Source organism: Populus alba, chromosome 3 (genome assembly GCF_005239225.2).
Source record: "Populus alba chromosome 3, ASM523922v2, whole genome shotgun sequence".
Lineage (NCBI taxonomy): Eukaryota > Viridiplantae > Streptophyta > Magnoliopsida > Malpighiales > Salicaceae > Populus > Populus alba.
The window spans coordinates 20,016,901-20,291,615 of NC_133286.1; the positions used below are offsets into that span (position 1 = coordinate 20,016,901).

A 274,715-nucleotide genomic window follows, 5' to 3' on the forward strand; every position below is an offset into this window, starting at 1 on the left:
TCAAAGAGAACAGTTCCAATCATCTTCGTATTGGTTAGACAAAAGTCATCATCACTCAACTGAGAAACATTTTGGTAGTCCTGTGGGGTTTATTATAGCTGGTCAAGCTTGGAGGTTGGAAGGAAACATCCTAACTCAATTTTACAAATAATTGAGTTACAAAAATAGGAGTGCGTGGCTCCAAAGGCCACCGGTAAATAGAATTTCTTGTTGAATCTGTGGAAAATGATTTGAACACAGTTTGCTGGCACTCTTCTCTGTCACAATCAGTGATTTTTTTCTTGAAATATAGTTAATCCTAGCTAGTTGAATCAAATAAAGATCATACCGCTCTCTCTCTCATTCTCTACTTCCATTGTTGAGCTTTTGTGGAAACACAGCCACAAAGCTTAACAACACCGATCATGATCAACCAGGACAGCAACTACGAACATAAAGTAGTAAAGAATACAGGGAGAGCAAAGACAGAGGAAGGTGCAGAGCAAAGTACAACATGGAGCAGCAGAATCAACATAGACACGGCAAGAGCATAATTGGATTTTGGGGTTTAATTAGACTAAAAATGAATCAATTAAAAATAATTGGATTCAAATTGAGTTAACTTGGGACTAAATTGAATCAAACTAATTCAATTAGACTGGTACAATTAAAATAAATTGAAATAAAAATCCAGACAAACATTATGTATTCTCATTAGAGTCCTAGGATTTTGAATTGTTTCAATTTGCTTTAAATCACCTTTTTCTTTCTAATTGTATCCCCAATTAAATTAATTTAGACCTGCAAATCTATCATTAGCTCCTAAAATTAAGCAATTTTAATCAATTTAACTCTCAATTTTGATATACTTTTTCTTCAACTAATCCCTTCATCGATTTATAATTTGGCTATTTGTTTCAAAATCATCCTTGAACATATAATTTCTTCAACTTTTAGCCAAATTAAATCAAATTAAGCCATTTTCTTCTTTAATTCAAACCTTGTTTTTGCCTATGATACTTGATTATTGGTCCAAATTCAAATCTAGCTATTTAAAAAAAAACAAATTATGTATTTTTTATGATTTTTAAGATGTTTTGACACGCAAAATTAAATAAAAAGGAAGAAAATAATAAAATGATTAAAATAGCTAAAATATTGGTACTGCTGTTTGGCCTTTGGAGGCTATATAAACTATAAAATTACAAAAATTATTTTTTTATATATAATTTGTTTATAAAATTACAAAATGTTGGAAAATTATTTGTTTTGTTACAAAAATTACAATAATCACTTTATAGAATGATTATAAAATCTATATCCCACCCATTACGTTTTAATTTGTATCCAAACTTTTGTTAATATTTTAAGATTTTCCTAAGTGAATATTTTAAAAAAATTATAATTTCTGGATATCGTGTGATTGAATTTTGCTCGGAATCTTCACAGAAACTCCTGCAATATACTTTTCCTACTTGAGCACTTTTGACTCTAGCGTACGAATCATCTTCGCCGTAAGGGCTACGCGGTAAAAGAGTTTAAGAAAAGACTACGATGTTGATAGTTGGCTGTACACTTGTGACTCTTAGTTAATTCCTCAGGACTTTCTTATTTGCGTGCTACTTTAATCTATGAACTTTCTTATTTCCACAAAGGGTGGACCAGCCTTAAATAGTCTAGGCACGTTATTAAATATTATTAAAGTTTTCTAGTTTTTTAAAATAAAGAGTTGTCATGACTTTTAGCAGGAAGACTTAATTAAAAACAAATATATATTTTTAACAAACTTAAAAGTTTGTTAAAAAACTTTATTATCATTCACTTTCCTCAACTGGCAGTCATTTTATGTTAAAAATAAGATTTATAACTAAAAATAAAAAGATAAAGTAACTGAAAAAGTATCTTAAATTGCTAGACATAATAATTGATTATGTAAGAGCAGGAGCACTTCATTCGATCGTATAACGATCTAGAGAAACAATCTAATTAACCTTCCAAATATCCATTAACATTTTTTTAATCAAGCAATAAAGATTAAAATAATATAATTAATGGACATATTGGAATAAAAGTCATTGTTGACTGATTATAACAAGAAATTACATTTAGTCAATGACGCGTAAGCTTAGAAGAAGCATGCAAAATTCTCCGGTGGCTGTATAAAGACATGATCAAACCTAGTATTGTGGAACACCAAACTCAAAGAATAGAAGAAACAAAAATAGCAGTATGCAGGTTGTGAAACTTGTCTCCCATGTTTCTTTCTTGCTATTAATGCTGATGTTTCAGCCAGCACTGGCGCGAGCACCGGCTGGTCTGGCAAAACCTAATTGTCCGGACCACTGTGGAAATATTAGCATTCCATACCCGTTCGGGATTGGAAAGGATTGCTACATGGCGGAATCATACGACGTTGAATGCGATGAAACTTCCACTCCTCCTAGAGCTTCTTTACGCAGCATCAAAATGGATTTGGTGAATATTACATTAGAAGGAGGTGCAGTTGTCAAGGGTCCAGTGATATCCGTTGATTCTCTGCGCCGGCAAGAAGTTCTACCTTTGAATTTGGAAGGAACTCCTTTCTTCGTATTTAACAATTATTTCATTGCAGTGGGCTGCAATACTCGTGCCACTTTGTGGACAAAAACTGGCACGACCGAACATGTTGGATGCGACTCAATTTGCTCCAACGGTACTTCCATTAGTAATATTCGGGTTGATAATGGTCCATGCTCTGGTAAGGACTGTTGTCAAGGTATGAGATGGCCTTCCTTACTTCAGGTTTTCAATTCAACTTTCGAGTTAATAGATGCTAAACAAGGAAGTGACGGGCGTATACTGGCCTTCCTAGCAGACATGAATTGGGTTTATGACAATATATGGAGTCCCCAAGATATCAACAAATTGGCAAGTACTGTTCATATGTCGCTTGCTTGGATACTAAATAGCAATAGTTGGACATACAACAAAGATACCATGGATTGTTCTGGCCTATTTTTGCAAATAAATAGTACGGCTACTGTTATGCCACCCGGTTGTTCTTGCTCAGAAGGTTATGAGGGCAACCCTTACCTTCAATGCAGAGGTAATTTTTCCCACACAAAAATATATTATCCCCTTTTCAGTTATTATAGTTGCTGTTAATTATTCTTGTTATGATTTATTTTTCTTTTGATTGTATACATAGAAGTTGTAACAAACCATACTTATATAATATTACTCGGAGCAGGCTACAATTGATATAGTTTAATAATTAAAATAAAATAAAATTAAAACCATGTTATTGTGAATAATTTTTTAAAAATCAACAAGTTTTTATCGAATTATGGATAAATTTAGATTTTTTCAAAACTGAAAAATAATTGTTCTCACTAAAAAATATATATGATACAATTAAATTATAACATTGGGATTGATAATTTTAAGGAAAGTAGTTTTATAGGAAATAATTGTTCTCACTGAAAAATAATTGTTCTCACTAAAAAATACACATGCATGTATTTAATATATTACATTTAGGATATTCTTTTTTCTATTTGCATATCTATGAATTGATTCATTTCTCTTGGTTTCTTTATATATTAGACATTGATGAATGTAAAGACCGAAACAATACTTGCCATGGATTGACAAGATGTGTGAATACAAAAGGGTCGTACAAATGCAAACTCCATCCTTTATTGTTGACTCTTCTAGGCATGTATCTCTTCTCTCTTATTGTTTTTATATTATTTTATACTATACGCTTTTAAAATAAACAAAACTCTAAGTAGACAAGTTCATACATTAAAAGAATATAAAGGGCCGGAAATTACAATTTAATTTTTATATTTTTTAATGCAGTTATTAGTTAATTAATGCTTGCGGAGAATATCATAAATAATTCAATGAGTATTGACTATTTACAGATACAAATATTTTTTAATATGTTACTAGTGCAATTTCAAAACCTAGTCTTGCATTTGATTTTTCACTCTCTTCCTCTCTCTTTGTGCTCTCTCTTCTTGGCTTAATTGTACAACAGTGGATAAAATCTGGACAAACTCCCACATCTATTTGATATCATAAAGTTATAGCTCTAAAATAAATTACGTTTTGTGTAAATGTGGGCATTTCAACCCTCAAACAATCAGTTTGGGCATCCTCAAATTCAATTAATTTGGGCATTTCAACCCTCACACTATCAGTTCTTGGTCCCATGTGATTCCTTTGTCCACTTAGCTTTGTACATGTGGAACTTAAGGTTAACAACAGAAAAACTTAAGCTATACGGATATAAGTGGAATATTGATGAATTTATATGAGTAAAAATGAAGTTTACCCTTTTGTAATTAATTTGAGGATGGTAAATCAACTTTATTTTCCAGCAAGACTGAAAACCTATAATATTACAAGCTATTCACAAATCTTGCTATAATGTAACAATCATGCAGTTATCGGTCTGGCCCTTGGAGTACTGTTCTTGCTTATTGGTGCTTGGTGGATGTCCAAACTTATCAAACGAAGGAGGTGCATTCAGTTGAAGAAGAAGTTTTTCAAACGGAATGGTGGTCTCTTACTGCAACAACAATTATCCTCCAGTGATGGTAGTGTTCGTAAGACAAAAGTATTCAGTTCAAATGAGTTGGAAAAGGCGACCGATTTTTTTAATGAGAACAGAATACTTGGTCATGGCGGCCAGGGAACCGTTTACAAGGGAATGTTAGCTGATGGGAGTATTGTTGCAGTTAAGAAGTCTACAATAGTGGATGAAGATAAACTAGAAGAATTCATCAACGAGGTTGTCATTCTTTCACAAATCAGTCACAGAAATGTTGTTAGGCTACTTGGATGTTGCCTGGAGACTGATGTTCCTCTGCTAGTCTATGAATTCATTCCCAATGGAACTCTTTTCCAATATCTCCATGAGCAAAACGAGGACTTTACGTTATCATGGGAGTTGCGGTTACGAATTGCCTCGGAAGCTGCAGGTGCGATATCCTATCTTCACTCGACAGCATCTATCCCGATTTATCACCGAGACATTAAGTCCACAAACATACTCTTAGATGAGAAATATAGAGCAAAAGTTTCAGATTTCGGAACTTCAAGATCAGTTTCCATTGATCAAACTCATCTGACCACCAAGGTGCAAGGAACGTTTGGTTACTTAGATCCAGAGTATTTTCAAACCAGTCAATTAACAGAAAAGAGTGATGTTTATAGTTTTGGAGTAGTTCTCGTCGAGCTATTAAGTGGGAAAAAAACAATCTTCTTAAGCCATTCACTGGAAACCATGAGCTTAGCCAAACATTTCATTGATTTCATGGAAGATGGTAGACTCTTTGATATCATTGATGCTCAGGTTAAGGGGGATTGCATTGAAGAGGAAGCCATAGTTATAGCGAATCTTGCAAAGAGATGTTTGCATTTGAATGGAAAAAACCGGCCAACAATGAGAGAAGTTGCAATGGAATTGGAGGGGATTCTATTATCACGTAACGGTATCAATATTCAACAAATTATTGAAGTGGATAATTCATCGAGGTCGATTTCCAGCAGCAGTTTCGAGATTGGTATAGATCTACCATTAGATTGCAAACCGTCGATTTCTTCTGAGACATGGTGAGCGATTAAGAAAGTATATCACAAATCATATGTTTCTTTTTTGTTTTAACACTTTTCTGATTGTATTAGAACTTATATTTGTATTATGGTGCTTGTGTTTTAGCACATGTTCTTAGTCTTTCATGTTAAGAACTTAATAAATTAAAAATCCTTCGCGTTGATTATAAGAGAGTTTCTTTGATACATTGGTTACTTGAGCCATGTCTCTATCTTGAGGAATCAAAGCCATCATCAGTTACCAAAGACTTCATTTGAGAAGTATTTAGCCTCTCGAATCCTCTGGTGGGAACATGATGATGAGACTCTGCAGATGAATTGGACTTAAATTCTGATAGATGCTGATTGTTTTTAGATTTGATTTGTTTAGTATTTACTAAAGTAATACTAAAGCCTAGGAATGATTAAGCCGTCAATAACAGACCAAAGGTTAAGCAACCAAAATAATTAATCATTATGATCAGATAGTAAAAGCAGTGAATGATAGATAATAAAATGATTAAGTAGCAAAGAAAGAGCAAGAAAATTAAAAGCCAAATAATTAAATAGCAAAGTAAGAGGCAAAATAATTTATTGTATATATTTATCTCTAAAAAAAAAACATGATGACAAAGGAAAAGAAATTTCAACTGTTTTAGACATTAAGCCGCGACATCATTGTTACATCAAGTTTGATATGACTCTATAAACCTCAACTATTAACATCATGTTTTTTTTTTTTAAAGAATAGAAATTATTTTTTAAAGTATTATTTTTTGAAAATATATTACAATAATTTTTTTTATTATTCTTGACATTAGCATATTAAAATAATAAAAAATATTAAATTAAAATAATAAAAATAAATTTTATTTTAAATATTCATACTCCAAGTTGTGACTTTCAAATGATGTTGATTATTCTTTTCTTAACCTATTTAGAACATGAACCTGTGTGCCGCTGTAAGTCCACTCATAAATGATATTTATTTTATTTTATTATTTTTAATTAAAATTTAAATAAATAAAAACTATTTTTTAAATAAACTTAAACAAATAAAATATGTATTGATAAAGTTATATTAAAAAAAAATAGAGAAGAGTGAAATGTATTTTTTATTACATGCCATAAACTTTTATTAAATCTAAATCACCAATAGTTTTTCTTATTAAAATTATCAAACCCAGACATCGTGATGACCTTAAAAAGTTTTCGATTTAAAGAACACATTTTTGACATTCTATTCTTTGTAGGGGAAATGGTCTTGTTTAAGAAGTCGCCACCTAGTATTATGGTCATTAGGAACTTTGATTGGTCAGTAGAGATTCTATGGTATGAGACTAATTACGCTAAAAATAAAATATTATCATCTCTGAAACATCATGCCTGAGGTAGGCTATATTGCTTGTTTTTATCATAAATTGCTAATATTTTGTTGGTTTATGCTATGATAGTTTGCATGTAATATTCCTGACTCTGGTGTTAATGAATATTCAACTACGAATACTTCCAACTCTGGCATTTGTAAATATTACGTAGCTATAAAAATGAAATAAATTTAAATCTGTATTTTTATTATTGACTTTGATATTAATGAATAAACAAATAAAATAAATTAATTTTTATGTATACATAATTCTTATTTTTTTTATTTTTTTTTGCTAGGCTCAATTCTGTTCATATGAGTTGGGCTAGACCCAAATAACCTGACCTGGCCCAAGCCGGTTACCGGTTGGGCATTGTTGCAGTAATGCTGCGTGAATTATTCACTCATGCTTGTTAGTTAAACTAACAAGGTAATTATATTACCTTTGCACAGCTACAAATGAAAACTTAGTTTGCAAAACGGGGAAAAGGAAGAACTTACCTGGACGCAGGAACGAAGGCGATGACGAAGGCTGTTCTCTTCTCCTCTTCTGTTCCTTCTTGTCTGGTCGCCCTCTCACTATTTTGAGCTTGCTTTTGTTCTCTAGATCTCCCTTGACTCTCTGCTTTTCTCTCAGTACTTTCTCTTCTATGTTTATTTTCGTTTTTGGTGTTTTTATTGTTCATCCTTTGTTTCTTGTTTTTGGTCTGTTTACGTTCTTTCCTTCTCTGTTTTAGTCTGTCTATCTCCCTGCGTAAAAGAGAGCTTTTTGCTGAATCATTAACAATTCATTGCATCCCAGAGTAAAAGTTTTCACTCTTTTCCCCTCTTAGGATAGTGGGCTTTCACAGACAGGTATAATAAAAGACACCAATGCAAGATTTCCAGGAGATGTTAAGCTAAGATGGACAAGAGATCACTGCGAGATAGTTTTTATGAGATACACTAAAAGACAAGAAAAGGTGCTGTTTTTTTAATAAAAAAACTTATGGTGATTTTGTGCTACACAAAGCTTCATGATCAACTATAAAATCTCTTTCCTGCCGCGGTTTGAGCAAGGGTTGAACGCGGGTGTTCTTAAGCAATAAGATTTTACCGTGTTCAAATTTTTTCTTCTCTCTCTTTTACTCAAGGTAAACGTTTACACGATACTCGACGTTTCAAGTTACAAAACCCATTAGTTGAGATACAAAATTTCCTCAACTATTCTATAAGCAATTCTTGGTGATACTCTGCTGCAATTTTTAAGATACAAGAGGCTTCATGTTCTCTTTCTTCAGTTATTTATTCCTTGGTTAACTGCAAGAAATATAAATTACAGCACCTATCCCATCCATTTTACGCGCACAGGCTGAAACCAAAGAAGTGATGAATGTCGATACCTCTTTCCTGCCGCGGTTTGAGCAAGGGTTGAACGCGGGTGTTCTCAAGGAATAAGATTATACAGTGTTCAAGTTTTCTCTCTCTTTTACACAAGGCTGTTCTCTTCTCCTCTTCTGTTCCTTCTTGTCTGGTCGCCCTCTCACTATTTTGAGCTTGCTTTTGTTCTCTAGATCTCCCTTGACTCTCTGCTTTTCTCTCAGTACTTTCTCTTCTATGTTTATTTTTCGTTTTTGGTGTTTTTATTGTTCATCCTTTGTTTCTTGTTTTTGGTCTGTTTACGTTCTTTCCTTCTCTGTTTTAGTCTGTCTATCTCCCTGCGTTTACTCACCTGTTCTCCTTCGCGCCCGTCTGTTCAGGGGGGTGGTGCAACCGGAGACGAGGCTAGCTGGCCGTGGCTGTGCGTTGGCTGGCCAATGCTTCTCTCTGTTTCTGTCTCATTTACTTTTTCAGTCTTCCGTTGGTTTTTCTGTGTTCTTCCCTGGGTTACTCTTCCGGTTTTTATTTTCTCTGGTTTGTGTTTTCGGCCTCCTCTCTCTCGGTCTCTCTCTCTCCCCTGCCTCCCCCTGTTCGTTCGTCTCCTCTCTGCTTCTGGGTTTTTTTTTTTTAGAGATGAAGGAACACAGATGATGATGATTCCGGTTCTCTCTACTCTCCCCCCTTTCGCTTTTTAGTCTGTCCCCCCCCCCCGCTCGTGCCCCCCTGGGTTCTGTCTCTGGTTTTCTTATGATTTTTCTCCAGTTCCCGTTGTCTTTTTTTTTTCCTGCGTCCCCTCCTCCTGTGAGGCTTTTCTCTGGATTTTATAAAGCCAGAGAAGATCGTGTGTTCATGTCTTCAGAAATGAGGCACGTTCCGTGAGGGATCGTGGTCCATGATCTGCTGGCAGTGTTTCCTGTTGATCTGGTCTTCAGGATGAGGAGATGATGAATAGTGGTTCAAAACGGCGCCGTTTAGATATGGTTTTGGCTATGTTCAACTTGGCCCCTAAACTTCTGACAGTTATCAATTGGGTCCCTAATTCCATAATTAAATAATTTCAATTCCAATTACATCCCCGAACTTCCAATTTATATTTTCTTGACCCAAATTTCAATTTATTCCTCATTTTTTTTCACATTTTTTGTTGTTTTTTTAATAAAATAAGATAAAATAAAATAGTCAAAAACTGGAATATGACAAAAATATAATATATACTAGTATACGAATTCATTTCCAATGGAAATCTTTACAAGTATATCCATGTTCAAAACGATGAATTCTTGTTATCTTGGGAGATGCGATTACGGATTGCCATTGAGGTTGCGGGAGCCCTTTCTTATCTACACTCGGCAGCATCGATTCCGGTTTATCACAGTGATATCAAGTCTACAAACATGCTCCTAGATGAGAAATATAGAGCCACAATATCAGATTTTGGATCTTCAAGATCCATTGCCATCGATCAAACTCACTTGACCACTCATGTGCAGGGTACTTTTGGCTACTTGGATCCAGAGTATTTCCAGTCTAGTCAATTTACAGAAAAAAGTGATGTTTATAGCTTTGGAGTGGTTCTGGTTGAGCTTTTAAGCGGACAAAAACCGATATTTTCCGCTAGCCCGACAGAAAGTAGAAGTTTAGCCACGCATTTTATCATGTTGATGGAAGATAACAGGTTGTTTGATATTCTTGATGCTAGAGTCAAAGAGCATTGCCATAATGAAGAAGTTGTTGCTGTCGGCAATCTTGCAAGAAAATGCTTGAATTTGAATGGGAAAAATCGGCCAACAATGAAAGAAATAACCACAGTGTTGGAGAGGGTAATTCAAAAGGGATCAAATGTTCAACAAGACAGTCAAGAGAATGAGAACATCATGGCTGATCTCAGTATGCAATACATGGGATGCATTTCCGACATCAATAATGACTTGTGATTTTAATAATTCTTCATCATCAGACGTTGATCTTTTGATTATCAAACAATTAATAAGTTTTTCTTTATTCAATTACCAAATCAGAAGTTGTTGTTATGATTTTCTTTTGTTTAGAAGTTGTTGAATCAACTAAGAATCATGTATTATATTGTTGTGTTCTATTAATAAGATGATAGGGATATCCTCCACTGCTCCTATGTATGGACGAGTACTATTGTAGGTGCTAGTACTTATATTCTACTGACGGTGTTCTTGGGATATATTTCAATGGGGTCTTTTGGTTTGCTAGGAAACAAGACGGTGTTCTTGGTATTCTACTGATTGAGATACTGTCTTTCAACTGGTTCTTCATCGCCGGACACTTTATTCTAAGGTAAAATGGTTGTACGATGGACAGGAATGAAACCAGGAATTTTTTCAATCTTGGACTATGATATAAATTCACATAAATTATTTTTTAAGATCAATCTATATATAAATTTATCAAGTTAACAATAAAGTTTTAATTCAAATACATAACATAAAATATATAAAAAATAAAATTTAAAATAAAAATAAAAATAAATTACACTATTAAAGTTGTACCATTCGATATTTTGTAAAATAGAATCCATCTATGATCGAATCCAAATTAATATCTTCAATAAGGCTCTCGTTCGATATAAAATCGTTATAGAAATCTGCTAAGAACTCCTCTTTTATTTTATTAAGAAGTACAGTTTTAACATGTTTCATAGTCGAAAAATGTCCACTCTGTAGTGGTGGAAAACAGGCAAAAGACAAAACAAGATGAATCAACATGTCAATCAAATGATAGTGCTGCGACTTATTTGTTTTATTTAATCCTCGACATAATTCATAAATGATAGACATATTCTGAAAGCTCTCATAATTAATCACATCAATCTAATAATGCTCTAGTTGAGATCTCAAATAACACATCTCTTGTTCATTGAAATCTCCAAGCTAAAACTTCTCAACAAGCTTGTAAATAGCATCAGCTTTAAATGATTTAAAATTGTTCTTATGATCTAAAGCAGAGTTAAGTACGAGGAGTTCCACTGTCTCATTAGTGAATTTAAAATTTAATTCTTCCAATTAAAAATCTATTGTTGAGTTAAATATATTATAATGATAATGCTGGTAAACTGTCACTGAACCTTGTTGTTGACATGAACGACATGTAGCCTTTTTATACGAAGCATTCATATGTGGTATGTCAATCTCATATTTGGTGCAAACAGATTGCATATTTGTAAGGAGAAGAACAAATCCGGCATCTCACAAAATTCAAAGCAATACTATAGTAGTTGATTCAAAGCATTTTGCTGCAAAGCTCGACAAAGTAAACCAATTATCCCTATTATTTTATGCATCAAATATAAGATGAATATAAATTCAAAAGATTTCATCACAATCAAACAACCATCAGCTTCTCCACGTATAGAGTTAGAAGATCCTTCTTGAACTATACTTTCAAGCACGGTAATAGTTGCACCATGCATATCTATTAAGCTACAAATAAAATCAAAATGAGAGCTCTAGCGAGTAGTTTCACTTTGATGTAAATTACTGATTTTTGATTAGCCCCTCTACTAGTCTCACATTCTCCAGTAGCTATCGTATGTGCAATTTTTATAGCCTAAGCATCATGTAACTCGATATGACATTTGAAAGAAGCACTAATAAGATTAATAATGGTTGTCAATTTTGAGAAAAATAACCAAATAGAAATCTCATTTCCAGCTACTGCAACTAATGCCAGTTTTAGTGAGCAAAGCAATGTACATAATATGCAAAAGAACAATCTGTGAAAAATAGAGCTTGTAGTCCATTCCATGTCCTAGTCTTTCCTAGTTAAGAGCACATTGTTTTTACATTTTAAAAATATTTTTTGATATTTTTCAATACTATATTAATATCAAAAATAATTTTTTAAAATAAAAAAATATTATTTTAATATATTTTTAAATAAAAAACATTTAAAAAATAATTAATATTTCCCTATAAAGATAAACCTTTCAATGATACATTGAACTTGCATGTTGAGGTCCTAGCTTGCCATTTGATTGGTAACATGCCTGTGCGACATCGTGGCTAGAAAAACGAAAAAAGCTCCCTTTGATTTCATGGAGGAGAATAATGCATAAAAATTCCATATAATTCTATGAATTAAATGTCTTCTCTTCTCTTTTTGGAAGATTCAGACCCAAAAAGTACCAACTGACAAATGTATCCTCGGCGTGGTTTAAACTGCCTAATTTACATAAAATACTTGAATTCGAAATTTAAAGATAGAAGCGGGCCTCTGCAGTTTGGTTAATTTATTAAAAGTGCTATTAATTTCTTAATTGCAATTGCTAAAGAGGCAGCCTCCAATTACTCAATATTTTCCACAACTTATGTTCACAACTAAGATAGCGTAGCTACTAATTAAGATACATGAACAGAACATCCTCTGCCACAGATAGCGTAGCTACTAAGATACATAAACAGAGCATCCTCTGCCACAGATAGCGTAGCTACTAAGATATCAGAGTGATCAATGCCATAAATTTAGAAAACCATAAATTGTAAATATGTCCTCCTACTAATTGTTTAAGAAAAGACTACGATGTTGCTCGTTGGCTGTACACTTTGTGACTCTTGCTTAGACTAAATCTTGCTTTTGCAAAAGTATGTCCCAAAATCGAAGTTTCTTTTGCAAAGTATGTTCGTTTTCTAAATGAATCTTCCACATGAAGATTATTGGTCCATATAAGACAATTTTTTAAACCAATATTGGGTAACTACAGAAAGTGCATGGTAGTTCACTTTACTTATTTTTATCAGCAGCCAGGTCGGTGCTTGAAAACGGAGGATTGAGGGTTTTTAGTACGTGTTACTCATGATTATTTTTTTTGATACAATAAACACAGGAAAGAACCCCCTACAGGAAAGAGCCCACTACCTCCAGATCTTCGATAAATCGCACATTTATACAGGTGATCGAATTTTAAAACATAATAATTTAGCTTCCTTCTTTTTAAACAGACCGGTCCATCTAAAATTGCATAAGGGCGAACTAGTGATTTGCCAGTTTTTTTTTATATATATAAATAAAATTGAATAATTATTAAACTATAGTTTGTGCACTATTGACAAATTCTACGTAGAATTATTTTTTAGATTAATATAGGTGTCTAAGTTAGTTTGCGTACACCCCAATTAATTTCAGAGGCTCTTAAATTAACGACCATATAAGTTTCTAGTAATTCTAGGATTTATGATACTCGAATTATTGATTTTTTAGGATTAAATTCAAGATCTGACTAGTTGAGTTATATCCTTTAAAATTAACATAGAAGTTACTACTCTTAGAAGCTGCTTGAAAAATTATTTGTTTTTTTTACAAAAATTACAATAATCACTTTATAGAATGATTATAAAATCTATATCCTACTGATTATGTTTTAATTTGTATCCAAATTTTTGTTAATATTTTGAGATTTTTCTATTTTAAAAAAAAATATAATTTTCGGATATCATGTGATTGAATTTTGCTTGGGATCTTCACTGAAATTTCTGCAATATATATATTATTTTTATTGTTATAATGAAATCCGGTTGTTTTTTAAATAATTTTTTGTGTTAAAATATATATTAATTATATTTTTTTTATTTTTTAAAAATTATTTTTGATATTAGCACATCAAAATGAGTTCCAAATTTTTAAATTTAAAGTTAATAAAAAAATAAACAGGCTTTAAATTTCAAAACACCAAAAACATATTAATTTAAAGTTAATAAAAAAATTTCAAATTTTTTTTTAAAATACTTTTAAAACGCAGAAACAAACAGGCTTTAAATTTTGCTTTTGCAAAAATATGTTCCAAAATCAAATTTTCTTTTGCATAGTATGTTCGTTTTCCAATGAATCTTCCACATGAAGATTATTGGTCCATATAAGCATATATTAATAATTATACGTATTAACAATTTTTTTATATATAAAAATATTGAGTTACTATTGAATGGATAAACACTTCATGTGTCACGTATCCAATTATCATATATCCATTATGGAAGCCATAATAATTAAGATACGACGGTTTTCGAAGTAGGCAGAGCAATATAAAACAGAGGATTGAGGGTTTTTAGAACGTGGCACTCTTGATTTTTTTTTCCCCCCTGATATATTGAACACATTATTAAAAGTGGTCACTTTTAAATATCAAACTATAGAAAAGAACCCACTAACTCAAGTTCTTAAATAAATTACACATTTATATGTAGATTAAAAAATAAAAATGATAGAATTTAAACTAGAATATTATTTTCTTTTAGTTAATTCCTCAGGACTTACCATCTTAATTATTCGCTTGCTACTTTAATCTATGAACTTTCTTATTTCCACAAAGGGTGGACCAGCCTTAAATAGTCTAGGCACGTTATTAAATATTATTAAAGTTTTCTAGTTTTTTTATATAAAGAGTTGTCATGACTCTTATAACAAACTTTATTATCATTCACTTTCCTCAATTGCTAGACATAATAATTGATTATGTAAGAGCAGTACAACTTCATTTCATTTCTTTTTTTTCTTTTTCTTTTTTATTTCATGGAAGATGGTAGACTCTTTGATATCATTGATGCTCAGGTTAAGGGGGATTGCACTGAAGAGGAAGCCATAGTTGTAGCGAATCTTGCAAAGAGATGTCTGGATTTGAATGGAAGAAACCGACCAACAATGAGAGAAGTTGCAATGGAATTGGAGGGGATTCTATTATCACGTAACGGTATCAATATTCAACAAATTGGTGAAGTGGATAATTCATCGAGGTCGATTTCCTGCAGCAGTTTCGAGATTGGTATAGATCTACCAATAGATTGCAAACCGTCGATTTTTTCTGAGACATGGTGAGCGATTAAGAAAGTAAATCACAAATCATACTTTTCTTTTTTTGTTTTTAACACTTTTACGGGGGTTGCTGATTGAATAAAAACTTATAATTGTATTGTGGTCCATGTGTTTTAGCACATGTTCTTAGTCTTTCATGTTAAGAATAGAATAATATTCAGACCTAAAAGTACTAACTGACAAATGTATCCTCTAAAGGGGGTGGTTTAAACTGCGACCTAATTTACATAAAATACTTGAATTCGAAATTTAAAGATATAGAGAAGCTGGGCCTCTGCAGTTTGGTTGATTTATTAAATTTTGGCTCGCCCTGATTGCATTGCAGGTTGGATTATTTTTTTTTATAAATAAAATTATATAATTATTAAATTATAGTTTGTGCACTATTGACAAATTCAACTTAGAAGTTACTTCTCTTGAAAGCTGCTTCAAAATCACTTTATAAAATGATTATAAAATCTATATCCCACCGAAGACATTGAATTTGTATCCAAAATATTTTTAATATCTTAAGATTTTTCTAAAAATAAACATTTTAAAAAAAATAATATAAGTGCTAGATAATCGTGTGATTGAAGTTTGCTTGAAATCTTCTAAAAAAACTTTTTTTATTGTTATAGTAAAATTCTTGATGTAAAATCAAATCAATTCTAAAATGACATAGTTTTTTATATATATATATAAATAAGGTTCTTTTCATAAAAAAATAAAAAATAAATTTCATAATTAATCGAGTCACTTCTCGTCTAATTGTCAATTAATCTATTAAGTTTTTCAAAAAGGTTCACAAACAAATCTCATACAGGTAAAATTCTAGCTCAACAAAACATCAGGTCTTATTTTTGCAAGTAGAATTATTTTTTTAATAAATAAAACTGAATAATTATTAAACTATAGTTTGTGCCCTATTCACAAATTCAACATAGAAGTTAATTTTTTTTTAGATTAGCATGGGTGTCTGGATTAATTTGCATATATTTCAACTAATTTCATGAATTTTTAAATTAACGACCATGTAAATCTCCAGTGGCCTTAAAATTTATGAAACTCGAACTAGTAATTTTTATAAATCAAATTTAAAAACTGACTAATTAAATTATACTTTTTAAAATTAACATAAAAGTTACTACTCTTGTAAGCTGCTCTGAAAGTTGTTTTTTTACAAAAATTACAATGAATGATTATAAAATCTATATCCCACCAATTACGTTTTAATTTGTATCCAAATTTTTGTTAATATTTTAAGATTTTTCTAAAAGTGGATATTTAAAAAAATATATTATAATTTCCGGTTATAGTGAGATTGAATTTTGCTTGGAATCTTTACTAGAATAGTTGCAAACCCTTTCTCTCCAACCAAATACGGCAATTGTAAACCATAAAATTCATGTCTCAAGTAATTATTAGCTCCGATATTATTTATTGTACAAATTCATCACAATTAATTAATTAAAGGAATCTAGATGAGAATATTAAGAATTTAAGCACCTTAACAGTGAAACAAAGATCTAACCCATTCATTCTTGGAAAAACTCAACAAACACACAATTGATGTTATTACAAGTAAATGGCTACATGAGAATAAAGACTTAGAAAATGAAAAATCCAATGATTGAGCCCTATTTTTTTCATATTATAACATTATTAGTTTATTTAGAAAGTGTAAACATCCAATTGATAACATAGTTAGTTTTCATCATTCCATGATAGGTACAGATCACATTTTTGCTTTATTCTTAGCCTAAGCTATTTCCTTTTTCCTTGAGGAACAAAACAAACAATAAATCAGGCAAGTTATGCAGACTGCTGAGACCTGTGAAATATTGCAGAATGACAGAACGTTTCCAAATTTTTTTAAGTTAGAAGGCCTCAGCAGACCTTCAAGTGCCTCTTGCTCCTATTACAATTCCACCTCATTCCGAAAAAGGAGAGTCGTATATAAAGAAAACAGTCACCATGATTCAATATCCATAACTATGTGATTGTGGTGGCCCGGGGGGAGGGGAAGTGTACACAAGCAAGTGCCAGCATTAACAATCCCCCAAAATCGTATCCCTTTCACAGTATTAGAAAACTTGCTCATGCAAAACAATTCTTACATAGCCCTTTTATCTCAAACTAGAGTGCTGATGAAATGGGGAAAAAAAATACCATGCACTAGATGTCATTCTTATCACCATGTACCCGAAACAAAAACTTTTGAGTGTTTTCTGGAATGTCAACGTATTCTGCATACTAACCAAGTCATTTGAGAGGAATGCGTCAGCCTTGCTATGTAGTAACCTCTTCAAACTACACAGCAGAAGAACAAATTCAACAATCATCTGTAAGTGGAATAGTATTCAGTATGATGTGAACAAATGAGTTACTGGCAACAAGAAAAATCTAGTGTAACTCTATATACCTAGGTGAGCCAGCCAAGTCCCCAGCTTCATGCAATAGTTCTGCAGCTTTTCTAAGGAAGGAGTTATACTCCTTTGAGTAAGGAACATTATATAGATCATGGGCAGTCATTAAATGATTTGTCCCGTGAACTGCATGATTAGGTGAAGAAGAATCCAAACTAAATTCACTGTGTCTTTTGATGATGGTGAAAAAGCCCATTGCATCATTTTGTTCTTTCTCTGTCAGACTGTCATTCCATAATTTAAATTCCTGTGACATAAGAGAAACTTATTATTATAGTAGGTATAGAGGGGGAGAGATCTAAATTATGACAGAAGCCTCAAACAGTTTTCCAGCCACAAATATATGATGGTGATCCTATTTTAAAAAAATTAACTTCAACTTGCATAATGATCCTCCCATGCATACCTTTTTGTCCATATCTGGAGGGTAAAAATTTGCACCAGGTGGTTTTAGCATGGGAAATGCTGCTTTATATTCCAGACCCTTCCATCCACTGACTGGCTTCGTGGCTTCAGGAAGTAACTTGATAGCTGAATCTGTGGTTGTTAAAAATGCCTCGTTTTCATCAAGACAGGACCTGTTGATCACCAATAAATTCTAATCAAGAGGTATTTCTCTTAAAAAAATATATAAAAAGTTGGGGAATGGTGAATTCTTAGCTTGTTCCAAGCGCGCGCACATAAGAGCTCAAAGAAGCAGCACCTCAAAAAAAGACTCACCAGGGGCTCTTATTAATTGAATAATACATCCATTTAAGCTTGTCTAATTCTGATGCACTAGCATGCTCCTTCAACCAATCTCTTAGAGCTGGATTGCTGTACCAAACCTGATTAGAAGCAGAAAAAAGCAAGAGGCACCGCTAACAGTCATTCACAGTTGCTAATTATTGCAATCATAAATAGGCTTATTGTTTTGGATTTTACAAGAGACTAATCATCTGAATTTTGTAGGAAGGAGAAACAAATCATGTAAAGTTACACAGAAGAATGACATTCACATTACTTGTACAAAGTTTCAAATACAAATATCAACTATTTCACTGACAGGAGATCCAAATGAAAAGAATTTGGGCAAGTTTGCAATATAACATCAAATCAGAAAGAAACTACTTGACTTTATTATGAGTCCACATCTTGAAATGTTTTATGAGTTACTACTATACATAATGCCAAGTCATGTCTTGAATGCTTAAGCCAAAGTTCTTTCTGCTCAGTTCCCTTCTATGAGGGATTGTCTAACAACTTCAGAAGGCCTCTCTCACCCAGACCTTTCCATTGAACTTTCTGTTGAGTAAATTGCAGGTCTTGTTTCCCAGCTTAGGGTTTTTCTCACTTTGTTTGCCCTGATCACCTTTGGCCTTCCCACCCCCAAAGGAAAAGAAAAAGGAAGGCAGACAAAATGACTGGGCATGCTCATTACCAAATAGACCACTGCTCGAGCTAGAGAAACACTTTAGTAACTATACAGATCATGAACAAAAATATCATTTTATGGGGCATGCGCAGGTAATATATTGGTATTCAAGTCTACCACATAGAAGAAATCTGTAAACCAATAGTTTCTGCAGATTGTATGAGTGTATCAGCCTACTTCTTGCACATGTGCATTCACATTGTTTTGCAATGGTAAGTACCTGAAGGTAGAAGATTTCATCCATAAGTTTTGCAGCCTTGATAAGTAAACCAAGAGTCTTCCTGTCTGTATTTGAGAGACCTGTCAACTGAAGAAAGAAGAAAAAATATACTAAATTCAATCCTATTTGCATAAAGAACAAAAAACATTAGCATTTGAGAAATAGTAGTAGCAATACCAATACTAGTATTCCAGTTATGAGAATGACAAAATATTAAAAGTGCTATTAATTTCTTGTTCGCAATTGCTAAAGAGGCAGCCTCCAATAACTCAATATTTCATACAAGTACAAATTCAAATTAATGTAGGCCCAAGCATTCTTTCACAAAAAATACACCTTCCCCTTTTATATGGTTTTTATCCCTTTCTGAAAGGAAGAAAATATTGTAAACTAACAAGTTAAACCATCAACTTAAGTTCACAACTAAGTTACATAAACTGAGCATACTTCGCCACAAATAGCGTAGCTACTAAGATAGCAGAGAGATCAATGCAAATAGGAAGAGAAAGTAGACAACCTCAGCATCCAGAGAAACAGAAGCATATCGACAGAGTTGCTTTTGTAGACTCAAACTGCACGCTACAGTGTTCTCTGTGTACCAAATAAAATTAGATGAAAGACATCATAAGCAGAAAGAAAATATTAGAAACCCTTCCATGAAGTAAGGTGATAATATGCACACAATTTGACTTTTTTGATAGGAAACTAGTACAAAGGTGTCCAAAAAAAGTGTTTTACACACCAGTTGACAATAAAAGGATAGCTTTTCCAGATGCAGCTACATAACATGGTGCAATATTCACAAACATGAGGGAGGAAAGCATGACTTCACCTTCAAAACTCTCGGCATGCACTCAGAAAAAGTTTTTGCATGTTAAGTCAAATGCTAAAGACGAAATCAAATGTAACCTTACAAATAAGGAGTAAATATGTTTCTTTGATTCACTTAATCGTTAAAGAATTTGAGACAAAATCAACTTCAAGAAGAATAATAGCTATACCATAGGATGCATTCCACCACAGTTGACAAAAGATGTTATAGCTAGCATAGTTGATTTTACTAAAAACGATACTGTTTAGTATACCTTCTCCTAATGATTTCAAAGAGGTGACCATACTGTTCATCTACATCATAGGGCACATAATCAGGATCTTCTTTGACAAGTAAGCTTCTATATTCCTTGAACGAAATGTATTTAACAGCAGATACTTCTGTTTCCTATCATAAAGTAAAATCATAAACAAGCATTCATATTTTCACAACTTAACAGCAGTAACCAATTATGTAATATTCATGTCTGAAATGATAGGCATGTCAATCTCCAACGAACCTTCCGATGAAAAGAGCACATTATTTGGCAGAAAACAAAATAATGTGCACGTACCAGAACATGAATAAAAAATTCAGATATAAAACACCAATTGGAAAAGTCTAAACGTGCGAGAAAAAAGAAAAAAGAAAACTTTCAAGCATAAACAAGTGGTATTCCCCAAATTGATCGTTTATCAAAACCAATCAATAATAGATAAAACATGTATTAACACAAACCAACACTCATCAAAGGAGAATGAAGAGCACACTTTTCCTTACCTGAAGAGTAAATGCTTCAAGAGGAATCGGATCTACAGTTGTCACAAGATACACATCATTAAACTCATTATTGATGAATTTCCCATCATTTATAACACTGCATTCAAATATAAAGTACAATCAATTACTACAAGCCTTGTTGCATTCTCCCAATCCCAAGTCTACGTCAACGAGATCAATTAAATCAAAATCATAATGTCACAATCCATTACACCAATTAATTTAATCGGTCCGGTCTCCATAGACCAGGTATCCTATAGAACTTGTACAGCTAAATAAGGAATTTGATGTATATATAAATAAATACTAACCACTCTTGAAGATAAATAAAAATAAGTTCAAACGCATACTTTGGAAGGCTAATGCCTAGCTCTTCCTGAAGCTCTCTCCTAAACGCATAACAGTAAGAAAAATTAGTTTAATAAAAAAAAGTTATTCTTATGCAGAAAGAAATTAATTGACAAGATAATAAAATAAGAAAAACTGTTGCAAATTGACTCACTGAGCGGACACAAGTGAAGAATCGCCAGCAGAAATATGGCCGGCGCTTGAGATATACCATTGGTCTGGCCAGGAATCCTTGCAATCGGCGCGACGTTGAAGAAGCAATTTGCGTGCTTTCGGAGTACATCCACACGTGAACTGCTCTGTGGTAATCTCCATCTCTATGAACTTCTCCTCTACATTTCCAAAAAATAAAAATAACAAAAAAATAAGAAGAATCACAATTTCTTTTTCTCAGCAACCAAACAGCAAACAAAGTAACGGTAAAAAATAAAAGGAAAATCTAAAAAAGAAATTGCTCTGATTAATTTTGAATGCTATAAACGACGTCGCACAGGAGCGTAATTAGAGGCATTAATTAGGTGTTTAATCAAAACTTACGTAACAATAAGATGATTGATTAAGAGATAGAGAGAGGAAGAAGAGAGATTAGTGATTGCCTGGGCTTCGAAATGCCGATTTTTTGACCGGTTTTGTTGAGAACGTGGAGGCGCTCTTCTTCCACGACTACAGCTGATGATGCAGCAGCAGTAGCAGCGCCTTCCATTTTTCCTTTACTCTTTTATCTGAGAGGAAATAAAAGGGCTAACTTGTTCTGCTTCTATCCTTTTTTGATGCCGATAAATTGTTAGAGAAAAAAGAATAAATTCGAGTGATACTATAGCAGGACATGCCAGCTGCCTGCGTTTTCTTCAGGCAACCCAGTTTCTTTGTATTTAAAAAAAAAAAGAATTATTTTTTTCTTGGGCTTTTCAAAAATCAATTTGTATCCTGTACTTAGTTTTGGTCAATTGCATCCAATTTGGCTGAAATGTGATTGAATCCATGAGTTGTTAAAAAAAATATTTCATGTCTATAAAAGTAATAAAGGACTTGATTGAGTATGTCAAAGATTAAATGCATTCCTTTTGAATTAAAATAAATGTTTAGTATCATACTCACGGCTCACGCTTCGTCGGGGCCAGACTATTTTTTTTTAAAAAAAAAAAAATTTTTAAAAACCAATGCTTCAGCTCTTTTAGCATGTTTTAAAACAAATAAAAACTTTACCACTGAAGTAATAGATCCTACTGGATTTTGAAAGATAATTTAATTTAATTATATAATAAAAAAATAATAAATACACCAAATCAAAAGCGAAAAGTGATGACAAGGAAAAATGATTGCCAAAAATATATATATAAAGTTGAATTTAAGATAATGTTAAAAAATGAAAGATGACACAATGAAGTGATAATTTTTTTTTAAAAAAAAATAAAAAATTAATATTAAATCAACCTGAGTTAGAATGACAAATAACACCATGAAATGAGAAAAAAATTAATATTAAGTCAACCTGAATTAGTATGACAAACTCGTGGTGATCTGGTTTGTGATGTCGAGTCATCCTTATATAAAAAAAAAAATTCAACAAACTCAATGTTAAATAGTAAAATTAAAAAAAATAATGTAAAAAATTATTTAAAAAAAATCGCTGTTAATCTGAGTAAACATTGCATACCATTGATCTAAATTATGAGACTGGAGTGACTGTATTGGGAAAAAAAATATTATGAAGCACAATTCTGAAGAATTAAATTTTAAAGGATTATGTTTTATAAAAAAGTAATTTTAAAAAATAATCAAAACAAGAAAAATCAATTAAAAAAATATAAACCAAATATAATATAAAAATAAAATGATGTAAAAGACCTAGGTTAATGGGAGTTAGCATGTCAAATTCACCCTATGTTGTGAGACCAGGTTATTCTTATAGAAAACAAATAAAAACAAATAAAATTTAATCTCCAATAAATTCAGTATAAAAAGAAGAAATTGGAAAAAAAATCATGTAAAAGCAAAAGGTTCATCAATAATAAATATGCTATTAAATTTTTCAATCTTGTATATTTGATCTTTCTCAACCAGGCTTTGACAAATTCTCAAACGTTCTGGCATATTTTTCTCATTAATATATTATTTTTATATTTTCTCCTAATTTTTTTTTTTGTATTTGTTCTTTTCCTTTTCTTTTATGATTTTTTTTTTGTTTATATGAGGCCCCATAATGAATAACAACAGCTGGCCATGAGAGGTTTTGGTGTTGGGTTGAATGGGAAACTATGGAGATGGATTTGTGTTTTTTGTGTACAAGCTCTGTGTTGGATGAATAGGAGCTCTGTTTTTGGTTCCTCCTGGTTGATGAAGGCTCCCCCATTTCTTGCCTTTGTTCGTCTCTTTTTATGAGATTGCAATCTGGTTTAATTGCTTTAGATCTTCAGGAGATTGCAATCTCTGGCTTAATTGCTTGGGATTGCAATGGAAAATCTAAAATTAATCGTTGGATTTTGGGGTTTAATTGGACTAAACATGAATCAATTAAAAATAATTGGATTCAAATTGAGTTAACTTGGTACTAAATTGAAACAAACTAATTCAATTAGACTGCTATGATTGAAATGAATTGAAATAAAAATCCAGACAAACATTCTTTATTCTCATTATAGTCCTTGGATTTTGAATTGTTTCAATTTCATTTAATTTGCTTTAAATCACCTTTTTCTTTTCAATTATATCCCTAATTAAATTAATTTAGACCTGCAAATCTATCATTGGATCCTAAAATTAAGCAATTTAATCAATTTAACTCTTAATTTTGATCTTCTTCCTCAATTAATCCCTTCATCAATTTATAATTTGACTATTTGTTTCAAAATCCTCCCTAAACATTAACTTTCTTCCACTCTTAGCCAAATAAAATCAAATGAAGCCACTTTCTTCAATTTCTTCTTAAATTCAAACCTTGTTTTTGCCTATAATGCTTGATTAGGAAAATTCTTCATTGTTAAATTGAGTGGGAGGGGTTAATAGATAAAATCCTAGATTATGTAGAAATACATACTGGATAAAAAAAAAAAGATTTGTATAAGTAACTGCTAGAAATGGTAAAAACAAGCTCGTAATTTTGTGAATAGCTTTTGTGAATAGCTGTGAAGATAACACTTCAAAACTATAGATGAAAATTTTTCAAGAGTATTAGGCGTGAATTGATCACACTTCTTAGAAACTTTTCTTTTCTTTCTTGGAGAAAAAGCTCGTCGACATGCATGAAAGTGAACATTCAACATCGAGGACTACAGGGGGATTGGTGGGCTGTGTTAATTAAGAGCGAAAAAAAAATACTCTTCCAAATCAATAAATTGCAAGGAACTGTAACAGTCCGGCTTCTAGAGATTAGATCCAAAACTGAAGCCGATGAAGAAGTGAGGAACGCGTGTTGGAGAAGACTACCTGCAGCAAGAAAAGGTAATGAGTACGTGTACAATCAAGATCGAATGTGAGAGACTTACGTGGAGGGCTGAGATGAAAAAGACCCTGCGGCTGACAGCTGGCAGGGGATAATTCCAAGGGGCAAACGGCACCGTTTACAGTAAGAAAAAGAGTCCAAATAAAATAGATTTAGATAAATACAGTTGGTAAATTCCACCTGTCATTCCCAATTTTCTACGGATTAAGAATTAGAATAAATAGGGGAGGAAGGGGGCTGTAGAGAGGTAGAAAATTGCTTTGAAGCAAATCTCATTCACCCAGGAGGCCCGGGCTACCTCGAAACTGCCCAGAAATTCTAGATTAGGTTTTATTACTTTGCAACGTTTCTTTTCATCAAATTCTTTAGAGTTCCCTTCAATTATTTCAGTTTTACCGAAGTTTACCTGTAAGGCTCAGGTTCAAGAAAAGCATTAATAAAGAATCTTTTTAATTCTTTCCCTTTGAATTATTAAAGTTCATTACAGGAACTTTCTGGGTACAATACCTAAATAAAAGTGAAAGCAATTGGTTCATGATTTAAAACTGCAGTAACAGAGACCTGACCAGTTGGATTATTGATTAATTTCTGATAGAAAGTTCATTCCAAGTACTTATCTACTAGATATTCCACATTATAAAAAAAGTTATGGCCCTCAAGAAATTGGCGACTTTTCTTCTCCTGTTTTATTCATAGAATCGTCTTCTGAACGTTGTCTTTCTATAATTTTTTATTTTTTTTATAAGAGTTCAAGGAAATTCAAGTGGCCCAAAGAGAACAGTTCCAATCATCTTCGTAATGGCAAGACAAAAGTCATCATCACTCAATTGAGAAACATTTTGGTGGTCCTGTGGGATTTATTATAGCTGCTCAAGCTTGGAGGGTGGAAGGAAACATCCTAACTCAATTTTACAAATAATTGAGTTACAAAAATATGAGTGCGTGGTTCCATAGGCACCGGTAAATAGAATTTCTTGTTGAATATTTTGTGGAAAATGATTTGGACACAGTTTACTGGCACTCTTCTCTGTCACAATCAGTGATTTTTTCTTGAAATATAGTTAATCCTAGCTAGTTGAATCAAATGGAAAAACAATGGAAAAGCATAAGCTATAGGGATATAGGTGGAATGTTGATGAATTTATTGGAGTGGAAACGAAGTTTACCCTTTCGCAATTAATTCCGAAAAAAATAGTTTCGGACAAATTTTAATTAATAGAACCAAAATTCATGTGGTAATTTTTATTTCCCAGCAGACTGAAAACCTAAACGATGTTTTTTTTTTGCTCCTAATACAGTTATAGGTCTGGTTGGAGTACTGTTCCTGCTCATTGGTGCTCGGTGGATATACAATTGCTTTCAGTTGAAGAAGTTTTTCAAATGGAATGGTGTACTAATAACTTTTATTTTTATTTTTCAAACTTCAATAGCAAATTTATTTTTATTTTTACTTTATTTTTATGTATTTTTTTTTTTTAATATTTTAGATAGTATATTTGAATTAAAATTTTACTGTTAACTTTAAAAATTTATATATATGAATTAATAATTAATCTTAAAAAAATTTACATATTTATTTAATAGCTAATAGTCCAGGGCAAGAAAAATCCTTGACTACGAGGGATACCACTACCATGGATGCAGAGGCAAAAATAACAAGATTTGGAAATATGACGAGAAAACCATGAAATGTAAATATTTCCTACTTGCGCACTCTGTGACTTTAGCATTCGCCGTAAGGGCTACGTGGTACACATGATTCTCTTAGTTAATTCCTCAGGACTTACCATCTCATTTGCGTGCTACTTTAATCTATGAACTTTCTTATTTCCACAAAGGGTGAACTTTCTCATTTGCGTGCCTTAAATAGTCTAGGTATGTTATTAAATATTATTAAAGTTTTCTAGTTTTTTTAAATAAAGAGGTGTCATGACTTTTAGTAAGAAGACTTGATTAAAAAAATATATTTTCTTAACAAACTTAAAAGTTTGTTAAAAAAACTTTATTATCATTCACTTTCCTTAACTGTCAGTCATTTTAAGTTAAAATAAGATTTATAACTAAAAGTAAAAAGATAAAGTAACTGAAAAAGTATCTTAAATTTCTAGACATAACAATTGATTATGTAAGAGCAGGAGTCCTTCATTCGATCGTATAACGATCTAGAGAAACAAATCTAATTAACCTTCCAAATATCCATTAACATTTTTTTATTCAAGCAATAAAGATTAAAATAATATAATTAATGGACATATTGGAATAAAAATCATTATTGACTGATTATAGTAAGAAATTACATTTAGTCAAGGACGCGTAAGCTTAGAAGAAGCATGCAAAATCCTCCGGTGGCTGTATAAAGACATGATCAAACCTAGTATTGTTGAACACCAAACTCAAAGAATAGAAGAAACAAAAATAGCAGTATGCAGGTTGTGAAACTTGTCTCCCATTTTTCTTTCTTGCTATTAATGCTGATGTTTCAGCCAGCACTGGCTGGTCTGGCAAAACCTAATTGTTCGGACCACTGTGGAAATATTAGCATTCCATACCCGTTCGGGATCGGAAAGCATTGCTACATGGCGGAATCATACGACGTTGAATGCAATGAAACTTCCAAACCTCCTAGAGCTTTTTTACGCAGCATCAAAATGGAGTTGGTGAATATTACAATAGAAAGAGGTGCAGTTGTCAAGGGTCCAGTGATATCCGTTGATTCTTCGGGCCGGCAAGAAGGTGTACCTGTGAATTTGGAAGGAACTCCTTTCTTCTTTTCCTATACCAATTTTTTCATTGCAGTGGGCTGCAATACTCGTGCCACTTTGTGGACAAAAACTGGCACGACCGAACATGTTGGATGCGACTCAATTTGCTCCAACGGTACTTCCATTACTAATATTCGGCCTGAAAATGGTGCATGCTCTGGTAAGGACTGCTGTCAAGATATGCTCTGGTAAGGACTGCTGTCAAGATATGCTCTGTCCTCTCCTTCCTAGCAGACATGGATTGGTTTTATTATGACAAAATGGTGCATGTTCCTATGTCGCTGGCTTGGATACTAAATAGCAATAGTTGGACATACAACAAAGATACCATGGATTGCTACGTAACGCGAATAAATAGTACGACAAATATGACAGCCGGACGTTGTTCTTGCTCAGAAGGTTATGAGGGCAACCCTTACCTTCAATGCAGAGGTAATTTTTCCCACACAAAAATATATTATCCCTTTTTCAGTTATTATATTACCTTACGGTTGTTGCTGTTAATTATTCTTGTTATGATTGTATACATAGAAGTTGTACCAAACCATACTTATTAAACATTACTCGGAGCAGGCTAGAATTGATATAGTTTAATAATTAAAAAAAATAAAATTAAAATCATGTTATTGTGAATAATTTTTTTAAAATCAACAAGTTTTTATTGAATTATGGATAAATTTAGATTTTTTCAGAACTGAAAAATAATTGTTCTCACTAAAAAAAATATATGATACAATTAAATTATAACATTGGGATTGATTAGTTTTAAGGAAAGTAGTTTTATAGGAAAGTAATTTTATAGGAAATAATTGTTCTCACTGAAAAATAAGTTCTCACTAAAAAATACACATGCATGTATTTAATATATTACATTTATGATATTCTTTTTTCTATATGCATATCTATGAATTGATTCATTTCTGTTGGTTTCTTTATATATTAGACATTGATGAATGTAAAGACCGAAACAATACTTGCCATGGATTGACAAGATGTGTGAATACAAAAGGGTCGTACAAATGCAAACTTCATCCTTTACGGTTGACTCTTCTAGGCATGTATCTCTTCTCTCTTATTTTTTTTTATATTATTTTATACTTTTCGCTTTTAAAATAAACAAAACTCTAAGTAGACAAATTCATACATTAAAAAAATACAAAGGGCCGGAAATTGCAATTTAATTTTTATATTTTTTAATGCAGTTATACGATAATTAATGCTTGCTGAGATTATCATAAATAATTCAATGAGTATTGACTATTTACGGATACAAATATTTTTTAATAAGTTACTAGTACAATTTCAAAACCTAGTCTTACATTTGATTTTTCACTCTCTTCCTTTCTCTTTGTGCTCTCTCTTCTTGGCTTAATTGTACAACAATGGAGAAAATCTGGACAAACTCCCACATCTCTTTGATATCATAAAGTTATAGCTCTAAAATAAATTACGTTTTGTGTAAATCAACTTTATTTTCCAGCAAGACTGAAAACCTATAATATTACAAGCTATTCACAAATCTTGCTATAATGTAACAATCATGCAGTTATCGGTCTGGCCCTTGGAGTACTGTTCTTGCTCATTGGTGCTTGGTGGATGTCCAAACTTATCAAACGAAGGAAGTGCATTCATGAGTTGAAGAAGAAGTTTTTCAAACGGAATAATGGTCTCTTACTGCAGCAACAATTATCCTCCAGTGATGGTAGTGTTCAAAAGACAAAAGTATTCAGTTCAAATGAGTTGGAAAAGGCGACCGATTTTTTTAATGAGAACAGAATACTTGGTCATGGCGGCCAGGGAACCGTTTACAAGGGAATGTTAGCTGATGGGAGTATTGTTGCAGTTAAGAAGTCTACAATAGTGGATGAAGATAAACTAGAAGAATTCATCAACGAGGTTGTCATTCTTTCACAAATCAGTCACAGAAATGTGGTTAGGCTACTTGGATGTTGCCTGGAGACTGATGTTCCTCTGCTAGTCTATGAATTCATTCCCAATGGAACTCTTTTCCAATATCTCCATGACCAAAACGAGGACTTTACGTTATCATGGGAGTTGCGGTTACGAATTGCCTCGGAAGCTGCAGGTGCGATATCCTATCTTCACTCGACAGCATCTATCCCGATTTATCACCGAGACATTAAGTCCACAAACATACTCTTAGATGAGAAATATAGAGCAAAAGTTTCAGATTTCGGAACTTCAAGATCAGTTTCCATTGATCAAACTCATCTGACCACCAAGGTGCAAGGAACGTTTGGTTACTTAGATCCAGAGTACTTTCAAACCAGTCAATTAACAGAAAAGAGTGATGTTTATAGTTTTGGAGTAGTTCTCGTCGAGCTATTAAGTGGGAAAAAAACAATCTTCTTAAGCCATTCACTGGAAACCATGAGCTTAGCCAAACAATTCATTGATTTCATGGAAGATGGTAGACTCTTTGATATCATTGATGCTCAGGTTAAGGGGGATTGCATTGAAGAGGAAGCCATAGTTATAGCGAATCTTGCAAAGAGATGTTTGCATTTGAATGGAAAAAACCGGCCAACAATGAGAGAAGTTGCAATGGAATTGGAGGGGATTCTATTATCACGTAACGGTATCAATATTCAACAAATTGTTGAAGTGGATAATTCATCGAGGTCGATTTCCTGCAGCAGTTTCGACAGTGGTATAGATCTACCATTAGATTGCAAACCGTCGATTTCTTCTGAGACATGGTGAGCGATTAAGAAAGTATATCACAAATCATATGTTTCTTTTTTGTTTTAACACTTTTCTGATTGTATTAGAACTTATATTTGTATTATGGTCCTTGTGTTTTAGCACATGTTCTTAGTCTTTCATGTTAAGAACTTAATAAATTAAAAATCCTTCGCGTTGATTATAAGAGAGTTTCTTTGATACATTGGTTACTTGAGCCATGTCTCTATCTTGAGGAATCAAAGCCATCATCAGTTACCAAAGACTTCATTTGAGAAGTATTTAGCCTCTCGAATCCTCTGGTGGGAACATGATGATGAGACTCTGCAGATGAATTGGACTTAAATTCTGATAGATGCTGATTGTTTTTAGATTTGATTTGTTTAGTATTTACTAAAGTAATACTAAAGCCTAGGAATGATTAAGCCATCAATAACAGACCAAAGGTTAAGCAACCAAAATAATTAATCATTATGATCAGATAGTAAAAGCAGTGAATGATAGATAATAAAATGATTAAGTAGCAAAGAAAGAGCAAGAAAATTAAAAGCCAAATAATTAAATAGCAAAGTAAGAGGCAAAATAATTTATTGTATATATTTATCTCTAAAAAAAAAAACATGATGACAAAGGAAAAGAAATTTCAACTGTTTTAGACATTAAGCCGCGACATCATTGTTACATCAAGTTTGATATGACTCTATAAACCTCAACTATTAACATCATTTTTTTTTTCTAAGAATATAAATTATTTTTTGAAGTATTATTTTTTGAAAATATATTATAATAATTTTTTTTATTATTCTTGACATTAGCATATCAAAACAATAAAAAATATTAAATTAAAATTTTAAAAAAATAAATTTTGTTTTAAATATTCATACTCCAAGTTGTGATTTTCAAATGTTGTTGATTATTCTTTTCATAACTTATTTAAGAAATAAATTGTGTGCCGCTGCAAGTCCACTCGCAAATGATATTTATTTTATTTTATTATTTTTATTTAAAATTTAAATAAATAAAAACTATTTTTTAAATAACCTTAAACAAATACAATATGTATTGATAAAGTTATATTAAAAAAAAATTAGAGAAGAGTGAAATGTATTTTTTATTACATGCCATAAACTTTTATTAAATCTACATCCCCAATAGTTTTTCTTATAAAAATTGTCAAACCCAGACATCATGCTGACCTTAAAAAATTTTCAATTTAAAGAACACAGTTGTCGCACGTCAAAAAAATTCCACACGCGGCATCGGCTGTCAATTTTTCTCGTATGTTGCGTTTGCTTTGAATTTGGTTCGTTGGAGTCGCCACCTAGTAATTTATTAAATGCTACTAGGAAACCGGATGTACTGGTCTTGTCAGAGATCGCGAGTAAAGGACTGGTTGTGGTTAGGAAAGGTATTAGCACCCCTAACGCACCCTACCTGAGGTAAGCTGCTTCCCGAATTTGATGTGTTAAAGAAGTTTTAATAATTGTCTTTTCATCAGAAATTAAAAATATCACTTACGTATAAGTTAATAATTCTTAACTGTGATCCGATCAAAATATTAAATTCTTCTTTAATATATTTTCAATTTTATTATTAAAAAATATATACAAATAAATAAAACAAAATACAAACACACACATTCACTTTCACTATTTTTATTTCTTTTCTTTTCTTTTTCTTTTCTTTTACATCAACAATACAAATACAAATACAAATACAAATTCAAAACAAATAAATAAAAATTACATTAATTAATTTAAAAATTACAAAATAGTCCCTAAAACTCCAGAAATTGCATTGAAGACCTTCTGACGCCGTAGCAACACTGGCGGCGCGTCTCCCCACGCGCCCCCGCCACTGGCAGCACGTGGGTTCACGCGCCTAACCCACGCGCCGCCGCAATTAACTGGAAACAGAGGGATCTGGTTCGGCTTCCCTCCTTCTTCCTTTCCTCGCCGGCAGTGACACCCACCGTCACCTGCAAAAGCACGAAAACCCAACAAACAGTCGATTTTAACCCATTTTTAGTTTAGATCTGCTTCTCTCCCTTCTCATTTTCAGATCTGCTCATCTCTGCATATTATTTTGGTTTCCTCTTCTTCTGTTTCAGTTGGCCGGAGGTTGTAGGGGGAGCTGTCGGTGGTCTGTTGAAGGAGGAGCCCGGTTGCGGTGCTGAGGAGATCGTGTTTGTGGCCGGCTGCTGTGGTCGATCTGTGCAGGGGGGACGACTCCGTGGTTGGCCCGGAGAAGGAGACCGTAGCTGAGGCAGAGGCGAGAGCAACTAACGAACAGCGGCGGCTGCCTCTGTATTCAGTCTGGAGAAAGGGGAAGAAAATAGGCCGGCAGCGGGGGAGAAGAGTTGTGGCTGGTCCTCCGTGGGAACAAGAGAATGGTGTTGTTGGGTCTGTGGGTAGCGACTGGTTCGGGGTTGACTGGTTTTTCAGGTAAGAGGGGGAAGATTTGTGGCTGTGATTTGAGGGGAGATGGCGTTCGGCCAGGTGAGGGAGGAGAAGATGAAAAAAAAAAAAGGGTGGTCGGGGGGGGCAGCAGCTCTGGTTGAAAATAAAATCGAAGGGGAGGAGGAGGAGGCTGTGTGTGTGGTTGCAGTGGTCGTGAAGAAAAAAAACGAGGGAGGATCTGTGGAGGGGCTGCTGTGATGCCGGTGACAAGGCTGGCAGCTGATTGAGGGAGAGGAGAAAAAAATCCCTAGGTGGCGGCTGTTGTTTCGGTTCGCCGGCCAAGGGCGAAGGAAGGGAAGGAAAAAAAATGTTTTGAGGAAGAAGAAAATTCAAACCGGGGGGGTGCGGCTTAGTGAGCCCCCAAAAAAATAATCCAGCGGGGAGGGGCTACTGTTTGGGGTCAGAAAATTCACAAGCTGGGGAGCGGCTGTGTGGAAAGGGATAGGGTTAGGTTTAGGTTTAGGTTTTTTGTATTTTTTTTTATGTTGTCAAAATTACCCCCTTTAAAATTCAGTGTAGCATTGTATTTATAGGAAAAATTTTGCTAGTTTTTCAAACTAGTCCCTCAACTTTTCCTTTCCTTCTCTTTTTCTCTTTTTTTTGAAAATTTTGATTTTTCTTATTATAATTTTTTTTTTGTATTTTTTGAAAATGAGCAATATCAACGTCGACTCGATGAGGAAAATCAATGATTTTAAAAATGACGCGTAAAAAGTCGAACGCGTTCAAAAACCTTTGAAAATTTAAATTCTTTTTTTAGATGATGTTGAAAATGCTAAAAACGATGCAAATATATTAAAAACATTTTTTTTTGGATTTTTGTTGTTTTTTTGCTATTTTTGGATTTTCCGAAAATTTTATAAAAATATGGGTCAAAAATTGGGTAGCAACAACAGTTTTGACATTCTATTCTTTGTAGGGGAAATGGTCTTGTTTAAGGAGTCGCCACCTAGTATTATGGTTACTAGAAATTTTGACTGGTCATTAGAGATTCTATAGTATGAGACTAGTTACGCTAAAAATAAGATATTATCACCTTTTAAACATCCTGCCTGAGGCAGGTTATATTGTTGGTTTTTGTCATAAATTGCTAACATTTTGTTGGTTTAAGCTATGATAGTTTGCGTGTAATATTCCTGACTCTGGTGTTAATGAATATTCAACTACGAATACTTCTAACTCTGACGTTTGTAAATATTACGTAGCTATAAAAACAAAATAAATTTAAATCAATATTTTTATTACTGACTTTGGTATTAGTAAATAAACAAATAAAATAAATTTATTTTTATTTTTATTACTTCTAACTCTTATTTTTTTATTTTTTTCTAGATAGGCTCAACTCTATTTATATGTGTTGGGCCAGACCCAAATAACCCGACCCTGTTATTGGCCAAGCCAGTTGCGGCCGGTTGGGCATTCTTGCAGTAACGTTGCGTGAATTATTCACGCAAGCTTGCAAAGTAACAAGGTAATTATATTACCTTTGCACAGCTACAAATGAAAACTTAGTTTGCAAAACGGGGAAAAGGAAGAACGTACCTGGACGCAGGAACGAAGGCGATGACGAAGGCGTGGTGGCAGGCTGTTCTCTTCTCCTCTTCTGTTCCTTCTTGTCTGGTCGCCCTCTCACTATTTTGAGCCTGCTTTTGTTCTCTAGATCTCCCTTGACTCTCTGCTTTTCTCTCAGTACTTTCTCTTCTCTGTCTATTTTCGTTTTTGTCTCTTGTTTTTGGTGTTTCTATTGTTCATCCTTTGTTTCTTGTTTTTCGTCTGTTTACGTTCTTTGCTTCTCTGTTTTAGGCTGTCTGTCTCCCTGCGTTCACTCACCTGTTCTCCTTCGCGCCCGTCTGTTCAGGGGGGGTGGTGCAACCGGAGACAAGGCTAGCTGGTGGCTGTGCGTTGGCTGACCAATGCTTCTCTCTGTTTCTGTCTCATTTACTTTTTCAGTCTTCCGGTTGACCGAAACCTGTCGGTTTGACTCGGTTTCGGTTCGGTTTTTTATTTCAAAAAACCGAGACAACCTATACACAAAGTCACAAACGAATTAAAACCCAAAAATCAACACCATTGATTTCATTCCAAATCCAAAACTCTGCTATAAATCAAAACTCAAAATTTCTTGCAAAATAAACATGGTTTTTCCTATATTTTTCAAATACCCAAATGCCAAAAATCAAAACCCGATTTTTTAAAATCAAAATCCCAAATCTTCTTATACAAATAAATCTTATCTTCCCTGCAATTAAAAGAAAATCCAGAAGCTAAAAAACAAAACCCATGTTTTTATATATATAAAAAATCAAGACTCAAACCGGTTCTGTATCAAGGGGAGGGAGAGGGAGAGGGAGAGGGAGAGGGGGCTGCTGCGAGGGAGAGGCCGAGAGGGGGAGGGGGAGGGGAGAGGGGGATGGAGAGAAAGAGTGAGAGGGGGCTAGGGTTGGAGAGAAAGAGTGAGAGGAGGGAATAAATTTTCTATTTATATTGCTTCTTTTTGAACCGGTTCGGTTCGGACCGGTTTAACCGATTCCTGCATTACAAAACCGAAAACCGAACCGAACTGGGATTTTTCCTAACTATTCTAATCGGTTTAATCGGGTTTTTTTTCGGTTCGGTTTTTTCGGTTAATTTTTTCTTGGTTTTTTCGGTTTATTCTGTTTTCCGGTTTTTTTGCACACCCCTAGATGGAAGAATTATTGTTGTTAAAAAGTCCAAATTCATTGATGAAGAAAATCTCAAAGAATTTATTAACGAGGTCGTCATTCTCTCACAAATCAACCACAAAAATGTGGTTAAATTGCTAGGTTGTTGCTTGGAGACTGAAGTTTCTATACTAGTATACGAATTCATTTCCAATGGAAATCTTTACAAGTATATCCATGTTCAAGACGATGATTTCTTGTTATCTTGGGATATGCGATTACGGATTGTCATTGAGGTTGCGGGAGCCCTTTCTTATCTACACTCGGCAGCATCAATTCCGGTTTATCACCGTGATATCAAGTCTACAAACATACTCCTTGATGAGAAATATAGAGCCACAATATCAGATTTTGGATCTTCAAGATTCATTGCCATCGATCAAACTCACTTGACTACAAGATTTCATAGTTTTACCGACGGAAATATTCCGTCGGTGTATGATAGCACGTTCGTCGGTAAATTATTTACCGACTATATTACCGACGGAATACTCCCGTCGGAATACCTTTTGTCGGTGATTCCACATTCCATCGCTATATCGGTCGGTAATATAAAAAAAACATTTACCGACGGTTTTATCGACGGACCATGCACGCCAAAAAAAAAAAAGTTTCCCGCTTGGAATATACCGACGGAATATTTTTCATCGGTGTTATGTAAATACCGACGGACTACCTCCGTCGGTAAAAGTGTCGGTGATATTTCATACCGACCGAATATTTCCGTCTGTAAATTCGTCGGTATTTTTATACCGACGGAGTATTTCCGTCGGTGAATATGTTGGTGATGGGATGGAATACCGCAGACACTGTCCAATGCCGACAGATTTATTCCGTTGGTAAATCCCTGTGTAATTTTTTTTTGAATTATTTAGAAAAAATAATATAAATTAATGGTAATACAAACCAATTATGCAAATAAAATTTATATTAAGCAACAAAAACTCAAAGTTAAATAATATTCATTACAAAATGAATGTGTTTAAAAAAAAACAATTAATATAAAGGTGGAGGAGGAGGAGGAGGAGGAGGAGGAGGAGGAGGAGGAGGGTGGGGGTTAGGCGGCCAAAAAGGATTAGGCGCATATGTTCCACCTTGTGTCATGTTCATGACCATTTGACGAAGCTCTTCATAGGCCGCTCTTTGTTGTTCAGACTCTGCTCTGCGTTGTTTGTTCACCAATCTGTGTTGTTCGTTCACCAATCTTTGCTCTTCTTTGAGTTGTGTGTACGCCTCTGATAGGTGGTCGCACCTTTGCTGCAAGGCCACAAACTCCTTAGATTGGGAGCTCGATACAGATTGGGAGCTCCCAACGGTTGAAGCAGTACCGGTCGACCGCAAGTTGGCGGCGGTAGTGTTGTAGAGCCCGTAAACCCGATTTTTATCGGGTCCACCTGACGATCCAGCCTTCATCCACAAATCCGGATCGAATTCCGGATAGGTCGATGGATCGTCCCCGTATCTCTCCCTCAACCGATTATTATAGGTCTCCTGAAAAAGAAAAAAAAAATCATATTCAATTCAATAAACATGATAATAACTTATAAAATAAAATGGTTGAACAAACATACCACAAACTGTTGAGCACGGTTGTCAACGAACTGTTGCGTCCCCTTTTGGCGGTCATGACTCCGCACGTGTGTCTCCACAAACAGCTCCATAGGGCTCGGCTCACGTCCAAGAGACGTAGCCTATATATAATGAAAAAAATGTATTAACAACAAATTAATTGAACGATATATTTCATTTAAATTAATCTTACCATCCGTTTCGCATGTGCAGCAAACAGAACGGAGCCGCCGGTGTGCGTTGTAACCGAGCCATGAATTGGCAGATTCCGGTTGCCGCCACCGGACTGTGAGCGTCGAGCGAACCGCTCAAACATCACGTGCTGAAGATAGTGCGGCCATATATCTTCCGGGATGTATATCGGTTTGAAATCCCTCCAAACCGCAACATCGTTCCAGCCTTGGAACCCCTTATCCCTCGCTGTTTTTTTAGCCTTTTTCTGCGTGTCATACCAAAAATCACGCAACCTAATTCACGCACGAAAAAATTACATTTCGAAACATAAATAATTATGTAAAAAAAAAGTCGTATTGTTTTCGATGTTACCTAATTGCCGCGTGATTTTCCCACACCCTCCTCACAATAGTGTCATGTTCATCGTCCCAGCTGAATCGATGTTGTGTATAAAAAAATAATTTTTTAAAATGTTAATAATTTATTTACAATTATAACTAGAATTTATTAGAAATAAGCTGAAAATTATATATTAACACGAACCCCAAATCTACGAAACCATGCATTGACTTGAGGCATCCATTCAGGATGCCTGGATATCTGACTCCATTGAAACAATGGAATCTCCATCGACGCTTTAAATGCCGATGATATTAATCTGGCGGCCTCAATGTTTGTGAACCTGAAAAAAAATGAAATTAATGAAATAGTGATTACTTCATAAATTATGTTTTAAATTTGTTTTATATATATATATATATATAAAAAAACTAAAACCTTAACAAACTTACATTGAAAGATCGTCCTTCCACTGTGCCTCGTACTTGCGGGTAAATTGATTCCCTGTGAAGGCACGCCGCTTCTGCGATGTGAAACACCGTTGGAAGAGGCAACATCGGTTGAAGGCGCATGTGGTGTAGGTGCCTCTTCTTGAGAGGCACCTAAGGAAACATCAGCATCGCTGCTAGACGAACTTGATTCGACTGGACGTGAACGACCAACTCTGGTTTTCATTTTGCGCATCTAAACAAATTTATATAAATAATTGTATAATAAATTTCCAAAGTTAAAAAAAATCGGCAGCACCTCCCCTATACTGGACACTACCCAAATCCACAAACCTGCAAATATTAACAATAGCCACAACCAACTGACCCAATCTATACTAATTATTCCAACATATTCAACTATTAATCCGAAGATAAATTCAACGTTAACAATTAAAATTCACAAATTATTCAATAATTATGTCAATACAACAAAACTATAAATTCAATATAAATAGAAACAATTAAACACAAATCATCAAGTTAGAGTAAAATTAATAATTCTTCCAACATATTCAATAATTAAATCTAAGATAAATTCAACATTAACAATATTAATTCAACAATTGATTAAATAATTATGGCAATACAACAATAAAATATATTCAATAAAATAAAAAAGAATTATAGCCTAACAATTAAAATCAATGGAAACAATTAAACACAAATCATGCAATAATATAAACAAAATTACTAATTATTCCAACATATCCAATTACTAATTCTAAGGTAAATTCAACATTAACAATTATAATTCAACAAATTATTCACTAATTTTGTCAATACAACAATAAAATATATTCAATAATTTAAAAAAAATATAAACTAACAATTAAAAACATATGCAATTACTAATTATTCCAACAAACGCAATTATTAATTCTAAGGTAAATTCAACATTAACAATATTAATTCAATAAATTAATCAATAATTATATAGGCAATACAACAATAAATTATATTCAATAAATTAAAAAAAAATATAGACTAACAATTAAATTAACAAATATTCGACAAATTCAAAAAATACAAAAAATTCAAAAAAAATTCAAATATTCAACTTTAACTAATTCTAAGTTAAATTAACTAATAACAATTCTAACAACACAACAACAAAAAATATTAAAAAATTCAAAAAAAAAACCTACATCAAGAAAAGGAACGAAATATACATACCTTAATAATGTGTCAAATTGAAAATTTTATCTACATTGCAACAAAAAACACCAAAACAACAAAAATAAAAACAACTAAAAATAAATTAAAATAAAATAAATTAGAAAAAAAACACATACCTTTTAATATGATGAAGATTTACAACACCAAATCTTGCTAGAGATTCAAGGTGAAAGTCTTGAAGGATTGAGGCCAAACAAATGAAAATTCTGAGGTGAAAAACGGAGGAGAAGCGAAGCGGCGGGGAGAAGAAGAAAAAATGAGGCGCAGCGGCGGGGGCTGGAACTTATAGGGCAGTTTTACCGACGGAATTAATATCCATCGGTAAAAAGGTAAAAAATTCCGTCGGTAACAGGTCAAAAATCCGTCGGTATTTTTTGAATTTCGCCCCGAATTTTTAAAAGCCCTCCATATTTTTCGCAGTCCGTCGGTGATTCCGTCGGTAATATGACAAGTTCAGAGGCGCATTAATTCACACACTTTGGAAATCGCGCGGTCCGTCGGTATTTCTGTCGGTAATATGTGTGACCGACAAATTACCGACGGATCTATTCCGTCGGTATTAGCGTCGAAAAATCTGTCGGTGAATCCGTCGGTGATTGTGGCATTTTGTTGTAAATATTTTCGAACTCTCTATGAGATACCGACGGACTAGAATCCATCGGTATGCCCGTCGCTGATTGTGGCATTTTGTTGTAAATATTTTCGAACTCTCTGTGAGATACCAACGGATGTAATTCCCTCGGTATGCCCGTCGGTGAATGTGGCATTTTGTTGTAATTCTTTTCGAATTCTCTGTGAGATACCGACGGACTATAATCAATCGGTGTATATGTCGGTGAAGCCGTCGGTAATGTCGTCGGTGTTGGTGGCATTTCGCGTAATTAATTTCGAACTCTCTATGAGATACCGACGGATCACTGTCCGTCGGTATGGACGTCGGTAAGATTGCATAATGCAGGAAAGGTTGTCTTTGTATTGCCTGTTTACCTTCCTGCAGAAACTTAACTGATAAATTGTCCATCATATAAACACAATAACCACATTGCTTAAACAATAAATATTTTGTTTTACAAAATACATCATCTATAATCTAAATTACATTAGACAAATGTTTTTACATAGGGCTTCATTTTCATAATTAGTCGGAATTTTCTTCTTCTTCCTCATTAGTTGAATTGTCATCATCTTCATCGCAATCTTCAATATGGATATCATCTTCTTCATCGACATTTGCTTCTCCGCTAAAGCTGAGAACAACATTCCACTCCTCTCCGTCAATATCAACAAGACTATCATCGAGAACTCGAAAATTTGAATTTTCTTCCAATTCAATCGAAGGAGCAACTCGATATGGTTCAACCAACTCACGAACTTGAAAGACTTCATCTCGCACACTTGTGTCTTCGTTCTCATCCTAAACAACCTCGACACGACCCCGTGGTTTCGTTTTTAAAATGGAAAACCAATCAACTCTTGAATGATCCTTTCTAAATGAAGGGGTGTATGTGTAATAAACTTGTTGACATTGCTTTGCGAAAACAAAGACATCGTTTATGTTGCGGAGTCTAGCTTTTGAGTTGATTTCGACCAGACCATGGTGCGGATCAACTCTGATTCCTCTGTCCGTTGTGTCATACCAATAGCATTTGAATAAAAACACTTTATTCTGCTCGCTATGATATTGCAGTTCGACGACCTCTTCTAATCTACCATAGTAGTCAACTTCTAACTGGCTACTTGTGGATCCCTTAACACAAACACCACAGTTGTATGTCTTTCTTCCTTGCCCGTATTCTTCAGTATGGAAAACATATCCATTGACAAAATACCTGTTGTAGCACCTAACTTTTCTTTCAGGGCCGAGGCTTAGTGAAGACAATGACTTGGGCGCACTCCTTCCCATTTGATAAACCTTGTAAATATATGTAATTAAATGTACATCAATACACGGTAAATGAACAAGAATCTCGTAATGACATGCATACGTTAGAATGAGTTTGTGATAGTGCTTACATGTGTTCTGAACCATATGGCAAATTGTTCATCTTGTAATTGAAAGATCTGGGATTCGGTCAGCTGCGAGTTATTGGAGAGCAAATATTGTCGATGTTGCCTGCAAGTGATAATGAGTGTATGATATTACAATATATAATTAACAGTATATTACTGACAAAGTTTAATTAGTATTACACATATATAGACTTACTGAATAAATGATCTCAGCTCATCACAGTTAAATAGAACATAGTTGTGTGCTTGTTTGAATTCTATTTCCGACAAATATCTTCCTCTTACGACATTTTTAGGTGTGGGTCGTCCAATATTGGAGAATATTGACAAGTTCCCACTGGAAAGCACTTCACCGCCATCGTCATGCCGTGGAACGCGATTGATTCTTGTTCTCAGATGAGGTTCGAAATAGTACGAGATAAATGTTGATATCTCTTCAACAATATAGGCCTCAGATATCGAAGCCTCAACATGCGCCTTGTTCTTAACCTTTTTTTTTAGATTAAACAAGTACCTGCATTGAAGTACAATTCAAGTATTTTCAAATAAGAAAAACATAGAAAATACTTTAAGATATGAATTCCATTGCAACTGTAATATCTCAATGTTCTAATGGGTACATCCATCTATACTGGACCGGTCCTCCAGCTTTTGCCTCGAACGGTAGATGTATAGGGAGATGCTCCATTGAGTCAAAAAATGAAGGAGGGAATATCATCTCAAGTTTGCATAGTGTCTCGATGATATTCGTTTGAAGCATCTCAATGTGCTTAACATTCATCTTGCTGGAGCATATATCTTTGAAGAAATGACTGATCTCCGTTAGTGCATCCCATATTCCCTTTGGCAACAAATCACGAAAAGCTAATGGGATGAGTGTTTGCATAAACACGTGGCAGTCATGGCTCTTCATTCCATACAATCTGCAGTCCTCTATGTTAACAAGCCTTGATATGTTTGATGCATGTCCATCCGGGAAACGCAGACTCTTAAGCCATTTGTAGACTAGCAGTTGTGCGTTTTTCTCTAACACGAAGCTTGCCCTTGGTTTTGCAACCCGTGACTCGTCATAAACCAACTCCATATTTTTACGGTTACAGTATAAAGCTATATCCAATCTAGCCTTCATGTTGTCCTTTGTCTTCCCCTTCACATCCATGATGGTGTTGAAAATATTGTCAAACACGTTCTTTTCGATGTGCATGACGTCAAGGTTATGGAGGAGAAGATTAGTCTTCCAATACGGAAGCTCCCAAAAGATACTTCGCTTTACCCAATTATGGGTCAAACCAAAACCAGGAAACTTTTGCTTACCTGATTGAAGGCCAAACACAATGTCACCGTACTTTGATACAACATGATGCAATTCTTCACCAGAAAGACGCGGGGATGCAACATCTTTTTCAACTCTACCAACAAAGAAATATTTTCTGTTCTTTCTGAACCTGTGATTAAGTGGCAAGAAGCGACGGTGACAGTCAAAAAAAGAAGCTTTACCTCCGTTTGCTAGCGTGAATGCCTTGTTGTTTTCCATGCAGTATGGACATGCGAGTTTCCCATGCGTGCTCCAACCAGAAAGCATTCCATAAGCTGGAAAATCACTGATAGTCCACATCAAAGCCACCCTCATAAGGAAATTTTGTTTCCTCGATATATCATAAGTCAGAGATCCGGAGGACCACAACTGCGCCAGCTCATCTATCAACGGTCAAAGACAAACATCTATATTCCGCCCCGGGCTGCTTGGACCGGGTTTGACAGTAGATAGAAACATGAACTCCGGCCTCATACACATTCCCGGTGGCAAGTTATAAACTGTGAGAATGACCGGCCAACAAGAATAGGGAGCAGCAAATGACCCAAATGGGTTGAACCCGTCTGTACACAACCCAAGTCGAACATTCCTTGATTTAGCAGAAAAGTCAGGATGAACACTGTTAAAGTGTTTCCACGCTTCGCCGTTAGAAGGATACACCATCACACCATCAACGACATCGTGTGTTTGGTGCCATGTCATGTGCTCAGCAGTCCTTGGTGACATAAATAACCTCTGCATGTCATGCACTCGGTCATCTCAGCATTTTCAAGGTAGTATAACATGCAAAAGTTAGGGCACATGTCAATTTTCTGGTATCCTAAACCAAGGGGTTTCATCATGGACTTCGCAGCATAGAAGTTCTCTTTGAGCCTGTTCCCTTCAGGTAAAATGCTTTTTGCCCAATCAATAATTTTGTCATACCCGGCCTCACTCAACCCGTGATCTGACTTGATGGTGAACACCTGTGCCACAGCCGATAATTTACTGTGGTTTGTGCAGCCATCCCATAATGGTTCGTCAGAATCTTTCAACAAATCAAACAACCTAGCTGCCTCTGCATTAGGTTCTTCTTCTACGATTGGACATTGATTGACATTATCTTGATTCATTCTCATTGCATCCATAACCATGCTTCTGTAAGGATTAGTGTTGTCATTTGCCGCTTCATGCACGTTGCTAGCACTAGAAGTTGACCCAACCACCGTTTCTCCCATTCTCCTATTACTAACAAATACCTCTCTATGTGCATACCAACACTCGTAATCCTCCACAAACCCTTTGTGTAGAAGATGCATCATTACAACATCTAGATGCAGATACTTTTTATTTTGATACTTCCTGCATGGACACCTAATACCGCCTCCAGTAAAATTTCTGGGAATAGATGTTGCGAAATTAATAAAACCCTGAACCCCGTTACAATAATCCATCCTCCGAAATCCTTGGGGTGAATCTAGATACATCCATGAACGATCATCCATGACTTCTATCGAACCTCTATAAAAAGGACCCATTAAGCAAGCTCTTAATTATTTCAAAACATAACATGTAATTCAGTAATTCTACAAATTAAGTTTTAACAATTTTCAAACAAATACAATCTTACAAAATCTAAAACAAACCATAACAAGTATAAAATTATACTTTCATATACTACAAGTTTGTTTGAGAAATAACAATAAAACATGTACATCTACTAAAAAAAAATACATATACTAAAAAAACAATAAAATTGACATTTAAATGTTAAAATTTTAAAAGATAGAATTACTTACAAAAAATGATAAAATCCATCAGTAAATCAGAACACGGATGCTGTGACCACAAAACTTCAAGAAATACAACTTGTTGTGCTGAGATGAGGAAGATTTTTGTTTTGGGGCGAGGGGGGGCTGGTTATTTTGCAGATGGGGAGGGTTAGGATTAGGAAGAAGAAGGAGAAATGGGGGAGGAGAGTGTCGGCAGAGTGGCCATTTATTCACTTTTGCCGACGGACTTACTAACGGTTTTTATTCCGTCGGCGAAACCGTCGATAATTCTGACAGGCAATCGACACGTCACCGCACGGACCTGCTATTCAAATCCCTCGGTGATTCCGTCGGTATTTTTAACGATGCACCGATCACGTCACCGGTACGGATCTGACATTTCAAATCCATCGGTGAGTCCGTCGGTATTATTGACGGTGAACAGGTCCCATCACGCGTACGGGCCCCAGGTTTTAATTCCGTCTGAAAAATCACCCGCCAAAACCTCCGCGCCACCTACCCGCCCTTTTTTCATTAATTCTGAATTTTCGGTCAGTAATTCGGTCGGTAATTACCGACGAATATTGTCCGTCGATGATTTGGGCCGAAAAATACCGACAGAAAAAATTTCGTCAGTATTTCCGTTGGTATTTAGCGAATTTCTGGTGGTGCTTGACCACTCATGTGCAGGGTACTTTTGGCTACTTGGATCCAGAGTACTTCCAGTCTAGTCAATTTACAGAAAAAAGTGATGTTTATAGCTTTGGAGTGGTTCTGGTTGAGCTTTCAAGCGGACAAAAACCGATATTTCTGCTAACCCGACAGAAAGTAGAAGTTTAGCCACGTATTTTATCATGTTGATGGAAGATAACAGGTTGTTTGATATTCTTGATGCTAGAGTCAAAGAGCATTGCCATAATGAAGAAGTTGTTGCTGTCGGCAATCTGGCAAGAAAATGCTTGAATTTGAATGGGAAAAATCGGCCAACAATGAAAGAAGTAACCACAGAGTTGGAGAGGGTAATTCAAAAGGGATCAAATGTTCAACAAGACAGTCAAGAGAGTGAGAACATCATGGCTGATCTCAATATGCAATACATGGGATGCATTTCCGACATCAATAATGACTTGTGATTTTAATAATTCTTCATCATCAGACGTTGATCTTTTGATTATCAAACAATTAATAAGTTTTTCTTTATTAATTACCAAATAGAATGTTGGCTTGTGTGTTATGATTTTCTTAATTTTGTTTAGAAGTTGTTGAATCAACTTAGAATCATGTATTATATCGTGGTGTTGTATTAATAAGATGATAGGGATATCCTCCACTGCTCCTATGTATGGAAATGTTGGTGCAGATTTATTAAATGGTTGAATTTTCAATGGTGTATGCCGACGAGTACTATTGTAGACATGCTACTACTTGAGTGGAAATATTTGGTTAAAGGAAAATCCTTGCGCAGAGCCATTTTCAGCTGGGCTTTTGGTGTATCATGGGGTCTTTGGTTAGCTAGAAACAAGACGGTGTTCTTGGGATATTCTACTGATTGAGATACTGTCTTTCAGCTGGTTCTTCATCGCCAGACACTTTATTTTAAGGTAAAATGGTAGTACGATGGAGAGGAATGAAGCCAGCAATTTTTCTTATCTTGGACTATGATATAAATGCACATAAATTATTTTTTAAGATCAATCATTAACTAGGATATATAAATTTATCAAGTTAACAATAAAGTTTTAATTCAAATACATAACATAAAATATATAAAAAATAAAATTTAAAGTATATAAAATTCAAAATAAAAATAAAAATAAAAATAAATTACACTATTAAAGTTGTACCATTCCATATTTTGTAGAATAGAATTCATCTATGATTGAATCCGAATCAATATCTTCAACAAGCTCTCGTTCAATATAAATCATCATAGAATCTGCTAAGAACTCCTCTTTCATGTTATTGAGAAGTATAGGTTTGACATGTTTCATAGCCGAAAATGTCTGCTCTGTAGTGGCAGTGGAAACATGCAAAGTCAAAACTAGACGAATCAACCTGTCAATCAAATGATAGTGCTGAGACTTATTTGTTTTATTTAATCCTCGACATAATTCATAAATGATAAACATATTCTGAAAGCTCTTATGATGAATCATATCAATCTAATAATGCTGTAGTTGAGATCTCAAATAACACATCTCTTGTTCATTGAAATCTTCAGGATAAAACTTCTCAGCAAGCTTGTAAATAACATCAGCTTTAAATGATTTAAAATTGTCCTCAGGTTCTAAAGCAGAGCTAAGTACGAGGAGTTCCACTGTCTCATCACTGAATTTAGAATTTAATTCTTCCAATTAAAAATCTATTGTTGAGTTAAATATATCATAATGATAATGCTGGTAAACTGTCACTGAACCTTGTTGTTGACATGAACAACCTGTAGCTTTTTTATACGAAGCATTCATATATGGTATGCCAATCTCATATTTTGTGCAAACAGATTGTACATTTGTAAGGAGAAAATCAAATCCGGCATGTCACAAAATTCAAAGCAATGCTATAGTAGTTGATTCAAAGCATTTTGCTACAAAGCTTAACAAAGTAAACTAGTGATCCCTATTATTTTATGCATCAAATATAAGATAAATATAAATTAAAAAGATTTCATCACAATCAAACAACCAGTAGTTTCTCTACGTATAGAGTTAGAAGATCCTTCTTGAACCATACTTTTAAGCACAGTAATAATTGCACCATACATATCTATTAAGCTGCAAATATAATCAAAATGAGAGCTCTAGCGAGTAGTTCCACTTCAATGTAAATTATCGATTTGATTAGCCCCTCTATCAATCTCACATTCTCCAGTAGCTACCATATGTGCAATTTTTATAGCCTAAGCATCATGTAACTCGATATGATGTACGTTTGGAAGAAGCACTAATAAGATTAATAATGGTTGTCAATTTTGAAAAAAATAACCAAATAAAAATCTAATTTCTAGCTGCTACAACTAATGCCAATTTTAGCGAGCAAAGCAATATACATAATATGCAGAAGGACAATATAAAAAATAGAGCTTGTAGTCCATTCTATGTCCTAGTCTTTCCTAGTTAAGATCACATTATTTTTACATTTTAAAAATATTTTTTTAAATTATTTTTTGATATTTTTCAATACTATATTAATATAAAAAATAATTTTTAAAAAATAAAAAAATTATTATTTTAATATATTTTTAAATAAAAACTATTTTAAAAAATAATCAATATTTTCCATTAAAGGTAAACCTTTCAATGATACATTGAACTTGCATGTTAAAGTCCTAGCTTGCCATTTGATTGGTAACATGCCTGTACGACATCGTGGCTAGAAAAACGAAAAAAGCTCCCTTTGATTTCATAGAGGAGAATAATGCATAAAAATTCCATATAATTCTATGAATTAAATGTCTTCTCTTCTCTTTTTGGAAGATTCAGACCTAAAAAGTACCAACTGACAAATGTATCCTCTAAAGGGCGAAGGGCGTGGTTTAAACTGCCAAATTTACATAAAATACTTGAATTCGAAATTTAAAGATAGAAGCTGGGCCTCTGCAGTTTGGTTAATTTATTAAAAGTGCTATTAATTTCTTGATCGCAATTGCTAAAGATGCAGCCTCCAATTACTCAATATTTTCCACAACTTATGTTCACAAATAAGATAGCGTAGCTACTAAGATACATAAACAGAGCATCCTTTGCCACAGATAGCGTAGCTACTAAGATATCAGAGAGACCAATGCCATAAATTTAGAAAACCATAAATTGTAAATATGTCCTCCTACTAAGTGTTTAAGAAAAGACTACGATGTTGCTCGTTGGCTGTACACTTTGTGAGACTTGCTTAGACTAATAAATCCTACTCGAGCACTTTTGCCTTTAGCGGATGACTCATCTTTGCCGTAATGGCTACGCGGGAAAAATGTTTAAAAAAAGACTATGATGTTGCTCGTTGGCAGTATACTTGTGACTCTTGCTTAGACTAACTCTTGCTTTTGCAAAAGTATGTCCCAAAATCAAAGTTTCTTTTGCAAAGTATGTTCGTTTTCTAAATGAATCTTCCACATGAAGATTATTGGTCCATATAAAACAATTGTTTAAACCAATATTGGGTAACTACAGAAAGTGCATGGTAGTTCACTTTACTTATTTTTATAAGCAGCCAGGTCGGTGCTTGAAAACGGAGGATTGAGGGTTTTTAGAACGTGCTACCCATGATGTTTTAATATTTTGAGATTATTTTATTTTAAAAAAATTATAATTTTCGGATATCGTGGGATTGAATTTTTATTGTTATAATGGAGCACTTTTGACTTTAGTGTATGAATCATCTTTGCCGTAAGGGCTACGCGGTAAAAGTGTTGATGCTAGGTGGCTGCATACTTGTAACCAAGGTTGTTAAAATTATGATTTTAACACGGCATGAAAAGCTATTTACAAACTTGAATTGTAAAAACGAATCATAAAATCAGAAAAAAATCATAAAAAATTTTAAAATACATAAAAAATCTCAAAAAAATCATAAAATATTTTAAAATATTTTTTTTAGAGCCTTATTTTATCAAAATCGCAAAATCAATGTAAAAGCTGCCACGATGCGTGCTCTAAAGCTGCTTTTAAGACTCTTCTTGTCTCTCTGTAGTGTAAATGCGCGGTCAAACCACCTTTCCACTCGCCTTCGCTATTATTTTGGTTTTTATTTTCTTTCCACTTGCTGCGTGCTTTGGCAGTCTGCCTCTCCTCATTAAAATACTTGCCCTGCATCGATATTCATGAAGATGTAGTTACTGTTTGGTTTTATTTTGTTCTTTCTTTTAAATTAATATCCAGGCGCGTGCTGAAGCTGTGATAATTAATTCACCTTCCAATGACAGAATATTTTGAAATATTCAAACTGCCTACACTCTCCCTTTTTTTGGTATTAAATTATCTACAACCACTCCGTCATTAATTGAATTAAGAGGGGGGATTTTACGATTGAAACTTTCAGGGTCTCATTTTGTTAAAATCGTAAACTCGGTCTTGAAATCGCGATTTTATGCGATTTCATTTGATTTTTGCGATTTCACTCAATTTCAACCCGATTTTACTCATATTCGATTTTTTCAAGCGATTCAACCCGTAATACATGTTTTAACAACCTTGCTTGTAACTCTTGCTTAGTTTAATAAGGTGTGATCAAGGTTGTTAAAATCGCGTTTTGACTCGTAAAATTGTACGATTTTACGAGGCAAAACATGTATTACTGGTTGAATTGCTTGAAAAAATCGAAAATGAGTAATATCATGTTGAAATCGAGTGAAATCGCAAAAATCGGATGAAATCGCGCAAAATCACAATTTAGGACCGATTGTACGATTTTGACAAAATGAGGCCATGAAACAAAATTGTTTTCTTGAACAGCTGTCAGATGCTTTCCCTTCCCTTCCCTTTTGTATTATCGACAGAGGCTGCATTTATGCTTGCTTCGATATAAGATATTTCTACGGTTTGGCACGCGGCGTCGCTTTCAAGACATTATTAAGTGTTTGATCACAGAAAGGGACATAAAGATGAAGAGAGAATGCGAGAGAGAGAGAGAGAGCGATTCCTTTAGATTTTTCTTATTTATTTATTTTTTTCAAATATGCATGCTGTGATTCTTTCATCATTTCTTACTCCCATATGTGCGGGCATCTACATATATGTCTATATCAATATTCCCTTGACATCAGACAATAAGAATCTCAGTGATCTCTAATAGATTAAAGAAATATATTTTATCTACATATTTCAAATGCCTTGAATTTTAAAAAAAAAAATCTTTATTTTTATTTAAAGCATGAATTTTTTTTTAATGTATTTTAAAATTCTTTACGATTTTTTTATGATTTTACGATCCATTTTTACAATCCGATTTTGTGAACGACTTTTCATTTTGTGTTAAAATCGCGATTTTAACAACCTTGGATGTAGTTATAATTGTTTTTTAAATAATTTTTTGTATTAAAATATATATTAGTAATTTTTTTTAATTTTTTAAAAAATATTTTTAACATTAGCACATCAAAATGATTTAAAAATATTAAAAACATATTAATTTAAAGTTAATAAAAAACTAAAAAAAATTTAAATTTTTTCAAAAACATACTTTAAAATTTGCTTTTGCAAAAGTACATCCCAAAATCAAAATTTCTTTTGCATATTATGTTTGATTACAGCGGATGACTCATCTTTGCTGTAAGGGCTACGCGGGAAAAGTGTTTAAAAAAAGATTACGATGTTGCTTGTTGGCAGTACACTTGTGACTCTTGCTTGGACTAACTCTTGTTATTGTAAAAGTATGTTCTAAAATATTCGTTTGGATATCCACGTAAAACTAAAAAGAAAATATATCCCAAAATCAAAATTTCTTTTGCAAAGTATGTTCGTTTTCTAAATGAATCTTCCACATGAAGATTATTGGTCCATATAAAACAATTTTTTAAACCAATATTGGGTAACTACAGAAAGTGCATGGTAGTTCACTTTACTTATTTTTATAAGCAGCCAGGTCGGTTCTTGAAAACGGAGGATCGAGGGTTTGTAGAACGTGCTACCCATGATTGTTTTTTTTTTTTTTTTATACAATAAACACAGGAAAGAACCCCCTACAGGAAAGAGCCCACTACCTCCAGATCTTCGATAAATCGCACATTTATACAGGTGATCGAATTTAAAAACATAATAATTTAGCTTCCTTCTTTTTAAACAGACGGTCCATCTAAAATTGCATAAGGGCGAACTAGTGATTTGTCAGTTTTTTTTTTAATATATAAAACTGAATAATTATTAAACTATAGTTTGTGCACTATTGACAAATTCAATGTAGAAGTTTTTATTTATAGATTAATGTGGATGTCTGGGTTAGTTTGTGTATATTTCAACTATTCCTATAGGTTTTTAAGTTAACAATTATATAGGTTTTTAGTGGTTCTAAGGTTTGTGAGACTCGAACTAGTGATTTTTTAGGATTAAATTGAGGATCTGACCACTTGAATTACATCCTTCAAGATTAATATAGAAATTATTACTCTTGGAAGCTGCTTGAAAAGTTTTTTGTTTTTTTACAAAAATTACAATAATCACTTTATAAAATGATTATAACTACCGACTATATTTTTAATTTGTATTCAAATTTTTGTTAATATTTTGAGATTTTTTTATTTTAAAAAAATTATAATTATCGGATATCATGCGATTGAATTTTGCTTGGAATCTTCACAGAAACTTCTGCAATATATATATATATATATATATATATATATATATATATATATATATATATATATATATATATATATATTCTTTTTATTGTCATAATGAAATTCTCCGATGTCCTACTTGAGCACTTTTGACTTTAGCGTTTGAATCATCTTTGCCGTAAGGGCTACACGGTAAAAGTGTTTAAGAAAAGACCACGATGTTGCTAGGTGGCTGTACACTTGTAACTCTTGCTTAGACTAATAACGTTATGATTATTTTTTAAAAGATTTTTTATATTAAAATATATATTAATAATTTTTTTTATTTTTTTTAAAAAATATTTTTAACATTGATACATCAAAATGATTTGAAAACATTAAAAATATATTAATTTAAAGTTAATAAAAAACTAAACAATTTTAAATTTTTTCAAAAACACACTTTAAAATTTGCTTTTGCAAAAGTACGTCATATGTTCGTTTTCTAATGAATCTTCCACATGAAGATTATTGGTCCATATAAGCATATATTAATAATTATACGTATAAACAATTTTTTTATATATAAAAATATTGAGTTACTATGGAATGGATAAACACTTCATGTGTCACGTATCCAATTATCATATATCATGATGGAAGCCATAATAATTAAGATACGACGGTTTTCGAAGTAGGCAGAGCAATATAAAACAGAGGATTGAGAGTTCTTAGAACGCATGGTACTCATGATTTTTTTTTTCCTGATATAATGAACACATTATTAAAAGTGGTCACTTTTAAATTTCAAACTATAGAAAAGAACCCACCAACTCAAGTTCTTCAATAAATCACACATTTATATGTAGATTAAAAAATAAAAATGATAGAATTTAAATTAGATTATTATTTTCTTTTAGTTAATTCCTCAGGACTTACTATCTCATTTGCGTGCTACTTTAATCTATGAACTTTCTTATTTCCACAAAGGGTGGACCAGCCTTAAATAGTCTAGGCACGTTATTAAATATTATTAAAGTTTTCTAGTTTTTTAAATAAAGAGTTGTCATGACTCTTAGCAAGAAGACTTGATTAAAAAAATAAATTTAATATTTTAGTCAAGGACGCGTAGGCTTAGAAGAAGCATGCAAAATTCTCCGGTGGCTGTATAAAGACATGATCAAACCTGGTATTGTCGAGCACCAAACTCAAAGAAGAATAGAAGAAATAAAAATAGCAGTATGCAGGTTGTGAAACTTGCCTCCCATGTTTCTTTCTTGCTATTAATGCTGATGTTTCAGCCAGCAACAGCGCAAGCACCGGCTGGTCTGGCAAAACCTAATTGTCAAGACCATTGTGGAAATATTACCATTCCATACCCGTTCGGGAGTGGAAAGGATTGCTACTTGGAGGAATACTTTGACGTTGAATGCGATGAAACTTCCAATCCTCCTAGAGCTTTTTTACGCAGCATCAAAATGGAGTTGGTGAATATTACAATAGAAAGAGGTGCAGTTGTCAAGGGTCCAGTGATATCCGTTGATTCTTCGGGCCGGCAAGAAGGTGTACCTGTGAATGTGGAAGGAACTCCTTTCACCCTATTTTACAATTATTTCATTGCAGTGGGCTGCAATACTCGTGCCACTTTGTGGACAAAAAATGGCACGACCGAACATGTTGGATGCGACTCAATTTGCTCCGACGGTAATTCCATTAGTAATATGTGGCATAATGGTGTAGGCTATGGTGAGGTCTGTTGTCAAGATATGTACTTCCCTCCCTCACTTCAGGTTTTGAATTCAACTTTCGAGTTAATAGAGGCTAAACAAGGAAGTGACGGGCGTAAACTGGCCTTCCTAGCAGACCAATATTGGTTTGATGACAAAATATGGAGTCCCCAAGAAATCAACAAATTGTCAAGTACTGTTCCTATGTCGCTTGCTTGGATACTAAATACCAATAGTTTGACATACAACAAAGATACCATGGATTGCGAAGTATTTTGGCATATAAATAGTACGGTTGATATTATGCCATACGGTTGTTCTTGCTCAGAAGGTTATGAGGGCAACCCTTACCTTCAATGCAGAGGTAATTTTTCCCAACAAAAATATATTATCCCTTTTTCAGTTATTATAGTTGCTGTTAATTATTCTTGTTATGATTTATTTTTCTTTTGATTGTATACATAGAAGTAGTTGTAACAAACCATACGTATTAAATATTACTCGGAGCAGGCTAGAATTGATATAGATTAATAATTAAAAAAAAAAAAAAATTAAAATCATGTTATTGTGAATAATTTTTTTTAAATCAACAAGTTTTTATCCAGCTACAAGATAAATTTAGATTTTTAATTAAATCATACCAAGTTATGATCAAATATCACTCAAGTGAAACTCTTAATTAGCTGCAACTCAAGTCTACTTGTTGGACCGATAAAGTTTAATAACCATGCTTAGAACCAAGAAGAACGCAAATATCTATGGACTGAACACATAACCGAACCATATAAAGTTTAGCGAAAATTTGTTGTTCGCAAAACTGAAAAATAATTGTTCTCACTAAAAAATATATATGATACAATTAAATTATAACATTGGGATTAATTAATTTTAAGGAAAGTTGTTTTATAGGAAAATAGTTTCATATATAGAAAATACTTCCAATGAGTTCCTAAATCTATATGCATGTATTTAATATATTACATCTATTAATATTTTTAAGTTATCAAAAAGTCCTTAATATATCATTTTGTTAGAATGTTTTCATTTAAATTATATAAATATTTAAAATACTACTAGCTAGGACATTTTTTTTTCTATATGCATATCTATGAATTGATTCATTTCTATTGGTTTCTTTATATATTAGACATTGATGAATGTGAAAACCGAAACAATACTTGCCATGGATTGACAAGGTGTGTGAATACAGAAGGATCGTACAAATGCGAACTTCATCCTTTACAGTTGACTGTTCTAGGCATGTATCCCTTCTCTCTTATTGTTTTTATATTATTTTATACTTTACGCTTTAAAATTAAAGAAAATTCTAAGCAGATAAATTTATACATTAAAAAAATATAAAAGGCTAGAAATTGCAATTTAATTTTTATATTTTTTTAATGCAATTATACGTTAATTAATGCTTGATGAGAATATCATACATAATTCAATGAGTATTGACTATTTACATATACAAATATTTTTTAATATGCTAGTAGTGCAATTTCAAAACCTGGTCTTACATTTGATTTTTCACTCTCTTCCTCTCTCTTTGTACTCTCTCTTCTTGGCTTAATGGTACAACAATGGAGAAAATCTGGACAAACTCCCACATCTATTTGATATCATAAAGCTATAGCATTTTCCTTCAAACCACTCGGAGTCTGAAATTTTCTATCTTTTGTTTATTTATCAATGTATTTAATTAACAGGCTCCACCTTGAACACGCAAATTACCAAGGTAACCATATAGTAAATTAGCAAGTAAATTCAATTAATTTTGGGCATTTCAACCCTCACACTATCAGTTTTTGGTCCCATGTGATTCCTTTGTCCTCTTAGCTTTGTACATGTGGAACTTTAGGTTAACAACAGAAAAACTTAAGCTATACGGATATAAGTGGAATATTGATGAATTTTTATGAGTAAAAATGAATTTTACCCTTTTGTAATTAATTTGAGGATGGTAAATCAACTTGATTCCGGAAAGAAATATAGATTGAAAAAAGGAAATTTCTAGGAATTTTTAAATTTCGGACCAATGTTAATTAAAAGAACCAAAATTCATGCAGTTATCGGTCTGGCCCTTGGAGTACTGTTCTTGCTTATTGGTGCTTGGTGGATGACCAGACTTATCAAACGAAGGAAGTGCATTCAGTTGAAGAAGAAGTTTTTCAAACGGAATGGTGGTCTCTTATTGCAGCAACAATTATCCTCCAGTGATGGTAGTGTTCGTAAGACAAAAGTATTCAGTTCAAATGAGTTGGAAAAGGCGACCGATTTTTTTAATGAGAACAGAATACTTGGTCATGGCGGCCAAGGAACCGTTTACAAGGGAATGTTAGCTGATGGGAGTATTGTTGCAGTTAAGAAATCAACAATAGTGGATGAAGAAAAACTAGAAGAATTCATCAACGAGGTTGTCATTCTTTCACAAATCAGTCACAGAAATGTTGTTAGGCTATTTGGATGTTGCTTGGAGACTGATGTTCCTCTGCTAGTCTATGAATTCATTCCTAATGGAACTCTTTCCCAGTATCTCCATGAGCAAAACGACGACTTTACGTTATCATGGGAATCGCGGTTACGAATCGCCTCGGAAGCTGCAGGTGCGATATCATATCTTCACTCGACAGCATCTATCCCGATTTATCACCGAGACATTAAGTCCACAAACATACTCTTAGATGAGAAATATAGAGCAAAAGTTTCAGATTTCGGAATTTCAAGATCAGTCTCCATCGATCAAACTCATCTGACCACCAAGGTGCAAGGTACTTTTGGTTACTTAGATCCAGAGTATTTTCGAACCAGTCAATTAACAGAAAAGAGTGATGTTTATAGTTTTGGAGTAGTTCTCGTCGAGCTCTTAAGTGGGAAAAAACCTATTTTCTTAACCCATTCACTGGAAACCATGAGCTTAGCCGAACATTTCATTGAATTGATGGAAGATGGTAGACTCTTTGATATCATTGATGCTCAGGTTAAGGGGGATTGCACTGAAGAGGAAGCCATAGTTATAGCGAATCTTGCAAAGAGATGTCTGGATTTCAATGGAAGAAACCGGCCAACAATGAGAGAAGTTGCAATGGAATTGGAGGGGATTCTATTATCACGTAACGGTATCAATATTCAACAAATTGTTGAAGTGGATAATTCATCGAGGTCGACTTCCTGCAGTAGTTTCGAGATTGGTATAGATCTACCATTAGATTGCAAACCGTCGATTTCTTCTGGAACATGGTGAGCGATTAAGAAAATAAATCACAAATCATATGTTTGTTTTTGTTTTTAAGAGTGTTAGGAGCGTTTCTGATTGAATAAAAACTTATTTTTGTATTGTGGTCCTTGTGTTTTAGCACATGTTCTTAGTCTTTCGCGTTGATTATAAGAGAGTTTCTTTGATACATTGGTAACTTGAGCCATGTCTCTATCTTGAGGAATCAAAGCCATCATCAGTTAGCAAAGACATCATTTCAGAAGTATTTAGCCTCTCGAATCCTCTGGTGTGAGCATGCTGATGAGACTCAGCAGATGAATTGGGCTTAAATTCTGATAGCAGGGGATGCTGATTGTTTTTAGATTTGAATTACTACTTGATTTGTTTAGTATTTACTGAAGTAATACTAAAGCCTAAGAATGATTAAGCCATCAATAACAGACCAAAAAAAACAACACTGATCATGATCAATCAGGGCAGCAACTACGAACATAAAGTTGTTGAGAATACAGGGAGAGCAAAAACAGGGGAGGGAGCAAAGTACAACATGGAATAGCAGAATCAACGTAGACACCAGCAGCAGCAGCAGCAGTGGCTAAGCAACCAAAATAATTAACCAGGGCAGTTGGAGAGGGTAATTAAAAAGGGATCAAATGTTCAACAAGACAGTCAAGAGAATGAAAATATCATGGCTGATCTCAGTATGCAATACATGGGATGCATTTCCGACATCAATAATGACTTGTGATTTTAATAATTAATACTAAAATTACACTAGATCATCTCTCCTGTCAAAACTTTGGTATATTAACTACAAAAATTACTTATAATCTTTCAATCAAGAGTCTTTTAAGACAAATTTTTCATTCATTTAAAGCCAGAGACAGCACTGATCATGATCAACCAGGGTAGCGACTACCAACATAAAGTTGCAAGGAATTATACAGGGAAACCAAAAGGAGAGAAGGGTGCAGGGCGAGTGCAACATGGCGCAGCAGAATCAGCATAGACAAAGCAGGAGCATGGACTGACCACCGTCACCAGCAGCAATAGCAGAGGTTAAGCAACCAAAATAAGTGACCATTATAACACAATGGTTTGGCTATGCTTTACATCCGCAAGCTATGAGAATGACTTTTATTGTAGTCAAAACTAGTGCAGGTTTTAAAAAACTTTCAAATCTGACACTACACGCTGTGAATTTCTCTTACTAATTGCTCCTTTTTTTTTCTTTAATTAGCCCATGAATTTGATATATTAATGCTGTATTGAATAACAAATGACGTGGGAAATGTAGTTTTACATGGGAAAATTAATTTTAATTCGATAAATAATATTAAAATTACTTTTTTTGAAAAAAAAAAGTTCTAAAATACCTTGTTTTGGGGAAAAAAGATCTCTTAGGATTTGGATAAGGATTGACTGTTCAAAAACTTCATTCGTATTGGATTTGATTTGACCAGATATATTTAGCAACTACATCTTTGGTATTCAACTAAATATAAAGATTCCACTAAACATCAAAGAAAAAGAAAAAGAAAATATTTGAGAACTTCGAGATTCATCAAAGTATAGAGAAAACACATCTTCAGTCATGTCTACTGACAAAGCTTCCCCTTTTATTCAAAACTCCATGGGGATTTTATTCGTTGTTTTGCTACTGACATAAGATTCTCTCAAATTCATTTTCCATCTCAAAACAATTTTTTCCCTTTCACTTTGTTTGCTAGTAAGAATATCTTTAAACTATATATATATATATATATATATATATATATATATATATATATATATATATTATCAATTATAAGATGTTAAATAGGTTATTCACACACATATAAATAGGATTGTTTTTTCTTCCTTTCATCTTGAGCCTAATAATCAAGATTTAATGGTTCAGTGACAGAGCAAGTATCAGCACTAGGAGCAGCAGTACCCTGCCTAGGTCCATGTCCAGAGTTCCCAAACTGCTATAAGTCTTGCGTCGCGAAAGGATACAGGGGAGGTGGTTGTGCTGGATTCTTGGGCAGTCGACCAGCTTGCTGCTGTTTCCAGAGCTGAAATGCCTTCGTTGCCATAAACGAATAAATGAACATGACAAGAACGTCAAATAGCACCTTCTTGATTTTTGACATTTACCTGAATATTGCCATAACTTCTCTGCTTTCATAAACCTTTTGTCACAGTAGATCAAGAGTTTTTTTCATTGACTATCTGCTTCATTGACTAACTTTATTTACTAATCAAATGAATATTAAGAATAAATAAGTTTTTATTAAAAAATAAATATATTTAAGGATTGGTACTGAAGTTGCTGGAGCACCTTCTCATCATCATTCGTATGTATTTATTCTTATTTATCACCTGTGATATTAAGTTGTTAGATGAGAGATATAGATCAAAAGTATCAGATTTTGGGACCTTAAGATCGATCATTGATCAAACTCATCTGACCATTCAAATGCAAGACACTTTTGGATACTTGGACCCACAACACTGTCAATTTACTAAGAAAAAATTATATTTATATTGGTGTAGTTTGTAAATAAATAAAGAATGAAAAAATAAAATACTCTCTTAAGTTTTTATAAATGTCTATTTCTATTATATAGTAAATTAAATGAAAGTTAGGGTAGATGAGTTTTTCTAATAAGTTTTTTATATAGATATTTATAATATTAAAATATAGTACTTTGGACTAAATATATATCTTAGTGAGATTAATTTGTTTTTTGAATATATTTATTTAATTTTTGTGATTAATTTTAACATTTGTGAGTATTGAAATAAAACTAAATAATAATTATATAATTTTATGAACAGTTATTATATTAACAGATATAATATTTAATTATAATATTTTAAAATCTAAACAAAGAGAACATATAAAAAAAATGTATTGTCTTCTCTTCTCGTAATATTAACAAACTTAAGTTTTTTTTTTAAGTTTTTTTTAAACCTAATCGGTCCAGGTCTGGATTGACCTGCGGGTCTCGGTTTTAAAAAATGATAAAAAAAGGTATAATATGGATCTGCGGATGGCGAGGTGGGTCAAGTCGTTTTTAGTTATTTGCTAACCCAATGGGCCATTGTGAAAAGTAAAAATAATCACAGTTATCAAATATAATTAAAAGTCATCGGAGCATATAATAGGGATCTGCAGATTTAAAAAACAATACATAATGGACCAGACCATTACATCATAATACTTTTATATCTTTCAGAAATCTGTTTCTTTCCAAGATTGGAGAAAATTAAAAGCATATATAGTTTTCAAATCGTTTTCATACATCAAGATTAAATACAATGTTTAAACCAAGACTTTAATTTTATATCTTTCAGCAACCTTATAAATTAGCTAGTCATCTATTTATCTGAACCTAATTACTTTATTATGCTACTTTCTTTCATTTTTTGAATTCAAATCTTAGAATTAATATTTTAAGAATGAATTATTAAGTTCTTTAAAACATATCAAATTAATTTAAGGATATATTCTTCACATCATCTAAAAAAAATTAATTTAATTGACGTACAAGCTCGTTGAAAAAGACCTTTATTATCAAATAATATGCAAATCAGACGCGGTGCTCCACCTGCCAAAGACTTTCTTGATTTTAAACAAATTAGCGGGACGTCTCCATTCTCCAAGAGAAGAAAAGTATGAAGCTGCGTGTCTTGATGCCAAGTATACTGATGGCTTCGTCAATGCCAAGTAAACCATTGAAGTCTGATTGATTTTAGAATTGTCACCCTTCACATCATGAGTTTCTTCATTGATTTTAGAATGGATTTGGCGTAGAACTTTTCTTCTGGTGATCTCTCTGTTTTTTTATTTTATTTTTTGATTTCATTTGTGTTTTATTTTTTACAAGAGATGTGATTTCATGAATTCTTTCAGGATTATCTTAGCATAGAAAATCAAGTATATTATAAGGTTTCTTAGTTGACTAGTAAAGTCTTGTAGACTTAGGTTTGCTTGCCCTTTCCTTGATTCCCTGATCACTCTCCCAAAGTCGTAATAACTAGTACCGGGAAAGAGACTAATATTCCTTCATCATTTTTATTTTATTTTTTTATCATTTGCACTGAGCTATCACTGATGCCTTCTTTGTTTGTTTTTTTTTTTTTTAAAGTCTAACCTGTGCAATTGCATCTACATTTCTTTCACACTAGATTGACTTGGTATTATAGCTAGAAAATGTTAAGAAATATCTTTGAACTACATTTTAACTCTGTTCGAGGGCTGATATATACCAACTTGATTGGGTTTAGTTAGCTCAAAACCCCAAAACAAAAATGAAAATGAAGTCCATATTTCGAATCAGCCTCTTACTATTGCCAATATTATTTCAGTCAGCAACAGCTGCAGCACCCATGACAAAACCTGGATGTCAAAACCGTTGTGGAAACATCAGCATTCCTTACCCCTTTGGAACTGTACAAGATTGCTATGCAAATGAAATGTTCAAGATTGTATGCAGGGAAACTGCCAATGAGTCAGCTCCAAGAGCTTTTATTAGCATGATCAATATGGAGGTTCTGAATATTACAGATGGTGCAGCAATTTTCAAAGGTCCAATAATGTCCTCCAATTGTTCTGACAGGCAATTCAATCTACCTGCTCTGAATTTGACGGGAAGTCCCTACTTTTTCTCCTTTGGTAATGTGTTCACTGCAGTGGGTTGCAACGTCCGCGCGTTGTTGACAGGGATAGGCCCCCAAGTTGTCGGGTGCGACTCGACTTGCAGTGCTGACTATGATCAGAAAACTCTTCTTTACGGGCAAGAAATTAACAGTCTATGTGCTGATGGAAACTGCTGTGTGGCAAGTGCACCTTACCGGATGCAGGTTTTTCAGCCAAGTTTGGAGGCAAAAAATGGGAGTGAAGACAGCAGTGGATGCAAGTTAGCTTTCCTAACAGACCAAAACAAATTTTCGTTTCTCAATATGACCAATCCGCAAGCGCTACAGGGTTGGAGATCTGTTCCACTGGTGCTTGCCTGGATGATGGATTACAGCATTTGGAGATATGATAACAGTACCATGGATTGCAAGTACTTCCTTTATGAGTCAACTGTGAGTAACGTTTCAGGATATGAATGTTCTTGCAGTAACGGCTATGAAGGCAACCCTTACCTTGGGTGCGCAGGTAACTTTGCTAAAAAGATGACTAATCACATCAGTCATTCCATCCTTTTTGTTTTTTTTTTAATCATTTCACCGCATATAAAAATTTCTTGTTTCCTTTTCTTTGTCTTGATTCAAAATTGCTTTTGGCATTAGGAAATCTTGTTTCAAGGTCATCAACAGGCCTTCCCCGGTATCCTTTTCAAATGTTTGAATCAACTTGAGCGGCCGTACCAAAAGTGAATTTGATTCCTAAAAGAAGTTCAATTTTTGTTTACCTTTTTTTTTAATGGCAAGGGTTGATTTTGAGTACTCTAGTGGCTTCATATAACACATTCTTAATGCTGGTGTACATATATTTTCCTTTAAAAAAAAAAAACAATTGTCGCTACTCATTAAATCTATGGCTTCATTTCTTGATTTTGGCATTTCTTCCTTAGATATTAATGAGTGCAAAGACCCAAATCAACATTCGTGCCTGGGGATAACAAAATGTGTGAATACACTGGGATCATACAAATGCGAGGTCAATAAGTATTGGATCGTCCCAATACGTAAGTTTCTCTCTACCCTTTTTTTAGCTGCTACAATTTGATTTTGCTTTGAAATTTGTATTTACTTTGCCCCTTTGAACTGCGAAATTGACAGCCAACATTTGATACTGTGAAAGAGTTCTAATTTTGTACATGGTTCATTATGTCACTATTGACCTGATCTATGGATTTCTGTTGGCAGATTGGATTTTGATCTTACATTTTCCTTGTTGTTAATAATGCAGTTGTTGTTGCTATCGCTGGAATATCGTCATTGCTTGCTGGCATTGATCTTACATTTTCCTTCTTGTTAATAATGCAGTTGTTGTTGCTATCGCTGGAATATTGTCATTGCTTGCTGGCATATCGTGGTTATACAAACTAGCAAGGAAAAGAAAACACAAAGAACTTAAAAGGAAATTCTTCAAACGAAATGGTGGTTTATTGTTACAGCAGCAGTTATCCTCAAATCATGTTAGTGTTCAGAAAACAAAGATATTTACTTCAAAAGAGTTGGAGAGAGCCACTGATCGTTTTAATGAAAATAGAATACTTGGTCAGGGTGGACAAGGCACGGTTTACAAGGGGATGTTTTACTATAATCTTCTTTGTCATAATTAGTGATTTTTTCTTGAAAATATAGTTAATCCTAGCTAGTGGAATCGAATAAAGATCATACCGCTCTCTCTCATTCTCTACTTCCAATATTGAGCCCAAACTCTTAGCATCTAAATATATCTGCAATAGAAGAGGAAAGCATGATTCCTGATACTGTGTGTCTAATTTTTTCCCCGCAATTCTGTTGCTTGAAATAGCAACTGTATTAGCACTTATTGCAAGGCCTGCTAATTGTACAGAAATTTATGGAAACATTAGCATTGCTTTTTCATTTGAAAAAGTAAGCGATCGCCACATGTTTGAAATAGCATGGAATTTCCTCATATTCATAACTAGCTAAATTGAAAACTGTGTTTAAAATCATGCAGGTCATCTGGTCAACACGCGCGCCGTATATATCGTGTTTAAAACCTATGATACACGCTCTTTGGGTTTAGAAAGAAAAAAATGTACTGGCTTCGAAGTTTTAAACTTATTAGAATGCAACTTAACGTGGCTTAGAAGAATCTGAGATTTTTCTTATCAATACAAAAGTCTGCTAATTCAGACTAGTGATTCATTGTTCGCTAGTCGTTAGTTACAAGTAGACCAAGAAAATGCAAAGAAATGTCTTAAATATTTCCCTTCCTCTTTAAAGCTGGATGTATGAACTTGAAATCAAATTATATCTAGAAAACAAAAACCACTAGAATGGATAGCATGGTTTGGAGATTGGTGGTTAAAATGACTTTGCTGGTGTTAATGTTTCAGTTAGCAAAAGCAGCAGCACCCGTAGCGAAGTTTGGCTGTCCAGATCGATGCGGAGCCATTAGCATTGCTTACCCCTTTGGAACTAGAAAAGAATGCTACATGGATGAACGGTTCGCGATTGAGTGCAATGATTCTGCCAACCCTCCTAGAGCTTTTATAAGTCGAATTAAAATGGAGGTGCTGAATATTTCAGTTACGACAGCCACCGCTACTGTCAAAAGTCCAGTAATATCCTTCAATTGTATTGGCCGGGTAGATGGTGTGCCTCTGAATCTCACTGGAACTCCCTTTGTTTTCTCCTCTAAAAGGAACTTGTTCGTTGCAGTGGGTTGTGATACTCGAGCTTTTATGACCGGAACCGAGCCGGATCTCGTCGTCTGGGAGTCTACATGGGGTAACCTGCAAAGTAACGTTAGATTGCAAGAAAATAATATGTGTTCAGGTCAAAATTGTAGTCTGGCTAGAATCCCTTCACTGCTTCAGGTTTTTAATCCGCGCTTAGTTTCTACAAAGTCTAATCAAGTTGGAGAGGGATGCAAGCTAGCCTTCCTGGTGAATCCGACATGGTTTGAATCGAATATAAGTGATCCCTTCGCAATGCAGTATAGAGATTATGTTCCAATGGACTTGGGTTGGATGATGAACTTGAATGATAATGATATTTCCACGCATTGCCAAGAAGGTTACAATCAATCCGAATGTGCGTGCGAGGATGGATTTGAGGGCAACCCTTACCTTGAACTTGGTTGTGCGGGTAAAAATTCCTCTCTGAAAAAGAAAAATTGCTACTTTTATTATCCTAGCTTTTTTTTCTTGGGTTTATTTTATTAATTTTATTCGAGCGATTATTTTAATTTAATTTCTTCTATGTTTTGTAATCAAAGTTAAACGATGTTAAGTGTCGGATAATGATGGTAAATGCACAATTAGATTAGAATTAGGAAGTAATTTAGTGCTTCAATTTTGAAAAAAGAAAAATAGATTTACTCTAGTTTGAATTAATTACTTTTAAGCTCTATAACAAATCTCATATAAATATTTGTTGATTTTCACCTTCTTATTTTATTAGATGTTGATGAATGTAAGACCCCAGAGAAAAATACGTGCCAAGGGATGCTCAAATGCGTGAATACACGAGGAGGGTACAGATGCGCGATAAATAAAATTTATATAATTATCATAGGTACGCAGGTTCCTGATTTATTCCTTTCAACCTATTTATTTTTAATGCCTATCACATCCCTGCCCCAAATAAATACCTGAAACTAATGTTCAGTTTCATCCCTATAATTTTTATGAAATGTTATTCTGGCTCTCACATGTTGATTATTCATTTTCCTTACCTAGTAAAGATGGTCAAATGATTATTAATTCTACATAATAAATCTGCATTTTTGTCTCTGCTGTAAATAATCTTTCTTATTGTTTACATATTATTATTTTAAATTTGATATTCTCATCAAATTCTAAAAATAAATACAATTTAAAGTAGTGTTATAGTTATAATATACGAATTGCTTAATTATATGTCAATATATTTAAGTTTTAGTAAGTTAAATTTTGATATATTTAAAAAAAAAAAATAAGAACACATATTGACACATGCACATATGCAGATACAAATAGAAAGATAAAAAAAATTGATGATTATCCAAAAAAAATTAGAAAGATTAAAAATAAATTCGATACCATGTTGAAAATTTGAGAAATGTTTTTCAACTAAATCAGTATTTCTTGACATGGGTTTATTATAAAAGTTTTTCTTAAACCAGTAGAAAATTCATATCATAAGTTAAAATTATTTTATGATGCATCTTGAATATTTTTTCAGTAAAATGTAAAAATCAAAAATCAAAAAACATGTATCCTAACTTATATCAAGGTCTTTCGAGTTGTTAAAAAGTTTATGATGGTATATGAGTTTACTTATTTATTATTTGATTATTTCATATTGTGTTTTTATAAGTTATTTTTCTTAACAAAATTAGAAACAAAAGATTAATAGTATGATTTATTTTTTTTAGAAGATTTGAGAATAATTAAAACTTACACTCGATATGCATTAAAAAATAAAATATATTATATAGTTTTTTTTTCCTTTAAAATTGATACCAAGTTAAGAAGAAAAAACCAAAAAAACAAACTCTATAAAACGATGGCCCATCATAATTAACCAGCCTCACCATGAACACGCTAATTACCAAAATAACCATACATTAAATTAGCTAGTAAATTCAATTAAGTGGTCGGGCCCGGTCCCTCAAGTTTTCGAACTTGGTTAAATCAACACATGTACCTTAGTTTTGGACATTTCAACCCCCACACTATCAAGTTAAGGTTCCTTGTGATTCCTTGTCCACTTAGCTTTGTACACGTGGAATTCAAGGTTAACAATGGAAAAACATAAGCCATATGGACATTACCCTTTTGAAATTAATTCCGAAAAAAATAGTCTCGGACAAATTTTAATTAATATAACCAAAATTCATGTGGCAATTTTTATTTTCCAGCAGACTGAAAACCTAGGTGATGTTTTTTTTGCTCCTAGTACAGTTATAGGTCTGGTTGGAGTACTCTTCCTGCTCATTGGTGCTCGGTTCAGATGCGCGATACACGTGGAGGGTTCAGATGCGCGATAAATAAAATTTATATTTATATAATTATCATAGGTACGCAGGTTTCTGATTTATTCCTTTTGACCTATATAATTTTAATGCCTATCACACACTATTGTTCATTTTCATCCCTATAATTTTTACGAAATGTTATTCTGGATCTCATGTGATGATTATTCATTTTCCTTATCTAGTAAAGATGGTCAAATGATTAATTCTACATTATAAATCTGCATTTTTGTCTCTGCTGTAAATAATCTCTCTTATTGTTTATATATTATTATTTTAAATTTTATATTCTCATCAAATTCTAAATTCTGGAAATAAATACAATTTAAAGTAGTGTTGTAGTTATAATATACGAATTGCTTAAATATATGTCAATATATTTAAGTTTTAATCAATTAAATTTTGATATATTTTTAAAAAAATAAGAACACATATTGACACACATGCACATATGCAGATACAAATAGAAAGATAAAAAAATATTGATACCATGTTGAAAATATGAGAAATATTTTTTAACTAAATTATTATTTCTTGACATGGGTTTATTATAAAAGTTTTTCTTAAACCAGTAGAAAATTCATATCATAAGTTTAAATTATTTTATGATGCATCTTGAATATTTTTCGGTAAGATGTAAAAATAAAAGATCAAAAAACATATATCTGACCTCAGATCAAGATCTTTTGAGTTGTTAAAAAGTTTATGATGGTACATGAGTTCACTTATTTATTATTTGATTACTTAGTATTGTGTTTTTATAAGTTATTTTTCTTAACAATTTTTTTCTTTAAAATTGATACCAAGTTTAAATTTTTTAATTAAAAGAACCAAAATCCATGTGGTAATTTTTATTTCCTAGCAGACTGAAAACCTAAGCGATGTTTTTTTTGCTCCTAATACAGTTATAGGTCTGGTTGGAGTACTGTTCCTGCTCATTGGTGCTCGGTGGATATACAATTGCATTCGGTTGAAGAAGAAGTTTTTCAAACGGAATGGTGGTCTCTTATTGCAGCAGCAATTATCCTCAAGTGATGGTAGAGTTCAAAAGACAAAAATATTCAGTTCAAATGAGTTGGAAAAGGCGACAGATTATTTTAATGAGAGCAGAATACTTGGTCATGGCGGCCAAGGCACCGTTTACAAGGGAATGTTAGCTGCTGGGACTATCGTTGCAGTTAAGAAGTCTAAGATCGTGGATGAAGATAAACTAGAAGAATTCATCAACGAGGTTGTCATTCTTTCACAAATCAGTCACAGAAATGTGGTTAGACTACTCGGATGTTGCTTGGAGACTGAAGTTCCTCTGCTAGTCTATGAATTCATTCCCAGTGGAACTCTTTTCCAATATCTCCATGAGCAAAACGACGACTTTACGTTATCATGGGAGTTGCGGTTACGAATTGCCTCGGAAGCTGCAGGTGCGATATCCTATCTTCACTCGACAGCATCTATCCCGATTTATCACCGAGACATTAAGTCCACAAACATACTCTCAGATGAGAAATATAGAGCAAAAGTTTCAGATTTCGGAACTTCAAGATCAGTTTCCATCGATCAAACTCATCTGACCACCAAGGTGCAAGGTACTTTTGGTTACTTAGATCCAGAGTATTTTCGAACCAGTCAATTAACAGAGAAGAGTGATGTTTATAGTTTTGGAGTAGTTGTTGCGGAGCTCTTAAGTGGGAAAAAACCTATTTTCCTAACCCATTCACTGGAAACCATGAGCTTAGCCGAACATTTCATTGAATTGATGGAAGATAGTCGACTCTCTGATATCGTTGATGCTCACGTTAAGGGGGATTGCACTGAAGAGGAAGCCATAGTTATAGCGAATCTTGCAAAGAGATGTTTGAATTTGAGTGGAAGAAACCGACCAACAATGAGAGAAGTTGCAATGGAATTGGAGGGGATTCTATTATCACGTAACGGTATCAATATTCAACAAATTGGTGAAGTGGATAATTCATCGAGGTCGATTTCCTGCAGCAGTTTTGAGATTGGTATAGATCTACCATTAGATTGCAAACCTTCGACTTCTTCTGAAACATGGTGAGGGATTAAGAAAATATATCACAAATCATATGTTTCTTTCTTGTTTTTAAGACTGTTAGGAGCGTTTCTGATTGAATAAAAACTTATATTTGTATTGTGGTCTGTGTTTTAGCACATGTTCTTAGTCTTTCATGTTAAGAACTTACTAAATTAAAAATCCTTCGCTTTGATTCTAAGAGAGTTTCTTTGATCAATTGGTAGCTTGAGCCATGTCTCTATCTTGAGGTATCAAAGCCATCATCAGTTAGCAAAGATTTCATTTGAGAAGTATTTAGTCTCTGGAATCCTCTGGTGTGAACATGCTGATGAGACTATGCAGATGAATTAGGCTTAAATTCTGATAGCTGGAGATGCTGATTGTTTATAGATTTGATTTACTATTTGTCTGTGGTTAAGGCAATATCGATTGAGCTTTTGTGGAAACACAGCCACAAAGCTTAACTTCATACTAAAGCCCAAGACGATTAAGCCATCTAATAACAGACCAAAAAAACTCGTCACTCATTTTAAACCAGAGACAATACTGATCATGATCAACCAGGGCAGCGACTACGAACATAAAGTTGTAAGGAATACAGGGAGAGCAAAAACAGAGTAGGGAGCAGAGCGATAGCAGCAGGAGCATGGACTAACCACCATCACCAGCAGCAGCAACAGAGATTAAGCAACCAAAATAATTAACCATTTAACCATTATGACCAGATAGTAAAAGCAGAATCAGCAGCAGAGAGACCATCAAATTAGCAGACGACGAAAGCAGCTAGCAGTAACATCAATAGTAGTTGATAGCAGAAAAAACCACGAGCTTAGAGCAGTGATAGAAGCACAAGATCAAATTACACAGTGATTTCAATAGAAAATGTTTAACTCTCCATTACTAATAAAAGTGTATGCGTGTTTAGTGAATGATAGATAATTAAATGATTAAGTAGCAAAGTAAGAGCAAGAAAAGCCAAATAATTAAATAGCAAAGTAAGAGGCAAAATAATTTATTGTATAGATTTATCTCTGGAGAAAAAAACTGATGATAAGGGGAAAAAATTAATTGTTTTAGATATTAAGCCACGACATCATTGTTACTTCAAGTTTGATATGACATTATAAACATGGAATATTAATTTTCTGTTTGGTAATATAACAAAAATTATTTTTTAAAATCTTTTGTATTTAAAAATATATCAAAATAATAATTTTATCAAAGTTTTTTTTTTTAATAATATAAAAATATGAGAAGGAGGGGCTTGAGACAGCAAACTCTTGTGAAGATTTAGCAGAAAGACAGTACCTGTACCAGGGAATTCAGTGTCCAGTGAAATGAAGGAGAAGCGACAGATTGCTTCCTTGTTAGAGAAAACTCAGCTACGAGGTTGTCTGCCCAGACTTCGCGAACATGTATTGGTTTGCTGCTCTTCATTGCTGACGCTATTGTTGTTTTGAGATGGGATGATCTAATTAAGTTATGAATGCAGTTTCAATCGCTTCTGTTGTCAATTTCAGAAGGCTTAATCCGAAGATGATTGGGATTTCCTGTCGATGCAGAGATTTCTATCTTAAAAATAAAACTCCGTTTAAACATCTTTTATCTAATTAAGAAATCCTATGTACGGTCAAAGCTGGCCTAATGATATTCAATTCATTAAAACGAAAAATAAAAATAAAACAGAAATTGCATCTATTTTTTTTTTATTAATATGGGTGTTCAAATCAGTTTGCAACGTGCATCTCCACTAATTCCACGAGCCTTGAAGTTAACGACAATATAAACTTTCAATAGCCCTGAGATTTATGAAACTCAAATTGATAATTTTTAGAAAATAAATATAGAATCTGACCAGTTAAACAACATTCATTATACTTAGAAATTGCATCTATTGATCGTTACCTTCCGGGGATTTTTTTAGAGAGTAATGTCGTGTTAATTAAAACCTAAGCAAATCAAGCAAAAATATAAAATAAAAGGGACATGAAAATTTAACAAGGTTCAAAAAAAGCGCGCGTGCGTATTCTACAAAACTCCATTATCAACCACTAATCAAGCGCGCACATATTATCCAAAACCTAACTGCACCAAACAAATCTCTTACATAAAAATAATACCACTGTAGTAATTCTCTTGAAGGCTAAAAACAGAAGAGTACTGGCTAAAAACAGAAGAGTACAGAAGAGTACTCAAAACAGTATCCAGGGCAAGTCAATTGTGTGATTATGATGAAAAACACATCATCTTCACAATCTAAGTGTCTGTAGTTTTGTATTTTCCTTTTAGTTTTGGTTTAATGGCAGAGAGAGAGTAATGTTCAGTTCTGGTCACTGAACTATTTAAATCGCGTTTCTCACTTTCCCACTTTGTTTTATAGGATCAGGTTTCTCCCTCTATTTTATATTGTTTTGGGCATGGGTTCTTAGCCAGTCCGAGCGGTACAACACCAGCTATAATAGATCTGACCTCAACACAAACTTTGCTTGATGCGAAACAAATCAAAATATAGCTAATGGAAAAAATTAAAACAAATAATCGAGAAACTTGGATTAAAAGGTTTTACAACCAAATTTGAGGGGGAAAGATTACACTGAAAACACTTCCTTAAACTGAGGTTTCAACTGAGTAGAAGTTTCAATATTGTATACTTCAGGTGTACGATCGAATCCCAGCCAGCCTTCACATAGTCCAAAAATCATTCCCTCACAGCCATTCAAGTTATTGTATACTTCAGGTGTACGATCGAATCCCAGCCAGCCTTCACATAGTCCAAAAATCATTCCCTCGCAGCCATTCAAGTTTTCAAGATCAAGATTAGCGCAAGAATCCTTAAATCTCACGAATGTTTGATGGGTTAACAGGCTATCAGATCCTGCCTGGTGCCTTTTTCCGGTTGTCCGTTCTACACCCAGTAACTCAGCCACCCTCTCCAATCCACCGCGCAAACCACCGATAGATCCCATCATGAATTTTGTATCATAAACTCGAACCCCAAAGAAGAAACTAACCATCCCCAGAAAAGACGCCATATCACATGGCAACTCTCGTCGAGTTAAGATCTTGATCAAGAACCCAAAATCATAAGCACCATGAAAAGTAATCCAAGTTATTGAACTGTTATTGAAAACAAGTCCAGAAGTAAAAACCATCCATGCAAAATCTGAGGAATCGATACCCTTTTCTCTGTTCTTCTTAAGATCAATACCTTGGCGTTCAAGTAACCCAATAGATTCGTCGTTGTAAGGATCATGTTCGATGTTGAAATCCCGGAAATTAAACTGCCAAACGTAGTGGAATTCTGTTCCGAAACTTGGAAGATTTCCTTGTGAATCAGACAGGGTCATCCCAAGTTGAATAATTTTCAAGAGATCAACATTGTACTTCATGAGACGGTAATTGTGAGAAGGAGGGGCTTGAGACAGCAAACTCTTGTCAAGATTTGACAGAAAGAGAGTACCAGGGAATTCAGTGTCCAGTGATACGAAGGAGAAGCGAGAGATTGCTTCCTTGATTAGAGAAAACTCAGCTACAAGGTTCTCTGCCCAGACTTCGCGCACTTGTACCGGTGTGCTGCTCTTCATCTTTAACGCCATTGTTGTTTTTGAGATTGAAAAATCAAATTAAGTTATGCTGTTTCAATGGCTTAGGTTGTCAATTTAAAGCCAAAATCAGAAGAGAAAGTCCGAGGTTTATAAGGTAAACCTAGTTTCTAGCTTCTTCTGGTTTCCGTCTCAAAATTGGAAGACTTCTCGGATTTCCTAATGTGAGAAAGATTGTGTCTTAATTTAATACGAGTTCTTTCAGTGACTTAAATTAAGTCTGTTTATAATTACTAGGATCTCTTATAGAATTAAGCATAATTATTAAATCATAGGTCACTAGGTCAGATGCGTAAACTCTAGTTGATATAAATCAATAAAAAATATAAAAAAAATCAAAGCAATATCATTTAAAAAAAAAATTCAATCAAATTTTAATTTTTAACAGGTCAACTCTAAATTGACTTTTTTTACATCTAGCCTGGAATAGTGATAGGTTGGCCGGATTCTAAACTGGATCATGTTTAATTATATATAGTGGAATTAAGATTCCTTAACTATGATATTGATATCCGGTCAGGGAAAGATTAACTCCCGAAGATATCCTAAATATTAAAACATAAAAACTAAATAAACAAGGCAAATTACATGCATTGATAGTTCCAAGTCAGGAAATAAATGAAGTCGCTAAATCAAAAAAAAATGCTGTTTTCTGTAGCAAATGAGGATTTTGCTAAATCAAGAAGACAAATCCCTTTTCTGTAGCAAATGAGGAATGCGTCAGCCTTGCTATGTAGTAACCTCTTCAAACTACACAGCAGAAGAACAAATTCAACAATCATCTGTGAGTGGAATAGTATTCAGTATGATGTGAACAAATGAGTTGCTGGCAACAAGAAAAATCTAGTATAACTCTATATACCTAGGTGAGCCAGCCAAGTCCCCAGCTTCATGCAATAGTTCTGCAGCTTTTCTAAGGAAGGAATTATACTCCTTTGAGTAAGGAACACTATATAGATCATGGGCAGTCATTAAATGATTTGTCCCATGAACTGCATGATTAGGTGAAGAAGAATCCAAACTAAATTCACTGTGTCTTTTGATGACGGTGAAAAAGCCCATTGCATCATTTTGTTCTTTCTCTGTCAGACTGTCATTCCATAATTTAAATTCCTGTGACACAAGAGAAACTTATTATGATAGTAGATATAGAGGGGGAGAGATCTAAATTATGACAGAAGCATCAAACAGTTTTCCAGTCACAAATATATGATGGTGATCCTATTTTAAAAAAATTAACTTTAACTTGCATAATGATCCTCCCATGCATACCTTTTTGTCCATATCTGGAGGGTAAAAATTTGCACCAGGTGGTTTTAGCATGGGAAATGCTGCTTTATATTCCAGACCCTTCCATCCACTGACTGGCTTCGTGGCTTCAGGAAGTAACTTGATAGCTGAATCTGTGGTTGCTAAAAATGCCTCGTTTTCATCAAGACAGGACCTGTTGATCACCAATAAATTCTAATCGAGAGGTATTTCTCTTGATGACTACAGAAAGTACACAAACACTCATCCCGAAGCTGACCAAAGACAACTATGATAGTTGATGCATCAGATTGAAGGCATTCCTTGGTTCACAAGAGTGTTTAGATATTGTACAAAATGGTTTTGACGAATCAGAGTCCAAAGAAGCAGAAGATGCTCTACAAGAGGCACTAAAACAAGCTCTAAAAGTCAACAGAAAGAAAGACAACAAAGCAAAGACCATCATCTACCAAGGTCTTGATGAAGACACATTCGAAATCATAGCTTCCGCTAAAACATCAAAAGAAATATGGGAGGCTCTCCAACAAAAATACAAAGGTGCTGACAGAATCAAGAAGATTCGTCTTCAATCTTTGCGAGGTGAATTTGAATTATTGCAGATGAAGTCCTCAGAATCTATCTCTGACTATCACACAAGAATTATGGTGATAGTCAATCAGATGAGAAGAAATGGAGAAGTCATCACAGATTCTCGAATTACTGAGAAAATTTTGAGATCCCTAGATCCAAAATTTGATTTTGTTGTTGTCGCTATTGAAGAGTCCAAAGAAGTGGACAGGTTGACGGTGGATGAGCTTATGAGTTCTTTACAAGCTCATGAGCAAAAGATTGTAAAGCGAAATGGAGATAAGGCCATTGAGCATGCCTTACAAGCAAAATTGTCTCTCAAAGACAGATATGAGGGCAGAGAGACTTCAACAAGTGGATATACCACTCAAGCAAAAAGTCAACAATCCAGAGGAGGATTTCAGCGATTCCAAGGAAGAGGATCTTGGAATACAAGCTTTAGAGGAAGAGGAGGTAGAAACACCACCAGAGGAGGCCGGGGACAACCAGCATTTACTCCTAGAGGAAAAGGAGACGGTTACAATAATTGTGATAAGAGAAATATCCAGTGTTATAGTTGCAATCAATTTGGGCACTATAACACTAAATGCCGAAGGAAAGCTCCGTTAGAGATACGTGAGCAAGCCAACTATGCAGAGAAGGATGACAGAGAAACAGCTGCATTACTTGTCCAACAAGGACTTGGTGAGAAACAAGAGAATATATGGTATTTAGATACTGGAGCCAGCAATCACATGTGTGGCTATCGAGATTTATTTAGTGATCTAGATGAGACCAAACAAGGTCTAGTTACTTTTGGAGATACCTCAAAGGTTCCATTCAAAGGTAAAGACAACATCCCAATCAAGTTGAAGAACGGCGATCACAGCTACATCGCTGATGTTTATTATGTCCCAGCCATAAAGCAGAACTTGATCAGCTTAGGTCAACTTATGGAAAGAGGTTATAGTTTTTACTCGAAGAATTGTCATTTGACAATTAGAGACTACAATGAGAGATTAATTGCCTATGTGAAAATGTTCAAGAATAGGATGTTTCCTTTGAATATCCAGTATGATGCAGCAAGGTGTTTGAGTGCCATCACTAACAGTGAAGAATGGCTTTGGCACCTGAGGCTTGGACATCTGAATTTCATAAGTCTGAAGATGCTAGCAAGTAAGAAGATGGTCAAAGGTTTGCCTCACATTGATCATCCAGATGAAGTCTGTGAGAGTTGTGTCCTCAGCAAACATAACAGATCCAGTTTCGCCAAAGAAGTCAACTGGAAAGCAAAGAGGCCACTGGAGTTAGTGCACACAAATGTGTGTGGCCCAATAAAGCCTATGTCGACTGGACAAAATAGGTACTTCCTCACTTTTATTGATGATTTTAGCAGAAAGACGTGGATATACTTTCTGAAGAGGAAGTCAGAAGTGTTCAATTGTTTTAAAGATTTTAAAGCAATTGTGGAGAAGCAAAGTGGCTACGTGATCAGAACCGTGAGATCTGATCAAGGTGGAGAATATACAGCAAATGACTTTGAAGCCTTTTGTACACAACAAGGCATCAGATATCAAACAACACCAGCTTATACACCACAGCTGAATGGTGTAGCAGAAAGGAAGAAACGAACAATTCTTGACATGGCAAGAAGTCTACTCAAAGCAAAGAAGTTGCCCAAGCAATACTGAGCTGAAGCTGTATCATGTGCAGTGTATCTACTGAATCGCTGCCCAACCAGAAGTTTGCAAGCTGTCACTCCAGAAGAAGCATGGAGTGGTCACAAATCAAGTGTTACTCATATTCGAGTCTTTGGTTGTGTGGCATATGCAAAGATCTCAGATGCAAGAAGGACAAAGCTCGATGATAAAAGCGAGAAATGCATCTTTGTCGGATATGGTGATAGAAGGATGGGATACAAGTTGTATAATCCCATCACAAAGAAGGTAATTATGAGTAGAGATGTTATCTTTGAAGAAGATAAATCTTGGCAATGGAATGATGACCAAGAAGCAGTCAAATGGATCAGCACTGATTTGATCCTTGAAGATGAAGAAGTACCAACAGTACTTGTAGAAGGTCCAATATTGCCAGCAGGTGAACCACAAAGTCCGGAACACAGATTCCCTGTATTTAATAGGAGAAACACATCATCAACATCAACAGGAGAATCATCATCAACACCACCAACAGCATCATCATCAGAAAGACCAATAAGGATGAGAAACCTAGAAGAGTTGTATGATGTCACTCAAGTCATGAAAGATACAACTTTATTTTGTTTTTTTGTAGATAGCGACCCACTTAGCTTCAATGAAGCTATCACAGAAGAGAAATGGATAAAAGCAATAGATGAAAAAATACATGCCATTGAGAAGAATGATACCTGGAAGCTGACTAATCTACCAGAAAACAAGAAAGCAATAGGTGTCAAATGGGTCTACAAGACGAAGAAGAATGCAAAAGGAGAAGTTCAAAGATACAAAGCCAGATTAGTGGCTAAAGCCTACAAACAGAGAAAAGGCATTGATTATGAAGAAGTATTTGCTCCAGTAGCCCGGCTAGAGACAATCAGACTGATGATCTCACTAGCTGCACAACATAGATGGAAGATCTATCAACTCAATGTGAAGTCAGCATTTCTGAATGGCTTCCTAGAAGAATAGATCTATGTTGAACAACCACTTGGATACATTGAAGCTGAAAATGAAGGCAAAGTATACAAGTTGAAGAAAGCTCTCTATGGTTTGAAGCAAGCTCCGCGTGCTTGGAATACCAGAATTGACAGGTATTTTCAAGATAATGGATTTGAAAAATGTCCATATGAACACGCAATATATGTAAAGAAAGAAGCAGATGGCAGCATATTATTTGCATGCCTATATGTTAATGATTTGATATTCACCGGCAACAATTCTACATTGTTTGAAGACTTCACGAAAAGCATGGTACAGGAGTTTGAGATGACAGATATTGGACTAATGGCACATTTTCTTGGCTTAGAAGTAACACAGAAAGAAGAAGGGATTTTTGTATCCCAAAGTGGTTACGCCAAAGATATTCTTGAAAGGTTCAAGATGGAAAGCTGCAATCCGGTATCAACTCCAGTTGAGAATGGAGTAGAGTTGAAGAAGAGTAAAGTTGGAAATGTTGATCCAACTTACTTCAAAAGCTTAGTAGGAAGCTTAAGGTACTTGACATGTACTAAACCGGATATACTCTACGGAGTCGGACTAATTAGCAGATATATGGAGACACCAGACCAGTCTCACTTGAATGCAGCCAAGAGAATTCTTCGCTACATCAAAGGAACAATAAATGAAGGTATGTTTTATAACTCAAATGAAAACTTCAATCTTATTGGCTACTCGGATAGTGATTGGAGTAGAGATCTGGATGATAGGAAAAGCACAACTGGATTTGTCTTTTTCATGGGAGATAAATCTTTCACATGATCATCCAAGAAGCAATCGATTGTAACGTTATCAAGCTGTGAAGCTGAGTATGTTGCTGCCAACTCAGCCGTATGCCATTCAATATGGTTAAGGAATATGCTGAAATTTATGGGATTTCCTCAAGAAAATCCTACAGAGATTTATATTGACAATCGATCAGCGATTGCGTTGGCAAAGAACCCGGTGTATCATGAAAGAAGTAAACACATTGATACACGTCATCATTTTATCCGAGAGCATGTGAAGAATAAAGAAGTCGAACTGATATCCTGCAAAACAAATGATCAAGTTGCAGATATCTTCACAAAGCCATTGAAGGGAGAAGTATTCATCAGATTGAAATTCATGCTTGGCATGACATCTCTTGATTGAGTTTAAAGGGGGAATTTGTTATGGTAAACTCAATCAACCACCTGCAGCCACCTAATATCAACCAACTACCACCTGCAGCCACCTATTATCAACCAACCACCACCTGCTGCCACCCACCACTACCTGCTGCCTCTCTGATTTATGTATAAATAAGCTGTTAAGCTTATGTTAGAATGTGTGGGAAAGAGTAAAGAAAAACACAACAGAGAAAAGAGAGGGTGTGTATTAAGATTGTAAGTTTTTGTAATTTGTAAGCTTGTTTTGTAATAAAACCGTGTGTTTTATCCCCTCTGTGTGTTTCAAAGCCACCACAAGTGGTTTCTCCCACCAACAGTTACTACTATACATAATGCCAAGTCATGTCTTGAATGCTTAAGCCAAAGTTCTTTCTGCTCAGTTCCCTTTTATGAGGGATTGTCTAACAACTTCAGAAGGCCTCTCTCACCCAGACCTTTCCATTGAACTTTCTGTTGAGTAAATTACAGGTCTTGTTTCCCAGCTTAGGGTTTTTCTCACTTTGTTTGCCCTGATCACCTTTGGCCTTCCCACCCCCAAAGGAAAAGAAAAGGGAAGGCAGACAAAATGACTGGGCATGCTCGTTACCAAATAGACCACTGCTCAAGCTAGAGAAACGCTTTAGTAACCATACAGATCATGAACAAAAATATCATTTTATAGGGCATGCGCAGGTAATATATTGGTATTCAAGTCTACCACATGGAAGAAATCTGTAAACCAATAGTTTCTGCAGATTGTATGAGTGTATCAGCCTACTTCTTGCACATGTGCATTCACATTGTTTTGCAATGGCAAGTACCTGAAGGTAGAAGATTTCATCCATAAGTTTTGCAGCCTTGATAAGTAAACCAAGAGTCTTCCTGTCTGTATTGGAGAGACCTGTCAATTGAAGAAGGAAGAAAAAATATACTAAATTCAATCCTATTTGCATAAAGAACAAAAAACATTAGCATTTAAGAAATAGTAGAAGCAATACCAATACTAGTATTCCAGTTATGAGAATGACAAAATATTAAAAGTGCTATTAATTTCTTGATTGCAATTGCTAAAGAGGCAGCCTCCAATTACTCAATATTTCCCACAAGTACAAATTCAAATTAATGTAGGCCCAAGCATTCTTTCACAAAACAAACACCATCCCCTTTTATACGGTTTTTATCCCTTTCTGAAAGGAAGAAAATATTGTAAACTAACAAGTTAAACCATCAACTTAAGTTCACAACTAAGTTACATAAACTGGGCGTACTTTGCCACAGATAGCGTAGCTACTAAGATAGCAGAGAGATCAATGCAAATGGGAAGAGAAAGTAGACAACCTCAGCATCCAGAGAAACAGAAGCATATCAACAGAGTTGCTTTTGTAGACTCAAACTGCGCGCTACAGTGTTCTCTGTGCACCTAATAAAATTAGATGAAAGACATCATAAGCAGAAAGAAAATATTAGAAACCCTTCCATGAAGTAAGATGATAATATGCACACAATTTGACTTTTTTGATAGGAAACTAGTACAAAGGTGTCCAAAAAAAGTGTTTTACACACCAGTTGACAACAAAAGGAAAGCTTTTCCAGATGCAGCTAAATAACATGGTGCAATATTCACAAACATGAGGGAGGAAAGCATGACTTCACCTTCAAAACTCTCGTCATGCACTCAGAAAAAGTTTTTGCATGTTAAGTCAAATGCTAAAGACGAAATCAAATGTAACCTTACAAATAAGGAGTAAATATGTTTCTTTGATTGACTTAATTGTTAAAGAATTTGAGACAAAATCAACTTCAAGAAGAATAATAGCCATACCATAGGATGCATTCCACCACAGTTGACAAAAGATGTTACAACTAGCATAGTTGATTTTACTAAAAAAAAAATACTGTTTAGCATACCTTCTCCTAATGATTTCAAAGAGTTGACCATACTGTTCATCTACTTCATATGGCACATAATCAGGATCTTCTTTGACAAGTAAGCTTCTATATTCCTCGAACGAAATGTATTTAACAGCAGATACTTCTGTTTCCTATCATAAAGTAAAATCATAAACAAGCATTCATATTTTCACAACTTAATAGAGGCAACCAATTATGTAATATTCATGTCTGAAATGATAGGCATGTCAATCTCCAACGAACCTTCCAATGAAACGAGCACATTATTTGGCAGAAAACAAAATAATGTGCATGTACCAGAACATGTATAAAAAATTCAGATATAAAACACCAATTGGAAAAGTCTAAACGTGCAAGAAAAAAGAAAAAAGAAAACTTTCAAGCATAAAAAGGTGGTATTCTCCAAATTGATCTTTTATCAAAACCAATCGATAATAGATAAAACATGTATTAACACAAACCAACACTCATCAAAGGAGAATGAAGAGCACACATTTCCTTACCTGAAGAATAAATGCTTCAAGAGGAATCGGATCTACAGTTGTCACAAGATACACATCATTAAACTCATTATTGATGAATTTCCCATCATTTATAACACTGCATTCAAATATAAAGTACAATCAATTACTACAAGCCTTGTTGCATTCTCCCAATCCCCCAGTCTACGTCAACGAGATCAATTAAATCAAAATCATGTCACAATCCATTACACCAATTAATTTAATCGGTCCGGTCTCCATAGACCAGGTATCCTATAGAACTTGTACAGTTAAATAAGGAATTTGATGTATATATAAATAAATACTAACCACTCTTGAAGATAAATAAAAATAAGTTCAAACGCATCCTTTGGAAGGCTAATGCCTAGCTCTTCCTGAAGCTCTCTCCTAAACGCATAACAGTAAGAAAAATTAGTTTAATAAAAAAAAGTTATTCTTATGCAGCAAGAAATTAATTGACAAGATAATAAAATAAGAAAAACTGTTGCAAATTGACTCACTGAGCGGACACAAGTGAAGAATCGCCAGCAGAAATATGACCGGCGCTTGAGATATCCCATTGGCCTGGCCAGGAATCCTTGCAATCGGCGCGACGTTGAAGAAGCAATTCTTGCGTGCTTTCGGAGTAAATCCACACGTGAACTGCTCTGTGGTAATCTCCATCTCTATGAACTTCTCCTCTACATTTCCAAAAAATAAAAATAACAAAAAAATAAGAAGAATCACAATTTCTTTTTCTCAGCAACCAAACAGCAAACAAAGTAACGGTCAAAAATAAAAGGAAAATCTAAAATAAAAAAATTGCTCTGTTTTAATTTTGAGTGCTATAAACGACGTCGCACAGGAGCGTAGTTAGAGGCATTAATTTGGTGTTTAATTAAAACATACGTAACAATAAGATGATTGATTAAGAGATAGAGAGAGGAAGAAGAGAGATTAGTGATTGCCTGGGCTTCGAAATGCCGATTTTTTGACCGATTTTGTTGAGAACGTCGAGGCGCTCTTCTTCAACGACTACAGCTGATGATGCAGCAGCAGCAGCAGCGTCTTCCATTTTTCATTTACTCTTTTATCTGAGAGGAAATAAAAGGGCTAACTTGTTCTGCTACTATCGTCTTTTGATGCTGATAAATTGTTAGAGAAAAAAAGAATAAATTCGAGTGATACTACAGCAGGACATGCCAGTTGCCTGCGTTTTCTTCGGGCAACCCAGTTTCTTTGTATTTAAAAAAATATATTTTTTTTTCTTGGGCTTTTCAAAAATCGATTTGTATCCTGTACTTGGTTTTGGTCAATTGCATCCAATTTGGCTGAAATGTGATTGAATCCATGAGTTGTTAAAAAAAAATATTTCATGTCTGTACAAGTAATAAATGACTTGATTATGTCAAAGATTAAAAGTATGTTCCGAATTGTAGTATTTCATGTCTGTACAAGTAATAAAGGACTTGATTGAGTATGTCATAGATTAGTATGTTTTGAATTGTGGTTGTGGTTGTGGTTTGAAAAAAATTATTTTATAAAAAATACTTTTAATTGAGGTTGGTTTAAAAAAATAGGTGTTTGTTTAAAATTATGGTTGAAATTGAGGTTGAAGAAAAAGTAGTTTAATGTTTTTAGTTAAAAATGCTTTTGAAATTGAGGTTATAAAATAATTTTAAAAAATATATTAATATTAATGGTTTTAAATTTAAATATTGTAAAATTAATTACTCATATCACATCATAAAAAAATAATACTTTATATAAAATATTTTTTATTATTCCATTAAATTATTTATAATTCCATTACATACAAAATTCATCCGATAAGAACTATAGTTTTTATAATTTTTTGAGCATGTAATAAAATTAAATAAAATATTATCAGATATAAAATTGATATTACTGTGCGAGTGAATTTAATTCACTCTATACTAGTTTTTCGAGAAAAAAATAGTATCCACATCGCGAATGAATTTAATTATCTAAACTAGTTTTTTTAAAAAAAAATTAATATAATTAACACACTTAAAAAAAAAAAAAAGGACAGTGCAAGTGAATTGCACTGTTTACGTGAACAGTACAGTAAATTGCACTGTTCGTTATTTTTTATAGTCTATAGTGCATGAAAAGCAGGTTTTCATAGCTTTTCCTTTACAGCGTTTTAAACAAAAAAATCACGTGGGTCTCATGTACAATAAATCAATTTTTTTTATTATCAAATGTCTACAGACTACGTTTTAAATAAAACACAGCCAGAGCCGCATAAATATACAAGGTCTAATGCATGCCTTTTGAATTAAAATAAATGTTTAGTATCATACTCACGGCTCACGCTTCGTCGGGGCCAGACTATTTTTAAAATTTATTAAAAAAAAAAACCAATGTTTAAGCTCTTTTAGCATTTTTTAAAACAAATAAAAAATTTACCACTGAAGTAATAGATCCTACTGGATTTTAAAAGATAGTTTAATTTAATTATATAATAAAAAAATAATAAATACACCAAATCAAAAGCGAAAAAGTGATGACAAAGAAGGAAAAATGATTGCCAAAAATATATATATAAAGTTGAATTTAAGATACTGTTAAAAAATGAAAGATAACACAATGAAGTGAGAAAAAAAATAATATTAAGTCAACCTGAGTTAGTATTAGAAACTTGTAATCTAGGTTGTGATGTCGAGTCATCCTTATAAAAAGCAAATAAATAATAAATAATTTTTAACAAACTTAATATTGAAGGGTAAAATTAAAAAAAAAATAATGTAAAAAATTATTAAAAAAAAAAGATCAAAGTCAATCTAAGTAAACATTGCATACCATTGATCTAGGTTATAAGACCAGAATAATTGTATTAGAAAAAAAAAAAACATTATGAAGCACAATTCTGAACAATTAAATTTTGAAGGATTATGTTTTTTTTAAAAAAATCAATTTTAAAAAATAATTAAAACAAGAAAAATCAATTAAAAAAATAAGTACCAAATATAATATAAAAATAAAATGAAATAAATGATGTAAAAGGCCTAGGCTAATGGGAGTTAGCATGTTAAATTCACCACCTGTGTTGTAAGACCAGGTTATCCACGTAAAAAACAAATAAAATTTAATTTTTAATAAACTCAATATAGAAGGAAGAAATTGAAAAAAAAAATCATGTAAAAACAAAAGGTTCATCAATAAAAAATATGCTGTCGAATTTTTCAATCTTGTATATTTGATCTTTCTCAACCAGACTTTAATAAATTCTCAAATGTCCTGCATATTTTTCTCATTGATATATTATTTTTATATTTTCTCCTATTTTTTTTATTTTTTGTATTTTTTCTTTTCCTTTTCTTTTATGATTTTTTGTTTTGTTTATATGAGGCCCCATAATGAATAACAACAGCTGGCCATGAGAGGTTTTGGTGTCGAGTTGATTGGGAAACTATGGAGATGGATTTGTGTTTTTTGTGTACAAGAAGCTCTGTATTGGATGAATAGGCGCTCTGTTTTTGGTTGCTCCTGGTTGATGAAGGCTCCCCATTTCTTGCCTTTGTTCGTCTATTTTTATTGTAGAGCAAAGGTTGGAATTAACGTAGTTTAGCATAATTTCTAGGACTTGATTCTTGGAGACTTGATTGAAGATTTAGGCTGCAATTATGAGATTGCAATCTGGTTTAATTGCTTTAGATCTTCTGGAGATTGCAATCTCTGCCTTAATTGCTTGGGATTGCAATGAAAAATCTAAAATTAATTGTTGGATTTTGCGGTTTAATTGGACTAAAAATGAATCAATTAAAAATAATTAGATTCAAATTAAGTTAACTTGGGACTAAATTGAATCAAACTAATTCAATTAGACTGGTATGATTGAAATGAATTGAAATAAAAATCTAGACAAACATTCTTTATTCTCATCATAGTCCTTGGATTTTGAATTGTTTCAATTTGCTTTAAATTACCTTTTCTTTCTAATTGTATCCCTAATTAAATTAATTTAGACATGCAAATCCATCATTGGCTCCTAAAATTAAGCAATTTCAATCAATTTAACTCTCAATTTTGATATTCTTCTTCTTCAATTAATCCCTTCATTGATTTATAATTTGGCTATTTGTTTCAAAATCATCCTTAAACATAAAATTTCATCAACTCTTAGCCAAATTAAATCAAATTAAGTCATTTTTTTTTAAATTCAAACCTTGTTTTTGCCTACAATTTTTTGTCCAAATTCAAATCCTAGCTATTTTTTTTATATTTTAAAAAACAATTATTTATTTTTGCATTTTGTAATTTTTATGATTTTCAAGATGTTTTGACACAAAATTAAATCAAAAGGAAGAAAATAATAAAATGATCAAAATAGCTAAAATTATTGAAAATATATATTTTTTGGATTTTTCTAATTTTTTTTTTCAAAATATATACATAAACGAGGATCAAATTAGGTTTCAAAATTGGGCATTCAGATGAAAAAAAAGAAAAAAAAAAGAACTAGAGTGCAATATTAATAAAAGGCATGAAGAGATAAATAAAAACTATTTAATGGATACAGAAAAGGCCTTCAAGCTAGAAAAGAGAATCGAACCTCAACATATTACTTTTCTTAAGAAAAAAAAAAGCAAACAAAAAAGTTGAAAAAAGTTGCTTTAAAAAAGAAAAAACTTAATGATGAGGGAAAAAAAAAAAAAAGCCCATGAGAAATGCATCACAACTATTAAATCATCAAAGCCCACTTGCTATGTCAATAAATAATAATTAACAATCGCAAAGTGTCAGTTAAAACTCTACCTGGAAAAGTAATTATGAAGTAATTGGAATTGATCAATCTAACACTCATTTTTCTCTATTTGCATGTCGTTACTTGTGAATTTTTAAGATGTCATAAAAGAAATAAAGTGACAAAAGGTTATGAATAATGAAATTGATGTTATTGAAAAAACAACACATAAGAGTGGACGAAGCTTCTAAAAAAACAAAAGACGTTGGTGTAAAATGGATGTCAGGATATGATTAAAGGAAAATTCTTCATTGTTAAATTGAGTGGGAGGGATTAATAGATAAAATCCTAGATAATGTAGAAATAGATAAAAAGAAAAAGAAAAAGATTTGTATAAGTAACTGCTAGAAATGGTAAAAACAAGCTCGTAATTACCTGTGCCTTTTGTGAATAGCTGTGAAGATACCACTTCAAAACCATAGATGAAAACTTTTCAAGAGTATTAGGCGTGAATTGATCACACTTCTTAGAAACTTTTCTTTTCTTTATTGGAGAAAAAGTTCCATATTTCCTTTCCCCTTTTTAAGAGCGAAAAAAAAATACTCTTCCAAATCAATAAATTGCAAGGAACTTTCTGGGTACAATACCTAAATAAAAGTGAAAGCAATTGGTTCATGATTTAAAACTGTATCAGAGACCTGACCAGTTGGATTATTGATTAATTTCTGATAGAAAGTTCATTCCATGTACTTATCTACTAGGTATTCCACATTATAAAAAAAGTTATGGCCCTCAAGAAATTGGTGACTTTTCTTCTCCTGTTTTATTCATAGAATCGTCTTCTGAACGTATTCTTTTTATATTTTTTTTTATTTATTTATAAGAGTTCAAGGAATTCAAGTGGTTCAAAGAGAACAGTTCCAATCATCTTCGTAATGGTTAGGCAAAAGTCATCATCACTCAACTGACAAACATTTTGGTAGTCCTGTGGAATTTATTATAGCTGGTCAAGCTTGGAGGGTGGAAGGAAACATCCTAACTCTTAATTTTACAAATAATTGAGTTACAAAAATATGAGTGCATGGCTCCAAAGGCCACCGGTAAATAGAATTTCTTGTTGGATATTTTGTGGAAAATGATTTGGACATAGTTTACTGGTACTCTTCTCTTTCACAATCAATGATTTTTTTCTTGAAATATAGTTAATCCTAGCTAGTTGAATCAAACAAAGATCATACCGCTCTCTAGATCTTTTTCTCTACTTCCATTGTTGAGCTTTTGTGGAAACACAGCCACAAAGCTTAACAACACCGATCATGATCAACCAGGACAGCAACTACGAACATAAAGTAGTAAAGAATAAAGGGAGAGCAAAGTCAGAGGAGGGTGCAGAGCAAAGTATAACATGGAGCAGCAGAATCAACATATACACGGCAAGAATATAATTGGATTTTGGAGTTTAATCATTGGATTTTGGGGTTTAATTGGACTAAAAATAAATCAATTAAAAATAATTGGATTCAAATTAAGTTAACTTGAACTAAATTGAATCAAACTAATTCAATTAGACTGGTATGATTGAAATGAATTGAAATAAAAATCCAGACAAACATTATTTATTCTCATTAGAGTCCTTGGATTTTGAATTGTTTCAATTTGCTTTAAATCACCTTTTTCTTTCTAATTGTATCCCCAATTAAATTAATTTAGACCTGCAAATCCACTCCTAAAATTAAGCAATTTTAATCAATTTAACTATCATATTCTTGTTCTTCAATTAATCCCTTCATTGATTTATAATTTGGCTATTTGTTTCAAAATCATCCTTGAACATATAATTTCTTTAACTTTTAGCCAAATTAAATCAAATTAAGCCATATTTTTCTTTAATTCAAACCTTGTTGTTGGGTCATATATATCACTAGTAAAACCTTGAAAACACTAAACGTGCCATTATAATTAATCAGCTTCACCATGAACACGCTAATTACCAAAATATCCATACAGTAAATTAGGTAGTAAATTCAATTAAGTGGTCGGGCCGGTCCCTCAAGTTTTCGAACTTGGTTAAATCAACACATGTACCTTGTGATTCCTTGTCCACTTAGCTTTGTACAAGTGGAATTCAAGGTTAACAATGGAAAAACATAAGCTATAGGGATATAAGTGGAATGTTGATGAATTTATTGGAGTGGAAACGAAGTTTACCCTTTTGCAATTAATTCCGAAAAAAATAGTTTCGGACAAATTTTAATTAATAGAACCAAAATTCATGTGGTAATTTTTATTTCCCAGCAGACTGAAAACCTAAACGATGTTTTTTTTGCTCCTAATACAGTTATAGGTCTGGTTGGAGTACTGTTCCTGCTCATTGGTGCTCGGTGGATATACAATTGCTTTCAGTTGAAGAAGAAGTTTTTCAAACGGAATGGTGTGCTATTAACTTTTATTTTTATTTTTCGTAAATTTATTTTTATTTTCACTTTAATTTTATGTATTTTTATTTTTATTAGCTAATATTCTAGGGCAAGAAAAATCCTTGACTACGAGGGACACCACTACCATGGATGCAGAGGCAAAAATAACAAGATTTGGAAATATGACGAGAAAACCATGAAATGTAAATATTTCCTACTTGCGCACTCTGTGACTTTAGCATTCGCCGTAAGGGCTACGTGGTGCCTTGGATGCGTAGGTGAGAGAGTTTAAGAAAAGACTACGATGTTGATAGAAACATGTATAAATCATCTTCGCCGTAAGGGCTACGTGGTACACATGATTCTCTTAGTCAATTCCTCAGGACTTACCATCTCATTTGCGTGCTACTTCAATCTATGAACTTTCTTATTTCTACAAAGGGGGGACCAGCCTTAAATAGTCTAGGCACGTTATTAAATATTATTAAAGTTTTCTAGTTTTTTTAAATAAAGAGTTGTCATGACTTTTAGCAAGAAGAGTTGATTAAAAAATATATATATTTTTAAAAAACTTAAAAGTTTGTTAAAAAAACTTTATTATCATTTTATGTTGAAAATAAGATTTATAACTAAAAGTAAAAAGATAAAGTAACTGAAAAAGTATCTTAAATTGCTAAACATAATAATTGATTATGTAAGAGCAGGAGTACTTCATTCGATCGTATAACGATCTAGAGAAACAAATCTAATTAACCTTCCAAATATCCATTAACATTTTTTTAATCAAGCAAGAAAGATTAAAATAATATAATTAATGGACATATTGGAATAAAAGTCATTATTGACTGATTATAACAAGAAATTACATTTAGTCAATGACGCGTAAGCTTAGAAGAAGCATGCAAGATTCTCCAGTGGCTGTATAAAGACATGATCAAACCTATTATTGTTGAACACCAAACTCAAAGAATAGAAGAAATATAAAAATAGCAGTATGCAGGTTGTGAAACTTGTCTCCCATGTTTCTTTCTTGCTATTAATGCTGATGTTTCAGCCAGCACTGGCGCAAGCACCGGCTGGTCTGGCAAAACCTAATTGTTCGTACCGCTGTGGAAATGTTACCATTCCATACCCGTTCGGGATTGGAAAGGATTGCTACATGGAGGAATCTTTTGACGTTGAATGCAATGAAACTTCCAAACCTCCTAGAGCTTTTTTACGCAGCATCAAAATGGAGTTGGTGAATATTACATTAAGAGGAGGTGCAGTTGTCAAGGGTCCAGTAACATCCGTTGATTCTCTGGGCCGGCAAGAAGTTCTACCTTTGAATTTGGAAGGAACTCCTTTCGTCGTTTCCTATACCAATTATTTCATTGCAGTGGGCTGCAATACTCGTGCCAGTTTGTGGACAAAAAATGGCACGACCGAACATGTTGGATGCGACTCAATTTGCTCCAACGGTACTTCCATTACTAATATTTGGCATAATGGTACATGCTCTGGTAAGGACTGTTGTCAAGATATGAGCTTGCCTCTCTTACTTCAGGTTTTCAATTCAAGTTTCGAGTTAATAGAGGGTAAACAAGGAAGTGACGGGCGTAAACTGGCCTTCCTAGCAGACATGAATTGGTTTTATGACAAAATATGGAGTCCCCAAGATATCAACAAATTGGCAAGTACTGTTCCTATGTCGCTTGCTTGGATACTAAATAGCAATAGTTGGACATACAACAAAGATACCATGGATTTTTGCTACGTAATGCAAATAAATAGTACGGCTGCTGTTCTGCCATACGGTTGTTCTTGCTCAGAAGGTTATGAGGGCAACCCTTACCTTCAATGCAGAGGTAATTTTTCCCACACAAAAATATATTATCCCCTTTTCAGTTATTACAGCTGCTGTTAATTATTCTTGTTATGATTTATTTTTCTTTTGATTGTATACATAGAAGTTGTAACAAACCATACTTGTATAATATTACTCGGAGCAGGCTACAATTGATATAGTTTAATAATTAAAATAAAATAAAATTAAAACCATGTTATTGTGAATAATTTTTTAAAAATCAACAAGTTTTTATTAAATTATGAATAAATTTAGATTTTTAATTGAATCATACCAAATTATGATGGACCGATACAATTTAACAATCATGCTTAGAACCATCTAATACATTGTATAATTGTTGGGAAAAAAATGGTTTTTAGACATGATTACTAGGCATATTTAAAGCCTAATTAAAAGTAAGATCCATCTAATTTTTTAAATTAACTAAGACTTTATTGAGATTTTCTATATGCATATTATTTGTTCATATGCTTATCTTTGAATTGATTCATTTCTGTTGGTTTCTTTATATATTAGACATTGATGAATGTGAAGACCGAAACAATACTTGTCATGGATTGACGAGATGTGTGAATACAAAAGGGTTGTACAAATGCAAACTTTATCCTTTACGATTGACTGTTCTAGGCATGTATCTCTTCTCTCTTCTTGTTTTTATATTATTTTATACTTTATGCTTTTAAAATAAAGAAAACTCTAAGCAGACAAATTCATACATTAAAAAAACATTAAGGGCCGGAAATTGCAATTTAATTTTTATATTTTTTAATGTAGTTATACGTTAATTAACGCTTGCTGAGAATATCATAAATAATTCAATGAGTATTGACTATTTACAGATACAAATATTTTTAATATGTTACTAGTGCAATTTCAAAACCTAGTCTTACATTTGATTTTTCACTCCCTTCCTCTCTCTTTGTGCTCTCTCTTCTTGGCTTAATTGTACAACAATGGAGAAAATCTGGACAAACTCCCACATCTATTTGATATCATAAAGTTATAGCTCTAAAATGAATTACGTTTTGTGTAAATGTGGGCATTTCAACCCTCACACTATCAGTTTGGGCATCCTCAAATATTTCAATTAATTTGGGCATTTCAACCCTCACACTATCAGTTCTTGGTCCCATGTGATTCCTTTGTCCACTTAGCTTTGTACATGTGGTACTTTAGGTTAACAACAGAAAAACTTAAGCTATACGGATATAAGTGGAATATTGATGAATTTATCTGAGTAAAAATGAATTTATATGGTAAATCAACTTTATTTTCCAGCAAGACTGAAAACCTATAATATTACAAGCTATTCACAAATCTTGCTATAATGAAACAATCATGCAGTTATCGGTCTGGCCCTTGGAGTACTGTTCTTGCTTATTGGTGCTTGGTGCATGTCCAAACTTATCAAACGAAGGAAGTGCATTCAGTTGAAGAAGAAGTTTTTCAAACGGAATGGTGGTCTCTTACTGCAGCAACAATTATCCTCCAGTGATGGTAGTGTTCAAAAGACAAAAGTATTCAGTTCAAATGAGTTGGAAAAGGCGACCGATTTTTTTAATGAGAACAGAATACTTGGTCATGGCGGCCAGGGAACCGTTTACAAGGGAATGTTAGCTGATGGGAGTATTGTTGCAGTTAAGAAGTCTACAATAGTGGATGAAGATAAACTAGAAGAATTCATCAACGAGGTTGTCATTCTTTCACAAATCAGTCACAGAAATGTGGTTAGGCTACTTGGATGTTGCCTGGAGACTGATGTTCCTCTGCTAGTCTATGAATTCATTCCCAATGGAACTCTTTTCCAATATCTCCATGACCAAAACGAGGACTTTACGTTATCATGGGAGTTGCGGTTACGAATTGCCTCGGAAGCTGCAGGTGCGATATCCTATCTTCACTCGACAGCATCTATCCCGATTTATCACCGAGACATTAAGTCCACAAACATACTCTTAGATGAGAAATATAGAGCAAAAGTTTCAGATTTCGGAACTTCAAGATCAGTTTCCATTGATCAAACTCATCTGACCACCAAGGTGCAAGGAACGTTTGGTTACTTAGATCCAGAGTATTTTCAAACCAGTCAATTAACAGAAAAGAGTGATGTTTATAGTTTTGGAGTAGTTCTCGTCGAGCTATTAAGTGGGAAAAAAACAATCTTCTTAAGCCATTCACTGGAAACCATGAGCTTAGCCAAACATTTCATTGATTTCATGGAAGATGGTAGACTCTTTGATATCATTGATTCTCAGGTTAAGGGGGATTGCATTGAAGAGGAAGCCATAGTTATAGCGAATCTTGCAAAGAGATGTTTGCATTTGAATGGAAAAAACCGGCCAACAATGAGAGAAGTTGCAATGGAATTGGAGGGGATTCTATTATCACGTAACGGTATCAATATTCAACAAATTGGTGAAGTGGATAATTCATCGAGGTCGATTTCCTGCAGAAGTTTCGAGATTGGTATAGATCTACCATTAGATTGCGAACCTTGGACTTCTTCTGAGACATTGTGAGCGATTAAGAAAATATATCACAAATCATATGTTTCTTTTTTTATTTTAAGACTTCTCTGATTGTATTTGAACTTATATTTGTATTATGTTCCTTGTGTTTTAGCACATGTTCTTAGTCTTCCATGTTAAGAACTTAATAAATTAAAAATCCTTCACGTTGATTATGAGAGAGTTTCTTTGATACATTGGTAACTTGAGCCATGTCTCTATCTTGAGGAATCAAAGCCATCATCAGTTAGCAAAGACATCATTTCAGAAGTATTTGGCCTCTCGAATCCTCTGGTGTGAGCATGCTGATGAGACTCTGCAGATGAATTGAGCTTAAATTCTGATAGCAAGGGATGCTGATTGTTTTTAGATTTGATTTGTTTAGTATTTACTAAAAAAAAAAACAACACTGATTATGATCAACCAGGGCAGCAACTACGAACATAAAGTTGTTGAGAATACAGGGAGAACAAAAACAAAGGAGGGAGCAAAGTACAACATGGAGCAGCAGAATCAACGTAGACACCAGCAGCAGCAGAGGCTAAGCAACCAAAATAATTAACCAGGGCAGCAACTACGAACATAAAGTTGTAAAGAATACAGGGAGAGCAAAAACAGAGGAGGGTGCGGTGCAGAGCAAAGTACAACATGGAGCAGCAGAATCAACATAGACACGGCAAGAGCATGGACTAACCAGCAACAGCAGCAAAGGTTAAGCAAACAAAATAATTAATCATTATCATTAAGAAAATGCTTGAATTTGAATGGGAAAAATCGGCCAACAATGAAAGAAGTAACCACAGAGTAGTGATTTTAATAATTCTTCATCATAAGACGTTGATCTTTTGATTATCAAACAATTAATAAGTTTTTCTTTATTAATTACCAAATAGAATGTTGGCTTGTGTGTTATGATTTTCTTCTGTTTAGAAGTTGTTGAATCAACTTAGCATTGTTTGCTTCAATCCTTCATGGCACTGTTGGGTATACGACCAAAGTCCCACATTGGCTAGAAGTGGAGAGGATCATGGGTATAAGGATGGACAAATATCTCCATTGGTATGAGGCCTTTTGGGTATAGTCCAAGAGCAAATCCATAAGGGCCTAGTGGGCCCCAATTAGATCACGATGTAATCCGTGGATCAGCTCTATTTGGATAGGCGGTGTGCTCTCCAGATGCTTCATGGACGTGTCCTAACCCAACACGGTGAAGTAGAGAATGAAGAATCCTGGTTGGTAGAAAGTGGACAGATGAATAATCGTTTGAGGGGATTGTTGGGTGGGTGTAAGACCAAAGTCCCACATTGGCTAGAAGTGGGGAGGATCATGGGTATATAAGGATGGACAAATATCTCCATTGGTATGAGGCCTTTTGGGTATAGTCCAAGAGCAAATCCATGAGAGCTTAGGCTCAAAGTGGACAATATCATACCAATATGGAGATACGTGGTGTTCATAGTCCCTACAGACACTGTATATATGTGTTGGAATTTGTGAGATTGACATCATGCGTGAAGTGGATATCACGGTTTTCTCACTACTCTTCACTGTTTGATTTTCATATATGTATTTTACTTGCAACATCCTCTCATATATGTATCTTACTTGCAACATCCTCTCACTCAAAGAAATGGCTAATTGATTTTCGGGTTTGTCTTGATAATTTTCAGTTTTAATCTTAAGCCTTTTTAGTAGACTGTAACATTGTTCTTTTTTTCTTCAGGCAGATGTTGATGGGAACGGTGTACTGGACTATGGAGAGTTTGTGGCAGTCACAATTCACTTGCAGAAAAACATGAATTTTTTTAAAGAAGGATTAATAGATATTTTTACTTTTGCTTTATTATTGCTTTGAGATTGCCTTGTGTTTATGTGTTGTTTACTTAGATAAGAAAGAGTTTGTGGGTGGTGTTAAATTCTTTGAAATGAACCTAACTCACCCCCTTCAATTTTAGGCAAAGAAAGCTCCCAGTATCCAAGGCAAGTCAATTGTGTGATTATTATGAAAAACACATCGTCTTCACAACCTAAGTGTCTGTAGTTTTGTATTTTCCTTTTAGTTTTGGTTTAATGGCAGAGAGAGAGTAATGTTCAGTTCTGGTCACTGAACTATTTAAATCGCGTTTCTCACTTTCCCACTTTGTTTTATAGGACCAGGTTTCTCCCTCTATTTTATATTGATTTGGGCATGGGTTCTTAGCCAGTCCGAGCGGTACAACACCAGCGATAATAGATCTGACCTCAACACAAACTTTGCTTGATGCGAAACAAATCAAAATATAGCTAATGGAAAAAATTAAAACAAATAATCGAGAAACTTGGATTAAAAGGTTTTACAACCAAATTTGAGGGGAAAAGATTACACTGAAAACACTTCATTAAACTGAGGTTTCAACTGAGTAGAAGTTTCAATATTGTATACTTCAGGTGTACGATCGAATCCCAGCCAGCCTTCACATAGTCCAAAAATCATTCCCTCACAGCCATTCAAGTTTTCAAGATCAAGATTAGCGCAAGAATCCTTAAATCTCACGAATGTTTGATGGGTTAACAGGCTATCAGATCCTGCCCGGTGCCTTTTTCCGGTTGTCCGTTCTACACCCAGTAACGTAGCCACCCTCTCCAATCCACCGCGCAAACCACCGATAGATCCCATCATGAATTTTGTATCATAAACTCGAACCCCAAAGAAGAAACTAACCATCCCCAGAAAAGACGCCATGTCACATGGCAACTCTCGTCGAGTTAAGATCTTGATCAAGAACCCAACATCATAAGCACCATGAAAAGTAATCCAAGTTATTGAACAGTTATTGAAAACAAGTCCAGAAGTAAAAACCATCCATGCAAAATCTGAGGAATCGATACCCTTTTCTCTGTTCTTCTTGAGATCAATACCTTGGCGTTCAAGTAACCCAATAGATTCGTCGTTGTAAGGATCATGTTCGATGTTGAAATCCCGGAAATTAAACTGCCAAACGTAGTGGAATTCTGTTCCGAAACTTGGAAGATTTCCTTGTGAATCAGACAGGGTCATCCCAAGTTGAATTATTTTCAAGAGATCAACATTGTACTTCATGAGACGGTAATTGTGAGAAGGAGGGGCTTGAGACAGCAAACTCTTGTCAAGATTTGACAGAAAGAGAGTACCAGGGAATTCAGTGTCCAGTGAAACGAAGGAGAAGCGAGAGATTGCTTCCTTGATTAGAGAAAACTCAGCTACAAGGTTCTCTGCCCAGACTTCGCGCACCTGTACCGGTGTGCTGCTCTTCATCTTTAACGCCATTGTTGTTTTTGAGATTGAAAAATCAAATTAAGTTATGCTGTTTCAATGGCTTAGGTTGTCAATTTAAAGCCAAAATCAGAAGAGAAAGTCCGAAGTTTATAAGGTAAACCTAGTTTCTAGCTTCTTCTGGTTTCCGTCTCAAAATTGGAAGACTTCTCGGATTTCCTGATGTGAGAAAGATTGTGTCTTAATTTAATACGAGTTCTTTCAGTGACTTAAATTAAGTCTGTTTATAATTACTAGGATCTCTTATAGAATTAAGCATAATTATTAAATTATAGGTCACTAGGTCACATGCGTAAACTCTAGTTGATATAAATCAATAAAAAATATATATAAAAAAATCAAAGCAATATCATTTAAAATAAAAATTCAATCAAATTTTAATTTTTAACAGGTCAACTCTAAATTGACTTTTTTTACATCTAGCCTGGAATAGTGATAGGTTGGCCGGATTCGAAACTGGATCATGTTTAATTATATACAGTGGAATTAAGAGTCCTTAACTATGATGATATCTGATATCCGGTCAGGCGAAGATTAACTCCCGAAGATATACTAAATATTAAAACATAAAAACTAAATAAATAAGGCAAATTACATGCATTGATCGTTCCAAGTCAGGAAATAAATGAAGTCACTAAATCAAAAAAAAAAAATGCTGTTTTCTGTAGCAAATGAGGATTTTACTAAATCAAGAAGACAAATCCCTGTTCTCAACCGTAACCACCAAAGTTATGCTTCATGTGCTTAAGAGTGTGGTTGCGGTTATTTTTTAAAAATATTTTTTATTTAAAAATATATTAAAATAATATTTTTTTTATTATTTTTTTAAAAAATTATTTTTGATATCAGTATATTAAAATAATTTAAAACCACTAAAAAATATTAATTTGAAACAATAAAAAATTAAAAAAATATTTTCTTTTTAAAAAACACTTTTAAAATACAAAAATAAACATGATCCAATCAAATGCGTTTTCATCAAGTAACCTTAGACCCTGCATTTTATGTCCAACTATTTTCGACTATTGTTAACAGGAAATAAAATGTCTCAAATCTTATGGTATGTTAACACATAACTGCAGCTGGACTCTTATTTTCTAGCTTATATATTAAGTTTTTTGAACGTCAACGTAATTACAGAGCAGATATACTTTAAAGATAGGCAAATTAGGTCTGTTGATCCACTTTATGCCATGTAACCAAGCTAATTTCTCTGAAATAAGAAGCTATTTTTGTGGAAAAAAAGTTTGGTTAGAAGTTCTGCACTTAAATTAACAGCAATGTGGCAGCTAGAGATCAGGAATTTGATTGGGCAAACCAGAACGAGAAGAAAGCCTCTCTCTCTCTCTATCAGAATTTCATATTGTGCTGGAAGTAGATGTTTAAGAGTGTGGTAATGATTGTGTTTAAAGTGTTTTTTTTCTTTAAATACATCAAAATAATTTTTTTTTATATTTTAAAAATTATTTTTTACATCACCACATTAAAATAATTTAAAAATATTAAAAAACAATTTAATTTAAAATTAAAAAAATTATTTTTTTTCAAAAACATTTTTAAAATAGAAAAGCATGATCTAAATCTTCATATGGAGGGGGGAAAAAAACCTATAGATGTATTAACTCTGAAACCAACAAGCTCCATTTCAGTGTTCGGTTTCTATCTGTTCATGATGGGATTTACCCATCACTCGTTAAAAACGCTTATCTTTCTTTCACTTGCTAAATGAAAATAGCGATGTGCATCCTATGAATGGCGAAACGACAATCTATTCGACTAGCAACGTTAAATGCCAAAAAGTGGTTTGAGAAATCTCATATTTTATAGAGATGAACACGAACGCAAGAAGGCCTTCAGGGAAGCAAAAGCCCCTCGATCAATGGTTGACCGACGCTAAAAGAAGCACTACGTTTCTTTTTTCTAATACGAGATTGGGTTTGTCTCAATTTTACTCGGAACTCCAAATGAACTACCTGCGTGGGGTAATTGTCAGTCTCTTTCTTGTTAACAGCATTTCTGAAGCTATTCTTTTCACCGTCAAACATAAATTGCAGAAAGCTACAATTTGTCAAGAAACTATCAAGAAAACACTTGTTTGCCATCTGTTATCACTGGGAACTAGTCTAGATTTCTTCTGGCTTGTTTAGCTTTGGCTTTGTAGCGGGGATTGGCTCCTGCTTCTCTTTCATTGAATAATGGATTCATTCATTCATCAAAAAAGTTTATGGAGCAGATATTCAACTAAACCTAAAAGAATCAGAAAACATAATTTAGCCATCTGAAATCACCTGGGAAATTATAAATAACAAGGAAGAATTATCATTGGATGTGGTTGAAATTTTTCAAGACAAATCCTGGTACAACATATCGTGTATACAACAATCCCTAGGAGCTCAAGCATATCCCTTCAAATAAGAGACAAAGAAAACACTAGCAAGTACTGATTGAGAATCATCTATGTGCTAGAAAAACTTGAGTTTTCCATGGCCTACAGAATCCTTTGCCAGCTCCATATGACATAATGCCTTTTTGGTTCCGGTAAATCCAGAACATGATTCAGTGGCCCCTAGAGTAACAGCGAAGTAGAGATAGATTGTGCATAAGAAAGCCAAGAGAACCAAGGCTGTTAAGAGGAAACGGTGTCTCTGAAGGAGAGTTGACCAGCTACCCAAATCATCCCGTGGGAATTGCTTTCGGAAGGATGGTGATCTCAGGTGAGGAGAAGTTATCATGCTATCAAGAACCATATCTTATATTCTGAACTTGCTAGAACAACCTGAAACAATCCTGATTTGGTGAAATAGAAACAAAAAATACATTGAAAACAAGAAATATCAAGAAGAAATTATTCTGAATGTTAATTATCATCAGCTACTAATGTTTATTGTGATGTTTGAGTGGCTTTAAATTTGGCACAACCACATCTTGCTTGGAGAACAAGGGGTGCAGACAAACACCTCTATTTCTCCATCTCCCTCACTCTCTCTCACATACACACACAAAAGACCACGTAATTCCACATGATTACGAAAACTATAACTATTTTCATCTACTATTTAACTCTGGCATCACTGTAAGAAACAAAGCATGGAAATTAAGGCCATTCCATCATTCATGCGCATTATGCTGAGAACTCACTTAAGCAACAAAGCATCTGCTTTACAATTCAGCAAATGAAACCATCTAAGAAGTTTAGAAGATGATTATTTGCAACTATACTCAAGTAATCCATGATACAGGACAAAGGTATCCAGCCCAAACACCATTTGGATTTACCATCCATACAAAGCGATAGAAACTAATTCATTTTGCTGGAAGCCCTGAGCAAGCATCCACAATCCTATATCTAAAGAAGTGAGAAGAACAGTCTACACATGCCACAATTCCGACAAGTTTTATCTTCAACTTCAGTCGATTATCTCAATGGTTAATAAATGACACTAAAAGAAAAGATCGTGAAGCTACCAGGGAAAACAGACCTTTCAAGGATACCCTGCCTATGTGCTTCAACAGAAACAAAGAGCCTAAGCAGTGAATTGTTCAGGCAATGTTCCATCAAGAACATTGAAATATCAAACTGAACCACAAAGGCTCATTTATAACAATGACTTGTTAAAGATTGATGGTCAGCAGTGCCCATGTACCAATAAACTTGTGTATGATCTAGTAATAACAAGCCCACTGGCATTGGAAATGAATGTGGATTAAAGGTGATTGCTATGCGTGGAGAAACGACTGTTGATTCATGTTGATTGAATGAGCAATCACACACTAATACAAGTTATAAGGCAGAACGAAAATAGGAAACTCATTCAATGGCACATAATACATAATGATAGATCCAAATCCAATTTATCATCAGTCCACAGCAAGTAATGACAATCAGCACTTAAGAAACACCATTATACAGATCAAAATCAGCTTCCATAAAAAGCAGATCTTTTTTCTTATAACCAATCAGTAAAGGAGATGATTAAGAATCAAAGTCCTATTTTTGCACATAGATGAATCATCCGAGCTCTTCTGCCCATCGAAACTGATCCGAATACTTATCACAATGCCAACTAACTATGGTTCAGATTCTCTGCTACAAAAGGCAACATTTATCACATTTCAGCAAAATCCCATTTGGATCTCTTTCTCTTCCTTTCACCCAGATACAACAAAAGTAAAACAAAATCATTCCAATCAAAAAATCTACAAGAACCCACATCCAACTACATAACAAAAACCCATTTTACAATCAAGCACAAAGCTCCCAAAAACCACATTCCCCAAAAAAATAAAGAAAACCCATCACTAGCACATCCATAAGAATACAAAACAAAATCCAAAATCTGGGAAATTTCAATCAGATCTGAAGAAAGAGACTTACAGTGGAAGAAGACCAATCAGGTAATAAAAGCTTTGGCTTTTATCCTTCTTGCTGTGTAAAACTATTTCTCTTCGTGAAGCTTGTATGAGTTTATGTTATAGCAATAACAATAATGTCTTGCTTCTTCCCCGTTTCTCTCGGCCAAAAATAAAGAAGAAAGAGATGATGGCGGGGCAGAACGTCCACGCTATTCCCTCCTCTTCCTTTCCGCCCCCACAATTACCAATTATAGTTTTCTTTTCTTTTCTTTTCTTTTCTTTTATAGATAGATGAAAAGTTGGTGAGAGACGGGCAGACAGCAAGTAGATTGCGCGTTCAAAGACTCTGTAGGAGGATTGACGCTGTTGGTTTTTATAAGGGGTATAAGATTAGCCAGCTAAGCTAGCTATCTACGCCTTGTTCGACATCATTAGATTCAATACAAAAGAAAAGAGTGCTCCTCCTCCATCCTGAGACAGCTACCTACTACTACTATTATTATTATTATTATTATTAAAAAGAACTAAAACATATGGTTATACATATCTTTGTTTACTGTGTATTATAATAATAAATTTATAGTTTTATACTTGAAAAAACTCTTAATAAACTGGTTTTTTATGGGTAAAATAATCTTTATCTTTTATTCATTTGTTATTTTTTAATTGTTAAAGGGTGTCTTGATTTTTTTATTATTTTTTTGCACTGAAATGACTTTGTTACCATTAAAAACAAATAATCATTTAACCATAATTTAGGGTTTTTTTGACATTTTATATTTTTGCTACTGTATAATTACTTTATTACCATTCAATTCAAATTTTAAAAAGCTTGACTTGAGGTGTTAATTTATAATTTTAAAATGATTTTTTATAATAATGCTTGGGTCTCGATGGTAGAGTAGTATTTTCAAAAAAAAATACAAAAAGTTCTTGACGTATGTTGCTGATATATGTTGCTAACTCCCGTGATCAAAAATATTATTATGCCAAGTCATTCGGTTCGTCTCAACCTCCTTTTTCTACATGTGCGGCGTGTGTAATCGTTAAACCTCCAATGAACTTCTAACATTTTTTTTTTATTTTTCTTTTCTCCTAGAAATTCATATCTAACCTTCCACATTTTTATATCATCCCTTTAAGTTATATTTCTTTTGATTTTGTCCCTCATTTTTTTATTTCTATTTGTTTTATTTTAATTCATTTCTCAAATTTTGTTTTGTTTTTAATTGCATCCTCTTTAAATTTTTTTGTCAAACAAATTTGATATTCATTCGTTTGATTTTTTTTTTATTTAAGATAATTTTTAATTTTATTTTTTTTCAATTTCATCCCTTCATTTTCTTCTCTTTTCATATTTGATGCTCATTCTTTTCTCTTTTTGTTTTGCTTTGGTTAGTTTTTTAATTAGGTATTTTTTTTTAATTTTATCATTTAATATTAAATTGGTTGATAATTGAAACTCTAAATTGAGCCCAAGTTTTCAATTTCATTTGTTGTGAATTTGAAATATTAATCTAGGTTTAGAAAATTCAGGCTCAAATCAATTAGTATGGGTTGAAACAGTTAATTTACAAGTTTTTTCTATAATAGCTTTCATACTCGCCCTCTTTAAATTATTATGGATTAACCATTTTTTTAATTGATCGAGGTTATTGTTGTATTTTTTATTCTTTTTTTGCAAAGTTGTTGCAAAAATGCTTATGAATGCAAAATAACACTTAACTTGGGTCCAAGGGTTTTTTCTTTTAAAAAAAATCACTTCCAAAGCTTGACTTCGTGGGCTTAATAGTCATTTTAGAGACAATTTGTTCTTTTTACTTAATATTGATAATAATTAAAAAATATATTTTATTTATTTATTATCGATTTCATCTATCAATATTAAATTGGTTGAGAAATAGACTTCGTGAATGGTTTTTTTCTGCTTTATTTTAGGGTTATTACAATCTCAAATAAATTTTTATTTTTAGGATTGATGCTTGAAATTGTGAGCATGTGATTTTTATCATATAATTAAGTAAGAATTGTTTTCTATTTTTCTTTATTAAACCCAAACTAACTTCATAAATCAAATTGCATGTGACTGAGGTCATCCAATATACCATCGTCTTAATACTTTTAAAAAAATTTCTTATGTGTGCGGGTTTAATAGCATTGCCAAAAAAACTCCAACACTCTTAATGTTCTTTATTACATTTTTAAAAAATTGATCCAGCCCGTGTCAGAGTGCAAGCCAATAGACTAGAGTGATTTTACTTCATTTCAATAGTGTTTTTTTTCTTTGTTTTTTTTTTCTAAATCTATACTATTTTTCTCTAATTTCATACTTTAACATTTAGTTTATTAGAGATTGGGCTTTATATTTTATTTTGGTTTACTTTATATGAGGTTATCTCAGTCTCATTACTTGAATCATGGGTATAACAAGTAAACTTTTTTTTTTTTCTTTTTAGCTTGTTTGTTTTTGCATTTCAAAAGCTCTTTTGAAAAAAAAAATGAAAATGTTATATTTTTTTAGCTTCAAATCATTATTTTTGATGTTTTTAGATGATTTTGATGTGCTGATATCAAAAATGATTTTTTAAAAATAATAAAAAATTATTTTGATGCATTCCCGAGTCAAAAACACTTTGAAAAGCAACTACTACTACACTCTCAACACACCCCTTTAATTAACACTTTTCATTTTCATTCTTCAACATTGAGTTAATTATGAATTAGGTTCATGATTTATTTTGATTTGCTATCTAAAAGGTTATCCCGGTCTTATAACTCATGTTACGTGTTTTGCTGGTTAACCTATGTAGATTGAGGTTGTTTTATTGTGTCCTGTTTTTATGAAAATTAAGCTTCATAATTTGTTTTAATTTACTTTCTATGTAATTATCACAGTTTATAATCTTGATTGCAAGTTAGGGAAGTTAAACCAAGTTGACTCGAGTTATTTTTTTGTTTATTTTTTATAAGGTTATCTCAATCTCATGACCCGAGTTATGGGTTTAACAGGTTAACTCAAGTAAAAAATGTTATTTTTAGCTTCTTTTTTTTTTTTTTTAATTTCATCCTTCAACATTTGTTTGATTTGGAATTAGGCTTTATAATTATTATTTTTTCCTTTCTATAAAGTTATATCGGTTTTATTACCCGTGTCACAGGTTTTGAGAGTTAACCTAGGTTGACTCATATTATTATTTTTTATTTCATTATTCAACATTAATATTGTTTATCTCGAGTCACAGGTTAACTCAAGTTTTTTTTCATTTTTTAATTTAATTTTTTTTTCTTAATTTCAACCTTTAAGATTTGATTGATTTGGATTTAAGGTTATTTTTTTTTCTATAAGATTATCTTGGTCTCATTACCTAGATCATGGATTTAATTGGTTAACTCGGGTTTACTTGAGTTTTTGTAATCTTTTTTTAATTAATATATTTTTTTTAATTTCATCTTTCAACATTTGATTGATTGAGAGTTAAGCTTCATAATTTATTTTTATTTGCTTTCTATAGAGTTATTCCAGACAAATGACCCAAGTTACAACTTTGATAAGTTAACTTGAGTTGACTTAAATTTTTTTGTCTTTTTTTTATTGATTTTTTTAAAAAAATTTCATCTTTCAACATTGGTTTATTTGGGAATTGGGTTTTATTTTTTGTTTTGATTTACTTTCTATAAGATTATTTTAATCTTATAATCTAAGTCACAGATTTGACAAGTTATCCTGAGTTATTCAAATATATTTTTATCTCAATATTTTTTTAAAAAATATTTTTCCTTAATTTGTTTTTATGAAACTATGTTTTTAACAATTTTTTTGGTTATTTTGGGACCTGTCAAGTTTATCAGGTCAAACCCTAAACAATTTAACTTTTTTTCTACTAGAAAACATATTAGAACCACCTACATTAAAAAAAAAAAAACTAATCTGACCCACAGAGCACATGCAATGATCTAGTTATTATAATTATTATTAACATATACTAAAGGGACCTAGCTTTTCACTGTAGCAACAAACAGTGAAAACCGATCCATTTTTGCACTTTGATCCTCAAAATTTTAAAGACTTTTTTCTATTTCCCATTCTTATTTCTTTTCTAATTTCATCATTCAATATTAGTTTTACTGAGTATGGAACTCCATAATTTATTTTGATTTGTTTTTTATGGAGTTATCCTAATCTCATAACCCGAGTTATGAATTTTGTGGGTTAGTTGTGTTGGCTTGGGTCACTTTTTTATTTTTTTATTATATTTTTTTAATTTTATTTTTTAATATTGGGTTGATTAGAAATTAAGTTTTACAATTTATTTTGATTTGTTTTTTATAGGATTATCTCATTCTTATAATCAATATTTGATAAGAGCTTTTTTCAACTTGTAACAAACCTTTTATTTTCTGTTTTTATTTGCATCACAGATGATTTAGATTACTAAAAATGTTTATATATAAAAGTTAATTTATTTTGAATTGGCTTTTTTTTTTTTGAAACTAGAACCATTTCTAGGTGTTTGCAATATATATATAAAGTAATTTAATTGATAACTTAGTTTTTGGAAGAGAAGAAAATGGATCTCTAGTTAATATTTCGTAAAATATGAAGAAAATCATAAAGATAAAAGTAGGCAAATTTATTTATGAATTTATGATAGTTATAAGTTTAACATATTTAAATGGTAACAATCAATGTTCTTATTCCTTTGTGATCCAAAAACCTTACTCATTTCCAAATTCTATTATATTTCTCAACATCCCAACATCTAAAATAAACAATCAAATGAATGATCATTGGACTATAAGAATCTTTATAATGCTTGAAATAAAAAAGATATAAAAGCTTCTCTGATTCAGAGTTGTAAAATCTGGAACCGAGAAAGAAAATAAATTAATTATTTTCATTAAAAACTGTTTTTTATTTTTTTATATTAAAATGATACATATTTATTTTGAAAAATTAATATTAATTTAATTAAGTTTAAACCGAATTTAATTGCATCAATTAAATAATAAAAAAAAACAATTGATCAACGGGGTTACACCGAATAATGTTTTTAATTTAACTTGAAATCCGGCGTAATTAAGCTCATTGATTTTCTAGATAAAACAACCACTGTGCCCTGATCCTTACCCTCCACAAAGACAGGTCCCACCCGCATAATCCAACGGCAAGCATCAACGAACCTTCCAGGAAAAGCAGAAAACCACACCGTAGAGACAAAAGCATCAATCTTTCTTGACTGAGTAAACAAACTCATCCTTTTCCCCTCTTGTAATCAGATCCTCTGCCTCCAATTCTCTCAGGTACCCACCATCTAATTTCTCCTTCTCCGATTAGGGTTTTGTTTTTTTCGATCAAGTTTTGATTTTTCTTTATTTATTTTGCTTAGATTGTTGAAAAACAAGATGTGGGCAGCTTCTTGCCTGGCGTCGTGCTGCGCTTCTTGTGCGTGTCATGCATGTACGACTGTAGTATCTGGAATTAGCAGACGATCCGCCAGGATCGCCTACTGCGGTCTCTTTGCTTTGTCTTTAATCGTTTCTTGGATTCTGCGTGAAGTTGCGGCCCCTCTTATGGAAAAACTCCCTTGTAAGCAAGCCCTTTTAATTTCACCAAAGAATTTCCACCAATTTTAATGATGATGATTATAATTTTTGTTGGTTTTGGATGTTAGGGATTAATCATTTTCATAAGACGCCGGATAGAGAATGGTTCGAGACGGACGCGGTTTTACGTGTTAGTTTGGGAAATTTTATGTTTTTTACTATACTGGCGACTATGATGGTTGGTGTGAAAAATCAGAAGGATCCGCGTGATAGTTTGCATCATGGTGGATGGATGGCTAAAGTTGTTTGTTGGTGTATTTTGGTGATCCTTATGTTTTTCCTTCCGAATGAGATCGTCAGCTTTTATGGTAAATTGGTTTTGTGACTGGCTCATTGGACTCTGGTTGTGTGCTGAATTGTGGTTTGTTTGGTAGTTTTGTTATTTTGAAATATGTTAGATTGCTATGAGTTGTTGATCGGTTTGTTGTGCAATTTGGTGAGGATGTGTTGAGAGTTGAGTACGCTTGATATTGAATGCAAATAGGAAAAGGGGTTCTCTCTATGTAGTGATAGAAAGTACGATATATGGGCAGGTCAATGACCTACTGCTTTGAACACAACAGTATTAGCCTGTTTGAGTAGGAATGATTGAAATGAACTTACTTCAGGAGTTAAATATACTATACACTGTATCAGTTAGCTGGATTGCATTACTTATCAAATTCTGATTAGGGTCATTGATAGAAATTAACTCGTGTTATTGATATGATGTTTACTAAGGCAATGCTCAATCTGAAATTCTTAGTACGTGCTGACTGAAGACATGCCATGAGAGATTGATTGTCTGCTTCTGATCTTCCTATGTCTTTCTCTGTGAAACACTTTTTGTAGTTTGACACAAACTGATAACTTAGATTTTTTTATTTGCAGAGTCAATATCCAAATTTGGCTCAGGATTGTTTCTTCTTGTTCAAGTTGTGCTTTTGTTGGATTTCGTTCATGGATGGAATGACAAATGGGTTGGATATGATGAAAAGTTCTGGTTAGTTTTGCCTTTTCTTTCATTTCTTTTAGCCCTCTTTTTTCCCATTCCATGACCAGATTAACTGATTCTTATTTTGCAATTTTATTTGTATAGGTATGTTGCTCTATTTGTTGTGTCGCTTGTTTGTTACGTGGGAACATTTGCCTTCTCAGGACTTCTCTTTCATTGGTTCACTCCATCTGGACAGGATTGTGGACTAAACACCTTCTTTATCGTTATGACCCTGATTTTCGCGTTTGTTTTTGCTATCGTTGCACTGCACCCTGCAGTAAGTTTTAATTCTCTGTGTTCCAATAAATCCAACCATTATGACCATTCATCTTCTTACTTTCTCACATGTGCTTTCAAAACTGATACATTGTAAGAGAGATGTGCTTGATTCCAAAATAAGTTTGTTTATGTATGTTGTATTCTAATTTGATTAGAAAAGACTGAGCCTACAAAATTGGTTATAAGGAGAATAATACTTTCAATTATAGAAGAAAGGCTCATCAAGGATTGCAGTGAACATGTATGCCCCAACCCTGTCAGTGTTTATCTGTGATAGGTGCGTGCGCGCGCATCTCACGGATTTGGACCGGTGATCCCATGACCAATGCCATGCAATTTCAAGCTTTTAGGAGTTCTAAGTTATATAAACCTATTATGCTGATAGGATGGTTTGCTAAATGGTCCACTTTTGTTTGGTATCCCTCTACGATGTGTTAATAAGCTTTGGAGCACTGAACTCTTAGAAGAATGCAAGATTTATCTGATATTTGTCTCTGTATCAAGGGACTTATTGTCTTCCACGAATGATGATATTCATGTTGGGACTTTTAATCATTTCATGGATGCAACTTAATTCCTCATGGTCCTCAGGAATAAGGAAACTTTTGTGCTGTGCTCATGTTGCGTGTTTTTTGCAAAGAAAAACCTGTAATGTGCTCTCCATGAGGGTGCTCATGGTTGTTCTGTTTGCAGATTTGATAATATCTGTCATGGTTTGTTATGTTGTTTTCATGGATGCCTAGTGTGCATAGCTGTACTTGCTTCGTTCCTGGTATTAGAACTTTTGATTTGCTGTCTCATAGGCTGTCATTTTCATGGAACACAGGTAAATGGCAGTGTTTTGCCTGCTTCAGTTATATCCTTGTACTGCATGTACCTATGCTACAGTGGACTTGCCAGCGAACCAAGGGAATATGAATGCAATGGTCTTCACAGGCATTCAAAAGCTGTTTCTACAGGCACTCTTTCCATTGGTCTGCTTACAACTGTTCTGTCAGTAGTCTACTCTGCTGTCCGTGCTGGGTCCTCTACCACCCTGCTCTCACCACCAAGTTCACCCCGTGCAGGTATATCTTTAGCAAACATTTCAGACTTTTTTATTAGTTTTCATATGATATCCCAAGAACTTGTGCAGAAATTCTTTTGAATAAAAATGTTTCTGCACCATGAAAAATTCCAAAACTTCATCCACGTGTCTCATTTAGGAGCACCTACTTTTCTACATGTTCTTTTTTTCTCCCCTCTCCTGTTAGGACTACGTTAAATGTGCTTTCATAAGAATTTGTTTTTGCTTCTCCTGTCCCTCTGATATGACAATTTTTTAATGGAATCTGACATTTTGCTTGTGGATCAGGTGCTGATAAACCTTTGCTTCCATTGGACAACAAGGCAAACGAACAAGAAGAAAAGGAGAAGGCCTGTAAGCCAGTCACTTATTCTTATTCCTTCTTCCACATCATCTTCTCTCTTGCAAGCATGTACTCTGCAATGCTTTTGACTGGATGGTCAACCTCAATTGGGGAGAGTGGAAAGCTGGTAGATGTGGGATGGCCCTCTGTATGGGTACGTATCTTGACTGGGTGGGCAACTGCAGGTCTCTACACCTGGTCTCTGGTCGCTCCTATTCTGTTCCCAGAGAGGGAGTTCTGAGTGTCCTTGGTGATATAAATATTAATGAATGTTGCAAATTGGTGTATATTTATGCAACTTCTGGCTTGTCTTTCAACAGAGAATTCCATAAATTGTACTTTCTATGACCATGTAAAACGTGCTTTCTATATATTAAAAACCTGTGGTTGCTGAAATCTGGTTTCATCTGGCTCTCCCTGGCCTCAATAGCAAAGAGCGTGGTCAGACTATATTTAAAACTTAAAAAAAAAGAGCAATGAGGTTTTTTTTCGGGACAGTATTGTGAAATTCAATCAAGAGCTTATCTTGAAAACTTTTTTTTTGAGTTTGAATTTCAAATTAAATTGTGTTAAAAAATATAAAATAAATCATATAATTTAATAAGTTTAAAGACAGTTTGAATTATGGGTATAAATGTCATAGTTTTTAAAAAAGCTTTGAGATAATTTTTTTTTAATATTTAAATGGTATTAGATTGGATTAATTTCAGCCACTTTATGACTTGGATCATTAGCTTAATAATTTTAAATTATTTTTATTTAATTTTATAATAAAAATAGATGTTTATAAAATTAAGTATCAACCTTAAAAAAATATCTATGTGAGATTGTGATAACCTTATAAAAAATAAATAAAATTAAACCATAAATTCTGATTCCCAACCAATTTAATATGAAGAGTAATAAATAAAAAAATAATTAGAAAAATTAAAGGATAAAAAACTAAAAAAAAAAACAACATATCAGGTTTGATGTGTAAACCTGTCATACCCGTGAATCGGGTAACTCAGGTTATCACGTCAAACTATCAAACTAGGTAATAGATTCCATTATGATTAATAACTTATTTTTTTTTAATTATTTTTTATTTAACTATATGATAACAAAAATAAACGATTGTAAAATTGAACGTCAACCCAATACTGACTTTTTTTAAGACTATAATAATCTTATAAAAAACAAAATGAAACAAATTATGAAACTCAATTAAAAAAAATATAAATTAAAAAAAAAGTTAAACTTATCAAACCCATCTTTATGCCGAAGGACTTTCTAAAATTTAACATGTTTTTTTTTTGGAAACTATTTTTTTTATGAAAATTCACAAACTGAGTATTTGATTCTATAAAGTTTAATAACTTAGTTTTTTTTAAAATTATTTTTTATCTAACTAAACTTTTTTTAAAATAAACTGTACTGCTATGATGAGATATTATTGTGATACCATCTCAAATTAAAATAATTTTTGATAACATAATAATCATATAAAAAACAAATTAAAATAAATTATTAAATCTAAATCTTCATAAACACATTATATAAAAACTAAATTAAAAAAAATCAATAACAAAAATAAAAAAGTATCTAAATCCACGGAAAAAAAAACTCTGCTAATGGGTGTTGATAAACTGTTTTCCCCTCGTCTTTTTCACTTTAAACTTATTTAATTAATGAATAACGAAGGAGCAGGGATTTAGGAGAAGATAAATAAGTCGTCCTTTCTTTGAATTTGAAAGAGAAGGACACAGAACTGTCATGTTTCACCTTCTCGGAACAAGGAAATGGAGTCGAGAGTAGAGGTACTGGTCTTTTTGAATACTCATTATTATTAAATTCCATAGCTCTCAACACAACTAACTCTGTTCCCTGACGTTTTCCAAAATGGCAACAGAACATCGGCAGCAATGGGCGAGTAATTTTATAGTGCTCGGAATACAGCTCGCTTCAGAAAAGAGAGACACACAGGGAAGAATTTAGATGTGATCTCCACTGGCTGTCATATTTCAGCTGCCATTCCGAAGCCATGAAATTATAGAGTTAAAGAGACGAAGGGAGAAATGAAGGCAGCTTATCAAACGCCATTCAAAAACCCATTATCAAAAATTAATTTTCAAGATTCATAGTTAGAAACTACAGAGTATACCAAACACTACCACACTAAAGATTCTCACAAGGACACGGACACGGACCACCCTTACATAAAAATCAAAACTATGGATCCAGCCACTCAATGTCAATGCTCAATCTTCAAAATCTCCAGCATTTTCCAATAGATAGTTGGCTGCCAGTTGCTCGTTGCGATCACAAGCCAAGAATGCTTCTATGACAAGGGCTCTATCAAAACCCATTGCCTCGAGCTATAACAGGTGAAAGGAGAAAAACAGGGACAATGTTTCAAAGAATAACAAAGAAGAAGAAAATCCCAAGACAGAATAAATGAAATGATATAGGCATACCCGTTCAATAGCCTCTTGTTCAGCTGGGGTCACATTGATTGCATGGGGCATATCTTGGTCAGGCTGATCAAATATATCCCTGCGAAGAACAGATTATACCATATTGTGACATTAACGATCAGGGTGGATAAATAATCTATTTTTCTGCAGACAGCATATCTTATATATATATGAAAAAAACCAAACTATGAAATGACTTCTCAGGCCAATCCTAGGATCCAACACATGGTTGGTCTCAAAACCAAGGCTTGCATTTTCCATCAAGGCATATGCCAAAAGACCGCATAGGCATTGGGAAAACTAATTTGTTTATTATAATTAATGACAACCTATTTTTAAGGTTTTTGAATATCAAAACCAGGAAAAGCCAAAAGTTCACTCATTTCAGGCTTATGCCAGCTAAATTCCAACATGTTTGAGCTCAGTAATTATTCTAGCACGCCAGCTTAACTAAAGCTTGTACATGGCGCCTTAGAGCCATATAAAACTAAAGACTTGCTTAATTTAGAATACTTCACCATACAGTAATATTAAATAAATTTGCAGTTAAAAAATAGACAAGAAGTTACAACTCAAAACTGACAGTATATCAATCCCCACATCCTGGGGCCTGCCAGATTTAATCCCAATTAAACCAGCATCACCCGAGTGTAAGGAGGGTGTGGGTGCTTTCCATACCAGACAACCCCCCCACCCCCCGGCCCTCTTTTATGGATTAAGTGGTGTTGTATAGCATGAAATCATCATTTTTCAAATGTCCAACACCATCACCATTTCTATCATAGAAATTATGGAAAAGATTTATGCGTAACAAATATGAAGTACATCAATAACTACCCACACTTGTGATGAAGACCTAACTTAATTGACCAACATCCGCTAGATCCCTTCATCTTTCAATGAACCGGGATACTTGCTTTGAATTTTTTTGAGATTCCACTAAATACACCAATAAAGATACTCACCCTTCAGAACCATCAAGAGGTTCATTTATTAACTGAAGAAACTCTGCATGATGCTCTTGAATGATTCTCAAAAGCTGGGGGTTTTGCTTCCCAAGCTCCTGAAGCATGGGCTGTAACAGAAGTAGCTGATTAAACCTCAAGACAACAAATGTCGATATAGAAAAATAATAAATAAAGAAATGAAAAGCACCTGCAAGATTTGTGGATTTGCTTGAACCATTGAACGCAATGCTTGAAACTAAAATGCAAGAAAGATAGAAAAAATGAAATTATTTGATATCATGTATGAAATTGATAATCACTGCAAATCCTTTATCAAACAATATCAATTGTTATTTGGCGCTTGGCATTAAATGACATATATCAACTTGATAACCATTAGAAATCCTAAATCATGTCTTATCAAAGGTTAATTTGGCAATGGCATTAAATGAAAATTTAGCACCCACCCCAAAACCCATCTAAGCAAGTCAAGCAAAATTGTTAAGGTTTAGTTATACAATCATACCTAAATATTTCCTGCCTTTATTCATGATTCTCTCACACAATTTATTAACCTATTTCTAAATCCAATGCCATGAAAGATTGACATGGATTGTGAATACCAATGAGTTTAGCATTAAAATGCATTGCATTTAAAATCCAACCATACTTGTTGATTGTTTCTAAGGAAATCAAGAGAGCCAAGTCCGCCACCAGCAGCACCTCCACCACCAGAAATTGTCTGCTGGACAAGTTCCAAATCAATAACACCAGCAAACACTATACAGTTAATACATAATGAAATCCTTTTAAAATCTGAAGTTTAACCTCAGGAAACATATTCAATGGAGATGAATTAGGTGCTCCAAATGCAGGTGCAGGGGCAGCTGGAGCTGCACCTGTTTCAGTAGCCTGATCTGCAGGAAACCTGGCCACTGGGACAGCAACTTCCGCTGTTTCTGGAATGCCCTGAAGACAGAACACTGGTTTCAGTGCTAATTCGAAGCAAAGACTGTAACAGGCTACGCACTAAATTTAGACTTACCGAATACAAGTAATCCACTGCCCGCTCTGGGTTATTATAGGCAGCTCGAAGTGCACGAGTAACTGTTTCTTTATCCCAGGTTCCACCTCCCATATCCATTATTTGCTGAACAGTCTGCTCCAAATTACTACCAGCAACTAAATTGGAAGCAGCTTGACCATAAGTATCACTCTGTGCACTGCAGACATGGTATTATCACCATTAGAATAGTCAGGAACTAAAGCTGTGAATTACAGGTTACAGATTTATTAACAAGGTAGATTTTATAAAATGCCCTCAGCAAGAATTACATCAAACTGATGTGGATCACGCAATTACATCATTCACATATGAGTAATATTTAGGTGTCAATATTAAAAGACAAGAAACCAGCCTTTTCTTTTTAGGAAATGCTAATGCCTATACTAAGAAATAAAGAGAAAAGGTGTACTCTGTGAAATTGTCAGAAGAAGATTTCCTTAAAGTGTTAGACATGCAGACTGCTATTCCATGTGTAAGGGGGAGAACATGCATCGGACCACTCAAATCAATTTTGGTATCGACAGATATGCCCTCTCCTTGAATGCATTATCCAAGAACTAAAGGAGGCAAAACTCAAACTAGCTACGAGTTACCAAACTGATCTCTCTATTTTACCTGGCATTAAAAATAAATAGCCATACCCTCTAGAATATCTAATCTGTCTTTTATAGAAAATTGCATGAGCCTAGGACGATACTTTAAATGCACTTTAGCTTCTTATATTCAGGACATCTCACACTAACAAGTGATGGAAACTATCCACAATAAGCAGTTCGAATCAATTGGATGGCTGACAATCCTCATTACAACATGTATGGTTATATGGAATAATGACCAATGTAATCCCTAATAGCAAAGAGTAAATTTGTAACTTAATATCAGAAGAAGTTTCCAACTCTGGTTAGAAGTTGAGGACATAATTGTCTGAAAATAACTTGAATCCTCTTAGATATCCCAATAAACCAAATTCTATCTTCAAGTTTCTTGCTATATAATTTTGAGATCTCATAAATGTTTCAGATGTGGCTTGAGTAGAAAGAATAGAAAGGAGATGTGCATTATAAGCAACAAAATCATTTGACGTTGTTGCTGAACTTCCACGACAGAGTATAAAGATTCTTCCTCGAAACAAAACATATAAACCAGTAGCATCATCGGGGACTACATTTTACATACTATATCAATATTATGCATTTACAAATAAGTATTACAGCCCTATTGTCTTAAAATAACCAAAATATGCATGGTGCAACTAGATATAGAGCATACTTGGCTGTTTCTGAGTCAGAAGCAGATGCACTCTTTGAGTCCCTGCAGTGAAATATTTAATATATAAGAAAGATGAATTCAGTTATTCCAGAATATTTAAGCACTGAAGATATTTGTGGTATAATTAAACTCACAATGCTTGAGCATCAGGTGCGGGAGTCGAAATTGAAGTTGGTGTGGTGGTAGGTGGAGTAGAAACAGGCTGATGTACATAGTAGAAGGAAAAAGGCTTATAAAAAAGAATAGAAATAAATACAAGAGCAAGATATACCAGAAGAAAAGTAGAAAACAAAGGGTGAAAATACCTGGGTGGATGAAGTACCAGCTGTGCCTGTTTTACTCTGTATATAGCATATAGATGGAAGAACATGTTAAGGTTCAAGCAACCAAATGAAGCATTAAATCATAAATTCCACAATAGCGCATGCAGTTCGTGAATAAAACAAATATTAAAAAAGATGCTGACGACAAATACTTATAAATACAAGCTAATGTGCCTGCAAACACTTCATGCAGCTTCTAATGATATATTACTAGGAAAATGCTATTAGGTGCCCTTAGCCCTTAAAGTGGTTAGTAGTAGTAGTAGTTAATACTAGTTAAATATTGTAATAATTAGATAAATTTGATTTCAAGTTTCATCTGACCATCATTACCTATCCATCAATTACAGGCAAACATCCAAAGATATCATTTTTCTTTTGTAACATGATTGGATAAAAAAGCTTGAACTTCAAGCTGCCTAGTTAGTAAAACAGTTGAAACCAAAAGCTACCGAAACCGATAATTTGGATATATCAAGAGATCCATTAATGGTAGTTATTAATTTTCCACCATATTTATTCAAAAAGAAATCACAAAATTTCTCAGCTTCATGTAAGAGTCTTCACCCAAATTTATAGTTCATGAAAACAATCACAATACACTAGCAATCAAAGACATTATCTCACACACTACAACACAGAAAAAAAACTCGAAATTTCACCCGAAAAATCCCAAAACGGGCAATACATTCCCCGAATAAATTCGCCTCATCAAAATCAGCAACACAAACATAAATATAGGAAAACATTAAAAGCACTACCAAAATAATTAATTAAACTTAAAAACCACAACATAGAACTAATGAATTAATGACTAAACAAAAACAAAACAACAGAAGCAGCAAAGTATTACCTTGCTAAGCATGACAACAAGAAAACCATCTTCAGTAACCTTGTTGTCAGCTAAAGTAGTCTCATCTTTCAATACTTTCCCATTATGAATCAACAATTGTTGTCCACATGGGTAATTGTCTTTTCCTTGCGCATCTTCAATATTCTTCTTTACGCCCATAATCTTCACATATTTTATGATTAAAATCACTAAAAAAAACTTGTGGTATTAATTATAGTTATAATTATAATTAAGTTAGGTTTAATTACTTACAGTGTCGGTGGGATGAACCTTAATTTCGAAATGGCTGCCTTTCAGAGTCTTGACGGTGAGCTTCATTGTCGACGAATTATGGGGGAGAGATGCAAAAACGACAGCGTTGCTAGGAGGAAACCCTAGAAGAACCAGAGTGTGCTGGCTGTGGCTGGTACAGGAATCTATAAAGAGCTAACAGAGGCGAGGGGAGTGTGAATTTTTGGGTTTAAATTCACTCCAACCAAATTTTACTTTTGGTGTTTTACCGTTATGCAAAAGTACTAACTAAAAATAAAAAATAATAATTAAAACAACACAGGCAATCACAGTATATTACGAGGCAAAATCTATTCGCATAATATCTTACTTTTATTGTTTTAGTTTTTTTTTTATATATATAATAATTTTATCAGTGTTTGTTTAAAATAAATGGATCAAAATTAAAAAAAAAAAAGGCTTTTTGTTCTTAAAAAACTTTGGTGAAAATTATGTTTCTCTTTTTTTTTTTTTTTAATTTAATCATTTAATATTGTGTTTATTATGATTTATGATTGATAATTTATTTTGATTTATTTTTTATGAGGTTATTTTGATTTTAAAAAGAAAATTTCACCATTGAATTAATACTTGATTTCATAAAATGATTGATTTTATTATTTAAAGAAAATTAAAATAAAAAAATTAAAATTGAAATTGATAAAAAAATAAGAGGATTTTTTTTAAAAACAAAATTTTGTCAATATACCCAGAAATTTTATCAAATTTCCTTTTTGATTGTTTTAGTTTGAAATTAAACCATTTAGCTTAAAATTTTATTTTGCTCCCAACTAGCGTGTGTGTATTAAATTATTTAGTGTGTGTCTGTGTGTGTGTGTGTATATATATATATATAATGTTCTTATTGTTATTTTTTACTTGTGTTTTTTATGATATTTTTGCATTTTTCAAAGAAAAAAACCATTTCTTAAAAAATGCATTATGTTTCTTTAAAAAATATTCATATTCTTAAAGAACCTGTTTTTATCAAACAATTTATAAAATACTTTGGGGATGTGGAGACTTGCGAACTAAGTGCTACTATAAAATGTGTATTCAAATAAAAATAAAATCTCTCATATTTCTAATTTTCAAATGTAGCTATTATTTTACACCCATAATATTATTAATGTTCTCATTAATAATATTATTAATGAGAAATTAATAGTAATTTTTACTATTAATGTTATAAATTTGAGAGTATTATAATTATAATATCTTGAAGTAATCAGAACAAGTCCCCAAGGAATTTTTTCTTTGATTAACATTCTACATAACAACAATGATTTCTTGGTCTTACAATCCTGCGAAGCCAAGAAATCTGATATGATCATATTGAAACCAGCAATGAGCTCGAGAAGGGAAAAATCAACCAGCAAAAAATCACAGTTCTTAAACATGCAAAACCAGAATTCCTTATTACCTGGAATTCTTCGTGTAATGGGCAGTATTTCATTCTTAAAGCAGCTAATAATTTATAGGATATGACAAGCTATGGAAAACATGAACTAGAAGATCATGGAGTCTCTGTATACTCCTCCTAATTGGATATTATGTTCTCTGGTTCAATCTATCATCTTCACTGTCACTTTTTTTTTACCAGTTAGGCTTTGGTTTTATTTGATATGAGTTTAGAGTTGAAGTTCATCAATAATCAGGGTTTTGATGCATAAATTATGAAAACTATATATAAAAAATTAAAATCAATGGGATTATCGGATCACCTGAATTATATATTTGATTGTATTTTTTTTCTACTTATTTGAAAACAAAAAAAGAAAAGAAAAGGCAATTCAAGGATGAATTAAATAATAAATTATATATATAATGCTTGTCTTTTTCAAAGATCAACTAAACTTGATAGGATTAATTAAGCATGGGTGATGAGCAAAAGGAATTAATAACTTAATGGAGAATTGGAGATTTCCTGCAGGCCGGTGGTGGTTTCGTCCAACTGGCTACGAGATTCTCCATTATTATTGTTATTTTTATCCGAAAGTATTATCTTTATCCTGAAGCTTTCAATGGCATTAATTTCCACCACTGCCTTATGATGTTGATATTTACGAATACCAGCCTGCTAGGATCCCATGCAATTTGCTCTATGCACCATAAAGTTTGCGTTCTTAATTACCATGCTTCTTGATTTTAATTAATTTCAGGGATTATAGTTCCACCTTTAATTAATTACTCCTTTCTTTCTAATCATCCACAAATAATGTCCATTAATTAGTTATTCCTTCGATAACGACGGTGGATCGATAGGTTAGATGTTATTGGATATTGCTTTTATGATATACAACATTTAATTAACTAAAATAACTGCTAATTAATCTATTAAAAAGTGTCCAAACAGCACTGTTGTCCATGCCATTATCTATTTCTTAAACGGAATTATAATTCCAGATTAAGTTAGACTCATACTGTGATCTTGATGAAAGAGATTTTGATTTCTAGAACAAAGATATTTTTTTCTAGTTAATTTTATGTTTTTTATTTTATATTATTATGCTTTTATATAGATTTTTTTTTATTTAAAAGGATTTCTAGTTTATTTTTTCCATTCAGTATTTCTAGATTTTTCTATTTTTTTATTGTTTATATAAAGGGTTGTGATAGTTTTTTGATAAGAAAAACTTTAATAAATAAAAATTGAATTTTTAGATGTCTTCCCATAAATATGATGTTATTAGTTTTTTAGGATTTTGATTTATAACAAGCTATGTTAACCTTCACTCTTGTATCCTAGTGGTTTTAGATGAAAGTAGTAAATGATATATATCATAACTTAATAATTTTGGGTAGTTAGTTGATGTGTGTTATTAAATAATCATGGTTGGAAAGAGGTCGCAAAACAAGACATGTTTAAGTAGAAAGGGATGAAGAGGTTTCCTCTCTCAAAAGAGACATCCAAGCTAGTATATATGTTGTTTTCATCTAAGTTAGTTGCTATTATTGAAAATTTTAATGGTAGAATCCATGATGAGACACTTTTTTATGGGAATGATATAGTATGGTGAGTGAGAAGTTTTAGCGTTAGGCTATTTTCATGTGGTGTGTTGTAATTTTTTGGAATATCTAGATAACTCAAAACAAACTCTTATTCGAGAAACAAGTTATAGATTGATCTTGTAATTACAATCTTAATTTCCATCGTCTTGCTCAATGGATTAAGGGGAGTATTTTCAATTTTACTTATATAGACAATAACCAGATGAGATGTTCTAATAGTATTTTGTTGTTTTCTAATAGGCATGTTTAGCTTTCATTTTTCTTTTCTTTCCTTTTCTATTGTAAGCTTCTTCTTCTTCTTTTTTTGTCATCATTTTAATGACGTTGTTTTAATAATGCATCTTGATTACTATAAAAAAATATTCATTATGAGATGACCTACACAAAGATATTGCGTTAAGGATCTATGATGAGAGGATCTAAGATAGAGTTGCCCACGTGTAAAAAGATATTTATGGTAGAGAATAGTGTTTTAGTGAGATCTAAACTCGAGAATGAGTTCTTCTATCCGGGAATACCGTTGCATGTATTTTTTTTTTGGAAAATACATACTTTTCTAAGTTAAATTTATGTTTTTCTATTTTTATTTTCCTATTCTATATTATTATGTTTTCTTAATTGTTTTTTCTATTTTAATAATTAAGAATTGAATAAATAAAAGTTAAATATTTTAGGTATCTTTCTTGGTCTTTAAAAGATTTTAACTTGTAACAAATTCTACTATACTTCGCTCCTGTCTGTGTTAGTTCTATATTCTTGGACTAAAAATAAAAGATCTATTTGGTATATATATAGTAGTGTTCATTATTATACTATTATATTTTTTTAACCAAAGAGACTGGATGAGTGATTAATGAGACATTCTTTCTTTCTCGATTTTTACCAGTTTGAATCTTGGGACCAATACTCAAGGCATTTATTTTTCTAGATATATCAGACCAATATGGAGAATAAACTTTAGAAGAATATTTAGTCTTTATAATTAATACATAAGTTAGCTCAATGACCATCGAATAAAAAATTAATAAAATGTTTTTCTATTTCAGCTATTTTATTTATTATATAAAATGAGACTATCTAGAATACGAGAGTTCATTCCTCTTATATATGCAAGAATATCACTAAGCTACAGGGCTCCTTTTGTTGTTCTATGTTGTTATCAATATCGTGCTGTTGATTTGAAAGTAACATTACTACAAGTAATATATTGATAGGTGGTGTTATTCTCACTCCATTTTGTTATTCTCGTTTCATTATTTATTACCAGTCTTATTTAATAATTAAGTTTCTTTAATTCTTTAAAATAATTGTCTTATATGTGCAGCGTCGCGGTAATCATCCACCCTCAAGAAAAATATATAGGTCGCCTGTCTAGGCAAATATATGGAGATAATAAATTCTTGTTTTTTATCAGTAGAATATGGATTAGGAGTTGCCACCTATTATTCTGGTTACTAGAAACCCTAATTAATTTTAGAAATTAGATACAAAAACTGATTGTATAAAAGGAAGGGGTGTTAGAACGCTTAGAAAATAGTCAAAAATTAATTGAGAAGATTCTAAAATACAAAGATTGAAATTTGAAATGAACTTTTTTATATTCTTAAAAAAATTATGAATATACAAGACCGTGACTAAATATTTATGACCTTATTTCCCAAAAAGACAAATTGATGTAATTGGTTTCTTCTAAATTACACATTGAGGTGGTATGTATTAAAACTTTTTAAATAAATTACTTAATAACTCATGATCCTAAATCTTTTAAAAACCAAATATCATAAACAATAAGTCATAAATTATCATCAATATTTTATTATTGTAAAATATTTGTACAGGTAACTAAAAATTATCATTGCAATATTTACTTAGTAATTAAGTGATGTACTGATAGTATTTTCACTTAGACATTAACGAAAACATAACAGATTATTCTTAAAAGCCTTGTGATTTAATTACTTTAAAAGTAAAGCAGATAAAAAAACATAAAATCCAAAACAACTAAAATCATAGCAATACTTAGGCTCTACAATATCTCCGGGTTTCAAGCAGGAGGCACAATCAGAAACGGATCCAGAGAAAGTAAGTCATCATATGACAACACTGAGATTTATTTAAGAGGATTAAGAAAAAAAAAAACTCTCAACATATTTAATTTTTCATAATAATAAAAAAATTATTTAGAAAATCCATGTAAGTAGTAAGAAACTCTAAAAATAGAAGTGTTAATCTCTAAAAATCCTTGCAACTCGATTCACCCATGACAAGGGATCCAAATATTATAAAAATTTAACATAGATTTTATTTCACTGAAAATAGAAGTGCTCATAAATTTCTATCCTTAAATGGGTGGTAATATTCCTATAATTTAGTTAATGAGATGAGATTTACATCTAGAAAATTCCAAAAAAAAATTAAAAGAAAAGAAAAGTTCATATGAAATAGACATTTGTATTAAAGGTAATTGATATCCATACATTTACTCAATTCCCAAATTTAATTAATAATGAAGAAATAGAAACCAAAAAAGGAAAAAACTTCAAGTAAAAAAAAACCCTAACCGACCACGAAAAGATAAGGGTGGTAGCATGGTAGGAGGAGGAATCCATGCATAATAAGGATAACAACACACATATCTATAAAACATAAACCCTAATAAACCTATCATTAAGTATTTCTTCTTAAAAAGAAAAACACAGCAATAGTTTTAGCGGCTACCCGCCAGCCTCGCTTTCCTCTCAATCTCACGAGACAAATCCTTGAAGTCAACATCCTCATCAATGCATAATCCTCTTTCCTTTCTTTTCACTCCTCGACACCACCACCACCACCATGTGAATATCTATTAACCTTCGCTGATCTCTTTATTATTATTATGAATCTTCTTCTTCTTCTGATTACGAGATTCATTAACGTGTGAAAGAGCCTCTTCTTAATATCATGGTGTGATTTTTGTAGAGAGAAGGAAAAAACAAAGATTTGCGTAAGGCAATGGAGAAGAAGAAGTATCCGATTGGACCAGAGAATTATGATCTCTATGAAGAGATTGGTCAGGGTGCTACTGCTTCTGTTCATCGTGCCTTGTGTGTTCCTTTTAACGAGATTGTCGCTATCAAGATTCTAGACTTTGAACGTGATAACGCTGATCTGGTAAAGTTTCTCTCTTTTTGTTGCTTGAATTTTTTTCTCTCCGTGATCTTCATATTATATTTGTTGTTAGGTGAATTTCACAAGGTTGGATTTCAATTCAAATTCGGCTGTCAATATCATAGAACGAAATCAAGTTTGAGAAAATATATATTTGGTATATGTAGGGCTAGTTCTCCAGATACCTAATAGCTTGAAAATATTAAAAAAAGAAGAAGCCATGTACTTCAAAATTTTGGGCCATCGGATCGTGGGGTCATTAGAACTAGGAATACAATTTAGTTTTTTTTGGTATTCTGTAGCAATGCTTCTGCTAGGTTTTGTGTTGTCATGTATTGGATCTTAACTGCACAGCATGATTTTCTTAATAAGTAAAAGAAGTATGATTCTAACCTTATTACAATTGGCTTTTGGGAATGTTGTCTATGATGGGCTCTAGGAATAGCACTGTGTTTTAAATTCTACCATCCCTTTCTTGTTTATTTTTTTTATTTTTATTATTAATTTTGGTTTGTATATATGTGCTGCTTCTCTGACAGCGTACTATTTCACGGGAAGTGCAAACGATGATCTTGGTGGACCATCCTAATGTTCTCAAATCACACTGCTCCTTCGTCAGTGATCATAATTTGTGGGTTGTTATGCCATACATGTCTGGGGGCTCTTGTCTTCATATATTGAAGGCTGCTTATCCAGATGGTTTCGAGGAGTTGGTGATAGCAACAATACTACGTGAGGTATTGAAGGGAATAGATTATCTTCATCATCAAGGCTACATACATCGCGATGTTAAAGTATGTAAATATTGAATCTTTAAACCTTTTAGTCCTATCTTTATCTCCCAAGTATCTCACCCTCTGTGTTATGCCTCAGCCTCACAGTAGCAGTGTTTGTTACAATTTCTTATGAAGCACCTCAAGAATGGAACACATAGTTAGTGTTTTACACAACTATAACTCATTTATGTAGTTCTTTGACTGTGATTATGTTATGTTTCTTAAAGGCTGGAAATATTCTCGTTGATGGACGTGGCGCAGTCAAGCTGGGAGATTTTGGTGTTTCTGCTTGCCTTTTCGATTCTGGAGACAGGCAACGCACGAGGAATACATTTGTTGGGACGCCTTGCTGGTACGCATGCATGCTTTCAAGAATTCGCACATAATAAGTTCTTGATTCTGTTTCTTAATTTATATACAATTATCAAGGCTAAAAAGCGTGTGCAATGGAATTTACTGTAGAAATATTTAATTATATATGAAAAAAATTTAATTCATATTTGAGAAAAGAGTATTCAAGAAAAAACTCGATAAACAAAATAATATTTAATCATACAATATCTACAAAAGTTTTATATTGGAATCTACAGAAAGATTCAATACATACTTTTGAAGGTGCACAACGAGGATCATACCAATACGATTTTTTCATTTCTTGACAAATATAATCTGTTTCATTATTCTAAAAAATGTGTAGGGATCTAATTTTTTTTTAATACTGCAACCTGTCTTTTTGTTTTTCAGGATGGCACCTGAGGTTATGGAGCAGTTAAACGGATATGACTTCAAGTAATTAGTCCATTCTCCTGTCAAGAGTTTCTCCATCTCGCATAGTTTAGATATCATGGAGCTGATTTTTAGCTGACAATTTTCCTACAGGGCTGATATCTGGTCATTTGGGATTACTGCTTTGGAGCTTGCACATGGCCATGCTCCTTTCTCAAAATATCCTCCAATGAAGGTGCCTAGACTGTACTAATCCACACATTATTTGCATAATATTATGTCAAGCACCGTGGATTTTATCGCAATCTAAATAAAATTTTCTCTCGTGAAGGTGTTGCTTATGACCTTGCAAAATGCACCCCCTGGCCTGGATTTAGAAAGGGATAAGAAGTTCTCTAAGGTATGCTTTGAACGAACTCGAAGATTTTCATACTTAAAAAAAGAATGAGAACTTGCAGAGTTGATAGCGTTTGGTTCAAGCAAGATCCATGATATGCCTTTGTGCTTTTTCTCCAGTCTTTCAAGCAGATGATTGCTAGTTGCTTGGTAAAAGATCCTTCGAAACGACCTTCTGCAAACAAGTTGTTAAAGCATTCCTTTTTCAAGCAAGCGAGGTCAAATGACTATATAGTACGGAAATTGTTGGATGGATTGCCCAATCTTGGTGATCGTATCCAGGCATTGAAGGTTTGTGAGTTAACTCTAAAATACATGGCTGCACCAATAATTAGCCTTATTTCCTATTATGATTTTAATTGTACACATAAAAATCGCCCCATTTTGAAATGCAGAGAAAGGAAGAAGACATGCTTGCTCAAAAGAAGATGCCCGATGGGGAAAAGGAGGAAATATCGCAGGTTCAAATGTTCTGTAGTCTAAAGTAGAGATTAATTCTCACTTAATTTTTAATAGTTTGCTTGTAATTCTATGTAGAATGAATACAAACGAGGACTTAGCGATTGGAATTTCAACATTGAAGATGTGAAGGCTCAGGCTTCCCTGGTACAGCAATGGCTTATACGTACTGTATCAAGTCAGTAACATTGGTTAGGATTCCCTGTCTCATGTTCTCTCTGGTTTTTTGATTCAGATACCAGATTCTGAGGACCCTATGACCGATAATAGTCTGGGAGAAAGCTTGAATTCTTTGCCTACACTTGATGGAGTTGAAAAGCAATCAGACACTCAGAATTCTTCCCCGGGACAAGTCACAGAGATGATGGTATTTTGATATCTGGTTCTTGCAGCTTGTAGAGGGGCTACTTGCTTCAATTTTCACCTTATTTTTCATGAATGTTTCTATGGTTCCTAATGCTCATAAATTTCTCAGGATGATGATGATGTCTCACAAAATCGAGCTGCCCGGCTTCCATTAGTCGACTCCTCTCTAAATATTGCCAAGTATTTTCCTAACCTAGTTTTTTTTTTCTTTATATAGCCACTTATACCAGTAACCAGCACTGAGCAGCAGCACATCTGCAAGGAAAAGCTGATGCTCCGCACTCTCTTTAAATAAAACTCAATCCAATAGAAAATTCTCGTGTTTTTGTCTCTGTGCTTAATGCTGTAGATTTATATCTTTAATTTATTGTCAGAGAATCCATTAGCTATATATACATTGACTGAAATCTAATATGGATTATGAATTATTTTCAGAGTTAGATTTGTAAAATCCGATGATGACTCGAGCACTGCAAGTTCATACAACGAACGACATGTTTCGCAAAATTCTTCACCTGGCTGTGATAATCTTGAAGGCAATGCAGCTGAAAGGCCAGCTTTTAATATCAATGGAAAACCTAGGTTTGGCTCCTGATCCTGTGTATTAATTTGAACTTGGATTTTTATCATTGAATATATTCCACATTTTTTACATTTCACGTACTAACATGTGACTGAAGAATATTCTTTTTCTCACATGAAAATTTATCTTAACATCCTTCCGCATGTTTTTACCAAGATTTTTGGTATCTATATAGTGAAAAGCTGCAAAATCAACCACCAAATAGCTCAGATATCAGTGGAGCAACAATCGTTCAAGATGGAGATGATGGACCTTCTGAAAATCCTTCCAAAGCGTTACATAAACCATCAGGCAAGTATTTAAATTTTCCTTCAAGCATTTCCTTTTCATATACTCGAATTCTCGGTTTCTCATTGCTTGGTACATGATGGCTTCTGTCTTGGATTTTCTTCGTAATTGTTGCATTTTCTTCGGAAGTAAAAACAATTCCCAGTTTTGCATCCCTTAATTGATATAGCAAGCATTTTCTCTCTTGCTCTTTTAAGTTATAAGGTAATTTCAGTTCGTCACATAATCAAAGAGTCGTTTTGCAGGAGCAAGCAGTGATGAACTTGATGAAAAAGCAAAGCTGCCAGTTGTTCAGCAAAGAGGACGATTCAAAGTTACTTCAGAGAACGTTGATATAGAGAAGGTGACTGAGTTTCTTCAGTCTCGATGTCCCTTCTTTCATTCAGACGGGATATAACTCACCTTTTCTTTTCAGGCGCTCTCACCTCAGCTGGTTCTGCAGAAGAGTTACAGCATGCAGGTTCGTAATTTTGAGGTCAGCACATTTGTGTCAATGTACCTGCTGCTATAGATTATCTGATTATTCTTTGATCTTTTCTAGTTTATGTTTCATTAGGCTCTAACAATTTTAAGGAATAACATGTGAATACGATTTCTAAACACTAAATAATATAGTTTTAGTGGACAACTAAAAATCAAATGAGATGAATTAATCTATACTAGGATTGATTATGGTAAAGTTAGTAGAAACTAGCTCTCGAAAATGTAAGAAATGCTAAAGATAATTCTAAGCTAAAAGTAACCCCACATAGGCGCCACCATTTTGTAGCTGTCAAAACTCAAAACCATCTAGGTTTTCTACTTTCAACTGTACTTAAAAAAATAACCAGTCAATTCTTTGTATATTTATGATTGTTAATTTGGAAAGTTTTATTGTTGTGCACAACTGATACAACTTAGTATTCCTTCAACAGGGCCTGGTCGATAACAGTTGTAGGAGCAGAATGACTTGTAATGGTTTTTCAGATTATTACTGGGATAGAGCAAAGCCTAAAACAAGTCCCAGGTCTTAAGTTAGGTTGTCTTGGACTAAAGATGTAAAACAATTTATCCTTTTTGATGCAATAAAATTTCAATTTTATCAGATATCACCTATTTAAATCACTTCGCCTGGAAAAATATAGGGCTCTGAGGTCTTGCCTGGAGCGCCTCGGCATCTCTCGACGACGTTGCCTTATATTATAGGAAGAATTCCTCATTCACTGGAAAAGCCTTGTATTTCTCAAATAGCTCATTCGACGGTTTCTTGACCCATTAGATCCATTTATACATGTCTTCGAGTTTCTTTGCTACCTCCTTGGTTTCGTTTCACCTAAGATGAATTGCTACTCCTTGCCACTTGATATTTTTTTTCTAAAAAAAAAAAAAAAAGACTTGCAAATACAAAGCTTGCGAACATAGTGAATCTTCTAAAATAAGAATGGTTTTAATTTTCATGAGCTTCATATCTATCACCAGTCTATAAACGACTCTTTTCCTCCAGCTCCTCGCTAGTTGTATATTACTCCTTTATAATTGAATTTGATGGGTTAGTTTCCACCAATTTATTGATTTTTAGTAACTCTTCTTCTTCCGTTACCTCTCTATCGAGCCATCGAATACTTTTTACTGACCATCGATCATGATGAAGCTTCTTCGTCATGTAATTTAGTCAATATGCAAATTATGCTTAAATGTCCTGTTATTCTTCATTGTCAACATGTTGAGTTGACTCAGGTGATAATGTTATGTTTCCTTTAACATATTTTCTTTTTAGTATACTATATTGAGCGTAATGTCCTTGCCTATCGTAGTTGAAACATTTTGTCATAGTTCATCACACCGATCATTATATCAATTTTCTTGATTCCAACGAGCTCCCCGTACCTAAGCCATTTCTTGTTGCTTATTTCAATTATTATATATCATTTTCATTTTCTCTTAAATTTTTAAAATATTTACCTCTTGCTCGACCTTTTTCATAATTACTAAATAGATTTGTTTCATCTTTCTTTAGTTAAACTCAAGTCATTTGTGTAACTAAATTTTTCTCATTTGCTAATAAATTTTCTAAATCTTCAATAGATGGGTTGGATTTCCCATCCTCTAATTGAGTTGGTAAAACCACAAAACACAGGTCTCAGGCCATGAATAATTAATTATTCAGCTCATTCTATCTCACTAATCTTAGATTGAGGTAAATGATTTTTAATTTTATGAAATATTAATTAATTTTCAAGTTATTTTGTTTGACTAACATCAACTTTCCTTCAAGATTTTATAATTGAATTTCTTTTTTTACAAAAATAAAAATAGTATCCCAAGCAGCTCTAAGTGTAATAGTATATATTTGATGTTTCAACACATCTTCTTCAACTTTAGCCTTAATGATAAACATTGTTCTTCCTACTTAAAACCTTCCATTTATTTGAGAATTTATTTTTAAAGGGGGTTGTCCACTTTAAAAACAATGTTCAATGAAAAGATTTTTAATTATTACAGTGTATAACTTTTTTCACATGGAATAATTGTATAATTAAACAAACTAATTAGAGCTTTAGTGGAGATGGGTTTAAGAAGTTTTTCCACATTGAATATTTATTCATTAAATCTTTAGAGATAAGCACTGATAATAAAAAGCTTTATGGAGCTTTTTTTAGTTGGAATGCTCATGATAAAGCAAAAATAATTTTTGCCCATAGTATTAATGTCTTGTATGACAAGCTCTAAAATCCTTACAATATTTTATACATGCCCTCAAGGGTTTATAAGTCACTTGTAATTGTTTAGACTAGCTTTTGCAAAGACAGTCTTTGAATAGTCAAGTATGAAAGATTTTGTTACACACTAGTGATTCTCATATTAGGTCATGTTTTTACTAGCGAACTCGTGGAGCCATGGAGCTTGTCTCAGGCCTAGGTCTTTTTTCTAATGCTTGAGTGAGATGGTGGAGATCTACGGTGATTGGATTGTTTAGAATTGCTCGTGTGAGAGCAATGAATGTATATCTATTTTAGTGTAGGAGTGTGATCGTTACTCAGCTTGCATTCTAACCTTTCTTTTAATGGAATTGGAGTCATGATTGCACACCTAGTGTGACATTCATGGGAGCTTATTATTGTTGTTATGTAGGAGGTAGAGTGCAAAGATACAACTGCATCGCTATGATAATCTTGTTGAGTAACTGCCCCTAGTTGAAAAGTTATTAGAGACTTGGGGGAATAGGAGTCCTTATGATAATGAGCTTAGTTGCTCTTTCTTGTACTAGAGTTTTGTTAACCATAAAAAGAGTTTTTGGTAAAAGGTGAAAGGGAATGTATTGACTTTTTATTTAGTTTTTTACAGACAATGTCACAGATGAAGTTGTGAAAAAACTTCACATGAAAAATGTTAGGTTTTCCATGGTCTGCTATGTGATATTAGTCTGTGACTTGGAAGTTCTTGAAAAAATAAGTTTTTTATAGAATAAAAAACTCTCTAATACTTAAGTTAATACTTGTTGCGAAGAAGAAAATAATGTATAAAAGAAAAAAAATGTTATATGTGTATCTAGGTTTAGTCTCTATTTAGGTCTGTTCAAAGTTGGTATTTGCTTAATAAGACTAGGTGTATTTATACACTTAGCTTAGAATTTATTCATGCAAGAGAAGATTATATTATTGGCCAACCAAGGTAGCTCATTCCTTGGTGCAAACTTGGGTCCTATGTATGGTATGTGATTGGAGGAGAAGTTGGTGTGTTAATATAATGGGGTATATTTTTCCTTATTGGTCTTCATGGAGGCTAGCAGTTGACGGAGCATAAAGATAACTATCAGTGATAAATATGGAATCTTGATTGTGCAAGACAAGCAAGACAAAAAAAAAATTGTACTTCATGTAAAATTATCAGATAATAATTTAAAGAATTAAACATAAAGGTGCGTACCATGTAGCTGATAAAAAATAAGAGAGAAAATTGGGTTGCTTGCTAGCCAGGCGATGAAAGAGGTTAGGTTGCTGGCCATGTCGCACTTTTGAATTAGATCATTAGAAAGGCCATAATTTATTATTATTATTTTTTTTACTTGGCCCATCAACATCAATTTTAAGTTTCATTTTCTAGACTCCATTACATACATACATCCATACATACATACATATAAAGTAATCTCATGAACCAAAAATGTTTGCATTCTTTATCGTGTTCTTCTGTCATGACAACGTTATGTCTTATGTAGGTGCTTACCCAGCATCCTGGAATTTCTTTAGCATCAACTCTTTCGGGTCATTCTCCGTTTCCAACATTGCATTCTGTTTTACAGACAAATATTACTCAAAGGGTATGTCTTCCCCAGTTTAGTTTCATATTTTTTGCATCCTAAATGTAATGAAAACCTCTTCATTTGTCAACTCTTTTCTCCCCTCGACAGGAGGGTATTCTGTATCTAATGAGGCAAATATCTGGAGGTGACACTGCAGGTACAGCAATTACTTCCCTTCTGAGTGGGGTATTCTTCCTTACTCTGTTCTGTTTTCTTACTTGAATATGGATTTTGATTTCCTAGGCGACCGAACAGTTGACGGGCGATGGACAACGGCACAGGGGGTGTCTACAGAGAAATCTTTGGCACGTAATTCTAGCGCTGGTTGCTTTCAAAGGCCTATGTTGATTCTCTTACAGTTTATATAGTCTCCATTCCCCGGTCAAGTTTTGTGATTTCAGTTGCATTTATTTTCTGAACTAGGTTGTTCTACTTTGTTCTTGAAGCTAAGGGAATTTTGTGTGGGATTTGCAGCTAGAAGCAGCTCATGATAGGGAAAAGGACTTGCTTCATGAAATAGCCGAGTTGCAACGGAGGTAATTGTAATGCTATGCAAATGAATTTGCGTGATGAAGTCACATTTGCATCAAAGTAGAAATGAAATCTTCGTCGCCACCTTTTTCTGTAAATATAGGCTTATACGAACACAGGAAGAGCTCCAGAAGTATAAAACAGAAAATTCTCAGGTTAGCACTTGATGTCCCTTGAGTCAAAACCTCACCACCCTACACGAGGATTTCGGGTGTGATTTCCTTGTCCAAACGAAGCTTGATTGATGCAGAACAAATCTCAAAAAGCTGACTAGCTACACGGATGAAGCTCATGGAAGAGACAGGCTCTAGCTAGATTAATCTTTGACACTGAAGAGTTATTGCTGGCAGTTCATTGTTTTTGTAGCACAGATTTGCTTCAGCTTGTAATGTTATATACCCCAAATGTGCAGATTCACCATTGTTAATTTGATACACCAAAAATGTAAACAAGTAAAGGTTTCTTTCTATAAATCAACTTGTTAGTGCACATACTCCTTGAGGCTAGTAGTGGGCGGACGTGCATTCATGTGCGTTTTTGTGTTCTAGTTCTGCTTTCTTTGAAGAGAAATCTACTGTATTGAGCCTTCTCAAATGCATTTGGATCATGCCATCTGAACTTTTCATTGACATCCTTCTCAAAATCTTATATGGGTTTTGCTCTGGTACGTGATCCAAGGTTTCGACCTGTGAACGCGATCATGTCAAATTATCAGGGGTATAAAAATTGTCAGTTGTTACATGGTTTCACAACGGCTATTATTTTGTTTCGCAGCGATTTAACTTTAATTTTTTTAAAGAAATATATCAAGAGCGCAACTAAGAAGATTAATTTTTAAACATTTGTTAAACTCTTTGCCAAACCCAAGCTATTTAGGTCAATCAATTATGATCCAAAATACTTGTTGTTTGGTAATGTGGTTGTTGTTGCTTTTCAAAGTATTTTTCACTTAGAAAAGCATGCCAATAATTTTTTTTATTTTTTAAAAATTATTTTTGAGATCAGCACATCAAAATAATTTAAAAACATCAAAAACATATTAATTTAAAGTAAAATAAAAAATAAAAAATAAATTTTTTTTTAAAAGTGCTTTTGAAAAGTACTCCTAAACAGGCATACATCAGATTCAAGAAACTTAAATCTATTAAACATGTCGAACACAACTTACCTGGGTGGCCACCGAGGTAAGTTGGATTTGACATGTTCATAGATTCAAGTAAATGTAAGTTTTGCACAGCTTTTTAAATTTAAAAATAATGAAATAATATAAAAATACAAAAATATTCATGTTATTGTAGAAAATTACATGTAAAATAGTGAAAGAATAAAATTATTCATGAATGCAAAGCTTTTTTTTTTTTGTCTATTATATGGCTAAAAATATATTTGAATTATTTAATAGTTTGTAAAATGTCAAAAGAAAAAAAAAAACCTATCTGCAGTAGGTATTAATTTTTTTAATCTTGAGATAAAATAATATTTTTGTTATATAAATAAATATGAAAAGACTATCATATATCCGCTAAAACGTTAAATAGCCAATAAAAATATTAAAATACTCTAACAGTTAGGGCTTTAATTTTTTCAATCAAATGATAAAATAATAATTTAACTTTTATTGAAAAGACAATATTAGCCATATCTCATGCTTTTAGAGCTTGGCAAATTTACTATGCAAGTTTATAGTGAACTGTATCTTGATTCACAATATAATTACATAGAGTTGTTAAACCTGAAACACTTGAGTTTGACATGATTATCAAACTTAAATACCTTAGATCTAGCGTAGTTTGACTTTATGATAATGGTCATGATCTCAAGAATCACGAAACCAAAGCAAACAACATTTATTAAAAAACTATTTTAAATTTTAATTATTTTATTTAAAATATTAAAATTATAATATATTAAGAATTGAATTCAAATCTAATTTAATTCAATTTAACAGTTAATTTAATTACAAACATATACAAAATTAAATATACATTGCATATACATCTCTCAACAAAATCAAATCTCTAAACAAATTACAAAATCATGTATCGCAATTAAATGAATATACATGATAATTTTTTTTAAATCAAGATACATGTAACAAAACCTAATTTTCATCCATCCAAATAATCAAACATGTCAGATTTTTAGATATCATCACTGCAAGCTCTTAATTACTTCTGTTTTATTACATTATAATAGTTGTAATCATGATATATTGATTATGATGGCTAAAAATATAAATGCTAAATTTTCCGACATTATAAATTTATCACATTTTTTCATTTTGAAAAATAACTATTTTTTTTGTCAATGATCCGATCTAGATATATCCATGAGACAAATCTCTTCTTCCTAAGGCACGCTAGATTGATACATTCAAAACAATTTCTTCATATTCCAACTATCATCCTCAAGAAATTCATATTAAGAAAAAATTATATTATTTTAATAAATATATATAAAAAAAACGTCATTTTTACCCTGTGAATTTGTCATTGAGAAGTCACTAGCTTGACAATATTTTATCAAAACTATTCATTTAATCCCTATTTCATAAAAAAAAAAAAAAAAGATAACATAAATTCATAAAAGTACTAAGATACAAGAAAACGGGCACAAAAGGACTAAAATAAAACAGATATAAGAATAGGAATTAAATTAAATATATAGTTTCTAAAACTACAATAACCAACTTATCAGTTTGGTTAAATTATAGGACTGAGTTACAATTAACACAACTCCTTTATGCATTGATATTAAACTTGACCCGGCCAGTCGGGTCCACCTATAAAAAAAATTAATTTAAAATTGACCCGATTATTTTGGCGAATTAACTTGCTACCTGATAAAAAGCTCGTGGCCTTTTTTTTTTAACAAACGGGTTAATTCACCCGATTTGTGACCCGAGACTCACACCCGCTCTACCCGAGTCGGGCATAATAGCCACGCCTTCTAAGTACCAAAATTGGAGGGTTCAAGCTTTAAAGCAGAGAGCCTAAGTTGTAATTAACACTCAAAAGCAGAAGCGGCAGGCAGCCCTTAGCATAGCAAGCAGCCAACCATTCTATACGCTTGACGGTCTCTCTTACATTACATAGAACCTGATTCTGCCAAAAAGCAAGGCATCAAGTTAAAGCACTTTGCAAACAGGTGTACTTCTGTCTGAACTGGGTTGCATTCTTTTTTGCCTGTCATAAACCCATGGAGGAGAATTTGCTATCATCAGTACGGTCCACAGTGTTTAAAGATTCAGAAGGTCTTGATGGGAAATGCATTAAGATTGAAGGATATGATTTTAATCAAGGAGTGAACTACTCTAAGCTTCTCAAATCCATGGTCTCTACCGGGTTTCAAGCTTCCAACCTTGGAGATGCCATTCAAGCTGTTAATAACATGGTTAGTAAGTTAATCTCGTTTCTTTAAAACCCTAGGATTTTTTTTCTTTTGGGCTCTTTTGTTTTGGTGTTTTTGGATGATTCTATGTCTTTTTGTGTTTGATTTTGATACCCAATTAGTTGATTTAGTGAGTTTTTTTTTTTTTTTTTGGAATGAAGCTAGACTGGAGGCTTGCTGATGAAGAGATAACAGAAGATTGTAGTGATGAGGAGAGGGAGTTGGCCTATAGAGAGTCTGTGAGATGCAAACTGTTCTTGGGTTTTACATCAAATCTTGTTTCTTCAGGTGTTAGAGATACAATTCGATATCTTGTTCAGCATCATATGGTGAGTTAATTTCATGGTTTGATATTGATTGATATATTCATTGTCTTGTGTTTGATGGAATGGCTTGAAGATGTTTATGTGGAAACTGTGCCAGCATAAATACAAAGCATTTAAAATCTCCCCTTTAATTGGATATGCTGGATGCCCTGTAACAAAAAATATTGCCTATTGGTTTTCTCCTTGTTGGTGGTATTGGAAATCTTTAAACTTTAGAGCTGTTCGCTTCAGATGTTTGCATTATTCTAACTATTTGGGCTTGTTTTATGAGAAAGTATATATAGAGGTCAGGTACTTGTGAAACCTATGATCATCTTAATGTCATTTATAAAAATTTTAAGGTTTCTGAATCAATGGGTTGCATCAATTCACTGTTGTTTGGCTGTAACCTGTAAAAAATTTTAAGCTGTCCACCCTCTTGATTGTATTCTTGCCTTTCATCTCAAATTGGTTTATGCATGCCTTATTTGTAAGATGACTGCAGGTTGATGTAGTGGTTACAACGGCGGGTGGCATAGAAGAAGATCTTATAAAATGCCTGGCACCAACATACAAAGGTGACTTCTCTCTCCCTGGGGCTCAATTACGATCAAAAGGGCTGAATCGAATTGGTAACTTGTTGGTACCTAATGACAACTACTGCAAATTTGAGGATTGGATCATTCCAATCTTTGACCAAATGTTGAAGGAACAAATTGAAGAGGTATTTCTCTCATAGTCACAACAACTATGTTTCTGTGCTTCTTACTAATGGTTTGGGCCTGCCACTGCCTCAAAATCAGCGCCTGAGTTTGAGGAATGTCTACTGAGTTTTTTTTATCCTTTTCCCCATCCATTATTTTCTCTGACAAACATGCTGTCAAAAGTGGTACTTTTAGATATTTTAACTGATCTGACATGTTGACATACCAGCAAATAAAAGCCACATCTGCACTATATTAGCAGATATCTAAATCTGAACTGATTTGGTTGGTTTTAAAGAGTTGAGACACCAAACTTAGAAAAAAGTTAAGTGGCAGTACTTGATTCATCAATTGCTTTTTTTCCCTCCTGGTAAAATTGATTGCTAAAATCTAAATATACTAATTTAGGATTTACTCATTTGATTTACTTTAGAAGAAAGCTCCATCATCCTTATCACTTCTTCTTTTGGGCATTGCAGAATTTCACCTGGACACCTTCTAAATTAATAGCTCGCTTGGGGAAAGAAATAAATAATGAGAGTTCATACCTTTATTGGGCATATAAGGTAACTGATTTATCCACTCTCAGCTGACATGGTTCATTTATATGAGAATTATTTTCGTGAAATTTATTCAAACTATTGTTGCCTATTTGGTTGTTTCATCTGCTATTCTTGTTTTTTCATTCTATTTCTACAATAATTGTGTTACGTGTATTTGTTACACGTGCCACGTTGATGACAAACATATGGTTGCTGTGGATGGAGTTCTAGTTTTCACATAGTAGATGGTACATCGTTATGTGTCCCCCTATTTGTATTGACAGTGAAATTTGTGGTTCTTTTGTGAATCTTAGTTAAATAACAATAAAATATCACAACTCTTAGGTTTTGATCTGTCAATCAAACCAATTGCTCCTTCGCAGTGTGGGATGAGGTGATAAAGACATGACAATTACACTATCTAATAAGGAACACTGGAAAATCTGATATGTTATTCTTTTTGATGTTATTAATTCTATGAGAACAATGGCATTAACATTTTTGTGAGTTGATGTTGCTTTTTATGTTTTTCAGAACGACATTCCAGTATTCTGTCCAGGCTTAACCGATGGTTCTCTAGGGGACATGCTATACTTTCATTCCTTCCGCAGCCCTGGTCTAATTGTTGACATAGTTCAAGGTTCCTGTTTGCTTCTGCAATGTGATTTTTTTCATGATAAATATAATATGAGATACAAACCCTATAAAAGATACTTTTTGAACAGATATTAGAGCCATGAATGGTGAAGCTGTCCACGCAAGTCCCAGAAAAACTGGTATCATCATTCTTGGAGGTGGGCTTCCTAAGCATCATATATGCAATGCCAATATGATGCGTAACGGTGCAGATTATGCTGTATTCATCAATACAGCACAAGAATTTGATGGGAGTGATTCTGGAGCTCATCCTGATGAGGCTGTCTCGTGGGGGAAAATACGAGGTTCTGCTAAAACTGTTAAGGTATGGATTACTTTCTCTTTATCCCTCCTTTTGCCTGTGCCCTGTCAGGTTATCAATGCCCCTTGCAGATTTCACAATTAGCTACGAGCATCATACTTCTGTGCATTATTTCCTTTTCGTGTAGGAGTTGTGAGATTCCATTGCAGTTTCCTCTTCTAATGATATTCTGTTTTCAGTGCAATAATAATTCTTCTCCCGTCTTGTTGGATTTAACCAGGTCCACTGTGATGCAACTATTGCTTTTCCTCTCCTAGTTGCTGAAACATTTGCCCCTAGGAGGAACAGATTCTGCAGCAGTACTCAAAGCTAGGGCTGTGTGCAATTCTTGGCCAGAAAATTGATTCATTTTTATTTGTATTATGACTGAACGATCCCCATGATGTGTAGTGGGCTCCATTGATGCCAGAAACTTCTTTTTTTTTTTTTTTCTTTTCTCAGAATTAAGGGATCCGACAGAAGACACTGCACTCAGCCTCAAACAATTGTTGCCTCTACTGGGAGTAGCATATAACCAATTGAATTGCGCTCCTCCTAGCAGCGAGTCTCAGTTGCGTTATTTATTGTAATTAGCGCAACCAACTAAATTATGCTAGTTCCCAAATTTATTGACTGATATTCTCAAAAGAAAAACTCGTATATGCTGTTGGAACCATATCTTTAGAAAATGTACTAGATATAGAAAGATTAATCATGCCGGTTGGTTACTCAGTGCCCTGTCATCGCTTGTGTTCACCGAGAGATGAGTAACATGGTCAAAGTGTGAAGACGATGCTCGGAACATTCAGAGTCAGGCTAATTTTAGAAAAAAAGAACTAGGTAGCGGTCACGGTAAACCTGGCACAAAGCTCAACAAATTGAGAGAACCTCCACCATCCCCTGACCTTCCCAGATTACCCAGCGAGCTTCCATCAGTATTAACTCCGACGATTCCATAAGCAGGACAACTCCATGACACCAACTGGGACTGCTTGCTTTCTAAAGGAGACTCGCAATCCCCGAAGGCCACATTACAGTTAGCAAATATCCGTCGTATGCTCCATAATTGAGATTGTCAATTAACAACCTTCCCTTCAATAGTAAACTTAGCCAAATTTCCGAGCAAGAAAATAGAAAACAACGCATGCTGTCCCGTTCTGCATGTTGAAACATACTCTCCATTAACCAATCATACCCTTTACCAAAGAAGCTAGGCATGATCGACCCGCCAGGATAATGAAGCCAGATATCCTTAGCCCACACAAAGTCACGAAGACCACGAACAGCTTTAGCAAATAGCATCTTAACAAATGGTAATGGAGTTGATGGTTACTATTAGAACAAATACTGAAATGTGGTTGCTCGTTCTTCATCGCCAGGCAAAGAGAGATTTGTCCGAGCTCCATCCATGCGACGCTAAAACTCCATTTTGAGAATGCTTTTTTCATAACTTTACCTCAATATGCTTTTAGTTGGGAAAAACTAAGTGAAATTATGTTACGATCTTTTCTCTAATCTTTAAGCAAAGAACATTTGAAGAGCTTCCATACCTGTTAAAAAGAAAAACCAAGAGAGGCATAAAATGATTTTTCACGAAAAGGACGAGAGAGAAATGAAAACTTCTACCAAGAACCAAAAAAAAAAAAAAAAAAAACCCTCTCTCACCCTAAAGCATGTGAAAATGATCAAGCAAATAAAGCATGTATTCAAAGCAAGGTTACAAGTGATGAAGCTTCTCTCAGCAAGAATCAAATCCAAGCATGATCAAGCATCCAAATTAAGCGATGATCAAGCATGTGAAAAAAGTTTAACATAAAGACATTTGGAATAAATTTAAAGAAAGGGCCCATGGAAATCTTTTGTCTTCCTTGGCATTTGAGTTGTAAAAGAAAAAAGAGAAAGGATTGTGACATTTGACTGATTCTATGTACCAATAGCACCTTAAAAAAAATATCCAAAGCTTTGTTGCAAATTCAAATCTTAATCAGAGGATTTGAAATTGTGAATTATATTCTAAGATAGTATTTATTAATTGAATTATTTTTATAACAAGATTTCTTGTAGTTTATTCCACATTCTAAAGTTAGCAGTAGTAAATCTTGAAATCTCATATTCATAAGGTTTTTTTCATAGTAATAGAAACTAATCTCGGGATTGATCTAAAATAAAGTTTGGATCATAAGGTGGAGGTTCAACAAAAAAAAATAATAATAATAAATAAAACAACGAGAAAAAAAATCCAACTCAAGTTCTGACTCAATTTTTTAGGAACAAGTCTCTCCTTCCTTTTTTTATTAAAACCAAACTAAGTTCGGGTTTAGGAATAATTAAGATCCGGAATAATTTCTTAATTATGACTTGAAAGAAAAAGGAGTTAATTAGACGAATAAATTGGTTTGAAAGTGGAGAAAAAAGATAGATGCAGTGGAAAACGGGTGCCCACATCCATGTTTTTATTGTATATTTTATTTTCATCTCAATATAATAATTTAATCCCAGCAAAAAAGAAAATTGAATTTTGAGTCCTGAGAGGAAATTGCTTCTTGACCCGTTAGACTTGTTCAAGTCTATGTTTTACGCTAGCACCTCCCCATTCATACCTTCACTCAGTAGACTCCTCGTCAGTATCCCATTCAAACATCCACTTAGTAGACTACCAATCACTATCCATTTCTCTTAGGTCCATCCATATTTTGTGTTTTAAATTTTTAAATATAATTATTTGTATTATAAATATAATTATTTTTATTATAATTAAAAGTATTAATATTAAAAATAGTATTATTTGTGTTATAAATATCATTGTTTTTATTATAATTAATATTATTAATAAAAAAATTAAAAAAATTATTATCAATATTAAAAAACAATTATAGATTTGATTTGTAGGGTAAAATAACAATTCATCATCATCATCATCATCATCATCATCATCACCATCATTATCATTAATAAATTTTAAAAAATATTATTGTTATTGAAGAAAAACCATACATTTGATTTGAATATAAAAACTTGAGCCAAGAGAGTTTAATATTATTTTTAATACTATAAATATTATTAAATTTCAATAAATATTATTATTATATAAAAAAATAGAATTGATTTAAAGGGTAAAATCAATTATTATTATTATTATTAACTTGGGTCAGACATCTCCTAGAAAACCTAAGAAACTTGGGGCTGGAAAGGAACACCTCACTCAAGTTGCTTGGGTGTGGTAGGAGCACAGACCTAAATCAATTGGATCTTACAGGACTATGGTCCTTAATCAGGACCTAAGGCTAATGGGTAATGATACCACTACCCAAAGTTAATGGATCCTGCGTTAGAACTCAATTCTTTAGGGTTTTGCATAAGGACCCAGGTAATTTTGGTACGGTGTCCGAAACCAATTTTCTCATGTTTAACATCAGTACCCAGTATAGTTGGGTTAGCTCTCTAATGGGTTCTAACGTCACGACCCAAGGCAAATGGGTCATCGATATGACCCAATTCTCTTGGATCCGCGCCAAGACCCAAAGTTCTTGGGTTTTTAAATAAAATTGTTTGTATTATAAATATTATAATTTTTTATTATAATTAAAAGTATTAATATCAAAAATATTATTATTTGTATTATAAATATTATTATTTTTATTGTAATTAATATTATTAATAAAGTAATTCATAAATTTGATAAAAAATATTATCAATATTGAAAAACATTAACCACAAACTTGATTTGAAGGTAAAGTAAAATTAAAAATTATTATTATTATTATTATCATTAATAAATTTAGAAACACTATTATTATTATTATTAAAGAAAAACTATAAATTTTTTAAAGATTAAAAAATATACAAATTTAAACAAATAAGTTAAATATTATTATTAATATTATTTTTAGATCCGGTCTTACAGTCATACCTAACATTTTTTAGTCTTAGATTTTTATAATATTTTTTATAAAAATAAAAATAAACCTGCGGTGTATCTCGCACATTGATCACCATCACCAGACGGGTGGACTAGCATGTTCTGTGTGAAAGATAGCGGTAAGTCCCATTTTGTTTCCTATTATAATCATATAAAGACCAAACAAAATCTTCTCTAACATTAATATACAAGTCACGAGTTCGGAAGAGTTCCTAGGACGATTAATCTCTAGGATAATTAGTTATGGATGGAAAAAATGTTAACGTTGAGATCGAGTACAAGAAAAAAGTTCCAGATGAAGCTTTGGCATTTCACCAGGGCTGGTCAGATTTTCCGTGGGATACGTCGGGACTTTTGAGCAGAAATGGAGCCAATTCACCGGTGCATATTCGGAAATGTAATTCTGGGTTTTTTTCCGGCAAGCTCGGACCTTCGGTTTCAATCTGTCCTGCGAAAATTAAACAATCACTCTCATGTTTATGCCTGCCTTGCATGTTATAGCATTTCAGATCTCATGAGAGATATGAATTGAGACGATAATTCTCAAATGCATAATTATAATAAAGGGATAATGATATATTATTGAAGCGTATGAAGTTTCATATTTCACACTGAGTATCTCAGCTTTAATATTTATCGATCATCCGTTATAACAATACACTCAAGTGTCTCGGCGTATGTTAATTTGTTGAATTATTCATTAAATGATGACATGAAAACTAAATCTTATAAAATAAAATAAAACGTTTCTTCTAAAACATTGTGAGTGTGAAATCGGAGTTATAAAAATTGCTTCTTGACTCAGTTTATGAAATAATATACCTAAAGTGACATAAACCCTAATCTGTAAGGTTTTATATTTCACATCATGTTTTAATGCATATGTCAGTAAATTCATGGCGTACATTCATTAAGGTATTTGACTGTGTTGTTATTGATATCTGAACAACTTAATTAATAAAAACTAAAGTTAAAACATCCATCTATATAAATGAAAGAAATTTAGACACTTAATACATCAATTTTCATGAGAAAAAAAAAAAACCCTAGACACCATTATCTCAACACACAATAAATAAAAAGAATTCAATGGGTTTGACTAGATTGTGAGTAAACATTAGTTTTAGCTTGATGTCAAAGGGAAAAAAAAAACCTCTCTCACACTAAGGGCTTCTTCTAAGTCAAGCTTCCCTCAGGGATCAAGATCCTCAGCAAATAAAGCATGTATTCAAAGCAAGGTTACAAGTGATCAAGCTTCTCTCGGCAAGAATCAAATCCAAGCATGATCAAGCATCCAAATTAAGCGATGGTCAAGCATTCAAGCATGTGAAAAAAGTTTAGCATAAAGACATTTGGAATAAATTTAAAGCAAGGGCCCATGGAAATGTTTTGTCTTCCTTAGCATTTGAGTTGTAAAAGAAAAAAGAGAAAGGATTGTGACATCTGACTGATTCTATGTACCAATAGCACCTTAAGAAAAAAATCCAAAGCTTTGATGCAAATTCCAATTTTAATCAGAGGATTTGAAATTGTGAATTATATTCTAAGATAGTATTTATTAATTGAATTATTTTTATAACAAGATTTCTTGTAGTTTATTCCACATTCTAAAGTTAGTAGTAGTACATCTTGAAATCTCATATTCATAAGGTTTTTTTCATAGTAATAGAAACTAATCTCGGGATTGATCTAAAATAAAGTTTGGATCATAAGGTGGAGCAAAAAAAAATAAAACAACGAGAAAAAAAAAAAAAAAGCCAACTCAAGTTCTGACTCAATTTTATAAGAACAAGTCTCTCCTTCCTTTATTTTTTTTTTATTAAAACCAAACTAAGTTCGGGTTTAGGAATAATTAAGATCCAGAATAATTTCTTCATTATGACTTGAAAGAAAAAGGAGTTAATTAGACGAATAAATTGGTTTGAAAGTGGAGAAAAAAGATAGATGTAGTGAAAAACGTGCGCCCACATCCATATTTTTATTGTATATTTTATTTTCATCTCAATATAATAATTTAATCCCTGCAAAAAAGAAAATTGAGAAGAAGCTCAGTTCTTACGCTTTGAAGATTCGATAGGTAGAGTAAAGCATAACGCTAGCCTTCCGTGATCCCAGTCGCTTTCGATCTTTCAGAATTTTGAGTCCCGAGAGGAAATTGCTTCTTGACCCGTTAGACTTGTTCAAGTCTATGTTTTACGCTAGCACCTCCCCATCCATACCTTTACTCAGTAGACTCCTCGTCAGTATCCCATTCAAACATCCACTTAGTAGACTACCAATCACTATCCATTTCCCTCAAGTCCATCCATATTTTGTGTTTTAAATTTTTAAATATAATTATTTGTATAATAAATATTATTTTTTTTATTATAATTACAAGTATTTATATCAAAAATACTATTATTTTTATTATAAATATCATTGTTTTTATTATAATTATAAATATTAATAAAAAAATTAAAAAATATATTATCAATATTAAAAAACAATCATAAATTTGATTTGAAGGGTAATATAACAAATTATTATTATCATCATCATCGCCATCATCATCATTATCATTATTAAATTTAAATATATATATTATTATAATTGAAGAAAAACCATACATTTGATTTGAAGATAAAAACTAGAGCCAAGAGAGTTTAATATTATTTTTAATATTATAAATATTATTAAATTCATTAATATTATTACTATAAAAAAACATAGATTTGATTTGAAAAGTAAAATCAATTATTATTATTATTATTATTATTATTATTAACTTGGGTCAGACATCCTCTTGAAGACCCAAGAAACTTGGGGTTGGAAAAAAATACCTTACTCAAGTTGTTTGGGTGTGGTAGAAAAGCAGACTCAAATCAATTGGGTCTTACAGGACTATGGATCCTTAATCAGAACCTAAGGCTAATGGGTCCTGACACCACTACCCAAAGTTAATGAATCCTGCTTTAGAACTCAATTCTTTTAGGTCCTGCATCAGGACTTAGGTCGTTTTGGTATAGCGTCTGGATCCAATTTTCTTGTGTTCAACAATAGAACCCAATATACTTGGATCAACCGTCTAATGGGTCCTGACATCATAATCCAAGGCAAATGGGTATTGACATGACCCAACTCTCTTGAGTCTGTGTGAAGAACAAAGTTCTTGGGTTTCTAAATATAATTGTTTGTATTATAAATACTATTATTTCTATTATAATTAATATTATTAATAAAATAATTCATAAATTTGGAAAAAAATATTATCAATATTAAAAAATAACCACAAACTTGATTTGAAGGTAAAATAAAATTAAAAATTATTATTATTATTATTATCATTATTATCATCATCATTAATAAATTTAGAAACACTATTATTATTATTGAAGAAAAAATATATTTTTTTAAAAGATTAAAAAATATACAAATTTAAATAGATAAATTAAATATTATTATAAATATTATTTTTGGATCCAGTGTTATAGTTAGACCCAACACTTTTGAATCTTATATTTTTATAATATTTTTTATAAAAATAAAATAAACCTGCGGTATATCACGCACCTTGATCATCACAAGACGGGTGGACTTGCATGTTCTGTGTGAAAGATAGCGGTAAGTCCCATTTTGTTACCTATTATAATCATATAAAGACCCAACAAAATCTTCTCGAACATTAATATACAAGTCACGAGTTCGGAAGAGTTCCTAGGACGATTAATCTCTAGGATAATTAGTTATGGATGGAAAAACTGCTAACGTTGAGATCGAGTCCAAGAAAGAAGTTCCAGCTGAAGCTTTGGCTGCCGCTCGGCATGAGCTAGGTGAACATAATGGTATTAACATGTCCATCGAGGCCTCTAATACCTTCACCTTCAAGGATTCCGATGCCATGAACCGTGCGTTCCTCGGCGAGGTCGGTCCCAAGACCGGGATCTACATCTATAGCCGTCACTTAAACCCCACCACATTAAACCTTGGCCGTCAGATTGCTGCCATGGAAGGAACTGAGACTGCCTATTGCACTGCTAGTGGTAAGCGTTATTTATTTCTTTGATTTGATGGATCGGAGCGATGCATAGTGGTCTTAAAGTTACAAGTATCGTTACTGACTCTTTGTTTGCAGGTATGTCTGCGATATCATCAGTGTTCCTGCAGCTTTGCAACACTGGTGGGCATGTGGTGGCAGCGAAGACTATATATGGTGGAACTCACGCCATGTTAACCCATTTCTTACCACAGAAATGCAACATAACAACAACGTTTGTGGACATTGTTGATCTCGAGGAGGTTGATAAAGCAATGATCGAAGGAAAGACCAGTGTGTTGTACCTTGAACCCATCTCGAACCCAACTTTGATTGTCGCAAACATCCCTGAATTGAGCAAATTAGCACATGCAAAAGGGGTCAAGGTGGTGGTGGACAATACTTTTTCTCCAATGATTCTCTCCCCCGCAAAGCTTGGGGCAGATGTGGTTGTGCATAGCATCTCCAAGTATATTAGTGGTGAAGCTGATATTATCGCAGGTACTCTTTAATAGTTTACTTTGTTTGTTTTTGTGTTTTAAAATATTTTTATAAAAATTTAAATTGTTTTTATTTTTTTATTAATTTCAAATTAATATATTTTTAGTATTTTTAAATTATTTGATGTGCTGATGTCAAAAATAATTTTTTAAAAATAATTTTTTTAATATGTATTTTAACATAAAAAATTATTTAAAAAATAACCACAACCACGTTATCAAACAAGACTGTAGTGAAATTATAAATTTTTTATTATTAGAAAAAAAAAAAAAAAAAGCATAGGATTTCTCATTTTAACAACACGATTAAAGGGTGGACCCTTAGGACAAAATGGATTTATGGAATTGAAACCTCATCAATTGATTCACAAAATCTCTAAAAAATTATTGTTTTCAGAAATTCTAATTGATTCGAAGGTATCTAGCTGATTTTCGTGGTTTAAATTGATGGGGATGGCAAGAGTTTTTTCTTTTCTTAATCTAACCAGTGGGTCTTATCTTGACTGGAGTGCATAGAAAAGTATGATTCTCGGATTATATTGGAATGTCTATCCACAGTCTTAAAGACGTGCGAAACAAAGAGAGAGAAAGTACTCTAATGCTTTCATGGAATTTCGTAGGTGCGGTTTGTGGGCCTGCTGATATAGTGGACCAAATGAGAGACCTTCACGGAGGGCCTTTGATGTTTCTTGGCCCAACAATGAATCCCAAGCTAGCCTTCGAGATATCGGGGAGAATCCCTCACCTGAGCATGAGGATGAAGAAACATTGCAAACGAGCAATGAAGTATGTCACCAAGATGAAGGAACTGGACCCTAACCTAGATGTCTTATACCCCGGGCTTAAAGAGCATCCACAGCACAGTCTCCTGAAGTCCATGTCTAATAAGGATTATGGATTCGGTGGCGTTTTCTGCATTGACATGAAAACTGAAGGAAGGGCCTGTCGCTTGATGGACAAATTGCAAAACAACACCAAATTTGGGTTCATGGGCGTTAGCTTCGGCTATTATGAGACCCTCATGACTTGCTCTTCCAGGAGCACTAATAGTATGATGAACAGCAAGGAAAAGGAAAGTGCCGGCATTTCACCAGGGCTGGTCAGATTTTCCGTGGGATACGTCGGGACTTTTGAGCAGAAATGGAGCCAATTCACCAAGGCATATTCGGAAATGTAATTCTGGGTTTTTTCCCGGCAAGCTCAGACCTTCGGTTTCAATCTATCCTGCGAAAATTAAACAACCACTCTCATGTTTATGCCTGCCTTGCATGTTATAGCATTTCAGATCTCATGAGAGATATGAATTGAGACGATAATTCTCAAATGCATAATTATAATAAAGGGATAATGATATATTATTGAAGCGTATGAAGTTTCATATTTCTCACTTAGTATCTCAGCTTTAATATTTATCGATCATCCGTTATAACAATACACTCAACTACTCAAGTGTCTCGGCGTATGTTAATTTGTTGAATTATTCATTAAATGATGACATGAAAACTAAAATCTTATAAAATTAAAAAAACGTTTCTTCTAAAACATTGTGAGTGTGAAATCGGAGTTATAAAAATTGCTTCTTGACTCAGTTTATGACATAATATACCTAAAGTGACATAAACCCTAATCTGTAAGGTTTTATATTTCATATCATGTTTTAATGCATATGTCAGTAAATTCATAGCGTGCATTCATTAAGGTATTTGACTGTGTTGTTATTGATATCTGAACAACTTAATTAATAAAAACTAAAGTTAAAACATCAATCTATATAAATAAAAGAAATTTAGACAATTAATGCATCAATTTTCACAATTTTCACGAGAACAAAAACCCTAGACACCATTATCTCAACACACAATAAATAAAAAGAATTCAATGGGTTTGACTAGATTGTGAGTAAACATTAATTAGTTTTAGCTTGATGTCAAAGGAAAAAAAACCTCTCTCACACTAAGGGCTTCTTTTAAGTCAAGTTTCCCTCAGGGATCAAGATCCTCAGCAAATAAAGCATGTATTCAAAGCAAGGTTATAAGTGATCAAGCTTCTCTCGGCAAGAATCAAATCCAAGCATGATCAAGCATCCAAATTAAGCGATGATCAAGCATGTGAAAAAAGTTTGGCATAAAGACATTTGGAATAAATTTAAAGCAAGGGCCCATGGAGATTTTTTTTTATGTAAATAGTACTATTACATACATATGGTATTAGAAAGTGAGAAGAGAGGCTAGTCTTCCTTAGCATGTGAGTTGCAAAAGAAAAAAAAGGAGTTAATTAGACGAAAAAAAGGCTAGAATTTTAAAGCATTTGATGCTAGTCCTCCATTATTTTTTATTAAAACCAAACTAAGTTCAGGTTTAAGAATAATTAAGATCCGGAATAATTTCTTAATTATGACTTGAAAGAAATTAAAAGGAGTTAATTAGACGAATAAATTGTTTTGAAAGTGGAGGTAGATGCAGTTGAAAACGGGTGCCCACATCCATGTTTTTATTGTATATTTTATTTTCATCTCAATATAATAATTTAATCCCAGCAAAAAAAGAAAATTGTTTTACGCCAGCACCCCATTCATACTTCTACTCAGTAGCCTACCGGTCAACGAATGAGACCTGAATATTCAAAGTCAATGTAATTTTGAGTCCCAAGTGTTAGTTTCCACATCTTCTTTTTTGACTGGAGAGGAGGTACGTTGGCAATCGTAGAGGCGAGAATACAGGAATACTTTTGCTAAATAGTTGAGATTTATATACATAATTATGTATTAATTACCAATGATTTATTAATTAGTATGCATTTAATCACATTTTTATATATTTATAAATCATATAGTTATCAATTGATCCCAGCATGATAAATTACTTAATAGTTTATTAAGTAGAATTGACTGTTAAGAGTGTAATATTTTTGCTACTCGGAACATTAATACCTAAACTACCCCTTAACATTTATCTTCAGTACACTCACAAGTATTTGACAGTCCACAAAGAGACGTGATAATGCGGATAGGTTTTTGGGATGTGTATCGAACCTTCGATTCAAGTAGGGCAAGTTGGCAAGGTTCCGTGGAGGGATTTTATTGAAAAAAAGTTTATTGTTTGCAGCCAAAACCAAAGTCTTCAGCCATTGAAAGTGATCAAGTTGATCGTATTATAGATTGACACCTAGAATTAATTAGGTAAAGCAGCTAGTCAACAAATATGTAGTTAACCCATTTAAGCTAATTTAATAAAAGTTTTAGAAACTAAGAGGAGCTTATATCATTAACAAAAAAAAAAAATTAAAAGAGATAAGAATTTTATTGTATTTCTATTCACAAAATATTATTTATTATAATAAAATTTTTTTCGTAATATATATTTTTTTATTTCAATTATATCCTTTAATATTAATTATTTTTTATGTTTTTTTTTAATTGAGTTTTTTTTTTAATTTTATCTTTTAACCTAGGTTAACTATAATTATTTTTTAATTATTTTTTTAATTTCTTCATTAAATATTAAAAAAAATTCAGCTTCCTTTAGATTTTTATATTTATTATAAAAATATTAATAATCTCTTTATATTTTTTTTATTAAAAAAATATCAATAAGTACAAAAGATGAAGCGTTCCCTGCTCTCCAGTCAAAGGTCGCTGTATCTGGTTCCCCAATTCAATGAACTAGAGGATCATGAGTGCTCATAGGTCAGCTGTTTTGAACTTTGACTGACTATATCACCTTCATAAGAAGGATGGACGTGCAGGTTTCTGTGTAAAAGATAGCGGTAACGTATCCCATTTTGTTTCCGCTCATAATCATATAAAGACCGAACAAAGTCTTTTCTAACATTAATATACAAATCACGAGTTCAGGTGAGTTCCGAGGAGGATTAATCTCTACGAGAATTAGTTAATTATGGATAGAAAAACTGTTAACGTTGAGATTGAGTCCAAGAAAGAAGTTCCAGCTGAAGCTTTGGCTGCCGCCCGGCATGAGCTAGGTGAACATAATGGTATTAACATGTCCATCGAGGCCTCTAATACCTTCACCTTCAAGGATTCCGATGCCATGAACCGTGCGTTCCTCGGCGAGGTCGGTCCCAAGACCGGGATTTACATCTATAGCCGTCACTTAAACCCCACCATATTAAACCTTGGCCGTCAGATCGCTGCCATGGAAGGAACTGAGACTGCCTATTGCACTGCTAGTGGTAAGATTTATTTATTTCTTTGATTTGATGGATCGGAGCGATGTACATGGAGGGCTTAAAGTTACGAGTATTGTTACCGACTCTTCGTTTTCAGGTATGTCTGCGATATCATCAGTGTTCCTGCAGCTTTGCAACACTGGTGGGCATGTGGTGGCAGCGAAGACTCTCTATGGTGGAAGTCACGCCTTGTTAACCCATTTCTTACCACAGAAATGCAACATAACAACAACGTTTGTGGACATTGTTGATCTCGAGGAGGTTGATAAAGCAATGATCGAAGGAAAGACCAGCGTGTTGTACTTTGAATCCATCTCGAACCCAACTTTGATTGTCGCAAACATCCCTGAATTGAGCAAAATAGCACACGCAAAAGGGGTCAAGGTGGTGGTGGACAATACTTTTGCTCCAATGATTCTCTCCCCGGCAAAGCTTGGGGCAGATGTGGTTGTGCATAGCATCTCCAAGTATATTAGTGGTGAAGCTGATATTATTGCAGGTACTCTTTAATAGCTTTAATTCCGTGGTGGAATTACATGCTTTTTGATGATTTGATATTTCCTTACAGTTAGAAAAAAAAAATATATATATGCGCAGGATTTCTCATTTTAACAACACGATTAAAGGTGCACCCTTAGGACATAATGGATTTATGGAATTGAAACTTCATCAATTGATTCACAGAATCTCTTAAAATTCTTGTTTTCAGAAATTGTAATTGATTTTAAAGTTCCTAGCTGATTTTCGTGGTTTAACTTGATGGAGATGGCAAGAGCAAGGGTTTTTTATTTTCTTTATCTAAACTAGTGGTTGGGGGGGATAGCTTGGAATTGGGAACTGACAAGCATGAACAGGAACTCTTATCTTGAATGGAGGGCATAGAAAAGTATGATTCTTGGATTATTATTAGAATGCCTATCCACAGTCTTAAAGATGTGTGAAAGAAAGGGAAAAAAGTATTCTAATGCTTTCATGGAAATTCATAGGTGCTGTTTGTGGGCCTGCTGATATAGTGGACCAAATGAGAGACCCTCATGAAGGGCCTTTCATGCTTCTTGGCCCAACAATGAATCCCAAGCTAGCCTTCGAGATATCAGGGAGAATCCCTCACCTGAGCATGAGGATGAAGAAGCATTGCAAACGAGCAATGAAGTATGTCACCAAGATGAAGGAACTGGACCCTAACCTAGATGTCTTATACCCAGGGCTTAAAGAGCATCCACAGCACAGTCTCTTGAAGTCCATGTCTAATAAGGATTATGGATTCGGTGGGGTTTTCTGCATTGACATGAAAACTGAAGGAAGGGCCTATCGCTTGATGGACAAATTGCAAAACAACTCCAAATTTGGGTTCATGGGCGTTAGCTTGGGCTATTACGAGACCCTCATGTCTTGCTCTTCCAGTAGCACTAATAGCATGTTGGACACCAAGGAAAAGGAAAGAGCCGGCATTTCACCGGGGCTGGTTAGATTTTCCGTCGGATACGTAGGGACTTTTGAGCAGAAATGGAGCCAGTTCACAAGGGCATATTCAGAAATGTAATTCTGGGCTTTTTCCGGCAAGCTCAGAGCTTCGGTTTCAATCTATCCTGCGAAAATTAAACAATCACTCTCATGTTTATGCCTGCCTCTCATGTTATAGCATTTCATGTCTCATGAGAGATATGAATTGAGACGATAATCTTCAAATGCATAATTATCATAAAGGGATAATAATATATTAATTAAGCGTATGCAGTTTTAACTTTCACAATGAGTATCTCAGCTTTAATTACAATACGCACCTCAGGTGTCTCGTTTTATTTTGGTAGGGATTTGTTGAATTATCCATTAAATGATGACATGAGAACTAAAATCTTATAAAAAAGGTGGTCAACGTTATGATCATGAAAATCATGAAATATTGGTTCAGTTTTACAAAGTTTAAAAGGCATTTCTTCTAAAACATTGTGAGTATGAAATCGGAGGTGTCAAAATTGCTTCTTGACTCTATTTATGACATAATTATATACCTAAAGTGACATAAACCCTAATATTCTTGTAAGGTTTCATGCATATGTCAGTAAATTCATAGCATATATTCATTGAGGTATTTGACTGTGTTGTTATTGATATCTGAACAACTTAACTAATAAAAAGGGGTAAAGGGGGTGGTGGACAATACTTTTGCTCCAATGATTCTCTCCCCGGCAAAGCTTGGGGCAGATGTGGTTGTGCATAGTATCTCCAAGTATATTAACGGTGAAGCTGATATTATTGCAGGTATTTTTAACAGCTTTAATTCCGTTGTGGAATTACAAGTTGATAAAAAAAAAAAAAAAAAAACATGCATATGATTTCTCATTTTACCATAATTAATCCATAATTATTAAAAATTATTTAATAAAAAAGACAGAAATAATAAAAAAATATTTTTATCAGATCAGACACAATTCTTTTTATTTTTTCTATATTTATAGTATATGCATTATAACAAATTTCATCCTAGAGACTTCATTAATAGATTCACGAAATCTCTTAAAATTCTTGCTTGTTGATGAAGTGTTAAAATCGAATGTATTTATAAAATAGTTTTTTAATTGTTTTGTTAAATAGTACTTTCTTTCTCCAATGGTAAGGTAAATTTTCTTGTTGAATGCTTATACATGCAAAAAAAAAAAAAAAAAATCCTCTTTTCTGATGTTTAAGGATCTTTGATGGTAAAATTAATAATTTTATAGAAAAAATAAGTGATAAATATATTTAAAAAGTTTCAAATTCTAAAGTTTAAGTTGTTTTGCTTTGAATTTGTATATTTTTAATGTAAGAAAAACTTGTCTTTTACTTTGAAGTTCAAGTGATATTTATAGCTTTTGAACCTTGTTTTTTTCTTTTTTTTATAGAGGGGCTAAAGAGTAATTTTATTATGACAATAATTATGCTGGACAAATATCTCTTATATAAACATTAATAAGTATTAATAAAAAAAATAATATATTTTTCACAAGTATTAATGAATATATAAAACAAAAAGACTCAATACATGTTTTTGAAATTAAAAAATAAACCAAGACAAATTTCTGGAGAGTTAGGTTCAGATAGTGAATATAAGTCCACAAAAAAATATTAAGCATGCAATATAAGCCCATAAAAAATATTTGGAAATGGGCAAAAATTTTAGAGCACATGAACATTATGGATTTGGGGCTAAAAAAAAGTTCTTTATCCATCACGTGCTTTCAGAAAATTTAATTGATTGTAAACTTTCTAAGCTGATTTTCGTGGTTTAACTTTAACTTGATGGGGTAGACAATCATATTTTCTTTTCTTTTCTTTTTCTAACGAGTGGTTGATTTGGGATTGCTTGGAATTGGAAACCGTCGACCATAATGGAGCGCATAGAAAAGCCATGATTCTTGGCTTCATTTTTATTACTTAATTATTATTGGAATGTCTACCCACGGTCTTAAAGACGTGTGGAAAGTCTTCTAATGCGTTAATGGAATTTCGTAGGTGCTGTTTGTTGGCCTGCTGATATCGTAGACCAAATGAGAGACCATCATCAAGGGCCTTTGATGCTTCTTGGTCCAACAATGAATCCCAAGTTAGCCTTCGAAATGTCAGGGAGAATCCCTCCCTTGTGCATGAGAATGAAGAAACATTGCAAACGAGTGATGGAATTTACTATAACTACACCTTATCATCAGTGTTTTATTATAGCGTGAGTTATTATGTATTGTAATTGCTTTCATTATAAATTATATTATTCTAAACTGTAACACGGGTGCTGTAGAATATGAGTATTTTTATTGTAGATTGTATTGTTTGGTTGGGGCATGGTAAGGCTGCAACTTGCATGCCATATGCTTCTGGTTGGAGGCATGCCCCTTGAGGCTGGAGCCACCTAGCTCTATTCTTCTTCCAATAAAACCCTTCATCTGCAATGGCTTAGCTATGTGTTCAGCTTTAATCCCTTACTCTATTCTTTTCACTATGCGTACAACATCATAGAAATGCTGAGTTAAGCTACCCATTAAATGCTCATAATATGATGCCTTTAAGGTATTGGCAAACAAATTTACCATCTCTGTTTCTATTAAAGGGGGTTGGACATGCATTGTCTCATCCCTCCACCTTTGTGCATAGGCCCTTACGGACTCTTGGCTCCTTTTCTCTATTGACATTAGACTTGTTCGATCAGGAGCAATTTCCAAGTTAAACTTGTACTGCTTAAGGAAAGCTTCCACCAAGTCTCTCCAGCTCCTGATCCTAGCACTATCTAACCTCATGTACCATCTCAAAGCGGATCCTGCGAGGCTATCCTGATAGAAATAAATTAACAGTTTATCATCGCGGATTACTTCTGTCATTTTATTATAGTAGGATCGAAGGTGAGTGTTTGGGCATTCCGAACCGGTGTACTTGATGAATTCTGGTATCCTAAAATCTTTTGGCACCACGATGTTTAGTACCAGACATACTTCAGCGACTCGCATAGGGTCAAACCAGTCATTACCCTCAACTACCCTTAATCTTTCTTCCAAAGCCAAGAGCTTGTCCTGGTCCATGAAACTGGGAGACCTATTATCCGGGGTTCCCTCCGCTGTTAAGTTAATAATGATTGGAGCATGATGTTGCTACCCAATTTTTGACCCATGTTTTTGATATATTTTCAAAAAATCCAAAAATAGAGAAAAACAATGAAAATCCAAAAAAAATATGTTTTTTTTTAATATATTTTCATCATTTTAGCATTTTCAACGTCGTCTAAAAAAAGAATTTAAATTGTTAAAAGATTTTCAAACGTGTTCGACTTTTCACGCGTCATTTTTAAATTATTGATTTTCCGCATTTGAGTCGACGTTGATATTGCTCGTTTCAAAAAATACAAAAAAATAAGAAAAATCAAAATTTACAAAAAAAAAGAAGTTGAGGGACCAAGTTGAAAAACCTAGCAACATTTTGCCTATAAATACTGGTTTCCTCAACACATTCAAGGGGGGAGGTTAATTTGGGGACATTGAGAAAAAACACAAAACCCTAAAACCCAATTTTTTCTCTCCACTCAAAAACAACTGGCCGGCGGCGCCTCCCCCTACTGATTTTGAATTTTTGTTTCTCGGGGTCCTTGGATTTTACTCTCCCATAACCAGAGAGCCAAGGACCCCCACCATCGGAGTCCCACATTTGACCCACACGGTTCACCATCTTCATCTCTTTCTCCCACAGCCGTACCTACCAAAAAAATCACAGCCGCCGGCCAGGACCTTTTTTTTCCTTCCCCATTTTTCCTCCACCACGGCCAAACACCCCCCCACCTTCTGATTTTTCTTCTCCAACCGGCCGCCAGGACAGCCCCTCTTCTTCTCTCCCGGTCGCTCCTTTCCTAACCAGAGAACCGGCCACCGTTGATCTCTCTCCCTCATCCCCACGGATGCGGCCAATATCCTCTCCCTCTCCAACGGTGGTTTCCTTTTCCTTCTCCGGCTCCCCTGTGAACCAGCCCCCTCCCCTGATTTGATTCTTTTTCCCTTCTCACAGCCGACCCCCAATAGCCCCCGCTGCTCACCATCTTCTTCCTCTCTCTCTCGCCGGCCAGCCTTCCACAGCAGCACCCAATCTCCTCAGCACCGCCACCGATCTCCCCACAACTGAAGAACCCAGCGACGAGAAGCAGCTCCACCGAACCGGAGATCCGCCACCAGCTTGGGGGACGCCGTCTGACCTTCCCAGCAGGAATCCCATTCACCGGCTTCTTTCATCGAAGAACCCAGCTCGCCCGGACCGCATCGGAGCCTCCAGCAGCAGCTCTTTGGACACACGCCGGCCATCCGAAGCAGAGGAGAAGGTGATGAAATCCTTCACAACAGAAGCAGCGCCGGAGGAGGAGAGAACTGAAATGATTTGAAAACCGTAACCAAAAAGACCCAAAAAAAACAGATCTGAAAAACAAAGAAAAAGAATTAAAATCGACTGCTGTGTTGTTCCCTTTTTTTTGTTCTGCAGGTCATCGTCGGCGTTGGGAGGCTGAGAAGAAGCCGATCCCCCCTGCTGCTGCGTTTTCTCGTGGAGGCGCGTGAACCCACGCGCCGCCAGTGGCGGTGGCGCGTGGGAAGACGCGCCGCCACTGATTCTCTGCACCTGAAGCCTCCCAGCACTGTTCCCGTGTACTGTTCCTGCATGTTCTAGAAGCCTTAGGATGTTTTAGGGGTTGTTTAGTAATTTTAGAATTGTTTAAAGTAATTTTTGTTTAGTTTTGAGTTTTTGTAATTTGTATTTTTGTAAATATTGGATGTAAAAGAAAAGAAAAGAAAAGAAAAAGAAAAGAAAGAGAAAATAATAATAAAAAAGGGGTTGTGTGTGTTGGTGTATTTTTATTTATTTATTTTGTATTTGTATTTGTATTGTGGATGTAAAAGAAAAGAAAAAGAAACAAAAAATAGTAAAAGTGAATGTAGGTGTTTGTATGTGTTTTATTTTTTTATTTTTTATTTATATATATTTTATTTTTTAATGATAAAATTGCAGATATCAAAAGAAGAATTTAATATTTTGATTGGATCACGGTTAAGAATTATTAACTTATACGTAAGTAATATTTCTAATTTCCGATGAAAAGACAATTATTAAAACTTCTTTAACACATCAAATTCGTGAAGCAGCTTACCTCAGGTAGGGTGTGTTAGGGGTGCTGATACCTTCCCTAACCACAACCAGTCCCTTACCAGCGAATCTCTGACAAGACCAGTACATCAGGTTTCCTAGTAGCCCTCAATAAATTACTAGGTGGCGACTCCAACGAACCAATTCAAAGCAAGCGTAACAAACGAGATTTAAATCGCCAGCCGATGCCGCGCGCTGATCGCTGATTTTTTCGGGGTGCGACATATGAGTTGGTTGGATAGGGGTGATAGGCACAAAATGTTGTTCATTGGCCGAGTTTGCCCCCTGGTTTTGAAATGCTTGAGGGATGTGAGCTGCTGGCGCTCCTTCAGGTGGTTGTGCTGATGTTCTCTCCCCATTCTTAGCTCTTAGAAGTTGCTCGAGTAGGTCGGTCAGTTGAACAACTTCGTTTTTTACAGATTCCAACTCAGTCTGATAATGTGACTCTAAGTGTGCTCTTTCTTCGTTCTCCATCCTTAATCTGGACCAGGTGTGGTGGACTTTAAATGTGGGACCTATGTTTCACGATCTGGAATGCATATGATAATTAAAAACAACATGCTTGATGAAAATATGAGGCACATGTGATGTGTATTTTTTAGGAGCTGATTCATTACTTTTGCAATCCTTTTGCTAAGTTCTTATCATAACAGCTTACTAAAACAAAAAATGATTTCATCTCAAGAGCCTGTATTGATGAGTTTAACATTATTAATCTTGATGCAAATGAAAGTAAGATATACATTCTAAGGACAAGCTCTATTTATTAAGTGAGAATTGGTAGGTTTGATCACTAGGAACCCTAACTGGTCTCAGAGATCGGGTACTTGGACTGGTTGCATAAAGAGAAGGTATTAGCACCCCAAATGCGACTTACCTAAGGTAAGTTGCATTGTTTGATTGTCTGATAAAAAACTAAGGTGTTATCCTATTTCAATTGTTGGTCTATTTACGGCTCAAGAAAAGTCCTCCTCAATAAGAAGGTCCTTATCTTATCGGGTAAAATCATAACCGTTCTAACGTCTATATAAAACTAAATTTTTAATATCAAGAATACGTTTTACATATAAATTTATAATCCCCAATACTAAAAGAATACAAAAAGATTTTTTTAAAATTTTTAAAATATTAGCCTAGTTCTCGTGGTTTTAACAAACTTGTTGTTAAAGCCAAAATGCATGCTAATACACATATTTCTTGAAATTTCTTTTGTTATAGGAAAAAATGATGTGATGATTTTTTTTTTTTTGGAGAGACTAGGTCGTATGTACTAAAACAAAAAATATATTTTTTGATGTCTTGATGAAAACCGGGTATTTTAATACTGGATTTCTATCTTTACGGTATAAAAATTACAAGCCAATATTAAGCAATTTTAATAAAAATATGCAGGAAAATCAACTATATTTTTTAAAGGATTTTTCAGAATTTTTAAAAGCAAAACATTTTTTATTTTTTAAATTTTCTTTGATGTTTTGATGAAAACCGGGTATTTTAATACTAGATTTGTATTTTTACGGTATAAAAATACAAACCAATATTAAGCTATTTTGATAAAAATATGCAGGAAAATCAACAATATTTTTCAAGGATTTTTCAGAATTTTTTTAATTTTTTTTTATATATATCCATATACATATATATAAATAATATAAAAAAACAATATAATAAATAATATAAATCATTAGGTGGGCTGGGCTGGGTCGGCCCAACTAACTGAGCCGAACTCAGTCCAATAGGGATTGGGCCGATCTCGGCCCAACAAAGTCTCCTATTTTTGTTCGGGCCGGACCTGGCCCAAATAGCAGGAATGGGCCAGAATCAGTCTGACCCACAAACACATGGCTAGGCCAGAACCAGTCTGGCCCAAAGAAGAAAAAACCAACAATGCTGGGCCAGAATCAGCCTGGCCCAGCAACATAACATTAGGGGGGAATTATTTCCCCCCTCCCCTCCTGCATGCAGAACGCTGTTTGTTTGCGTCGGTGGTGGTGGTGTGGTGGAGGCCGGTGGCGGTGTCTCGGCTCACAGACGGCGACTCCCAGTAGTGGTGCTGTTGTTCAACCGGGAAAGAGAGAGATTTCTTCCTCTTCCCCTCTCCTCTAGTTTTTCGTTTTTAGTGGTTCTCTTTTGTTCGGTTGTTTCTCTCCCTTTTCGGTTCTGTTTTTTTAAAAAAAAACTTCCCTCTCCGGTTTCAAGCTTCCCCTTAGTCTTTCCTTTCTCTCTCTATTTCTTTTTGTTTTTTATTTCTCTGTGTTTTCTTTTTGTTTTTTTTTTCTTCCTTTGGTTCGTTCCTCTCCCTCTCTCCTTTTTCTGCCTCCTCCTTGCGTGCTGGCGTTTGGGTCCTATTTATAGGGCAAAGGGAGAGGGGGTGTCCCTATCGTTGTGCATGGGGAGCGGCCACTTCCTGCCCTGCCATGGCGCCGAATGAGGTGGCCAATGGGTGTGGCTGGCAGGGCGCGTCTCTTGGGGTCTCATCAATGAAGGGGCATGGGGCTTCGGGTTGTGACAGAAGCGTGCGGAGGGAGAGAGAGGCATGAAGATTTAAACAAAAGTTTCTTTCTTCCCTTGTTGCGCGTCCAGGGGAAAAAGGAGGGGGAACAGTGTCGCTCAAAACGACACCGTTCTGTTCTCTTCTTTTTTTTTTCAAACATAAAACGGTGATGTTTTGGACAAAACGCGCCGTTTCATTTAAATATGGCGCCACACGTCAACTTCCAAATCAGCCCTCAATTATCTTTTGTTTATTTCAATTGCATCCCTGAAAACTTCAACCTCCGCCCTTATAGTTGGCCGCCTTTTCCGCTTTGATCCTTGGCCTCTGATTTATGCAATTTGACCCTTAATTGATCAATAAACTTTCAATTTCTTCTATTTAGCCCCTGATTTTGTTAATTACAGCCCCTATATTTACACGCCTTTTCCAATTTGGTCCTTGGTTTCGGATATTCTCAATTAAGTCTCTAATTGGCCATTAAACTTTAATATTTATGCAATTAAGCCCCTGATTTGACCAAATCAACTCTTAAAAATTATAATTTGACCTCAGAACTTTAATTTCTTTCAATTAAAGCCCAAATTGACTTAAAAATCCATTTTTCTTGCAATCAAACCCTCTATAAATTCAATTTAACTTGCAATAAATCCAATTAAGTCCATAAACATTCAATTTTGGACTTTTCCTTCACATTGAATTTTCTTTTCCAACTAGGCTCTCATCATTCAAGGATATACTGTCAAAATTTAATCTTTGTATTATTATTATTTTATTATTTTATTTTATTTTATTATTTTTATTTTATTTTTTATTATATATTTTTTTCAAATTTTTTTTGACCATTTTCTGAGCGCTCTCGCCTCCTATTATTTTTTTAATTTCTTCCAGCTACACATTTATTTATTATTATTATTATATTTATTTTATTTTGTTATTTATTATTGTTATTATTTGTTATTATTATTATTATATATATATATATATTTTTTTTTTTTTTGTGGGGACCCAAAAATGGGTTACAACAATTATTATTATTGTTAATAATTTTTTTCAAAAAACAATTATTACTGTAGAAACTTTGGCCAGGCAAGTTTGATATTGTTATTAATATGATAAATATTATTATTTGTATTCTAAATATTATTATCTTTATTGTATTTCAAAGTCTTAATATTAAGAATATTGAAAAATTGAAAAAAATAATAATAACAATTATCATTATTATTATTGTTAATAATTTTTTCAAAAAACAATATTATTGTAGAAACTTTGGCCATGCAAGTTTAATATTATTATTAATATGATAAATATTATTATTTGTATTCTAAATATTGTAATCTTTATTGTAATTAAAAGTATTAATATTAAGAATATTATTATTGTGATATAAATATTATGATTTTTATTATAATTAACATTAAAAATAGTATTATTTGTGTTATAAATATTATTATTTTTACTAAAATTAAAAGTATTAATATAAAAAATAGTATTATTCATGTTATAAATATTATTATTTTTCATATAATTAATAGTATTAATATGAAAAGTGATATTATTTGTGTTGTAAATACTATAGAGCCTTAAGGGGTGTTTCTCTAGTTTGTTTTTTTGGCAAGAATTACAGTTGGGGGCATTGCCTCCTCTACTAAAAGCTATTGGGCTGCCATACCCTGGTGCTAGGATAGACCCGCCCACTTGACTGAAGACACTGGTAAGTTGGTCTGTAGGTCGTGGGCATGGCTATGCACACCAAAGAGAAGTGAGTCTGGATGTAGGACCCAGCATCCATGGGTTTGCTCCTAGACCCAAAAGGTTTGGGCCTTAGATAATGGGTTAAGCAACTAGACCCAAATTTAATGGTTCCTCTCGACTGACCCACAAGGAATGGGTTGAGTGAAGGGATCGAAATCTAACGGGTCATGTGTCGGGCCAGCAAGGAAATGGTCTTGTTGCAGGACCCAAGGTAATGAGTGTGGCGCAGGACCAAAGCTTTTTTTTGGTCCTACACAAAAATATGTAAAACAATATAATAATTAGTAACAATTATTATTATTGTTGTTGTTCTTACAATAAAAACTTGGACTAGATAAGTTTAATATTATTATTATTATGCTAATATTATTATTTTCATTATAATTAAAAGAATTAATATTAAAAATATTATTATTTGTGTTATAAATACTATTATTTTTATTATAATTAAAAGTATTAATATTAAAAATAATATTATTTGTGTGAGAAATATTATTATTTTGAGTATAATTAATATTGCTAATATAATAATTAATAAATTTAAAAAAATATATTATTAATATTGAAAAAAAATAGTAGATTTAATTTAAAGGGTAGAATTAAGAATTATTATTATTATTTATTGTTATCATTAGTATATTGAAAAAATTGTTATTACCGTAAAAGAAAAACCAAATATATTTTTTAAATGATTAAAAAATATAAAAACTTGGAAAAACAAGTTAAATATTATTATCAATATTATAAATAGCTATGTTGGATCCAGCAATCTGCAGGACTCACTCAAAATAACCTTGGGTCCTGGTGGTATGCAAGGCTCTAATAAGGATTATGGGTTTGCTAAGGGTTTTTTGCGTTGACATGAAAACTAAAAGTGTTTCACTCAAAATTTTGGACTTTTACTCACCTTAATTTTTCTAGATTATTTTTCTTAAGTTTATGCTCTCATTTTTTTCTTTGTTTTTCTTTTTTACTAAAAAAAATGCCATACTCAAAGCATTTATTGTTTTCTCATAGTTGTTTTTATTAATCAGATAAGTACAAAATATACATATATTTTTATTCCTTCTATACTATGCTTCTTAATATGTTTGAGTTTATTGGAAGTTATTTTTATAAATTTGACATGTGTAAGAGACTTTGTGAATTAATTACTAAAAGATAAGGATTTTTTCATTTTATGTTTTAGACTTTACTTCTTATGACAAGTTTTTCACCAAGTTATAATTTCAAAATGTGAATATAGGATGAACAAAAGTTAAAATACACGTATCAAACTTTTCAAAAAGATATTATAAGTCAAAATCCAAGTTCGTTCTGTTCTCTAATCAGACTTGTAAAATCAGGCTAAAATCCTACTTGTAGTAGGATTCTCTATTTTTACAATACCAAATTCAAACAAGTATATCTTGAGTCTCGGATATCAAAATCACGTGATTCAAAAGTTAAAAATTATTTACACATCCAGAAATACAACTCATATAAAGAACGCCAAGTCAAATAAAATTATTTTGAAAGCTAAAATATGTACGCAAGCTGAAGGACAAGATTGATCTCTTAATCTAATGAGAAAACTAACAATGTCGAGTATCCAACTACGATTGAGAGTCTAACATAGAAATGGTAGGCTTTAGGACCCAAGAAATGTACATATCAAGCTTCTAACATGCCATGAATGAAAAAATACAGCTGAGATAATCGGATATTGCAAGAAACCAAGTTATAAGTCAAGTCTAAGTTGCAGTAGAGTTAGAATTACAATAGAGTTGTGACAACAGAAAAGTTCATTTTCAACCCAAATTCTGAAGGATTTAACTAAACTTAAAGACTAAGTAAACAAAGAAGGAATAAAGTAACGTTAAGGACTCCTAATCAGGAGAAGAATCCTGGCGAAAGATAACAACCGAGGGAGGGAATAAAGGAAGCAAATCACGAGAAAAACAACTCTTTTCTTCTTCTCTACAACATTCCTTTGTCTTTGTTTTTTTTTTAATTTAATAGGAGTTATTAACTATACCTTTGCTTCGATTCAAGGGGAAAAGACACCATCTCTATTATTAAGCTGTGAAAAGTAAAGTTATCATTGTAATTCTTTCATATTCAAGTACTTTTTATCCTTATTTCAGAATCATGCTATCGATTTTTGTTCATGCTTATTGAATTATTTTGAGATGGTATATATGTTCTTTGTATTTTTTTTCATTCTATAATTGTTGTTAGAGACTAGAATAAGAAGCAAATGAGTTAACTTGATTTCTGCAACTGTCACTTTAATTTACTTGGGAAAGAATAAGCTAAGCTAAGTTATTGCTCAAGCTTTTGAACGGTTGCATATAATAAATTTTACAAACTTTGCTCGTCAGGCTACTACCAAGTGAATTAAAATTGCTATTCAATGTTAAATTCGTTTGATGGTAAGAAACTGATTAAAAAGCTTTATCTAATTAATTAACTCGGAATTTCCTCGATTCCCTTTAGCTTTAAAAGAAATCAAATTTATTTTTTAAAATTAAAAGGATATTTATTTTACTTTGATTATTAACAGATTTATAGGAATGAATGTCTTATCCTTTGAACTAAGTTAACGACATATCAATTTATTAAAATTTTGTTGCTTTAATGTTTTATTCAAATCCTCTATTCTTTTCTATTTTATCACATTTTAAGAAGATTAAACCAAATTTCTTTTGAGTTTGACTTTCACAATCATATTATGAATTTATTTTATTTATGATAATGAAGTCAGAATTATATTTTTAAGGATAATCAACCAATAACTTACAAATCTCACATTCCTTTGAAAAAGAAGTGAATGAAAACATTTGAAAAAGATATAACAAATATATCAAATGCTCGATACCACACTTTCTGCCTTTTCTTGAAATTTAAATATGAAAAACAACAATTAATTTCATATGAACACTAAATTCGTTTCACAATCATTAATTGTCGTGCAGGCAATATTACAATCCAACTTCTTGTTAGATTTAATGAGAATATTTGAGGCAAGATTAAAAGTTAATTTCACTTAATTTTAGAGTTAAAACTTTATTATAATTATCCTCCGACAAAGTACACTTCAATATAATTAAAATAAATTATATGAATAAATAAAAAATTAATCTTAAAAGTCTTCGGTTGAAATATTTTATAAAATCTAAAAACCTTTTATCTCGCAATAAAAGAATACAAGATTCTCACCATGAAATTGTTTCTAATGTATTAATTGTTTTCTCACTATGAAGTAGTTTCCATTTCATCCATTGTTTTCTCTGAGAAAATTGTTTCTATCGTATTCATTGTTTCTAATGTATTAATTGTTTTCTCACTATGAAGTAGTTTTCATTCCTTTCATTGTTTTCTCACAATTGTTTTGATTGATCTATTCACCATATCTGCAACTTACACGTCTCATATTCCATGAGAGAGAAGAAGTGAAAGAAGACATTTGAAGAAGATAAAATACCACATGTGCTGCTTTCTCTTGACATTTATATATGAAAAACAACAATCAAGTTTATATAAGCATTAAATTCGTTTTACATTCTTCATATCTGCAACTTACACGTCTCATATTCCATGAGAGAGAAGACGTGAAAGAAGACATTTGAAGAAGATAAAATACCACATGTGCTGCTTTCTCCTGACATTTATATATGAAAAACAACAATCAAGTTTATATAAGCATTAAATTCGTTTTACATTCACCATATCTGCAACTTACACGTCTCATATTCCATGAGAGAGAAGAAGTGAAAGAAGACATTTGAAGAAGATAAAATACCACGTGTTCCTTTCTCTCGACATTTATACCACATGTGTTGCTTTCTCTTGATATTTATGTAAGAAAAACAACAATCAAGTTTATATAAGCATTAAATTCGTTTTACAATCAAGTTTATTTATATATGAAAAACAACAATCAAGTTTATATAAAGAATCAATGTTAGAAACTAGTTTTGTTAAAATATTTATTTACTTAAGAGAAGTTTGAAAAAAATAAAATGAAGATGAGGAGTGTAATATAAAAAAATAAAATGAATTAAATTTTATATTTTTTAAATATGTAAATTCAATTTATTTATTAAATGAATTTAAATTAAATATTATAATTTAATTTAATTATAGTAGAAAATCGATTAAAAAAAAAACAATGGATAAAAATCTAGAAAACATATGAAGACATGTGATTTCAGTGTTCTGTACAGACTCAAAGACAAGAAATACAAACTTCAGAAGAATTCAAACACATCTCTTAAGATAAGATTTATAAACTCCATGGCCTTCTAGATTTCATCATAAAAAGAGCGCCACATGTATTGTGATATTTTCCCGGCCCCATCACATAACATTAATAATTTTCCACTCAATTTATTTTTGCACTTTGTTTTTATTGTTTGTATGGATTTATTTTATTATGTTATATTGCTTTCAACTGTTTAGCCTTTATGTAAATTTAAAAACATATTTTACTCCTTTTTTTCTTGTTTTTACAGCTTTACTTTAAAACAAAATAAAAAAAAAAAGTGATTGGTTACAATTTTAAAATTTAGTTTCTTAACTTTTGAGAATAGAAACTGATTTTTATAAGAAAACATATTAAAGATATATTATCTTCTACTAAAAAAAAGCAAAAGAAATGATACTTTTGATATGAAAAGCTATTTTTTAATTTAAAAGATAAAAATAATCTTAAATATTTTAAAATTAACTAATATTTAATTACATAATTAATAATCTTAGATTTTTTAAAACTAATTGACCTTAATTATTTTATTTTAAATATATTGGCTCTTAGCTTATATGAATTTTAATTAAATTATTTCTTATTTATATTTACTTAGAAAAATATATATTTTTTATTATTGTTTCTTTTTTACTTATATTTTTTATGATTTTTTATTTCAAAACAATAATTTATTTCTTCATAAATTCATTTATTTTTTTAAAATATTTAACTTAAATCGTATCCATAATAACAGTTTTAATTAAATAATTCTACTCACAATAATTCATTACTAAACATTTTGATATAATTAATTTCATAGCACAACAAGTACAATAAATACATATGGGCCAAACAAATTCTCAATGTATGAACAATTAACGTCTTAAAATATTCGATAACTGTGATAATAATAGACCACGTTCTGCTCTGTTATGTGAGCTCGGTTCAAGTAGGAAATTTTTTTCATTTAGAGACCTCTTCTGCAATGGTGTCCCATTTAATTTTTGTCAAGTGTGATAACCACTGATTATCAAATAACTTGATTGTGTAACTGGTCTGTGTGAACGCTATGGTTCTACGGAGAAAATTTTTTATCCTACTAATCTCTTCAATCTCCTCTATAAATAGCGACTAAGTTTCTCCTCAGTCCTCACTCAACCAAAATAATATCTCTCAGTATCCTCATTCACTCACTCTCTTGCACCATTTAGAAGTTTAGAGAAATGGCTCCTGGAAATGAAGAACTTGAAAACATTGAGCCCAGGGAGGATCTTCCAACTGAAAGGTTGGCTAATGCAAGACACGAGCTTGGTGAACATAATGGTGTAAACATGTCCATCGAGGTCTCTGACACTTTCGTCTTCAAAAATCCTGAGAACATGGGCAAAGCATTTTTGGGTGAAGTTGGTCCTGAAACCGGCACTTACATCTACAGCCGTCACTACAACCCAACCGTGTTAAATTTTAGTCATCAGTTGGCTGCCATTGAAGGAACTGAGACTGCCTATTGCACTTCCAGCGGTACATATGCTTTAAATTATAATATATGAGCTGCTTCTTGGATGCTTTGGTTACAATTATATATGTAAATTTATTTCAATTATGTCTCTTTGGGAACATTAGATAAAATTGGAAGAATACATAGAAGATTAGCTTGTTCTTGCACAAGTATGACATGCAACTTCGATTCTTCCAAATGTTCTGATCATGTATCACATGATAAAATTCAATTCTTCCAAGCGTACAAATTAAATAATTAAACCACGATTTATATGCTTTGGACAGGTATGGCAGCAATATCATCGGTTTTGCTGGAGCTATGCAAAAATGGAGGACATGTGGTGGCAGCTGAGTGTCTCTATGGTGGGACTTATGCCCTACTGAAACATTTCCTACCAGAGAAATGCAACATAACGACAGTCTTTGTGGACATAACTAAACATGAGGATGTGGAGAAAGCAATAGTCAAAGGAAAGACCAATGTGCTGTACTTTGAATCTATCTCGAACCCAACTCTTGTTGTTGCTAACATCCCTGAACTGAGCAAAATAGCTCATGAAAAAGGAGTGAAGGTGGTGGTGGACAATACCTTTGCCCCGTTGATTCTCTCACCAGCAAAACTTGGAGCTGATGTTGTTGTGCATAGTTTGACCAAGTATTTCAGTGGTGGATCTGATCTCATTGCAGGTATCTGCAGTTAAAAGTTTCAGAAATTATTTTCCTTCGATTACATTATTATTCCTCAAATGTTGGAAAATGTATACTGCAGATAATAGGGAAAAAATCTTCCTTTTCTAACTGTAAATCAATGGAAATTCCAGGAGCTATTTGTGGTCCTAAGGAAATAGTGAAACCGTTGATGGACTTGTCCCTGGGGCCCCTGATGATCCTTGGCCCCACCATGAATCCCAGGGAAGCCTATGAATTATCAGCAAGACTTCCTCACTTAAGCCTGAGAGTGAAGAAACAGTGCAACCGAGCCATGAAGTTGGCCCAGAGAATCAAGGAATTAGACCCCTCTCTCAGAATCATATATCCAGGCCTTAAAGATCACCCTCAGCACAATCTCTTGGACTCCATGCGCAACAAAGGTTGCGGGTTTGGTGCGCTTATCTCCATTGACATGGTAACTGCTGAGAAGGCCAACCTTTTGTTGGACAAATTGGAAAACAAATACAACTTTGGCTTCATTGCAGTTAGCTTGGGCTACTATGAGAACCTCATGTGTGCCTCTGGTAGCAGCACCAGTAGTGAAATGGATCCTGAAACAATGAAACGCCTTGGCATTACACTAGGGCTGATAAGGTGTTCTATTGGATACCTTGGTACTTTGGACCAGAAGTGGAACCAATTCAAAAACGCATACAAAGAAATGGAGGAGTGATGCTACTTGTGCTAGAATGGTCCTCCACTCTACTGTTTGATACTATAATAAAGAAAAATGTATCTTCCCTCTTCTAATAAGAGGTTTCTAAAAATATATAAATAAATAATGTGTCCTGCATAAGGACTTGTTAGAAAGGAGATCCATGCTATCTCCCTTCTGTAATCAAAGATGTGATGGATCTTTTAAATGAGTGATATACTACTTAATTAATGTGTGTTCATGCATTTCTACAAGTATCTATCTCGTTGGATTATGTTAAATGAAAACCAATATAAAAATATATTGTAATAATTTAAATGCAGTTTTTTTCTCAGTGGAAGTTAAAATAAAAATACCAACATAAAATATTTTATTGTGAGAAAAAAAAATGACAAAGTGTTTATTGAATATATTAGCATTGAGATAATAATTAAAAATCCTATAGTTGTTGATAAAACAATATAGAAATTATGTGGATAGTATGAGTCTAGCTAACCCATTTAATGTTGGGCTTTATTTTCTTTTAGTTGATTGTCTAAATAATTTTTATGCTATTTTTAGAGACTAAAATCATGTTTTGTAAACATGAAGTATTATTTTCAAGGATATATAAAAGTTGGGCCTTAATGACTTATTAGAAGTTTATTTGTAAAGTTTATTTGCTGATTAATTATTTATTTTGAAGATATAATATGTTTTAATAAATGAAAAAACGTACTTGATTATAAATTATAATCACTACAGTTCATATGATGTATTTTTATTTAAGTGTAAATGTTTCCACTTACTAGATATTTTAAACTATATAAAAATATTCTTACTTTTTAGACAGTGATATATGGGTTAAGTAGAAGAATGTTAAAATATATTCTTAAAATGACTCATATATCATATAGATTTTAAGTTAAGTGACAATTAAGGCTTAGAAGCCATTGGACTCTAGTAGTGAGTAGCATATCCATGATTAAAGACTCTTTGTTTTTGTGCATAAGGATTTTCCGAACAATTACTTCAATTCTTAATCAATTATGACAGGAGATATATATTTTATTAATTTTTTGTTGCGTTTATATGCTTGATATATTAAAATTATTTTACATTTATGACAATCTGTATACATGAAAATAAATTCTCTTTATATATATCTCAATCCAGATAAATAGAGACTAATCTCCATGAAAGTAAATATAATTGTCATTCTTGGTTCTAGTCTGTGTATAATGACTTAAGTCATAGCCGTGAGAGTTAAAATCTTTTAATTCTGGTATAAATAATTTATTTATAATTGAATTAATAAATTAATAAGATAAATCTAATTTTAATATATTCGAGAATGCTCTTTAAAATGAAAAAAAAAAAAAGAGCTCTAAGCTATATAATAAAATATCCATGAAAAACTATAATGAAATAAAATATTTAATATGTACCCAAAAAAAATAAAATATATAAAATCTGCTTAGAGAATAGAGAGAGAACTTCCTATTTTATTCAAGAATTACAGGCAGGCTAGCTGCAGTATTTTCATAAAGGATAATATATAGAAAAGACTACTAATGCGATCTGAGTTAGACGTTTTTAATTTTTTATAAAAGAATTATATAAGTATATTTTCAGTATTTATGTAGTTTAAAAAATCAAATTCAAAATAAAAATTTTATGCGTAATTAAATAAATTTTATGAGACCTGAATATTCAAAGTCAACGTAATAGTCCAAGTGTTAGTTTCCACATCTTCTTTTTTGACTGTAGAGGATGTACGTTGGCAATCATAGAGTCGAGAATACAGGAATATTTTTGCTAAATAGTTGAGATTTATATACATAATTATGTATTAATTACCAATGATTTATTAATTAGTATGCATTTAATCACATTGTTATATATTTATAATTCATATAGTTATCAATTGATCCCAGCATGATAAATTACTTAATAGTTTATTAAGTAGAATTGACTGTTAAGAGTGTAATATTTTTGCTACTCGGAACGTTAATACCTAAACTACCCTTCAACATTTATCTTCAGTACACTCACAAGTATTTGACAGTCCACAGAGAGACGTGACAATGCGGATAGGTTTTTGGGATGTGTATCGAACCTTCGATTCAAGTAGGGCAAGTTGGCGAGGTTCCGTGGACGGATTTTATTGAAAAAAAGTTCATCGTTTGCGGCCATAACCAAAGTCTTCAGCCCATTGAAAGTGATCAAGTTGATCGTATTATAGATTGATATCTAGAATTAATTAGGTAAAGCTAGTTTATTTTTAGGTTTAATTTTCTTACACTTTAAAAAAAAGTCTATAGATATCTAGTTAATCCATTAAGTTAATTTAATAAAAAATTTAGAAACTAAGAGGAGCTTATCATCATTAACAAAAATTATTAAAAGAGATAAGAATTTTATTGTATTTCTATTCGCAAAATATTATTTATTATAATAATTTTTTTTGTAATATATGTTTTTTTATTTTAATTGCATTCTTTAATATTAATTATTTTTTTATATTTTTTTAATTGATTTATTTTTTAATTTTATTTTTTAACACTGATTTAATTGAAAATTGAGTTTTATAATTTATTTTTAACGATTATAATTATTTTTTTATTTTTTTTATTTCATATTAAAAAAAATTTCAGCATCCTTTAGATTTTTATATTTATTATAAAAATATTAATAATCTATATATTTTTTTTATATTAAAAAAATATCAATAAGTACAAAAGATGAAGCGGTCCCTGCTCTCCAGTCAAAGGTCGCTGTATCTGGTTCCCCAATTCACTGAACTAGACTACTAGAGGATCATGAGTGCTCATAGGTCAGCTGTTTTGAACTTTGACTGACTATATCACCTTCATAAGAAGGATGGACGTGCAGTGTGCCAAATTATAAGAAATATAAGGTAATTAAGCAATCACAGTAACCTCAAGAAACCACGGAGCATCACCGTGGAATTAGATCGGGCTCCACCGATCTGCTCTGTTTCTTCCCCCGATCTGCTCTGTTTTCTTCCCCCTACAGATCTGAGCTCCACCTCTCTTCCCCCGATCTCATCTGCAGGCTCCACCAAACCAGCCTCTCAGCCACCGTCACCTCCATATTCTTTTATCATCACTAAAGACTGGAGAAAGATGAAGAAACGAAACACAAGCCATCACTAAGTTAGCATGAAGGGAATGACGCGGACATGAAGGGAATGTGAAGAGAGATCGGAGTAAGTCTCTCTCTTTCTGTACTGCTACTTCAAGCTTGAATTGCTTTGCTCGTTGCTAGATGATGCTGTCTGGTTTTCTTTGAGAGTTTGGTTTTCTCTGCTTCTAAGTTACAGCAGCTAGATCTCCTCATCATTGATGTTTATGCGTGTCACTCGCTATATGAGAATCTAGTATGTTTTGCTGAGTGTTATGTTCGGGAACAAATATTGGGCCATTAACCTTTTCAAGCAGTGATGGAGTAGGAGTGCAGTTAAGAACACACCCTAGCTGTTTGACAGAATGCCGATGAAGATGATAGTCATTTTAGTGTTGCTGCTTGTAACAACCCAGGAGGTGGTGCTAACCAGAGAAAGCTAAACAATAATGCTGTAAGCATAGAAACAAACAATAAAAAATCCATAAAAACTCAGAATGCTCCCCTCCAACAAGCCTCCAATTCTGTCTATCCTCCCCTCCCCCTCAAACAAACCTCCAATTATGTCGATCCTCCCCTCCCCTGCTTCCCAGGTCTTAGCAACCTGCTTCAAACCTCCCCCTTACAATCCAACCACACAAACACCTGCTAATGCCCTTATTAATCCCGCCACCCTGAACTTTTTGCAACCTATATGTTACACAAACAACAGCCAAAACAACAAGCACTTACCTAAAACAGCTCTCACTCCCTCTGTCTCTGCTAAGATTTATTTTGAACGTTTCCCGTCTTGGCTTGATTACCAAGATCTCAAAAAGGCTTTCTCAAAGATAAGTCCTGTCACCAACCTCTTTGTTTCCAGGAAAAAAACAAAACAAGGGAGACGGTTTGGTTTTGTATCTTTCTTCTCCCTTTTAGAAGATACAGACCTTTATGATAGATTGAACCTGGTATGGTTCGACTCTTTCAAAATTCGTGCTAACCTAGCAAGATTTCAAACACCTATAGATTCCAAGAAAAAGACAGTCCACTCTACAAAGCCAGAAATCAAAATCCCACCCAAACTAGCCCTTACAGACAACAGGACCTTTGTTGAAGCTCTTTTGGTCCAACAACCATCAAAGAAGACTGTGATGTATGAGTCCACTCAGGATGACAAGGAATGGCTGTTGAGAAGTCTGGTCGGTTCTATAGCCACAGAAGTGGACTATGCAAAACTGGAGCATATGGTTTTGAAAACTGTCAAGAAGGCAATTGGATTTCGCTTCCTAGGAGCAAGCCAAGCAGTTATCACCTTTACAGACAGAGAGACTATGGAGAAAGAGTTAACAAACAGTAGCTCTGCCTTGGCAAACTACTTCTCTAGTATCAAACCATGGAAGAGGGAAGTAAAAGCAGTGGATAGATTTGTTTGGGTGTCTATTATGGGACTTCCTCTAATTGGCTGGAACCGAAGATGTATTGAATCAATGGTTGAAGATGCAGGCAAGATGATTGGTTACGATATTACAAGTGTGAGTCAAGGTTCACTTATGGGAGTCAAGGTTCTTTTGTGCACAACCTCTTTCACGACTTTAAACAAACAGCTTTCACTGATTCTAGACGGAGAGAAATTTGATATATCAGTCATGGAAATGAAGCCAGGTTTTAGCCCCATGCTTACCACAATTAAATACTCAATGGATACATCAGGCACTGAAGAATCAGATGAAGAGTCATGCAGTAAAATCACACCTTCAGAGGAGTTTCCGCCAGCCAGTATAAATGAACCAGAAGCTGACCGAACCTCAACAGAGCAACATGACAAGGACATGCAAAATGACCCCTCTCTCATTCTCTGCACAAGATACACTGAATCACTCAACAACCAAGACCAAACTGACACAACATACAAAACCTTCTGCCTCTTTCCTGAAACTAAGGAAACACTCAAGCTACAAACAAAAAACCAGCAACTACACATTGCCTCTCACCAATTGTCCTTTATAGAGCCATGCTACGACACCATCAAGGAAAAAATTCAAGTGGTAGAAACCAGCTACAGCAACTCAGATGACTCAGCATCAATATCCTTTTCGAGAGTGGGCCTCGATAAAAAACAAACACAAACTAAAGCCTCCTCTGTCCAAGTTACAAGGCCTACCCCGAAACAAACCAGACCCATGATACTAGCCAAAAGCCGGAGCCACAATACACATCAGCAATCTTTCTCTGCCTTCATACGTGACCTAGCAGAGCCACAAGAAGTAGTGGAAATGGAGTTGGAAGGAAAGATGAAAGATAAAAAGTTTAGAAGAGCTAGAAGGGTTGCGCCTAAATCTTCTTTCAACAAAAAGAAGAATGTGTTGAAAGTTAAATCTTTTGCAGCTCATATACCTAATGGAGCACCCAACCTTTTTGCAATGAAGGTAACCAACACCCAAAACAACACACCTCTACAAGACACCACACCATCCCCTGTTATTAAGTCATCCGGCATTGGAAAGAACCATAACTATGCCTCCACGGATGATGAAACCAGTGTCATGCATCACCATTTACCACCCCTGTTGAACCCTCAAAGCAACCCACAAACATTTTCAGATGCAACCATTGAAAACACAAACGAGAAAAGCAGCAAAACAAGAAAACTGAAGTTGTTGCAAGCCAGTGGTAGTGTTGCTAACACTATGGAGGATTGTGATTCTTCTGACTCCTTAAACTCAGGAATCCAACAAGGAAATGTTCGGTTTCAGATCACTTGTACGAAGCATCAAGACAATGGGTTTGACAGTGAAAAGGAGACTCAAGAAATGATACAAGATGCTGTGGCTCTAGGTTTGGGAAACCCGCAAGAACTAAAAGGGTTCAAAGAAGGAATAATGAGAAATATTGATAGAGAAGTTGATGAGTGGACATCAGTTAACCAGTTGTAAGTTCTTTATCCTGATAAGTCTAACCTGCCTTGGTCTTTTGCTCTTTTTATGAATATCTTTGCTTGGAACAGCTGTGGTTTAGGCATGTCACACAAGAAAAATTCAATCCGGAATAGGCTTATAAAAAATAATATTGGCATCTGTTTTCTTTTAGAAACAAAGAAAAACAACTGTTGTGACTCCTTCATTAGAAATCTGTGGAATATTGCAACTGTCAAATGGGCTTTTCTAGAATCTATAGGGAAATCAGGAGGGATTATAGCAATGTGGGATAGCTCTGTCTTTGAAGTTAGCTCGGTAGAATTTGGGGGGCAGTGGATCAGCCTATGCGGCACGCATATTCCCTCTTCCTTTACTTGTATGATAATTGGTGTATATGCTGCATCTTCAGTGAAGGACCGTGCTAATATGTGGGAAGAAATCACCACTCTTAAGTTTGCTTTCGAACTGCCATTGGTGGTGCTAGGCGACTTCAACGAAACTTTACACGCTCATGAGAGAAGTAGTGGTCACCTCAATTCTTCAGGTTCAACTTCATTCCGCAAATTCATATCAGACTGTGAACTGGTTGAATTCAATTTGCAAGGGCATCGGTTCACTTGGTTTAGGGGTGGTTCTATGAGCCGCATTGACAGAGCTTTCGCTTCCCCGGACTTTCATCTACAGTTCCCGTCTCTATCTCTCTGCCGCTACCCTAGAGGGCTGTCCGATCACTGTCAGCTGATTCTCCAAAGCCCGGAGGTAGACTGGGGGTGGAAGCCGTTTCGTTTCATAAATTGCTGGCTGTCGCACCCTTCTTTCTTAACAGATTTTGAGGCCCTCTGGTCTGAAAGCTGCAAGGAATTTCCAGGTGAGTTTAGTTTGATTAAGAAGTTGGGGAACATGGGAAAAAAGCTGAGACAATGGAATAAATCCACTTTCGGGGATCAAAATTTAAAACTTGCAGACATCCAGAACTCCATCACAACGCTTGAGAACTTAAGCGAAGTGCGTCTCTTATCGGAGACCGAAAAAACAAAGCTCCAGGGGCTGAATTCTGAGCAATGGGAAGTTAACAAAAGGGTGGAAGATATGTGGAGGCAAAAATCTCGTCAAAATTGGTGTAAAATGGGGGATAAGAACACTCGTTTTTTCCACATATCAGCAAGTCTAAGGAAGGGCCGCAACTACATTAGTAAGATTGATCATAATGGCAGTCATCTAGTCTCCTCAAATGATATAAAAGAAGGCGCTGTCAACTTCTTTTCATCCTTGTTTCGCAAACCAACATGCAAAAGAATTGAAATGGGAGGTTCGGGGTTCTCTAAAATTTCAGAAGCCAAATCAATTTGGCTAGAAAGACCACCTTCAATGGAAGAAGTGAAGCAAGCTGTGTGGGACTGTGATGGTTCCAAAGCCCCTGGCCCTGATGGTTTCACCTTTTGTTTCTATAAAAAGGTATGGAATATCATCAGCTCAGAGGTTTTTATGTTGGTTAAAAGTTTTTTCAGAACTGGTAAACTTCCAAAGGGTATCAACTCTTCTTTTGTAACTCTGATTCCGAAATCAAAGGAGCCGAGCAGATTCTCCCATTTTCGTCCGATAAGCCTGATTCACGGGCTATACAAAATAGTGGCAAAGTTACTGTCCACTAGGCTTCGTCATGTCATGACAGATGTGATCAGTGTTAACCAGTCTGCATTTATTGCTGGGCGTCAGATTCTAGACGGGTTCATGATAGCAAATGAGGTTGTCCATGGTGTGCGTAGCAAGAAGAAGCATGGTCTCTTATTGAAGGTAGATTTCCATAAAGCCTTTGACTCAATTTTATGGGAACATATTGACACAAGTATGGGATACATGGGTTTTGGCACACACTGGAGGAAGCTGATATTCGAATGCTTATCCACTTCAAAATTAGCCATCTTGATAAACGGTTCTCCTAGTAGAGAATTTAGTTTGGAGAGGGGTCTCAGGCAAGGGGACCCACTCTCTCCATTCCTATTTGACATTGCAGTTGAGGGATTGACAGTTTTATTCAATAGGGCATCAGCTTCAGGTTACTTCAAAGGCTTACAGACTACCCCAGGTCATTACTTAACTCATTTGCAATATGCCGACGACTCTCTGATTTTCTTGCCAAATGATTTTCCCTCTCTTCTACATGCCAAGAGGATTCTACGTTGGTTTGAGATCATTTCCGGACTGAAAGTTAACTTCTATAAAAGCTCACTAATAGGTATCAACTTGGACAACGACTACACCTCTAGCCTGGCGAACTCAGTCTTCTGTCGTAGTGATACTTTCCCGGTTAGGTACCTTGGACTACCTCTTGGAGCCAATCCCAGCAGAATCTCTACTTGGAAACCAGTGTTGTCCACTATCAGAGCAAAGCTACTCACATGGAAAGGGAATTTTTTGAGCATGGCGGGAAGGTTATGTCTAATTAAATCAGTCTTGAGCTCTCTTCCTCTGTTTTACATGTCAGTTTTTGCTATGCCAAAGGGTGTTACTAAAGCCATCTCTTCTCTAACCCGGTCTTTCCTTTGGAAAGGAAGCTCAACTTCTCATGGCCTTTTTAAGGTGGCTTGGCATAAGGTAATAAAGGATAAATCTTCTGGTGGTCTCGGGTTGGGATCCATCCACAACAAAAAATCTGGCTTTGCTCTTTAAATGGATATGGAATCTAGACAATGGAGTGGCAGGAGGCTGGCAAGAACACATTCTTCTAAAATACCGACCTCACTTCATAAATGGTATCCCTGAGTTTGCAGGTTCTTTATCTCCAACTTGGCATGGCATTGTTTCGGCAATCTTCTCAACACAAAACATAGCCAATCTTTTACATGCAAATGTCGGGTTCAAGGTGGGTGACGGGAGGAACATCCGGTTTTGGACTGACTCTTGGCTCGGCTCTGCAACCAATCTCCAACTCTTATTCCCCAGACTTTATAACCTCTCCTTGCAGCAAAACACCAACCTTGCAGATATATACAATTTGACAGATGCATCTTTAAACCTTTCCTGGAGAAGAACCCTTCGGCCTCGTGAGATCTGCCAAAGGGAGAGCTTGATCGCAGAGGTGCAGCGTGGTCTCCTTTTCTCAGATGGTGCAGACTGCAAGTTATGGAAATTCCACAGCTCTGGCATGTACTCAGCTCAATCAGGTCGCCTCTTCTTTGATAGTCTATCGGTCACTGAAAATAATCACTCCCTTACTCTGCTATGGAATGGTTATGCCCCCCCAAAAGTGGATGTGTTCATTTGGCTTCTTCTTCATGGAGGTTTGAGTACAAGAAGTTTTTTTAGCTGAGAGGAGAATCATAAATTATGAGGAATCTCACTGCCCATTCTGCTGCAAGGAAACCGAGACAATTAATCATCTTTTCCATTGGTGTCCTATAACATGGTCTCTTTGGGGTCGTTTCTTTGAAATGGTTCGGGTGCTCAGGTTGTCTACACAAAGACCCAAATCAAAATCTGCAGGAATGGTCCGGATTGATTAATGGAAAATTTCAGCGTCGTGCTATTACACTCCTCTGTAAAGGTCTGTATTGGTCAATTTGGATAGCGCGCAACCGCCTAATCTTCGAATCCAAGGCTCCTGATTGGGATATGATTTTTGATCTCACTTTTCACCGTTTGGCTTTCTGGTTGAAGTCCTCAGTTACAAATTTCAGCTATACAGGCTCAGATCTTTTTAGAAATCCTGAATGTATTATGAACTGGACTAACTAATTAAGTCCCTCATCACTTTGGTCTTTTCTTTCTTCATATTCCCATTGTATTCTATCTTTCGTTCAACCCCACTTACTTGATGGGGCTGCTTATTTAATATATAATTATCTCGTTTACTATCAAAAAAAAAAAAAAAAAAAGTTGTGTGTGAAAAATAGCGGTAACGTCTCCCATTTTGTTTCCGCTCATAATCATATAAAGACCGAACAAAGTCTTTTCTAACATTAATATACAATTAGTCACGAGTTCGGGTGAGTTCGGAGGAGGATTAATCTCTACGAGAATTAGTTAATTATGGATAGAAAAACTGTTAACGTTGAGATGGAGTCCAAGAAAGAAGTTCCAGCTGAAGCTTTGGCTGCCGCCCGGCATGAGCTAGGTGAACATAATGGTATTAACATGTCCATCGAGGCCTCTAATACCTTCACCTTCAAGGATTCCGATGCCATGAACCGTGCGTTCCTCGGCGAGGTCTGTCCCAAGACCGGGATTTACATCTATAGCCGTCACTTAAACCCCACCATATTAAACCTTGGCCGTCAGATCGCTGCCATGGAAGGAACTGAGACTGCCTATTGCACTGCTAGTGGTAAGATTTATTTATTTCTTTGATTTGATGGATGGGAGCGATGTACATGGAGGGCTTAAAGTTACGAGTATTGTTACTGACTCTTCGTTTTCAGGTATGTCTGCGATATCATCAGTGTTCCTGCAGCTTTGCAACACTGGTGGACATGTGGTGGCAGCGAAGACTCTCTATGGTGGAAGTCACGCCTTGTTAACCCATTTCTTACCACAGAAATGCAACATAACAACAACGTTTGTGGACATTGTTGATCTCGAGGAGGTTGATAAAGCAATGATCGAAGGAAAGACCAGTGTGTTGTACTTTGAATCCATCTCGAACCCAACTTTGATTGTCGCAAACATCCCTGAATTGAGCAAAATAGCACATGCAAAAGGGGTAAGGTGGTGGTGGACAATACTTTTGCTCCAATGATTCTCTCCCCGGCAAAGCTTGGGGCAGATGTGGTTGTGCATAGCATCTCCAAGTATATTAGTGGTGAAGCTGATATTATTGCAGGTACTCTTTAATAGCTTTAATTCCGTGGTGGAATTACATGTTCTTTTATGATTTGATATTTTCTTACTGTTAGAAAAAAAATATGCGCAGGATTTCTCATTTTAACAACACGATTAAAGGTGGACCCTTAGGACATAATGGATTTATGGAATTGAAACCTATTGATTCACAAAATCTCTTAAAATTCTTGTTTTCAGATATTTTAATTGATTGTAAAGTTCCTAGCTGATTTTCGTGGTTTAACTTGATGGAGATGGCAAGAGCAAGAGTTTTTTATTTCTTTATCTAAACTAGTGGTTGGGGGGGATAGCTTGGAATTGGGAACTGACAAGCATGAACAGGAACTCTTATCTTGAATGGAGGGCATAGAAAAGTATGATTCTTGATTATTATTAGAATGCCTATCCACAGTCTTAAAGATGTGTGAAAGAAAGGGAAAAAAGTATTCTAATGCTTTCATGGAAATTCATAGGTGCTGTTTGTGGCCTGCTGATATAGTGGACCAAATGAGAGACCCTCATGAAGGGCCTTTCATGCTTCTTGGCCCAACAATGAATCCCAAGCTAGCCTTCGAGATATCAGGGAGAATCCCTCACCTGAGCATGAGGATGAAGAAGCATTGCAAACGAGCAATGAAGTATGTCACCAAGATGAAGGAACTGGACCCTAACCTAGATGTCTTATACCCAGGGCTTAAAGAGCATCCACAGCACAGTCTCTTGAAGTCCATGTCTAATAAGGATTATGGATTCGGTGGGGTTTTCTGCATTGACATGAAAACTGAAGGAAGGGCCTATCGCTTGATGGACAAATTGCAAAACAACTCCAAATTTGGGTTCATGGGCGTTAGCTTGGGCTATTACGAGACCCTCATGTCTTGCTCTTCCAGTAGCACTAATAGCATGTTGGACACCAAGGAAAAGGAAAGAGCCGGCATTTCACCGGGGCTGGTTAGATTTTCCGTCGGATACGTAGGGACTTTTGAGCAGAAATGGAGCCAGTTCACAAGGGCATATTCAGAAATGTAATTCTGGGTTTTTTCCGGCAAGCTCAGACCTTCGGTTTCAATCTATCCTGCGAGAATTAAACAATCACTCTCATGTTTGTGCATTTCAGATCTCAGGAGAGATATATATGAATTGAGACGATAATCTTCAAATGCATAATTTTCATAAAGGGATAAATATATATTAATTAAGCGTATGAAGTTTCAAATTTCACAATGCATGAGTATCTCAGCTTTAATAGTTATCGATCATCTGTTATAACAATTCACTCAGGTATCTCGATGTATGTTGCTAGGGATTTGTTGAATTACCCATTAAAATGATGACCTGACAACTAAAATCTTATAAAAAAAGCGGTCAATGTTATGATCATGAAAATCATGAAATATTGGTTCAGTTTTACCAAGTTTAAAAGGAATTTCTTCTAAAACATTGTGAGTATGAAATCGGAGTTGTAAAAATTGCTTCTTTACTCAGTTTATGACATAATATACCTAAAGTGACATAAACCCTAATTTCTTGTAAGGTTTTAGATTCCATGTCATGTTTTAATGTTTATATCAGGAAATTCATAGCATACATTCATGGAGGTATTTGACTGTGTTGTTATTGATATCTGAACAACTTAATACAAATTATAGACAAAACATAAATCTGTTACAAAAAAAAAATAAAGTTTAGACACTAATATATGAATATTCATGAGAAAGAAAACCCTAGCCGCCGTTATCTCAACGCCCGATAAATAAAAGAATTTCTCTCCCCCTTTCTCTTTCATCGTCTGTTTCTTCACTCTCTATCCATCAGTCATTAACCTTCTTCAACAGCAACCATTTTGGCTCTAATCCTCACCTCCCCTCTTTCTTTTTCACCATTTGAGAGGGTTAATCCTTTTTTGAAAGATCAAAAAGTTGTTGTTATCGAGCAATATGATTTTGCTTGGCTCGAAGAACGATTGCAAGTCAAGCTCTGTATAATCATTTCTAAGTTCGTTAGGTCGATGTTGGCTTATGGCGATCACTGCCGAATATTGACACGAGCATCATTCAAGCTATTGAACCCAGGGGTTTTCGAGTAATGCATGATCTCATGAGAATGCTTGACACCAACCAAGCTTGCCCCAATTCGATAAAATTGCAAAACATTGTCTCCCTTGTGGACCAAAATTATAAGTCATCAATTGGATTAAAACGTCAATTTCTTTCTGCTTGAGTAAAGTTTTTTAAAGTGCTAAATAAAAGTCCTTAAAGTATAGTCTTAAAATTGGGAATTTTATTTGGATTTTTTTTATGCTTACGGCCTCAAATAAAAACAACAATAATGATAAGTTGGACCCTTGCTGTGATTGTTTCTTGTTTGATGTATAAGGAAAGCTATTTGAGTATAGTATTTTCCAACATGTTAGTGTGTGTATATACATATATATAACATTTCCCAATAGATTACCCTTACAAAGTAAATAAGTTTGAAGTCAAAGGGTGTATTGAGTTTCTAATATTTTTTTTAATTAGAAAGTTAGTCAGATTACTTTCATCTTCATGCAATACTTCTCTACATTTAAAAATATTTTTTTATCGTATCAATTAAAATATTTATGTCATTTTTTTTTGGGTGGAGGGCTTGTTTATAATAGTGGTCTAATTTGTAGCTAATAGACATTTTTTGTTTTTTCTCTTTTTTTTTTATTCCTTTAAAAATTATAACTTAATCTTTTTAGTTGTTGGTATTTCAATTTTAATCCATATTTTTTTGATTTATGATTTTTTATATTAATATTTTTATAAAAATTTTATTATTTTTTTAATTTCATCATTGAATCTTAATTTATTAAATATTATATTTTTTAATTTTATCTTTTTTTATTATTTTTAATTTTTTTCCTTGATTTTTTTGTGAAAAATTTATTGCTTTTATTCAGATTGATGGTTTTATGTTTTATTTTAGTATTTTTTGTATTTTTAAATTATTGTAATATATTAATATAAAAAATAATTTTTAAAAATAAATAAAATATTATTTTTACATTCACAAGCATCGTACTCTGGATGTAAGAAAAACAGAAGATCCCAAAAAATATTTCTTTCGCCTTTTGTCTTCTGCTCCATCTGACAGCTCCTCCAGTTTTCGATCCTACAGATTCGAAGGAATTTTACTATTCTGCAGACAAAAAGAGGTGTCTGTGTCCCTGTGTATAAGAGACAAGCGATGTCTGAAGAGACCAAGTACGTGGAGCTTTGTAAGGGTATAAATGGCCTTGACAAGATCATCTTGCGTGAGGTTCGAGGCTGCTCTGCGGAGGTATATTTCTCTCTTTATCTATCTCTTGATTTGGTGTAATTAATGAAACCCAATTGCCCTTTTCTTCATTTCTTTGCAAATCTATTGTCTTTTCTTTTTATCCTTTCTGGACTTTGATTGGTTTTGTATCGTTTGAAATGGCAATGGTGCTTCATTCTGGATGTTAGATCTGAACCCATTTGAATAGGCTAGATGTTATGGCTGATTATGAATCCAAGCTTGTTTCTTTTTTGTTAATCTTGTAGATTTGATAGCTGCTGTTACTGAGGTGTATCGAAAAACAAGAAATTTTGGCAGTATTGAGCTAGACCATTGTTTTGTTTTCCTTACTAAAGGAATCATAAATGCCCCCACTTGCATTGATCTCAAGTGCATTCTTTGTGTACTGTTTGCTATATTGTTCGAGAAGAAAGCTTGTTGATTAGAGTTGTTTTATGACCAGGTATACCTGTATGGAGGTCATGTCACATCCTGGAAGAATGAACATGGGGAAGAATTGCTTTTTGTTAGTAGCAAGGTACATCCAGTTACTGTGATATATAAGCTGTACATTTGAGCAACCATGATGAATTTCAGCAATTTTTTTGATGCAATTGTAGCTGTTTACCGTTAGTTTATAGAAGTAATTTACTTTATTTGTTCAGTAATTGGTGTAATTCCATTCCAGTGGTTTTTCAAATGTGGCTTGTTGCTTAACTCTGTCTGTTTGCTGATGAAGTACAGAATGTTAGAAGAATATTAGAAAGTAACCATACACTCATGTTTGTTGAATTACAAGTCAAGATGCTTCAAAAAGTCATTTTGTGAAAACATGATGGTATCGGGAAATGCCTGCAACTTTGTGGTGAGATTTCTGCTAATATAACTAGAAGGTGACTATTGGTCTTATAAACAAGTCACATATATATACATCTCTATTCGCCGTCCACAGAAGGGGTATCTCTGAAAATTTTATGAGCATACCACATTAATTTATATCCTTGGTACAAACGATGAAGGGTTTAATGTAGGATTTATTAGCCTGTGACTGTGGAATCATTGGTGGAAACATAGTCTCACATTTTACTCTCTGTAGAGGGGAAGTCTACTGACTTGAAATAATTTAATTGCCCTGATCTCCTATTATAATAAAGTCAAGGATTTTCTAGAGATATTACATAAATTCTTTGATGAATATTCAACCTAGAGGACCTGAAATGCATAAAAACCTTGACCATAGGTTCCTAGGAAAATGCACTTCATTATTCTGGATAATCAAAAAAATTAATTCTAACATTGAAGAGTACTGGGCTTTGAAACTTAAATTTTACATTTTTACAGCTTAGTTGAACCTTTTTTTAGCTTAGATACCTTAGATTCCACCATAGAAAAAGAAAGGTGTATGACAAAGATGTTTCCAAAGAATTAGAGTAAGGTAGTTGAAATGGAGAACTGTATAGGAATCCATGTCGTTTACATCTTTTAGAGCACAGTCTTAATGTGCAGTTCCATTAATGTCATCAAATTTCTTTTTTAAAAGTGTTATGATGTATTAAAACTCAGACACTTTATTTAATGCTCTCTTCGTTATTAATATTAATTTGATTGCTTCTTTTTACGGGTTTGGTATTATATAAGCTTTAGTGCTTAATAAATTGTAATCTTATCCATCTTCTATTTCAGATGGTATGCTACTCAAAGATGATGGCAATCAGTCATACATCATAGTCATTTCTTGTTCCTAGATTTGGCTAATGCATTATTTTTTTGTAAACTATATTGGTGGTTTGTGCAGGCTATATTTAAGCCTCCAAAGGCTATCCGTGGAGGTATTCCAATCTGCTTTCCTCAAGTATGTCTGTCTCTTATGTTAACTAATCATATTTTGCCATTAAAATTATCTTTTCAAATTAAATTTATTGGCATATGCAGTTCAGCAATCTTGGTTCTCTTGAACCACATGGATTTGCAAGGACCAGGTTTTGGTCTATTGATAATGATCCCCCACCTTTCCCAACAAATAGCTCCAACAAGGCCTTCATTGACTTAATACTTAAACACTCTGAAGAAGATGTGAAGATCTGGCCTCACAGGTGCGTGACTCAAATTTCATTATGAAGTTTAAATGCAGTTCAACTTGTCTTGTGATGGATTACTTAAACAACATTTGAAGCAAATTATTTTTTTCCATTTCAAAAAACAAAAGCAGGTAAAGCTTCATTCAGTATGATAGAACAGTCTGTAATGTGATTTTTTTTGCTGAAGTTAGATGTAGTTTTACAGGGATAGATATTTTGTAATCGTATGGTGCACGATTGGAGCTTGTATAGTTGTATGCCTTGCAATATTAACTTATAGAAATATTTTTATATTAAGATATTTGCATCTGTGTATTTTTGGGCTGCCAGTTCTTCTAATTGCCAAGTGATGCGAAATACATACAAATTATTTACAGATACGAATTTCGCCTACGGATAACTCTGGGTCCTGGAGGAGATTTGATGTTGACCTCTCGCATTCGAAATACAAATACTGATGGGAAATCTTTCACGTTTACATTTGCGTACCACACATATTTTCATGTTACGGATATCAGGTTCTTTGACAATATTTATTTATTGCTGGCATCTGTAGGTCCTTTTTTTTGTATGCTAAGTAGTTTATTGGGTTTTTACTTATTTTGCAGCGATTTTTAACTTTGTTCATTGTGTAATACTCTTTATCTTTTTCTTTGTAAAATCACCATTTTGAGTAGAAATGTTAATGCATAATTGATGATTGTGTTTTGAATTCTTTGTTGATTCAGTCACATGTTTGTTTTGTCTAGTGAAGTGAGGGTAGAAGGACTTGAAACACTAGATTATTTGGATAATCTGAAGAACAGAGAACGATTCACTGAACAAGGAGATGCAATAGTCTTTGAATCAGAAGTCAGTATCTGTTTTTTACAGAAATGCTGATTGTTTTCAGTACCCTTTCAGCTTCTATTCATACAAATATTCTGTGGTACTTGTTTCTATTCTTTTTTACGAAGGTGGACAAAGTATATCTCAGAACACCTACCAAAATTGCTGTTCTGGACCATGAAAGGAAGAGAACATTTGAATTGCGGAAAGATGGACTTCCTGATGCTGGTGAGTGAAAATTTTGTTTGCATGCATATCATAGTGCTAGGCCACTAGCAAGCAATGTTGTAGAGACTCCATCGAGATTTGGGAAATGCATAACATTCTTATCTTGCTGCATTAGCTGCTATTGCTGGATGTTCATATGTCAAGTGTAAATATTCTTCTAAATTTGTAATGGTTGGCATGCACCTTTGAAAGTTTCGCAGAGCTGTCAGTGGATTAGAGCTTGTAGTTTGAAATTTTATTTAGATTGTGTGATCCAAGGGTCTGCGGAGGAGAGCTCCAATTGCATCTTGGTAGAAGTCCCTTGTTTGATTTCCATAAACCGTGGTCTTGACATCATTAAATGACAGCATTCTTCTTTTTTGTGCTGTTTCAAAATAATCTTTGTTTGAAATGATTGAACACATGCTGTTTTGGTCATTTGTGGGTGAACTTGAACTAATTAAGTGTGCGTTGGAAACCACAAGTTTTCTGTGGGAACTTTGATTGTTCTCAGTCAATATAAGTAATTAAGTATAGTTATTCCCCCCTGCAGTGGTTTGGAATCCCTGGGATAAGAAAGCAAAGACCATACCTGATCTTGGTGATGACGAGTACAAGCATATGCTGTGTGTAGAGGCTGCTTGTGTGGAAAAGCCCATTACCTTGAAACCTGGTGAAGAGTGGAGAGGAAGGCAGGAGCTCTCTGCTGTTCCTTCTAGTTACTGCAGCGGACAGCTTAATCCAGAAAGTGCGATCTTAAGTGAGGATATAGGGCCTGCATGATGCATCTCTTTTACAGGTATGTAACTGAAGCCAAACCTTAAAATTGAAACATGTAACTCGTTTATCAGTTCTTGAGAAGCAATAATGTTAAAAAGGGAGGATTGGCGTGAAAACTTGAGAGCATCTCAATGTCCTGAACATGAAGGGATTCACCTATCTTTAGGTGTAATGTTTACACCTGTTCCCCCTGTTTTGAAGTATGAGCATTTTGCATTAAGCTGGATCTCGATTTGGTTCGTTTATGTATGAATGCATGTTTGTGAATGCATTTTCGAGTATTAGTCTTCTAGCACAATTTTGACTGTTGTATTTTTTGGCATGTTTTATATGGCGCAAAAATTATTGAAAGATATGAATTTTTAAAATTGACTTTGAATCTTGGTCCATCCTAACCATATTATATTTTCCTTTATTAATTCACGTGTTGCTCTAGAATTGTGCTCCTGTTCTTGCGTGAGAACTTTTTGTTTGATAGTTATAAACAAAATTTTGCAGTTGCTCTTTTGGCATTGTGCATTTAGCGCTGCTGGTGGATTCCTGCCAGTATTTTTGGAGGCAGGGTTCAAAAGGCTCAGGAAACGAAGTCAATTGTGAAGATATCTAATTTGAATTTTGCCAACTTCGTTGACTTCTACTTAAAGTAAAAAGAATGAATGGAAGAAGAGAAGGAAAGCATCTAGGTTTCATCCTCTTCTTTTTACCCTTTTTTCCTGTCTTGTTTTTTAAATGACTGCAATTGTTTTAGTTGAACAATAATATCCTTCGATTTAATGAAGTTCTTGTCTTTTATAATGAGATCTCAACTCTTGGCAATGCAAGTAGCAGAATTCTAGTTTCAGCTGAGTTGGTTTCGTAAATTCAGATACTTTGTGAGCCTTGTTGTTTCACTCCAAACTCATCAAAGTCTGCACTTTTCCATTTTAATATACGTTCCATGAAAGCAAACACGAACAAGTTTCTGGTCTTGGCTTGATCATGATATATGAACCCAACTATGAAGAAACTTTTTTTTTTTCTTTTCCTGATGAACAGCTTCAGTGATCCATTGATTCTGTTTACATGTCTGACAACAAAACTACCATCCAGATAACAAGCATTGTTCACGAGCACCTTTCTGGAGTGATTAGCTGCAATCTGGTTGATATATAGTCTTCGTTATGGATGATTTCAGAGTAAATTTTGTTTGTATCTTTAACATGAATTCTAAATATTTTGTTTCAAGCAATCAATACTGAGTCCCACTTGCTGTTTGTTGAGAATAATCTCCCAATCTAAAACAATTTCAATGATTGTCTGCTGCTCTTGTCGAAGTAAAGTTGGCTTTGCGGCTGACTTTGGAGGCCGACCTTCCACAGAATCTTCACTGGCCATCAAAATTGATGGAGGATTAGTGTTTTTAAGAGTTTTTTTTACTCCAAGCTGGAAAGTGTGAAGGGAACAGGTGAATTGCTGTAAAAATAATATTTTTCCAACTTACTATAGATCTTCAATATTAAGATTGAACGCCACATATTTGATTAAAAAGTGTATCAAGATTTATTAGTACTGAGGAAATATTAGAACATTTCCCTCCACCACCAATATTAGCATAACTATGCCTCGTAATTTTCAATTATGTGGTATTTTATGGCCTTGTGGATACCAACCATCTCTAATAGCCTTCTGCCTTGATTGTACTTTTGAAGTTTAATTTCTCAATAAAATAAAATAAAACAAGAAAATAAAGGAGGAAAAAAAAGAAACATTGTTGTTAAATCCGAATTAGTCAGGTAGATAAATCCGAGAAATTCATAACTCAAACCTAAATCAAGTTTTTAATTAAATTAAATAAAACATTGATTTGATAAAATATAATTAATTTAGTAACACTCAGGGCATAACATAAAAAATAACAATAATTATTATTTAAATAAAAATATTAATTTCATAAACTATAAATAATAAAAATATCGATCTAATAACTGAATGACATACTCTGCCAAAAAAAGAAGTAATGCTTGCTCCTTGTGTAATGTTGTATAAATTATTTTTTAAAAATATAAAAAAAATTTAATATTAACAAATCAAAATAATAAAAAATTCCTTTAAAACTTTAAAAATATATAAGCAATGATTGAACTGGAATACCTATCACGACCAAAATAGCATTTGCATTCCAAAACGGTGAGGTTTTATTAAGGTTTTTTTTTTTTTTAATTATTATTAATAGTGAGATTTCAATTCCTTATTTAATGAAAAAATAAAATGTCACTCGAAAACCCAAAAAATTAAAACGGAGAAAGAGAGGAAACCTCAAAATGAATTGAATTGAAATCCCAAAAAAATGTGATTTCTAGTGAGAGAAAGTGAAAGCAACGAATTATTAGGCCAAGCTGCCAGCACTTTATACATAGTTTAGTGCAAGAGAGAAGAAGGAAGCTTCTTAGCTACTACTGCATCGAATTTGATTTCTCTCGGAATCTGGAAAACTTTCTAGCTGCAAACAAGGTCAGACCCATAAAAAGCTTTCTCTCTCTAGAATCTCACATATTCCAAATCTCTCTCTCGCGGCTGTATTATTCATTTTAGAAGAAACCCATTATTTTAAGCTCTTTAGCTTTACTGGGTGATCTCTGGAAAGTTGGAATTGATAGCCTCTCCTTGGAAAAGGAGGCGTTTTTGATAGAGTTTCGTTGAAAGTTTCATTTTTTTTTTTTTTTTTATAAGGGCAATAAGGGGTTTTGTTTGGTTGTGAAGTTTGGGGTTAACATGACTAGGGTTTGGGTTTATTTTGTAAAACTTAAGTTTTGGGAGGGGAAATTGTAGTTTTTTTTCAGGGTTTGTAGGGTTACATTGTGCTTAGAAGATGTGTTTTGTAATGGCATTGATGGGTTTTGTTGAAGTCAATGCGGTTTTTCTTCTAGGGTTGTGGAAAATGGGATTTTGGAAATGGAGTGAAATAACCCTGATTTAGATAGGGGTTTTGGGTGGAACGGTGATTTTTTCTAGTCTTTTGTGTATTTTTTTTTTGTTGTTGACTATGTGGTGAGAGAAATGCAACCGTTAACTGAGCATTCGCGGGTGAATCTCGTGGAGTTGAAAGTTCAGATAGTGAAGAGAATTGGGGCAGAGAGGTCGAAGTTGTACTTCTATTATTTGAATAAATTTTTGAGTTTGAGGCTGAGCAAGGCTGAGTTTAATAAGCTCTGTGTTCGTGTTATTGGGAAAGATAATGTGCTGATACATAATCAATTTATACGTTCGATTTTGAAAAATGCTTGTAATGCCACTGTCCCGCCGCCGCCACCAAGTCGTGATAAGGAGGTTCCTACATCTGCAAGTGATGGTTCGTATTCTTATCCAAATGGGAATGTGGATCTTGCTTCTCATCATTCAACAGTTACAGATGATAATATAGCCTCAGAAGATGGTATACAGAAGCTGGTGCAGCATCATCAAGAAGGGGAAGTTTTCCACCACCCTGCTAAATTACCACTAATAAAACAGTCAACAGATGGTTTAGTTTCTGTACATAGTAAAGAACAGAGTGAAATATCTGAGATATCTACTGTAACTCCACTTCAGGCACCACTTGGAATTCCATTTTGCACCGTGAGTGCAGGTGGTTCCCATAGGCCCTTGACTCTAGCAAGCAAAGATAGATGTGCTAGCTCATATAATAGTGGTGGATTGCTGGATACACAGACGCTAAGAGAGCGAATGCAACAACTCGCTACAGCACATGGCCTTCATGATGTATCCATGGACTCTGCCAGTTTACTGAACAATGGCTTGGATGCTTACTTGAAAAGGCTGATCAAGTCCTGCATTGAACTCATTAATAGAAAGCGTGGATGTGATTATTCGACAAAAAGTAATTCCCAGAAGAACCATTCTGAGAGTAAGCATGTTAATGGTTTGCTGCCTGGCCATCATTTTCAGGTGCAAAGTAGCAATATGATTTTGAATGGAACACAAGAACAGAGATCCCACTTCCCAATATCGTTACTGGATTTCAAGGTTGCAATGGAGCTTAACCCACAGGAGCTTGGAGAAGACTGGCCCTTGCTGCTGGAGAAAATATGCACGCACCCATCAGAAGAATAAAGTCCTGGAAAAAATTTGTGTTCGGGAAGTGATTAATTTGGTGGCTGGTCTAAAGGAGCAGATTAACATGTATGCTTGGTTAACAATGCTGCAGTCAACTCCTTTTCATATTCTTGTGAATTAGTTTCCTGCCCTTGTCATACAACTCTGCCTCCAACAAGATAAATTTAAGTCAGAGCAAGAGATTTTTCTACTATAGCTTCCCTTGATCCAGTGTACCACGTTTTACAGCAACCAATCAAAAGGTACTCAAAGAAAAGAATGCCCTTGCTTGGTTGCACTGCTGTATTCTTAGCTTAGTTTTTCTGCTTTTCTGTAATTTAAAGTTCAGAGAAATTTTTAGAAACAGTTTTGCAGGAATAATTTGTCTAGCTTGTTAGGAAGGTAAAAAACTGCAAGATGTAAAAGTTCCTGTACATGTATTCCCTCCAGTAGAATTGTCGGGGTCCTGAATATTAACAAGTTATCAATTGCTGATTGTCCTTGCTGATTTTAATATGAACGGTGAATTTAGTTGTTGGCTTAATCTCCTCTTTGAGCTAACAAAATTCCTCTCTTTTTGGCATTTGATACTAAAATGTTCACACATGCACACACACATTAAATCTCCAAGTGCTGCTTGTTTGATGTTTCCCGAATTATGATCCTTAAGTTTCTTCATTTATGTCTCTAATATTCCACAGGAGTGGTACCTCACTGGTTTGGTAACCTAACAGTTTTACTAGTAAGGGAAAAAATTTCAAATTCAGTTGAACCTCATGGAGATATTTGTATATGTGCAGGGAAGCTACTTGGTTAAGATATTGTTTGGAATTGTGTTTTTTTAAATTTTTAATTTTTTTTTATTAAAAATTATGTTTTTTATATTTATAGATCTACTGATATTAAAAATAATTTTTAAAAAATAAAAAAAATATTATTTTAATATATTTCTAAATAAAAAATATCCTAGACTGCAACTGCTATATAATCTCAAATAATAATCTCAAATAGATATCTTTTGGCATACCTTTTGGTTGTAAGAAGTGGAAAGGCAAAGAGTTTAATTTTGATACAGCCACTTTATGGAGAAAGGCTGAAGCTTAGGCGTCAATATAGATCAACCATCAAAGGGCCCTGCTTTATTGGACCGACACTGGCCAATACCTTGTGTTTTTATCTGGCTGCTAGGAAACATATTGTTCATTCAAACCCTAGTGATAAGCTCGATTACATGAAAAGGAAGAAGACACTCTTGTTTGTGCTTGAGGCACTTTAATCGTAGAAAAGAGCTTTCTAATATGGACGCTGCAAAATGGTTTCCATTTGATGACACTCTTGTTTGGAGTTACTGTCTATTAAAGACCCATTGGTGGCCTCTACATGGGGAGTCCACCCAAGGGACTTCCGACACCTGCCTCACAGTTCATGATGGATTTCTCGGACTCGAAGGTTTAAGTGAAAAATATGTGCTCTTTAACTTTTGAAATATTGTTTGCTAGCATGTGTCACTTTATATCTAATGTATCATATTGTCATTGTAGAAGAGCCCATTTGCATGTTATTTCATAGATATCAGAAGAACCCATTTGCATGAGATATGATACCCTAGTCCTGTTCTGCAACCATGGCTAGAATCTAGGCTTTCTTGAACTCCCCTTGTATGCCCATTTAATTATTACCTGGCAATTATGATTTTGCCCGCTACCTTCGAAAATAATGTTTTAACCATCCGTATGTGTTTGTTTTTGCATTGCATATTTGTGCTGTGTAAATCTTCAGCGTATGAAAAAATCCTTGCAGTGACATAAGCATCTTATTGTTTCCTTTTGCGTTTCCTCTGACATTTCATAGATTGAAATCAATGGAAGGTTAGAAGAAAGTGATGTTTTCTTTCTAAATTTCTTGGCGTTATAGTTTCTCAGTTGGCATTTAATGATACTGATATCTCACATAGGCTAGCAGTGCAGGATCTAGGCAGTGACAAAACTCACCGAGAGGCTATGAGCTTTAACGTGAAACAATACCTTTTGAAGAGCCAACCATGTAGCGGATCCAGGACAACATATCAAAATCTTTCTTGCAGAGAGGAAAATGATGATGGTCTACTGAAGGTTAATCAATTCCAATAGCGAACAATGGTAATGGTAAATGTGCAAGAAACTGATAGTTTCCTTTTCTCTATGTTTGTTATCTAACGTCTCAAGTTCAGAAATGCAAATCATGTTATATGGATTGTCAATCATGATATAGATTGCTTTCATAAATACAAACCAGAGAGTTCAAAAGCTCTCTGCCTTGTGTATAATGTCTCCGCCTGTGTTTTAGCATTCACCTTCCCCTTTCGATAATAAATGAACAGATGGAATCTCTAATAGTTTAGTTTTTGTACTGTCATCGTTATTAAGTATTGGTGGCAATTTTTCAATGACATGCTATGGATAGGGGACTTGCTTGTCACCGTTCCCGCATTGGATTGCTGCTTGTTCCATCACAGTATCCTTTCTTTCCCAGCTTTGCTTGTGGTTACTGCGAAGTACACCAGTGAGTAAACTGAAGCTCATCGAGGAAGTTATTTCATTTATGGTTGTGGGTTATATGACAAAACATTTTGTATGTACAGAAGGCACATATTTTATATTGTACTGATTTGGATACCCCTGCAACAGCTCTGTACCATGCTACTGCAATGACGGCCGTTGGATAGTAAAACTATGAATGCCCCATGTCCAGTTGCAAGACAAAGGCAGCATATTATTCTTGATCAAGCAGGAGTCCCCTATCAGGAATGATTTGCAGAGAAGGATGAGGCTGCACTGTGGTTAGACCAAACAAAAACTCTCCAAAAAGGCCGTTGCTTGCGCTTTGGAAGGCTTGCCATCAGCTCAGATTCCGATCTCCTTAGTATTTCCCACATCACTTGCACATCCTCATATCCACAGGTCTGTACATCATTGTGAAGCTCCAGGAGACCAGCACCTGCACAAAACATGGAGGAGAAGAACTTGTGAGTAATTTTCCATTGAATACATGTTTTTCCTAATGCCGAAGAGTAATCATAAAGTGAAGTCGTGGCCCAATTGCTCGTCCATACAACAAAAAAAAAATGACATTAATCATCTGACACCCGCAAGTGGTTGGGATATAAAACTAGTAAGGTCTCGGTGGTGGTCCAAAATCCTAGTACCAAAAGGACCAAGGAGTCGACAGGGACCATTTAGGAGCTGGAGGACACATTTGCCCGCTAAGCTGTAACTAGAAAAATAAATTTGCTGCTGTCAGGCCACTACTGAATTGACCTAAGCATAAAATTGAACTAAAAATGATGTTGATCCTATAACTAGGCCTCATCTTTCGGTTGATGATGTTTCCCAGAAGATATTTGTATGTTTGTTTATGTTGTTAATCCCCCAGTGGATCGCTAGGCATTTGATATTATACTGTTCTATTATATATATATATATATAAAGAAGGAACACCTTGATTAATTGATACGCAAATATTTTTTAATTAGCTTAGAGTTCATCACTTTTTGATGAATAAATCATAAATCAATAACTTCATCAGGGAAACAAAAAAAACCTGTTTAAGGAGAAACTTCAAATTAATGCCTTTCTTGTTTGTGAATTTTTAAAAAAGAAAAATCAAAACACTTTGTTACTATTAGTTTGGTTCAATGGTTGGAAAAGGCTTCCATATAGTATTTAATTTGCCTCAATTCTTCTCACCTAACACACATTTTTAGACTTTTCCAAACTGGTAATAATTTAATATGATTCTTAGAGGCGAGGGTGATTTTATTTTCTTAATTATGAAAGAATAATTGCTTGATTTGACAATTCTGTAATGTTGAAACAGTTTCAGATTGTCTTCAAGTGGATTTTTCTTGGTGGATTTGTTCGTCACAGATGGAATCTTCAAGTGCTGTTTTCTTCCTTACCTCAAAAAACATGGAACTAAAAATTTTAAAAATAATTAATCAAAAATATAATAATTCAAGAACAAGTTTTCTAGCAGCAGTGAGATACTAATCACCTCAATTAACACAAAAGGTTGAAGTTTAACTATGTTGTCAATCATGCATCTTGAATATTATTTATTTCCAAGCATTTAATTTAGGGTCTTTTTAAATATATATTTCTCAATTCAGCTTAGCATAGCCTTCGATTTGACAACAGTGACATGACAGGGAAAAAAAAAAAGAGTACAAAACGTCAAGAAATCTTAGAATGCTTAATCTTCAGACCATATGATGGATAAGCAGGAAAGAAATTATTGCAGAGAAGAAAAACCCCACTGAAGCAGATGAACACACAGTGATCTAGCTAGCTGGCTAGAGCATGTAAATAGTTTCTGCAACAGAAATTCTAGCTTATAGATTGACAAGATCACAGCTAAGGTGACACCAAAAAACCAATAAGAAGCTGCAGATTATCAGATAATATATATATATATATATATAAGAAGGAAGGGAAAAACTGGGGAGGGGACTGACCATTTTTGCGAGCTCTGAGACGAGCAGAAACAGCAAGCCAAACTCTTCTAACAGGGAAGATCATCTTATGCAGCATATCCACCAACTTATCTTCAACTTTAGTTTTCTTTTTCGCTTTCCTTCTCCTACTGAACCCACCAACAACTCTCACAGCTATGCTCTTTAACCCGGCCAGACCTTTCACTTTCTTTCTCTATGAATTGTGGTTTTTTCACTCTCAACAATCACCACAGATATATATAACACAGTCTGTGTCAAAGAGAGAGACAGAGAGGTTTGTTTATTTGGACCTGGCTGGCTGGCTGGCTGGCTGGGAGAGGTTTTCAGAAGAAGATCAGAGCTTTTCTACCATGGTGTGTCTAATTTATCAACGTGCACCGACAGGTGACGGCATCTTATATGGAGGTCATGAGCATTTGGCCTAGTTGCAAATTAGCACGAATTTATTGTACTTGTTTATTTTAATTAATTATTTAAAGACTAATCTAGTCATAGATCATTAGATGTTCTTGTGGGCTCCTCCTTTCTTTTAAACGTTTGATTTCAAATTTTCTTTGATATTTTGTAAGCATTAGTGCCGGTTTAACACCGTGGTAGCTGATGCTTTTTTAATTATTCTTTAAAATATATTAAATTAATAATTTTTCAACCATAATTAAAAAATACATTTTTTTTAAACTTCGCAACAAAACATCAAATTATTAAAATAGCATATTCCTCCTATTGTTTTAAAATATATTTAGTATTATGATGCATAATATTTTTTAAAAGTAAATAAAATATATCAAAATAATTTTTTATATTAGCATGTTAAAAATAAAAAAAATACTAAAAATATCAAAATAATTTGATATTTTTAAATAAAAAATATCTAAAAATAAAAACAATCCCCGTTCCAAACGTAATCTTAATACAGCCATAATAATTTAAAATCTTGAATTTAAGGAATTCTTTTTAAAAATAACTTCTTAACTATCAAATCAACATTTTTAAATTAAAAATTTAAACGAGTAGTCGAGCTTGCTCGCCGTGTAAACATATTCTACTCTAGCTAACAATTAATTCAAAGGCAACACGTGGTGCAGGTTGTATGGATTATTTGAGTTTATATGATATCAATTATTTATTTTATAGATTTCTTTCTTTTGTGTTGCCTTATTGACTTGGGCATTGAAACGTGTCAAGTTTTGAGTGAAAAGTCCAATTAGATACTCTGCGGGGGGTGGTTTGACAATTTAAATTAAGAATCACTGTGAAAGACCACTGCACTGTAAGAATGTGTAAATTATAACTTAGCCCGTTATTTTCTAGAAACTAACAACTTAGTCATATATATTCATAAAAATTCACATTTGAACCATGTGTTTTCTTTAGCTATGACCATAGTCGTTGATATTGTTTTAGATTTTTTATTTTAATTAACAACATTCTTGGATACCATAAAATCCCAATATTTCTTCTATATATTTGAAAGTTTCAGCGTTGACATCAATTTTTTATTAACTTCAATTAATATATCATTACATATATAAATCTAAATCTAGAGGGCAAAGAATTATTTATTTGATATTATATAATTACATATATAAATCATCTATCATGGTTGTTTTTGTGGTTGAGGAGTCATCGTCTATCATGGTTGTGTAGGTCAGAATAAGTTAAATATCCCTCAAGTCTTGTGAATTTGATAAATATCTCTTTCTATTATTATTTTTTATTATATTTCTTTTCTCTCTTATTTTATAATCAAATAATTCAAGATTCACTATAGAAAACAAAAGGTACAAAAGGCACAAAAATTGCTTATGTTAATAAAAACTTAAACATAATAATATAAGCTTATATGGACGAGAGGCCAAAAAAAAAGGAGTAGAGAGGAGTAGAGAGAGTATATACAAGGTGATTCGAGACTCTTTAAAGTTTAAGTTATCTTTTTTATTCTAAGAATGTAAAATAAAAAATTATTATTTTCTAAATATCAAAACATTAATTTGGCATTGATAAAATATATTTGCTTGAATTCAATTGAAATCTTTATTGATCAAAATCTTAAACGAGATAAATTTAGTATAGTTTAATAATTGTAAATCGAATAATTGATATAGTTTAACTTTAATTCTCTTAATTAAATAATTTTATTTTATTATATAAACTAAAGAGAAAGATGATTTTTCCTTGCAAATATTTTGAATTTAACCATAATTAACTATAATTAAACATGACATTAACTATAATTATGATTAAAAACCAATAACATGGTATTTTTTATATGAAAAACTGTTTAAAAAAAGGGATAAAAAACATAGCCTTATTAGGAACTAGTTTATATTAAAATACACGAATTAAGTAATAATTTACCTTTTCAAAACAACAACAATAATAATTAAAAAAAAAACAATAATAATTAACATAAGAATCGGCTTTTGTAGATTTTAAAGCCGACAAAAAGGAGCAGTGTCGGCAACGTTCAAGTCCACGTGGTTGATCAAAGTATGGATATGGTGTGAAAAAGATTGGTCACCTTAAGCTTAATTTGAAAAAGAAAGGGCTCCCTCCAATCACGTCGTGACATCTTATTATTTTCATAGGATTCTTTTATATTTTGACCCACATCTCTTTCTTTTCTTAACTGGCAACCATTTGTCTGTCTGTTTTCCCTTTATTTCTTTTTTGTGTTCTTTATTTTCTCTTTTTATTCCTCTGTCTTTTTTATTTGTTTTTTTTTTCTCAAATCATGTTTTTGAAAAAAATAATTTTTTTAAAAATATATATTATCTTAATATATACTCAATTTCTATTAATTATATAGACTTGTTTATATCATATTTGTAGTAAAATGCTAATAGCAGATTGGTATAGCAGCAGAAGAGCACTTATCTAGCTCTATGATCAAGAGTTCAAATCATCTTATCTCCATCGTAGCTTGTAATTAGTGACTTATCTATGTTCTTACTTATAATAATAATTACTTCAAAAAATACTCTAAGCTTGAGAGTATTTCAAGATAAAAAAAAATGGTGCGATGTAGATGCTATGTTATATCATTATCTTTTTATTCATGTTAAAAAATAATATAAATTATATCATAAAACTTCATCTAATAGTTTAAGTTTTTTAGATTGAGATATTCTTTGACATTGTATCAAAGCTTTGATGACTAAACGGTCACGAGTTCGAATCTTACAATTCATATTTATTTGATAAACATTAAATAAAAAATAATATAAACATGTATAAATTTTAAACTCAAAGAACTTTTATTTGATAGAGTATATTAAAGAATAATAAAAATTATATTTTAAAACTTTGCTTCACATTTTAAATTATTAAATTAAAATAATTCTTTGACAGTATATGTAGTGCTGACATCAAAAGTTAAAAAATGCAAATTCTTACAATCCTTGAGATTAAAAAATAAAATTCTAGTTTCAAGCTCCCAAAGTTTACGCTCCACCTTTCCATTACTATGTGGGATACCATACTTGTGGTGACCGAATTATATTGATACACGATTGAAAAAAAAAGAAAAAAGATATAAAGAGTGTGTTTTTTTACGATCAAAAAATATTTTTTAATATTTTTAATTGTTTTAATACTATGATATTAAAAAATAAACTTTAAAAAATAAAAAAAATATATTATTTCATGTATTTCTAAGTTAAAAATATTTAAAAAATTCTTATATTTTAACAAATAATTTTTAAAATTTTATATTTTAATTATTAATCTAAAAGATCTTCTCATGTCATACATTTGTCATTTGTACATTCTTTTTTAAAGTGTGGTTGTAGTTGCTTTTTAAAATGTTTTTCGTACCGAATACATCAAAATGATATATATTTTTTATTTTTTAAAAATTATTTTTAAGATTAATGTATCAAAACAATCTAAAATATACCAAAAAAATAACTTTTAGTAAAAAAAATATTTTTTTTTTAAAATACAAGTACAATTACATTTCCAAACGCTCAACCACACTAGCTTTTTTATTTTTCAAAATGATTTTCTTAAAATACTTATAACAAAACAATTGTCCTTCTAGCATCATCGATGGGAGAAAAAAACCCATGAAAACAAGAGATGGATGACTCATTCCGGTGGGATATTTGTAGGAGTAATTAAAGAATTGGCATCCGACTATTGTGTTTGTTTCGTCAAGTCCAACTAGGTGAAAAGAATGATGGCAGTGGTGGGTGATATCTTACTTTAAGGGGAACTCTTGATTTATCATAATCTGGAATATTATATAGTCTCTTATTCACCTAATTAATCCTAACCACAATGCCTCCTATTGTCAATTCCTTGGTGGTCCATATGTCCCATCACCTTTAACCTCATCAATTCCAATCTTTACACTCTTTTTTTTTTTTTTTTTCTAAGAAAATTTTGATGATCTAATTTTTAATTTGTAAGGCTCTAGTTGAAATTATATATTGATCATTTCCTTTGTTTTTTAATCTTGAAGCAGCGTTATTAATAGCGTCTGTTTCACGTCATGGCCTGGCTTGTTTAGAAATATAATAAGTATTATTTTTTAATATATATTTTATTTAAAAATATATTAAAATAATATATTTTATATTTATTTTTTATTGTTGATATCAATACATCAAAACAGTCTAATAACATAAATAAAAACTTAATTAAATTTTTTTAAAAAAAAAAAAACATGAGTAAGCTACAATGTCAAATAAAATATATATAAAGTAATTTTTATCGCGGTTTGAAAAAGACAGAGTTAAAGAAAAACTACAAATAATAGTATTTTCTTAACCAAGACTTCAAGAAAGAGTTTCTAGTTGAATACATATAAAATTATAAATGTGTATTAATTAATTAAATATTTTTAAAACTATAGTTAAATAAAATGAAATTTCAACTTATTTCACTCCACGTCACATTTCTAAATGGATTCTACAACTAGAATAACCAGTAAGATGATTCGGTTAATTTGAGACATGACTTTGCCAGGATTGGTTTTTTTTTTTTTTTTTAAGGCAGGGTTGACTTAATTAAATTTGAAATATTTAATTAAAATCTAATTTAATTTTTTATTTTTTTTAAATGAAATAGTTTTATGTTCTTAATTTTTTTAAAATAATATTATTTTAATTGATCCAAATTAACCAAAATAAATATGCTCGATCATGTAGCAAGCTGAATTTAATATCTTTGATTTGAAATAATTTTTTATAAAGAAATCGATCGTTGAGAAGACAAAAAATGCGAGGGGAAATATTTGGGATGCTGCTGAATGATGATCTAGAAAGGAAATTGTCGAATTACAATCATGATATTTAACGTGAGAACCAAAAGGTGAATTGATTGTTGAGAAAAATATCATTTTATTTTATTCTAATTTTTTTTAGATAGAGGCCCACATGTTCTAAGGATAAAGGTTTTTTTTTATTATTATTAATATGAATATTCAGGCTAGTTTGTCCGGACCTTGACTAATCCAACGGGTCTAAAAATTAATTATTATGTAAGTTTCTAGTGATCATCATATTAATAACTACATGGTTCAAACTTGAGATAACAAAAAAACCAAATCACTTAATCTCAAACTCTTACTACTATGTTCGTAGTAGATAATTTAATTTGTTATTTAATCTTTTATTTTTAAATGGTCAGACTCTTCTCGTGCTCCACAAACAGGTTTTTTTTTCTTTTTCTTTTTTATCCATGGATATACTTTTTTAATATATTTTTTAAAACATAATAGTTCATCTATCTACTATCTAACTCAACTCCAATGCTTCATAAGTGAATGACCCCAAAATATCATCACTTAAAACACATTTTTTAAACTGTTAATAGTCTCAAGAATATTGTTTAAATAAAGATAGAATCTTTATTTAAAATAAAAAACGAGTAGCAGTCCTATTTATAATGTAAAGATGTTACCATACATTAAAAAAAAATTAAATTTAACTCTTTTATAATTTAGTATTTTTTATTTAACATGTGCTAAAATTAAAATGTTATATACGTACAAAACATTTCGATTTCATCATCACAAGCAAGACACAAATACTAATTCTCTATGTTCTTCAGTTTTTTTTTATATATATATATAGAAAATATACTCTTCCAAGTTACTATTGAAACAAGAAAAAAGCAAAAGAACAAAAGCTAAAGATTTAAGATTTAACTTAAGGCATAAGAAAGCGTTAGATTCAAGTCTCATCTCTAGATTAGCTTGTGAAATAAATTTCTAATTCCTATTGGTCTTAAGGTATAGAGTTAAAAGAAATAAAAAATAATATTCTCTTGATCTAAAGATTAGCATGACAAGATGTATATATTTAGTATCGTGTTGTAAAGTATTTTTTAAGAGAGTTTTTCATTTAAAAATATATTAAAATATATAATTTTTATTTTTAATATCAACACATCAAATAATCTAAAAATATTAAAATATATATTATTTTAATATTTTTTCAAGATAATAATACTTTTAAAACATTCAGAAACATAATTTTAAACCTAAAAACAATTCCAAAATAAAAAGAATTTAAGGTTATGCAATCACTTGTAAAGATAAAAGAAAAGAAGGGTTAGTATCGTGGTGTAAAGTATTTTTTAAGAGAATTTTTTGTTTAAAAATATATTAAAATATATAATTTTTATTTTTAATATCAACACATCAAATAATTTAAAAATATTAAAAATTATATTATTTTAATATTTTTTTCAAGATAATAATACTTTTAAAACATTCAGAAACACAATTTTAAACCTAAAAACAATTCCAGAATAAAAAGAATTTAAGGATATCCAATAACTGGTAAAGATAAAAGAAAAAAAAAGGGTTAAGAGATATGAGTTGTTGTAGCCCAAGTATGGTGTGGAATAGAGTCAACTTAGCATCATCATTTCCCTTTCCGTGTTGGGTGTATTCTTTGGTAGAATGATGTGCAGCAAAATGGAAGAGCACACAGAAGCATTCTAACATGGGGAATTTGAGCGCCATGGAAAGCGAATGCTTCTCTCACAATAGCAACAAAGCACAAAAAGCTATGTGCTTCCTCAAGATATGCCATCTCAACCAACTATATTCATCTGATAATTACCTTGATCGATCAACCTGCAGGACCACATTTTGTAGGGTATTAATTATATACCAGACCCACCCCTTGATCGAAGAACCCTAACTTTTCAACCCTCTCGCGTTTTTCTCTTACAAAATTATCAGGCATGATTCTGATCCCACACGTACTTAATTTGCAGCCCGTTTTTCCAAATTCAAGAGCAATAAGAGAGGACAAGATATACACCAGTACTAGTGTTTGTCCCTCGTTTCTTGGCTTTATTTTGCCCTAGCAAGTTAATATCCTTGTATTCCATCCATGGCACTGGCGTATTTCGATACGGAATCCATCAGAGGGGGCTCCAGGAATATGCAAGTGACAAATTCCCTGGTGACCTTTGCTTTTACAAGAAAGTGGCTATTTTCAGATCGATGCAACTGTTTGAGTGGGTGAGAGTTGACAAGTTAATTTCGGCCCTCCCTAAATGAAGCATTGGATTCTGTGATTTGTGGATAATCTGGATTGTTCTTGCCACTAAAACTGATCAAAAGAATATAATGTTCAACACCCTTATCTCTAAAAGATTTGCTTTTGGTGGAAACAACTGAAAAGGTGGATGGATGATCTGCCTTAGGTTACGTCATGGTTGACACAAGCATGGAAGCTCTCGGGATGACGACGACGACGACGACGATCATTTCATGGGCTCGATTGAATGAATTAGGGCCTAAACACTCAAGATGTTTTAAGCTTTTCTTTTGAAACATTTAGGTGCTCTTTAGAAACAAAACAAGGTAATACTTCGGTTCTTTTTAAAAAAAAAATTGAAGCCAGAAAATGTAAAATTCAAACCTCCTATTTAAATGTAATATTTGTTCATCCAAAACTGAAAATCTAGTTTTTTTAAATCTATACTAAGTTTTAAAAAACATATTTTAAAGCTTATATATATATATATATGTTACTTCTCTGTTTGGTATTGTGGACTGGTATGGTTGAAGATATTTTATGCTCTGACCACAGCTTCAAAAATGGTTTGGTTTTCATTGCTTAAACCGGTCTTTCATCTCAAATTGCGGCAAAAACTTGGGTTTGAGAAATGTTATAATTTGCAGCTTTTTTCAAACCACAATCGGAAAAGCCATCACTATACCAAACACTGGTCTCAATTAGCTGGTGCTCTTTGATGAGAGAGTATCCCGATTCAAGCAAAGCCTCCACTGTTTGCTGCAACACATGAAAGAACTACTTCACGCCTTCATGGTTAGCGAAAGATAGAGCGGTGAAAAACAGAGAAAAGGAGTAGGAAATGAAAATAAGAGGTTATTCTGCTAAAAAATCAATGCTCGGCACTCCTTGCCCTCTACTACTTGTTACCAAGATTTTGTGGATGTAAATAAAAGAAGTTCGATTCCTATACATACCTCTGGAGGAGTAAACACAGGAAGTCCTTTACCAAGATTATCTACACCTTCAATATCATCAACCCACTGCAATGGAAATCAAAGAAGAAATTTAGAAATAACTCGATTTGTCAGTGCATATAATACTATGCGCGGTTTAATTTTTTCAGAAAAATTAAGTTAGTATTTTCATTTCTCATCTCTGTGGCTTCTAAACAAGAAGAAAAATGAAAGCTTTTTTTTCCCATTTCTCAATTCCTTCCATCATCTTATCCCTCTCTCCAGTTTCCTGTCTCAAAAACAACCTCAATATCAACGTTTTATAGTGTGACCTAATGCCCTCAAACCACTTTCCTACCTAAGATACAATGGGTCAGGAAACACTTACCAATGGCAAAAAACAGGACTTCAATGTGATGCACAAGCGTAAAATTGCTTCTGCACCTGCTGATATGCTCCTACTTCCCACTAACAGAAACGGGTCTCATGCTTTGTTCTATACATGAGTTTTGTACCTCATTATCCTCGTATCTCTTCTCTTGCAAATACTGGTGTATTTGTATATTTTTCAGAGCTCAAATCAAACAAAACATATCTGCCCTCCATATGGCATCTTCCAAAGCATGTATCCAGCAAGTAGCAACAGAAGCTAGCACTGGAAACACAAGGCTGACAGGAAAGCTAGATGGAAGAGTATAGCGTCACAACTTTCATGAAGGAACTGCTTTGGAAACTTTGCTACATTACTTCTGTCAATTGCTTTACTAGAAAATTTAGCATACTAAAGCACTTTACAAAACTTCTTATCCCACAATTCCTTGAAACATGTGCATAGGTGCAAGCTGTCCAGACTTCAAATGAAAGTCACATACCTTAGAAATTGACCTGTCATATATTCGGGACCTAAGAGCTCCATAGAAATCCAACACTGCAAAAGAAGATGATAAACAAGTCAAATCATGCATATTTTTTATGTTTTGTACCACGGAATCCATGAAGAAAATGGAGGTACCTTGATTAGGAAATCTGTTCACAATGCTCACAACCTCATCTCTGGATATGCCATCCTTCTCATACATTCTGTCAACAATACTGACAACATCTTCTCAGTTAGGCTGCCTGCAAAACATAAAACCAATATTTCTTGATGTGAAAAATACAGTTCAATCACCTCCACGAAATCTCTGTATTGCAAAAACACAATATGTTTTTGATGGGAAAATAGTTAAGGAAAATTACCAAGAACAAAGGAGCAATTTAACAATCGCCTTGAAGATACTCAAAAGACCTTGTCTCTTTTTGACGGTAATCAAACACAATATCAGCTGCAATTAATAAAACACCCACAAAACAATGAAGGATATGAATTAATTCTCAATGAAGCTCTGCTAAATGTTGAGCAACAAGAATGGTAAGAATGCAGGAAAAGCTACTGTCTTTGCCAAGAAAATCGCCAGAAAAAAGAGGATCTATAACACCAGCCCTAGCTTCAACTGCGATGTTCATACTATCAGCTTCTTTTCCAAGCCAGTAAAGATGGTCTTTCCCTATGAATCCTTAATTCCTTAGCTTCCCATGATGACTGCTGTGATAATCTCTACTGTGGCCTTTCACTTTCACTATTATCGCCAGATGGTGGTGGTGGTGGTTGCGATGATGACTCAGAGCAAGAAACAGTGGTCAAGAAAGGTGAAATTTTCTTGGTATTAGCAAAGAATGTTTGAGTTTTCAAGAGAGATTGATAATGTTGCATTGAAGAGAGACATTAATTGTCAATTGGTGCCTCTTGCTGCTGTTGTTGATTTGTGGGTTCTGTGGGTGAAGTTCAGTTATGGGGTTACTTGGCGCCATAAGTGCAACTGACCATGACTGATGCCTGGTCCCCTGCTTTTGTACTTCTATTTGTCCGAAATCTTTCAGATAACACCAGAATTGTGTAAGTTGGGCTTCGCGCACTAAGAAGAAAATTGCACTAGCTATTACCCGGACCATCCTTCATAATGCATGAAAATATTTTTCTTAAAGCCATGTGATATCCTTGGACCAAGAGTTATAGAATTTGACATACATTTAAGACAAGAGCTGGCAAAATTCGACAAACATCATAGATTGGTTATTCTACAAGGACATAAGCATGTTAAACATAACAACTATAGCAAATTTTATTGAATTTGAAAAACATCACATACATCTTGCTGACAGACCATTACAGAAGCTTGTTAAACATAACCCTAGCTTCATTCCTTGACAAACATTTTGCTGAATAACTGATGAAAACAACTTCCTAGTAGTGGTGGTTTCATCTTTACACCATGGTTATATCACCTCTCTAAGGCTTGGTGCTGCTTCTTATTCCCTAGCGCATCCACCATGATCTGATCCAATCCATCCTGCTCCACATCCATAGCAAAACTCAAACCCACACCTGAAATTATGATCAATCTTAGAGAACAAACAACAACGTGCTTGCACAGGTGAGTGATACAAATTCACTAAAAGCTGTTTAGGATTGAAGTTTGAGGCGTTTTTCAATCTAAAATGCAATGAGTAATAGATAGTTTCATGATACTAAGCTATAAATTTCAATTTGATGCTTTACAGTAATTAATGGAAGAGAATCTGACTAAACTAACCTGCAGATCATGTGAGGACAGCCTTCTGTTCTTTCCACATAGAACTTGCACTGAGGGCATCTACTCCATTTCTTGTCCTTAGCAAGTTCCCTCAACATGAGATCTTCTCTCCCTCTCTCATCTTCATTCAGCCTCTGAAACTCCTCACATTCAATCCCAGAATGCCAGGGCACAGAGCACAGAGCACAGAACAATCTATGGCAGACGGGGCACTCAGATTCTCTAATTGCTTCGGCTTCATTATCATCTATCAACAAAGCTGAACAATCCTTGAAAGGACAATAAAAATCTTTGAGATGCATCAATCACCTCTTCGCATAATGCATCCTCCCAAAGATCAATCACTACCCTAGTCAGTATAGGCCTGCAGGTGTCCAAATCCAGGACAGCCCTGCAATTCAATCCAGGGCAAGTAACTACTCTAGCGCCATATTGGACCTTGGCGGCCACATGTCTACTTATGCAATCATTACAAAATGAGTGAACACAGCTCTCGGTTTTGAACATTTTATCACTCTCTTTTCTCTCAACACAAATCTCACAGAAACTTAAAGAAGACTCAGCAGCTCCTGACTGGATGATCTCCTTTTGCATAGGCTGATCAGAAATACGTAGCAATACTGGGGTTCCTTCTACCATCATCGACGATGGGCCATTGTTTTTCATTTGAGAAACGATGACAGAACCCATCAAAGCCTCCTGGAACTGCAACTCTTCTGCATATCTGTCATCTGAAACTTCAAAGATTTCTCCTCCACCTCCTCCTTCTTGTTCTTCATCAAAGAGTGCTGAGAAGTAGAAATCATCAACAAAATCAAGATCAAAGGAGGAGATGCGTTCTTGTGCCATGTTATTCACTTATTCGACCTTACCCTTCAGTCACTTTGCTAAACCAATCTGTATATTGTTTATGATCATGCAGCGTACATAGCAATTAGAGAGGGCATCACTTTGGAAGTGCCTTCGCTTAGAAGAAGTCTCTTCTCATTGGAAACTTGCAGTGCTTAGTACTTCCCCGAGGGGTTATTTCAACCTTTTTTGACTTCACCTAGGACTCTGTGCTTTGTTTTTTTCGTTTTTTTTTTTATTATTATTATTGAAACTTGGTCTTTTCGTTATATCACATATTGTAAGCCATTTTTCGAAATCATGAACAATTGGTCCCTCCACTCTTAATCTTCTTCTTCTTTGATCCCCTTAATCATAGTTTTTTTAAAAAAATTATAATGCAACCACCATTTTTTTTAGATACACTGACCATAATTGATAAAAAAAAATATTGTGTTTTTTATATTTACGCAAAAAATCTTATCATAATTATAAAATGCTTGTTTTTTATATTTGAAACCGTGACTGGATGCATTTTAAAAATATATTTAAATAAAATAGATATCAAAATGATATTTTTTTTAGTGTTTTTTAATTGTTTTAATATGTTAATACTAAAATAAAAAAATTATTTTGATGTATTTTCAAATAAAAAATATTTTTAAAAAACATAGTATATCTCAACACCAAACACACACTTATATACAAAATTTCCATAAATAAATTTAATCATGCAATAATGTATTTTTTATGCCAATTCCTCTCAACAATCTTAATGATAGTAAATCATATCATTATTCGCTTCAAAAAAAATAATCAACCTTGTTTACATAGTGTCATCGAGGACAAGTTTTAGATTAAAATTCGAAAATTCGAACATATCATTGCTTATGATTATGTAGCGTGATATGATCATTCCATCAATTATCGTATCTATTAGTATGGTAGTTGAAGAAATGACGAAATGATTATAGAGATAAGTGGTTTAGGGATCATATTCGAACACAAATTATATTATAAGGACTAAAAAAGACATAATTGCTTATATGAGGATAATTAAACATATACTATTTAACCCAGTCCAATTTCTTTAAGCTGAATTCAATTTTTCAAAGTTTTTTTTTTTTAAACCAGAGTTAAATAGAACGTCCCTCATCCCTAATGAACTCAGAAACTGATTCATGAATCGTTGGATTTTTGGTTTTAATGCTCCAAATTCATCTCCTTTGGAAATGTATGATTAATTATGGGAAATTTTCAAAATTAAATTAATTTTGATAAAAACAAACAGGAGAAATGTTTAAATCTCAGAACTCACCCAATTAATCACATTAATATGAAAAAATGGGGCATGCCTCAAAGAGTAAAGATGAGAAAATGAGTGCGCAACCCTACGCCTTAACTAGAAAAGACCATGTAAAGCAAGTCGACCTCCGAAGCAAGTTCTTTATAGACATTTAGTTTATTTATGTGTTTTAAAAATGTTTTTAAAAAAATTTGAAAATTTTTTTATTTTTTATTAATTTTAAATTAATATGTTTGTAGTGTTTTCAAATCATTTTGATATGCTGATATTAAAAATAATTTTTAAAAAATAAAAAATATCATTAACATGTATTTTAGTATGAAAAATTATTTGAAAAACAACCACAGCCACACCGTTAAATTATTAGAGGTCGAGAGGTGCTAGTCCATTTGTGAGAGAAGAAGATCAAGAGTAAAGACAGAGATTTTGTAATAATACGCTAATAGCATGGCAATAGAACCAGCCTTTGATCGTCTTAACGTGAATGACGGTTACTCTCCATCTTTCTCGTACAAAATTGAATCAGAAGGTGAGATCTTGCTAGATACTAAATTTGCTGAAGAGTTACAGTTCCAAGAGGCTCTAATGGCTTCTTTGATCAGTTGTCAAATGGCAACCAATGTGTCATTATCAACTCCATCCAGGACCCACATGGAAGCAATTTCAGAGCACAAGATTGAACCATCACTGAAAGTGCATGAAAAGGTTGGATCATCTTTACGCTCCTGTGACCTTTGCCTGGAAAGGAAAGAAACTGATCAGATCGTGAAGAATGAGAGCTCTGGTCAGTATGATCTAAATATGAGAGTATCCTGCAGTAAATACTTTGTTATATGAGCTTGTTGATGGTGTTACTGAATTAAGCTCTCTACATGCCAACAGGCCTTTAGTCTTAACTGTGCATAGTAGTGAGGAGACCTGACTACTTTACCGATAAACTGAATGAATTCCAGAAGAGTGATGCTTCTTAAGATCTCCACATTTAATCAGCAAAAATTTACATAAAGGGAAAGAGATAAATGTTTTTTTTGCTACTATTAAACGAGTGATTTTCTCTAAATTTTTGTTTTCTCAAACAGGAAAGTTTGTCATTACTTGATTACTTGGTTTGTTTCAATGATTATCTCAAACAGAAAAGATAATTTAGTTTTTTTACTGATTAATTTTAGAAGTGTTTTTTTTTTTTTATACATAGTAAAATAACTAAATTATTTTTAAAAACAAGATTTTTTAAACTAGCATCTACGAGCTTTTTTATCTTTTTATTTTTTTTAGCACAATAACATAACTCAATAACTTTAAAAGTAGAATTTTTAAAAACTGATATACAAAGGCTTTTTCATATTTTCATTTTTTTTTATTATCAATTTAATAATAATTTAGTATTTTAACAAATACAAAATTTTATTTAAAAGAAAAATTGGTTGGCACATGGGACTCCTCCATGTTATTTTATGCAGGCATGTAGAGGATCAACGGTGGCATTCAAGGTGGCGTTTAAATCGTCTTGGTGAGCCCTATATCATTAGACCATGCGTATGGAGCAGAGGTCTAGTTTGGTGCCCATAACTCTCTTTTTTTTTTTTTTTTTTTTTATCTTCTTTTATCATTCTTCCTTTACTTGCATGCTTAAACTTTTAAATTTTTGGAGCAACCCTTCAATTAATTTTTTATAGTTGATAAGAACAATGTTTAAATATTGATAAAAAAAAAAAAAAAAAGAAACAGGAAAAATGTTTAAATCTCAGAACTCAACCAATTAATCACAAGAACATAAAAGTCGATAAAGCCTCAACGAAGAAAGATGAGAAAGATCGAACCTTTTTTTTTTTTTTTCCCTTTCGGATTGCCACTATTGTTCTGTACCCATTAAAAGAGAGGGAAAAAAGATAGGCGAAAAAGAGTGCATGACCCTCCACCTCCGTGGAAAGCAAGTCCATCCGTGTTCCGCAAGTGTTAAACTCTCGACGAAGTTGCCTAATAATAACTTCGGAAGTAGGTTTTCTATAGGTATTTATATTCTATTTTGATTTTTAAGATATTTGTTTTGTTTTTTAAAATATTTTTATTTAAAAAATATATTGAAATAATATATTTTTTATTTTTTAAAATTTATTTTTAATATTAACATTTTAAAATAATTTAAAAACATAAAAAAATATATATTGAATAGCAAACTTAGTTTAATTAAGTATTAAGTAAAGGTTGAGAAGCACTATCACATGCATCGGTGAGAAAAGAAGATCAAGGGAAAAGACAGATTTGTAATAATAAAGTTAATAACATGGCAATATATAGAACAGCCTTCTTTGATCTTCTTAACGTGACACTCTCCATCTTTCTCATACAAAACTGAATCAGAAGATGGGATCTTTATAAATGCTGAATGTGCTGAAGAGTTACAGTTCCTAGAGGCTCCAACGGCGTCTTTGATCAGTTGTCAAATGGCAAGCAATGTGTCATCATCAACTCCGACCAAGACCAATATGGAAGCAATTTCAGAGCACAGGACTGAACCATCACTGCAAGTCCAAGAAAAGTGTGAATCATCTTTAAGTTCATGTGACGTTCACCCGGGAAGGAAAGAAACTGATCAGATCATAAGAAATGAGAGCTCTGGTCTGATTTTTTGCTCACGCTGCAGGTCAGTATGTTCTAAATATGAGAATATCCTACAGAAAATGCTTTCATATGAGCTTGTTGATGATGTTACTCAATTGAGCTCTTTACATACCAACAGGCCTTCAGTCCAGTAGAACTTTACTGTGTAAAGTAGTGAGCAGACCTGGCTACTTCTGATGAGGAATTAGAATTTTCCATTAAATGCTAAGGTCTAGCATGATAATAGTTTGAATATAAACAAAAAATATCCTCTCAAAGGGTTTAATTCATCCAGATTTAACTATTAACTTTCTGGTCAGACTTTACGAATGAATTATTAAAAAGAATTTTCTGAACTACTTGGTTTTCTAAATTTAACTATGATTTATTCAAGTTCAGGAGCTTTTTCATTACTTGATTACTTGGTTTTTTTTTTTTTCATTAACTGCTGTGTTTTAAGATTTGACTATTTTTTTGCTTACAACAACTGTGCAGCGAAGCTATCGAGTTGTCAGAAAATCAATGGTCAAGCAGCAAAGAGTTGAGTATGGAGATGACTTCTGGAAATGACACTGGCAAGTCTCTCACTGCTGATGCCAGTGGCAGCATTAATAATCCAACTACCAGGACTGAAACAGAACCAGTGAGTGGTGGTGCAGCGAAAATCGTTAGTCTCAACTCTTCACAAGATGAGGATAGGAAAATAGCTGAAAGCATAGCTGCTAAACAGGACGGTACTCCACAGAGTCCCAAAGCAGCTGACACAGGTAAGCAAGTAGAAGAACAAGGAGGTCAAGATGAAATCAGCGAAGAAAAGTGTGAATCATCTTTAAGTACCCGTGACATTTGCCCGGAAAGGAAAGGAAAGAGTGAATCATCTTTAAGCATAGGTGCAAAAAAGGAGGGTACTCCACAGAGTCCCAATACTGAAACACATGAAGATAAAGGTGTGGATCAGAATTCAGACATTCCACTTAATGTTAATTCTGAATCGCTGGTCAGCGGAGGAAACGGGGGTCCACGACCAACCTCCAGCTATACCAAGAACGTTGCTTCACAATTGGTAGACTGCCCACCTGTGGGACATACAAGGAGTGGGGAAGGAGGAATTGATTCAGATTCAACTCCAAGAAAGGGTTCAGAAACTGGCCAAAAAGAAAGAGTTGCAGATGACATTCAGAATAATGTTACTGCTGCTCTTGATTATCATGGTGACTCTCATGATTTGGATGATAACAATAAGAGCAGATTGTTCAAGGAATTGGCACCTGAGGATGTCAATGAAAATACCGAGCAGTTTTACTGTCCTGCATGCGCAGAAGTTTCTGATACCATCAAATGGTACCAAGGCCTGCAGGCCCTCGTATCACATGCCAAAAACACTGAAGAAGTGGCCAAACTCCACCGGAAAATCGCACAGCTCTCGGAAAAGAAGCTTGGCAGAAAGGGAACTTCTGATGGTCCTGCTGGTGAAGTGTCAAGTAAGTGGAAAGGTATAAGAGATGAGAAGAAAGATCGTGAGATTGTTTGGCCTCCTATGGTTGTTGTCAGGAATACAGCAAGCCTTCAAGAAGACGAGAACAATAAGGTACAATCATGTTTTCTCCCTCAGATATGGCATGAAACGATGACAAGAGTGGTATTTTGTGTTTGTAACTGAAATATTATTGCTGATTATGATCTAATCAAGTGTTTGCTTGTATCAAATAAAATTTCAGCGGAGTGGCATAGCAGATCAGGAACTCCTTGACTTGTTCAGCTCATATGATGCTATCGAGAAGGTTCAACAAGCATACAATTCGGATGGACATTGTGGGATGAGTATTTTGATTTTTGAGAGCTCAGCTAGAGGCTATTTAGAAGCTGAACGCCTAGATAGACATTTTGCAGATCAAGGAACAGGTAGAAATGTTTGGAATCGAAGTCCACTCTACCTCCTACCTGGTGGGGAGCTCCAGCTTCACGGTTACATGGCAGAGGAAAGAGACGTGGATCTCTTCAACCAGTATTCAACAGGTTTTGCTGCTTTAAATGATTTTTTTATATATAATCATTCTGCTAGAAGATCATATAATAACATTTTGTTAAACTGGTCTGTAGGTGAATCCAAGCTGAAATATGAAATCAGATTGCACCAAGACATGGTCTGTAGGCAAATGCGTGAGGACAATAACCAACTCATCTGGCTGAAAAAACGGGTAGCTGAAGAGCTATGGCGCGCAGAAACTCTTGAAGAATCAAATGGCATAATGAGGGATAGGAATGCAAAACTTCTTGATCAATTACTTGCATTACTATAAAATCAATCATATTAAGTTGTGAATTTCTTATGTAGCACGATAACTTAGTTTGTGGTATTAAGATTATTATTGTTGTTATTGATTAAGAATCATTATTAATTAAGGAGAAATCTAAATGTTATGCTGCTTTCAATCAAGACTCAGTGGATTGTTTTTATAATGGTGTTTTGATAATAATCAAGTTAGATAAGAGGTATTTTTGTGATTTAATAAATATAAAATATAATTAAAAAATAAAAAGTAATTGATGTATGCGGAGCCTTCTAACAACTAAAAATATCATTTTCTCATATCATTAGAATTAGAATATACACGATATGTTGGGACGACATGTCAGTGGCATCCAAACAACAATGTTTTTTTTTCTTTTTCCTCTCTTGATATTCTCACTAGCCAAGTAAAATTTAAAAGTTATTCTCTTATTTATTGAGGTTTCAACTTATATTTTTATTTTTTGATTTTTAATTTTTATTCTTGGTTTTTTAATAAAATCTCATTTTATTTTCAATTTAATCATTCAATTCTAATTTATAATATTTATTTTTTGATCCATTTATTTTCATTCTCTTTTTTTATATAACATAATTAAAACTAAACTAACTTATTTAATTTAGTCAGTAGACCGTTTGTTTATGTGGTTGCTTCTACATTTGAAGCCAACCACGAAAAACAAATATTTGGTAACGATTGAAAACTTAATTCAATGTGCACGGGCCCCAACAATTTCTATGTTCAAAACACAGGCTCACTAAAAGCAGCACAATGATGCTTTCAGTGTGGAGAGCTCCATTGTTCACGTGAACAGTGGTGCGTGTCTTTACTGTTTCGGTCGGACCGGGTCCGATCCAAAGCTAAATATATTGAACCGGATCCGACCCAATAAAGAAATATTTTTTTTTATTTTCAATTGTGTTTTATTGATAATGTAGCATTTGTAGAATTTGACCGCAATCCTAATTTTGTTCCTGATTATATTTTACTTGATGTTGTTGCACGCTTAAGAAACCAAAAAAACTGTAGTCCTTGTCGGATGTATTTCTTACGTGATGAAATTATAAATAATTTAATTGAACAATAAAAAATATTTTATATAAAATATTATTTAAATAGTTGAATCTATAATATTTAAATTAAAAACCATCAATATTAATATATATATATATATATATATTATTTTATAACCTCAATTTAAAAAGTAATTTTTTAACCAAACACAATAAATTATTTTTTATTCAATCTCAAATTCAACTACAATTTTAACAAATATATATAAATACTAAATCAACCTCAACTAAAAATACTTAAAAATAAATAAATTATCAAACCATAAAAACTACCCCAGTACAAATCACATGTAATCCGAAGTGGCGCAGGAACACGGACCTAGTAATCGCTAGATTGGGATAAGTACATAGCAATCAGAGAGGGCATCGCTTTAGAAGTGACTTCGCTTAGAAGAAGTCTCTTCACCGGAAACCAGTAGTGCATCCTCCTTCCCGGATGGTTATCCCATTTTTTCTAAACTTGCAGGGCTCTGCGTTGTGTCTTTTCGTTGATCACTGTACGATATCCTTGTAAAGTCATTTTCTGCTTTCTCAAATCCTGCCCTCCACTCCTAATTTTATTTTTCTTTGATGCCCTTTTATCATGGTTTTTTGTATTATTATCGTAATGCAATCACCACCTTCGTTTTTTTCTCTTTTTCTTTAGAGAAATGGGGATTTTTATAGATAAGCTGACCATAGCTGATAGATAATATGATGCTTTTTATATTTACACATACTTTGAAAGATCTTATCACACCTAGCTAGATCGGCAACTTTCACTAATGAATTTAATCATGCATGAATCCCACATCTTTAAGAAACTTAATTGTGACATGACTCGAAACAGTTTAAAATAAGTTTTCTTTTATACCATTTATTTATGATAATGTATTTTTTATATTAATTTCTCTCAGCAATGATCGTAAATCATACCATTATTTGCACGGAGGACATGTTTTGGCTTGAAAGTTCATCTCCTCGATCGATTATGTACTTTTAATATGATCATTCCATCAATCATCGTATCTGTTATTAATTAGGGCGCTAGTTGAGGAAATGACGAGATGATTATAGAAATAAGTACTGTTTAGGGAAATGAGGAGGCATGCAGAGGATCAACGGTGGCATTCAAGGTGGCATTTAAATCGTTTTGGTGACCCCTATATCATTAGACTATGCGTATGGAGCAGAGGTCTAGATCGGTGCCCACAACTTTTTTTTTTTTTTTTTTTTTATCTTTTTTTGTCTTTCTTCCTTTACTTCCATGCTTAAACTTTTAAATTTTTGGAGCAACCCTTCAATTAATTTTTATAGTTGATAAGAAAAATGTTTAAATCTTGATAAAAAAAAAAAAAGGAACGGGAAAAATGTTTAAATCTCGGAACTCAACCAATTAATCACAAGAACATAAAAGTCGATAAAGCCTCAACGAAGAAAGACGAGAAAGATCGAACCTTTTTTTTTTTTTTTTTTTTTTTCCCGGATTGCCACTATTGTTCTGTTCCCATTAAAAGAGAGGGAAAAAAGATAGGCGAAAAAGAGTGCATGACCCTACACCTCCGTGGAAAGTAAGTACATCCATGTTCCAAAAGTGTTAAAACTCTCGACGAAGTTGTCCATTAAGTAACTTCGGAAGTAAGTTTTTTACAGGTATTTATTTTCTATTTTGATTTTTAAGATATTCGTTTGTTTTTAAAATATTTTTATTTAAAAATATATATTGAAATAATATATATTTTTTATTTTTTAAAATTTATTTTTAATATTAACATTTTAAAATAATTTAAAAACATAAAAAAAAATATATTGAATAGCAAACTTAGTTTAATTAAGTATTAAGTAAAGGTTGAGAAGCACTATCACATGCATCGGTGAGAAAAGAAGATCAAGGGAAAAGACAGATTTGTAATAATAAAGTTAATAACATGGCAATATATAGAACCAGCCTTCTTTGATCTTCTTAACGTGATACTCTCCATCTTTCTCATACAAAACTGAATCAGAAGATGGGATCTTTATAAATGCTGAATGTGCTGAAGAGTTACAGTTCCAAGAAGCTCCAACGGCGTCTTTGATCAGTTGTCAAATGGCAAGCAATGTGTCATCATCAACTCCGACCAAGACTAATATGGAAGCAATTTCAGAGCACAGGACTGAACCATCACTGCAAGTCCAAGAAAAGCGTGAATCATCTTTAAGTTCATGTGACGTTTACCCGGGAAGGAAAGAAACTGATCAGATCATAAGAAATGAGAGCTCTGGTCTGATTTTTTGCTCACGCTGCAGGTCAGTATGTTCTAAATATGAGAATATCCTACAGAAAATGCTTTCATATGAGCTTGTTGATGATGTTACTCAATTGAGCTCTTTACATACCAACAGGCCTTCAGTCCAGTAGAACTTTACTGTGTAAAGTAGTGAGCAGACCTGGCTACTTCTGATGAGGAATTAGAATTTTCCATTAAATGCTAAGGTCTAGCATGATAATAGTTTGAATATAAACAAAAAATATCCTCTCAAAGGGTTTAATTCATCCAGATTTAACTATTAACTTTCTGGTCAGACTTTACGAATGAATTATTAAAAAGAATTTTCTGAACTACTTGGTTTTCTAAATTTAACTATGATTTATTCAAGTTCAGGAGCTTTTTGATTACTTGGTTTTTTTTTTCATTAACTGCTGTGTTTTAAGATATGACTATTTTTTTGCTTACAACAACTGTGCAGCAAAGCTATCGAGTTGTCAGAAAATCAATGGTCAAGCAGCAAAGAGTTGAGTATGGAGATGACTTCTGGAAATGACACTGGCAAGTCTCTCACTGCTGATGCCAGTGGCAGCATTAATAATCCAACTACCAGGACTGAAACAGAACTAGTGAGTGGTGTTGCTGCGAAAATCGTTACTCTCAACTCTTCACAAGATGAGGATAGGAAAATAGCTGAAAGCATCGCTGCTAAACAGGATGGTACTCCACAGAGTCCCAAAGCAGCTGACACAGGTAAGCAAGTAGAAGAACAAGGAGGTCAAGATGAAATCAACGAAGAAAAGTGTGAATCATCTTTAAGTACCTGTGACATTTGCCCGGAAAGGAAAGGAAAGAGTGAATCATCTTTAAGCATAGGTGCAAAAAAGGAGGGTACTCCACAGAGTCCCAATACTGAAACACGTGAAGATAAAGGTGTGGATCAGAATTCAGACATTCCACTTAATGTTAATTCTGAATCGCTGGTCAGCGGAGGAAACGGGGGTCCACGACCAACCTCCAGCTATACCAAGAACGTTGCTTCACAATTGGTAGACTGCCCACCTGTGGGACATACAAGGAGTGGGGAAGGAGGAATTGATTCAGATTCAACTCCAAGAAAGGGTTCAGAAACTGGCCAAAAAGAAAGAGTTGCAGATGACATTCAGAATAATGTTACTGCTGCTCTTGATTATCATGGTGACTCTCATGATTTGGATGATAACAATAAGAGCAGATTGTTCAAGGAATTGGCACCTGAGGATGTCAATGAAAATACCGAGCAGTTTTACTGTTCTGCATGCGCAGAAGTTTCTGATACCATCAAATGGTACCAAGGCCTGCAGGCCCTCGTATCACATGCCAAAAACACTGAAGAAGTGGCCAAACTCCACCGGAAAATCGCACAGCTCTCGGAAAAGAAGCTTGGCAGAAAGGGAACTTCTGATGGTCCTGCTGGTGAAGTGTCAAGTAAGTGGAAAGGTATAAGAGATGAGAAGAAAGATCGTGAGATTGTTTGGCCTCCTATGGTTGTTGTCAGGAATACAGCAAGCCTTCAAGAAGACGAGAACAATAAGGTACAATCATGTTTTCTCCCTCAGATATGGCATGAAATGATGACAAGAGTGGTATTTTGTGTTTGTAACTGAAATATTATTGCTGATTATGATCTAATCAAGTTTTAGCTTGTATCAAATTAAATTTCAGCGGATTGGCATTACAGATCAGGAACTCCTTGACTTGTTCAGATCATATGACGCTATTGAGAACGTTCAACAAGCATACAATTCGCTTGGACATTGTGGGATGAGTATTTTGATTTTTGAGAGCTCAGCTAGAGGCTATTTAGAAGCTGAACGCCTAGATAGACATTTTGCAGATCAAGGAACAGGTAGAAATGTTTGGAATCGAAGTCCACTCTACCTCCTACCTAGTGGGGAGCTCCAACTTCACGGTTACATGGCAGAGGAAAAAGACGTGGATCTATTCAACCAGTATTCAACAGGTTTTGCTGCTTGAAATGATTTTTTTATATATATAATCATTCTGCAAGAAGATCATATGATAACATTTTGTTAACTGGTCTGTAGGTGAATCCAAGCTGAAATATGAAATCAGATTGCACCAAGACATGGTCTGTAGGCAAATGCGTGAGGACAATAACCAACTCATCTGGCTGAAAAAACGGGTAGTTGAAGAGCTATGGCGCGCAGAAACTCTTGAAGAATCAAATGGCATAATGAGGGATAGGAATGCAAAACTTGTTGAACAATTAAAGGACATAAGGAGGGAGAGGATGGAAAAGGCAAAGAAGGAAACTGATGTTTTGAGAACGAAAATTAAATTGTTGCATGAACGGAACATGGAAGAGGTAATAGTTTTCAAATGCCTATGAACTCATCTCCTGGTTAATGAACGAAATGATAAAGTTAATTTAAGCTTCTTTAGCCACCTTCAAGAAATCTAGGGCTAAACCCACCAAACCCTGACTCATTACATGTTTTTTTCTGGTAATTCTGCAGATAAACAATCACTAGGATCCATGAAACTATGTTAATTATTCATGATGTGAGTTACTTCCATACCAGGTGGCAGGTATGTACCTTCTTCATTCCTCTAACCAGTTCTATATGTTCCTACATTATTTTAATTGCACAATATTTAATTGCATGTCCCTTCAGCCATTTTGACTGCTCTTAACATTTCTTTTCTTAAGATGGATTTTCAAGAACAACGAAATAAAGATTATTGTTGAAGGAGGTAAAAAGGTATGGGATCTCGAGAGTTCTAAAGAGGAGGAGGAGCATGCAAATGTCCGTGAATCGAATGGAAATCCTTCAAATACTCTGGATGGCAAATACTTGCATTGCTATAAAATCAATCATATTAAGTTGTGAATTTCTTATGTAGCACGACAACTTAGTTTGTGGTATTAAGATTATTATTGTTGTTATTAATTAAGAAATCATTATTAATTAAGGAGAAAACTAAATGTTATGCTGCTTTCAATCAAGACTCAGTGGATTGTTTTTATAATGGTGTTCTGATAATAATCAGGTTAAATAAGAGGTAGTTTTGTGACTTAATAAATACAAAATATAATTTAAAAAATAAAAAGTAATTAGTGTATGTGGAGCCGCAACTAAAAATATCATTTTTCATATTGTTAGAATATACACAAGGTGTTTGGGCGGCATGTTAGGGGTGGCATTCAAACCACGATGTTTTCTTTTTCTTTTCTTTCCTCTCTTAAAATTCTCTGGCCAAGTAAAATTTCAAAGTTATCTTCTTATTTCAATTTATATTTATATTCTTTGATTTCTAATTTTATTCTTGTCTCTTTTATAAAATTACAATTTAATCATTCAATTCTAATTTATAATATTTTATTTTTTGATCCATTTGTTTTCATTGTCTTTTTGTATAACATAATTAAAATTAAAACTAACTTATGTAATTTATTTAGTAGATCGTTTGTTTCTATAGTTACTTTTGCGTTTGAAACCAACCACAAAACAAATGTTTGGTAACGACTAAAAACTTAATTTACTGTGCATGGACCCTAGCAATTTCTGTGTTAAAAACACAAGCTCACTGAAAGCAATACAATGTTGCTTTTAGTGTGGAGAGCTCCATTGTTCACGTGAATAATGGTGCATGTCTCAACTGTTCTGGCTAGATCAGGTCCGGTCCAAAGCTAAATGTATTGAACTAGGTCCGACCCAGTAAAAAAAAAATATTTTTTTTTATTTTCAATTGCGTTTTATTGATGATGTAGCATTTACATAATTTGATCGCAATCCCAATTTTGTTCCTGATTATATTTTACTTGATGTTTTTGCACGCTTAAAAAACCAAGAAAACTGTAGTCCTTGTCAGATATATTTCATACATAATGAAATTGTAGATAATTTAATTGAACAATAAAAAATATTTTATATAAAGTATTATTTATTTCATGATGAAAATAACAAAAGTTAAATCTACAATATTTATATTAAAAACCATCAATATATATATATATATATATAATCTTAATTTAAAAAATAATTTTTTAACCAAACACATTACATTATTTTTTGTTCAACCTCAAATTCAACCATAATTTTAACCAAATATAAATAAATATCAAATCAACCTCAACTAAAAATACTTATAAAATATTTTTTTTCAAATCATAAAAACCACCCCAATACAAATCACATATAATCCGAATCGTCCAAAACCATGGCGTGGCGCAGGAACACGGATCTAGTAATCGCTAAATGGGGATAAGTACATAGCAATCAGAGAGGGCATCGCTTTAGAAGTGACTTCGCTTAGAAGAAGTCTCTTCTCACCGGAAACCAGTAGTGCATCCTCCTTCCCGGATGGTTATCCCATTTTTTTCTAAACTTCTAGGCTCTGCGTTGTGTCTTTTCGTTGATCAATGTACGATATCCTTGTAAGTCATTTTCTGCTTTCTCATATCCTGCTCTATTCGCTTAAAATGTGTTTGGTATTATGATTATTATTGTAATTATGATATTAAAAAAAAAAATTATTTTATAAAAAAAATATTAAAAAAATAAATATTTGATTAAAATTGTGATTGAAATTAAAATTGAAAAAAAAAGTAGTTTAATGTGTTTATTTAATAATACTTTTAAAATTGAGGTTATTAAATAATTTTAAAAAATATATATTAATATTAATGATTTTTAATTTAAATATTATGGATTTAACTATTGCTATTAGATCATGAAATAAATCATACTTTATATAAAATATTTTTTATTATTCCATGAAACCATCTACAATTCCATTACGTACGAAATACGTCTGACAAGAATTATAGTTTACATAATCTGTTTAGCGTGTAATAAAATTAAATAAAATATTATTAGATATACAATTCACTCTAAACTAGTTTTTTAAAAAAAAATGTTAAAAAATTTAACACACTAAAATAAATAAATAAATAAATTAGATAAAATATTATTAGGTATACAATTCACTTGCAATTCTCTTGCAATGTTCACATGAACAGTGTATCACTGTACACTATTCATGTTAATTGAATTGTTCATTGAACAATGCAATTAACAAGAATAGTACAAGAAAAGCAAGGAATCATTGCTTTTCTTTAACTGCGTTTCCAACAAAAAAAAAAAGTGGGATCCATGAATAATATATTATATTTTTTCTTAACCAAACGACTACAAACTAAGTTTTAATTAAAATACAGCTGGAACGGCGTAAACAAACATGCTTTAATTTTCTTTTTCTTTGGTTCCCTTTTATCATCGTTTTTTGTATTATTATCGTAATGCAATCACCACCTTCTTTTTTTGCTCTTTTTCTTTAGAGAAATGGGGATTTTTATAGATAAGCTGACCATAGCTTATAGATAATATTATGCTTTTTATATTTACACATACTTTGAAAGATCTTATCACACCTAGCTAGATCGGAAACTTTCACGAATGAATTTAATCATGCATCAATCCCACATCTTTAAGAAACTAGTGACATGACTCGAAACAGTTTAAATAAGTCTTCTTTTATACCATTTATTTATGATAATGTATTTTTTATATTAATTTCTCTCAGCAATAATCGTAAATCATACCATTATTTCCATGGAGGACATGTTTTGGCTTGAAAGTTCGTCTCCTCGATCGATTATGTACTTTTAATATGATCATTCCATCTATCATCGTATCTGTTATTAATTAGGGCGCTAGTTGAGGAAATGACGAGATGATTATAGAAATAAGTACTGTTTAGGGATCATATTCGAACAAGAATTATATTAGAAGGACCAAACAAAGACATAATCGCTATATGGGGATAAGTACTATACTATCAACCCAATTCCGTAGAATTTATTCTTATTCAGGCTGGAATTCAATATTCAGTTTTGTTTTGATTAATTGGAATTATCTCGTCCAATTCTTTTGTATACAAGGGAAGATGTTCTTCTTCTTCTTTTTTTCTTATTCTAGAGGATGCATGTTTCATTTTTTTTCAAATAGTTTTCTTCTAGTGCAGTTTTAGTCCAAATATAAAGAAGAGTTGATGGTGTAGCTGAGTTTGTAAAGATTAGGGTATAGCTTAGCAGATATTTTTATAAATTGGTAGGATATGTTTAGATTTAAGAGAAGATTTGATCGTGTTATACTTAAAAAATAATTTAAATGACAATAACAAGATATACGATTATTATATCATACTTAAATCTTTATCGCGTTGCTTATAATTAAACCGTTAAATCTTCTAAAATTAGATCTAAAAGTTATTGTGCGATTTAATTTTACTATTTTTCATAGTTATTATCTAGTTTATGTTAGTTTTTTCTATTCTATAAAAGACATTGAAAAAAAATTTAAAAGACAAATTTGTGTCGTATCTTAATTTCAAAAACAAAATAAAGTTTAGAGGATATTTGTATTTTAACCCTAATTCAGTTTATCTTCCATGTTTTTGTGCTTGTTGTTGTATTGTTCCATCTATATTAGTTTCACTAACCAACCACTTACCTATCATGGTTATTAGTTATCATAAGATGGGGACTTATTTTTCTCATTTTACTACCTAGCTCGCCCGATCAAGATGTCCTTCAATTAACTCAAAATTCATTCGTGAATCCTTGGATTTTGGTTTTAGGGCTCCAAATTCATCCCCTTCGTGATAAAAACAAAAAGGATAGAGGTTACACATGGGTTGTGGCCTAGTGGTTGAAAGGACGTGTTTCTTTTCTCCACACCAGGGTTCAAGCCCCACTTGTGTATGCATGTCACCTCCGTGGTGTCTTACATGTTCACTGGGCTTGCAGGATGTTCAGTGAGCCCGGGAATTAGTTGTGGTGCGCGTAAGCTGGCCCGGACATCCCGGGTTAAAAAAAAAGGATAGATGTTTAAATCTCAGAAACTCAACTAATAATTAAATCACATTTATTTGAAAAATCGGTTAATCCTCAATGAAGAAAGAAAAGAAATGATCGGACTCCCTTTTTTTTTTTTTTAGACTGCCACTATTATTCTCTTTCCATTAAATGATAGTAAAAAGCAAGAGGGCGAAAAAGAATGCATGACCCTACACACCTCCTTCAATGTAAAGCAAGTCAATCCAAGTTCCAAAAGAGGTGAACCCTCGAGGAAGTTGTCCAAGAAACAACATCCGAACTCCGAAGCAAGTTCTTGATAGACATTTATTTTAGTAGAGGTCGAGAGTCAAAAGTACATATACATTTGTGAGACAAGAAGATCAAGGCTGAAGAAAGAGATTTCGTGAAATAACATGGCAAAAAAACAAGCCCTCTTTGATCTTTTAAACGTGAATGATGGTTCCTCTCCATCTTTCTCATTCAAATCTGAATCAGAAGATGAGATTTTTCAAGAAGCTGAATTTGCTGAAGAGCTCCAGTTACAAGAGCCTCTAAAGGCTTCGTTGGTCAGTTGCCCGATGGCAAGCAATGCGTCATCATCAACTTCGTCCGGGACCAATATGGAAGCGATTTCAGAACAAGAAATTGCTGATGCCAGTTGCAGCAATAATAAACCAACTCCCATGTCGACTGAAACAGAAGCAGCTAGTCGTGGTGCAGCGAAAATTATTAGTCACAATACAGCACAAGATGAGTGTAGGAAAAGAGCTGAAAGCATAGCTGCAAAACAGGAGGGTACTCCACAGAGTCCCAGTACTAAAGCACAGAAAGATAAAGGTGTGGATCCGAATTCAGACATTCCACTTAATGTTAAATCTGAATCGTTGGCCAGCAGAGGAAACGGAGGTGCATTGGATGATAACAAGAAGAGCAGATTGTCCAAGGAATTGGCACCTAAGAATGTCAATAAACCTATTGAGCAGTTTTGCTGTCCTGCATGCTCAGAAGTTCCTGGTACCATCAAACGGTACCCAGGCAGGGAGGAGGATTCTATAGAGGAGAAAAGAGTAATTAAATTGAGACATGCTTGTATCATCCCTTGATCTCCGCGATAACAATGGCATGTAAGAGTGGTAATTATAGTATAAAGTAAAAACCCTTCGTCCAGAGCAGAGGAGAGAAGCCACCAGCAGCCGGCAAAGTTCTTATCTTGGAAGCGAGAAGTTTGAACTAAATCGCCACCCAATCGGCCAGATTCTGCTCTTTCCATGGCAGAGATGAAAAACAGTTAAACCAGAAGACAGAAGATGCAGTGGAGATCCGTAAATCCAGCAAATCCAGATCCGTAACTTAGCCCCACCAGCACCTCCAGCCCCCCCTCCACAAAATCCAGATCTGTCACTTAGCCCAGGTCGGTGAACCATATTTCTTTCACAGAGAAGAGAAAACGAGTAGAGTCGCAAGGCAGCACGGGGGACAGAGAGAAGAACGAAATCACAGGGAGAGGAGCGTCAGAGAGCAGAGGAGTAAGGAAACACGGGTGAAAACAGAGAAGGCTTGGATCCAACCAACCAGCAGCACAGGACCCTTCGTCCAGAGCAGGGGAACTCGAAAGCAAGAGAGGAGCTTCACCCTCCATCAGACCAGTGAGAAGAATTAAGGTCTTCTGGGTGGAGGTTTTTGGTGATGACAGTTGCTGATCTGAGGTTGTATTCGTTTTCTACCTTTGCTCAACTTGCTTTAGATCTTCAAATCACAACAGAGTCAACGCTGAACAACAACAAATCAGTAAACCAGACCAGCCTCCCCATCACAAATATGACTCACCGTTTCCCCCTCCCCTAAGACCATCACTCATTTTCCTCCTTTTTCCCACAACCCAATCATCATCACACAGCCTCATTTCTTCCTCCCTAATCTCCCCCACTCAACAGCCTAATAGTCAGATTACCCTTTTCTAAAATACTAAATTCAACTGTCTTGTGTTCTCATCCAGACCAGATATACAATTGAAATATCTCAAATTATGCCATCTGAATCCTTTGCACCCCCCATCAAAAACCACCCCCCTATGCCCGTCCTCACGCATCTTCAGACCCTACCTCAACCACCCACAATAACATCTCATCACCTAAATCCATCAGATTATCCTGTCTTTTTTCCTTCAAACAAGGTCGCCTCCCCTGTCTTTCCATCTGAACACCCCACAAAAACTTTTAGTCTGGCATCTCATGTTAATACCCCTACTGGTACTGACCATCTAAAATTGTTTTTTGAGAGATTCCCCTCGTGGGTGGAATATCAAGACCTGAAAAAGACTTTCGGCAAGTTTGGCCAGGTTATCAAATTATTTCTGTCCAAACGAAAAACAGTTCTTGGCCGACGCTTTGGTTTTGTAGACATACTATCTCCATTGCCTGTGATTGATATTTGTGACCAAGCTAGTAAAGTATGGTTCGATTCCTATAAATTGAGAGTGAACCCAGCTAAGCTTCAATCCTCTAAACCTCCCCCGACAACATCACCTACTAAACCCCTATCCAAACCTGCATCACCTCATAAACCCCAACTTATGTTCAGAGATAATAGATCCTTTGCTGAGGTACTCACATCTAAACCACAATATATGGGCACAATGACGAGGAGAATGATACAGTACAACTCCACGGTTGAGGATCAGGAATGGTTGCATAGGAGCTTAGTTGGAAATATCTTGCCAAATGTGGATTTAGCAACACTGGAGGCAACAGTTTTAAAATCAAGTGTCAAAGCTATGAGCTTTCGTTTTTTGGGAGCTAGTCAGGTGATTATTACCTATGTGGATCAGTTAGCCTCAATGCAAGAACAAATGAATAAAGTATCTGTGCTGCATTCACTATTCAGCAATCTCAGACAGTGGGAAACAAGGACTAGAGCATATGACAGATTTGCTTGGATCTCCATATTTGGTTTGCCAATGGAAGGGTGGAACAAAAACTGTATCAATATTTTGCTTCAGAGCTGGGGAAATATTGTAGGATACGACACTTCCTGTGTTAGTCAGGGGTCCATATCAGGTATTAGGGTTCTTATTCGAACCACAACGCTGGAACCTTTACATGATCAAGTATTGCTTCAGCTCGATGGAGTGCAGGTTGAGGTCAGTTTGAAAGAAATCAAAGGTGAGTTTATCCCCTCTCTCACAACAATCAAACACTCTATGGATGTATCATTGTGTTCAACTACTGTGCTATCCGATGACGACGAAGATGATTTTTGTGAGGAAACTAATAGAGCAGCAACGACTCACATAGAGACAAAACAAAAACCCGAATTTGAATATGAATTCACCGGATTATTGGGCTCCCAAACTCAGATTGCTAGCACACTCATCTGGTCTGAAGTTTCACCGATGTACCTCTACCCAGAAATTACTGAATTTTGTAGACATGCAGGTTTATCTAATGAGAGTACATCCGAAGTTGATAATCGATTAGCCTTGGTACCTTTCGTATGTGTCGAGGTGGATTCAGTTGCATGCGGAGAGGTAGATGTGCATCATGTTTCTTGCTTTCCTATTAAGGATGGGCTGGATCAACATACCGTTTATGACAGTGGACTCCTACAGAATATGGGCCGTAAGAAACAGCAGAAATCTTCAAGCATAGGATCGGAAACCAATCGTGATTCAACAAGCATTGGGCCATCTTTTACAACCTTCATCACTCCTATTGCTGATCCATATGAGCTTACGGCTCTGGAAGTAGGAAACAGGAAATCCCTCAGAAAACACGCAAAAAAGCTCACACGCAGAACAAAATCTCTTAGGAGGAGGAAATCAAGTCATATGGGAAAACACAACGGTATGCAATCAGAGACCGTAATTGTTGAATATTCAGTTTCTGATAATGGGATAAAGAATAGAAATGCTATTATCAAATCTGGTAAGGAATTGATTGGTGAGGATGAGGCAAGTAGTTCAAGATACAGACCCGACACCAATGTTGGTGATGAAGCATATGAGCCTACACATTCTGATAACTGGGCCGAAGCCACTGCTTGCTGGGAAGTTGGAAAAGCTATTCTCCAAGGGCATGACGATAGCACACTCATGACTCAGACTCTGCAGGGATTCCTAGATCGAGAACAGGAAGAGTGGATCCTAAGGAAGAAGACATGATTTGCTTCCGTATATAGTCTGAAGGTATGGTCTCTGAAATCACTTATATGGGTAGTATAATTGTATGGAATGTTTGTGGATTAGGGGGCAGAGAAAAAAAGAGATGTTTGAGGAATCTCGGTAGAAAATTTAATCTTCATATCCTGGGTATTTGGAAACAAAATTGGAAACTTTTGAATGATTTCACTATTACTGCTATATGGGGTCGTCATCCTAAGGCTTGGTATGTAGTTCCCTCATTGGGCCTTTCAGGGGGGATTTTATGTATTTGGAATCCGAATATATTTTGTGTCTCTGGATGTTCTGTTGCTATGAATGGCCGTGTTTTGCATATCGAAGGCACCTTCACTCGATCCAATCTAGATTGTCTAGTCTCTTTTGTATATGCTCCGAATATTGGGATCCTGAAAAATGAGCTGTGGACTTATCTTGTTACATTCAGGGATAGTGTTAGCAAGCCGTGGTGTCTTGCGGGTGATTTTAATGAAACCTTATTTCCATCAGATAGGAAAGGCGGCTCACAAATCACATCTTCCATGTCAAGATTTAAAAATTGCATTGATGATTGTAATCTTATAGAGCTCCCCTTAAATGGAAGAAAATTTACTTGGTCTCGAGGTAATGCGGCAAGCCGGATTGATAGAATATTTCTCTCGGGGGATTGGTTGCAGGCTTTCCCATCCTCCTCTTTATTTGGTCTCTCAAAATATTCATCCGATCATAGGCCTTTGCATCTGTTGCTAGATCATACAAATTGGGGCCCGAAACCTTTTCGATTCATGAATTACTGGTGGCTTGCGTCTGATTTCAGGATTATGATTCAGAGCTTCTGGAGCTCAATCGCGGTTTCCAAATCTGGTACAAGGAAAATGGTCCCAGCTCTAAAGATGTTGAAAGAGAGATGTCGACAATGGAGTAAAGCATCTATGGGAAACATGAATGATAGAATTGAAGAACTAGAACTTGAAGCTGACTTAATGGATCGTCAAAATGAGTGCAGGGTCTTGAATACTGATGAACTGATTAGAAGTAAATCCATTGCCTCCCAGCTCAAAAAATCCTGTATAGAGCTCAAGAGTCTGCCTGCATCAGAAGTCAAGAATTCAGTGGTGTAAGCTTGGAGATAAAAATACCCGATTCTTTCATTTAGCTGCTACAACAAGACAGAAAAGAATCAACTTGCATGCTTGGAGGTTGATGGAAAGATCCTATCTAAACCAAATGAGGTGAAGCTAGCTGTCTTTCACTTTTTCCGCAACTTGTACTCCCACCAGAACAGACCTAGAGCGTCATGTTTCAAAACTAGAATTCTCAAGGCTGAAGTCTTCCTCCTCGGCTGCTCTTGAATTTCCATTTTCTGCAGAAGAGATTAAAGCAGCTGTGTGGGATTGTGATGGAAATAAAGCCCCAGGTCCTGATGGTATTAACTTTCTTTCATCAAGAAAGCATGGAACATTATAGGTCAGGACATTATCCAGATGGTTGAGAATTCTATCGGACTAATCTCCTCCCTGCAGGTATCAATAGCACCTTCGTTACTCTTATTCCAAAGATTAAAAGTGCTATCAAGCTATCGGATTTCAGACCTATTAGTTTGGTGGGTAGCCTATACAAGATTTCTCAAAAGATTTCTTGCAACTAGGTTGAAACATGTTATGCCAGAGGTCATCTCTCATCATCAAAAATGCTTTCATCAAAGGGAGGCAAATTTTAGACAGCGTCTTGATTGCAAATGAGGTCCTTTCTTTCATCAAGAAGAAAAAGGGTAAAGCTTTATCTTTTCAAAACTAGATTTTCATAAAGCCTTTGATTCGGTGTTATGGGAATATATTAATGACATTCATGGCTAGTATGGGCTTCGGTAGTAGATGGCGAGGGTGGATAATGCAATGCATATCAACGGGCAAAAAATGTCTTGTGCTTGTTAATGGGTCTCCCACGGAGGAGTTCTGCTTAGCTAAAGGCCTACGCCAAGGAGACCCTCTCTCTCCGTTTCTCTTCAACATTGCAGTCCAGGGTTTGAGTTGTATGTTTGCAGCGTGGCTGTGATTTGGGTTTGACTTCGGGTATAAACATTGACAATTCAGGGCTTGTCATATCTCACCTACAGTTTGCGGACGACACCCTTATGTTCAGCTCAGACTCTCTTCATAGCATGCAGAACATTAAACGTATCCTATTATGCTTTGAACTTGTCTCAGGGCTGAAGGTCAATTTTCATAAAAAGCAGTATTGTGGGTGTGGGTGTAGCAGCTCATACATGTACCTTCACAGCTCAGCTTCTCAGATGCAAGCAGGATCAGTTGCCCCTCATGTATCTTGGGCTCCCCATCGGTGGAAACTTGGGCAGAGCTACAATGTGGAACCCTATTTTGCGCAATATCAGTTATCGGTTGGCTTCGTGGAAAGGCAGATTCTTATCTATTGGGGGTCGTTTGTGCTTGATTAAATCTGTGCTCAACAATCTCCCCATCTACTACCTATCTATGTTCCCCATGCCTACTACGGTAGCCTCCAAAATTGATCAGAAACTTCGATCCTTCCTCTGGTCTGGAAATGCGGAAAGGCACAAAATATGCAATGTTAGCTGGGCAACTGTTACTCTTCCAAAACATGCGGGTGGTCTTGGGATTGGTTCTTTAAGGACAAAAATACAGCTCTGCTCTTTAAATGTTATGGAGGTTTAGGTTGGAGGAATCAAGTATGTGGAAGGGTGTGATCAAAAGCATCTACAACACCAATTGCTCTAATCTGCTGCTGCAAGCTCCTATTCCAGGAACTGCAACTACATGGTCTCGGATTGTCAATCATTGTGTGAGAAATAATAAGTTGCAGGATATTGTGAATGAGCAATCTTTTGGTCCTTATCGGAAATGGCAAGAAAACTTTGTTTTGGCTTGATTGCTGGCTTAATAATCACTGTTTAGCAGATCACTTCCCTACTCTTTTCCAATTATCCAATGACAAAGATGCCACCATTGCTAAGATGGGAATGTGGGAAGGGTATGAGTGGATTTGGTTTTTTTCATGGATACGTCCACTACGGGGGCGCAACATTGGCTTGCTTGATCAACTATATGCAATCCTATCAATAGTACTCATGGACAAAGATGGAGAGGATAGACTAATTTGGAAGGACAATAATTCAGGAAGATTTTCAGTGAAATCTCTCTGCGGATTGTTGAGTCCAAAGCCTTCCACAAACAATGCCTTCTCATTTGCTGGATTTTGGAAAAGGTATTGTCCCTCCTAAGGTAGAGATCTTTTGCTGGATGGCTATCATTAACAGACTCAACACCCGATGTATGTTGGTTCGAAGAGGTATCTTGAGTAGCTCGGAATCAAATTGCCCTATTTGCCTTGTTGAAGCAGAATCGGTGGACCATATTCTGCTTCACTGCCATAAGCATTGGCTCATTTGGTCCAAAATCATTAAATGGTGGGGTTTAGTTTGGTGTTGCCCAAAGAGCTTCTCAGATATGTGGTCTCAATGGTCTTCCATGGTGCATGGTAATTTTTCAAAGGAAGGCATGGTTGATGTTGTTCTTCTCAGTGGCATGGTCTCTTTGGCTCCTTCGAAATGATCTCATTTTCCAACAGAAGACACCTGATTATGACTCAATTTTTTTTTCTTATTATCACCCGTCTATGTCTTTGGCTAAAAGCTATCCATTCAGATTTTCCATACTCCCCTTCAGATCTGATCAGATCGGCAGATGGCTTGCTTCGGTGGTCCAATGCTCACTCTTTCAGGATTAAAAATATATGGTCTCCTCCTATGATTAATAGGCTCAAATGGAATGTGGACGGCTCTTCTCTTGGTAAGCCAGGCCCCTCTGGAATAGGTGGTGTGCTGCGAAATCATCATGGCCATGTGCTCGGTATGTTCTCTGTTCCAGTTGGTATTTTAGACTCTAATATTGCTGAGTTAAGGGCTATTGTGAAAGCCATTGATCTATCAGCATCTAATTGTCATTTACACCATCAACACCTCATCATCGAATCTGACTCTGTCAATGCTATTCGCTGGATGAATAATCCTCTCAGTCGTCACTGGAAGCATCATAATTTGTTCTCCTATGTTAATAGACTGAAAGCATATTTTGTTTCAATCACCTTCTCTCATATCTTTCGTGAAAGTAATTGCATGGCAGATGGTTTGGCTAAGCAAGGAGTGCGGAGATCAAGTGAATTTGTTGCCTGGCTTTGAATCCACCATTTTTCTATGGGCTTGATATTGTTTCTTCTCCCATTATGTCTTTGAGTATTTTCTGTTTTGTTTTGTTGAGGAATGTTTAGTTTCAGCTCATTTGGATGGATTTTGTATGGTTTTCTTTGCTTTGGTTTATCTTAAGTTGCGCTTTATCCTTCATATGACTTTATGCCATATTAAGATATTGCGTAGCTTTTGTTCTATTCCCGTCAGACTTTGACGCTTATATAATATACACATCTTTCAAAAAAAAAATCAAACGGTACCCAAGCCTGCAGGCCCAGATATCACATGCCAGAAAAACCACTAAAGGAAAAAGGGCTAAACTCCACCAGAACCTAGAAAAGCAGCTGACAAGGAAGTTCGGCAGAATGGGAACTTCTGATATTTCTGGTGATGAAGTGCTAAGTAAATGGAAAGGTCTAAAAGATGAGAATAAAGATCATGAGATCGTTTGGCCTCCTATGGTTGTTGTTAGGAATACAGCAAGCCTTAAAAAAGACGAGAACAATAAGGTACAATCATGTTTTCTCCCTCAGATATGGGTATTTTGTGTTTCTAATTGAAATATTGTTGCTAATTATGATCTAATCAGGTGTTTGCTTGTATCGAAATAAATTGCAGCGGATTGGCATAACAGATCAGGAACTCCTTGATTTGTTCAGCTCATATGATGGTATTGAGAAGGTTCAACATGCATGCAATTCGAATGGACATTGTGGGATGAGTATTTTGATTTTTGAGGGCTCAACAAGAGGCTATTTAGAGGCAGAGCGCCTGGATAGACATTTCGCAGATGAAGGAACTGGTAGAATTCTTTGGAATGAAAATCCACTCTACATCCTACGAAGTGGGGAGCTCCAACTTCACGGTTACATGGCAGAGAGAAAGGACGTGGATCTCTTCAACCAGTATTCAACAGGTTTTGTCTGCTTGAAATGATTTTTTTAATATAATCATTCTGCCAACAGATCATATAATAACATGTTGTGTAAATTGGTCTGTAGGTAAACCCAAGCTGAAATATTTAATTAGATCATACCAAGATACGGTTGTGAACCGAATCAGGCAAATGACTGAGGACGATAACAAGCGTATCTGGCTGACCAACAGGGTAGAACGTCTTGAAGAATCAAATGGCATAATGAGGGAGATCCTGTTAAAGGTTATGAGGGAAATTGATATTTTGAGAAAGGAAAATAAATTGCAGCACGAACAGAACATAGAAGAGGTAATAGTTGTCAATGTTGAATTAAACTCAACCTCTAAATGGTCAAGGAAGGCAACCACCAGCTGCCACCGACCAGCCACCAACCGACCAGCCGCCAGCCACCAGCCGCAGCCGCCAGCCGCCCCCACAGCTGCCACAGCCGCCTTCACACTTGAAGGTTGAATTTTCGTATTCTGATTTTGTGTATAAATAGAATGCCCAGTTTATGTTATTGTGTGTGGAGAGAATAGAGAGGAACACTAGAAAGAGAAAGAGAGAGAGAGGGCGTGTAATTGTTAAGCTTTTGTGTAATTGTAAGCTTCGGTTTTGTGTAATAAAACAGTGTGTTTTATCCCCTCTAAGTGTTTCAAAGCCACCACCAGTGGTTTCTCCCACCAACAATTGGTATCAGAGCCCCGTTCGTCGGAAAACAGAAGTGTTTTGGGGTATATCCGAATTTTCAAAATTGTCAAAAACAAGTTTTGATCATTCGACAGTGTAGAGCTCATCAAGACGAACTCACTGCCGCAAAAATCAGCCAAATCGGAGTTCGGGGTATCCCACACGCGCCGCCTGAATATTCAGCCAGATCGCCTACGCGCATCCCACGCGCCCCGAGGTTGAAGACGACTGAGCCACACGCGCGCCATATTTTGAGTCGCGCCGAGCCGTATACGCCGAGTCCTAGCCGAGCCGTATACGCCGAGTCCAGCCGAGCAACAAAGCCGAGCCGTATCTCGCGCCGAGCCGAGCCGCCTTCAAGCCTCAGCCGAGCCGAAGGAATATTCCCCAGAATATTCCCAGAATATTCCCGGTTCAACCCAGCGAACCGCCCGCCGTACAGAATTGGTTTTTTGACCGGTTCACCCATTTTCTGACCCGATTTCAACAAAGTCAGACCGGTTCCCTACTATTTGGACCATTCCGGATCGATCTACAGTGTCCGTTTGGCCAAATTCGGCTTCCAGAAGGCGATATAGTCATTAAAAGAGCAAAATGACTACAGAAGGTACACATACACTCATTCCAAAGCTGACCAAAGACAACTATGATAGTTGGTGCATCAGATTGAAGGCATTTCTTGGGTCACAAGAGTGTTTGGATATTGTACAAACTGGTTATGATGAACCAGAGTCCAAAGAAAGAGAAGATGTTTTACAAGAGGCTCAGAAGCAAGCCTTGAAAGTCAACAGAAAGAAGGACAACAAAGCCAAGACCATCATCTACCAAGGTCTTGATGAAGATACATTCGAGATCATAGCTTCCGCTGAAACATCACATGATATATGGGAGGCTCTCCAACAGAAATACAAAGGTGCTGACAGAATCAAGAAGATTCATCTTCAATCTTTGCGAGGTGAATTTGAGTTATTGCAAATGAAGTCCTCGGAGTCTATTTCTGATTATCACACAAGGATTATGGTGATAGTCAACCAGTTGAGGAGAAATGGAGAAGCCCTCATCGATTCTCGAATTACGGAGAAAATTTTGAGATCCCTAGATCCAAAATTCGATTTTGTTGTTGTCGCAATTGAAGAGTCCAAGGAAGTGGACAAGTTGACGGTTGATGAGCTTATGAGTTCCTTGCAAGCTCATGAGCAGAAGATCGTAAAGCGAAATGGAGATAAGGCAATTGAGCATGCCTTACAAGCAAAGCTGTCTCTCAAGGACAGATATGAGCAAGGGGAGACTTCATCAAGTGGCTACACCACTCAAGCAGGAAGTCAACAATCCAGAGGTGGATTTCAGCAATTCCAAGGAAGAGGTTCTTGGAATACAAGTTTTAGAGGAAGAGGTGGCAGAAACACCACCAGAGGAGGCCGAGGACAACAAGCATTCACTCCCAGAGGAAGAGGAGGCGGTTACAATAACCGTGACAAGAGAAATATCAAATGTTATAGCTGCAATCAATTTGGGCACTATAGCACTGAATGCAGAAGAAAAGCTCCGTTGGAGATACGTGAGCAAGCCAACTATGTAGAGAAGGATGACAGAGAAGAAACTGCATTTCTTGTCCAACAAGGACTTGATAAGAAAAAGGAGGACATATGGTATCTAGATACTGGAGCCAGCAATCACATGTGCGGCTACCGAGAGTTATTTAGTAATCTAGATGAGACCAAGCAAGGTCTAGTTACTTTTGGAGATACCACAAAGGTTCCATTCAAAGGTAAAGGCAACATCCCAGTCAAGATGAAGAATGGCGATTCCAGCTACATCGCCGATGTGTATTATGTCCCAGCCATAAAGCAGAACCTAATCAGCTTAGGTCAACTTTTGGAGAGAGGCTATACTTTTTACTCGGAGAATTGTCATCTGGCAATTAGAGACAACAATTGGAGATTAATGGCCTACGTGAAAATGTCTAAGAATAGGATGTTTCCTTTGAACATCCAGTATGATGCAACAAGGTGTTTGAGCGCCATCACCAACAGTGAAGAATGGCTTTGGCACCTGAGGCTTGGACATCTGAATTTCACGAGTTTGAAGATGCTAGCAAGCAAGAAGATGGTTAAAGGTTTGCCTCACATTGATCATCCAGAAGAAGTCTGTGAGAGTTGTGTCCTCAGCAAACATCATAGATCCAGTTTTGCCAAAGAAGTCAATTGGAGAGCAAAGAGGCCACTGGAGTTAGTACACACAGATGTGTGTGGCCCAATTACGCCTATGTCGACTGGACAAAATAGGTACTTCCTCACTTTTACTGATGATTTTAGTAGAAAGACGTGGATATACTTTCTGAAGAGGAAGTCAGAAGTATTCAATTGTTTTAAAGATTTTAAAGCAATTGTGGAGAAGCAAACTGGTTATACGATCAGAACAGTGAGATCTGATCAAGGAGGAGAATATACAGCCAATGATTTTGAAGCTTTCTGTACACAACAAGGCATCAAACATCAGACGACGCCAGCTTATACACCACAGCTGAACGGTGTAGCAGAAAGGAAGAATCGCACGATTCTTGACATGGCCAGAAGTTTGCTCAAAGCAAAGAAGCTGCCCAAGCAATACTGGGCTGAAGCTGTGTCATGTGCAGTGTATCTGTTAAATCGTTGCCCGACCAGAAGTTTGCAAGGTGTTACTCCAAAAGAAGCATGGAGTGGTCACAAACCAAGTGTTACTCATCTACGAGTCTTTGGTTGTGTGGCATATGCAAAGATCCCAGATGCAAGAAGGAGAAAGCTCGATGATAAGAGCGAGAAATGCATCTTTGTCGGATATGGTGAAAGAAGGATGGGATACAGGCTGTATAATCCCATCACGAAGAAGGTGATTACGAGTAGAGATGTTATCTTTGAAGAAGATAAATCTTGGCAATGGAATGGTGATGACCAAGAAGCAATCAAATGGATCAATCTTGATTTGATCCTTGAAGGTGAAGAAGTACCAACAGTACTTGTCGAAGAACCGATTGTACCTGTAGAAGAACCGATTGTGCCAGCAGCTGAACCACAAAGTCCGGTGTTTATACCAGCAGCTGAACCACAAAGTCCGGTACACAGATTCCCTGTATTCAACAGGAGGAACACACCAGGAGCATCATCATCAACACCACCATCAGCATCCTCGTCAGAAGGACCAAGAAGGATGCGGAATCTTGAAGAGTTGTACGATACCACTCAGGTTATGGAAGATACAACTCTATTTTGTTTCCATGCAGATAAGGACCCACCAGAAAAGAAGAAAGCAATAAGTGTCAAAAGGGTCTACAAGCAGAGAGAAGGCATTGAAGAGAGAAGTGTTCATGCTTGGCATGATATCTCTCGATTGAGTTTAAAGGGGAGATTTGTTGAATTAAACTCAACCTCTAAATGGTCAAGGAAGGCAACCACCAGCTGCCACCGACCAGCCACCAACCGACCAGCCGCCAGCCGCCCCCACAGCTGCCACAGCCGCCTTCACACTTGAAGGTTGAATTTTCGTATTCTGATTTTGTGTATAAATAGAATGCCCAGTTTATGTTATTGTGTGTGGAGAGAATTGAGAGGAACACTTGTAAGAGAAAGAGAGAGAGAGGGTGTGTTTAAGCTTTTGTGTTAATTAATTGTAAGCTTCGGATTTTATAATAAAACAGTGTGTTTTATCCCCTCTGAGTGTTTCAAAGCCACCACCAGTGGTTTCTCCCACCAACAGTCAAATGCTTGGGGACGAATGTCTTGGTTAACGTAAGAAATGATAGAGTTCATGTAAGCATTTTTGGCAACCATTCAGAAATCTAAACCTAAACCCGCCTAACCCTGACCCCTTACTTTCTTTTTCTGATAATTCTGCAGTTAAACAATCACTACTATCCATGAAACTGCTAATTATTCCTGACATGATACCTAGCGGTAGGAAAGCACCTTCTGCATTCCTTTAACCACTTTTAAATGTTTTTTTTACAGTATTTTAATTGCATAATGTCTGCACGTCCTTTCTGCTATTTTGAGTGATCTTAACAATTCTTTTCTTAAGATGGGTTTTCGAGACAAATTTTTGGAAGACAGCCAAATAAAGATTAATGCTGAAGTGAAAAGAAGAGGAAGTAGCTGACACGGGTAAAGCTAGTAGAAGAAGAAGGAAGAAGACAAAATGAACCCAAGGAAGAGGAAGACTGCAGATCTAAAGAGTTCGAATGTGAAAGCCTTGCTATCAATCACAAACTTTCTTTGCATTTTAGGAGATTAAAATGCTGAGAAATGCACTGTGCTTACCGGTAATGCTAAATATCAATTATATTGAGTTGTGAATTCTTGTGTTGCACGATAACTAAGTTTGTGGCTACTATTAAGGCGTGGGAAAGCGCTTCGCTTTCCCGTGCCTTTCACTTATTAATATATGATATATGATATTATATTATAGAATTTTTTTTATTTAGTTTAGTTTTGTTAATGTTAAATTTTTTTTTATTTAAGTATCAGACTTTCATGACATGTATCCTGGGCTTGACGGGTTAACTTGGTTTGATGGGGTAACCCGGTTAATTCTAGGTAAACCCGTCAATTTTTTCCTATTTAGTTATCAAACTTTCATGATGTGAATCTCAGGTTTTACGGGATAACTTAATTTAAAGAATTAAACCCAATTAATTCAAATTATTTTTCTTTTTCTTCATTAGTTTGTTTTTCCTGTTGGTTTTTTTTTCTTGTTTTTTTCTTTTAAATTAATCTATTGAATTATCACACTTTTATGACACGATCTTATAGCCAGACCCACATCCAATATTCTTAGGCCTGGTATTACAGTCAGGCTCACTTAAACTTGGATCATGCAAGTTTAATGTTATTATTAATATTATAAATATTACTCTTAGGTTAGGCATTGCAGCCAAACCCAAGACTTTTGGGTATAGTTTTGCAGAAAAACCCAAGATTTTTAAATCTTAGTTTTTTTAATATTTTATATATATATATATAAAAATAACCCGCGGTATCGCAAAGGTCACGGAACTAGTTTTTCCTGCAACTCGTATCAGAGTTCCCTAAGGAACTGTGGCATTTGTATGTGTTGTTCTTGGATGTTTGATTACTACAAACTACAAATTTAGCAGTTAAGGATTATATCTGCCATGCCCATGATGTGGATGAAGGTTTGAAAGGTGTGCTAGATTTTTGAATGAGCAAGTATTAATTTAGTCCACGCACTTTTATCAATAAATAGTTTAGTCCCTCTAGTTTCAGAAACCATAACTTAGTCCATCATTAATTCCTTAAAATCTCCACTAATTTCTTAGAAATTTACCGACTTTCCCATGTTTCTTTCAATTAATATATAGTCCAAAGGGTATTTTGGAAGGAAAAATAACTAAATTGATGGCAACTCACATCTTATCAATGAACTCTTCAAGAAAGGACTAACTTGTAAAGGTGAATAAAATACAAGGATACAATGTTGGGTTTATTAAACCAGAAGGACTAACCAGTTATTTTGCTAAGCACGCTGGGATTGAATAATTTACTCTTTTTAATTAGGGGAAACTGTATATAATTAGTCCTTAAGCTAATTTTTTTACTTAAGAATACAAATAGATATATATATAGTAACAAGCCCAGTGGGTAACGAGAAACTTTCTTGAGAGAGCTATAAATGGGCTCGCTTGGCTCTCACGCTATTACAAGATGGTAGAAGAGAAAATAACCAGTTTAGCTGCATTGGCAGTATATTGTTTTTTTTAATAAAAAAAAACTGAAGATAATTAAAATAAACATTTATAAGCATTCAAATAATTTAAATTAAGAGAGAGAAAAACGTATTCATATTTTATTATCTTTTGTTGTAACAAAAAGAAACCGAAACTCCCATTTTTTATTCATGTAATTTTATTGTGTTTTTAGGAAAACAAGTTTTTTATTTATTAAAAACATGATTTTTTAAATAAGAATTTATCCTAATATGAAAAACAAGATTCAATTATATGAAAAATGTTTAAATCTCAGAACTCAACCCATTTAATCACAAGAATATGAAAGTCGATCAAGCCTCAATGAGACCTTTTTTTTTTTTCCGGATTGCCACTATTGTTCTGTTTCCATCAAAAGAGAGGAAAAAAATAGTGGCGAAATAGACTGCACAACCCTACGCCTCCTTGACTAGAAAATGCCATGGAAAGCAAGTCGAACCGTGTTCCAAAAGTGTTAACCTCTCGAGGAAAAGTTGTCCAAGAAACAACTTCAGAAGTGAGTTTCCTGAATCTCCATCTCTGCCGGGAATGTCAAAATGAACTGCTCGGCTCTTTCGCCAATTCCTTGCATTCGAGGAGATGCAAATCCCAAAGACCACCGCATGTCATCCGCTGCACAGCCTCTTTCCCCTATATTGACCTCACCTTCCATGCTCGTTCCCGCTGGCGCTACTGGTGTTGCTGCCTGGTGATCAATAATCTTCATGGTCTTCGTAGTTGGCGGAAACTTAGCCACCAACTCACGGCTACTGACAGGCTCTCGAAAGAGCTTATCAATAATATATAAAAAGAAGTGCTCGAGGCGGGTATACAAGCCGCTTTCTGTTTCCATCACGTACGTTTCTGATTCAAATAGGATATTGAGGTCGAACAGCTTTTGCAATGAAGCAGTGCTGTTAATACTGCTGGTTGGATATTTCGATTTCTTGATACAGATTAGGACACGTTGAGTTCATGCAGTTTGCTTTGAAGCTTGGATGCAGTGGCGGAACCACAATGGGGATTAAGGGGGAAATTGCCCTCTTTGTGGCTCCGCCACGGTGCATAAAAGCTAATTAATTAGACTATGTATATCTAATTTGTGTGAACTTTTCTCCATCATCCCTTCTTTTTAACTGCTATAATAATGACAGCCAGATGAAGAAAGTGAGAGTATATGCAGTGGCTGCTTGCAGTTTATATCCCGTCCTCTTATTCTTGTACCCAAATAATTTACCTTAATTAAAACTTTTATATATATATAATTAGAATTTTAATATAATAACTTAACAAGTTTAATTTTTTTTATTAATTACTAATTGATCCAAGCTTTTTTTTTAATTATTATCTTCCTTTTATAAAAAATTTCTTCAAATCCTAACTATTAATTAGTTAAGTACGTAATCTTTTTATGCTTTATGTTTTAGCTGAGTTTCTTTCATTTTTTCTATTTATTTTATTATCTAATTTTAGTTTTATTCTTAATAATTAGTTATTAAAAATATTAGAGTTTATTATAATTTACAGATTTGTTTAAATTAATATGTACATGAATAAATATTATATGCATATGAATATGAATTGAAATGAGTTTTGATGAATTAATATGTATTTTGTTATGAATTTCACATGAAAAATAATGGTGATCAACTTACTAGTAATTAAAAATAAAGTACTCAACAACTTAAAAAATTAAAGACACAATAAAAAAATAAAAAAATATATTAATATTTATATTTAACCCACTTGTATAAAACAACAAGTCAACAAAGAATTATTGCCAATAATTTCACTAATCTCTCGAAGATATAGAAATAGATAAATGAAAGTTTAATTGTATATATTTAGAAAGAATATCTTTAATACAATTAAGAATAAAGTTATTATGAAACAGTTTTAAAATATAAAAAATTGAAAAGAATAATTATAATATAAGTCTTTTTTATTTTAAAAAATATTCTTAAATTAATTTTACTTGACATGAGTTAGTGCATGTATTTTAAATTAATTTCTTTATATATAACACATGTTTATATAAAATATAATATCAAGTATTTATTAATAATTTATTTTTTATTTAAAATTTTCTAATTCCGCCACTGCATGAATGTGAAACTCGTTCAATGCCTTCTCAGCTGGTGGAAGCCTCAAATTCAGGCAAGACATGAACGCAGAAGGGGATGAACAAGAAAGGAAGATGTGAGCGTTTATGTCCTGATCAAGATTGTGCTTTATAAAAAAGAGTAGATAAGATTCGTTTTTTTGCACTGGATTTGTTTGTCTAAACGGTGATTTTTATTCGGTTTGTGCCATAATTGTTTTTGGAATCTTTATTCACGTATTGAAATTTAATCGTATTTTTTTAAAATTTTTGAATTTTTTTTAAAAAATTTAAATTAATATTTTTTTATCAATTCAATGTGCCGAAATTAAAAATTAAAAAAAAAATATTATTTTAATATACTTTTAAATTAAAAAAAATATTTTAAGAATCAATCTCTAACGTGCTACCAACATAATCTTAGTCCTTGAGATAAATTTTTTTACTTAAGAATACTAGTAGATCCTATTGCATGTGTTAGCAAGCCTAACGGAGTGGGTAAACGAGAAACATTTTTTTTTTTTTTTTATGTGGATGTCCGGGCCAGCTTGCGCATATTACGACTAATTTCACGGTTCACTGAACATCTTGCAAACCCAGTAAATATATAAGGCACCACAGGGTGACATGCATACACAGTAAAATTTAAACCCAAAATGTAAAGAAAAAAAACAAGTTATTTTAACTGCTGGGGAATACCTCAAGTGCAGTATCGAGAAACTTTCTTGAGAGAGCTATACATGGGCTCGCTTGGTTCTCACGCCGTTAAAAGATGGTAGAAGAGAAAATAACAGCTTGACCCTACACCTCCTTGACTAGAGAAGGCCGTGGAAAGCAAGTCAATCCGTGTTCCAAAAGTGTTAAACTCTCGAGGAAAGTTGCCCGAGAGCAAACTTCAGAAGTAAGTGTTTGATAGACATTTAATTAAGTAAAGGTTGAGAGGCACCAGTACGTCCATCTGTGAGAGAAGAAGATCAAAGGGTAAAGACAGAATTTTGTAGTGATAAGTTAACAACATGGCAACAAAAGCAGCCTTCTCTGGTCTTCTTAAGGGGATTTATGATCACATTCCATCTTTCTCACGCAAAACTGAATCAGGAGATGAGATTTTGCTAGATCCGGTAGATGCTGAATTTGATGTAAAGTTACTGTTGCAAAAGGGTCTGAAGGCTTCTTCGATCGGATGTCATATACCAAGCAACGTGTCACCTCCGTCCAGGACCAATATGGAAGCAATTTCAGAGCACGAGGTTGAACCATCATCCTTAAGTTCCTGTGACGTTTGCCTGAAAAGGAAAGAAACTGATCAGGTCATAAGAACTGAGAGCTCTGGTCAGATAGTTTGCTTAGGCTGCAGGTCAGTATGTTCTAAAGATGAGGATATCCTACAGTTTTCTATATGATCTTGTTGATGATGTTGCTAAATAAAGCTTTTCTCGATTACTATCAAAAAAAAAAAAAAAAAAGCTTTTTGCATATATAGCCTTTAGTCCAGTAGAACTTCACTGTGTAAAGTAGTGAGGAAACCTGACTAGTTTACTGATAAACTGATAAGGAAATAGAATTTTCCATTAAATGCTAAGGTAAAACATGATCATATCTTGAATATAAACAAACAATATCCTCTCAAATGGGTTAACTCATCCAAATTGAACTATTATGACCTCTCCTAATATTGCTACAGAGTTTCCTCTTTCCGATCATACTTTACGAATGAATTCCAGGAGTGATGCTTCTTAAATTCTCCACATTTAGCCAGCAACAATTTACATAAAGGGAAAGAGATATATGAATTTTTTTTTCTGTTACTAAAAAGAATGATTTACTGAAGTTCAGGTTGGATGTTCAGTTAGGCAGAATTTTCTTTTAATTTTTGTTTTCCGAAACAGAAAAGTTTGTCATTACTTAATTACTTAGTTTTTTTTTCATCAACTGCTGTGTTTCAGAGCTCGAAGGATGGCTGCAAAACGGATAGGTAGTCGACAGAGTCCCAATACTAAAGCACAGGAAGATAAAGGTGTGGATCAGAATTCAGACATTCCACTTAATCTTAATTCTGAATTGCTGGTCAGCAATGGAAACGGAGGAGCTATGGATGATAGCAAGAAGAGCCGATTGTCCAAGGGAGTGGAACCTGTGAATGTCAATAAACCTATTGAGCAGTTTTACTGTCCTGCATGCACAGAAGTTTCTGGTGCCATCCAATGGTACCAGGGCCTGCCGGCCCTGATATCACATGCCAAAGCCACTGAAGATGGGGGTAAACTCCACCGGAAACTCGCACATCTGTTGACAACGAACTTGAGCAAAAAGGGAACTTCTGAAAGTTCTGCTGGTGAATTGTTGAGCAAATGGAAAGGTCTAAACGATGAGAAGAAAGATCATGAGATTGTTTGGCCTCCTATGGTTGTTGTTAGGAATACGGCAAGCCTTAAAAAAGACGAGAACAACAAGGTACAATCATGTTAGTGGTAGTTTGTGTTTGTAACTGAAACATTATTTCTGAGTATGATCTAATCAAGTGTTTGCTTGTATCAAATTAAATTTCAGCGGAGTGGCATAGCAGATCAGGAACTCCTTGACTTGTTCAGCTCATATGATGCTATCGAGAAGGTTCAACAAGCATGCAATTCGGATGGACATTGTGGTATGAGTATTTTGATTTTTGAGGGCTCAACAAGAGGCTATTTAGAGGCAGAGCGCTTGGATAGACATTTTGCAGATCAAGGAACAGGTAGAATTGTTTGGAATGAAAGTCCAATCTACCTCCTACGAAGTGGGGAGCTCCAACTTCACGGTTACATGGCCGAGAAAGAAGACGTGTATCTCTTCAACCAGTATTCAACAGGTTTTGTCTGCTTGAAATGAAATTTTTTTTTTTAACATAATCATTCTGCCAACAGATCATATAATAACATGTTGTGTAAATTGCTCTGTAGGTGAACCCAAGCTGAAATGTGAAATCAGATCATACCAAGAGATGATTGTGAACCGGATCCGGCAAATGAGTGAGGACAATCACCAGATTATCTGGCTGAACAACAGGGTAGCTGAAGAACAAAGGCATGGAGAACTTTTTGAAAAATCAAATGGCATAATGAGGGAGAGCCTGAAAAAAGCAAGGAAGGAGATTGATATTTTGAGAAAGAAAATTAAATTGCAGCATAAACAGAACATGGAAGAGGTGATAGTTGCCAAATGCATCTGTACTTTATGTCTTGGTTAATGTAAATCCGAACCTTGACCTTTTACTTTCTTTTACTGATAGTTCTGCGGTTAAACAATCACCACTATCCATGAAACTACGTTAATTATTCATGATGAGTTACTTTAATATTCCTGACCTGATACTTGGCAGTAGGGTAGTACCTTTTAATCCTTTATCTGCATGTCCCTTAGCTATTTTGACTGATCTTAACAATTCTTTTCTTAAGATGGATTTTCAAGAACCAAGTTTCAAGGACAGCCAAATAAAGATTATTCTTGAAGAAAGAGGTAAGAAGGGAGGGGATCTTAAGAGCTCCAAGAAAGACGAGGAGCATGAAAATGTCCGTGAATCGAATGGAAGTCCTTCAAATACTCAGGATGAAAAATACAGGTACATAACTGGCATCTTGATTGCAAAATATAAATCTCATATTTTCCTTTCAGTAAGGTTATCTTCATTCCATCATTTCTTGCTACAGAGTGCAAGAAACTGCCAGGATCGAAGAGAATGAAGTGAAAGAAAAGGAAGCATCTGACACAGGTCAGCTACTAGAAGAACATGGAGGACAAGATGAACTCAAGGAAGAAAAGTGTGAATCATCTACAAGTACCTGTGAGATTTGCCTGGAAAGGAAACAAACTGATCAGATCATAAGAAATGAGACCTCTGGTCAGATATTTTGCTTAGGCTGCAGGTCAGTATGTTTTAGATATGAGAGTATCCTACATTAAATACTTTGTCAAGATTTTATTACTGCCAGTATGTCTTTATTATATGAGCTTGTTGATGATGTAACTAAATTAAGCTTTTTACATACCAACAGGCCTTGTCAAGTAGAACTTTAATGTGTAAAGTAGTGAGGAGACCTAACTATTTTACTGATAAACTGATAAGGAATTAGAATTTACCATTGAATGCTAAGGTCTAAACATCATTATAGCTTGAATATAGACAAACAATATCCTCACAAAGGATTTCTGACAAGTTTCCACTTTCCAGTCAGACTTTACGAATGAATTCCAGCAGTGATGCTTCTTAAAATCTCCACATTTAGTCAGCAATAATTCACATAAAGGGAAAGAGATATATGAACTTTTTCTATTATTAAAAAGAATGAGTTACTGAGATTCAGGGTCATTACTTAATTACTTAGTTTTTTTTTCATTAACTGCTGTGTTCTAAGTTTTGACTAATTTTTTGCTTACAACAACTGGACAGCGAAACTGTCAATTTGTCCGAAAATCAATGGTCATGCAGCAAAGAGTTGAGTATGGACAAGGGTTCTAGAAATGACGCTGGCAATCCTCTTACTGCTGATGCCAGTGGCAGCAATAATAACCCAAGTCCCAATACTGAAACAGAACCAGTTAGTCGTGGTAAAGCGAAAATTATTAGTCTCACTTCAACACGATATGAGTATATGAAAGGGGCTGAAAGCATTGCTGCAAAACCGGTGGGTACTCTACAGAGTCCCAATACTAAAGCACAGGAAGATAAAGGTGTGGATCAGAATTCAGACGTTCCACTTAATCTTAATTCTGAATTGCTGGTCAGCAATGGAAACGGAGGAGCTTTGGATGATAGCAAGAAGAGCAGATTGTCCGAGGGAGTGGCACCTGTGAATGTCAATAAACCTATTGAGCAGTTTTACTGTCCTGCATGCAAAGAAGTTTCTGGTGCCATCCAATGGTACCAGGGCCTGCCGGCCCTGATATCACATGCCAAAGACACTGAAGAAGGGGGTAAACTCCACCGGAAACTCGCACATCTGTTGACAACGAACTTCAGCAAAAAGGGAACTTCTGAAAGCTCTGCTGGTGAAGTGTTGAGCAAATGGAAAGGTCTAAATGATAAGAAGAAGGATCGTGAGGTTGTTTGGCCTCCTATGGTTGTTGTCAGGAATACAGCAAGCCTTAAAAAAGACGAGAACAATAAGGTACAATCATGTTTTCTCCCTAGGATATGGCATGAAATGATGACAAGAGTGGTGGTTTGTGTTCGTAACTGAAACATTATTTCTGGTTATGATCTAATCAAGTGTTTGCTTGTATCAAATTAAATTTCAGCGGAGTGGCATAGCAGATCAGGAACTCCTTGACTTGTTCAGCTCATATGATGGTATCGAGAAGGTTCAACAAGCATACAATTCGGATGGACATTGTGGTATGAGTATTTTGATTTTTGAGGGCTCAGCAAGAGGCTATTTAGAGGCAGAGCGCTTGGATAGACATTTTTCTGATCAAGGTACAGGTAGAAATGTTTGGAATCGAAGTCCACTCTACCTTCTACCTAGTTGGGAGCTCCAACTTCACGGTTACATGGCAGATAAAAAAGACGTGGATCTCTTCAACCAGTATTCAACAGGTTCTGTCTGCTTGAAATGTACTTTTTGAACATAATCATTCTGCCAACGGATCATGTTATAACATGTTGTGTAAATTGGTCTGTAGGTAAACCCAAGCTGAAGTATGGAATCAGATCATACCAAGATATGGTTGTGAACCGAATCAAGCAAATGAAGGAGGACAATAACAAGCTTATCTGGCTGAACAACAGGGTAGCTGAAGAACAAAGGCGTGCAGAACTTCTTGAAGAATCAAATGGCATAATGAGGGAGAGCCTGGAAAAGGCAGTGAAAGAGATTGATGCTTTGAGAAAAAAATTAAATTGCAGCAAGAACATAACATAGAAGGGGTAATGGTTTTAAATTAAAGTGGCCACTGTGTCTGTGTGTGTTGTTCTTATATATATATATAGAAGTTAAAGATTGTATCTGCCATGCCCATGATGTGGATGAAGGTTTGTAAGGCGTGTTAGATTTTTGAATGAGTAAATATTAATTTAGTCCAAGATGTTTTATCAATATAATAGCTTAGTCCCTCTAGTTTCAGAAACCATAACTTAGTCCATTGTTAGTTCCTTAAAAGCTCCATTAAGTTCTTAGAAATTTACGAAGCTTTCCTCTGTTTCTTTCAATTGGAAGGAAAAATAACTAAATTGATGGCAACTCACATCTTATCAATGAACACTTAAAGAAAGGACTAACTTGTAAAGGGGAGTAAAATACAAGGATACAATATTGGGAGCTATCCCTTTCTTTTCTGGGAAATGAAGATGGAGGGTTGGTTTCTGAATCCAGTATTTTTTAGAATTTGACTATAAAAACATATTATTTTGTGGATGCTTTATTTTACTCTTTCATATAATTCCATAAAAATTATTCAGACATTATTTTTTATTTCTTGGTTTAATATTGCTTTTATAGATCATGACAAGTTCTTATGGTAAAAGGCACGCTTGTGATAAAAACAAAATAATTATTTTTCAAAATAAATAAGAAAAAAATGATTAAAAAAAAAATACAATTTTGGAAAATAAAAATACATTTTTTCTCCTACATATTTATTTTAATTAGTTTAATTTCCCCCCAAAAAAATTAGAATTTAAATAAATAAAAAAAGAGTCTTGAAAGTAAACGCTATTGCATCACGGCCATACGAATTATTCTAGCCTAACAAGATTAGGTGGTGTGGATTATACAACACTTTGCATGCCAATCATATCATTTAATTGCTGCATATAACTTTGCCAACTATTATTTTATTTCTTCCATGGAAAGTAGTTAGTGGTTGCTTAAATTATATTTTTAAACACTAATCATAATATATATTTTTTTCTGTATGTTTTTTCGGTTTTCTCAGCAGGTGAAAGGAGAGATCCAACGGCTGGAAATTCAAGTTGCACATAAAATAATATGGACTGCTGGTTGGTGAAAACTTAAAAGATAAGAGGAGGAAAAGCCACCTCCGTCGGGTCAATGACTCGATTGCCCTTTTTTTCTTCAAAATATATCCAAATAAGACCCCACCATCCCAACCATATTTTTTAAAACCCGATAAATATGATAATTATTGGCCGGTAACATAAAATCTAGACTGATTAAGTTTCAATAAAAATAAAAAATAATTGATTTTGATGTAATATGTCTAAATTTATTAACTTTTTTTAAATTTTTTTATAAAATAATATTATTTTTATTTTTTAATAAAATATAAAAAATTAAATTGATTGGAGGTAATCATGTTCAACTCTCCTAACTCGGACATGTCTCAGCACCAGTAACCCCGGTCTCACCAACCCAGGCGCCCAGATTCTTCGGTGTTCACCAAACACAACCCCTTTTCAATTATTTTCTCCCTATTTTGCCCTCCAACAAATTCGATAGTACCCACTTTATCCTTTCACCAACCCCGTCTCCCCATGTCGACAATTCCTATATCAGCACCACTGCTTTCCACGTTGCTTTCTCAGGGCTCCATTCATAAAAAACACAGAGCACCTAAAATCCACCCTCTCCCTCTGCAACTTTAGCCCACAATGGATACAATAACAAAGCAAAAAGAAGAATTCATCTTTCGCTCAAAATTGCCAGATATTGACATCCCGAGAGGCCTTCCTCTGCATTCATACGTTTTTGAAAACTTCTCTAAATATCCATCGAAACCTTGTCTGATAAATGGCGCAAATGGGGATATCTACACCTATTCCGACGTTGAGCTCACAGCAAGAAGAGCTGCTTCCGGTCTTAACAAGCTTGGAATTCAACAAGGTGATGTGATCATGCTCATCCTGCCAAGTTCACCTGAATTTGTGCTTGCTTTCTTAGGTGCTTCACACAGAGGTGCCATTACTACTGCTGCCAATCCTTTCTCCACTCCTGCAGAGCTAGCAAAACAAGCCAAAGCCTCGAAAGCAAAGCTTTTGATAACACAGGCTTGTTACTACGACAAGGTTAAGGATTATGCACAAGAAAACGATGTCAAGGTCATGTGTGTAGACTCTGCCCCGGATGCGTGCTTGCACTTTTCAGACCTAACACAGGCTGATGGTGATGATATGCCCCAAGTTGACATCAGTCCCGACGATGTTGTGGCATTGCCTTATTCTTCGGGGACTACAGGGTTACCAAAAGGGGTCATGTTAACACACAGAGGGCTAATAACCAGTGTGGCTCAACAAGTAGATGGCGACAACCCTAACCTATATTTTCACAGGGAAGATGTGATTCTGTGCGTGCTGCCTATGTTCCATATCTATGCTCTGAATTCAATAATGCTCTGTGGGTTGAGAGCTGGTGCTGCAATTTTGATAATGCCGAAGTTCGAGATCGGTTCTTTGCTGGGATTGATTGAGAAGTATAAGGTATCTATAGCACCGGTTGTACCACCAGTGATGTTGGCGATTGCCAAGTCACCCGATCTTGATAAACATGACTTGTCTTCGTTGAGGATGTTGAAGTCTGGAGGGTCGCCATTGGGGAAGGAGCTTGAAGATACTGTCAGAGCCAAGTTTCCTCAGGCTAGACTCGGTCAGGTATGCCCCCCTCATCTTGCTTTCATTATAGCCTTAACCCTTCTGTCGAAATTTATTTTGACTTTTGGATCGGAGATTATGTCTATCGTTTTCTTCCACTTGAATGAAATCTGCAATTGCTTTGATTTTTTTTTATGTTTAGATCATATTGGTATCGCGTTCAATTAGGTCTCACTCATTTGGTGGGGAGTGCCTAATTGAGACCAAGGAATTAACTAATCATGTTTGACTCAACTCGCCGACTTAAGGACCCTACTAATTAGCAAGTAGTTATGTCTTCGACATTCATCAAAAAAAAAAAAGCAAGTAGTTATGCTCCTCGTTTTGTTTCAATTTTAAAACCATGTCATTAGAGTATTTCTTGTAAATTTTTTTATTTCAATTAAAATTCACAAACCGAACTGAAAAGGAGCCTGAATTAGTGGTTAATTAGATCAACTTGAAAGTTACCAATATGAATGTATTCAATTATTTTAATCAAAAAAGAGTTTTTTATAGTCGGCTGAAACATTAAGCTATTAATTTAAAAAAAAAATTAAAATGATTTTTTTTTCGAGTCCTATCTCAAATATGGACCCCACGTCTCCAGCCCATGTCTGAACTGTACAAAGCTGAATAGGCGGCTCTTTTATAGCATACAGGAACAGAAAATTAATAATTTTGAGTCGGACATTAATTAGCATTTCTTTCTTCAATAAGCTTCAAATAATTAAGTCGAGATCCAGTCTTTTTTATTATTATTTTCTTTCAAAAGAACTATAGGAGGGCCCTACGGGTCCCATAATTATTAAACTTGGTCCGAGTTGACTTAGCCAACTTCCATAAGTCAATCTAAAACAAATTTAAAAAAAAATTAAAATTTTAATATTTTATATAAAAAAATTAAGAAAAAATCCATGTAAAAATAAGTTATACATATTATAAATATTAAAATTTAAAAGAATATTTAAAAAAATTATCCCACATTAAAAAAAATAGTTTTCTTTTTTTTAGGAATATAAAGTAGGTATACTAATGGATTTTAAATTTTATATTAAAAAATTATAGCCTTTTTTTATAAATATAGAGTATAGATATTATTTGAAAAAATATAATTTTTTTATTATTATTTTCTTTTCAAAAGAAATATACGGGCCCTAGTAGTCCCTGTCAGTGTTTACTGTTAATAGTAAAACCTGAAAAATATGAAATGTTTTAAACATAGTTATCTATTAAACTTTAAGGATAAGTTATTTGGAAAAATCAACTTGAGTTCGAGTTTTAAATTTGAAAATAAAATTTATTTGATCGGTTGTTAAAGTTTTGATTAATTCAGCCCAACTTATTCTAGATTTGTTTCGGTCAATTCTAAGGAATTTTTTAATAAAAAATAATATTATTTTAATAATTAAAATGTAAGTTTGATATAGTCTATTAGATATTTTTATAATACTAAATTGTAAAAATTGAATGAATATTCTCTTAAAATTATACCATCACTCCACACATAAACAAAAAATATATATATATTCCCAAAAGTGTTTGAAATTAAACTTCATGATACTATATTAATTAACAATTCAAAAAAATATATAAAAGAAAAAAAAAACTAGTTTTTTATTAATTCTTCATAATGCAATCAAATAAAAAAAATAATTTTAACCTAAATATAAAGAAAAGACTATATATATAGATTAAATAATAATAATAATAATAATTTACTTAGATCGACTCGATGATCCTCGTATTAGCTAGATAGTTTAATAACTCATGCACTTTTTCAGTTCATTTCCGAAATGGATGCGATAATAATGGTTACAAGAAGAGGGAAATAAAATTCTGAAACTAACTTTTTTTTTCTTTTTTTTTTAGTATGGAAATAAAATAAAATAAAAAAGTATAATTGTTTAACATTTAGGTGGGGGGGTGTTGAAGGGTCATTGTCGTCATCAAATTTTTTAAATGTTGCCCACAGAACATGGAAATATCTCTCTAATTTCTTACAGGTCACCCACTTCCTAGAAGCAGCCCTAATTTCATCTGGGTATGGACCAGAGCATGGAAGTGTTTCACCTTGAATAATAAAAGCTTTTAAATGAAGGGAGCTCCTAACTTCTGCTGTTCTTGTCTTTTAGACCATTTCCCTTTTCTTGCATGCATAAAACAGTGCTTTAAATCCAAAATCCAACTGTAGATAATAATCACCACTTAAAGTGCGTCTTTTTCTTTTTTCTTTTTTTTTTAGAGATAGTACTTGAGAGGTGTTAAGTTGAAACCGAGAGGCTAATAATCATGACTTGATTTGATTTAATATATAGGGATATGGAATGACCGAGGCAGGACCTGTTCTAGCGATGTGTTTGGCATTTGCCAAGGAACCTTTTGACATAAAACCAGGTGCATGCGGGACTGTGGTTAGGAATGCAGAGATGAAGATTGTTGATCCTGAAACAGGTTCCTCTCTACCAAGGAACCTGCCTGGTGAGATTTGCATCCGAGGTGATCAGATCATGAAAGGTAATAAGAAAAACTAAAAAAACAAAAACTAGAATATTGATTAAGTCTTAATTTTACATTAATTAAGTGCTAGTAACTAGTCAAATAAATCATCTTTAAAAAGAAACTGATGTGTCGACTCTTGCAAATATTCAGGATATCTTAATGACCCCGAGGCAACCTCAAGAACGATAGACAACGATGGATGGTTACACACAGGCGATATCGGCTTTATTGACGATGATGATGAGCTTTTCATTGTTGACAGACTGAAGGAATTGATCAAATATAAAGGGTTTCAGGTTGCTCCTGCAGAGCTCGAAGCTTTGTTGCAAGCTCATACAGGGATATCTGAAGCTGCTGTGGTAGGGTAAGTGCAAAAATTAACACCCTACACTGATGAAGTGTTCGATTTCTATCTCGAGATATAAGAAACGGGATATCATGGATAGAAAATGTCTCCAAGAATAGAAACTGTCTTAACCAAACCAAACATCTCTTCTTCGGAAACACTAATGAAATGCAGTAGTTTTTTTTTTTTTCCTTATAAGCCTCGAATATGAATCTTATACGCTAAATAATGTCAAATTTCAGGATGAAAGACGAGGATGCAGGAGAAATTCCGGTTGCATTTGTAATAAAATCAGAAAACTCTCAAGTCACCGAAGAAGAAATTATGCAGTATATTTCAAAACAGGTAAACCTTAATTACTCTCCAGATTCTTTCTTATTAGTTAATGCAAAAGGAAACAAAAAAGAAATTGAAAAACTGTACTTTCACTGGTTGCTGACAAAGTAATCATAACATGATGACGATGCAGGTGATATTTTACAAGAAAATAAAACGAGTGTTCTTCGTAGAAGCCATTCCCAAGGCACCATCGGGCAAAATCTTGAGGAAAAATTTGAGAGAGAGGTTGGCAGGTGGTTTGCAAAAGTAAATGAAGATTGTACAGGGCATATATGTTTTACACTTCTTTCTTGTTTGTTTTATGCTTGAGAAAACCTTACATTGAGTCCTTGGAAAAAACAAAAGTACCATACATATATAAGAACACTACGGCTTTCGTATACAACCTCTTTTGTGTTGCTTTGTACTTGGAAAAACATACGTTCTGATGTCGCCATGGGGAGTAGTTCAATTCGATATCTTGTTTTCGTTTTTTAATGATAAAAAAATCTATGAAAAATAAATTTTTTTTAAGAAAGAAACTTGTATGTTGGATGGAAATCAATGGAGTTGTTGCATGCATAACTTGTAAGAATAAAAATTAATTTATTCATATTTGAGCTTTGTGGTTATTAATATGATGATTACTGAAAGTTTATATAGTCATTAATTTTAGGACCTGTAAAATTAGTCGAGGTACATGCAAGCTAACTTGGATACTTATATTGATCAAAAACAAAAAAGATTACTTTAATTACTCTTTAAAGCTCATCAATTTTAGTTTTATAAATCTTAAAGCTTATTAAAAATTTACATAATTGTTAATTTTAAAATTCATATAATTAGTCCATGTATGTAGAATCATTAAGTGCTCCGTTTGTTTGCAGGAAAGTGAATTCTTTTTGGAAAGTGAATTCCGGGGAAAGTGAATTCCGGGAAAGTATTTTTCAATGTTTGGTAGTGTTATGAAAAATGAACTGGAAAACATTTTTCAGTGTTTGTTTGTGTTATGGAAAATGAATTGGAAAATAATTTATTAATGAATTAATTTTTTTTTCAAGTTTATCTAATATATATATATATATAATATTTAATATAAATATTTAATCACTTACAATAAAAAAATGAAATCTAAAAAGTATAATGATGAATTTTTTTATTATATCCTGTATATTCATACATAACTTATTTTATAAAATATAACTATATATGTCATATCATATTATAGAGAAATAAGCTTGTGAAATATTTTTTAAGTAAAATTTTTTAATATATATTTTTTTTTAATTTTAAAAGCTTAAAATAAGTTTTTTTTTTCATTGAACAAAGTCAAATTAATTTATGTTAAAGAGTTATATATTTGGGTTTTTTTATTGGTATGAAAAAACACTTTTAATCTTTAAGATGCACTAAACTATAATAATTATTTGCACTAAACTATACACGTACAAGATGCACTAAACTATAATAATTATTTGTAGTGGGATCTTTTAATCTTTTATAATATCACTCGTTTTCTCCCTCTCTGTTCCTCGTCTTTTTTTTGTTCCTCCTCCTGTTCTTCGTGAATTGTTCTGGGTTTTTTCTTGCTGGTTCTCAGCACCCTTGTACGTGTTTCCAGCGTCTTCGTTCTCCTGCTTCTGGGTTTCTCCCCTTTTGGTCATCGGTTCTGCTCCTTTTTTTTCCAGTTTTTTCTTGCTCAGTTTTTCCCCAGTTTTTCTTTTTTTCTTCCCCCTGCGCTCTCTCATCTTCTTTGGTTTATAACCAGAGAATGCCAAGCATCCCTGCAATTGAAACGGCTTCGGACACAGAGAGAATGCCAAGCAGATCTTCTTTGCTTTTCAACTATTTTCAGACACAGAGAGAAGAAGATGCGTTTTATGAATAAAGGAAAGTGTTTTCCTTTTGATAAGGAAAGGAAAACACTTTCCTGCGGGTGAAAGTAATTTTCTTGTTGACCGGAAAGTTAAGGAATTAACTTTCCTATGACTAACTTTACAGATGGTTGCCAAACACTGGAAAATGAGGAAACTGAATTCCTGGAATTCAGTTTCCTTAAAACAAACAAGGCATAAATCCAAAATTCAATGGCAATCGTGGAGTTGTTAGTCTTTTCCACTTAGCAATAATTAATGAAAATAAATGCTTTAAAATAATTGCTTGTGGCTATCAATTGGATATACATTGTTGGAAGAAACGAAGAACGGACAAGTTGATTTAACCATTTTAAAATTGGATAAATTGATTGATTTATTATACTGTAAATAAAAACAGCTAATGACCACTTCAATGTCCAATCCAACAAATTAAAGCAATCGTTAACTCTTCCGAGCAATAATAGGGGCTAAGTTGATTTCACCACCTAAAAACCACATTGAAACAAATAAATAAGAATACACTTTGCTGCCATAATTCCTTGCATTGTTTCATCAAATCCAATACATATTTTCCACAAATAAGTTTTGGACCTAACTTGGTAAGATCTCACTCGAGATTTTGGCTAAATCTATAACGTGGTAGGTATGTATTTGTTTTAGCTAGTAAAGATGTAAATAAATAAAAATTAAATATTTTGATTTTATTTTGATAGTTATGATGCTTTTAATTTTTAATGGTTTTTACTTGTAACAAGAAGAGAAATAATTTCATAATTGTTTTTTCTTATATAAATTTTAAGATGAAAGAAAATGGAGATAAAAAGGGGCTGGAGAGTCTTGATTGAACATCTATAAGATTAAAGTAAGAATAATTTGAACTTGAAAATAAGTTTTTTCAATTTAAAAAGACTGATGCAAGATTTTTTCTCTTTTAATATACAGCTTTATATTAATAGGATAATTTTCTATATAATCTTTAGACTGAGCTAAAATTTTACTTGAAGATTTAAAGTGCTATTTCTAATTAAAAAATTCAACAATAAAAAAATAGGAAGACATTTTGATAATACCCCAAAGTTATTGTTCAAGATTAGCTATATGCTCTTAATTGACTTAAGAGTTTAGAACTATTAAAATATTTTTTTAGCTTTTCCTTTATTTATAGGCTTTCTAGTTTGTTTAGGTTAATTTTTGGTTTATTTAAAGAGTTGTAAGTTTTTTATAAAGGAATTCTACTCAAATAAAAAATATTAAATAATCAAATTTTGAATTAGAATTTCTATGTGATTTTTTTAGCATAATTTTATATTCATGTATTTATTATTATGTTATTTTCATCAGTGTTATTCACTTATTAGAACACTCAAGTTTAACTTATTCAATTTTATAAATAAGTGAAGAGCAAACTCAGCCAAAATCACATTTCAAATTGATATGGGAGCACAAGTTAGGTTATGACTAAAAATATATAGATCCAATTCTCAAAAAGAAAGAAAAGCCCATGAATAAAAAAGTAGCCCTCCTTTTTCATTAAAGCGGGAAATCACGTCAATTTGGCGGTTAATCCTCACTCGACCTATTTCCAAACAGTCACCTCCAATAAAAAGAAGATGCAAAATCATGCTTCACAGGAAAAAGAAACCAAAAATCAAAGAAACCCAGAAACAATGAGGTTTCAAAGAGGAGATGTAGTGTGGGCAAGAGTGATATACCCGCAAACATGGTACCCAGGTCTGGTTTCAACAACCGACACTCTCGGCATCTCCGTTTCTTTCTTTAACATCATCAAACCTCGTTACGTTGTGGAATCCGAGGTACGTTCTTTCAAAGAAAACTTTGGGTCATTAGTTAAGACAATAAAATGTAGTATTGGTGAGGTACTTCTTGATCATGTGTTGAAATTGATTGCGCGACGTGCCGTTTCAAGCTTTAAATGCCCGTGTCAGTACCCATTACTCGAATCTGAGAATGAAAGAAGAAAAAACAGAAATGAAGATGTGGGTTTCTTGTTTTGCGCGAATTCGGTGGTGGGTTTGGTTCGTGGACTGGGGGTTTGCCCGTTTGTGGAAGATTCAGATTTTGTGTGTGCAGTCAGTTTGGTTTCTCAGGTTCAAATGTTTCGTCGATTTATGGTGACCCGTCAGAAGTTGTTATTGAATGAAGAGGCAATTAAGAAAAAGCATAATGAGGATGATTGCGCTTGTTTATCAGCTTCAGGTGTGTGATTAATAGCTTTTCTAATTGTTATATAGACTCGGTTTGTGATTTGTTTAAATTGATTGGACTAGTGGACTCTGAGTTCATAATTTGCACTTTTGTAATGGAGTTTTTAACATGAAAGACTTGAATTGTTATTTGTTTGTCAATCATTGAAGAGCATTTTAGGCTTTTAGCAGTATGGTATGCTTGTGAGACCTGCAATAGTTTGTGAGTATGGTCTTTCTGATGTTTTCTTTGTCATACACGACAGAATTCAGATATAATGACAGTGGCCTGTTTGATATTGGTTGATGAGCTAAGTGCTTGAAACAAGGGTTGTGATTTGGTATGTGTAAGTAAAGATTATTATCAAATGAGGAGGTAATTAGAGGCACTTTAAGATTTATGGAAAAAGTAACTTGTTTGTCTGATTAGCTAATGCCTGCTTGCTGTTGTATAGATATCAGGTTATTTCTTCGTGTGCAGTCCTTTTAAATTTCATTTTATATTCTTGCTCTGAGTTGATTCTACGTTACATCTTTAGGTAATGCAACGCAATCAGTGACACGAAAATCAGTCACTTCAGAACTTGAAGTTGAAAGCTTTTGTGAGGATCAACCTAGTGAAGTGTTGACTCAAACAATGCAAACCAAGCCACAACCACTCACTGAGATGCCGGTAAACTTGCATTGTTTTGCTTCAAATGCATTCTTTATGGGGAGAGAATGCTTGAATACTGTGAAGCACAGTTGCTTGAGATTTGGAAATTTGTCGTACCAAAGCACTTCTAATCTTGAATTGAGAAAATTCTTGTGTAGAAGCATTGGCGTTAGATTTTCTTATCCAGAGTGCTTCAGGAGCCAGCCAAGTGTTGAGGTTGTTGGAAAAGCTGGTAGGGAAAATTTTGGGCCTCTTGCACCTTACATTGCAAACCCTATGAACTTTACTGGGGTAAAAAGACAGAATGATCAGTCTGCTGATTCTGGTTTTTCTTTCAAGTTGCAGAAGGCTACACCTCGCTTCACAATTAGTAAAGCTGATGCTTATCATCAGAAAAGAAAACCAGAGCACAGAGTTCATATATCTGATAATTTAATCCCTGGCCCAGCTTTCTTGGATTCTATATGCAACACCCTACCACTTTTGTCTTCTACAGGAGGGGATGCTCATTTACAAAGTGGAAACAGATTTGAGACAGGAGCAGAAATCCAAGACCGCCATTCCATGCACTTGGTCCAGAACATGCCTCACGTTTACTTTGCAAAAGATGCATCTTACTGTAACAATATTCTGGAGCTCAGCATGTTACAGGAGAGCAAAGATAATGTTGATGCCCTTAATGATAATGGGACTTGCTTGCCTGATGCTGAAATGCAGGAATCAGGAGGAATCACCAGTATCCTGAAAGATTGTGAGGCCTTAAAACCTGTTGAGTATGATGCTGTTGAGAAGATAGCTGAAGGAATTCTGAGTGAGGATAAGATGGATGATTGTAAACTAGTTCTGAAACTTTCTACCACCGACCCAATGATTAATTGTCTTGTGGAAACTTCTGGTCTATCATTCAAGCCTCAAGTGGCTCAACAATCAGTGCTCGGTGCCTTTGCCAATTCCAAAACTTATTCAGACAATGACAAGACTATGAATGCAAATGCAGCAACCAGCAATTGCTTGCGATATGAACCAAATACTGATCAAATCCAGATGAAGCCTACCAACAGTGATGATGCCATATCTTTTGGAACCAGCAGAAGAATGAGCATTATTCAATCTTTTGGAGATAGTTTAATGAATGACAAGGAGTGCTATCTACCATGTACTTTTGATCCATTAGTCAAGCCTCAATTGACTGAACGATCAGCCATTGGCACCTTTTCCAGTTCCATAATTTATTCTGAAAATGACAAGATTGGCAATGCAAGAGCAGCAACCAGCAATTGCTTTCCGTGCAAACTGAATATTGATCAATCCCAGATAGAGCATGGCGACAATGATGATGCAACATCAGTTGAAACCAGCTTAGGAGCGAGCATGATTTCACCTTTTGAAGGCAGTTCTATGGATGATAAGGGCCACTGTCGACCTGGCACTTCCAACCTGTCATTCAAACCTCAAATGGCTCAACAATCAGCGGTTGGTGTCTTCGACAATATTAAAACTCGTTCTGGAAATGAAAAGATTGGCAATTGTTTGTCATCTGAACTGAACACTCACCAAGTCTTGATTCAGCCTTGCAACAGTGATGATGCCACATCTGTCGAGACCAGCAGAAGAGTGAGCATGATTTCATCTTCTGAAGGCAGTTCTATGAATAATGAGCGCAATATACCAGGTACATCTGATCAACCATTCAAGTCAAAAGTATCTCAACAACCAGCTGAGAGCACATTCACCTGTTCTAATTCTCTGCACATGAAGTTTCCCAAAGATTTTAATCTTCCTTCTAAAATGGATTTGATAAGAAAATTTAGTAGATTTGGTAGAGTGGATCCTTTGAAAACCAAAGTCTTTCAACTTATGGGCTCTGCCCAGGTGGTGTTCTTTGAGGAGCTTGATGCGGTCGCTGCGTATCAGTATGCAAAGAGGAAGAACAATTTATATGGAGTAGCAACGGTTCTGTATTGGCTTGACCGATCAGGGCAAAAGAGAAGAGGACCAAACTTTCTTTCTCCATCGTCATCCTCAAATCTAAAATCATCTCTTAAAAAATCCGGTCGGCGTGGAAAAGAGGATAATAAACGCACCCGGAAGGTGAGATTTACAATAGAAACTTAGGTCGGATCTCTGTACATACGAACAATTGCTTTTGTTCTTTTTGCCGTTGGCAGTTTTGCTTGTAGCTCGCGTAAGATGTTTTCTTCATGTCAACACAATACGATAAATGCTACGAAGGTTGTGTTGCATGTCCTGCTTCATTGCCAAGAAATGTTAATGCACTGAAGAAATCACCCTTTGCTGTACTTGTTACGCTTGGTCTGCCATTTTTTCGGTTGTGCTAGATAGCGCCTCTGATATTATGGTTCCCATTGATATTACTTGTAAATTGATTTATTTTTTTCTTACACTTTTTTTGACTGGTAAAGAAGTCGTAAATACACAGGCTATTCCCAGCACATGCTAGAAATCCAGGGCTGTAGGATTAAATTTACAGAAAGACCGACTACAAGTATAGAATGAGTGTTTTAAACAGTTTTCACCCCAATGCTAAGACACAGAGAGAAAGAAGAGAAGAACACTTTACTAGGTTAAGGTTTAGATTATTCACAGCTACAGAAACATTGGATCTTCTGTCAACTGACAGTCTGGCGTTCGTACAGCATTAGTAAAGTCCAGAATATTACAGTTAATCCGCAACTATAAACAAACTGCTACAGAAGCTTCATTGATGGTCCTGCACAAAATTGGAGGTCCTTGCACCATTAAAAAGGGACCTTAGTAGCATGTCCTATACCTAGCTCCGTAAGATAATTAAAAAAGAGCGTGAGTGGACGCCCATTTAACCATAATGCTGCGCAAAAAATTTCTCCAAACGGCATAGTTTTAGCTACCCCTGGGACTGCAGTACATTACAAGAAGGGAAGTATGAGATGATGTCTCAAATATAAAGAAATAAAAAACTCAGCAATCGTACCAAATTGAAACATACAAAATCCAAGTTTCAATCATTTTCTATTACAGATGCTTGCTCTTTTGATGTCTAAGCATACCAACCAAACAATCAAGGATCGATCATATGAGTTTGGAACTCGAGAAGGATAACTTCTGTTATTCAAGATAATTTGACAACTCATTGCATATAATAGCTAGAGATGCATTTAGCAACTCCAGACGTTCAGGATTTCAGGATTAAGTGGAAGACACCAGCACCCCTCCAAAACAAAAGAGGGAGAGAGAGGACAGTACCCTAAGGTTATCGGAGTTTTACATGAAAGCGCAGGATTCACACATTTTATATGACTAGAATACTGTGAAAAGAACATTAACGCGACTACATTTGGTTTGAGAAAAAACAGAGGTATCTTGTACAACATGCATAAGCATCATGATTTAGTTACCAAGCTGTGGTACACGAACAGATTTCCCAATTAACTGTGGAAGACTTGACTTCACTCAAATATTTACATGCATTTGAATGATTTGAAGTGACCATGATCCAACAGACTTGATATAATGTACATTTCATCTAATAATTAGTCATCCCTTTGCGACAGACAGTTTTAATGTTTTTCTCACTGCACAAAACCACTTCATTGACTTTCCAAGCCGGCATGCTCCATAGAAAAAAGGTAAGAGTGTATGTCAGCCACAACAGTCATTATCATTGCAAGGTTAAGAATCTAATTACTATTATTGGAATTAAAAAGACAGGTGAAACAGTCAGAGACAATGCAATCGATCATCAAACAGAAAGAATTAAACTGGCTTCTACAACTTTGTAACAGAATTCTTCAAGATCTGCTGCATATTTCACCATGTCAACTGTCCACTTAAGGAACATGTTTCTGTTTCAGATCACCTTGACGATGATCAGTGTGTTGCTTCCAATAAATATAACCTTTGGGTATTAAAAAAAGAGAGTATTCAAGATTGTAAGCTGCCCTTGCATAGAAAAATTATCAAATTGACACTTTATGTATTGAACATCACTATAGTATGCATTTAGCTAAGTTGACACATTTAGTCATTTAACATCCTTTAAACACTCTTTATTTTTATTTTCCCTCAAATTATCAAACGAGCTTCTAATTTTTGCATGCATGAAATAAATACAATTTACATGTAAGTTGGACCCAGATAAATACACACAATCATGTACTTAGCATGATGGAAGTGATCAAACCATGCACAATTATGAGCATCTGAAACAACTAGCTACAATTAAAAATAAACATGGGAAGGACTTCAAACCTTTTCAGCCCTGACCACGCTTGCAGCCACCATAAGTCCACAAGCATGCGCACATTAACCTTCAAGCGAAGTAGCCCCGGCATCTTGGTGCTCCACATAAACATTTCCTCCTTCCACGTGGTGTGCTGCCACCATCAGCTTCAGCCTCACCCACACAAGATTTCCCATAATCGTAAGTCAACTCTGTCATAGGGGGGATGTGTCTCATTGCAAAAAAGCCAATATGAATAAAAGATTCACTGTTGTGTTCGTACATAATTGGCTGCCAGAAAACATTTGGATAACAACCGTGATTCATGAATCGAGCTACATTTCCAACATTCCTTGAACTTATGACTAAGGGAGATGGGACCTTGGGTTCCTCAATAGCTTCAATAGAACTGTCCTCCTCTACTAACCCAGGTTCATAATTCCATCTGAAAGATTCATACACACGGGAGGTATCAAACACATAATTGTCACCATCACCTTCTTCTCCAGGCTGGCTAACTTTTTCTATCACTTCACCAGCATATTCACAGATAAAAGTACCAGCACGAATAGGATCCCATGACCGCAGGCCCCAACCTCTGTCCTTTGTTTTGAACACTTCCAAACGAACTTTTAAGCCAGTCTGAGACACCCGGTTTTTGCAATTAGGAAAGCATGGACATGTCGGACCACATTCATGTATCATTGGAGCCCGGCAGACTAGAACCCCATTGGCAGTGTAGGGGAAGTTACCTTCATTTTTCCTAATGCAAGAGCAGTTCAAATTGCCTGGTTGGCATGCATTTGGACAGTTGCACCCATAAGCAGGTTGTGTTAATTTAAATGATTTAGAATACTTGACAGTGGAGACATATGTGAAGTAAGCAGGCCCCTTTTCCTCATCAACATCATTTACAAGTGAAACAGCCGTGCTTTCAGCCCCAGAAGTGAGGTCTGGAAGAATTAGTCCAGCCCTTGAGGAAAGCCCCTCCTTCCACTTTTCAATTGATTTCCAAACACCAAAAGCATCTGGCTGCCCAGGAATTCTAACCAGCTTATACTTGAATATATTGCAACCAGATTTCGCCTTCTCCACCCAAGACTCCTGGACCCTATACAGGCCATCATATACATAGACCTTTGATGCTTGATTAACGGAGTCTTTCATACCCCGAATGACTCTCACTTCATTTCCCCGGCGCAAACTCCTCTCTAATGCAAGGTTGCCCCTCTCAAGCTTCTGATCAGTTGCTCCTTTATCCTTGTTGGCAGCCCCTCCTTGTCCACTATATATTAAAACATCTTTATCCTCTGCATCGTCTTCATAATAACCAGACGAAACAATACTTACAGCCAGTGGATCGTCCTCTAGATCATTCCTTAGAGACATGTAGTCAATTCCAGCCATGGATGGAGCATGCAATCCCAGCAAGCACATTTCTATTCGGAAAAAGAAAATATCCCCAATCTCAACTCCAGGAACTGCTCCAATTCTCTTCCTCATATTTGTTCGCACCTGTTTGGTCATCAAAATATTCCCTGCTTTCAGATCTGCCCGCCTAATAATCCCAACAGGCGATTCCTTAGCATCTTCTAATTGACTAAGCCTTCTCCTAAGTGCATCAAATCTCATACGTATACTACGAACCACTTCCCCATTACCATCATCCCTTTCAGACAAACTAACTCCCACAACAAAATTATTATCAACAACAGACAACGTAAAATCCAAATCCTGGCTCTTCCTCGCTCTTTTCTGCAAAGAAGACTTGGTTTTCCGCTTAGCTGAGCCCTTGCTACCATCAAGGGACCCAGCATCCCCATTAGACTCTGTACCTCGAAACGAGCGAAGGGGAGCTGCATAAGTGGCGTGTGTATGTTGGTTAAGGTCAGGTGTTGCTTGTGTAGCCTGTGGTGCCCTAAAAGGATAAAATGGTGCAAATCCAGAAGAGTGAGGCCCAAAAGGAGATGTAGATACAAATGGAGGTGCTTCAGAGCTTGAAGGAAACACTGGTGCTAAAGTACGCAGCGGTTTCACATCCAAAACTCTTGTTTTATCAATTATAGGTGTTGAATTGTTACCTGACCCACCTCCTTCCATTACTATTTAAACGACCAACGAAGAGCACCCAGAAAACATCAACAAACTTAAATAAACCCCGCTAATCTAAAAACAAAAAAGAAACATAATTCACTGCATGCTTTTTCTCTCTTCCTGCAGCAAGAAAGTGGAAAATTAAAGTCCGCATGTTGTTTAAATAAGCAGAAACTGAAGATCGATGAAGTTGCTTGGACCCAGATTTTTAAGCTAATCTATAAATCAAAGCAAGAGAAGAAAATGATTAGAGAATTTACCTCTCGATAATTTGTTGATCGCTTACTTAGGGCTTGTAGCGAGAGAGGGAAGCGTTTGTGTCTGAAGGGAAAAGTTGCTGTTAGTTTGTGCTTTGTCAGATGTTGTAATAAAGTTAAGAGTAAACTATATTAAGTTGTTCTTAGTAAGTGTGTGCTTTGTCAGATGTTGTAATAAAGTAAAGGGTAAACTATATTCTTGACTCTAAAGTTTACAAATTGTTCAATTCTGCCCCTGTTGATTTGAAACTCTCAATACTACTCTGAGTTTCTCAAAAGTTCCAAAGTGCATGTATGATGAAAAACAATAATTAACTAGAATGGTGGTCACAGCCTCGCAGGTTAGGCAAAAAACAATTCGACCATAAAAAAATATTAGATGATAATAATTTTTCTAAAGAAGTAAGAAAAAATTGAGAATCAAGTTATTCACTTAACTAAATTTAATAAATTTGATTAATTTAATAATATGATTAAAAAAAAATCACAATAAATAAACCAAGCTAAACAAAAAAAATTGAAAATAATCAACTAAAAAATTGAATGTTTTTCAATTTTATGAAAATATATTTACCCAATATTCTTAAAGGGTTTTACATGATTTTTTTTTATAATGAATCAAAAATTAAATAAGAATGCAACAAACCCATAGAAAGTAAAAAAAAAAAATGAAGCTCAATTTCTAAAAAAAAAAATCAATGTTAAATGATGAGATTGAAAAAAAAAAAAAAAAACAACACGAGTCAGCTTGCCAAATTTACAATATGGTCATGAGATAAAGATAACTCACGTGAAGCAAATTAAATAAAACTATGAAGCACAATTCTTAAACCAAACCAAATTGAAGGGGGAAACTAAAAAAGCAAAATTCAATTTAAAAAAAAAATAACAACAAAAAACATGGGTTAACTCACTAAGCTTGTGACTCGGAACATAAGATTAGGATAATCCTATGGAAAGAAAAATGAAGAAAATAATGAAAATTAATTTCCAACTAACTCAATATTGAAGGACAAAATTAAAAAGAAAATTAATTTTAAAAAAGATATATAAAAAAAATCGGCTCAAGCTAATCTTCAAAACCAGTGATTTAAGTCATAAAACTAAGATTAATCATGTGGAAGGTAAACCTAAAAAAATCACAAAGCCAAACTCTCAATCAACCAATGTCGAGGGATGCAGTTGAAAAAAAAATATCTATCGAAAAAATGATAAAAAAAATAGCAATCAAAAGAATAAGGATTAAATTTGATTTAAAAAAATAAATTTAAATGAAGTGTTTAGGGATGAGATTAAGAAAAAAAATCAAATAAGAAAATGATCTAAAAAAATAACAACTAATAAAATAAAGACCAACTTTGATATAAAAATTAAATGAAACTAAAATAGAGGGATAAAATTGAAAGGAAATAAAAAAGATAAAACAAAAAAAAATGATTAAAAAACAAAACAAATAGCAACAAAAATAATAAGGATCACATTTGATACAAAAAAAAAAAACAACATGACACCTTTTAATTTTGGCAGGCTCGCGTGAATCCTAAGGACAATAAAGAGAAAAGAGGAAGGAAAAAAAAAATCATTGGAGCCCTATCACCACACCCACACACACGTCGGATTTTAGAAAGAGTATGAAGTGACACTTTCAACACCAATGTGAAAGCCATCATTTGGCCACCAAAAGAAGTCGTATGTGCGGCTGGAATGCGGTAAGCTTCCCCCTAGCGCATGCTTTAACCAATTTTACCTTACTTGTTTACCCTAGTCCTTGTATTTATTTTAGTTTAAATTATGGTCCCTTAACACTTAATTGTTCTAAATTAGCTAATTTTTGCTTTATCTTGCAAAATCAAGATTTTATCAAGCTCTAAAATTTTTCATGATATTGCAAGGTCTCCGTATGAAGATAATTAAAATAATCTATCAAGTTAAATCTTAAATAAATCAATATAAAGAGATCGAATTGAAAAAAAGAAGTTGAGGGATTAGAATTAAAAAAGATGTATAAACTTCTCTCTGACTGTGCAAATCAGTACTTGATGTTATATAAAAAAAAAAAAAAAGAATAAACATTTCTTTAAGCTTCAAATTTGGTATGTGAAACTTTAATTATTTTAAATTAAAAAAATAGTAATTATTTTATTAACCAAGAATTAACCAAGCTATTAAATATTTCATCTGCATCTTGAGATCCTCAAATGCACATATAAAAAAAAACAAATCACCAATACAATACAATAGCAAATCAAAGAAAAAACAATGCTTACCCTTGCAATTCACGGTGAAAGACCGACACCCTTTGTTTTTTTATAACAAGTTGATTACTATTATTGGAATGCTACATTCAATTAAAATATAAAAATAGTAATTCCAATTTTTTATTTAAAATAGTGGAGAGTAGAAAGAACTTCAGAAATTTAAAAGGAGAATTAAAAAAACAAAAAAGCAACGGCCTTTCTTGAGTAAGGCCACCGTTCTGAATAAAAGGGGGGAAAAGGGATAACTTTTCTTTGACTTTTTGATTCTGGAAGAGAACACATCAGAACAGAGAATCGAGAGAAACACTGCGAGGAGCCTAACAATGACAGACCCAACTTGGGTTTCCTCCAGTTAGCTACTGATGTGGGTGAAGGTTGTGATGTCGTTCATTGATCGAGTAACGATGAATAGATGAATTAGTATATTAAGAACAAAAGGATGAGGAGGGACGAAGAGAGAGGAAGAAGAAGAAGAAGACGAAGAAGGTAGGTGGCAATACTAGCTAGTAGCTATCGGCATAAAAGAAAAATAAAACGCAGCGTTTCCTAGCTCTTCATTAATCAAAACTCTGTGTTTTAAAGTCCAAAGCGCCCAACGGTCTGATCATTTGAATCCTTCTGCCCTAACCCCCCCTCCTTCTCCATCTCACTGAAATTTATCTGAGTCCTTCCATGGCTGAGAATTACCTGAAGATCGTGGAAGAGAAGTTGAGTGGATCTGGTTTAACCTTCAGAACATCTCAATAAAGTGCAAATCTATGGGATGCGTTCTCCTTCATTTCCCTTGTGTTTTTGTGAGCGTGGATATCTATTATTGTTCAGTGAACCCTCCTTGTTGCTTTCTTAACTAAAAATTAAGATCTTGGATCTCAAAACTTCATGGCATCTGACATGGATACTAATTAAACCTTCATTGTTTTGCTTAATTTTTATTCCAACGTCAGTTTTTACAAGGTTTTTTCTAATAATAACAAAAAACGCTTTGTTTTTATTATCACTCCCGACCATAAATTTCCAGTAGGAAGATGATAAAAGATTGGTCTTTTCTGTATCTCTTTTGTTCTTGAACTAAGGAAAATCTTGAAGGTTATTTTGGTGCTTGTGTTTTTTTAACAGAGCAGGTAAAAGAAAAGGCGGGAGATAAAAGTTGCTTCACCAGAAACCGACGCCAGGCCTCACTTATTGGCGGGTCCCTCGAACGACCCTTAATCCAATAATGGATGGGTAACCGCGTTGAGAAAAAAATTAATTTTTTTTATTTTAATAAAAATTAATTTTTTTATATATGTTAATTTTAAAAATAAAAAAAAATATTATTTTGATACAAAAAATATTTTAAAAAATAATTATAATCACATTTTTAAACATTACCATACATGTTCCAATAAATCATCATTATGGTGTCCTAAAAACAGTCTTCTAGTCCCTGTAATTTTATAAGAAGGTGTTTCAGTACTTTTGTTTAATGCATTTATAATTAAGTCCTGAGATTATAAGTTCTTTTTATACTTATGGTAATTTGATTTTCAGTTTAATCTTTATACCTGGAAATGTTATAAAATAATTCATAGGCATGAAATCAATATTTGCTTAAAGCAGTTGTTTTGACATTTTTTTTTTGTTTTGGATTCGATGGAACCCCACCTCCTGGAAAACGCATTTTATGGGCCCAGATGAGTGAGTAAAACCCCGGTTATCCCGGCCTCTTACAAGAGATGCATGTCGTGAAACAGTGATAAGTGGATGACTTGATATTTAAAAAAAAAACAACTAGTTTTGATCAGGTTTTTCTTGAGCTAATCAGGTTAAGAGTTAATTTAGATTTTTGATCAAATCACATCAAGTCAATTCAAATCACGGGTCAAGTTATTGACTTGGATCGGGTTTTAAAACAGTGATAAGTGGATGACTTGATATTTAAAAAATTTCGTTTTCTTTTCTGATTAAGATGTTATTTAGAATTGAAAAATTATTTTTTTTGTTTGAAATTAATTATTTTTTATGTTTTTAAATCGTTTTGATACGTTTGATATCCAAAATATTTTTTATAAATAAAAAAATATTATTTTAATTTATTCTTAAATAATAAATATTTTAAAAATTAATTTTTTCCACGCTTGTAAACACTAATAAAAAGAAAATTCCACTTTATGTAAGTTTTCACGACTGTTTTCAGTAGTTTATTTGTTATTGTTTTTCTTCAAGCTTGTGGAACGGAGTGTTGCTCCAAGTCGTTGTGTTAACTGTTAACTGCTTTGCTTTTCTTCATAGACTTAGAAAGTCACGTGTTCTAAACAAATGATTACATCTCGTGGAAAATATGGCAGAAGAGATACAAAAAATGACTTTTATTATCAATAGCTCGTTCTTATCGGAAACATATTTATCAGACCGGTCTAATTTTGAGTTACATGGTTGAATTAATTTAAAAAATTTTAAAATAATTTATAATTTTAATATTTTATATAAATTAAAAAAATCTAAGTAAATATAAACTACATATGTTATAAATAATAAAATTTAAAAATTATTTTAAAAAAAAATCTAGTCCAAGTTAAAAAAATATTATAATAATATATTATCTTGTTAAGTTGAAATATTTAAATAAAAAAATCTTATCATACCATATTAAAAAAATATTTTTTTCTTGTAAATATAGAATATATATATATATATATTAAAATATTTTAAATTTCACATTTTAAAAAATATATTTTTATGGTATATATATTGTGAAATTTTTAAAAAAATCAATAATAAAAAAAATATATATATATAAAATATTACTAGAAAAAAATATATATATATTTCAAAAATAAAAGTCTCAATCTAGTTTTATTGAATTATCTGGATAACGAGTCAACCAGATTTTATTTCATATGTACTTCCTCTTATATTTTTCCTCGTGCACTTGTGAAGTCATGATTTCAATCTATCCACGTCATCACAATCGTCCTAGACAAAAAAAAAAAAAAAAGGCATGCATATAACGTGGTTAAATAAAATTGACAGTGATAATAAAAAAAGAAGAAGCAAGTGGATAGATTGAAATAAAACAGTGAGAATACAAAAAAATAATAAAAAGCAAGTGGTTGGGTGACGCCTGAAATTTTAAAAATAAAAGGCAAGTGGTTGGGTGACGGCTGAGCGGCTGAAATTCTTCTATCTTTTGTGCCAGCTCAAATGAACAAAAATTGGGGTCCCACGCCAACTCTGGTCTGAAAAATCGAATCTCGACATAATTTTTTATCCTTTTTTTTTGTTTTATTAGCTGGAAAAAAAACTTTTTGTACACTTAATTTTTTTTTATACGAGCAAACACAATTTTCCGTTTGTTTAATAACTTTGATTTCAATAATGCAGAAATGCACCGTGGAGCATATAATATAATGGCAATGTTGAGGTAGGTCAGGCTCCAAAATCATGTGACGAGGACCCTCTCTGTAATTAACGTGTCTGCCAATTAACTAACTAAAAACATGAGCATTCATAAAAAATATATGTATATTAACTAGTATATTTAATGGCCCTATGTAGCGGGTAAATATTTTTTTTAATATTTAAAAAATATTAAGAGCATAAAAAGTTTTTGAAGTATCTTAGCTTGACAGTAATATCAGATCTAAAAGTCTTGTATATGTAGCCATACTAGAACAAGTAATTTAAATCTGGTAGTCATAGGCAAATTCAAGAATTCTTGAGTTTGAAGCTATACTAAACCAAGCAACTTGGATTTGGAAGTCATATTAAACCCAACCACGTGCAAGATTAAAGTTATTAAACTCAGCTTGGATGTTTACCAGCCATGGTATCTGTCTCAGGTCAAATGGATTGACCCAGATCAACCCTGAAAACTTTTAAAAAAAAATTGAGATTTTAATATTTTATATAAAAAATTAAAAAAGAATTTATGTTCATAAGCTAAAAGATTATTTCAAAAAAAAAAATTTTTTTATTCCATATTAGAAAGATTTATTATTTTATTTTATTAAGTTAAAATATTTAAATTGATTTTTTTTTTTGTGAGCATGAATATATATATATTAATAAGCTTTTAAATCTCATGTTGAAAAAACTAAAATATTTTTCTTGGAATTTATATAGTAAACTTTGATATGGGTTTGTAACTAATTGAAAAGGATGAAAAAATTTGATCTCTAACTAGAAAAAAAAACAAATTTTTTTTAAAAAAATTCTACCAGGTTCACTCGTCCGCACCATGTAAGGAGGATTGTTATGCTTCTAGTTTGATAGCAGATACTATATTTAATCACCGAAAAACATGTCACATGCCTTCTTAATTATGCGAGAGCTATTACTTACTGGAGCGTGTAGAATACTCGCTATCAGTTTTTTTTATTTTGATTTTCTTAAATACATAACATACCTATATGAATTTCATTGTTATAGTTCACGGCTACCACCTTCAATTTCTTGCACTTACGGGGAATGCCTGATTATTTTAAATAAATGTTCCTATCCACGTGATTGGTAAAGAAGAGATGGATGCCACAGTATATTCCAGTTTTATTCACGAAAAAAAATAATATGAAAATATAAAAGAATATTAATTTAAAAAAATAAAATAATTTTTTTTAAAAATACTTTTAAAATACAAAAATAAATGAATATCAAATGCCCAGGCTATTCTAGAGTATCCTAACAGTTGGTTTTTAAAATTATTTATGTTTATAAATTTATTAAAATAATATTTTTTTTTAAATTAACATATTAAAATGAATTGAAAACATAAAAAAATTAAAATAAAATAAATAAATTTTTAAATTTTAAAAATATTTTCAAGACACAAAATAAATGTTCTGTTTTTTTAGAGTTGATTGAGGATCATTATTTAATTTATTGTTTAAATAATAATTTCAAATTAAAAAATAGAAAAAAGCTTTCGTTGTATAATGTTTTTTTTTCTTCTCATTCTCCTTTTCTAGAATGAAAATGTTGAAGTATTTTCAACTTATATTATACCGTCAACAAAAGCTTTAATCGTGTCATCCATTCCGTTTCTCAACAAGGAGCTTTTTGCCTTTTAATGTAAAAATATATATTTTTTATTATTATTTTCATGAGTGATAAATACATGTAAAGCTTGTTTAATAGTGTGGTTGTAATTGCTTTTTAAAATAATTTTTTATACTAAAATACATGTTAATTATATTTTTTTATTTTTAAAAAATTATTTTTGACATATTAACACATCAAAATAATTTAAAAAATACTAAAAATATATTAATTTAAAGTTAATAAAAAAATAAATAAAATTTAAATTTTTTTAAAATACTTTTAGTACAGAAACAAACAGACTCGTACTGTTGTACACTGATTCGGCTATATAAATGCATGGATAGCTAGCTTCAATGGCACTGGGCTCTTCTGACCACACCATTTTCCCTTCGTTATCTTCATGGAGAAGAACACAATCTCTTCAAACGGAGAAAGCGAGCTAAAAGATGAGATTCAAGGCTTGGTTGCAAGCTTTCCTAGTGAGAGAAACTGGGATGGAGCTCCTCTTTATTTCTATAAAGGGGTCTGGTATCCAGTTTTCGCCATTAGAGGGGCTCTTTCCTTTCAACAACATTTCATTGCACAAGACACAGATATAATACTAGCGAGCATGCCAAAATCAGGCACCACCTGGTTAAAAGCTCTCACGTTCTCTGTGGTAAACCGCAACATTTACAGTCCCAAAAAGAGTCCCTTACTCGCTACCCCTCCTCATGAACTCGTTCGTTTCTTTGAGATGGACCTTTACTCAAAAAACCAGCTCCCAGATCTCAAACAACTTCCTTCCCCAAGGATTTTCAGCTCTCACTCCCATTACGGAACCTTGCCACAGTCCATTAGAGATTCTGGTTGCAAGATTGTTTACATATGCAGGAATCCTTTGGATCAACTTGTCTCTTATTTTCATTTTGCTCGCAAGTTCCAACGAGAGAATGTCAAGCCTTTATCATCGATTGATGAAGGTTTCGACAACGTTTGTCTTGGTATCCAGAGTTATGGACCCTTTTGGGACAGCGTGTTGGGGTACTGGAAAGCAAGTTTGGAGAGACCAGACAAGGTGCTGTTTTTGAAATATGAAGACTTGAAGGAGGATATAACTTTTAGCTTGAAGAAACTAGCAGAGTTCCTGGGACTGCCTTTCTCTGAGAAAGAAGAGAAAGAAGGGATCATTGAAGAAATATCAAAGCTGTGCAGCTTCGACAATCTCAGGAATTTGGAAGTGAACAGAACTGGTTTCTTTGAGAGCGCTGGAGCTCCAAACAGTACCTTCTTTAGGAAAGCAAAGGTGGGAGATTGGTGCAATGATCTAAGTCCTTCCATGGCAGAATGTTTTTTGAAGATTGTGGAAGAAAAGTTGGCTGGCTCTGGCTTATCCTTCAAAGTATCTGAATAATCTCGCAAACTGCTAGTGACCTCTCGCATCTTTTGCTGATTCTGCTCCTTGCTTCTTTCTTATTCATTATGTATTTTCCTTTTCTTTTTCTGCTCTTAAAATAATCCTTCTGCTGAAATTGGTGCGGTTAATTAGCTCACTTGTGGAGGATCGAATTCAATAAATTGGTTTGAAGCTAGCCTATGGGGTGCGTTTTCCTTAATCCGGTCTTGTTTGTCCTTTAATTAATTTTTTTAAGCTAAAAAATGAGTTTGAAAAAAAAATCATTTCATTGAAATAAATTTAAATGAAGTGTTTAGGGATCAGATTAAGAAAAAAAATCAAATAAGAAAATGATCTAAAAAAATAACAACTAGTAGAATAAGGACCAAATTTGATATAAAAATTAAATGAAACCAAAATAGAGAGACAAAATTGAAAGGAAAAAAAAGATAAAACAAAAAAATGATTAAAAAACAAAACAAATAGCAACAAAAATAATAAGGATCAAATTTGATACAAAAATAAAACAACATGACACCTTTTAATTTTGGCAGGCTCGCGTGAATCCTAAAGACAACAAAGAGAAAAGAGGGAGGAAAAGAAAAAAAATTATTGGAGCCCTACCACCACGCCCCCATCAACACACATCAGACTATAAAAAGAGCATGACGTGACACTTTCAACACCAATGTGAAAGCCATCATTTGGCCACCAATAGAAGTTGTATGTGCCGCTGGAATGCGATAAACTCCCCCCTAGCGCATGTATTAACCAATTTTACCTTACTTGTTTACCCCAGTCCTTGTATTTATTTTAGTTTAAATTATGGTCCCTTAACACTTAATTGTTCTAAATTAGCCAATTTTTGCTTTATTTTGCAAAATCAAGATTTTATAAAGCACTAAAATTTTTCACGATATTGCAAGATTTTCATATTAAGATAATTAAAACAATCTATCAAGTTAAATTTTAAATAAATCAATGTAAAGAGATCAAATTGAAAAAGAAGTTGAGGTACTAGAATTAAAAAAGATACATAAACTTCTCTTTGATTGTGCAAATTAGTACTTGATGTTATAAAAAAAGGAATAAACATTTCTTCAAGCTTCAAATTTGTACGTGAAACTTTAATTATTTTAAATTTAAAAAATAAATTTATTTTATTTAACTAAGAATTAACCAAGCTATTAAATATTTCATCTGCATCTTGAGATCCTCAAATGCACATATAAAAAAACAAATCACCAATACAATACAATAGCAAATCAAAGAAAAAACAATGCTTACCCTTGCAATTCACGGTGAAAGACCGACACCCTTTGTTTTTTTATAACAAGTTGATTACTATTATTGGAATGCTACATTCAATTAAAATATAAAAATAGTAATTCCAATTTTTTATTTAAAATAGTGGAGAGTAGAAAGAACTTCAGAAATTTAAAAGGAGAATTAAAAAAACAAAAAAGCAACTGCCTTTCTTGAGGAAGAAGAAGGCCACCGTTCTGAATAAAAGGGGGAAAAAGGGATAACTTTTCTTCGACTTTTTGATTCTGAAAGAGAACACATCAGAACAGAGAATCGAGAGAAACACCGTGAGGAGCCTAACAATGACAGACCCAACTTGGGTTTCCTCCAAGTTAGCTACTGATGTGGGTGAAGGTTGTGATGTCGTTAATTGATCGAGTAACGATGAATAGATGAATTAGTATATTAAGAACTAAAAGATGAGGAGGGAAGAAGAGAGAGGAAGAAGAAGAAGAAGACGAAGAAGGTAGGTGGCAATACTAGCTGGTAGCTATCGGCAAAAAAGAAAAATAAAACGCAGCGTTTCCTAGCTCTTCATTAATCAAAACTCTGTGTTTTAAGTCCAAAGCGCCCAACGGTCTGATCATTTGAATCCTTCTGCCCGAACTCCCCCTGTCTCCATCTCACTGAAACTCACCTGTAACAATGCCCCCCCCCCCCCTATCAACACCCTTGTCCGCAAGGGTAAAATCCGGGAACCTCCGATAAAGGTCCTTCAAAAATTCCCATGTAACCTCTGAAGAAGACGACCCTTTCCACAATACCAGCACTTAAATAGCTGCTTTGAGAATACATTATGAAGGATCTCAGTTATAAAAGTAAAACACAAAACATGATTCGTGATTTTATAGTATTTGACAATAAATGTATATTAATTGATCTCCTTTATTTACTAAATTAAATTTCCTGCACTTGCGGGAATGCCTGGTTGGTAGAGATGAGATGGATGATTCCTCTCTCAATAATATTGTTTCTTGTCTATTTTAGTAAGGATTTTGGTTATTGTCATCTTGTTTTAAACTTGCATAATAGCAAATTAAGAGAGGGACACTTTTATCATCATATTATAGTCAATAAAAGACATATCCGTAATAAAATATTATTGAGAGAGGAATCATTTATAATTAAGTCCTGAGATTTTAAGTTCTTTTTCTCCTTATGGTAATTTGATTTTCAGTTTAATCTTTGTATCTGGAAATGTCATAAAATAATTCATAGGCATGAAATCAATATTTGTTTAGAAGCAGTTGTTTAAAAATAAATTTTAAAAAATTAAAAAAATATAATTTAAATAAAAAATATTTTAAAAAACAATCATTAACATAAATTTATCTACGCATTTAATTGGAATCAAGCTTGTTAAATCTTGACATCACATTTAGATTGTTAAGTGGAATTTTAATGAAATCAAATATTAAATCAGTAAATAAATACAAGCAAAAAAGGAATTATTAAATAAATAAAGTATAAAAAAAGAGATACTTAAAGTATGTTTAGCAGTATGGTATTTGTTGTTTTTCAAATAACTTTTTCATGCCGAAATGCATGTCAATAATATTTTTTTATTTTTAAAAAATTATTTTTATATCAGCACATTAAAACAATCTAAAACATTTAAATTAAATTTTATGAGGATGTTGTTTGCAAAAAAAAAAAAAATTAACGTTCTCTTTATCTCCGCTGTGGCATGGGTGCAGGACGAGAGATAGCCTCCAAGAAATAACGAAAGATTACGTAAAAAATGAATCGTCGGTCATTTAATGTTATTTGAGACATTAGTTAAGTTTTTAAAATAATATTATTTTAAAATAAGTTTTTTTTTAAAAAAAACACAATGGATTTTTATCAGGTTTTTCTTGAGTTGATTAGGTTGAGAGTTAACCTAGGTTTTTAACCGAATAACACCAAGTCAATTCAGATCACAAGTCGAGTTATTCACTTGAGTAGGGTTTTAAAATAATGATAAGAGAGTGGTTTGGTAGTTAAAGAATTTTGTTCTTCTTTTTAACTAAGAAGTTGTTTGGAATTGTGATTGTTTTGATATACTGATATTAAAAATATTTTTTTATAAATTTAAAAATATTATTTTAAATTTATTCACAAATAAAAAATATTTTAAAAATTAATTTTTACCCTATTTTCAAACACCAATAAAAAAAAATCCACTTTATGTAAGTCTTCACGACTGTTTTCAGTAGTGTTAGTTTTTCTTCAAGCTTCTGAAACGGAGTGTTCCTCCAAGTCGTTGTGTTAACTGTTAACTGCTTTGCTTTTCTTCATAGACCTGGAAAGTCACGTGTGCTGAACAAATAATTGTGGACTGTATGACAGAAGAGATACAGAAAATGACTTTTATTATCAATAGTTTGTTCTTATCGGAACCATATTTATCAGGCGGGTGGATTCAGTTAAGAAACTGAATCCCGAGTTATATGATTTGATCTGAATTAATTTTAAAAAAATTAAAATTTTAATATTTTATATAAAAAAATTAAAAAACAATCTAGATAAATATAATTTAAAAAATTATTTTGAAAATTTTTTTATTCCACATTAAAAAAATATTATAATAATATGTTATCTTGCTTAAGTTGAAATATTTAAATTAAAAAAATTTGTTATAATACATTGAAAAAAATATTTTTTTCTTGTGAATATAAATTACATATATTAAAAGAATTTAAATTTTACATTAAAAAAATATAATATTTTTCTAGTATTTATATAATAAAATATAAAAAGAATCCATAAAAAAATATAAAAAAATCTATTACTAGAATAAAAAACATATTTAAAAAACAAGAGTCTCAATCTAATTTTGTTGGATTATCTGGTCACGAGTTAACCGGATTTTATTTCCCGTGTACTTCCTCAGTTCCTCTTCTATTTTTACTCGTGCACTTGTGAAGTCATGATTTCAATCTATCCACGTCATCACAATCGTACTAGACAAAAAAAAAAAAAAAAAGAGTCATGCGTACAACGTGGTTAAATAAAATTGACATGAGAATACAAAAAAAATAATAAAAAGCAAGTGGTTGGGTGACGCCTGAACGGCTGAAATTTTAAAAATAAAAAGTGGGTAGTTGGGTGACGCCTGAACGGCTGAAATTCTTCTATCTTTTGTGCCAGCTCAAATGAACAGGAATTGGGGTCCCACACCAACTCTGGTCTGGAAAATCGAATCTCGACATAATCTTTTATGTTTTTTTTTTTTATTTGTTTTATTAGCTGTAAAAGAAACTTTTTGTACACTTAATTTTTTTTATACGAGCAAACACAATTTTCCGTGCCAATAAATGTTTAATAACTTTGATTTCAATAATGCAGAAATGCACCGTGGAGCATATAATATAATGGCAATGTTGAGGTAGGTCAGGCTCCAAAATCATGTGACGAGGACCCTCTCTGTAATTAACGTGTCTGCCAATTAACTAACTAAAAACATGAGCATTCATAAAAAATATATGTATATTAACTAGTATATTTAATGGCCCTATGTAGCGGGTAAATATTTTTTTTTAATATTTAAAAAATATTAAGAGCATAAAAAGATTTTTTTAAGTATTTTAGCTTGATAATAATGTTAGATCCAAGAGTCTTGTATTTGTAACCATGCTAGGACAAGTAACTTGAGTAAATCTGATAGTCATGGCAAATTCAAGGTTTTTGGATTTGCATTTATACCAGAACAAGTAACTTGGGTTTGGAAGTCATACTAGACCCAACCATGCGATATTATAGTTATCAAACCTGGTTTGACGTTTACCTAACCATGATGTCATGTCTCAGGTCAAATGAGCTGACCCATATCAACCCTGAAAAATTAAAAAAAATTAAGATTTTAATATATTATATAAAAAAATTAAAAAATAATTCATGTTCATAAGCTAAAAAATTATTTCAAAAAAGGGTTT

The 274,715-nt window shown here is 33.8% G+C and overlaps 28 protein-coding genes, 3 long non-coding RNA genes, 1 other non-coding gene and 3 pseudogenes across 42 annotated transcripts; 24 read left to right on the plus strand and 11 right to left on the minus strand.

Moving 5' to 3' along the window:
- The first annotated feature begins 2,173 nt into the window (after positions 1-2,173).
- LOC118054576 (wall-associated receptor kinase-like 8) lies at positions 2,174-10,542 on the plus strand. Its single transcript, XM_073408373.1, is given in 9 exon segments — positions 2,174-3,064; positions 3,565-3,675; positions 4,413-5,585; positions 6,816-6,894; positions 8,613-8,805; positions 9,220-9,318; positions 9,499-10,176; positions 10,178-10,277; positions 10,511-10,542. Coding segments are annotated over 9 exon segments (3,321 nt in total). The 5' UTR covers positions 2,174-2,208.
- A 6,301-nt stretch (positions 10,543-16,843) lies between these two features.
- LOC118054688 (nudix hydrolase 3-like) lies at positions 16,844-22,035 on the minus strand. Its single transcript, XM_073407884.1, has 11 exons — positions 21,699-22,035; positions 21,257-21,434; positions 21,066-21,143; positions 20,755-20,851; positions 20,232-20,382; positions 19,681-19,754; positions 19,164-19,250; positions 18,250-18,356; positions 17,936-18,107; positions 17,526-17,776; positions 16,844-17,413 (listed from the first exon to the last, which is right to left on the minus strand). The coding sequence occupies exons 2-11, from the start codon at positions 21,415-21,417 to the stop codon at positions 17,230-17,232; spliced, it is 1,362 nt and encodes a 453-aa protein (XP_073263985.1). The 5' UTR covers positions 21,418-21,434; positions 21,699-22,035; the 3' UTR covers positions 16,844-17,229.
- Positions 22,036-26,967: 4,932 nt separating this feature from the next.
- LOC118054577 (wall-associated receptor kinase-like 9) lies at positions 26,968-30,214 on the plus strand. Its single transcript, XM_073407881.1, is given in 4 exon segments — positions 26,968-27,514; positions 27,517-27,738; positions 28,250-28,360; positions 28,853-30,214. Coding segments are annotated over 4 exon segments (2,058 nt in total). The 3' UTR covers positions 30,031-30,214.
- Positions 30,215-30,426: 212 nt separating this feature from the next.
- Positions 30,427-45,172, plus strand: LOC140955444 (wall-associated receptor kinase-like 10; annotated as a pseudogene).
- Positions 45,173-52,459: 7,287 nt separating this feature from the next.
- LOC118054691 (wall-associated receptor kinase-like 8) lies at positions 52,460-56,804 on the plus strand. Its single transcript, XM_035066362.2, has 3 exons — positions 52,460-53,329; positions 54,113-54,223; positions 55,038-56,804. The coding sequence occupies exons 1-3, from the start codon at positions 52,480-52,482 to the stop codon at positions 56,210-56,212; spliced, it is 2,136 nt and encodes a 711-aa protein (XP_034922253.1). The 5' UTR covers positions 52,460-52,479; the 3' UTR covers positions 56,213-56,804.
- A 3,632-nt stretch (positions 56,805-60,436) lies between these two features.
- LOC118054687 (wall-associated receptor kinase-like 8) lies at positions 60,437-67,899 on the plus strand. The gene is made up of 4 exons (XM_035066359.2): positions 60,437-61,337; positions 61,756-61,869; positions 62,171-62,419; positions 66,974-67,899. The coding sequence occupies exons 1-4, from the start codon at positions 60,485-60,487 to the stop codon at positions 67,897-67,899; spliced, it is 2,142 nt and encodes a 713-aa protein (XP_034922250.1). The 5' UTR covers positions 60,437-60,484.
- Positions 67,900-70,463: 2,564 nt separating this feature from the next.
- On the minus strand, positions 70,464-71,471 carry LOC118054578 (probable CCR4-associated factor 1 homolog 11). The gene has a single exon (XM_035066215.1). The coding sequence runs from the start codon at positions 71,469-71,471 to the stop codon at positions 70,464-70,466; it is 1,008 nt and encodes a 335-aa protein (XP_034922106.1).
- Positions 71,472-72,070: 599 nt separating this feature from the next.
- Positions 72,071-77,960, minus strand: LOC140954281 (nudix hydrolase 3-like). The gene is made up of 7 exons (XM_073408374.1): positions 77,937-77,960; positions 77,565-77,753; positions 75,776-75,798; positions 75,358-75,520; positions 72,750-72,941; positions 72,340-72,590; positions 72,071-72,227 (listed from the first exon to the last, which is right to left on the minus strand). The coding sequence occupies exons 1-7, from the start codon at positions 77,958-77,960 to the stop codon at positions 72,110-72,112; spliced, it is 960 nt and encodes a 319-aa protein (XP_073264475.1). The 3' UTR covers positions 72,071-72,109.
- Positions 77,961-77,997: 37 nt separating this feature from the next.
- LOC118054580 (nudix hydrolase 3-like) lies at positions 77,998-80,658 on the minus strand. 2 transcript variants are annotated; one of them, XM_073407883.1, is made up of 7 exons: positions 80,477-80,658; positions 80,030-80,209; positions 79,839-79,916; positions 79,530-79,626; positions 79,024-79,157; positions 78,454-78,535; positions 77,998-78,016 (listed from the first exon to the last, which is right to left on the minus strand). In XM_073407883.1, the coding sequence occupies exons 1-6, from the start codon at positions 80,581-80,583 to the stop codon at positions 78,481-78,483; spliced, it is 651 nt and encodes a 216-aa protein (XP_073263984.1). In that variant the 5' UTR covers positions 80,584-80,658; the 3' UTR covers positions 77,998-78,016; positions 78,454-78,480. The 2 variants fall into 2 exon arrangements, with proteins under 2 accessions (XP_073263984.1, XP_073263983.1); XM_073407882.1 differs by lacking the exon at positions 77,998-78,016 and having other exon boundaries at positions 78,062-78,535.
- A 6,964-nt stretch (positions 80,659-87,622) lies between these two features.
- LOC118054694 (wall-associated receptor kinase-like 8) lies at positions 87,623-91,162 on the plus strand. The gene is given in 3 exon segments (XM_035066363.2): positions 87,623-88,483; positions 89,002-89,116; positions 89,768-91,162. Coding segments are annotated over 3 exon segments (2,205 nt in total). The 5' UTR covers positions 87,623-87,630; the 3' UTR covers positions 91,005-91,162.
- A 2,189-nt stretch (positions 91,163-93,351) lies between these two features.
- LOC118054581 (probable CCR4-associated factor 1 homolog 11) lies at positions 93,352-94,278 on the minus strand. The gene has a single exon (XM_035066216.1). The coding sequence runs from the start codon at positions 94,276-94,278 to the stop codon at positions 93,352-93,354; it is 927 nt and encodes a 308-aa protein (XP_034922107.1).
- Positions 94,279-96,580: 2,302 nt separating this feature from the next.
- On the minus strand, positions 96,581-99,045 carry LOC118054695 (uncharacterized). Its single transcript, XM_035066364.2, has 2 exons — positions 98,660-99,045; positions 96,581-97,060 (listed from the first exon to the last, which is right to left on the minus strand). Exon 2 carries the CDS (start codon positions 97,029-97,031, stop codon positions 96,747-96,749), a length of 285 nt encoding a protein of 94 aa, XP_034922255.1. The 5' UTR covers positions 97,032-97,060; positions 98,660-99,045; the 3' UTR covers positions 96,581-96,746.
- Positions 99,046-103,779: 4,734 nt separating this feature from the next.
- On the plus strand, positions 103,780-107,301 carry LOC118054696 (uncharacterized). The gene is made up of 7 exons (XM_035066365.2): positions 103,780-103,938; positions 104,025-104,224; positions 104,310-104,549; positions 105,112-105,223; positions 105,320-105,494; positions 106,323-106,563; positions 106,851-107,301. The coding sequence occupies exons 2-7, from the start codon at positions 104,041-104,043 to the stop codon at positions 107,144-107,146; spliced, it is 1,248 nt and encodes a 415-aa protein (XP_034922256.1). The 5' UTR covers positions 103,780-103,938; positions 104,025-104,040; the 3' UTR covers positions 107,147-107,301.
- A 1,672-nt stretch (positions 107,302-108,973) lies between these two features.
- Positions 108,974-114,284, minus strand: LOC118054697 (ubiquitin receptor RAD23b). The gene is made up of 12 exons (XM_035066367.2): positions 114,072-114,284; positions 113,820-113,981; positions 112,949-112,984; positions 112,778-112,845; positions 112,644-112,685; positions 111,354-111,531; positions 111,137-111,277; positions 110,979-111,050; positions 110,517-110,564; positions 110,327-110,436; positions 109,362-109,440; positions 108,974-109,262 (listed from the first exon to the last, which is right to left on the minus strand). The coding sequence occupies exons 1-12, from the start codon at positions 114,135-114,137 to the stop codon at positions 109,146-109,148; spliced, it is 1,119 nt and encodes a 372-aa protein (XP_034922258.1). The 5' UTR covers positions 114,138-114,284; the 3' UTR covers positions 108,974-109,145.
- Positions 114,285-120,092: 5,808 nt separating this feature from the next.
- On the plus strand, positions 120,093-129,089 carry LOC118054582 (uncharacterized). Its single transcript, XM_073408375.1, has 17 exons — positions 120,093-120,251; positions 120,788-121,042; positions 121,252-121,376; positions 121,769-121,813; positions 121,904-121,985; positions 122,082-122,150; positions 122,267-122,437; positions 122,542-122,607; positions 122,684-122,783; positions 123,711-123,845; positions 124,088-124,185; positions 124,258-124,317; positions 128,041-128,142; positions 128,233-128,281; positions 128,368-128,429; positions 128,599-128,660; positions 128,759-129,089. The coding sequence occupies exons 1-17, from the start codon at positions 120,093-120,095 to the stop codon at positions 128,820-128,822; spliced, it is 1,704 nt and encodes a 567-aa protein (XP_073264476.1). The 3' UTR covers positions 128,823-129,089.
- Positions 122,856-123,530, plus strand: LOC140955354 (uncharacterized). The gene is made up of 3 exons (XR_012169332.1): positions 122,856-122,972; positions 123,081-123,151; positions 123,407-123,530. It is a non-coding gene; the product is annotated as an uncharacterized lncRNA (long non-coding RNA).
- Positions 129,090-131,634: 2,545 nt separating the features above from the next.
- Positions 131,635-135,170, plus strand: LOC118054698 (deoxyhypusine synthase). 3 transcript variants are annotated; one of them, XM_035066368.2, is made up of 7 exons: positions 131,635-132,048; positions 132,207-132,374; positions 132,856-133,074; positions 133,534-133,620; positions 134,131-134,236; positions 134,322-134,557; positions 134,775-135,170. In XM_035066368.2, the coding sequence occupies exons 1-7, from the start codon at positions 131,854-131,856 to the stop codon at positions 134,865-134,867; spliced, it is 1,104 nt and encodes a 367-aa protein (XP_034922259.1). In that variant the 5' UTR covers positions 131,635-131,853; the 3' UTR covers positions 134,868-135,170. The 3 variants fall into 3 exon arrangements, with proteins under 3 accessions (XP_034922259.1, XP_034922261.1, XP_034922260.1); XM_035066370.2 differs by having other exon boundaries at positions 131,907-132,048; positions 132,211-132,374; positions 132,846-133,074; XM_035066369.2 differs by having other exon boundaries at positions 131,907-132,048; positions 132,211-132,374.
- On the minus strand, positions 134,968-136,409 carry LOC118054699 (uncharacterized). The gene is made up of 2 exons (XR_004688540.2): positions 136,199-136,409; positions 134,968-136,083 (listed from the first exon to the last, which is right to left on the minus strand). It is a non-coding gene; the product is annotated as an uncharacterized lncRNA (long non-coding RNA).
- Positions 136,410-142,072: 5,663 nt separating this feature from the next.
- Positions 142,073-144,330, plus strand: LOC118054701 (methionine gamma-lyase). The gene is made up of 3 exons (XM_035066372.2): positions 142,073-142,474; positions 142,567-142,968; positions 143,588-144,330. Exons 1-3 carry the CDS (start codon positions 142,180-142,182, stop codon positions 144,142-144,144), a joined length of 1,254 nt encoding a protein of 417 aa, XP_034922263.1. The 5' UTR covers positions 142,073-142,179; the 3' UTR covers positions 144,145-144,330.
- Positions 144,331-146,717: 2,387 nt separating this feature from the next.
- Positions 146,718-148,908, plus strand: LOC118054700 (methionine gamma-lyase). Its single transcript, XM_035066371.2, has 3 exons — positions 146,718-147,158; positions 147,253-147,654; positions 148,142-148,908. The coding sequence occupies exons 1-3, from the start codon at positions 146,864-146,866 to the stop codon at positions 148,696-148,698; spliced, it is 1,254 nt and encodes a 417-aa protein (XP_034922262.1). The 5' UTR covers positions 146,718-146,863; the 3' UTR covers positions 148,699-148,908.
- Positions 148,909-163,418: 14,510 nt separating this feature from the next.
- Positions 163,419-165,382, plus strand: LOC118054702 (methionine gamma-lyase). The gene is made up of 3 exons (XM_035066373.2): positions 163,419-163,798; positions 164,063-164,464; positions 164,599-165,382. The coding sequence occupies exons 1-3, from the start codon at positions 163,501-163,503 to the stop codon at positions 165,159-165,161; spliced, it is 1,263 nt and encodes a 420-aa protein (XP_034922264.1). The 5' UTR covers positions 163,419-163,500; the 3' UTR covers positions 165,162-165,382.
- Positions 163,882-163,980, plus strand: LOC118054761 (U6 spliceosomal RNA). Its single transcript, XR_004688552.1, has one exon. It is a non-coding gene; the product is annotated as a U6 spliceosomal RNA (small nuclear RNA).
- A 9,673-nt stretch (positions 165,383-175,055) lies between the features above and the next one.
- Positions 175,056-177,144, plus strand: LOC118054704 (methionine gamma-lyase-like; annotated as a pseudogene).
- Positions 177,145-179,034: 1,890 nt separating this feature from the next.
- LOC118054705 (putative glucose-6-phosphate 1-epimerase) lies at positions 179,035-183,960 on the plus strand. Of its 5 annotated transcripts, none has more exons than XM_035066375.2 (9): positions 179,036-179,290; positions 179,733-179,807; positions 181,065-181,098; positions 181,202-181,362; positions 181,725-181,865; positions 182,097-182,199; positions 182,304-182,403; positions 182,936-183,181; positions 183,661-183,960. In XM_035066375.2, exons 1-8 carry the CDS (start codon positions 179,241-179,243, stop codon positions 183,163-183,165), a joined length of 894 nt encoding a protein of 297 aa, XP_034922266.1. In that variant the 5' UTR covers positions 179,036-179,240; the 3' UTR covers positions 183,166-183,181; positions 183,661-183,960. The 5 variants fall into 5 exon arrangements, with proteins under 5 accessions (XP_073264011.1, XP_034922266.1, XP_034922265.1 ...); XM_035066374.2 differs by having other exon boundaries at positions 179,037-179,290; positions 181,065-181,121; XM_035066378.2 differs by lacking the exon at positions 179,036-179,290 and adding an exon at positions 180,014-180,134 and having other exon boundaries at positions 179,761-179,807.
- A 2,238-nt stretch (positions 183,961-186,198) lies between these two features.
- Positions 186,199-187,251, plus strand: LOC118054583 (uncharacterized). Its single transcript, XM_035066219.1, has one exon. It carries the CDS (start codon positions 186,199-186,201, stop codon positions 187,249-187,251), a length of 1,053 nt encoding a protein of 350 aa, XP_034922110.1.
- A 12,501-nt stretch (positions 187,252-199,752) lies between these two features.
- LOC118054707 (uncharacterized) lies at positions 199,753-202,153 on the minus strand. 3 transcript variants are annotated; one of them, XR_012169514.1, is made up of 4 exons: positions 201,402-202,153; positions 201,175-201,277; positions 200,551-201,090; positions 199,753-200,249 (listed from the first exon to the last, which is right to left on the minus strand). It is a non-coding gene; the product is annotated as an uncharacterized lncRNA (long non-coding RNA). The 3 variants fall into 3 exon arrangements; XR_004688541.2 differs by having other exon boundaries at positions 199,753-199,986; positions 200,184-200,249; positions 201,175-202,153; XR_012169513.1 differs by having other exon boundaries at positions 201,175-202,153.
- A 146-nt stretch (positions 202,154-202,299) lies between these two features.
- Positions 202,300-203,857, minus strand: LOC118054708 (E3 ubiquitin-protein ligase RSL1-like; annotated as a pseudogene).
- A 3,378-nt stretch (positions 203,858-207,235) lies between these two features.
- On the plus strand, positions 207,236-209,940 carry LOC118054709 (uncharacterized). Its single transcript, XM_035066380.2, has 4 exons — positions 207,236-207,573; positions 208,026-209,118; positions 209,249-209,546; positions 209,631-209,940. Exons 1-4 carry the CDS (start codon positions 207,374-207,376, stop codon positions 209,828-209,830), a joined length of 1,791 nt encoding a protein of 596 aa, XP_034922271.2. The 5' UTR covers positions 207,236-207,373; the 3' UTR covers positions 209,831-209,940.
- Positions 209,941-212,840: 2,900 nt separating this feature from the next.
- On the plus strand, positions 212,841-216,128 carry LOC140955374 (uncharacterized). The gene is made up of 6 exons (XM_073408007.1): positions 212,841-213,162; positions 213,604-214,696; positions 214,827-215,124; positions 215,210-215,490; positions 215,642-215,714; positions 215,836-216,128. The coding sequence occupies exons 1-5, from the start codon at positions 212,963-212,965 to the stop codon at positions 215,654-215,656; spliced, it is 1,887 nt and encodes a 628-aa protein (XP_073264108.1). The 5' UTR covers positions 212,841-212,962; the 3' UTR covers positions 215,657-215,714; positions 215,836-216,128.
- An 11,237-nt stretch (positions 216,129-227,365) lies between these two features.
- On the plus strand, positions 227,366-229,825 carry LOC118054712 (protein SUPPRESSOR OF GENE SILENCING 3). Its single transcript, XM_073408282.1, has 3 exons — positions 227,366-228,874; positions 228,984-229,281; positions 229,367-229,825. The coding sequence occupies exons 1-3, from the start codon at positions 228,731-228,733 to the stop codon at positions 229,750-229,752; spliced, it is 828 nt and encodes a 275-aa protein (XP_073264383.1). The 5' UTR covers positions 227,366-228,730; the 3' UTR covers positions 229,753-229,825.
- Positions 229,826-238,673: 8,848 nt separating this feature from the next.
- LOC118054710 (uncharacterized) lies at positions 238,674-243,867 on the plus strand. The gene is made up of 9 exons (XM_035066382.2): positions 238,674-239,166; positions 239,756-240,263; positions 240,360-240,657; positions 240,749-240,993; positions 241,244-241,407; positions 241,496-241,711; positions 242,236-242,953; positions 243,084-243,381; positions 243,468-243,867. The coding sequence occupies exons 1-9, from the start codon at positions 238,826-238,828 to the stop codon at positions 243,704-243,706; spliced, it is 3,027 nt and encodes a 1,008-aa protein (XP_034922273.1). The 5' UTR covers positions 238,674-238,825; the 3' UTR covers positions 243,707-243,867.
- A 1,442-nt stretch (positions 243,868-245,309) lies between these two features.
- Positions 245,310-249,941, plus strand: LOC118054715 (4-coumarate--CoA ligase 1). Its single transcript, XM_035066388.2, has 5 exons — positions 245,310-246,390; positions 248,688-248,886; positions 249,022-249,235; positions 249,460-249,562; positions 249,687-249,941. The coding sequence occupies exons 1-5, from the start codon at positions 245,395-245,397 to the stop codon at positions 249,804-249,806; spliced, it is 1,632 nt and encodes a 543-aa protein (XP_034922279.1). The 5' UTR covers positions 245,310-245,394; the 3' UTR covers positions 249,807-249,941.
- A 2,935-nt stretch (positions 249,942-252,876) lies between these two features.
- On the plus strand, positions 252,877-256,675 carry LOC118054713 (uncharacterized). Of its 2 annotated transcripts, XM_035066385.2 has the most exons (3): positions 252,877-253,629; positions 254,156-255,943; positions 256,144-256,289. In XM_035066385.2, exons 1-3 carry the CDS (start codon positions 253,023-253,025, stop codon positions 256,155-256,157), a joined length of 2,409 nt encoding a protein of 802 aa, XP_034922276.1. In that variant the 5' UTR covers positions 252,877-253,022; the 3' UTR covers positions 256,158-256,289. The 2 variants fall into 2 exon arrangements, with proteins under 2 accessions (XP_034922276.1, XP_034922275.1); XM_035066384.2 differs by having other exon boundaries at positions 252,878-253,629; positions 254,156-256,675.
- Positions 256,676-256,833: 158 nt separating this feature from the next.
- LOC118054714 (histone-lysine N-methyltransferase, H3 lysine-9 specific SUVH1) lies at positions 256,834-260,978 on the minus strand. The gene is made up of 3 exons (XM_035066386.2): positions 260,845-260,978; positions 258,520-260,704; positions 256,834-257,167 (listed from the first exon to the last, which is right to left on the minus strand). Exon 2 carries the CDS (start codon positions 260,588-260,590, stop codon positions 258,581-258,583), a length of 2,010 nt encoding a protein of 669 aa, XP_034922277.1. The 5' UTR covers positions 260,591-260,704; positions 260,845-260,978; the 3' UTR covers positions 256,834-257,167; positions 258,520-258,580.
- A 7,501-nt stretch (positions 260,979-268,479) lies between these two features.
- LOC118054716 (cytosolic sulfotransferase 15) lies at positions 268,480-269,597 on the plus strand. The gene has a single exon (XM_035066389.2). The coding sequence runs from the start codon at positions 268,519-268,521 to the stop codon at positions 269,509-269,511; it is 993 nt and encodes a 330-aa protein (XP_034922280.1). The 5' UTR covers positions 268,480-268,518; the 3' UTR covers positions 269,512-269,597.
- The last annotated feature ends 5,118 nt before the right edge of the window (positions 269,598-274,715 follow it).

Bases quoted from the DNA above. Each gene is read 5' to 3' on its own strand.
- LOC118054688 (XM_073407884.1), bottom strand. From the start codon at position 21,417: ATGGAGATTACCACAGAGCAGTTCACGTGTGGATGTACTCCGAAAGCA. The intron at 18,108-18,249 runs GTGAGTCTTTTT...GGTGATCAACAG, and splicing joins TCAATTAATAAGAGCCCCTG to GTCCTGTCTTGATGAAAACG. The intron at 17,414-17,525 runs GTATATAGAGTT...TCTGCTGTGTAG, and splicing joins GACTTGGCTGGCTCACCTAG to TTTGAAGAGGTTACTACATA.
- LOC118054691 (XM_035066362.2), top strand. From the start codon at position 52,480: ATGCAGGTTGTGAAACTTGCCTCCCATGTTTCTTTCTTGCTATTAATG. The intron at 53,330-54,112 runs GTAATTTTTCCC...TTTATATATTAG, and splicing joins CCCTTACCTTCAATGCAGAG to ACATTGATGAATGTGAAAAC. The intron at 54,224-55,037 runs GCATGTATCCCT...AAATTCATGCAG, and splicing joins TTTACAGTTGACTGTTCTAG to TTATCGGTCTGGCCCTTGGA.
- LOC118054687 (XM_035066359.2), top strand. From the start codon at position 60,485: ATGAAAATGAAGTCCATATTTCGAATCAGCCTCTTACTATTGCCAATA. The intron at 61,338-61,755 runs GTAACTTTGCTA...TTTCTTCCTTAG, and splicing joins CCCTTACCTTGGGTGCGCAG to ATATTAATGAGTGCAAAGAC. The intron at 61,870-62,170 runs GTAAGTTTCTCT...TTAATAATGCAG, and splicing joins GTATTGGATCGTCCCAATAC to TTGTTGTTGCTATCGCTGGA.
- LOC118054578 (XM_035066215.1), bottom strand. From the start codon at position 71,471: ATGGCGTTAAAGATGAAGAGCAGCACACCGGTACAAGTGCGCGAAGTC.
- LOC140954281 (XM_073408374.1), bottom strand. From the start codon at position 77,960: ATGGATGAAATCTTCTACCTTCAG. The intron at 75,521-75,775 runs GTATCTTTGAAC...CAACTCTTCTAG, and splicing joins TTAGCCACTAATCTGGCTTT to GTTTCTCATCCTTATTGGTC. The intron at 72,942-75,357 runs GTTGGTACTTCT...CCTCTCGATTAG, and splicing joins TTGGACCTTCTACAAGTACT to AATTTATTGGTGATCAACAG.
- LOC118054580 (XM_073407883.1), bottom strand. From the start codon at position 80,583: ATGGAAGACGCTGCTGCTGCTGCTGCATCATCAGCTGTAGTCGTTGAA. The intron at 79,917-80,029 runs GTGAGTCAATTT...TTATGCGTTTAG, and splicing joins TCTTCACTTGTGTCCGCTCA to GAGAGAGCTTCAGGAAGAGC. The intron at 79,158-79,529 runs GTAAGGAAATGT...ACTTTATGATAG, and splicing joins TTGAAGCATTTATTCTTCAG to GAAACAGAAGTATCTGCTGT.
- LOC118054581 (XM_035066216.1), bottom strand. From the start codon at position 94,278: ATGGCGTTAAAGATGAAGAGCAGCACACCGGTACAGGTGCGCGAAGTC.
- LOC118054695 (XM_035066364.2), bottom strand. From the start codon at position 97,031: ATGGTTCTTGATAGCATGATAACTTCTCCTCACCTGAGATCACCATCC.
- LOC118054696 (XM_035066365.2), top strand. From the start codon at position 104,041: ATGTGGGCAGCTTCTTGCCTGGCGTCGTGCTGCGCTTCTTGTGCGTGT. The intron at 104,225-104,309 runs GTAAGCAAGCCC...TTTGGATGTTAG, and splicing joins TCTTATGGAAAAACTCCCTT to GGATTAATCATTTTCATAAG. The intron at 105,495-106,322 runs GTAAGTTTTAAT...CATGGAACACAG, and splicing joins TCGTTGCACTGCACCCTGCA to GTAAATGGCAGTGTTTTGCC.
- LOC118054697 (XM_035066367.2), bottom strand. From the start codon at position 114,137: ATGAAGCTCACCGTCAAGACTCTGAAAGGCAGCCATTTCGAAATTAAG. The intron at 112,686-112,777 runs GTGAGTTTAATT...ATTTCACTGCAG, and splicing joins GCACCTGATGCTCAAGCATT to GGACTCAAAGAGTGCATCTG. The intron at 111,051-111,136 runs GTTAAACTTCAG...CTTGTCCAGCAG, and splicing joins CATTGAATATGTTTCCTGAG to ACAATTTCTGGTGGTGGAGG.
- LOC118054582 (XM_073408375.1), top strand. From the start codon at position 120,093: ATGGAGAAGAAGAAGTATCCGATTGGACCAGAGAATTATGATCTCTAT. The intron at 122,151-122,266 runs GTATGCTTTGAA...CTTTTTCTCCAG, and splicing joins GGGATAAGAAGTTCTCTAAG to TCTTTCAAGCAGATGATTGC. The intron at 128,430-128,598 runs GCACGTAATTCT...TGGGATTTGCAG, and splicing joins TGTCTACAGAGAAATCTTTG to CTAGAAGCAGCTCATGATAG.
- LOC118054698 (XM_035066368.2), top strand. From the start codon at position 131,854: ATGGAGGAGAATTTGCTATCATCAGTACGGTCCACAGTGTTTAAAGAT. The intron at 132,049-132,206 runs GTTAGTAAGTTA...TTTGGAATGAAG, and splicing joins TTCAAGCTGTTAATAACATG to CTAGACTGGAGGCTTGCTGA. The intron at 134,558-134,774 runs GTATGGATTACT...GGATTTAACCAG, and splicing joins GTTCTGCTAAAACTGTTAAG to GTCCACTGTGATGCAACTAT.
- LOC118054701 (XM_035066372.2), top strand. From the start codon at position 142,180: ATGGATGGAAAAACTGCTAACGTTGAGATCGAGTCCAAGAAAGAAGTT. The intron at 142,475-142,566 runs GTAAGCGTTATT...CTTTGTTTGCAG, and splicing joins TGCCTATTGCACTGCTAGTG to GTATGTCTGCGATATCATCA. The intron at 142,969-143,587 runs GTACTCTTTAAT...GGAATTTCGTAG, and splicing joins TGAAGCTGATATTATCGCAG to GTGCGGTTTGTGGGCCTGCT.
- LOC118054700 (XM_035066371.2), top strand. From the start codon at position 146,864: ATGGATAGAAAAACTGTTAACGTTGAGATTGAGTCCAAGAAAGAAGTT. The intron at 147,159-147,252 runs GTAAGATTTATT...CTTCGTTTTCAG, and splicing joins TGCCTATTGCACTGCTAGTG to GTATGTCTGCGATATCATCA. The intron at 147,655-148,141 runs GTACTCTTTAAT...GGAAATTCATAG, and splicing joins TGAAGCTGATATTATTGCAG to GTGCTGTTTGTGGGCCTGCT.
- LOC118054702 (XM_035066373.2), top strand. From the start codon at position 163,501: ATGGCTCCTGGAAATGAAGAACTTGAAAACATTGAGCCCAGGGAGGAT. The intron at 163,799-164,062 runs GTACATATGCTT...TGCTTTGGACAG, and splicing joins TGCCTATTGCACTTCCAGCG to GTATGGCAGCAATATCATCG. The intron at 164,465-164,598 runs GTATCTGCAGTT...TGGAAATTCCAG, and splicing joins TGGATCTGATCTCATTGCAG to GAGCTATTTGTGGTCCTAAG.
- LOC118054705 (XM_035066374.2), top strand. From the start codon at position 179,198: ATGTCTGAAGAGACCAAGTACGTGGAGCTTTGTAAGGGTATAAATGGC. The intron at 181,122-181,201 runs GTATGTCTGTCT...TGGCATATGCAG, and splicing joins TTCCAATCTGCTTTCCTCAA to TTCAGCAATCTTGGTTCTCT. The intron at 182,200-182,303 runs GTCAGTATCTGT...TTTTTTACGAAG, and splicing joins CAATAGTCTTTGAATCAGAA to GTGGACAAAGTATATCTCAG.
- LOC118054583 (XM_035066219.1), top strand. From the start codon at position 186,199: ATGCAACCGTTAACTGAGCATTCGCGGGTGAATCTCGTGGAGTTGAAA.
- LOC118054709 (XM_035066380.2), top strand. From the start codon at position 207,374: ATGGCAAGCAATGTGTCATCATCAACTCCGACCAAGACCAATATGGAA. The intron at 207,574-208,025 runs GTCAGTATGTTC...ACAACTGTGCAG, and splicing joins ATTTTTTGCTCACGCTGCAG to CGAAGCTATCGAGTTGTCAG. The intron at 209,547-209,630 runs GTTTTGCTGCTT...ACTGGTCTGTAG, and splicing joins CTTCAACCAGTATTCAACAG to GTGAATCCAAGCTGAAATAT.
- LOC140955374 (XM_073408007.1), top strand. From the start codon at position 212,963: ATGGCAAGCAATGTGTCATCATCAACTCCGACCAAGACTAATATGGAA. The intron at 213,163-213,603 runs GTCAGTATGTTC...ACAACTGTGCAG, and splicing joins ATTTTTTGCTCACGCTGCAG to CAAAGCTATCGAGTTGTCAG. The intron at 214,697-214,826 runs GTACAATCATGT...ATTAAATTTCAG, and splicing joins AAGAAGACGAGAACAATAAG to CGGATTGGCATTACAGATCA.
- LOC118054712 (XM_073408282.1), top strand. From the start codon at position 228,731: ATGGGAACTTCTGATATTTCTGGTGATGAAGTGCTAAGTAAATGGAAA. The intron at 228,875-228,983 runs GTACAATCATGT...AATAAATTGCAG, and splicing joins AAAAAGACGAGAACAATAAG to CGGATTGGCATAACAGATCA. The intron at 229,282-229,366 runs GTTTTGTCTGCT...ATTGGTCTGTAG, and splicing joins CTTCAACCAGTATTCAACAG to GTAAACCCAAGCTGAAATAT.
- LOC118054710 (XM_035066382.2), top strand. From the start codon at position 238,826: ATGGCAACAAAAGCAGCCTTCTCTGGTCTTCTTAAGGGGATTTATGAT. The intron at 240,994-241,243 runs GTGATAGTTGCC...TCTTTTCTTAAG, and splicing joins ATAAACAGAACATGGAAGAG to ATGGATTTTCAAGAACCAAG. The intron at 242,954-243,083 runs GTACAATCATGT...ATTAAATTTCAG, and splicing joins AAAAAGACGAGAACAATAAG to CGGAGTGGCATAGCAGATCA.
- LOC118054715 (XM_035066388.2), top strand. From the start codon at position 245,395: ATGGATACAATAACAAAGCAAAAAGAAGAATTCATCTTTCGCTCAAAA. The intron at 246,391-248,687 runs GTATGCCCCCCT...TTTAATATATAG, and splicing joins CTCAGGCTAGACTCGGTCAG to GGATATGGAATGACCGAGGC. The intron at 248,887-249,021 runs GTAATAAGAAAA...GCAAATATTCAG, and splicing joins AGGTGATCAGATCATGAAAG to GATATCTTAATGACCCCGAG.
- LOC118054713 (XM_035066384.2), top strand. From the start codon at position 253,023: ATGCAAAATCATGCTTCACAGGAAAAAGAAACCAAAAATCAAAGAAAC. The intron at 253,630-254,155 runs GTGTGTGATTAA...TTACATCTTTAG, and splicing joins CGCTTGTTTATCAGCTTCAG to GTAATGCAACGCAATCAGTG.
- LOC118054714 (XM_035066386.2), bottom strand. From the start codon at position 260,590: ATGGAAGGAGGTGGGTCAGGTAACAATTCAACACCTATAATTGATAAA.
- LOC118054716 (XM_035066389.2), top strand. From the start codon at position 268,519: ATGGAGAAGAACACAATCTCTTCAAACGGAGAAAGCGAGCTAAAAGAT.